The 254,521-nt window shown below is 42.9% G+C and overlaps 2 protein-coding genes and 1 pseudogene across 8 annotated transcripts; all 3 read right to left on the reverse strand.

Moving 5' to 3' along the window:
* Nucleotides 1-7,614: 7,614 nt before the first annotated feature.
* Nucleotides 7,615-189,815, reverse strand: vps13d (vacuolar protein sorting 13 homolog D). 7 transcript variants are annotated; one of them, XM_060938250.1, is made up of 70 exons: nt 189,479-189,815; nt 189,214-189,299; nt 154,623-154,797; nt 154,442-154,519; nt 136,837-137,027; nt 136,652-136,732; nt 136,433-136,549; nt 136,241-136,345; nt 134,148-134,318; nt 133,925-134,025; nt 133,668-133,836; nt 127,287-127,388; nt 125,872-126,073; nt 125,495-125,677; nt 125,245-125,375; nt 125,079-125,145; nt 120,956-121,135; nt 120,705-120,835; nt 120,468-120,600; nt 117,934-120,165; nt 116,502-116,647; nt 115,315-116,397; nt 115,144-115,234; nt 114,928-115,054; nt 114,672-114,852; nt 111,201-111,425; nt 109,018-109,195; nt 108,693-108,906; nt 104,693-104,864; nt 102,840-102,955; nt 102,546-102,758; nt 102,155-102,426; nt 95,572-95,705; nt 95,314-95,469; nt 95,019-95,217; nt 94,865-94,939; nt 89,705-89,902; nt 89,441-89,530; nt 84,652-84,792; nt 84,403-84,528; nt 81,397-81,502; nt 76,237-76,389; nt 74,553-74,688; nt 74,109-74,156; nt 73,882-74,032; nt 71,858-72,074; nt 66,958-67,205; nt 65,535-65,726; nt 65,305-65,431; nt 63,854-63,996; nt 63,623-63,753; nt 62,942-63,117; nt 62,713-62,836; nt 60,315-60,550; nt 60,114-60,216; nt 59,873-60,030; nt 51,722-51,830; nt 51,435-51,605; nt 51,220-51,324; nt 45,850-45,999; nt 45,555-45,704; nt 42,989-43,085; nt 42,744-42,892; nt 40,575-40,709; nt 40,240-40,407; nt 28,897-29,029; nt 28,600-28,795; nt 21,547-21,678; nt 8,718-8,958; nt 7,615-8,588 (listed from the first exon to the last, which is right to left on the reverse strand). In XM_060938250.1, exons 3-70 carry the CDS (start codon nt 154,717-154,719, stop codon nt 8,457-8,459), a joined length of 13,125 nt encoding a protein of 4,374 aa, XP_060794233.1. In that variant the 5' UTR covers nt 154,720-154,797; nt 189,214-189,299; nt 189,479-189,815; the 3' UTR covers nt 7,615-8,456. The 7 variants fall into 7 exon arrangements, with proteins under 7 accessions (XP_060794233.1, XP_060794238.1, XP_060794237.1 ...); XM_060938255.1 differs by having other exon boundaries at nt 109,018-109,177; nt 111,243-111,425; nt 189,475-189,815; XM_060938254.1 differs by having other exon boundaries at nt 111,243-111,425; nt 189,475-189,815.
* A 13,629-nt stretch (nt 189,816-203,444) lies between these two features.
* LOC132897228 (U1 spliceosomal RNA) lies at nt 203,445-203,589 on the reverse strand (annotated as a pseudogene).
* Nucleotides 203,590-205,265: 1,676 nt separating this feature from the next.
* On the reverse strand, nt 205,266-233,839 carry lrrc38a (leucine rich repeat containing 38a). Its single transcript, XM_060936958.1, has 2 exons — nt 232,942-233,839; nt 205,266-206,233 (listed from the first exon to the last, which is right to left on the reverse strand). The coding sequence occupies exons 1-2, from the start codon at nt 233,567-233,569 to the stop codon at nt 205,989-205,991; spliced, it is 873 nt and encodes a 290-aa protein (XP_060792941.1). The 5' UTR covers nt 233,570-233,839; the 3' UTR covers nt 205,266-205,988.
* Between the last annotated feature and the right edge of the window lie 20,682 nt (nt 233,840-254,521).

Genomic DNA, 254,521 nt, shown 5'->3' on the forward strand with positions numbered 1-254,521 from the left:
GATGTGGCCTAGGCACCGCGAGTTGGCCTAGTGGTTAGCGTGTTCGCCTCTCGATTGGGAGATCGTGAGTTCTACTCACAGTTGGGTCATACCAAAGACCATCATAAAAATGGTGCCTACTGCCATCTGGCAAGGCACGCTGCAATACAGATATGAGTGGGGAGTCAAACTCTCTCAGTTACCAGAGGACTAGCCCCCCACTATAACCCTAGTTATGTACCGTAATATAGGCGAGAGGCCGAGGGCTATGAAACGGAGATCGGCAGTGCCAAACGCGCCATGAATGGTACGGGAAGGACTTTGACCCAATGGAGAATGAGTGTTGAATATGATTTACGATATTTCATGGTTATCAAGACAACATGATGTCACACATCAGAGCTGATGAGAATTTTGTGCTGCGCATGCGCACAAGCATTTCTTTCTTCGCGGGGAAAGAGAAAGACGGGTTGAATCCCCAAAAGGCTACCAAAACTTCATTAGATATTCTTCATACGTATTTACAAGCAGTGGCTATTACCGTTACTATTAGAACCGGGACTTCAGCTCAGCCAACACTTAGCCATACACACTGAAAAAGCAACAGGGCAAACGATTTTGTAAGGGATTAGTGGCAGGCTGCCAGGTAGCTACGCTGTGTGTAGTTGTCGATGTCGATTTTAAAAGTAACTAAGTAAATTATACAGGGAAGTGAATAATGAAGTATGAGTGAAAAATACTGTAATGAGCGTGCGTGGAAGAAGAGTCTGGAGACAGAAATCTTAGTTTCTCAGTCGTTAGTCTGTGCTACTTGCTCTCGATAGCATTAGCTTGACTGCTTTGTTAGCATTCGGTAACACTACTGATGAACGCTACACCAGCTGGAAGGCGACTTCACTGCTGTGCTGACTTGTAGGTAAGCTAGCTTTGGCCTTTGAGAATGCTGATATTAAAAGAGTGTGTATGTATTATAATAATAATAATAATAATAATGGCTTTTTTCCGTGGTATATCAGACATAGTCCATCCAGCTAGCATGATATTGAACGAGTCGAAGACGAGAATATATCTGATGTACCACTCAATGCCAGCCAATATTATTTAAACATTACATTTCCCTCATTATGTGTCAACCATTACACAAAAGTACCTTACAATAGATTCATGTAAATTATTTTCTCAAGTACTGAGGTTGAATTTCTTTCTGTCCAGGCTCTAATGATATTTGAACAACTGATTAGAAATTGTCAGTCCAAGTCTATAAGAGTTAAAATTGCAGTACTGTATCAGTTTTTCCGACCGGCGTGACACAAAATTGAAGCAAGCGTTTCAATTCGTAACCTTGGATCTTCATACAGCCACTATTGCCAGTGGAAGTTTTTCATGTGCGATCATGACATATCACTGTGTCATGGGCTGCACGTGTGTTGGAGAAGTCAGCTCAAATCTCAGAGGGTGAGTTCAGAGCAAGGTTAGCCAAATAGGAGATTAATGTGAGGAGGCTGTTGGATGGACAGTTCACCCTGTGATGAACTCTGTCAAGGGAATAGAAGGACTTCACGAGAGCCAGCACAGGTGGAAAAGACGGAGCAGATCGGCTGTTCAGAGGCACTGCAGGGGCACGTTACACTCCATAACCTTGTTACAGTACATAACCTGGATACAGTTACACAGTAATTCTGGACATGAACTGTGTGTATGTTTATACAATTGTTGTTCCTACATCTCGTCCGATGACTCTGGTCTTAATTTGATATTTAAACTTCTTTCCAACCTCTGTTCAGTTACTTTACTTTAATGTTCCCTAGAATTCTACTGGTGTGACTTTAAAGCATTCTTGGGTCTTGCTGAGGTTTAAAATGTTTTCATTTGAACTGATCAAATTACCAGTTCAATTTCTTGAGCACATTCTTCCACTCAAAACACATCAAAAATCTCAGGTTAAGTCGATGTCAGAAGAAACCTGGAAACCAAGAACACCACTGACAGATGGCTGAACAATACAGATCGTATGCTGTGAACATTTTTTCCCCTCCATTTGGCTCATAATATAATAACGCTGAATATTTAGACAGATTATCCTGGATACACAATGAAATACTTAAGCCAAACTTGCCGGCGTTAACAGCCTGGGCTCCACGGGCTGGCTGGCATTGTGTACATCCATCATTAAGTCGTGTGCAAGCGGGGGAAAGATAGACAAACGCTCCGAGTTGCTCCTCAGTGAGGGGGAGACCCTGGAGCCGCCATTACACTGTCAGTCAAGAAGAAGAATTAAGGCGGAAGGTTGCACATCATCGAGTTTATAAAGAGTTCACACAAGTCTGCAAAAGAGCACTGTGATGAAGGACAACAGTTAAAAATAAAATCATAATAAAAAAGGAGCAGAGGAGAGAGGAATTATTTCAGATCATCTTCATAAACATTCTCATATTAATGATCTCTGATGCACTGATATGAGCCTTACCTTTCCTTGTAATTATGAAATAGGACTGGTATAGTAAACTGAGCAAAACACACACACACACACCCTGAAATTGCCTCATGAGAATTGCAACACATGTGAAAACAGAAAAAAAAAAACATGAAAAATTAAAACCAAATATGAAAAAATGATTCCGCATGTATCCAAAAAGTCTCCCCAGAAACATTTAATTACAGTGTCCTGCAAAAGTATTCATCTCCCTTGGCGTTTATCCTGTTTTGTCAAATTACAAGCTGGAATTAAAATTGATTTTTTGGGGGTTAGCACAATCTGATTTACACAACATGCCTACCACTTTAAAAGGTGCTTTTTTTTTTTATTGTGACACAAACAATTAAGATTTAAAAAAAAAAAAGAAATCTGGAGTGTGCATAGGTATTCACCCGCCAAAGTCAATACTTTGTAGAGCCACCTTTTGCTACAATCACAGCTGAAAGTCTCTTGGGGTATGTCTCTATTAGTTCAGTACATCTAGCCACTGGGAATTTTGCCCATTCCTCAAAGCAAAACTGCTCCAACTCCTTCAAGTTAGACGGGTTGCGTTGGTGTACAGCAATCTTCAAGTTATGCCACAGATTCTCAATTGTATTGAGGTCTGGGCTTTGACTAGGCCATTCCAAGACATTTAAATGTTTCCCTTTAAACCACTCCAGTGTAGCTTTAGCAGTACGTTTAGGGTCATTGTCCTGCTGGAACGTGAACCTTCGTCCCAGTCTCAAACAGGTATTCCTCCAGAATTGCCCTGCATTTAGTGCCATCTGGCTTTCCTTCAGTCCTGACCAGCTTTCCTGTCCCTGCAGATGAAAAATATCCCCACAGCATGATGCTGCCACCACCATGCTTCACTGTAGGAATGGTGTTCTTAGGGTCTTGGGTTTGCGCCACACATGGCATTTCCCATGATGGCCAAAAAGATCAATTTTAGTCTCATCTGACCAGAGAATCATCTTCCATGTGTTTGGGGAGTATTCACATGCTGCTGTGGCAACATGTGTTTTTTTTTAACCTCCTAAGACCCAAGCTGTTTTTTACATGCATTTTTTTATTTCTTTTTGCTATTTGGGCTTATTAGAACCTGATTAGAATAAAAACTAAGCATCATCTTTGATAAGATGTACTTTTTGAGAAAAAGTATGTCCACATATGTGGATTCTTGTTCTGAATTTCTAAAAAGTGCTGTCCACGTATGTGACCGCTAAGCCCTAGGACGTTAAAGCAATGGTTTTTTTCTGGTCACTCTTCCATAAAGCCCCACTCTGTGGAGTGTATGGTTTAAAGTGATCCTCCCATTTCCGCTGTGGATCTTTGCAGCTCGGCGGCACGGTGGTGTAGTGGTTAGCGCTGTCGCCTCACAGCAAGAAGGCCTGGGTTCGAGCCCCGTGGCCGGCGAGGGCCTTTCTGTGTGGAGTTTGCATGTTCTCCCCGTGTCCGCGTGGGTTTCCTCCGGGTGCTCCGGTTTCCCCCGCAGTCCAAAGACATGCAGGTTAGGTTAACTGGTGACTCTAAATTGACCGTAGGTGTGAATGTGAGTGTGAATGGTTGTCTGTGTCTATGTGTCAGCCCTGTGATGACCTGGCGACTTGTCCAGGGTGTACCCCGCCTTTCGCCCGTAGTCAGCTGGGATAGGCTCCAGCTTGCCTGCGACTCTGTAGAACAGGATAAAGCGGCTAGAGATGAGATCTTTGCAGCTCCTTTAGTGTTATCTCTGGTGTCTTTGTTACATCTCTGATTAATGCCCGGTCTGTGAGTTTTGGTGGGTGGCCTTCTCTTGTCAGGTTTGTAGTGATGCCATATTTGTTCCATTTTGCTATAATGGATTTAATGGTGCTCCCTGGGATATTTTTATGACCCAACCCTGATCTATACTTCTCCACAACTTTGTCTCTGACCTGTTTGGAGTGCTCCTTGGTTTTCATATTGCTTGCTTAGTAGTGTTACAGAGTCAGGGTCCTTCCAGAACAGGTTGATTTATACAGATATCATGTGACAGATCATGTGACACTTTGCACACAGGTGGATCTTAATCAACTAATTATGTGACTTATGAAGTGAATTATTATGAAGGACCAGCTCTTATTTAGGGGTTTCATACGAAAGAGGGTGAATACCTATGCACACTCCAGATTTCTGTTTTTTCATCTAAATTATTGTTTGTGACTCAATTTAAAAAAAAAACTTGAACCTTTAAAGTGGTAGGCATGCTGTGTAAATCAAATGGTTCTAACCCTCCAAAAACCTATTTTAATTTCAGCTCGTAATTCGACAAAACAGGACAAACACCAAGGGGGATGAATACTTTTACAAGACACTGTATTTGCTTAAAGGGTGGATATTCTAGGTATACAGACCAAAAAATGAAATAAAAAGATTCATTTGAATCTAAAACTCACAAGTTTTATTAGACTTTACATTATATACACTTCAAACAATATGAGATTTATACAATGTGATTCACCTGACATTTCCGGGCAGCTGTTTCTACCTATTACCATCCCACACTGCTGCACTGAACTGGTACGTCACATGCATCCTCGACTTCCTGGTGTGGAGAAAGTCTCCAATGCTACTAATGCAAAGAAAAGTCCGTTGAGTTTGTTACTTTAAAAAAAAAGCCAGTTCAAACTGACTAACGTAAGCATTGTAGAACTTCCTATTAATTTAATACAACAATGAGGAAAAACAACTCGCTCAAAGTTGACCTTATACATTTGGGGAAGTTGGTAGATGGCTAGACTATCGTGACCTCAAATACACACAGCTGAGTAAGACAGAAGGATGAATTAATTCATTTCAAAGTCTTGTCTTTGGTCATTTGTCAACCTGTTAACATACAATTACTAACCTGCAAACTTCATGTACATATATGCATAGATCAGTAGTTTAAATTATTTTAATAACAGTGGTATGATATAATTAGAAATGAAAACAATGTGCAGAAAAATATCATGAAGGGAAAAAAAAAAAGTCTTCGATTAAGTCACCAGAGTGCAGTTCTTTATGGAATCAATTTTGTGCCAAAATGTTCATACAATACTTTTGAAATATCAAACAAAAACGACAAATCAAAATACAAAAAAAGAAAAAAAAAGTCAATTTTTTTAGACTGGCAAACAAATTATTCGTGTAATCGTGCAAAATATCAGTCTATTACTCTTCAGAAACCTTTTATTTTTGTTCCGCGTCTTTCTCAGTTTTGTTTGACGTAATTTATTTTGGTTGCGATTCCAGCTCTCTCGTTTGCGCTCCCTGACTTTTTGCTTGCAGTTTTGGCACAAACTTCACGTGTGGGTGGGCTGTCCAGGAATGCATTCCCATTGGCTAACTTGTGTTTGACTGACAGCTACGCTCAGCGATTCCCCAGAGGCTGTTGCGGCCATTTCCTACTCGGATTTTGGCGGACTGTTTGGCGAGTGACCGATCCATTGACGGTAAACAAGGATCGAGTGGACTTCAGTGGCGACTATGATATTGAATTAATTCAACAAAGTGTAAATTCAATATCATAGTCGCCACTGAAGTCCACTCGATCCTTGTTTACCGTCAATGGATCGGTCACTCGTCAAACAGTCCGCCAGAATCCGAGTAGGGAATGGCTGAGCGTAGCTGTCAGTCAAACACAAGTTAGCCAATGGGAATGCATTCCTGGACAGCCCACCCACACGTGAAGTTTGTGCCAAAACTGTAAGTAAAAAGTCAGGGAGCGCAAACGAGAAAGCTGGAATCGCAACCAAAATAAATTACGGCAAACAAAACTGAGAAAGATGCGGAACAAAAATAAAAGGTTTCTGAAGAGTAACAGACTGATATTTTGCACGATTACACGAATAATTTGTTTGCCAGTCTAAAAAATTTGACTTTTTTTTCTTTTTTTTGTATATTGATTTGTCGTTTTTGTTTGACATTTCAAAATTGATTCCATAGTTCTTCAGTAGATTTGCTTATTTAACCCTCATGTGTGTGTCGGTCTGGGAAAACCTGTCCAATTTGGCTGAATTCTGGAAAATGGCCAGTAATACAGTTTGACGTATCTAGTATTTAATTAAACAAAGATATTTAACCAAATCATCATGGGAATTTTTTATGTACTTTATACTCTTGCCTAGATTTTCTACAAAAGATCATGTTGGGTAAGGAGCCAAGTTAACAAACAGCAGTAAATACAGTCAATCTGCCTCAAGACATCGGCGTGAGAATTTCCTCACACAGTGAAGGTCATACTTTAATCAAGTTGCTGGATGATTCATTTTGTGTTGTAGCAAAATGTACACAAGTCTAATCAAATTAGTTTGAACACAAGTACCAGCTGTCAAAGTGGCTGCAATGCTGCTGCACCATCGCATCATCATCAAGAACACTTACATGCTCTGTGACAGTGGATAACAACGTTCAGTTACTGAATAAATATTTGGCCAACAGTATAGAGCTTTTGCCTCAAGTGATAAGATTGAAGAGACTGAGTTGGGTGATGAATAAACAAAGTTATGTGATAAAACATCCCTTCATCCATCAATTATCTATGCCACTTATCCATCAGGGTCGCGAAGGAAGCTGGAGCCAATCCCAGCTGACTTCAGGCGAGAGGTGGGGTACACCTTGGGCAGGTCGCCAATCTCACAGGGATAATACAGAGACGAACAACCATTCACACTCATGTTTACACCTATGGGCAATCTAGAGTAACCAGCTGACCTAATCTGCAAGTCTTTGGACTGTTGGAGGAAACTGGAGAACCCAGAGAAAAGCCACGCAGGGACGGGGAGAACATGCAAATTTGCATGATAAAACGTAGCATAGTTTATTAAAATTTGTACATCTTATTTACTGCATGTTAAATTAAACGCAAATGAAATCAATACTTGCATTTAGATAATGAAGCCATTGGTGTGTCTCAAATGAAGCTTGAATTTCATATCCTTTGATTATGTGAACGGTTTTCCCAGGCTGTCACACAAATAAATTTAGTGGTAGAGAATGGATAAACGAGAATCCGAATCAATCAGAAGTATAAATATTGAGGTAAAAAGGTAAAGGTAAAACAGGTAAAGATTTATGTAAAAGGAAGGAAGATCTGACAATTAACAACAACCACCACCATAAAAAACAAAAACACAGCAACAACAACAACAAAAAAAAAGGCACCAAATCCTGCACAATCTTGCACTTGCAATCTCTGCAGATTAGCAATAGTTTATTTACAACAAAAGCAATAAATCTACTCACGTCCAGGCCAAATGCCAAAATATTAGGTGATTAGTGTAGTGATTTAATGATTATTAACTCTCACAACATTCTGTGCGACAGACTTTGGTGCACTGTGTGTTTCAATTAGTAGGAATATATATTATTCCAGAAGATTTACAAAACTTTTTCCAAATGGACAAGAGCTTATAGAAAGAAAAGAGACACGAATAAATAAAATTCTAGAGGATTCAGGGCTCTTCTGTGTGACGAGTGGTAAGTGCGCAGTCAGACGTTATTTACACTTCCCTGTAGCGGTTAAGTGTGTGGTGTGTGTGTGTGTGTGTGGTACTGTACTTGCGCTACAGTAAGCAATGAGGACAGCAGCAGTTTCTTACATCTACATCAGTGCAATTTCCTCAGCCACATTCTCTCACTTATATAGAAAACTATTTTAAAGGCAGTTTTGTACATTAAAATTGTCCCTCAAATTTCTCCACAATATGTACATGACAATAGTGTCGTACTGGCATACATAACTGTCCTATAAACAAACGTACAAGATTAGTTTTATGCACAATTTTAGCAACAGTAAACAACTCAAACTATATAAACATCTATAAAACAAAATAATCTTCTTGGAAGTAAAATCTTGCATAATTGCCAGTTAAATGTGCTTAATGGAGACGATTACAGTAGCATCATGAAACAAATCCTTCAGTGAGAGCATGTCAGCCTTAATCGATCGTCAGGTATACCTTAAAAACAGTGCAAGAAAAATAAACCGGCATCTACCAAACACGAGTTTATTTCGTCAGGAGTCCAACAGTAAACTATCCTCGTTCTCACTGGGGGGTAACATGAGCTGCTGCTCATAGTAAAGGCTCTTGGCATAGTTGACTTCTTGCGAGATCTTCACTGCCAGGCTCTCATTCCATACGTGAACCTTTTGGGGGAAAAAAAAAGGGTCAGTGCTTTTAGACGTCAGCCTAAGCGTGGTTATGGGACAGTTTGTTTATTTATTTACACATTAAATTATCTTGACAAATCCACAGTAAACAGCAAGCTTTCTCACCTTGGGCTTCTGATGTGATGGACCTGGAATGGCTACCCCGCTACTTGTGTTTTCAGCTTTCTTTGTGAGCTGAACGTAGACTTTCCCATGATCCTTCGAGACCAGGCAGTGGTAAAGATCATCATATTTTACCTCCAGAAAAATGGCTTCCCGATCCACATATTCCCCAGGCTTAAGGAAGTACACGACTTTAGAGGAGATGAGCACACAGTAAGTGTCGATGGGCTCCACGGCAATGAAACTAAAATGACAAATGAGGACCGGAACGATTAGCGTACATTATATATACACACACACACACACTGGCAGTACCACAGAGTAGCTTTAGCAGACAAATATACAATATGGTTTCTTGTTTCTGGAAAGCGAAAAAACAAAACTGCCTTGCCATCAACTCCTGTTCCAGTATACTCTCAGGCTACGTTCACATTACAAACCTCACTGTTCAATTCTGATTTTTTGCTCAGATCAGATTTGCCCATCTTGATGGTTCACATTCATAATTACAATTGGCTTGTATCTAACTAATGTGAACACATCTGTCCTCCGAAGTGGCACGCATGCACACAGTTTTTGCACGAGTCATCTGCATCACCAACAACAAACATACAGTGCTCAGCGTAAATGAGTACACCCCCTTTGAAAAGTAACATTTTAAACAATATCTCAATGAACTAGCCTAGTAAACTAGACCCACCCGCCTAGCGGCCAAAAATATTTTTGCCTAGCGAATGGATCTAGCCTCGCACCATATAAACAAAAACACCCCGGGCATCAAATCGTGCCCGCCAATCACAACACAAGGTTTTTGTTTGGATTCTTTGGGCGGGCTTTTGCAGGAGTGACGACAAAGCTGCGCGACGCTGGAGAAAGCGCAACAGGGAAGATGGCTACGGGCTAGTGAACAGCGCGCGTTTGACTCCGCTTTGGGAATCAGTTTTAGAAGAATTAGACTTGGAGTTTTCGTTGAAACATGAGCAGGAAGAGGCTCTCCGCTCATTCCTTTTCAAGAAGGACGTTTTCGCGGTTTTGCCGACCGGCTATGGCAAAAGTCTGATCTACCAGCTGGCTCTGCTCGTAGCCAAAAGGATGGGGCTAGTTTGTGCAGTACGAAGAATTAATAAACAGCTTTGAAACATTACTTTTTGATTGTTTCTTATTTTCCCGTTATTTTAAATTTAAGGGAAATTATTTCACCAAACACCACTAAATAAAAACTCTCAAAAACAGTTTAAGCAAACCCTTGAAAAACACTTGGTAAAAAAAAAAAAGTGTATGTGGTACAGACTCCAAACTTGTGGTCATTATCTCCAAACTTCTTAATATCTAGAACCTGTTTATTAATTAATACGCATTTTGAAAAATTATTTATTTCAAGGTCTCCCCCACTGCTTTCTGTCGCTCTGACTACGTCACAGTCACTGTTGCGCTGATTGGTCAGAGCGTTGGCCTATACGCACAGACAGAGTTTGAAAGACAACGGGTTGTTCCTCCTACCTGCTTCAGAAATGTCTACGGATCGAGGCCAGACTAAATATTCACATTTAGTCTGGCTTGCCAGGCTATCAATGAACACAAACAATTTCCAAAATGTTGACAAGACAAAGTTTAATATAACATCTGTTTAACTTATAACGTGAAAGTAAGGTTAATAATACAACTTAGACTACACATTTTTTTCAGTTTTACTCAAATTAGGGTGGTGCAAAAATGAGTACACCCCACAACAAAAACTACTACATCTAGCACTTTGTATGGCCTCCATGATTTTTAAATGACAGCGCCAAGTCTTCTAGGCATGGAATGAACAAGTTGGCAACATCAATCTTTTTCCATTCTTCAACAATGACCTCTTTTAGTGACTGGATGCTGGATGGAGAGTGATGCTCAACTTGTCTCTTCAGAATTCCCCATAGGTGTTCGATTGGGTTCAGATCAGGAGACATACTTGGCCACTGAATCACTTTCACCCTGTTCTCCTTCAGAAATCCAACAGTGGCTTTAGATGTGTGTTTAGGATCATTGTCACGTCGGAAAAGTGCACAACGACCAAGGGCACGGAGTGATGGTAGCATCTTCCCTTTCAGTATAGAGCAATACATTTGTGAATTCATGATGCCATCAATGAAATGCAGCTCCCCGACACCAGCAGCACATAAGGACACTGCCACCACCATGTTTCACTGTTGGCACCATGCATTTTTCTTTGTATTCCTCACCTTTGCGACGCCATACAGTTTTGAAGCCATCAGTTCCAAAAACATTTATCTTGGTCTCATCACTCCAGAGTATAGAGTCCCAGTAGTCTTCATCTTTGTCAGCATGGGCCCTGGCAAACTCTAGGTGGGCTTTTTTGTGCCTGGGCTTTAGGAGAGGCTTCTTTCGTGGACGGCATCCATGCATGCCATTCCTCTGCAGTGTACGCCGTATTGTGTCACGGGAAATAGTCACCCCAGTTTGGCTTTCTATTTCTTTAGATAACTGCAGTGAACTTGCATGCCAATTTTCTTCAACCCTTCTCATCAGAAGACGCTCCTGTCGAGGTGTTAACTTCTGTGGACGACCTGGACGTCTCTGTGAGATGGTTGCAGTTCCATCTTTCTTAAATTTTTGTACCACTTTTGCTACAGTATTCTGACTGATAAGTAAAGCTTTGCTGATCTTCTTGTAGCCTTCACCTTTGTGGTGTAAAGAAATTATTTTCTTTGGGGAATTCTGAAGCGACAAGTTGAGCATCACTCTCCATCCAGCATCCAGTCACTAAAAGAGGTCATTGTTGAAGAGTGGAAAAAGATTGATGTTGCAAAATGTCGCCAACTTGTTCATTCCATGCCTAGAAGACTTGGCGCTGTCATTAAAAATTATGGAGGCCATACAAAGTACTAGATGTAGTAGTTTTTGTTGTGGGGTGTACTCATTTTTGCACCACCCTAATTTGAGTAAAACTGAAAAAATGTGTAATCTAAGTTTATATTATTAACCTTACTTTCATGTTATAAGTTAAACAGATGTTACATTAAACTTTGTCTTGTCAACATTTTGGAAATTGTTTGCGTTCATTGAGATATTGTTTAGAATGTTACTTTTCACAGGGGGTGTACTCATTTACGCTAAGCACTGTATCTGAGAGATGACTTGTATTAACCCCTTCAATGCCCTTGGACGAGTCATATACGTCATGAAATCTTTTACCGCTGTGCCTTATGACGTACGCTACTAGTCAAACACCTCCTTTTATGTACCTTACATGGCATATTACTTTTACTTCACAGTGGCACATATGAATTACAGTCAATGCCTAAAACATTCTTAGTTCATGACGTACGTGACTCGTCCAAGGGCACTGAAGGGGTTAAAATGGACTAAATGGATGCACTAGTAGCTTATGTATGCGTCACATTTTGCTCTGGAGGACAGCAGACAGTTCATCAGTTCAGTTGTACATGATCAAGTCAAGAAGGTGGGTGAAAAATAAAAGCCAGATGGCTAGCTTTTGCTGTTTTCATAGCTATTGTAGCTCTCTTCCATTGCTGTTTTACCGTGCTACTGGTGCTGGGTGATGAAGACAGTGCTGAATGCATGTGTATAGACCAGAGCTGTAGTCGAGTCACTAATCCTCGAGTCTGAGTCCAGTCTCGAGTCCAAGTCATGTCCAAGTCATTTAAAAAAAAAAAAAAATTCGAGTTGAGTCCGAGTCCACTATTGATCCGAGCCGAGTCCACTACTCCAACCGCACCATTCGACTGTGGCTGTTTTAGCGGCATTAACATTAGTTTGTTCCTGAACGTGACGTATGAACAGGTGAATGTGCATTCTCTGTCAGGGAATGCAAAGTATTCTGTCAGAGATGGTTGCGAGACGGATGTAAGTGCAGAAGATGTGTTTATTAATACAAGTGAAGACGGGTAAACAATCCAGAATGGCAGGCTAAATCGTAAAACGGTGAAACAGGCAATAGGTCAAGCGAGGCACAAACAGGCTATCGTAGACTCGGCAGAATCAAAGACGAGAAACAGGAAATCAGGGATCAGGAAACCAAACAAGGCTTGGTAATGTGTCAGCAATGCAACTCAATACTTTGCAAAGTAAGTGCGTTTTCTTAGTTTTTATATTGGCACACTGATTGTGCCTTAATCCTGTGCAGGTGCGAGTCGTTTACGGCGTGAGAGTCCGCTTGGTGCGCGTGCTGTCCGGCGCGGACCCGAGAGTCTACCTGATGCATGCGCCAAGGCACGCAGGTGTGACGCTCTTGCACGAAATTAGTACAAAACTTAATGTAAATATAAATAATATCTTATACCAAATTATTATGGCATGTTACAAAAAACAAAGAAAAAATCCAAGTCCTCATCTCAAATTTATGAGTCCAAGTCATCAATGCTCAAGTCCAAGTCAAGTCACGAGTCCTTAAAATTAGGGCACGAGTCAGACTCGAGTCCAAGTCCTGGACTCGAGTACTACAAGCCTGGTATAGACAAAAAGCTACATGAATTACTATCTGACCATTCTCATTCACATTGCATGCCCATGAATCAGATATGTATCTGATCTAGGACCACGTAAGAAAGTGACTCAAAGCTGACTTGCAAAGATCTGATTTCCGTGACCGATTCTGAGTCACTTCAGTCTGGTAATGTGAATGTTGCCTAAATATTCTGAAAAGAATTAAGATGCAATCCAAATTGCACATCTTCTCGCTGTCTCACTACCAAAAGCCTGAGGCTAAATGGATTTTGCCTGCTGTGTGTGCACAGGAAGTGAATTAACTTTGTATGTGTGGAATCAACTCTTAAGCTTTCAATGCTGGGAATCGACTATTTTTGGAATCGGCTTATGCGAACCAAAAGCTTGATGACTTCTCTTTAAAAAATATATTGTGTATGCTATACATAAACTATTTCCAAACTGATTGATTCAAATTGCTTCCCTACTCACTGCCAAACACTGCTTCATGCTATGAGACTCTCGCAGACTAATCATTCAACCTGGGACATTATGCTTCCCAAGTTTTCTCATATTTCCACAAATGAATGAATGATAAATTGAAATAGTACTCGCATGAAAACAGAAATAATAGCAAGAAGCCCACAGCATAATTTGATGTAAAAAGTCACTTCACGTACACATTCGAGTGTGTAAATGAAGTGACAGTCACAGCCTGCTTCATAACACACTCCAAATAATCGATAATGAAATTTGTAAATTATCTATCACCACTTTGTTAATTAGTTGTTGCAACCTGATGCATCTGGCTCTGATATGCATGGGAATGTAATTCATAGCAGTTAGCTCGCATAGCTCATGAAGTTATTTTAATTTGCACCAGCCCGTGACAGTTTCTAATGAATTTTGTGGGTTCCAATATCCTAAAATATAAACAATAGTCTAATTTAAAAGCATTGTGACCTAGATTATGCAGTTACTAATGATCACAATATGTTTATGCTAACATGATCTTGGTCTCTGAACTACATGTTTGACTGGTTACTCATGCCCTAATAAAAGTAAAACCCTCACACTTGTGTGAGTGACTGACTGACAGTGAGTGAGTGAGTGAGTGAGTGAGTGAGTGAGTGAGTGAGTGACAGTGAGTGACAGTGAGTGAGAGACAGTGAGTGACAGTGAGTGAGTGAGTGACCGTGAGTGAGTGAGTGAGTGACTGAGTGACAGACAGTGAGTGACTGAGTGAGTGAGTGAGTGAGTGAGTGAGTGACAGAGTGAGCGAGAGTGAGTGAGTGACAGTGTGAGTGAGTGAGTGAGTGAGTGAGTGAGTGAGTGAGTGAGTGAGTGACAGTGAGTGAGTGACAGTGAGTGAGTGACAGTGAGTGTGAGTGTGTGTGAGTGACAGTGAGTGTGAGTGAGAGACAGTGAGTGTGAGTGAGAGAGTGTGGGTGAGTGACAGTGAGTGAGTGAGTGAGTGAGTGAGTGAGTGACAGTGAGTGAGTGAGTGTGTGTGAGTGACAGTGAGTGAGTGACAGTGAGTGTGAGTGAGTGTGTGTGAGTGACAGTGAGTGTGAGTGAGAGAGTGTGTGTGAGTGACAGTGAGTGTGAGTGAGAGAGTGTGTGTGAGTGACAGTGAGTGAGAGAGTGTGTGTGAGTGACAGTGAGTGAGAGAGTGTGTGTGAGTGACAGTGAGTGAGAGAGTGTGTGTGAGTGACAGTGAGTGAGAGAGTGTGTGTGACAGTGAGTGTGTGACAGTGAGTGAGTGAGTGACAGTGAGTGAGTGAGTGACAGTGAGTGAGTGAGTGAGAGTGAGTGACTGAGTGAGTGAGTGACTGAGTGACAGTGAGTGAGTGACTGAGTGAGTGAGTGACTGAGTGAGTGAGTGACTGAGTGACAGTGAGTGAGTGACAGTGAGTGAGTGACAGTGAGTGAGTGAGTGAGTGTGACAGTGAGTGAGTGAGTGAGTGACAGAGTGAGCAAGAGAGAGTGAGTGAGTGAGTGACAGTGAGTGATTGACTGAGTGAGTGAGACAGTGAGTGAGTGAGTGAGTGAGTGAGTGAGTGAGTGAGTGAGTGAGTGACTGACAGTGAGTGAGTGACTGACAGTGAGTGAGTGAGTGACAGAGTGAGCGAGAGACAGTGAGTGAGTGAGTGAGAGTGAGTGAGTGACAGAGTGAGCGAGAGTGAGTGAGTGACAGTGTGAGTGAGTGAGTGAGTGACAGTGTGAGTGAGTGAGTGAGTGAGTGAGAGTGAGTGACAGTGAGTGAGTGAGTGAGTGAGTGAGTGAGTGTGTGACAGTGAGTGAGTGACAGTGAGTGAGTGACAGTGAGTGAGTGTGTGTGAGTGACAGTGAGTGAGTGACAGTGAGTGTGAGTGAGTGTGTGTGAGTGACAGTGAGTGTGAGTGAGAGTGTGTGTGTGAGTGACAGTGAGTGAGAGTGTGTGTGAGTGACAGTGAGTGAGAGAGTGTGTGAGTGTGACAGTGAGTGAGAGAGTGTGTGTGACAGTGAGTGTGTGACAGTGAGTGAGTGAGTGACAGTGAGTGAGAGACAGTGAGTGACAGTGAGTGAGTGACAGTGAGTGAGTGAGTGACAGTGAGTGAGTGAGTGAGTGAGTGAGTGAGTGAGTGACAGACAGTGAGTGACTGAGTGAGTGAGTGAGTGAGTGACAGAGTGAGCGAGAGTGAGTGAGTGAGTGAGTGACAGTGAGTGAGTGTGTGAGTGACAGTGAGTGAGTGAGTGAGTGAGTGAGTGAGTGAGTGAGTGACAGTGAGTGAGTGTGTGTGAGTGACAGTGAGTGAGTGACAGTGAGTGTGAGTGAGTGTGTGTGAGTGACAGTGAGTGTGAGTGAGAGACAGTGAGTGTGAGAGAGTGTGGGTGAGTGACAGTGAGTGAGTGAGTGAGTGAGTGAGTGAGTGACAGTGAGTGACAGTGAGTGTGTGTGAGTGACAGTGAGTGAGTGACAGTGAGTGTGAGTGAGTGTGTGTGAGTGACAGTGAGTGTGAGTGAGAGAGTGTGTGTGAGTGACAGTGAGTGTGAGTGAGTGTGTGTGTGAGTGACAGTGAGTGAGAGAGTGTGTGTGACAGTGAGTGTGTGACAGTGAGTGAGTGACAGTGAGTGAGTGACAGTGAGTGAGTGAGAGTGAGTGAGTGAGAGTGAGTGACTGAGTGAGTGAGTGACTGAGTGACAGTGAGTGAGTGACTGAGTGAGTGAGTGACTGAGTGACAGTGAGTGAGTGACAGTGAGTGAGTGAGTGAGTGTGACAGTGAGTGAGTGAGTGAGTGAGTGAGTGACAGAGTGAGCAAGAGAGAGTGAGTGAGTGACAGTGAGTGATTGACTGAGTGAGTGAGACAGTGAGTGAGTGAGTGAGTGAGTGAGTGAGTGAGTGAGTGAGTGAGTGACTGACAGTGAGTGAGTGACTGACAGTGAGTGAGTGAGTGACAGAGTGAGTGACAGAGTGAGCGAGAGACAGTGAGTGAGTGAGTGAGTGAGTGAGTGAGTGAGTGAGTGAGAGTGAGTGACAGAGTGAGCGAGAGTGAGTGAGTGACAGAGTGAGCGAGAGTGAGTGAGTGAGTGACAGTGTGAGTGAGTGAGTGAGTGAGTGAGTGAGTGAGTGAGTGAGAGTGAGTGACAGTGAGTGAGTGAGTGACAGTGAGTGAGTGACAGTGAGTGAGTGAGTGAGTGAGTGAGTGAGTGAGTGACAGTGAGTGAGTGAGTGTGTGACAGTGAGTGAGTGAGTGAGTGACAGTGAGTGAGTGAGTGAGTGAGTGAGTGAGTGTGTGACAGTGAGTGTGAGTGAGAGAGTGTGTGTGAGTGACAGTGAGTGAGAGTGTGTGTGTGAGTGAGTGACAGTGAGTGAGAGAGTGTGTGAGTGTGACAGTGAGTGAGAGAGTGTGTGTGACAGTGAGTGTGTGACAGTGAGTGAGTGAGTGACAGTGAGTGAGTGTGTGTGTGACAGTGAGTGAGTGAGTGACAGTGAGTGAGTGACAGTGAGTGAGAGTGAGTGTGTGACAGTGAGTGAGTGTGTGACAGTGAGTGAGTGACAGTGAGTGAGAGAGTGTGTGTGAGTGACAGTGAGTGAGTGACAGTGAGTGTGAGTGAGTGAGTGACAGTGAGTGTGAGTGACAGTGTGTGTGAGTGACAGTGAGTGAGTGAGTGAGTGTGTGACAGTGAGTGAGTGTGTGACAGTGAGTGAGAGTGTGTGTGTGAGTGACAGTGAGTGAGTGACAGTGAGTGTGAGTGAGTGAGTGAGTGAGTGAGTGAGTGACAGTGAGTGTGAGTGAGAGAGTGTGTGTGAGTGACAGTGAGTGAGTGAGCGAGTGAGAGAGTGTGTGACAGTGAGTGAGTGAGTGACAGTGAGTGAGAGAGTGTGTGTGAGTGACAGTGAGTGAGTGAGCGAGTGAGAGAGTGTGTGACAGTGAGTGAGTGTGTGACAGTGAGTGAGTGACAGTGAGTGAGAGAGTGTGTGTGAGTGACAGTGAGTGAGTGAGCGAGTGAGAGAGTGTGTGACAGTGAGTGAGTGAGTGACAGTGAGTGAGAGAGTGTGTGTGAGTGACAGTGAGTGAGTGACAGTGAGTGTGAGTGAGTGAGTGTGTGAGTGACAGTGAGTGTGTGTGAGTGACAGTGAGTGTGTGTGAGTGAGTGAGTGAGTGAGTGAGTGAGTGAGTGAGTGAGTGTGAGACAGTGAGTGAGTGTGTGACAGTGAGTGTGAGTGAGTGAGTGTGTGAGTGACAGTGAGTGTGAGTGAGAGAGTGTGTGTGAGTGACAGTGAGTGAGTGAGCGAGTGAGAGAGTGTGTGACAGTGAGTGAGTGAGTGAGAGACAGTGAGTGAGAGAGTGTGTGTGAATGACAGTGAGTGAGTGACAGTGAGTGTGAGTGAGTGAGTGTGTGAGAGAGTGTGTGACAGTGAGTGAGTGAGTGTGAGTGAGAGAGTGTGTGTGTGTGTGTGTGTGTGTGTGACAGTGAGTGTGTGACAGTGAGTGAGTGACAGTGAGTGAGTGACAGTGAGTGAGTGAGTGAGTGAGTGAGTGTGTGAGAGAGTGTGTGACAGTGAGTGAGTGAGTGTGAGTGAGAGAGTGTGTGTGTGTGTGTGTGTGTGTGTGTGACAGTGAGTGTGTGACAGTGAGTGAGTGAGTGTGTGTGTGAGTGACAGTGAGTGAGAGACAGACAGTGAGTGAGTGAGAGACAGACAGTGAGTGAGTGAGAGACAGACAGTGAGTGAGTGAGAGACAGACAGTGAGTATCTATCTATCTATCTATCTATCTATCTATCTATCTATCTATCTATCTATCTATCTATCTATCTATCTATCTATCTATCTATCTATCTATCTATCTATCTATCTATCTATCTATCTATCTATCTATCTATCTATCTATCGTGCCCCAGTCCAAACCTTTAGCCACTGAATGTTTCCGCCAAGCATTCTAAAATACATACAGTACCAGTCAAAAGTTTGGATACCCGTATTCATAGAACATATAACAGTAACATATGGAACAAAAAGTGTTTTTAAAAAATGTTGCATATTTCAAATTAGCCACCGTTTACCTTGATGCCGCTTTGCACACTACTGGCATTATCATCTTAACCAGCTTCATGAGGTAGTCACCTGGAATGCTTTTCAATTAACAGGTCTGCCTCGTCAAAAGGTAATTAGTGCAATTTCTTGCCTTCTTAATGCGTTTGAGATCAAACAGTAAATAAATAAAACAATAATAATACTACAGTAAATAGCTATTCCACAACTGTAGTAATCCAGATTATGTCAGGAACTGCTGGACTAAGTAAAGAGAAACAACATCCATCATTACTTTAAGCCAGGGTTTCCCAAAGTGTGGTGCGCGCACCCCCGGGGGTGCACAAGCTGCCACTAGAGGGTGCGCAAGATAAAAAATGTAATGGCGATTTTTAACTCTTCTTCTACGCCGTAACGGTTCTACAGTAGTTTGTGGCTTCATTCATTCGCGATGCTCAACTGGTTGAAATCGACAAAACTAAATGCGCCACCACAAATCAGGGATGAAGGAGGAGAAACCCCAACAGATAGGGAGGAATCGGGGGCAATTGGTGAGGAGGAGAGAAGAGAGGGAGACGGGATTGCAGCGGATGTGGGAGAAGAAATGCGGAGTGCGGAAGAAATGCGGAGAATTAAATTCATTCTCAATTCATTTTCATAACCTTGTAATGACAGGGTTGTGTTGCTAGTGTTTTAAACACGGATGAAAATCATACATTTTCCCCATATCTGGCTGGTAGACTACATGCCTCGATGTGATCTCCCTTTGTAATGAATTTGCGCATTTACAGTGTTGCAACGTTTTAAAACTGTTACATTTCAATCAAATTCTATCTAATTCAAATACGAGAGCGCATAATACGTTAATGTGATTCGATGTTCTCATTTGAGCACGACGTGCTGCCTTTGTAAGAAAGCTTTGGTGTTTTTTTTTTTTCACTTTTGTGGTTTCCTGCAGGTGTGGCAAACGATGTTTGTCATCATTTTAGCACGATTAAAGATGCTGCCTTTATAAGAAAGCGTGTGTTTTTTGAAACTGAGGAACTGGGGGTGCGTCAACCTGGTTGGAGTATAGAAGGGGGTGCGCGGCCAACAAAGTTTGGGAACCGCTGCTTTAAGCCATGAAGTGTCTTTTTCTTAATAAAAATAAAGAAAAAACACTGAATTAGAAGGTGTGTCCAAACTTTTGACTGGTACTGTACATACATACATAAATTATAATACATTCATATTAGGCTACATCCCTTGTGCAGTAGTATGTGATTTTGGATGTAGACAAAACAATGGTTTTTATGGCCTTTAGGAAAACTTTATTATTGTTAATAAATATGGTGAAGTAGTAAATTTCTTAAAACATGCAATTTAGTCCATAAATACGTTGTTTTGTATACAACTATTAAGAGAATGTAATTGTTTCATCACCCTGTACTGCCTTTCCTCTGCTTCAACACACCATAAAAGAACCACCTTTTTTTTTTTTTTTTTTTAAATAATATGTAGGCTTTTTTCATGCCTGGTATTTTGTGCAAATTCAGATTTAAAACAGGTGACTACGGATACAGATGTAGTACACCTATACTGCTGAGGCAGTGATTCTAGCAAAAGCATAGCGTGGCTGTGTGAAGGGGCTGCTGGAGAGAATAATGGCTTTTGTGACACCTCTGAGGGGAGAGAGGTCAGCTGGGCCACAGGAGGGGTGCTGATTTGGATGGATTACCCCACAGAGAGAGGAAACACCTATCCCGCTTCAGCTACAAGAACAGAAGCAAAGGCTGGAGCCACCTGAAGCTGCTGCACGCTCTAGTTTGTCAGGCATCCTCAAATACCTGAATGCTGCAGCTATTTTGATTAATTTAAAAATAGATGTGTGGCGAATAAAGTTCAGATTTATTTTTCCTGTCTCTGTTCCAGGACTGTAAAAATGTATATCATACTCGGCAAGTACCTTGAAGGTAGGCAATAAGATGCATTGTCTGTAATACAGACAAAAGAAAACGTATATATTATTCTGCTGATTTACAATTTGCCACGCATTTGTTAACTATTTTATTCTTATTTTAAAGGAACAGTCCACCGTACTTCCATAATGAAATATGCTCTTATCTGAATTGAGACGAGCTGCTCCGTACCTGTCCGAGCTTTGCGCGACCTCCCAGTCAGTCAGACGCGCTGTCACTCCTGCTAGCAATGTAGCTAGGCTCAGTATGGCCAATGGTATTTTTTGGGGCTGTAGTTAGATGCGACCAAACTGTTCCGCGTTTTTCCTGTTTACATAGGTTTATATGACCAGTGATATGAAACAAGTTCAGTTACACAAATTGAAACGTAGCGATTTTCTATGCTATGGAAAGTCCGCACTATAATGACAGGCATACTAACACCTTCTGCGCGCTTCAGCAGCGCATTGATATCTGAGCTCCGTATCGATGCGCTGCCGAAGCACGCAGAAGGTGTTAGTACACCTGTCATTATAGTGTGGACTTTCCATAGCATAGAAAATCTCTACGTTTCAATTTGTGTAACTGAACTTGTTTCATATCACTGGTCATATAAACCTATGTAAACAGGAAAAACGCGGAAGAGTTTGGTCACATCTAACTACAGCCCCAAAAAATACCGTTGGCCATACTGAGCCTAGCTACATTGCTAACAGGAGTGACAGCGCGTCTGACTGCGTCTGACTGACTGGGAGGTCGCGCAAAGCTCGGATAGGTACGGAGCAGCTCGTCTCAATTCAGATAAGAGCATATTTCATTATGGAAGTACGGTGGACTGTTCCTTTAAAAGCCATTTACTATCCTATAGGTCCGATAAGATGATAAATAAACATGATGCTGTGGATGCATGAGAAATTTGAGCTGCATACTTACTATTCAGAGTGGATGTTGTCTGTGAGGTGAAAGAGTTGCTCCTGTCCGTCGGCCTGTGTGGCAGAGAAGCGAGGCAGTAGACCCTGAGGGCCCTTACAGCAACGGGGTTTCCTCATCCGGTGTACACTCAGCCTACCACACACACACACAATAAACCAAAATCTTAATACCTAAAAAAATAATAATTAAAAAAAAAAAATTAGAGAATGCACCAGTATTCTTGTGATGGTAAATATAAGATCTAACTTTGGAAGAATGTAAGCTTCGGTTAAAGAAAAATCTCTAGTCTCATAAAGACCAATTCTGATTTTGTGCAAGTGATCAAAATGAACATTGTACAAACATGTACAAACAGAACAATATTTTGTTTGACCTCCATTCTAGTTCATAATACTCCTTTGTGAGACACTGTTTAAACATTCAGACACATATTGTTGCCGAAAGCGGAGGTCTAAAGAGCTGGGTGTGTGTGTGTGTGTGTGCGCGCGAGTACTTGCAGACAAGGTGCTGATTATTTCCCCTCATCTTGTTTGACTAAATAATAAGTAAAAACGTGTGCCTTTTAGCTCCCCCTTCCAAACCCTTGATCAGACGGATAGCACGGTTCATTTTTAGTAGCCCACTAAAGCAGCATGGTTCAGGTCAAACAGGACAAGTGGTTCCAATGTCAAGGCAAAACCTGACTCCCACTTCTCCTAAGATTGACCCTCTCCTTGGCGGCCACCGCAGGCTGAACTGAAATTCGTACATCTGGCTTAAATCTGGGCTCGCAGTCATTTGATTAGAGCTGATGGTTTCCAGTTGATTCACAAAGACGCCAGTGTATTTCGCTTCTCTGCTCTGTTTAAACTGTGCCCTGCATTTCTGCAGCTGCTGCTGCTAATCTAAACCTGAGGTCTGAATAAAAGGCACGAAAGAAAAAGGCACAAAAGGATGGCTATCGGTAAAGAACTGACCTTTTGTTATTCATTGGGGGGAAAGACTAATAACAGGAACCGATCTCAATTAAAAACCAGAAGCTAAAAAAGAGAAAGAGACCCGAGAAAGTACAAGGTGTACATAATAAGCTAGAAAATGCTAAAACTGCTAATAGCATAGGAGGTTTAGGAAAAAAAAAAAACCCGTCAACAAAATGAAATTTGATGCTTCAGTCAAGTGTTATCTGAGGATTTGTTTTAACGAGAAACTAACATTTCCAAATGTCCTTGGCTGTCTCTCTGAGACATGGATCATAATCATAACCATAAGTCATGACATCTGGCCCTGAGTATCCAATGAGACTTCTAACCTCTCCCCCTCTAGCCTCACCCATTGCTCTAAAAGGCACTTGCACATAATGCCCTACGCTCGATTGTGCTGCTGGAACAATAGAGTTCAACTCCAGGTCAGGCTCAGGGCTTGGAGTCTAGCCAATCAGCTGTCAATGGGCACAAACAAACAGCCCTTACACTTATAACTTCATGCTCACTTCCGAGAAAAAGCAAACCTGAGGGAGGAGCCTGAGAGCAACCCAGCAGTACAGCAGAGGTGTTTCTTTCAGCACACCATGCCACACCCACGTGATCAGGTGAGATGAACGACTGGGCTTCAAGCGCCACATCAAATCTCTCTCTCTGGAAACTTTATTTAAAACTTCTTTTAAACAGGTTCTTTTTAAGGTGGGATTAGTGCTCCTTGTACTCTAGTGAATTTATTGTGCACTATATGAAAGACAAGTAATCATAGCTGTTGTGGAAACATTTCTTTTTTACTTAATTATTAAATCATATACCAACTTTCTTTTAAAATAATTTTGGATCATTGAACAGTTGATAACTTCAAAGAGACTTCAAATTGTTACTGTAATTCAGAAATAACTCTGATGCTCACTCATAAGTTGCTCATAAGCTCATAGGTTCCTGGTTACATGACTACAGTTTTTTTTGGGGGGCCTTTTTTCACCTTTATTATTGGATAGGACAGTGCAGAGACAGGAAATGAGCGGGAGAGAGAGACGGGGAGGGACCGGGAAACGACCCCGGGCCGGAACCGAACCCGGGTCGCCCGGATCCACGGCACGGCGCCCCATCCACCCGAGCCACGACGCCCCCACTACAGTTTTTTTGACGATATACACAACCCCAATTCCAAAAAAAGTATATATTTTTTTTAATTTGCTCATTTAATTTAATCACCTCCACTTTTAACACCAATCTGTAAATGTTTGGAGACTGAGGAGACCAACTGCTGTAGTTTTGAAAGTGAAATATTGTCCCATTTTTGCCTGATATACAGGTTCAGTTGCTCAACAGTTTGAGGTCTCCTGTGTCATATTTTATGTTTCATAATGTGCCAAATGTTTTCAATGGGATTCAGGTCTGGACTGCAGGCAGGCCAGTTTAGCACCTGGACTCTTTTACTGTGCAGTTTTAATACATGCAGAATGCAGTTTGACACTGTCTTGCTGAAATAAGCAAAGCCTTCCCTGAAAAAGATGCTGTCTTGAGGGCAGCATGTTGCTCCAAAACCTCATTCAGCATTAATGATGCCTTCCCAGATGTACAAGCTACCCATGTCATGTGCACTAATGCACCCCCATACCCTCACAGATACTGGCTTTTGAACTGTGTGCTGATAACATGGATGGTCCCTCTCCTCTTTAACCCAGAGGATGTGGTGTCCATGATTTCCACAAAGAATTTCAAATTTCAATTTGCCAGACCACAGGACAGTTTTTCCACTTCGCCTCAGTCCACTGTAAAAGAACTTGGGCCCAGAGAAGGTGGCGGTGTTTCTGGGTCTTGTTTACATATGGTTTTAACTTGCATTTGTGGATGGAGTAATGAACTGTTTTCACAGACGATGGTTTTCTGAAGTGTTCCTGAGCCCATACAGTGATTTCCACTACAGACACGTGTCTACTTGTAATGCAGTGTCGCCTGAGGGCCTGAAGATCACAGGTATTCAGTGTTGGTTTTTGACCTTGTCCCTTGCCTACAGAGATTTTCCCGGATTCTCTGAATCTTTGAATGATATTATGTACCACAGATGATTTGATCCCCAAATTCTTTGCAATTTTACATTGAGGAATGTTATTCTTAAATTGCTGCACTGTTTGCCCATGCAGTCTTTCACAGAGCGGCAAACCCCTCCCCATCTTTACTTCTGACAGACTCCGCCTCTCTGGGATGCTCTTTTTATACCCAATCATGTTACTGACCTGTTGCCAGTTAACCAAATTAGTTTTTTTTTTTTTATATATAAACATTACACAATTTTCCAGTCTATTGTTGACCCTGCCCCAACTTTTTTGAAACATGTTGCTGGCACTAAATTCAAATGAGCAGATATTTTTCAAAAAACAATAAAATTCCCAGTTTCAACATTTGATAGGTTTGTCGTCTTTGTACTATTTTCAATTAAATATAGGGTTTACATGATTGGCAAATCATCGCATTCTGTTTTTATTTACGTTTTACACAGTGTCCCAACTTTTTTTTTGGAATTGGGGTTGTAGGATACATTTATAGAAGGGAAATTACAATCACATTATCCACTGTCACCCAGATGAGGATAGGTTCCATTTTGAATCTGGTTCCTCTCAAAGTTTCTTCCTCATGTTGTCTTAGAGTTTTCCCTTGCCACTGTTGCACCTGGCTGACTCATTAGGGATAAATTTACAGTGGTGCTTGAAAGTTTGTGAACCCTTTTAGAATTTTCTATATTTCTGCATAAATATGACCTAAAACAACATCAGAATTTCACACAAGTCCTAAAAGTAGATAAAGAGAACCCAGTTAAACAAATGAGACAAAAATATTAAACTTGGTCATTTATTTATTGAGGAAAATGATCCAATATTGCATATCTGTGAGTGGCAAAAGTATGTGAACCTTTGCTTTCAGTATCTGGTGTGACCCCCTTGTGCAGCAATAACTGCAACTAAATGTTTGCGGTAACTGTTGATCAGTCCTGCACACCGGCTTGGAGGAATTTTAGCCCATTCCTCCGTACAGAACAGCTTCAACTCTGGGATGTTGGTGGGTTTCCTCACATGAACTGCTCGCTTCAGGTCCTTCCACAACATTTCGATTGGATTAAGATCAGGACTTTGACTTGGCCATTCCAAAACATTAACTTTATTCTTCTTTAACTATTCTTTGGTAGAATGACTTGTGTGCTTAGGGTCGTTGTCTTGCTGCATGACCCACCTTCTCTTGAGATTCAGTTCATGGACAGATGTCCTGACATTTCCCTTTAGAATTCGCTGGTATAATTCAGAATTCATTGTTCCATCAATGATGGCAAGCCAGCCTGGCCCAGATGCAGCAAAACAGGCCCAAACCATGATACTACCACCACCATGTTTCACAGATGGGATAAGGTTCTTATGCTGGAATGCAGTGTTTTCCTTTCTCCAAACATAACGCTTCTCATTTAAACCAAAAAGTTCTATTTTGGTCTCATCCATCCACAAAACATTTTTCCAATAGCCTTCTGGCTTGTCCATGTGATCTTTAGCAAACTGCAGATGAGCACCAATGTTCTTTTTGGAGAGCAGTGGCTTTCTCCTTGCAACCCTGCCATGCACACCATTGTTGTTCAGTGTTCTCCTGATGGTGGACTCATGAACCTTAGCCAATGTGAGAGAGGCCTTCGATTGCTTAGAAGTTACCCCGGGGTCCTTTGTGACCTCGCCGACTATTACACGCCTTGCTCTTGGAGTGATCTTTGTTGGTCGACCACTCCTGGGGAGGGTAACAATGGTCTTTAATTTCCTCCATTTGTACACAGTCAGTCTGACTGTGGATTGGTGGAGTCCAAATGCTTTAGAGAAGGTTTTGTAACCTTTTCCAGCCTGATGAGCATCAACAATGCTTTTTCTGAGGTCCTCAGAAATCTCCTTTGTTCGTGCCATGATGCACTTCCACAAACATGTGTTGTGAAGATCAGACTTTGATAGATCCCTGTTCTTTAAATAAAACAGGGTGCCCACTCACACCTGATTGTCATCCCACTGATTGAAAACACCTGACTCTAATTTCACCTTCAAATTAACTGCTAATCCTAGAGGTTCACATACTTTTGCCACTCACAGATATGTAATATTGGATCGTTTTCCTCAATAAATAAATGACCAAGTGTAATATTTTTGTCTCATTTGTTTAACCGGGGTCTCTTTATCTGTTTTTAGGACTTGTGTGAAAATCTGATGATGTTTTAGATCATATTTATGTAGAAATCTAAAGGGTTCACAAACCTTCAAGCACCACTGTAAATGAAAGAAAGAGTAGAATAACTAAAAAGAAAATTATAGGTAACTTCGTTGTCATTATTATAAAAATTCACAAGGTCTCAAACCAACTGCATCAAGAAAGAAATTTCATTAAAAAAATGAAATGAAATATTTTCAGTGATGTAGTGGTGGCCTGTGTGTTATGACCGAAATCTCATTTGCATGTGCGGCTCTTGTCATGTTTCCTTTGGGAAAAACCCAGTCCCATCTCTTCAATCCAACTCAACATTCCTCTTCAGGTATGTAGACTATATAATAATATTGAAACATGAACCTGCATAATCAGCAGAAAAAAAAAAAGAAAAGAAAAAGACACAACTATCTAATCAGAAGCCTGAGAAGGAACCTGAACCACATCCCAGCAATGCCTCCACCAGCTAAGTAAAGCAAGTTCACAGGCAACCACAAAGAGAATTTCATATGCTGTGCAGGAATAAAGGAAGCGACATGCTTTTCAAACGTAACTGACAGTTATGAGTTTGGAGAAGGTGCTTATTTGGCCTAAGACTGGGCCCCTGCCGCTGCCCCTCCAGCACTTCCCTGCTTTGTTTTGGAATTGTAACTGAGCTGGTTCTGGAAAGTTGCCTGGATTGCATAGTGAAGTGATGAGGGTGTGTATATGTGAATGTGTGTGTGCGTGTTTGTGTTTGTGCGGGGTGGGTGGGTGGGTGGCGGGAAGGAGGGAGAGTTCACTAGCAGGGCAAAAGAGCAATGGATGCATGTGGACAGTTGCACCAGTCTTCGCCCGCTCCGGTCTGCTTCTCATTTACTTGTTTATTTCCTGTTTGTGAGCAGACTGGATGAAATGGGACTGTCGCACTTCAGAGGACCCTGCGTTAATAAACAATTCCCTGCGAGACAGACAGTCTCATCTTGTTCACAGCAACGTTTGCACAAAAACACAACACGGGTCGAATTTAGGATTTATATGAACGTGAAAGGACATGTAATGGGGACTTGGGTATTTGGAAGCTGAAATATAGAACTGATCTAGAGCATCGTTTAGTGGTTATGTGCCCTAAGAAGAGAATGAAGAAACTGCTGTACCTGTGAGCGTGTTTTTGAATGTACTAGCGGTCAGACAGTGTCCACTGTGACCCTTGAATCCAGCATATTTTTTGGTGTGAACTCTGGCTGAACTCCTCACCGCATTGTGGCAGGCACGCTCCGAATGTTCCCCCCCTTTAACCCTCCCCAGCTCCCCACTGCACAGTTCACCAGCAGGTCCCCCACACACACACACGCCCACACACAAACACTCGGGGTTGGAGGGCAGGAAATGCTCTCATTCCTTCTCCAGTTGGACCAGAAAACCTACAAACACTGCGCAGCGAGTCCGATTCCCGCCGACGCCTGGCTGCCTCACATATACATAGGCAAATGCAGAACAAATGGCTTTACATACCAGACCCTCTGTGTAATAGGAGCTGCTCTTGGGCCCCCTCATAAAAGCTCAGGTAGGGCAGCGTTGGAACCAGAGGTGGGGGGTCACACCCAGAGGGAAGGCTCTTAAACCAGTGAGCAGGGCCGAGCGGAGTGCTTTTGTGTGGTGGTGCAAATCATTAGGATGGGTTCATTAAAAGGAAAACCCCACCAGCCGCAAAGAAAGCTAATTAAAAGGCAGGTGGGATTTATAGGTACATCTGGTGTTTATGGAGAGCTCACACCACCGCCCAGAATGCTGTAAACATTACAAAACCACAGAAGAGCAGGGAAGGTGATGTAGGCGTGTGTGTGTGTGGGAGATGATTTGTACAATGTCTGATTTTGGACTCTACCTGTGGTTGCTCAGACTGGCCATGTCTCGAACAGTCTGTGCTGTCTCTGAGGCAAAATCCAATGCCCCTGCCACTGGCTTGGTCACCGTCCCAACAATGCCTTTGCCTAGACCTGAGAAAAAGCCGGCCACGCCACCCTCCGTCTTCACACCTTCCACGGTGGACGTGATCACACTGGTCAAGCCGCCGATAATACCTGCATGGTACGAAACGTAACTCGATGAAAGAGGCACATGTTCCACAATAGACTGCATAGTAAGTGTGAATATGCCGAAAAACATTGCCATATTAACATACCATGTGCAAGCCCGTGAATGCCTGCCACTAAATGCTCCCCGCTGGTTGCTCCATGGTAACGGATGTACTCTCGTTCGCTCTGGTGCCGGTGGTCCATGGTCTTCCCAAGTCCATCTGAAAGGGTACCAGCAAACTGCAAAAGAGATAAACAAGTAAATTATAGATTTATCAATAAGCAAAACTAGAATGAATCTCCAATTAGCATTCAGACTGGAGACTTTCACGGTGTAGTTATGGTGCAGTTTATCTGCTTATAAAAGTAGATTATTGCTTTGTCTATTTAACTTACAAAGAGCTATGTAACTGCCATTTACAATCTACAATTTGCTACTCAGACAACGGAAGGGGGGGGGGACGTGGGGAGATGTCTCCCTTGAGAACAATGTCCATTCTGTAATTACAAGATGTTCCGATATGCAATTAGTGTAAACAGCAGAAAAGGAACACAGAGAAAGGAAAAAAAAAAATAAAAGGACAGCACTCAATTTGGGTTTTTTTTACAGCACAAAAATACATAAATCGGAAAATAGCATCTAAAGTGGAGTGTACCTTCTTGTCATAGTTATCACAGGATACACACAAGAAAAAGCACATATCCTACATCTAAATCATTACTGGTGTGACCCAATTAAACCGTTTTCACGCAGGGAGTGGTTTTAAATGAATAAAATCTGGAGTATCGATAAGGTCAGAGGATTACAGGTTTGCACTGTCGCTTAACAATTCATCAAGAAAGAAAGGAGGAGTATATAGGCTAAAGGCCAATTTATGCTGACAACCCAGTCCTCGCGGATGGCGTCGCAGATAGCGTCTGCGTAGCCCCCCCACCTTCGCAGACATTCTGCGCGCACCTCCCAAAAATTGTGACCACCACAGAAGCCTCGCAGACAGCGTCGCAGACAAGAGGGCTCCGATTGGTCCACTCTACATCCGCTGTACACGCACTTCCGCTTCCCTACTTTCCCGGTTTGGTTTGTTTTCACGACCGCCATTTTTAAAAACACGAGCGAAGATGGAGCAGCACGAAGAGCGGTTGATCGAGGAAGTACGTACATCTATACGACTCCAGTTCTAGTCATTATAAGTAACCGGAGGATAAACACTCCACTAACCACACCCACCAACTACTCCTAGCGATTTCGCGACTTCGCGCCCCCTTGCGTTGTGGCGGTGAATAACATCGCGCACGCCTATTACTCCCCGCTTAACGATAAATTACAACTGTCTGCGAAAAGCTATCTGCGAAAGGCTTGTCGCAAGAGCATGCAGAGCCCTTAAGGCTACATCCACACGACAACGGCAATGAGATTTTATTAAAAAAAAAATATCGCGTCCACATGGGCAAAGGATCAGTAAAATATCAGGTACATATGGCAATGCAACGCTTGCTGAAAACGATGCAATACACATGCCACACCTCTACGTGCGCTGTAAGACGGTCCCATCGGAGACACCAGAACAACAGAAGTAGTAGGACGCATGCGCATAAACCCCTTCTTCTACCCGGCGTGAAGCACTGTCAGGAACAAACACACAACAACAAGAAGAAGATGGCTGCGACTACGCGAGGAAATCGTGCCTTCTGTGTGTACAAATTAGTTTTATTAGTGTGCATAGTTTTATCTAACTTAATTTTCTTATTGTGTGTGAACATTTTGAAAAGCATTTTTATATAATTTATATAACTTTTTATATTGTGTGTGAACATTTTGAAAAGCAGTCTTATCCAATAAAAAAAGAAATTCAAGAAATGGTTCAGTTACTTGTTTATTTAAAAGAAAAGCTGTATACAAAAGTGAACGCAATGCAGTGGTTCATACAAAACAGCGAGAGTGCTGCTTGTTCTAGTCATGTGGTTGTGACGTCATCGTAAACAAATCCGTTCTACTCATCCAGACGACTTCGCAACGGCGCCGTTGCCAAATTTTTCCACCCTGGAACCCGTTCTCGTTTTGGGGCACCCAAAACGCCGGTGCCGTGTGGACGCCAGGCCGAAACGATAAACAATTTTATCGGATTCACCTGAATCCGTTGCCGTGTGGACAGCCTCTAAATGTAGCATATATTGCTTTTTCTCTATGTTCTCTCAAGGGGTGGTGTAACACAATAGGTTTAGATACACACACACACACACACACACACACCTTCAGAGGTCTTCGCCTACACACAAAGAATGGCGGGGAACACAAAGAGATCAAAGGTGTGGTAGCGTTTTAGTAGAGTGGATGAGAAAATGCTCACTGTCAAGTGCAATAAACACTTTGCTTATAAGGAAGGTAATATGAGTGATTTAGCAAAACCCAGGTTGGCCAAACTGAATGAAAATCTCTACTTAGAACACTATGCTTATCGTCCTCTTTAATCATAGCCCAATCCCCATTGTCCACTACAGGCGTGTGGTATCAAAGCCGTATGTGAAGAAAGTAATAGGAAATAGGCTAACGCACGGCAGCTAAGTACTTCTATTCTACAACTCTTCTACTTCTAATTCTGTCAATTTAGAAAATAATACAAATTGAAAAGAAAAAAGAACCCGATAGAAAAGAGCCTCAATGAGGCTGTAGCTCACACCGGCCACTGTTTCTGTGTGCGAGTTTGAAATCCGATTGAAGAGTAGCGTCTCATATGACGAGTCACCCAAAAATTTCAGATGCCCATAAAATCATAAATATGACAGGTGGTGCGACCATCTTGACAACTTTTATGCACACCCACCTAGGGGACACTGTATGCGAGTTTGATCGAAATCCGATCAACCCCGTCGAAGGCGTAGCAACTTTTGTAAATTGTGGACGGACGACGACAGACAGACGGACGCGTGATCGCATAAGCTCATCTGGCCTGGCTTGCGGCCAGATGAGCTAATAAACCGCTTAACGTTCGAGCACCAGGTAACTCCCAACATGGACTGAACTGAATTCTCTATATTAAAATTCAATGCCTGAATCAACGGTCATAAATTTTGCACTGGAATGACTCCATTAATGGGTGAAACAAAAGTTGTATGGCTTGCAGTTTGCAAGTCCAGGATACCTTTCTCCAGCTAAATTAGCTAAAGCATTAGCTAGCTAGCTAGCAATGAGATCCCGCTCTGCTATTTTCCATCAGTGCATCCCTCACTAACACTAAGCATCATGCTTGGAAAGTAGCTAAGTGATATTTCACTGTACTTTTACAATAACAAATAAGGGCATTGATTTCCAATTGCTAGGAACAATCATAGGCGGCACAGTGGTGTAGTGGTCAGCGCTGTCGCCTCACAGCAAGAAGGTCCGGGTTCGAGCCCTGTGGCCGGCGAGGGCCTTTCTGTGTGGAGTTTGCATGTTCTCCCCGTGTCCGTGTGGGTTTCCTCCGGGTGCTCCGGTTTCCACCACAGTCCAAAGACATGCAGGTTAGGTTAACTGGTGACTCTAAGGCCAAGTTTACATTAGACCATATCTGTCTCGTTTTCTTCGCGGATGCACTGTCCGTTTACATTAAAACGCCTGGAAACGAGAATCCGCCAGGGTCCACGTATTCAATCCAGATCGTGTCTGGTCCGGTGCTGTGTAAACATTGAGAATACGCGGATACGCTGTGCTGAGCTCTAGCTGGCGTCGTCATTGGACAACGTCACTGTGACATCCACCTTCCTGATTCGCTGGCGTTGGTCATGTGACGCGACTGCTGAAAAACGGCGCGGACTTCCGCCTTGTATCACCTTTCATTAAAGAGTATAAAAGTATGAAAATACTGCAAATACTGATGCAAATACTGCCCATTGTGTAGTTATGATTGTCTTTAGGCTTGCCATCCTTCCACTTGCAAGTGGTAAGTGACGCGCATGCCCGACATGCACTGAGATCACACACACAGCGGCTCAGTCCCAAATCACTGCTCGTGTGCTATACTCGCGCGCTGTGTGAGCTGCGCAGGGCCGGAGTGCGCACCCTCCAGAGGGCACTCGCTGTTCAGGGCGGAGTGATTTGGAGCGCAGGATGCCTGCGGAGCCGAGCGTATCCGTGTATTGGCGTTGCTATGTGCACGCGAATCGTGTATCGGCGTTGCTGTGTGCACACTAATCATTTTAAAAACGTTAATCTGATGATCCGCTGATACAGTCTAATGTAAACCCCACCTAAATTGACCGTGGGTGTGAATGTGAGTGTGAATGGTTGTCTGTGTCTATGTGTCAGCCCTGTGATGACCTGGCGACTTGTCCAGGGTGTACCCCGCCTTTCGCCCGTAGTCAGCTGGGATAGGCTCCAGCTCGCCTGCGACCCTGTAGAACAGGATAAAGTGGCTAGAGATAATGAGATGAGATGAGGAACAATCATACCGCTAGCCAGCAAAACTACAATGAAAACTTTGTTTTGCAACTGCAGCCTCTGTGGTACTAAATCGAATAGCTTTGCCCAGTTTCTAACAAGGACATTTTGCTTCAAAGGGAAATCTCTACATTTCCACTCCAAAAAATTCCCCTCAAAACCGAACAAATATGTACAAATACCGTGACACAAGCTAAATAGTCCAAGTGTGCTTTTTGGAATGAAGTAAGCTGTCAGTACTGCGGTGTTTTATATTTGCACAATTCCCTGAGTGTTAGCACACTGTGGAACAATTTATCAACTCGCATAACTAGTTTATTTCCTAAAATAACATCGGCATTTGAGTTACTTTGTTCTTGTAACGTCTTACAAAATAAATCTCAAAACTGTCAGCTGGATGTTCTTAATGTGAATGTTTGCCCTGACAAATTCAAACCACTCAAAAGGTGACGTGATTTTCAATTCATGTCTCAATAAATCTTCATCTCATTCAAGAGCTTGTCTGTTAAAGTAACAAGCAGTTGTGATGCCAACATTGGCCCTTTCAGCCTGTTAAAAGACTCCTGCAGGGTCCCTAAGGAGTGGACAGTCTTCTCTGGACACCATCAATGACTTATTGTGGCTCCAAGTGTGAAGTGATTGATAACTCATTTGTCTTAGTCAAAGGTCCGTCTATATACATATATATGACCCAGAAAGTTGTTTCATTCAGTTGCACATTCAAAATGCGTTTTTTTTTTGCGTCCACTATATACACATTCAGCAGAATGTCTAACATTTGAGAAAAATTCTTTTCATGGCTTTTTGTTGAAAATTAGGGTAAGACTTTGTGATTCTAATTGATGAATTGTGTGTAACTGATGGAAAAGAGAGTGCGCACTCTGTTAACTGTTCAGAAGATAAATGACGCATCCGTCTTTCATGACATTAAGTAACCCATGACTAGGAAAACATTTACTGCACCAGTGGAGTGCTGCTTCTCATAGAACTATCCCCCTCCGATGCTGAGCTATGATGATGCTGATTTTTCACAGTGCCTCATTCAGCTGTCAAATATATCAGGCAGTAATTTGTCTAGCGGGGTGGCTTCCCACCCTCGCAGCACAGTTGATCTGACTTTACCCAAAGGGCCCCCCCAATCCCCAGCAGGTGCCTCCTGGAAGTGGGTTTGTGTTACAGGCTGAGAGAGCTCCCTACTGGAGCCTGAGCTCTGGGTAAACACAGGCGCATTCTACAGAGTTCCGGCAGGAGCCAGGCATGAACTTGGGATGACCTCTCCAAGCAAAGTCCCTGGTGAGTTCAACTGAAGGCCAGCTCCAATTCTCTCCTCCTACTCCTCTGTCTTTTTTAAGCTCTGCTGTGAAACTAAACCAATACACTTACCAGATCTGAATCTGGGGGGGAGGGAGGGTGAGCAAGAGGAGAATGCTTTCAAGTTTACGACCCTCCCATCTCCCTGCTCAAACCATTAGTTCCTTTAGTTTAGTTGGAGAGCAGGAACTCTGAATGTGTGTGGTTGTGCATTTATGTGTGGGATCCAGCCAAAGTGTGACGGCCATAAACTTGTTCACAGGGTGCGGCAGTCGGAGGTGAGAATGTATATGAGGTAAAGTTGGTGAAACCATTCAGGAGTCAATTTTTCCAGATTATTAAACATGCCTTAAAGTAACCAATGGAAATGTAATACGCCACAGATTCGCAACATATGCTACAGTAGCAGTAGAGAGTTTTTAAACAGGAACACAATGGTCAAAGTGTTCTATAATGGCAGGAGCATAGCTGGATCGATGCATACTTGACGGTGGTAGTCCAAAATGCAGTTGAAGGAGTACTTCAAGATTCAAGATTTTTATTTGTCATATACACAATAACAGACACAGCGGTTTATTATTGGGTAAGGAAATTCTTATTTTGCAACTGCCCGACCAAACTACGCTTACCAAAATAAAAAGAAATATATAGAGAAAATATTAAATATAAAATGCATATGGAATGCAAAATATAAAGGTAGAGTGAAAAATGAAGATAATATTTAAAAAAAAAAAAAGGGCGGGCAAACAAACAATGTGCAAACATAGAGGTAGATATACTGTGCAATGTCTTGTGCAAAATTGCTAATATAATCCGTGGCTCAAAGCCTGATGGAAATATAGAGGTAGATGGTGATTATAATCCGTGGTTCAAAAGCCTGATGGCCTGGGGGTAAAAACTGTTTGTCAGGACTACTAGAATGTCTCAGGCTACATCCACACGACAACGGCAACGAGATGTTATTAAAAAAAATATTGCGTCCACATGGGCAACGGATCAGTAAAATATCAGGTCCATATGGCAACGCAACGCTTGCTGAAAACGATGCAATACACATGCCACACCTCTAGGGGCGCTGTAAGACGGTCCCTTCGGAGACACCAGAACAATAGAAGAAGTAAGGACGCATGCGCATAAACTATTATGCGCGAGACTTCATATTAGCCACAAAGTCAGAAAAATCTGTTCGTAAAATTACATTATAATGACCAAATACAATGAAAAGTATTTTTCCAGTCTCACCTGTGAAAGGTAATCCCATGTGATCTCGTTTGGACGGCAAACCTGTTGGTACAGTTAAACGCAGCTAATCTTTATTCTCCGCTTTGACCTATCCAATATGGTGGTGAGGATAACGTATGATTCTACGCGGAAGGCGGCGTCTTTAATGGTCCGGAATAAATTGAATGCTACACGTTGATGGATTACTTTGTTCTTCTACGCCCTTTTTGAAGAATGTATTGTAGGACTTAAACAAACATCTGAAGAGGTGAGATCGCTCCTTTTTTTCCCTATTTTTGCTGGCGGGATTGACTCTGCCCTAAGGGCTATTCTCTCTCTCTCTCTCTCTCTCTCTCTCTCACTTTGCACCATTACACAATAAATATTCACAGTGAAATTATTTTGTAAGCGCATTTCATGAACCAAGTTATAGGATTTGTTGACAACTCGCATCAAGTTCATTACACTTCTACCCGGCGTGAAGCACTGACAGTCATGTGGTTGTGACGTCATCGTAAACAAATCTGTTCTACTCATCCAGACGACTTCGCAACGGCTCCGTTGCCAGATCTTTCCACTCTGGAACCCGTTCTCAAAAGATTTCGTTTTGGGGCACCCAAAACGCCGGTGCCGTGTGGACGCCAGGCAGAAACGATAAACAATTTTATCGGATTCACCTGAATCCGTTGCCGTGTGGACAGGGCCTGAGTCTTCCAAGCAAGTTACAAAAAGTTAACCCCCCCCACACACACACACACATACACACACACTTTTCTAATACAAGTTAAAAGGGGGAGGGGAAGACTACACTATTCCCAAGTGATTAATACTAAAGTCTCTTGGACGCATCATCAAAAGCTCTTAAATCCTTTTAAAGATTTTTCCCTATTGAATGCAATTGGCATGCAATTTTATGAGGTAGGAGAAGACCTTGGCAAATCATTTTATTTTCACCCATACTTGGGGAAAAAATGTGCATGGGGAGTAATAGAATTTTTATTTTGTTAGAAAAATTTGCCAGTGGCAACAAGGAGAATTGAGAACGGGTGGAAACACTATTTCCAGGTATTTAGTATTAGAAGACATCAGTCACGTCACAGATCATTCGTTTCAGCTCATTCTAGCATATGTTCAGGAGCATGAACAAGCTGAATCAGCCTAATGAGCCGAAAACCATTTCTGTGCTTTGGTGATTAGTGAGCAGAAGCTACTGCAGGAATGTATAATGAAGTTAGGGTAGGATGCGATGGTAAAGCCAGCTCTCACAGCATGCTCTCCTGGCCAGAACAGTAAACCAGGAGGGAAGGACTAAAGGGAAACTAAGAAAGGGGCTAGCTGACAGGGAGCTGGCTGCCATTGAGAGACCCGGGCTTAACCAGACATGCTGGGACCTGGCTACAGGACTGGATATGCAGGCTGGAACAGGACTTTGGTCTGACCACACACACACACACGCGCAATCTGCTACAACACCAGTCTATCAGAGCAATGAATAAAACGAGACCCATCATAGCTGAGCTAATAATGAGTCCGGATACTATCTATCCATGTGCGTACAGTCTATTATAGATTATTATTATCATCCATCCATTATCTGTAGCCGCTTATCCTGTTCTACAGGGTCGCAGGCAAGCTGGAGCCTATCCCAGCTGACTATGGGCGAGAGGCAGGGTACACCCTGGACAAGTCGCCAGGTTATCGCAGAGACAAACAACCATTCACACTCACATTCACACCTACGGTCAATTTAGAGTCACCAGTTAACCTAACCTGCATGTCTTTGGACTGTGGGGGAAACCGGAGCACCCGGAGGAAACCCACGTGGACACGGGGAGAACATGCAAACTCCACACAGAAAGGCCCTCACTGGCCGCTGGGCTCGAACCCGGACCTTCTTGCTGTGAGGCGACAGTGCTAACCACTACACCACCCCTTATTATGATTATTAACATAAACTCACAGCAAGCTTGTAATATATCTGTAATATATCTATAAATATTTCTAATACATCAAGTATTAAATAGTTCAGATGCGCCAAATATAGGAGCTGCAGACACATGCAGTATGCCTTTTTGGTATCATGCTCATAATATGAAAGTGAAGCCCAGTGGTGTAGTGGTTAGCACTGTTGCCTCACAGCAAGAAGGTTCCGGGTTCGAACCCAGCAGCTGGCGAGGGCATTTCTGTGTAGAGTTTGCGTGTTCTCCCTGTGTCTGCGTGGGTTTCCTCCGGGTGCTCTGGTTTCCCCTACAGTCCAAAGACATGCAGTTAGGTTGACATGGGGCGGCCTTGGGCTGAAGTGCCCTTGAGCAAGGCACCTGACCCCTGACTGCTTCCTGGGTGCTCTGAGTGTGTGTGTGTTCACTGCTTCAGATGGGTTAAATGCAGAGGATGAATTTCACTGTGCTTGAAGTATGCATGTGACAAATAAAGGTTTCTTCTTTTCTCTCCTTTGCCTAGTTATTTCAAGGCGTTACTACCATCTATAATACATACTAAAAGAAGAATCAACTTTCAATGCTCAGATTTATGAACAAAACAATAGCATGAACCCTGCAAATAATAACTCGGAGAAATACTGTTTTAACAGCAACTTAGCAAACAAAACAACCTGACATGCCAACCTAGCACTGAATACAAGCCAAAAACAGCAGCAAAAAAGATGAATTAATGTGCACTTTTACAAACCTTACAACAAAAAGTTTAATTTATAGAGCGCCTTTCACCAACCCAAGGATGCTTTACAGAGTAATGGCTTACAATTGCTTTGTAAGCAAAGATTCAAATGACTGTGTTCCTGGGGCGGCACTGTGGTGTAGTGGTTAGCGCTGTCGCCTCACAGCAAGAAGGTCTGGGTTCGAGCCCCGGGGCCGGCGAGGGCCTTTCTGTGTGGAGTTTGCATGTTCTCCCCGTGTCCGCGTGGGTTTCCTCCGGGTGCTCCGGTTTCCCCCACAGTCCAAAGACATGCAGGTTAGGCTAACTGGTGACTCTAATGCCGCTTTTCCACTACCAACGCGGCTGAGTCGGGCTGAGCCGTGCCGTGCTGAGTTGGGCTGAGTCGAGCCGAGTGGGGCTGTTGGAGTTGCATTTCGACTACAACCGCGCTGAACCGTGCTGGCTGGAAGTGGGTGGACACATTGGGTGGAGTTAGCGAAAGTGGGTGGACGTCACGCGATGTCGTTAAGCGGCGCAAACAGTGACATCAGTGACCTTTTAAGCGGTAGTCTCACGACCCGGATAGTAAACAATAAACATGGAGGACATGGAGTCGTTAGTGTTGCTGGTCTTGGTGCTGTGGCTTGTTGTCACCGACAACGCCAACAGATACTGGCAAGAGCGTATAGATGAGGCGAGGCGCATAAGGCTTCAGAAATTCTTGTAATTCGTAATTATTCTTCTTCCGGGTTTACGGTGTTTACAGATCCCAGCGTGCTCGCGGGGCGTGTGAGGACACTCCTCCTCACCAATCAGTGCACAGGGGAGTGTCTCCTCACGCCCCTAGCCCCACTCGTCTCGGTTTGGCTCGCTTCAGCCCCACTCCAAAACCGTGCGAGTTTTGGGTGCTGAGTAGGGCTGAAGCGAGCTGAGTCGTGCTGTTCTGAGGTAGTCGAAATGCAAGCCGTGTCGGGCTGAAGTGAGCTGAAAAAGGGTAGTGGAAAAGGGCCATAAATTGACCGTAGGTGTGAATGTGGGTGTGAATGGTTGTCTGTGTCTATGTGTCAGCCCTGTGATGACCTGGCGACTTGTCCAGGGTGTACCCCGCCTTTCGCCCGTAGTCAGCTGGGATAGGCTCCAGCTTGCCTGCGACCCTGTAGAACAGGATAAAGCGGCTACAGATAATGAGATGAGATGAGAGACTGTGCTCCTTGTAAATGAGTACAACAGCCACAAAGAAACAATTCTGTGAAAAACAAGATTCAGACATAAAAGACCGAAGAATCGCCAAGTCAAAGTGAAATGGCTAGAGAGCTGAAATGTGTGGGAACGCATACACTATATGGCCAAAAGTTGTTGAGCATCCCATTTCGGATTTAGTCCCCCTTTTGCTGCTGTAACAACATCCATTCTTCTGGGAAGGCTTTCCACTAGATTTTGGAGCGTGACTGAGGTTTTGCCCATTAAATCATAAGCGCATTAGTGAGCTCAAGCACTGACGTCCATGCATGCAGTCAGTGTTCCAGTTCATCCCAAAGGTGTTCAGTGGGGCTGAGGTCAGAGCTCTGTGCAGGCCACTAGAGTTCTAACCTTGGCAAACCATGACTTCATGGATCTTGGTTTGTGCACAAGGGCATCGTCATGCTGGAACAAGTTTGAGCCTCTTAATTCAAGTGAACTGAAATCTTAATGCTAAAGCATACCAAGACATACGAACAGTTGTGTTGCAACAGACACGTAATGTCTGTGGATCAGTGATGCATCACATATGGGCGTGATGCTCACGTGTCCACGTACTTTTGGCCATTCAAGTGTATTAACACCTAATCAACAAGATTCAGAGCATTACCTTAGCTGCGGAGTTGGAGACCCCATGTGTTACATTCCGGATCAGGCCTCCTACATTTCCATACTTGATGAGTTCGGAAACGCCCTCTGTGACATCATTTAGCAAGCCCATGGGATTGCCCAAGAAGTCCACTGAGCCGAGTATCTGAGCAGCCTGACTAATCAGCTCCTGCACATGTCACCAAATACCAATACCAGAGACGTCAGAATGTACAGGTTCGTTTAAAAAGACTTCAAAACATTGCGTTTTGAAACATCTGCAGTAAAATTAAACAGTAATATCATGTGCTCCAGTATGATAATAAAGATTGAAACTGATGATGCACAGAGCCATACTTCTCTGAAATGCCTGAGTATGTCATTGATGATAATTTCCTGGGTTTCGTACGGGTGGACTCGAGTGAAGGGATACATATTAATGACTGCATCCTCAAATCTGATGAGTAGGATTCCCAGAGTTCCCTTCAGAGTCTGCAAACAGGGAAAACAGACTTAAGCTGCAGACCAATAGCCACACAAAACAATTCTGTAAACACACAGTGTACCCAAGCCGATATCTGTAATCTGCTAAAAACAAAAATACTACTAATATTGTGTCCTTCATTTATGCATTTATGATGAAATGCAGGTCATTTATTCCATTTTTTTTCCCCCATTTCAAATGCCAACATACCAGATACTGACATCACCATGTTAACCCTTTGATGCAAAACATGGGTCAAAAGTGACCCGGCTGAGTTTTCATCTTCTATATCTTTGCAATAAATTAATTCCATCATTCAGTATTCAAGGTATTCCTCAATTAACTTGTTTTTGATCATCATACATCCTTATTTTATTTTTTCCTTTCTTACTTTTGGAATAAAAACCCTTTTTGTATCACTACCCTTCTAATGCACAACATGGGTCAAAAACAGCCTGCATTCATTTTCCAGGTTATTTCATGTATGGCTGAGTGTTTCTATGATATACTTTTGAAATAAATTCATTTTGTCATTTACTTTTCCAAATATGCAGTAAATATCTTGTTTTTGTTTAGCTCAAATCATCATTTTTATTTTTCCTTTCTTAAGTTACGAACAAGCACAGCTTTTGTAATTCTACATCAAGTTTACACACATGGGTCAGAAACGACCCGCATGCATTTACAACAGCGTTTGGTGGGAACTGTGAATTGTGCTTGTGTCAGACATTTCACAGCTCAGCACAGCGCCCTTTGCCCATCTAATACATGGAAGTAATGTTTTTCAATTGTTCTAACATTACCTTAGAAAAAAAAATTGATTATGTTTAGGTTACCTTGAGAGTGAGTAGATTACTTGTCAGAAAGTTACAAGTAATTACTATTAGCTACCTAGCTGTCGACATATTCTACTTTAGTTATCTAATTTTATTGTAGTTGGCTTAGCTAACTACATAGTTTTTTTTTTTTTAAAGATTTTTGGGGGGGCTTTTTTCACCTTTATTGGATAGGACAGTGTAGAGACAGGAAATGAGTGGGAGAGAGAGACGGGGAGGGATCGGGAAATGACCTCGGGTCGGAATCAAACCCGGGTCCCTGGATTTATGGTATGGCGCCTTATCCACCTGAGCCACGACGCCCCCAGCTAACTACATAGTTAATAAATAAATAACTGGCCCCATTCACTGCTAAAGTAATTACTTGAAACAAATTATTATTATAGTATTAAGACATTTAATTTTAAATCTCACTTGGATGACCCATGTGTAGTAATATAAAAAGTATTTTTGTTCATAAAGTAGGAAAGAAAAAAAATAAATTAATGATTTGTGGTAATTAAAAACAAGATATTTAAAGAATACTTGGAATATTCAAGCATAAAATAAATTGATTTCAAAAGATAGAGCAAAGAAAAACTCAGTTAGCATGAAATAACCTGGAAAATGAATGCGGGTCATTTTTGACCCATGCTGTGCATTAGAAGGGGTGTGCATATGTTTTGCATCAAAGGGTTAACTGAACCTGGTATCTCTAAGATTCTGTTGCTAAATTAGGAAAAACACTACAAGTGTGGTTTCAACTTTTTAAAAAAAAATCAATTTAGAGGCTCGGAATAATCTGTCATGTCCGTCATCTTTACGTTTAAATACAACTTAAATGTCCTCAGTGATCAAATTAGAAGATGCCAGTATTGAACTGGTGCGTAACTAATTAAACGCTTTATTTAAGCAAATCAATATAATTTTAACTAATGAAACACTTTATTTAAGCAAATAAATATAATTTTATAAGTGTTATTGACACTACTACTTCACTGTTTCTTGGCTAATTGCCTGAATATTCAGTATGCTCAGCTCCAGCACCTGGCTGCCTGCTATAAAATGCAAATTGCCTGGAAAATATGATGTAGTGTGTCAAGTCCAGGAAGTGTGCATTAATAAGTTTTGTTATGCAGACTTCCTAAGCCTGATTATCCATAAATCTTGGATTTTGCAGTAAAAATATAGCAGTTTAACACAATGGTGCTGGTGTGTTAATTTTACCTTCAGGTCTGGAGGCAGCTTCTGTGAAGTGAAGACACTTAATTTAACCTGGGGGAGACTGATCTTCAGGTTCTCAAAATAATAGCGTTTTCGAGGTCCTGCTTCCTCACTGGCTTTCTCATACAGGTTCTCATCCAACTTCTCGACCTCTGAAACACACCCCCATTCTTCGGTCATACACGACTTGTGCGAACCACGAAAAAAAAGTTACTAAAACCTAACGGACCACGTAGTACTTTACATACCTCCTTCTGTTTTCCCATAGCCAAAGAATGCCAGCAGTTTGAGCAAGAGTTTCTCTTCTATGATGACAGTGAAGCGCCGAGTAGTGACCATAAGATGCTGAGTAAAGCAAGAGAATAAAATCATCCAATACAACACGCTTTCAAAACAGAAGACAACCATGTGGAAATCTTTCACAACAAAGAGCTAAATAATTAGTAAAAGTATTTCATAGCGACAAGACAAACACAGAGATGCCAACCTTTTGTGAAATCAATGTGTAGTGACACATGCATACGAGCGGAGCGACCGCAGGGCGCGTAACGAGTCCAATCCAGCTGGGGGTTCAGGGGGCGCTGAAAACCCCCCGAAGAAAATTTTGAAAATTGGTGCTTTTTTAGGGCCATTCTGAGTGAATACAGGTGACTAAAATGAACTGGGACATGTTGGTTTTGGGGGGAGAAAATTGTTGATTTGGTTTTTTTTTTCAATTATCTGAAAAATAAAACCAAACCACAATCACTCAATTTTCTCATGAGTGATACTCATAACTCACCACATTCACACAAAGTAAAGACTTCTCTGGTAATTTGTATAGATAGTTTTCACATGACGTCACAGAGTCGGGGATTCCCTGGTGGCGGCCATCTTGGAGGGCAAGCTTACCGTACGGGTCACTGAGCACACATTGTAGCGCGCGAGTTACATTCATTTATATATTATTTACATTTATTTAAAGCTAGCAATGGTGCAAACTTCTTGTATTCACGGCTGTCGTAATAGGTCAGATGATGAAGTCAAGCGGAGCTTTTATGGAATTCCCACTGTACGGGAGCACGAAGGCGAGCAAACAAAGAAACTCAGCATACAAAGGAGAAATCTATGGCTTGCGAGAAGCAACCGCAAGGATTATCAGCCTTCCAAACACAGCAAAGTCTGCTCCAATCATTTTATAAGTGGTAAGTTGTTTAAATAAACAAATCAATTGTGTTTAAGTTTGTTTTTGGAAACCAAAACATCATGTGAACAATCTCTGGAGAATGCCTAACTGGAACCGCTGAGTGTACGTTTACATTGTAATGTACACTTAATATCGCTCGTTTGTCACGTTTCTATTTGAAACTTGTCACTTCACTCACGCAAGGGTCATTTTTGAAAAACATTTTAGGTCTATTCTGTAAACTGTTTCTTTCTCATCCTTATACTTCCTGTTTCATGGACTGTACCGGATTTGCTTATTTAGTAATTTTAATACAGAATTTACTTTGAAATTATAAATCAGACACTCCAACGCCCCCCCCAAAAAAAATCGGATCTGCGTGATTCAGGCGGCATCCGCCAAAAGGCGCGCTGTGAATATATAAAGTTGTATATATCAGACAGCCTTTAAAGTTTGATGAAGTCAGTTTCAGGCTTTGGAGCAGGCTTTGGCAGTTTCAGGCTTTGGCAGCCCTGCATAGTCACTTGAAAATGCATCTTTGTCCACTTTGTAGGGGTCAATTCCCCCAATCAAGGCCAGTTTGGCTGCATACCGTGAGATGTGTATCTATATACTTCTGTTTGCTTGATTTTGCCGACATTGATCTTTATTTTAGAAAACTGACTATATAACTTCATAAATTCGTCCGAGATAATGTAGCCAGTAGTGGCGATGGTCCGTTTTGTTTGCCCTCCAAGATGGCAGCTGGGGGGCGTTCCCCGGAATGCTGTGACGTCAGTGAAAACTATCTATACAATCAACTTTCAAACAGTGAATATTATTTTCTTAACTTTACTACACAAATGCAGATTACATACCATCAATATTTATAGATAACATACTAGAACACTCAATTAGCAAATACTCAAATAGTTTACTAAACAAATGCAGATTACATGCCATCAATGTTTATAGAGAATATGCTGGAACACTCAATTAGCAATACTCAAATAGTTGTACTGGAACCTTTTTATTCCCATGATTAATGCCAAGTCACTTTGATTACTTTTAATTTTTATCAACTTCCTTTCACTTTTAATCTCATCAATATCAAGTCAGATTACTTATTCAGTTCTGACTGATTTACTTCAGAAGATGACTGTTTCAGTTCCAACAGTGTTTCGTTTCTTTTTGCGAATATATCGTGAAATGTTCATTGCATATTCGGAACATGGTGTTCTGGGTGGATGACAACCCTGATTTCATGTTTTGAGCGATAGTTTGTGAGGTTACAACACCCCGACAGCCCCTCAATACCTAGTGACATGGGCTGCTCGACATTCCATCGCGGCATCGATAATTAAGTCGCGCATGCGCAGAACGCTTGTCAACAAAGATGGCGGCACCCATCGAAGCAAACTTTGACCATAAATACAGTCAAAATATTGAATTATCAAGCGATAATTGGCCTCAAATGTACCGAACACCGGCAAAATATCGTGAACCCTTATAGATTCACGCGTTTCGAACCGCATCCATGCTAAAATCGTATGAATCCCATATAAACTGAATAGACGGTCGTAGCGCTACTGTCAAAAAAGTAGTGACTACGCACGAATCGTAGTGATTGGCATCTCTGCAAACAATCAAAGCCTAAGATCAGGATTTACCTTGAATAGCTCTGTAAGCATGAGACTGCTGGGCACTTTGACAGCATTGACTTGCAGAGCAGGTCCAGAATCCATCATGGTGCTCTCACTGGAGTTGGGAGTTACACACAGCATCACTGGCTGTGTGCTGCCCAGGAGCTGGTTATCCACCTGAGGGATAGACCAAGAGAAAGACACACAAGAGGCCAGATGTGAAAGGTATTTCTTTTCACCTCGAATCAGCACTGGAAAAACGCTGCCCTGTTGCCCTCCCTCCCTCCCTCCCTCCCTTTTTTTTTGTTGTTGCTTCAGTCACCTGGATTTCCTTCACACTGAGCTCCAGGACCTGGTTGGCAGCAGTGTGTGTAAAGTGCAGATTGATGCCAGACAGTGTGGCAAACACCAGCTCCTCAGGCACCTTGTTTACCAGAGACAGACCTACTCCATCCTCCAAGTTTACCAACACCTACAAACAGCAAACGGCAAGTTTTACTTTGCAACCATGTTGGCATGCAGGCGAAATAATCAGATGGTCATGTTTGTTTGACTGAGTTAGTGCGGCCTGAGAAAACTGCTCAAAACACAAGCAAGGCGATTTCAAACTCGGCAACGTTAGCCAATTCTTACAATTTACAACCTTCCTCTTATTATAACCTTGAGACTAAATGAGTACTTGCATGCACAAACTTGATGTGGACCACATGTAATGTGTATGTAAACAGCTGTTTACCGGAAACACCTGAAATCAGAATGAATTTGTTTGGATTGACGAAAATCTTTTAAACGGAAGTCTAACGCTCATCACCTGGCACATTAGACTACGTTCAGACTGCACCCTGAAACGACCCATATCCGATTTTTTTGCCCATATGCGACCTGTATCCGATTTGTTATTGACAATGTGAACGACACAGATCCGATTTTTTTCACATGCGACCCAGGCCACTTGGATATGTGGTCCTAATTCCGATGCATATCTGATATTTTCACATGCGACTGCAGTCTGACTGGACAGGTCGCATTCATGCGATCTACACGTCATCAACAAGAGACAAAAGTCACTATTCTGCGTTGGCTAATCCCGCCTCTTTGGTGGAAACTTGAAGAGTGCGCTTTTTTTTTTTGTTTACGTATTACGTAGATGTGCTTATTACGTGTCAATTTGCGCATGCGGGACACTTTTGGGTCGTTTTCCGTTCATATTGGAGATCGCATACAAGTCTCATATAATTGGTAATGTGAACGGCCTAACAAAAAAATCGGATTTCACAACAAATCGGATATGGGTCGTTTCAGGTTGCAGTCTGAACGTAGTGTAAGTCTCGCCCTATTAAGACATTTAAAAACACATGTACAGGGCCCTCCAGAATTATTGGCACCTTTCATGAAGATTAGCATTTAAAAAAAAAAAGGCATAAGTGGTATCTGTAGTTTTTGCACAGTATTTTTTTTCCCCAAACAAAAACCTCTTTTTTTTTTTTAATGCAGTGCAAATTTTTTTTTCCTACAAAATACATTTCAAAAAGTTCTCCATACTCTTATTACTACACAATTAACTTTTTTGACATTTGCCCTAGAGAGAATAACAGCATTGAGTCACTTCCTGTAATGTATAACAAGATTGTGGACACTTGTAGAAGAATCTTGAGCTACTCCTTTAAGCAGAACGGTTAGATTTTGTGTGTGTACTTTCTTTAATTCTGACCACAGATTTTCAGTAATAGGGTCCAATTCGGGGGGGGGGGGGGGGGGGGGGGGTGCTCTGTACGTTTATCTATCTATTTAGTTATTTAAACAAACCTTTTCTATATATTGATTTGCAAATATGTCTTGGCTTGTCATTTTTCACCTTTCTATGGTGAAGCTGGAAACTCTTGGCAGAGAAAGTCAGGTTTTTTGCCAAAAAAAAAAAGAAAAAAAGGAGACTTTATGATACCATCAGTTTTCATATGAGCCCCTTTTTTTTGACAAAATTTTTTTTTATTGCTGATTGTGCGCATGACCAGTTTTACTGTGGTCTCATCTGACTATAACACGTGATGCCACTTGTAGTTCTAATGGCACTTGGTGACGTTCAGGTGTTGCGTTTTCTAAGTTGCTCTCAGGAAGGGCTTCTTTCATGCAACTGAAAAGAAAATGGTTTTAGACAATTGGCTTTGAAATGTGAAAACCACAAGGACTGACTAACTTGTGCAATTCTAACACTGATATATTTAATGTCTTTTTCTCTCCTTTGGCATCTCCTCACTGTGTGGGGGAACAGTGTGCTCATGGGTACAGCTGGCAACTGTTTTAGACATATGAAAATGTTTATTGTGGCCTTAATTGTCATATTTTAAACTTTTTTCTTCTCGTTTTTTATATTGTTAAAGGCGTCACGCAGTGGCGATAAAAGTCGCATTATTCTGCACCAGAATGCTTTCGAGATTCGAAATAAATTGACCGTCGATTTTTCAAAAGCTTCCCGCGGTTGTAATCGGTCCTTATTTGGTCATGCCCATCACTTGAAATTTCCCGCGTTCGCAGCGCCCCCTCTCGGTCAATGGAACAGCTGCGTGACGTCATACCAGTAACCACTCGGTGCAGTTGCAATGGCGGACACACCAGAAAATAGGAGCGATGCTGAGGAAATTAGCTTTGATTTTACCGATACAGAAGAAAATGGCCCACAAGCAGAGATTTTGACAGCTGAATGTCCTGGTGGTATCCAGCCTTACAGATTTGAACCTGAGCGCTCATCTTCAGAAGAAAATGAGGACAGTTCTGACGACGACAGAAACGAAGACGAGAATGAAGACCGGCGATTTGAAGACTTGTTTTGGTTGGTTTCTCTGACTAAAATCACTACTTGTGTGTATTTTTAAAGACCATTTTCACTTGAATTAGAATGCTGTGTGATTAATCTATGATTACAGTTGAACTCAAAATTATTAGCCCCCCTTAAATTTTGGAACATTTTCCCAAATATCCTCCAAATGTTTAAAGCATTGATAAAAATTGATATACACAAACAATCACCAGTACTATTCAGATGTTTGTGGTGCATTTTGGAATATGAAATTAGTTTTAGGCTGTCTTTATATGAAATATGGTAAAAATGAGTTGGTCAAAAATATTAGCCCCCATGTGGATTCTTGCTTTTAAAACACAGTTAATTAACCAATCAGCTTTTAAACAACACCTGTGCAATCAATTGGCTTCCTAGCAACACCTGTAGTCAATTGGCTCCATTCAACAGTTTAAAAGGACTCCAAGGAACAGGGCATTTGAATGAATGAGGAGGATTACTATTTGTCACAATGCCGAAGACTAAAGAAATAAGTCTTGAACTCCGACAAAAGATTGTGGAGGCTCATGACAAGGGCCAAGGCTACACTGCCATTTCGAAGAGGTTTACAGTCTCCAGAACTGCAGTTCGGTGCATCATTGCCAAGTACAAGGAGACAAATTCGGTCAAGAACAAACCTGGTCGTGGACGCAAGTGTAAGATCTCAAGAACTCTGGAAAGAAAAATTGTCAGAGATGTCCGTAAAGAGCCCCGTACATCTGCAAAGGAAATTGTTGCTGACCTGGCCTCTTCTGGAGTTTGTGTGTCAAGGCACACTGTTGTGAGGGCTCTTCATCGGAATGGGCTTCGGGGCTATCGTCCCAGAAGAACCCCCTTACTAAAACATCGTCACATCAAAGCCCGACTAAAGTTTGCCCGTGAGTACTTGAAGAAGAAAGATGAGTTTTGGAAGTCTGTGCTTTGGTCAGATGAGACGAAATTGGAGCTGTTTGGGCATATGGACATTGCCTATGTATAGCGAAGAAAGGGAGAGGCCTTCAACCCTGTGAACACAGTTCCCACAGTTAAACATGGTGGTGGCAGCATCATGCTGTGGGGCTGTTTTGCAGCCTCAGGTACAGGCAGTCTGGTTCGGGTGCATGGCACCATGATAAAGGAAGATTACCTAAAAATACTGAAGGAAAACATGCAGAAGTCTGCTCTCACTTTGCGCTTAGGTCATCGTTGGGTCTTCCAGCAAGATAACGACCCAAAGCATACATCTAAAATAGTCCAGCAATACTTCAAGGATACCAAGACCAACGTCATACAGTGGCCTGCACAGAGCCCAGATCTCAATCCAATAGAAAACCTGTGGCAAGTGCTGAAAAAGAACGTCCATGCACGAAAACCATCCAATTTGGGCCAGTTGGAACAGTTTGCAATGGAGGAATGGGCCAAAATTCCTCAGGAGACCTGTGCCAACCTAGTGAAAAACTATTCCAAGAGGTTGTTGTCAGTTGTGGGTCAAAAAGGGTACACAATTGAGGGGGCTAATAATTTTGAACATCTCACTTTTGCTGTTTTTGGTTGAAACTCAGTGTGATAATAAGATATCGTAATGAAACTTGTTGGACAATGTCTTCATAGTGCATTTATTTCAAGAATAAAAACATTTGTTGTCAATGGTCATTTTCATGGAGAAATCAAGAATTATGTTCAATTCCACAAGGGGGGCTAATAATTTTGAGTTCAACTGTATGTGTAATACGGATAGCTGTAGGGGGTGAAAGTATAGCTAGAAAGATTGAATTCTAGCAACTTGACAGCTTGCGATCTCGCGAAATGCAGTGGGCCTTCTGATACAGTAGACCCCTTAATATTCCAGTTTTCATCATTTTCCTTTTATTGCGGTTGATTTTAACTTGATATTCAGTATGTTATAGGCTGGGAGTATTGAGCTTTGTATTGTATTGTTTAGTAAACGTACAATCGTCAGTAATAAGTGATAATTATTAGTTAAAGGCAGCTCTGTGGCATAAATCTTCCAATTAATCTTCTGTCATCCATTTGCTAAAATTATGTGCCACATATGTTATCAAGACAACACTTCATGTGACAAAGAAAGATATGACAAATACATAAATGTATGAAAATCATTTTGTACAATTAATGATTGATACATAGAAACACTTAAAACATGTGTTTTTAAAAAAATATTTTTTTTCTATCAATACCTAGCCATGACCTTGAAATCAGATCCATTGATAACAACAGTCACAAAGAGTGTTCAGTGTTCGTTGTTACAGCCAAACACAATACACCGATTAGGCATTTTGTATCACAGAATATTAATACATCATTTCATAGTGTTTTGAGTGTTCAAAACTATCCACAAACTGAATAAATCCACAAAATCCGCAATGTAAACAACTCTGGTAAACGCACGCTATAGAGAAAACATGGCGACAGGCCAGCATCACCCAAGGGAGGTTACTGGTATGACGTCACACATAAGTTGACCTAGTTAACGGCTGGCTGCCTAAATTTGGCTGTGCGCGTCAACTTTAAATGCTTGTAGCGGGCGCATCGTGACACTGAGATCGCGGGAAACCGAGGGGCTTGAATAACCCACCAAACCCGACATTTTGACACATGATATAGCCTGATTGCTGAAATTACCGCACGACGCCTTTAAGTAGACAATTTTAATTTTTTTTTTGTTTGTTTTATACAATCATTTTGGCTGATTTTTATGTCCTATGGCAATAATTCTGGTGGGACTGCATGCCACTATAGCTTAAGTTGCTCTTGTTGTGGATCACTGATCTCATGCTAGCATTTGAGTAAATCACACGTACATAATCCACATAATATGATAAGAATGAAAAGTATTTCTCTAGATAAAATGCAAATAACCTCAAGTTCCTTCTCTGTATCCTTTTTCTGCATGCTCTCCTTATTCTGGTTCTCCTCTGTGCTAGGGCAAGTTCTGTTTATTCGCCGCTGATTGAAGTCACTGATCTGGAAAGAAAACAAAACTGTCCAAGTCTAACAACAACCATGAGCCAAACACAAAATGACCAATTAATATTAAATTTAATCCAATCAATCAAACATCATCAGCACTGCACCTGTAGTACACGAGTGGGTCCGTCAGGGAGGACCTGCACAGACAGCACCCCGGAGCCAGGCCTCATCTTCTGATTAATAAACTGCTGTTCTGGGGCCTTTTCAAGCAGTCCTGAGTCCGGCCCGAGCACCACCTCTGCACCATCGTACAGTCCTGACACTCCTCCCTTCACCTGCACAAAGAGTTACACATGTAACAGGTTAATATTGATGAGAGCAGACGGTTGATCCATGCACCCCCCCCCCAAAAAAAACCCCAAAACAAAAACAAAACCACCCCACAACAGACCTGCACCACTAGTCTGGGTAAGCCACACGTCAGCAAGCCAGAGCAGAAATGCCATGTCTGGGTAGTACTTCTGCGAGGGTCTGGCCGCTTCAGCATCAATGGCTCGTAGCTGCATGACAAAACAGAGAAAAAGAGAGAGATTGAAAGAAACGGCAAGATAAAGGATCATGAGAATGGATAGCACAAAAGCCTGATTTTCTAACAACTCCCTAATTCTTATATACAGTACAAACACATTAATAAATGCATGTATTTAACAGTCTATTGCGACTGTAAAACAAATTAAAATAAGAGTTAATGGCTGTTTTGGCTCTTACTCCGTTTTGCCAGGATCGTGAGCTTGTTATAGCCTTCTACAAGGATGCTACCATTACAGTAAAATTTCAAATTACAATTTAACATGGTGACTAATTGTTCATTTAAAAAGTCTATCAAATCAAAGTCCTTCCCACGCCATGTGGCGCATAGGGCGGTGCCGATCTCGGTTTCCGTAGCCCTCGGCCTCTCGCCTATTACATAGCTAGGCTTACAGTGGGGGGCTGGTCCTCTGGTAACCGCGAGAGTTTGACTCTCCACTCGCATCTGTATTGCAGCGTGCCTTGCCAGACGGCAGTAGGTACCATTTTTATGATGGTCTTTGGTATGACCCGACCGTGAGTAGAACTCGCAATCTCCCGATCGAGAGGCGGACACGCTAACCACTAGGACAACTCGTGGTTTAAATAGCCTATAAGCAGGGGTGAAAGTAACTTTTATTTCTTGCCAGTATATTATTTTGAGTCATAGTGCGCGCGCGCAGCACGCGCCGGAAAATACACCTAATTATTTATTATTGTCTACTTATCAAGCATTCACTAGGACTTCTTATCACTCAGTAGTACTAGTATAGTACTTTATCACACTATCATCCACCTGTATCAGTTTTTGATTATAAATAAATTGCAAACACATCATTTCAACAACACAATTTAATAAAAATTTTTTAGCTGAACAGTTGAAAACTAACTTTTCATTTTGGACATTGGACACAGAACAGTGTAACAGAACAGAAAAGTGAAAGTTTTTAGGTAAAACACTTAAAATAAATTCCAAAGAGGCTTGAACGTTTGAGAAAGTGCGTGCGTTCTACAGTAAGTGCGTGTGTTCTCAGTGCGCGTGCCATGCATTGGTAGCCTAGTTACTTTGTTCTCTCCAACCAGACAGTAATCTAGAATCTTTGCCCCAACTTCCACTTGATTTACGAATTCTGATCAAAGTAATTTTTAAATAGTCTATCATGAAACATTAACATGTTTCTTTATATGCCTTTTTATTTGGGAGACTTTGCAACTAACGTCTGTCTGCTAAAACATTTTGATTACCAGCTATTACCACGTTATAGCACAAGATCTGGTTAAGCCGTACGTGCGCTGTAACCAGCTCGCGTATGGCTTTTTTTTTTTTAGTTTTTAAATTTTTTTTTTTCAGAGACTGTATATTTTTCTTTCTGGTATGGCCAAATATCTTTTAGTGGTACGCCGGACTGGCCAAGACTGGCTTACTTTCACCCCTGCCTATAAGATAGATAGATGAACTCGTCATCCGGCAAGCCAGTGACTTGAAGTGATATTCCAATCCATGACAGGCCTGCCGGTCGAGCATGGCCATCCCAAGCAGATCTGATGGTAGACCAGTGTCACGTTCGAGGACTGTCTTTAGGGTTGTACAACCCCGATTCCAAAAAAGTTGGGACAAAGTACAAATTGTAAATAAAAACGGAATGCAAGGATGTGGAAGTTTCAAAATTCCATATTTTATTCAGAATAGAACATAGATGACATATCAAATGTTTAAACTGAGAAAATGTATCATTTAAAGAGAAAAATTAGGTGATTTTAAATTTCATGACAACAACACATCTCAAAAAAGTTGGGACAAGGCCATGTTTACCACTGTGAGACATCCCCTTTTCTCTTTACAACAGTCTGTAAACGTCTGGGGACTGAGGAGACAAGTTGCTCAAGTTTAGGGATAGGAATGTTAACCCATTCTTGTCTAATGTAGGATTCTAGTTGCTCAACTGTCTTAGGTCTTTTTTGTCGTACCTTCCGTTTAATGATGCGCCAAATGTTTTCTATGGGTGAAAGATCTGGACTGCAGCCTGGCCAGTTCAGTACCCGGACCCTTCTTCTACGCAGCCATGATGCTGTAATTGATGCAGTATGTGGTTTGGCATTGTCATGTTGGAAAATGCAAGGTCTTCCCTGAAAGAGACGTCGTCTGGATGGGAGCATATGTTGCTCTAGAACCTGGATATACCTTTCAGCATTGATGGTGTCTTTCCAGATGTGTAAGCTGCCCATGCCACACGCACTAATGCAACCCCATACCATCAGAGATGCAGGCTTCTGAACTGAGCGCTGATAACAACTTGGGTCGTCATTCTCCTTTTTAGTCCGAATAACACGGCGTCCCTGATTTCCATAAAGAACTTCACATTTTGATTCGTCTGACCACAGAACAGTTTTCCACTTTGCCACAGTCCATTTTAAATGAGCCTTGGCCCAGAGAAGACGTCTGCGCTTCTGGATCCTGTTTAGATACGGCTTCTTCTTTGAACTATGGAGTTTTAGCTGGCAACGGTGGATGGCACGGTGAATTGTGTTCACAGATAATGTTCTCTGGAAATATTCCTGAGCCCATTTTGTGATTTCCAATACAGAAGCATGCCTGTATGTGATGCAGTGCCGTCTAAGGGCCCGAAGATCACGGGCACCCAGTATGGTTTTCCGGCCTTGACCCTTACGCACAGAGATTCTTCCAGATTCTCTGAATCTTTTGATGATATTATGCACTGTAGATGATGATATGTTCAAACTCTGCAATTTTACACTGTCGAACTCCTTTCTGATATTGCTCCACTATTTGCTGGCGCAGAATTAGGGGAATTGGTGATCCTCTTCCCATCTTTACTTCTGAGAGCCGCTGCCACTCCAAGATGCTCTTTTTATACCCAGTCATGTTAATGACCTATTGCCAATTGACCTAATGAGTTGCAATTTGGTCCTCCAGCTGTTCCTTTTTGTACTTTTAACTTTTCCAGCCTCTTATTGCCCCTGTCCCAACTTTTTTGAGATTTGTTGCTGTCATGAAATTTCAAAATGTCTCACTTTCGACGTTTGATATGTTGTCTATGTTCTATTGTGAATACAATATCAGTTTTTGAGATTTGTAAATTATTGCATTCCGTTTTTATTTACAATTTGTACTTTGTCCCAACTTTTTTGGAATCGGGGTTGTACGAGGCCGGCCAACTTTACGCCTCGCCTCAGGTTCCCATAGGAGGACCTGAGCTGCGGGCTGATCATGGCGGAGTACGTGGCCACACAATGCCAGACGGCGCTTGGCAATTAATGATGATAGGCGCAGTAAGGAGCCATACAACCGATCATTTGTCCAATGTTCGTTCCAACTGACGTCAAAAACTTTGCGAAGCATGCATGTGTAGATGCCATCCAGAGACTTGTGCTTTCGTAAGAGACCATGACTCAGATCCATAGAGAAGAATAGATTCGACCGAGGACTTAAAGACCCTGGTTTTTGTTTCTCTAGAGAGAGGGGAAGCCCAAACCTTGGCTAAAGAATTAAGGGCACCCCAAATTTGGCCTTTCTGGTGTTGATGTCATGCGCAGTATTTGTCCAACTGCCAAGATATTGAAGTCTTCTACCTTCTCGATTTCGGAGCTATCCAACGTGTGGAGAGATTGATCTGATGAAGGATTAAAATGCATCCATTTAGTTTTGCTTGCATTTAGCTGGAGGCCAACTGACCGGGTAGCTAATTCTACTCGGTGGAGAATATCTTTACAAGAGCATATAAAGGATTTTAAAAATAGTTCATCACTTACAGTGCTCAGCGTAAATGAGTGCACCCCCTTTGAAAAGTAACATTTTAAACAATATCTCAATGAACACAATTTCCAAAATGTTGACAAGACAAAGTTTAATATAACATCTGTTTAACTTATAACGTGAAAGTAAGGTTAATAATATAAACTTAGTTTACACAGTTTTCAGTTTTACTCAAATTAGGGTGGTGCAAAAATGAGTACACCCCACAACAAAAACTACTACATCTAGTACTTTGTATGGCCTCCATGATTTTTAATGACAGCACCAAGTCTTCTAGGCATGGAATGAACAAGTTGGCGACATTTTGCAACATCAATCTTTTTCCATTCTTCAACAATGACCTCTTTTAGTGACTGGATGCTGGATGGAGAGTGATGCTCAACTTGTCTCTTCAGAATTCCCCATAGGTGTTCGATTGGGTTCAGATCAGGAGACATACTTGGCCACTGAATCACTTTCACCCTGTTCTTCTTCAGAAATCCAACAGTGGCCTTAGATGTGTGTTTAGTCATGTTGGAAAAGTGCATGACGACCAAGGGCACGGAGTGATGGTAGCATCTTCTGTTTCAGTATAGAGCAATACATCTGTGAATTCATGATGCCATCAATGAAATGCAGCTCCCCGACACCAGCAGCACTCATGCAGCCCCACATAAGGACACTGCCACCACCATGTTTCACTGTTGGCACCATGCATTTTTCTTTGTATTCCTCACCTTTGCGACGCCATACAGTTTTGAAGCCGTCAGTTCCAAAAACATTTATCTTGGTCTCATCACTTCAGAGTATAGAGTCCCAGTAGTCTTCATCTTTGTCAGCATGGGCCCTGGCAAACTCTAGGCAGGCTTTTTTGTGCCTGGGCTTTAGGAGAGGTTTCTTTCGTGGACGGCATCCATGCATGCCATTCCTCTGCAGTGTACACCGTATTGTGTCACGGGAAATAGTCACCCCAGTTTGGCTTTCTATTTCTTTAGATAACTGCAGTGAACTTGCATGCCAATTTTCTTCAACCCTTCTCATCAGAAGACGCTCCTGTCGAGGTGTTAACTTCCGTGGACGACCTGGACGTCTCTGTGAGATGGTTGCAGTTCCATCTTTCTTAAATTTTTCTACCACTTTTGCTACAGTATTCTGACTGATAAGTAAAGCTTTGCTGATCTTCTTGTAGCCTTCACCTTTGTGGTGTAAAGAAATTATTTTCTTTAGGGAATCCTGAAGAGACAAGTTGAGCATCACTCTCCATCCAGCCACTAAAAGAGGTCGTTGTTGAAGAATGGAAAAAGATTGATGTTGGCAACTTGTTCATTCCATGCCTAGAAGACTTGGCGCTGTCATTAAAAATCATGGAGGCCATACAAAGTACTAGATGTAGTAGTTTTTGTTGTGGGGTGTACTCATTTTTGCACCACCCTAATTTGAGTAAAACTGAAAAAAAAAGTGTAATCCAAGTTATATTATTAACCTTACTTTCATGTTATAAGTTAAACAGATGTTATATTAAACTTTGTCTTGTCAACATTTTGGAAATTGTTTGTGTTCATTGAGATATTGTTTAAAATGTTACTTTTCAAAGTGGGTGCACTCATTTACGCTAAGCACTGTATATAAGCCACTGTAACAATGGGTGTTCGCTAGCTAGATATGTTTTAGCAATCCCCACAGTGCTGAAGTCCATTCAAATGCAGTTCTTAACTATGATCATTCTTAAATCATGGATGCAAATGGCATGCCTTTTGGCGGATGCCGCCTCTTTCACGGCTGTGAAGTGTGTGTGTGTGGGGGGGGGGGGGGGGGGGGGCGTTGGAGTGTCTGATTATAATTTCATCAAAGCAAATTCTGTATTAAAATTACTAAATAAGCAAATGCTGTTACAGTCCATGAAACATAGGAAGTATAAGTATGAGAAGAAAACAGTAAATCAGAAAGCTGCGCACGTAAAGCCAATTGGCTGCGCACCATTATCTGCTGCTGGCTGCACTTCACGCGCAAGGATTTCCATCAGTCCAACGTAAGTTATGCAAGTTACGTAATTGGCTTTACGTGCGCAGCTTTCTGATTTACTGTTTTCTTCTCATACTTATACTTCCTATGTTTCATGGACTGTAACGGCATTTGCTTATTTAGTCATTTTAATACAGAATTTACTTTGATGAAATTATAATCAGACACTCCAACGCCCCCCGCCCCCCCCAAAAAAAAAACCCTCATCGGATCTGCACGATTCACACAAGTCCCCCAGCAAGGGCGCAGATGGCACTGGGGACGAGGGGGACATGTCCCCCCCAGATTTATAGTGACCCCTATCTGTCCCCCCACCCACCCACCCACAGTCCCTATGTAAGGCGCCAAACATAGGTAGAAAAAGTGAGGATTAATGTTCCGTTAGTTAGGCTAACTTACACTGCAGCACAAAGTTGAAATGGCAGTAGCCTTGTCTGTGATCAATCCACATTACACCGATTCAAGAAGGGGAAAGGCTGGAGCAGATCCTTGCAGAGTTGGGAAAGCAAGGTGTTCAATTTTCCACGTGATTCTCGGTTAATAACACTGCACAGCTCATCCATTTGATAGCAACGGTGTTTCTGCTCCGACTAATGGTGCGTTCAGTTGTACTCGTAAGTTGGAAGTTTGAAGTCGGAAAAGCACTGAAATCTAGCATCTACCAGCATAAACGTTGGGGTTTTCGTTTCATTTCATTAACTGTCCATTTTTTTTTTCCGAATTCCATGTTGTCCCAGTTTTTAAACTGGGAAGCGGCGGAGAGATGTTTTTGGGACCTGTTGAGTCTGCTTCTAGACGGTAAATTTGTTTGGCTGCAGAGGGAAATTTTTTTTTCTATCAATTTTGTTTATTGGAAAAAATACTTTCTATTTTTATTTGTGTGAATCTGTTGTTCAAGTGTTTATACTTCTGTTTTCATACACATTTTATGTTTCTAATCATTTACATGAAGGCACGAGTGTGGATCATTTCAATTTTATTTTGCTATTAATTTTTGGACATTCCCTTTTTGTTAGAAGTTACAGTTAAAGTTTCTGTGATGACATTCTTCATCCTGCTGAGATCAACAAATGTTTAAATAAAACATGCAGAAGACATGAAGTTTTGGAGCGTGATTAACATACCAGACAAATAACAATTTGATCATGTCTGGCTAGTGTTGACCAGGTAGGCCTTTGTCTACCAATGTTCATTCAGTTATGGCCCTTTTCCACTACCCTTTTTCAGCTCACTTCAGCTCGCTTCAGCTCACTTCAGCCCGACACGGCTCGCGTTTCGACTACCAAAAACCAGCACGACTCGGCTCGCTTCAGCCCTGCTTAGCCCCTAAAACTCGCACCGTTTTGGAGTGGGGCTGAAGCGAGCCAAAGCGAGCCGAGTGAGGCTGGGGGCGTGAGCAGACACTCCCCTGTGCACTGATTGGTGAGGAGGAGTGTCCTCACATGCCCACACACGCCCCGCGAGCACGCTGGGATCTGTAAACACCGCAAACCCGGAAGAAGAAGAATTACGAATTACGAGAATTTCTGAAGCCTTATGCGCCTCGCCTCATCTATACGCTCTTGCCAGTATCTGTTGGCGTTGTCGGTGACAACAAGCCACAGCACCAAGACCAGCAACACTAACGACTCCATGTCCTCCATGTTTATTGTTTACTATCCGGGTCGTGAGACTACCGCTTAAAAGGTCACTGATGTCACTGTTTGCGCCGCTTAACGACATCACGTAACGTCCACCCACTTTCGCTAACTCCACCCAATGTGTCCACCCACTTCCAGCCAGCACGGTTCAGCGCGGTTGTAGTCGAAATGCAACTCCAACAGCCCCGCTCAGCTCGGCTCAGCCGCGTTTGTAGTGGAAAAGCGGCATTAGAAAACTCACAATTCTAATGTATGTTGAAGCTTCAGTAAATATATATATATGCATTTACACAAAATGGAATCATTTGCCGACAGCTCAGTCCCCCCAGTTCAAAAATCCTATCTGCGCCCCTGTCCCCCAGACAGCCGTGAAAAAGGCGGCATCCGCCAAAAGGCGCGCCGTTTGCATCCATGTTAAATAATGAATTTATTCCTTCAGTCGTACTTTGTTTAATGGATTTAGGCCTGTTTGAAACTGTACGTTTCAGCTCACTGGGAAACGATTGACCAGAGTTCAATATTTTCAACTAAGCAAATGTTACCCTGATGTTATGCAATGACACTTTGTTCAGAAAAACTGATACGAGATCCATTTGTGACACATGTAGCACTGACTGACCTGTTGTCTGTGACTGCAGCAAGCCCAGCGATGTCCAGCACCATGGAGTATTCAAGAGGTCGGGGTTGTGCAGGTTTACTCTGAGGGGGAGAAGAACCCTCATGACAAAGCATTCCTTTTCCGGTCATCCTCCACAGCTGAGAGCGTTTTCCGGGTTCCTACAAAAGCCAGAACCAAGACTGCTAAGACACGGATGTGCTTAGAATCGTATTCAGAAATGTAGTAAGAGATCTAGGGGTACCTTTTTCTTTAGTACGACTCTCTGTGTCTTTGTCTCGACATCGAGCACTAGTTCAGCACAGCTGGGATCACGCATCATTGCTCCTGGCCTTTTACTCGCATCCCTGAGGTCAAAGCAAATCCTTAAAATCATGCACATCAACAAGATGTATATCAAACGCGTATCACACGCCAGCCTACATCTGTCTCTTTGGGAACTCACTGAGAGAACGTGAAACTTGCAGCGATGTAGATGAAGTTCTCGTAGTAGAGTTTGTTGTACTCTCTAAAGCAGTTCATGTCAGCAGTGACCTCAGAGGACCCGGCTCCTTTTACAGTCAGTGTAAGATAAGGAGGAAGAATGGGCTCGTCACAGGCGTAGTCCAGTACCGCTCCAGCTTTCACTTCAGTGTGCAGCCTGATATCTGGCACTTCGTACTGCCAGAACTGGATTGGCACCTGAAGTAACGACACCATTTCATACACTACCGTTCAAAAGTTTGGGGTCACCCAGACAATTTTGTGCTTTCCATGAAAAGTCACACTTTTATTTACCACCATAGGTTGTAAAATGAATAGAAAATATAGTCAAGACATTTTTCTGAGCATTTAATCGACCCCACAAATGTGATGCTCCAGAAACTCAATCTGCTCAAAGGAAGGTCAGTTTTATAGCTTCTCTAAAGAGCTCAACTGTTTTCAGCTGTGCTAACATGATTGTACAAGGGTTTTCTAATCATCCATTAGCCTTCTGAGGCAACGAGCAAACACATTGTACCATTAGAACACTGGAGTGAGAGTTGCTGGAAATGGGCCTCTATAGACCCTTCCCACGTGACGTCACGACAAATGCGGCCGCCATTTTAGACATGAACTACCAGTAGTCTACCACAGCCAACAACGAGGAACGACGGCGAAGCATCGAAAGGAATATAGCCATCAAAGAAAGTTTTTACCTTCAGCAAGACTTCCATCATGCCATTATATTGTTGTGCACCTGGACGTAGTAACCATCAACACACAAGGCAAGATTTATCATTTTATCGGATCCCGACAGATGCTGACCGACGGAGAAGATGGATGGTCTCTAAAATATTGGCAAAATGATGTTTATTGACATAGCAATCGTGTGTGACGGGAAGCATTTGCATATCCGAAGTGTTGTGTTTACATCAAAGATAAAATAAACCGATATGACAACGACTGCTGCTGCCAGGTTGGGGACACAAACTAGTAGAAAGGAAGTGTGCCAACAGTGCCAACACACTTCCTTTGTGGTCGATTCTGCTTTAAGGTAAGATGCATTTAATTATTCGTCTGCTGTGGGTTTGGAATCGGTAGCCTGACCGATGCGTTCATGTTTGTGGTGCCATTTGTTTGTTGACGCGTGTTGAAATGGAAGATTGGTTGTTGACATGATTTCCAGTGATGCTTTGGTGCTGCTGTGGATCAGATGTGTTGAGTAGCCTGACTGTTTTTTTTTTTCTTGCGTGTGGTATCATTGTTGACGCGAGGTTGTTTTTTGAACATGCCAATGCGGACACGATTTCCCCTGATGAGTTATGACTTCAGATGCAATGCATGTGTGGAGTCCGCGTGATATGTGCGTAAGATAGACTTCTCATGTGTTTGGAGATCCGCGCTCTGAGACAAGCGCAAGCGCCCCCCCCCAAAGGGAAAAAAGGGACCCCCCGAAAATATCGGCATAGTTCGAACACTGGGTTGGAGAAAGTAATGGCAAGTAGTGAGTGCACAAACCATAGAAGGTAAACTGTACACAGCGCCAGGGCAGTGTGATGGTATGTCTACTTTTAGATTGTGTTAGCTTATGAATGAACACGCTCGTCACTCGACGAGTTTCACGTCTTTACGACGGATACTTAAATGTGCGTTAGGTATTATTGTTGCAGTCTAAGCAGTCATTGTAGCAGCTAGATGAGCGAGAACCGAAAGGGTCTGTGCCATAAACCGGTATTTCTTCATGTCCAAAATGGCGGTCGCGTTTACGAAGGTCACGTGAGTGAAAAGGGTCTATACACCTATGTAGATATTGCACCAAAAACCAGACATTTGCAGCTAGAATAGTCATTTACCACATTAGCAATGTATAGAGTGGATTTCTGATTAGTTTAAAGTGATCTTCATTGAAAAGAACAGTGCTTTTCTTTCAAAAATAAGGACATTTCAAAGTGACCCCAAACTTTTGAACGGTAGTGTATAACAAGTCCCACAATAAATAATCTTTATATTAATATTTCACAGTGCTTTTAAACTAAATGGCTGAAAACAGAATATAAAAAAGCATTTACACAATGATTAAAGAAGACGTTTTTAAAGGTACTTTTCCCTTCTGTGAGGCAAATTGCAATTGACCCCGCTGACCCCACTCCCTCTGTTAAAACGATGTATCCTGTTTGCCTTTTAAGGAAAAGACGCAGAGCTGAAAAGCTCCATTTTGGTAAGGGACAGAACTACATTTATGGCAACACTATAAATAAGGGTTTAAAAAAAACAAAAAACTTTCTATTAAATGGTTATGATTATTATATATTTAAAAGCATGACAGTATGCATGCTGAAAGTTAACAAGGTAAGCCTAAATCGAAAAGATAAATCGCTTACCTCTGACATGTTGTCTATGCGAAAAGGTGGAGGCAACTGGTCTGTGTCGCTAAATGAAATCTGATAGGTTGCTCCTTTCAAGGCGATTTCAGCAAGGAGAAAGTAACAATTACCCAGTGTGTCCCTAAAGAAATACATTCATTTTTAAAAAAATAAAAATTCAACGCATACAGAGGTTTATTCATTGCCATTAGCAACGGACATTACTGTTCAATTAAATTATTGTTACCTCATGTTGATATGGAATGATTTGGGTTTGTTGACTTCAAACCCTCCAGACCAGGTACAGTTAGGTACGTCCATAAGTCTGACACAAAGGAGCTGGTCATAGTCGTTTCTGGGCCAGTGGAACACCACGCTAGAGCCTGGCAGAGTGGAGATATAGCCCTCGGGATTCGCTGTACCCTAAAACGTACACGGTGTGTGTTATATGAAATAATTTTCAGCATATTCATCTCATCATCTCTAGCCGCTTTATCCTGTTCTACAGGGTCGCAGGCAAGCTGGAGCCTATCCCAGCTGACTACGGGCGAAAGGCGGGGTACACCCTGGACAAGTCGCCAGGTCATCACAGGGCTGACACATAGACACAGACAACCATTCACACTCACATTCACACCTACGGTCAATTTAGAGTCACCAGTTAACCTAACCTGCATGTCTTTGGACTGTGGGGGAAACCGGAGCACCCAGAGGAAACCCACGCGGACACGGGGAGAACATGCAAACTCCGCACAGAAAGGCCCTCACCGGCCGCTGGGCTCAAACCCGGACCTTCTTGCTGTGAGGCGACAGCGCTAACCACTACACCACCGTGCCGCCCCAGCATATTCATGCCATACAAATATAAAAACAACACTAACATGCTGGCAAGGATACAAAACATGTTTCGAAAGAACTGCATTTTTACCTTTCCTCTAGCAAACTCCCTTTGGGAGAAAGCCAGCTTGTGTGAAGACTGATTATCAAGCAGATAGCGAGGTGCAAAAGTCACAATGTGGGTGTCCTGATAGCGTCCTCTGCCTTTTCTGACATTAATTCCTTAAAGAAAATATACATCGCTACTGTTAAATCACATCATGAATAAATGGCAAAACTGCTAAAAGGATATTACACAGAGATGAGAGAATATCCCAGTCACCTATATTGTAGATGAGCCCTGGTCTGTTCCCGGGTTGGATTATTTTAACTGCTCGGACTCCACTTCCACGATCCAGCGAGAAACCCTGACACCAGCCTGGAACACCATCTGGGTGGATCCCTTTACCAACACGCATAGTGCACCTGATGGACATGTGTACAGTTAGACTACGTTCAGACTGCACCCTGAAACGACCCATATCCGATTTTTTTGCCCATATGCGACCTGTATCCGATTTGTTATTGACAATCTGAACGACACAGATCCGATTTTTTCACATGCGACCCAGGCCGCTTGGATATGTGGTCCTAATTCCGATGCATATCCGTTATTTTCACATGCGACTGCAGTCTGACCGGACAGGTCGCATTCATGCGACCTACACGTCATCAACAAGAGACAAACGTCACTATTCTGCGTTGGCTAATCCCGCCTCTTTGGTGGAAAACGACAACATTTGTACAGTTTTCAGAATTTAAATAGACTTTTATAGAATTGATCAAGCTAATGGTGGATTTGATAGGGACCTGGATGTTGATCTGTTAGCCTGATTAAATAAAACAGTTTCTATAACTGATTTATAACTTAAACCATCCTGTATTACAAGATAAGATTGTTCTGGAAATTTCCAGTAATTTGACACCTTCGGTCTCATTAGTCTGCTGCCCACATTAATCAGATTATTGTGCGAGTTCCGCCGCCGCCACAAAAACCACATCGCCAGGTCTCGCCTCATCTCCATAGCAAACTGCACTGGTGTTTCTGCACCTTGAGCCAGCGCTGAGAGAAGTTGCAGAATTCAGCTGGCTATAAACAATCTAAATAAATATTTCTAAAAATGTAGAAAAAGTTTATTAATATGACGAAATAAATATGTGCAAATTATTAAGCCTGAATTAAGAGTTTGGTAATACAGCGGCCGTATCCCAAATGACTGCCTACTGAAGCTCGAGTGCACTATATAGAGTTTAAAAATCCATTACTTCCTAGTAACATGTAGTGCACTTATATAGAAATTAGAGAGACATTTAGGAGTCAACCCTCGTTACCAGGCTACACGTTTTCATTTCAGTTCAGAAACAAAAACACACACGAGACCTCACACTTTAACACTAACCAGATCATTAAACAAACAAACAAAAATCATTAAACATGAAGAGTGCGCTTTTTTTTTTGGTTTACGTATTACGTAGATGTGCTTATTACGTGTCAATTTGCGCATGCGGGACACTTTTGGGTCGTTTTCCGTTCATATTGGAGATCACATACAAGTCTCATATAATTGGTAATGTGAACGGCCTAACAAATAAATCGGATTTCACAACAAATCGGATATGGGCCGTTTCAGGTTGCAGTCTGAACGTAGTGTTAGAAGGAATTCCTAACGTGTCAGATCAAATAAGAGAAAGACTGGTCAACAACGAGCATTTTAATGCCCTCCGCTTACTTACATGAAAGGCTGTTCTTTGTCTGTGTAGTAGAAAAGGAGTGGACTCAGGCTCCTGGCTAACTCGTGCTCCTCAAACTGCCCAGCAGCATCTGTTTTGCTGTTGTCCTGGCGGAAGATCAGAGGCAGCCCTGCAGCCCGCAATACAAAGATTGTATTTAAAGTCGTACTTAGACTGCACCATTTCTAATCTCAGTTATTGCACTTTAGCAGTTCGCTTGCTGGGTACTGTACCCGTTTTGTTTAGGAGCCAATAAGGGGCAGAGATGAGGATCTTGAGCGCCCCCTCTGCCCGAAGAATGATGCGGATGGTGAGACCCAGCAGCCGCTTGCAGGTGTCATACAGACGCATGCGCACCACATAGTTCTGAGTGCCAGAAGGAATCAACAACTCCTTACACACTGGGAAGTTCTCCAGAAGAACACCTGAGATAGATGAGGTAAGGATTAGGCTCAATGCCACCTGTCAGTGCGCTTAAATACTGGATGTTATTGCAGATGGACTATTGAATTATAAACATTGAATATGTGATACTCATTTAATACTGCCAATGTCACATTTTTGACAGCATTAAAGCACCGTCTTAGTTTGGCCCTTTGAATCTTTCAGGAGATTACTAAACATAAACAAGCATGTTGTTTACTTTGGGGTTACAGCACATTATGCTGATGAGAATCAGAAAAGAAGACACTATGAACATTTGACGGCTGTACCAAAAGTGGTGTTCACATGGCAACTTCTACTCCGGTGTAGCACCGGGGCTGCCCCGGTAGAGCGTTCACACGGTACAAAGTTATACCGGTGTAGCCCCTGAACGCTGCTTAAACCGGTGTAAATCTAACCCTGCTCGGGAGGTGGTTTAAGAAATTTACTCCGGAGTAAATGCTAGTTTGCGGGGCAGCACCGATATAAAATGGGACGTCTGAACGCTACAGGGGTAGACTCGCTACGCGTGAGGAGAGTTGATTACATACGGGCATTGCATAATTTGCATCCTGGTATTTTGCGCTTCCAAAATGGCGAATATCAACAACAACAGAACTGCATGTCTTCCAGTGTTGCCAGATTGGGCGGTTTTAAGTGCATTTTGGTGGATTTGAACACATTTTGGGCTGGAAAACGTCAGCAGTATCTGGCAACACTGGTGTCTTCATCCACGTTGTTTTCCCGGCGCTTGGTGATGCCATGACAACCGGGAAAAGGAAGTACATTTTCACGCATGCGCATATTTCATTTCCGCATTATTACTATCGTATAGCACGGTCGCAAAAACTGCCATGTGAACGCAAGTGGGGCTGCACCGGTGCTAACACGCTTCTCTCTAGTGAGCAGGTTTGTGACGTGTGAACGCTCCACAAAATTTACACCGGTGTAAGATATATCGCAACAAAATACATCGGTGCAGCATCGATGCAAATATGTGCCGTGTGAACACCCCTAAAGATGTGTAAAACAAAAGTTTAAAATTTATTAGCATGAAACGTGCAAGACAAATCAGCGTTACAAGGCATCTGGGTTGTCAAATTTGAGCTAACAAAAATCGTTAGTATTATATAAATACACAAAAAACCCTCATTAAACAAAATGAAGTCTTTTAACAATTTGACTGCCTTGCTTGCTTTTTAAATCTCGGCCACAGGTTGGCCTCGGACTTACCCAACTCTATGTTCTGTGAGGTATCTGCAGCGTGGAGCACTGCCTCTTTGCCTGGCTTCATGGTTCCCTTGATTGAGGTCCCTTTGATGTAGTAGTTGAGGTCACAGGGCAGCAGGTTAGTCAGCACTAAGGTGGGTAACAGGTAGATGGTGTGACCTGGCTGCCTGTAAATCTGCTTCGCACTACCAGTGACCACTTTAGCTGGCTGTTGATCAGGATAGTTCTCCTTCTTGATAACCACGCAAAACCTAAAAAGAACACATACACACAAATACAGGGTGTTTCCAAAAAAAAAAAAAAAATCCGATATCATTTCACAATCTAATTAGCCTGGGAAATCCCATGCTGCTTTGCACAATCGTTCCGATCTGAAAAGACAGCACGGAAACTATGGTCTAAAGCAGTGGTTCTCAAACTTTTTTCACCAAGTACCACCTCAGAAAATACTTGGCTCTCCAAGTACCACCATAATGACCAACATTAAAATAGTCGCGTAGTAGGTCTAAGTATTCATTAAAAACAAGGCGGAGGTTTTATTTAACAAGTATATTTAATATTGTTGGCCACTGTAACATTACACACAGTACTTTGAACAGTAACACTGTGTTTAAATATAGGAAAATAAAACACTGTCCTTAAATAATGAATCAAATAAAATTAATTGCACATAAAAGTGAAATAAACATTGTACTAAAATAAATCAAGCTGTATGGCAAAATATATCTACTGTTCTTAATGCGCTCAATCAGTGTCTTTTTAACAGCGTCAGCCATGTCGTTTATTCTCCTTGACACGGTGTCATTTGAAAGCGGCACCAAGTTTAACTCTCTGGCAGCTTTCTCTCCACACATGATACGCGTCATCTCTTTGGCTAATGGTAAACACAGCAGTTCCCCGATTGTGTGCGGCTTACCGGCTCTGGCGATCAGGAGGCTGGCACGATATGAAGCTTCCTGTGCTTTGGCTACGGGTGTACCATAGGACAGAATGGTGGACTTGGACTGCTTCAGTTCATCACGTTTTCGTAAAAAAAAAAATCCATTGGTTTGTCCTTTAGTGCTGTGTGTTTGGTTGTAAGATGCCGTTTGAGATGCGACGGTTTCATGGACTCATTGCTCAGAACGTCGCCACATACAACACACTGCGGCCTGGGCAGCTCCTCTGTCCCGCTCCAAATGAATCCCAGTTTTATGTATTTTTCGTCATACTTCCTCCTCACTGGTTTCTGCCGTTTGCTAGCAGTCCTGGGGCTGGTTTTGCCACTGTCGTTAGCATCTGCGCTCGGCTCACGCACGTCCTCTTCATTTCTCCCTCTCTCCTGATCCACGCTCCCATTCGCGGATTTAAGCCACGACAGTAATTTTGTCGTACTCGTCATAATTAGCAAAGCCTTTTCCCACCTTTTCCCATCACAGCCTAGTCTACCAATGGCGGATAACCGTCTGTCAGCGGAACCGGCGGGAATGCGTACGTATGCTACGTATGGCTACCCAGAAGCACTTGCAAACTTTTTTAAATTATTAACTTAATTTGTATTTCCTTTCATTTTCTTGTCATCGGTTGATAAGATATTTTCATCCATTCGGATATTATGGATAGTATTTCACTTTTTTTTTAAGTGATTCTTTGGCGTACCACTAGAATGGAGCCCGCGTACCACTAGTGGTACGCGTACCACAGTTTGAGAATCTCTGGTCTAAAGGCTCGCCTGAGTTAGGGAGCCAATCAGAGAGTGGGGAGGGGTGGAAAGACGGTGACGCGTACTACTCGACAAACGGAAGCTTGTAGTTTATTTGGGACTGTTTACGGATCACATTTAACATGGCGGCGAGCGATACGAACCAAACTTTCGATCAAGCTTTAGACACTGTTCTGAATAGTTTAGAGCGAAAGTTTGTTTTAAAAAAAGAACAGCGTTTGGCGTTACAGTTTTTCTTCGCCTCTTCGTCGCTCTAACTACGTCACCGGGTACAACTGCCATGCTTGGCCATGGGCTACGTATACGCCAAATGATAGACATTCGCAACGTCCAATAAACGGCCGTTGACAATCGTAAACCACACCTCCCCTACGAGAAATTCAATAGGCGGATTCCAGACCATATTTCACTTGTGATATGGTCTGGTGTTAACCAGACTACAATCTAATACCTTTGCCAATTCTCGTTCAGTTGGCCTCAAATTTTAACCGCATGTATGGAAACGGGTCAAAACTTTATGTTTGTATCTTTTTAGGCATAGAAATGCCATGCGCTGGAAAAGAAAAGGCGTTTTGTGTGTTAGAGTATGCCCGAACAAGACTGTGCAGTGTGCATTTATGAGAGAATTCTCTAAAAACGCACCAACTTAGAGATGAAAGTGGAGCAAAGAAAAAAATCCTGAATTTCTGAAAGTCAAACTAAGATGGCGGGGCAACGTCCCCCGAAAAAACTGTAATAACATAACATGCAAAACCCTGCATTCTAGTACTTACTTTCACTAAAACAAGTTATGACTTTTAAGCCTTTTTCTTTCATGTACATTAATGATTAACACGTCAAAAATATCCAATTTAATTCCCCTAGTTAATGAGTCATTTTCAGGAGTGCGTTTAGAAAACGCGGTGATTTTCCTGCGACACAGTTCATTACTTTGAAAAAAAAAATAAAAATCAGACAGTTGAAGGTAAACTCAGCAAAATCCCAAAACAGTACTGTTAAAAACTAAAGGTCTGTTAGAGTTTCTAAAGCTTTCAGGTTTCAATGTTGGGGACATTGAGCCTCGTTTATCAATCTTTTAGTAGAGTTGTGCGTTTGCAGAAGCTAAAGTGAACTAAACATTTCCAATTCAGATTTATGCGAGTTGAAGCCAATTGTTTACATTAGTTCGTATTGTCTGTAAATTTAAACACACCAATGAATACCAAATTTCTCATATAAATCAGGGGCGTAGCTAGGATTTTTCAGGGGTGTGTGTGTGTGTGTGCGCGCGCGCGTGTGTCACACACTGACTGGCAGCCTGAGTACATTATGTAACAAAAAATAAATTACCATTGCTAGTTTTAGGCAGCTTAGAAACCGGCTCTTCCATTATTGCGGTTTCTTCCACGTTTTCTTGATGTTGTGTTCTAGAAACGGCACTAAGGCTACATCCACACGACAACGGCAACAAGATTTTTTTTTTTTAAATATCGCGTCCACATGGGCAACGGATCAGTAAAATATCAGGTTCATATGGCAACACAACGCTTGCTGAAAACGATGCAATACACATGCCACACCTCTACGTGTGCTGTAAGACGGTCCCATCGGAGACACCAGAACAGTAGAAGTAGACGCATGCGCATAACTGCACATGCGCACAGTGACCGTCACTGTCACACGCACACACTTTCTCACTCCCTATCCTATGGATATAGTCCCTTTAAATCACGTGCTCGTTTTTTGAATGGAGACGCGGAAAGAGGAATGAACGGGGGTAGATGGAAGCCGGTACGCCAACATTCTGATATCCTCCAGAATTCTTTAATGGTCTGGAATAAACTGAATGCTACACATTGATGGATTAATTTGTTCTTCTACGCCCTTTTTGAGGAATGTATTGTAGGACTTAAACCAACATCTGAAGAGGTGAGATTGCTCCTTTTTTTCCCTATTTTTGCTGGTGGGATTGACTCTGCCCTAAGGGCTATTCTCTCACTCTCTCTCTCTCTCTCTCACTTTGCACCATTACACAATAAATATTCACAGTGAAAATATTTTGTAAGCGCGTTTCATGAACCAAGTTATAGGATTTGTTGACAACTCGCATCGAGTTCGTTACACTTCTACCCGGCGTGAAGCACATGCGGTTGTGACGTCATCGTAAACAAAGCCGTTCTACTCATCCAGACGACTTCGCAACGGCTCCGTTGCCAGATTTTTCCACTCTGGAACCCGTTCTCAAAAGATTTCGTTTTGGGCCACCCAAAACGCCGGTGCCGTGTGGACGCCAGGCCGAAACAATAAACAATTTTATCAGATTCACCTGAATCCGTTGCCGTGTGGACAGGGCCTCAAACTTAGCTTCGAAGCCACAAAATGCAACTTTGATGGAAAAAAAATATATAATAAATTGCTTACCTCTCTTCACGTCGAAAAAGGAGGAGGAAAGTTTTGCTTGTTTTGACACGGCGAATTATTAACACGAGGAAATACTTGTAATTCGCAACTAAAAAGACTGCAGCTACACTGGCAGCTTGAACATGCTTTCTAGTGCGATTGTGTTGCGCTTGCGCAGAACGGTGTCAGTCCTGCACGCCTTAGCTCGTGCACCTGAAGGTGCGCCTTGGCGTGTGCGCCTAATGAGCTCCGGCACGCCGTTAACAAAGAACACCTGTCTTTAATCAATGAACTATGTTTGGGCTATTTAAGGACTGAGCCTAGGCAAGGACGATACGAAGTGTTACTCTGCGCCTAGGAACGTCAAAAATCCAAAAAATAAATTTCTCCATTCGGAAAACCGGAGATTTTCAAGAGTTTTGTCAAATATCCGGATTTCCGGGTAAATCCGGAAGACTTTCATCTATAACCAACTGCAATGCAGATTTGGACACGACACAAAAAGTTCAAATAGGACGGCTGTGTGTGCAGGGCAAAAGGATCTGGACAACCACCAGGATCCGAAGAGATGGTCGAGCGGGTTCACGAATATTGAAAATCTCTGAAATCGTTCATGGAATTGACATACCTTTGAATTTCTCATTTAAAATTCTGAGGAATAAATCTTATATTGCTCAACATTAAACCTGTCTGGTTTCATTTGCCTAGACTGTGTAGTTTCTGGGATATTTACATCTCAAATAATATCGAATTTTTTGAAAGACCCTGTATTGCCATTGCATTCAATTCCAAAAGTTTCTCTCAAGTCAAACCGGTATTTACCTGAAGCTACGTTTGCTTTGGTCATCAAAGTCAGCTGACTGGCACTCCCTCTTGCTGCTGCTGACCTCCCCAGGACGCTCCACACTGGTCCAGTGGATGGGAACCTTACAGAAAAACAGCCCCAAGCCTTTAGGCCGAGCCTGCAGTCTCCATGAGGTCAAGTGGAGAGGGATAGCCAAGGCTTCTCCAGGCAGGACAGGTGGAAGCACAACAGGCTCTGTTGGTAAATTCAATTAACATCTATGAAATTGCATCATCTTAGATCAATCAGGGTCTTTCCTGATATTTCTCATAACCGTAATTGTGTTCCGCGTAGCGCCGAGTCAGCTATAAGCCATGTGCGATGAGATTGAGTGGAATAACTGTTTTATTCGATCCACATTCACTGGCTTCTGAGAAACAGCATTTTTATTTTTAGCAAATTTGACAAATAAAAACTTTATACAAAATGTCTGAAAAATCATTTCTGCTTAGAATGTAAACAAACCAGCGAAATGACAGTAGCAATTTGTGATAAATTATTTTTTCACAAATTTGTGCTATGATAATTCTTGACCAAAAAAAAAAAAGATAGATACATTCTTACCATCATATACTTTTATTCCATATTTTATTGGGGGGGTTTATTTTCGAGTAGAGTTTTTATTTCGTCCTCGGTTGGTTCAGCAACATGCTCCGCCATTTTGTTTTTCTCTACTCACGGTATAGAGGGCTACCGCATGACGTCACCGCGCCGCGAGATTTTGTTAGGCGCCATATTGGAAGACCAAGTACACATCTATGCAAGTACATACATACATAAAACAAACTACACCTGAAATGTAGCCAGGGCCGGTTCTGCCCTAATCTGGACCCGGGTGCAACATTGCGCAACCCCCCCCAAAAAAAACCACACACACCAGTCTAAATCAGGACAACCATCACATAACTATAACTATAAACATTTTATATCAACTATTTTAACTAAATGGGCTATAATAAATAAGCCTGCAGGCAGCCACGGCGGGCTGCCTTAAAAAGTAACCATTTGTCCTACCTTAACTCGTTTTGCTTTTTCTGCCTCCTTTTGTGTATTTTCGACCCTCCGTTTATTTTCTTTCCTTTTCTGAAAACCCGATTTGTGTCCAGACATTTTGTTCTGCTACCAACGAACTAACTCGTCAGGTCTCGTCTCTCGAGCCCGCGATGATTCCCGTACACATTTATTTTTAATTTACTACTTATCTCTTTTTATTTATATATATTTGAATTATTTGGACATGGGGAAAAACTATATTTAAAATCCAAAGAGGGATGGAGGGAGGAAAATTAAAACAAAAGAAAGAAATGAAATACATAACATAAATGTGATAAAATTAAGGATGTTTTTATTCAGTAAACATTTAAAAAAATGTTCTACAACACTCTAGCCTAGTGACTTACCAGTAACAAAATGGTCTGAACATATTCTGTACTGTTGTAGATTTGAAGTATTCAGATCCGCTCTGCATAAAGCAGCTAAATACTCTCTCTGTCTCCTGGCAGAAAGCTCCTTGGTTTGTTCCCCTTGTGTCTCAATCACAGCTGGTATTCTGTAGAAAGACTTCTTTTCACCTTTCTCATCAGCTTTGTTAGAACACCCTAACACAGCACTAAAGTTTACCGTTGTAGGTTTTTGATGATCCAAGTGCCTCGTGGGTTCAAATACCGCGCGCTGCCGTTATTTCCCCCTAATCACGAGTTTGTTGGTCTTCCAATATGGCGCAGGGTTTGTTTACTTCCGGTTTCGGGTGACGTCAGTGAAAGGGGTCTATATGAGCTGACAGCCTAGTAGCAGAGTAGCCAATCAGAACATGCGATTGCTCATATCCAGTGAATGTGGATAGAATAGTACTTAATATTTTATAACACCATCGTAAATTAGAACATGCCATGTGTTTCTAGTTCTCACTGAAACTTAAATATATAAAATCAAATGTAATATTTATAAACCTGAAACAAGGGTAACATAATACAAAGCACAGAACAGTCAGACAGACACTTACTGTCTGGAGCAGAAGGGCTGTCTAGCCGTACTTCCATGGGCACTTCTAAGCGATTTTTCACCATGAGAGCTGACTGTACAGTGATTACCTTGCGTGCACTACCCTCCATAGTGATGGAGAACACCACTCTGACAGGGGGCAAGGCTGAAAACTGCACATGATATCAGAACTTAATGATGCACACCCGAAATGATCAACTGACCTTAAAAAAAAAAAAAACAACTTACATATACATGGGGATGTATGATGTTGGTTCTGCTGATTGGACTACCAACCTAAACACCACACATTTAAAAAGAAGATAAAATGTTAATATGTCTAGCTTTAACAACGCAAGCAATAAGGCTGATCTATTAAATGAGATCGGGTTTAAGGACCTGAGTAATTTAAAGTGACTCATCTTTAACCTCCTAGGGCTTAGCGGTCACATGCGTGGACAGCACTTTATGGAAATTCGGAACAAGAATCCACATATGTGGACATACTTTTTCTCTAAAAGTACATCTTATCAAAAGATGATGCTTAGTTTTTATTCTAATCAGGTTCTAATAAGCCCAAATAGCAAAGAGAAATAAAAAATGCATGTTAAAAAAACCAGCTTGGGCCTTAGGAGGTTAATTCTAAAGTCACTGAATAATATTATGATGTACGTTAACAGGGTCAGACTTTACCGTGTTGGAGGGGTTGTTGTGATCAGCAGCAGCGTAGCGGAAAAACACGCCGACCTTATCAACTGAGACGGGCTTTACCTGCTCCCATCCTCCAACACGTACCAGGAGCTGGTGTAGCTTTAGCTCATGGGTATGTCTGAGAGCAGAACAGCAAAAATTCAGACCAGCAGAGAACAGACAAGGGGTCAGGGCTCGAAATTAACTTTTTTTCTTTGTGTCCCCCAGTGGTCCCGAATTCTGTGTTGTATTGTCCCGAATGGAAGCAATAGTGTCCCCATTTTTTTCCTCTCTGAAATAACCAGTGGTTAATATTATCATATGAAGTTACTATTATATTTGTAACTGTGCGATTTTGAACCCTTTATATCATTTTTACAATAAGTCACAAGACACAAGCGACACGTGTCCTATACATCATCTACTTCAAAATTACAGTTATTGCATTTTCAGTTTATTAAACTTTGGCGATCTCACTGTATGAATAGATACCCGTTTATTTAAAGGGGCCAACTAGCTCATTCAGAAAATGTTTCAACTCCCTACATCTGCAGTACACTTTAGTTGAAAATAAGACCCCTTTTATGTTCATTTCATCTACTTATACCTTGAATATCTGTTGGCACTTATAAGGCCAACTTATAATTTTCACCATTACCGTTATCCATAGCCCTGTGATGACCTGGCGACTTGTCCAGGGTGTACCCCGCCTTTTGCCCGTAGTCAGCTGGGATAGGCTCCAGCTTGCCTGTGACCCTGTAGAACAGGATAAAGCGGCTAGAGATAATGAGATGAGACCGTTATCCATTTTTATGAACTTTCCGTTACCCATTTTTATGAACTTTCTGTTATCCATTTTATGAACTTTCGCTGCCGAAACGTGGGTGCAAATATTAGCAACATCAGCATAGTGCCAGGTCCGAGCCTAGTTGTGCTGCTGACTGACTAAACTTTCTGAACTAGAAAGACACCAAGAAAACTCATTTATTCTGTTGAACGGTATCTTCCGTCAATATCATCCACATCATTCCTGTTGTATTTTATAACGTGTCTAACAGTGTTCATTCAGTTCATTCAGTTGCTAGCGTTGCCTGCAGACCAGGCGATGACACTTTGGATCCTGAAGGTCCCGGAGACGTTATGTCTGGGCTTTCAGTTTCTTCCCCGCGGTCGGTCTGCTTCAACCACTTCAGCATTTTTGTTCTGGCAAGAGTCGGCGCAGCGTGTGCGGTAGCAATTCCATTCCAAGTCCATATAATGCGGACACCGGCCGAAGATTCTAGAACAGAATGCGCTGCTCTGTAGCCTACGGATGCAGGTGCATCGAAAGTGTAGCTACTATGTATTTTTCGCTGTTAACGTTTTAAAATTAAAATTGACAAATTAGGTGAATGTCTACGTATGTGTTACGGCTTTGTAAATAATATTAATGTAGAACTTTTTTTCTAGATCTATTTTTTTCCATTGTCCCAGGATTGTCCCAGATATGATAATTTTGTGTCCCGATGGCATTTTTTATGGTCCCCGGGACGTCGGGACACCGTTAGTTTCGAGCGCTGCAAGGGGTTATCAAAGTAAGTTTTTAAGATGCCAGAAAAATCTTATGCCGAGAAGGTGCGGGTATTTTACTGGTTTGTATACATTTTTTCCAGCTGAATCGACATGTTTGCCACACACACACACACACCTGTGTCTAAGTTTCTCTCGGGCCTCAAACTCAAAAGGAATCTCCTCCCCTGGCTGCACCTCTCTCCACTGACTGATGTTGTGTGTGTCCTCCGTCCCAGGCCCATGCATGTCTGATATAGAGTCAGCGCTACTGCTATGAGACAGTGCCACCCTGTGGACATAAAAACGATCATGTTATATTCATGGAAAAATCTCATTCGCTATTTCTGCACTCCATACCAAAAGAGATCATATTCCAATCAGACAGAATGTTAGAGATGTTGTGGAAGCAAAGAGGCGAATCACGATCATATATTCTGGTGTTGCCCTATTGGGACCCCATTTTGGTTGCGCGTACATCAGAGACTGTATTTTCAACAAAAATAACTTTTCGTTTCAATGTGTTATACTTGGTGGATCTAGAGGAACTGGAGTGGAGGAACAAAGATAAATATCTACTGAGAATATTACTGGTGGCCTGTAAGAAATCAATAACGAAGAAATGGCTGAAGACGGAGGCACCTAGTGTAGATGAATGGATTGATATTGTGTACAGCATCTTTGTAATGGAAAGAATTACTCTCAGTCTAAGAACACAAAAAGAGGTATTTGTTGAAAATTGGCAAAAATGGATTACATACAGTTGTGCTCATAAGTTTACACACCCTGGCAGAATTTTTGCTTTCTTGGCCTTTTTTCAGAGAATATGAATGATCTGGGTGCGATTTGCTGGGGGGGGATCACCCCCCCCCCCCCTCTGGTTTTTATCTCTGCTGAAAAAAAAAAATCCTCGGGGACAACCCCGTCAATAAAACAAACAAACCAAAAAAAAAAGTTGACATGACAGGCATGTTGTGACACAGTTTTCTATGGTCTACATTGCACTCACTTTCAAAATGACCCGAAGTGGCAGCTTTGATGTTCACGAACGTCTAGGGTTGCCAACCGTCCCGTATTGGGCGGGACATCCCGTTTTTTGGGTAATTTTAATTTGTCCCGTCAGGGACAGATCCTGCCCCTCACTCCAATGCTGTGGTGCAAATCGCGTAATTGCCGTGAGAAGCGCTATTACCGCGAGTCGCGGTCATCTGCGATTTAAAACCATTCACTGTTGCCATATCCTGAATTTTTAAGCTATACTGACAAAATAGGCATCAAATTAAACTAGAGCAGATGGTGCAGCCAGTGGATACAGCCTAACTGTTCGATAAGGATAGCAGATAGCTTAAAAAAAACCTTCCGAAACAGGATAGACCTCAGCCTATAGTAGGGGAGCTTTTCTGCCTCACTCCTGCCTTTGTGATGTCTTTCTCTCTTCTTCTTCTGCTATGAAGCATTGCAGAAGGTTCTTAAGGTTTTCAAACAGACAATTAAGCAAATATCAGGGTTTTACGGCTACAGCAAATCATTTTTCAGTTTATGACATTGCCTTCATAAATATGGCCTGATGAATTATTTGGCCAAAGTTTAAAAGAGAAAAATGAGACAATAATATTAGAATTGTTTGTTATTTTGCATTAAGTTACTTAAAAATATCCATTAATTGGTCTATTCATTTTTAAAAGCTCTATTTTATAAATGAATTTGTAGTGGCCTACATTTGAAACACTCACCTAAAGGCGATTCGGTACTGTAACTATTTCGGGGCGCTGGGGTGCGTGTACAGGGCCTGTACCGGTACTTGTCCGCACCCGGAACAAAGTGTCCCTCATTTGGATATGAGAAAGTTGGCAACCCTACGAACATCCCCAGCAAATAGATGCATTGTAGATAATCAGAGTGTGAACGTGGATTTAGCGCCATGAATCACATCCTTACTGATGAGCGCAACAGAATGAATGTATCCACACTGACAGCCTTCTTTTCCTCGCTGTCAATGGGCCAGACGTGCGTTCCTTCCCTGCTGAGAAATTCGCAGAAATGTGGATTAAAGAAGGGCGAAACGCGGCGGATAGCGCACCGACGGGAAAGCAGAAAAGGCCACATGAACTGCGCCATCAGAGCAAACTGTTCATTTAGTATTCATGTATTTCAGTGATTTTCGAGTCACTGTCCATTTAATCCGGAGGGAGAGAAACATCACAGCAACGCGACAAGCAATGCGAACTTTGTTGTGTGTTAGTGTTTGTGTATTTAGTCAGAGAGATAGGAAGATGAATTTACTATCTCTGGTTTAGTGTTCGTTTCCATTTAGTGTTATTCATTTGATATCATCGGATGTTACTGAGCTGTTAGCCTATTGTTACCTTAATTTTGTGACGTTTCATGATTTTAAAAAAAAAAAAAAAAAAAAAAAACATACCCCCTTCTGGTTTTTTGACAAATCGCACCCTGTGAATGATAACACACAAACTTTTTTCCCCACTCATGGTTAGTGGTTGGGTGAAGCCATTTATTGATAAACAACTGTGTTTTCTATTTTTAAATCATAATGACAACAAAAAACATCCAAATGACCCTGATCAAAAGTTTACATACCCCAGTTCTTAAGACCGTGTATTGCCCCCTCTAACATCAATGACAGCCTGAAGTCTTTTGTGGTAGTTGTGGATGAGGCTCTTTATTTTCTCAGATGGTAAAGCTGCCCATTCTTCTTGGCAAAAAGCCTCCAGTTCCTGTAAATTCCTGGGCTGTCTTGCATAAACTGCGCGCTTGAGATCTCCCCAGAGTGGCTCAATGATATTGAGATCAGGAGACTGAGATGGCCACTCCAGAACCTTCACTTTGTTCTGCTGTAGCCAATGACAGGTCGACTTGGCCTTGTGTTTTGGATCGTTGTCATGTTGGAACGTCCAAGTACGTCCCATGCGCAGCTTCCGGGCTGATGAGTGCAAATTTGCCTCCAGTATTTGCTGATAACGTGCTGCATTCATCTTTCCTTCAACTTTGGCCAAGTTTCCTGTGCCTTTGTAGCTCACACATCCCCAAAACATCAGCGATCCACCTCCGTGCTTTACAGTAGGAATGGTGTTCCTTTCATCATAGGCCTTGTTGACACCTCTCCAAATGTAACGTTTATGGTTGTGGCCAAAAAGTTCAATTTTGGTCTCATCACTCCAAATTACCTTGTTCCAGAAGTTTTAAGGCTTGTCTCTGTGCTGTTTGGCGTAAATTTTTGTTGGTCTACCTGACCGTGGTTTGGTTTTAACAGAGCCCCTGATTTTCCATTTGTTAATCACAGTTTGAACACTGCTGACTGGCATTATCAATTCCGTGGATATCTTTTTGTATCCCTTTCCTGTTTTATACAGTTCAACTACCTTTTCCCGTAGATCCGCTGACAATTCTTTTGCTTTCCCCATGACTCAGAATCCAGAAACCTCAGTGGCTGGATGAAAGATGCAAGAGTCTGTCTGGATCCCAGAAACTCACTCAGCTTTTATGCACACACACTGATTACAAGCAAACAGATCACAGGAGAGGATGTTACCTTCAGTAGCCATTCAAACCCATTTGTGTCAACTTCTGTGCATGTTATCAGGCCAAAATCACCAGGGTATGTGAACTTTTGATCAGGGTCATTTGGGTAGCTTCTGTTGTCATTAGGGCTGCACGATATCAGAAAAATACGCGATATTCGATAACATGACTGAATATCTCGATATCGATATGTATCACGATAATTAAATATATAATGTTTTTCTTACCTCTACTCGCTGTTCTGCCCTGTATCTAGCATTTAAAAAAAAACACCCAATGCATCGCTTCCATTCCAACATTATTTTTTATTGGAAAAACATGGCTACACCTGCAATGGTGTCCATCATCTTTAAATCTCTTAATTTTTGTGAGCGCAGCAGAAAATGTCTTAAGTTGAAGTAAACAAAAAACTGAAAACTACATTACATTAACATAAAGCATTCAAAATGGCAATTTCAGCGGCTCCTGGGAGATGAAGGTGAGCGACGCAGATTCACCATAAACTCAAACACAATCTGTTAATAACACATGTGGGTGAGAGAGCAGTGGTGCGTGTGTGAGTGAGCGAGCGGTAGTGTGTGTGTGTGTGTGTGTGTGTGTGTGTGTGTGTGTGTGTGTGTGTGTGAGAGAGAGAGAGAGAGAGAGAGAGAGTGAGAGTGGTAGTGTGTGTGTGTATGTGAGAGAGAGCGGTAGTGTGTGTGTGTGTGAGAGAGAGTGAGAGTGGTAGTGTGTGTGTATGTGAGAGAGAGCGGTAGTGTGTGTGTGTGTGTGTGTGTGTGTGAGAGAGAGAGAGAGAGTGAGAGCGGTAGTGTGTGTGTGAGAGAGCGTGGTTTTATGTTTTTATGCTGCTGTACATCAGTGTTTGTCCCAGTGAGCCGCCCCACCACTGTTTTACAGGTACATGTCTTGCAAAGTACCTGAGTTTGCAGTACGTCACCCCTCCTGAATCCAAAGTACTTCCAAATAGCAGACGTGCTTTTTTTTTTTTGGAAACCAGTTCCTCCTCACACAAGTTTGTCTCACCACACTTGCTTCTGCCATCACCACGAGGCTTTTACTTGTTTTGCAATAGGGGGCGGAGTTATCCCGCGGCGCTTGTTGACATTCAAATGTGATTGGACGGCACAGAAAAATGTGACTTTTATCGAAATTTAAGTAATTTTTGCGGTATGTGTATCGCAAACTATGATATCGCGATATCGATACTTTTTCGATATATTGTGCAGCCCTAGTTGTCATTATGATTTAAAAAAAGAAAACAGTCATTTGACAATAAATGGTTTCACCCAACCACTAAGCATGAGTGGAAAAGATGTTTTTGTGTTATCATTCATATTCTCTGAAAAATGGTTAAAGAATCATAGATTCTGCCAGGGTATGTAAACTTATGAGCACAACTGTATATCTCTACCATAAGACCAGACTTCAGGTAATCTCAGATTGGACTATCAGAATATTTTCATGTTTTTTTCATTTCTTTGTCCTTTTTTTAAAAAATTTTTTTATTTTTTTCTTTCCACCTTCATGACTGGAGGTGTTTTCCAATCCCCTTTTGTACGCTTTTACTTTTCCCTGGATATTTTCTGTATTTGTCTATAGGTCTTCATGTTGATTGATTGATTGTTTGTTCATTTACATACAAAATCAAAAACCAATAAAAAGTAAATGACCAAAAAAAAAAAAAACAAAACGATCATGTTCGCCAAAAAGCTTCGTGTTATTTTAGAAATAAAATACTTGCTTAATGAGCCATTCTGACCTGGTTGGGGTGGTAGTGAGGGTGGCAAACCACATAGTGCAGCCAGTATGATTGCGCAGGGCATAAGGAATGAAAGGCTGCCTTCTTTTAGACAACTTCATATCCGCTTCAATCATAAAAAGGAAAAACACCATTAGCAAAACGTCGAAAACGGTAGAACAAAGTGTCAAGCTTATGAATTTTTTTTTTCCATGCACAAAAGGTATTCATGACAATTCATAATTTGGACACTTTTGTTTAGAAATAATGAAGACGCACATGCATGGTTCTAGTCAAGAAAACGTCTCATCATAAAACAGTAAAGACCGTCAATATTTCTGAAAAAAAAACAAAAAAAACCAAACAGTGGCATGATGGTACAAATGAAAGAAACACTACCTGCTACTGAAGTCAAAACATGCTGTTTAGATATTGACTTCAGAAAATGAACAGAGAAAGAACAGATATAACGTTGAAAGGGTGAAGCTAGCAGACAAACTATCTTAGAATCACTAGATAATGACTATCGGCTAGCTTCGATTTTATTTACTTAGTACCTCGGGCATGAATCTGCTGCTCAAGGCAAGTCAAGCTGGCAGTGCTCCTAGTTCTAAGGTGAGCAAGAGGAACACCTGATAGCACAGAGGGAAGGTTAGGGAAAAAGAAGAGACAAACCCATGTGCATGTTAGGACACCGAGAAAGAGACATGCAAGGGAGACGTAGACCAGAAGAAGGAAGAGAAGAGAAGCCGTGTATGTACGTTTCAGAAGTTTAAATCATAGTAATTGAAACTTTCATTCATTATGAATGTTCATAAATCAATCCTACTTAAAACACATCGAAGCATCTAAAAGCACTCAAGTAAATCTCTATTACTTCAGCTATTCTACTGAAAATTAGAATTTGGGGTGAAATTTTGCAATTCGATTTATTTATATGCCGCTTTTAAAGGAGAACTGAAGGCAAATTTTTTTTATTATCAAAATTCTATTTCTCTCATTTTATTAAATATAGGAATGCATTTTTGATAGCGATTTTGTCACCGCTATAGCAAGTTATGAGTGTTTGAAATATGTTATGTAATATACATATCAGTCCATATGTCAAAGCAACGGCCGTAAACGAGATGCGTCGAGACCTGTGCGAGACATCGTAGGACGGAAGTAAAACGTACAGCGGAAATCAAAGTGACCGACATCTGCCAGCGTTGTCAAAAGACGCGCACGCCCTCTTTCGAATGCTGATGTAATCAAGCCGGAAGTTTTGTTTGTTTTGGTAGCAATCAGGAAAGTTTGAAAAAAGTAGGCGGTAATCGTCATTTAAACTCGTTTTTGTGCAACATTTCGTTTGGAAAACAGTTTTCAAAATGGCGGCACTGACACCTGGCTGACACTTCACGTTTCGAAGTCTCACACAAGTCTCGTGAAGATCGGGCGGATAAGCGACGCCTGCCGTGGACCAAACGAACTAAATTCAACATGGCTAAAAACCGAATAGGCCGATAAGTATAATATTTAATTACAATTATGGGCCTTTTCCACTACCCCTTTTCAGCTCACTTCAGCCTGACACGGCTCGCGTTTCGACTACCTCAGAGCAGCACGACTGAGCTCACTTCAGCCTTAAGGCCAATTTATGCTGACAACCCAGTCCTCGCAGACGGCATTGCGGATAGCGTCTGCGTAGCCCCCCCACCTTCGCAGACGCTCTGCGCGCACCTCCCAAAAATTGTGACCACCGCAGACAGCGTCGCAGACAAGAGGGCTCTGATTGGTCCACTCTACATTCGCTGTACACGCACTTCCGCTTCCCTACTTTCCCGGTTTGGTTTGTTTTCACGACCGCCATTTTTAAAAACACGAGCGAAGATGGAGCAGCATGAAGAGCGGTTGATTGAGGAAGTGAGGAAGTACGTACATCTATACGACTCCAGTTCTAGTCATTATAAGTAACCGGAGGATAAACACTCCACTAACCACACCCACCAACTACTCCTAGCGACTTCGCGCCCCCTTGCGTTGTGTTGGTGAATAACATCGCGCACGCCTATTACTCCCCGCTCAACGATAAATTACAACTGTCTGCGAAAAGCTATCTGCGAAAGCCTTGTCGCAAGAGCATGCAGAGGCCTTTACTCAGCACCCAAAACTCGCACGGTTTTGAAGTGGGGCTGAAGTGAGAGAAACCGAGCCGAGTGGGGCTAGGGGCGTGAGGAGACACTCCCCTGTGCACTGATTGGTGAGGAGGAGTGTCCTCACATGCCCACACACGCCCCGCGAGCACGCTGGGAACCACCATCTGTAAACACCGTAAACCCGGAAGAAGAAGAATTACGAATTACGAGAATTTCTGAAGCCTTATGCGCCTCGCCTCATCTATACGCTCTTGCCAGTATCTGTCCGCGTTGTCGGTGACAACAAGCCACAGCACCAAGACCAGCAACACTAACGACTCCATGTCCTCCATGTTTATTGTTTACTATTCGGGTCGTGAGACTACCGCTTAAAAGCTCACTGATGTCACTGTTTGCGCCGCTTAACGACATCACGTGACGTCCACCCACTTTCGCTAACTCCACCCAATGTATCCACCCACTTCCAGCCAGCACGGTTCAGCACGGTTGTAGTCGAAATGCAACTCCAACAGCCCCGCTCAGCTCGACTCAGCCCAACTCAGCACGGCACGGCTCAGCCCAACTCAGCCGCGTTGGTAGTGGAAAAGCCCCACTAGTTGCCAATACGAGTCACGATATAAGGTTACTAAAACCGAAAACGTAATTGAATAAGACGTTAATTAAGAAATAAAGCAAGTTTAAAAATGACTTCAGTTCTCCTTTAATAGTCATCACAAAGCAGCTTTATAAAATTGCAGGTCTAGACCCGAAGGCGGCAATGGTAAGAAAAAAAAAATCCTTTAAAACACTTGGTGGAAAGCAAGAGAAGATGCATTTCCCAGTAGGATAATGTGTACAGAATGTTTTCCAGCCTTCACTCCGAGTCAAGCTTGAACGCATGCCTGCTACTTACTCTGGCCAAAAGTGGGGGGGTCCACAGAGGAGCCCATCCAAGACACGGAGGCAGAGGACTGTGGCGACTGCTCGTCTTCCTTACAGTAGTCTGCTAACCATGAAGTCTTGGTGGTGCTGTACTGGTCTGTGTGTCAGAACGACAGGCCCACAGCAGGGTGAGAAAAACCTCACACCACTCATAAATATGAAGGTAAACAGTTAGAGAAAAGAAGGCAGATGTAGAAGGTGCTTGACCCAGACTGGCTACCGAGTAAGACGGAGGTGATGTTCATGTCTAGTCTCTGCTTGGCTTGTACTCCCAGTTTCAGGCGAGAAGGATGGAGCCGGCCTGCCGCTTGCTGCTGCCAATTCAGGACACAGGGCCAGGGCTCGATAAATGGCTCCCAGCCTGCATACACATACAGACAGACACACCTTCATGTCACCTCAGCTTTACATTCCAAATGAATGCTCAATTAATCCTCAATAATAATAATAATAATAATAATAAGTAAGCAGTGTTCATGATAAAGCACATTAACTTTAATGGATTAATTGAGAATTACTATAAATGAGAAAAATATAAACAAGAACTACAGCTAAACTAGATTTAATAGTTTTTCTTTATTTTTATTGATTAAGAGACACTTCATGTCTTAAAAGTAATGATGGACACACACATACACTGAATACATTTCTGAATATATTCAGAGAATACTGCTACAGGTCAAGTATTTCAACATACAGAAAAACGTTATATTCTTACTGCTCAACTCAGTCAACAGTACCAGTCAAAAGTTTGGACCAACATTCTAATTCAACGGCTTTTCTTGATTTTTATGAATTAAAAGACACTTCATGTCTTAAAGTGCATATCACTGGTAAATTCAGGAGCAAGATCAATGTAATTATCCTATTTTATATTAAACTTTGGTCAAATATCTGTCACATTTTGCGCATTTTTTTTTTACCTTGCGCAATACCAGAAAAATTCAGTTGAAATCAAGCCATTTGAGGCGAACTGGTCCGCCTCTGAAAAAACTTGGCATTTGGATTTCCCGGCAAACATTGATTTTCGTGACGTCGCGTGCGGGACGCCTCCCTCTGAATCCTACGTCAGCGCTGGTTTGTTTATGAGAAAACGACCTGGTGGTTTTCTGCAAATTTCTTCAACGTTATCGCGTAATTATTAAAATGGTTAACAGATGTATCGTAGGAGGGTGTAGCAACACCAATCTTGATGGGATTAGTACTCATCGTTTCCCAAAAGACCGGACAATGAGAGAGAAATGGGAGCGCTTGGTCTACACAGGCTGTGCACTGAAACTGTGCAAAGCTCGCGCAGCCTGCTGGCGCTTCCGCAGGTAACGTCATGAATCTGGCTCCAGACTCAATTGGGATTTTTCCAGACGCATTTCGTTATTTTATTTTTTTCTGCTGTAGACAGATGGCCTTGTGCAAAATTACCCTTCTGGATGAGTGTGTAAAGGGACATACTTTCATATAAAAAAAACAAGAAATTGGTCCAGAATATGCACTTTAAAGTAATGATGGATGTCGTTTCTCTTTACTTACTTGAGCGGTTCTTGACATACCGTATTTTCCGGACTATACGTCGCTCCGGAGTTTAAGTCGCATCAGCCAAAAAATGCATTATGAAGACGAAAAAAACATATATACGTCGCACCGGACTATAAGTCGTACTTTTTTGAAGGGTTATTCTATCCATAGAATCTGTGATTGTATCTGATAAGCGGCGCGTGGTTACTGCGCGACTGCATTGTTTATTTAATAAACGAACAGCTGAGCAGTGATAACGCGCCCTTTGCCCTGTAAGTAGCCTAGTCTGATTATTTTAAATATTTACTACCATCTTTAATACTATCACTATCGTTATTACTAATAGCCTATATTATTATTATAACTAATATTAGTAGCCTATTACTGATGCATTAATCAGTTTGCTTTTAGAATATTTTTACCAGTAGGGCTTATTATCGCCCCATGGCTCTTTCATCTGTGTTATTAAAGCTGTAGTCATCATCGAGGACTGTCATTCTTCATTTTTGTCGAATTTTATTTCATCAAATCAGAGATCAAGTAGGCTATAGGTAGATCATCTCCAAAGACAGGTACGGTAGTAAAAACAACCGTCTAGTGAAAAAAAAAAAAACAACCGCTTTTAAATCCCCTACTTAAATCCTTAAAATGAGTCATTTAACTCATGTCTTGTGTGATCTGATCTCTAATGGTGAAATAAACCGGTTGTGATGAGTACAGTCTGTTATTTTAGAAGATAAATGTAATATATAATTTAATATATAGACTAATAAAAATTAATATTTTATAATATAATATCACAACATATTACTGTCTGTAACTGTTTGTCACTAAAGCGTTTTCTAAGATCATAATGTCTGATATTATTATTATTTTACACACACAATCAGCGCATGTGCGTAAAGTTATAGTAAACCATCCCCCGCCTTTTTTTTTTTTTTGAGTCGCCGGACCCACCCACCTCCTGCGTTCTGGGACCTCCCACTTCACAAATTAAGCACTGCCTAAAATCACTACATAACTTATTTAAATAACTATAGGCCTATCATTAATAATAAAACACAGGTCAATCAAGTTTATCAAGCTGATGATTTCACTCCAAATCAGCAAATCCATTGAATTCCTCATCCTCGGTGTCGCTTCTGAACAACTCTGCCTCCAGCGGCAGATGAAGCGCCGTTTCCTCCTCTTCTGCGTGGCTGTCGTCAGACTCATTATCAGCTCCAGTTATTCCGCGGTGAAAAAAAAAAAAAACATTATATACGTCGCACCGGAGTATAAGTCGCATGGCCAGCCGAACCATGAAAAAAAGTGCGACTTATAGTCCGAAAAATACGGTAATATGGATTATTACAGTTGTGAAATAGGGCTATTTACTGTATTTTTATTTACTATTGTTTGATCTCAAACGAACTAAGAAGGCAAGAAATAGCACTAATTAACTTTTGACGAGGCACACCTGTTAATTGAAAGTGTTCCAGGTGACTACCTCATGAAGCTGGTTAAGATAATGCCAATAGTGTGCAAAGCATCATCAAGGTAAACGGTGGATACTTTAAAGAATCTAAAATATGAAATATATATCTTGATTTATTTAAAAAAAAATTTTACCACACAATTCAATACATGGCGGCACGGTGGTGTAGTGGTTAGCGCTGTCGCCTCACAGCAAGAAGGTCCGGGTTCGAGCCCCGTGGCCGGCGAGGGCCTTTCTGTGTGGAGTTTGCATGTTCTCCCCGTGTCCGCGTGGGTTTCCTCCGGGTGCTCCGGTTTCCCCCACAGTCCAAAGACATGCAGGTTAGGTTAACTGGTGACTCTAAATTGACCGTAGGTGTGAATGTGAGTGTGAATGGTTGTCTGTGTCTATGTGTCAGCCCTGTGATGACCTGGCGACTTGTCCAGGGTGTACCCCGCCTTTCGCCCATAGTCAGCTGGGATAGGCTCCAGCTTGCCTGCGACCCTGTAGAACAGGATAAAGCGGCTAGAGATAATGAGATGAGATTCAATACATGTTCCATATGTTATTTCATAGTTTTGACGTCTCCAGTATTGTTCTAAAATGTAGAAAATAGTTAAAATAAAGAAAAATCTATGAACGAGTGGGTGTGTCCAAACTTTTGACTGGTACTGCATGTCAGAGTTTAACTATTTTGGGCTTTTATAAGTAAACTAAGAAATGTTATGTTATTTTACGGCGGCATGGTGGTGTAGTGGTTAGCACTGCTGCCTCACAGCAAGAAGGTTCTGGGTTTGAGCCCAGTGGCCGACGGGATCCTTTGCGTGCGGAGTTTGCATGTTCTCCCCGTGTCTGTGTGGGTTTCCTCCGGGTGCTCCGGTTTCCCCCACAGTCCACAGACATGCAGGTTAGGCTAACTGGTGGCTCTAAATTGACCGTAGGTGTGAATAGTTGTTTGTCTCTTTATGTCAGCCCTGCGATAACCTGGCGACTTGTCCAGGGTGTACCCCGCCTCGCACCCATAGTCAGCTGGGATAGGCTCCAGCTTGCCTGCGACCCTGCACAGGATAAGCGGCTACGGATAATGGATGAGATGGATGTTATTTTACTTTATTGAGGGAAAGACCTGTTCATTTTAGTTGGAGAAAGGCCTATCTGGATTAGGCACTTTGCAGGAATCTGATCTTGCCAATTAGTAGATAAACTCCACACGTTCAAAGCCTTTTGACCGGGAGTATAAGACCCCGTCCACACATAGCCAGGTATCTGCTAAATCGAAGATATTTTTCTACGTTTTGGCCTGCCATCCACATGAAAACACATCAAAAATGAATATTTAAAAAGAACTCCGGGCAAAGTGAAGATTTTTGAAAACTCCGTGTATGCCTTTTCGTGTAGACAGAGATAACCGGAGTTTTGCGTTTTAGAACGTCACAATCCGCGCCAAAAAAATGACAACAAATCTGCCCTGACATCAAACGTGCGACCTTTGTTTACTGCAGAAGCCAGATTAAGCATGGACAAAGAGTAATGGATCGGAGTAGTGCCTTGAAAGCGTTAATTATTGTGCAGGTGCTATTTACATGTTTAATTTTAGAAGCCCAACTACTGACAAGATTCCCAATCAACGTTTTCTTGCGTCTTTTGAAGTTTATACTCCAAAATTGTGTTTAGAAGCAATTCTGTCTCCGAGTCTGTCCAGACGAACGAGCTTGGCGCCATGTTTTATGTTTAGGCGGAAGTGACGCCAACAGAGGGCTATTCTGATGTGATTAGGGGGTAGGATTTGGGGAAATAATGCCATCTACAGGTTTGGAATGCTTATGAATGTGATTGAAAACGCAGATGTTCGGTTATGTGTGGAAGGGATTTTTTTCGAAGACGAGGTGGTGCGGATAAAACATTTTTATAAACGGAGGGGGGGGAAATGTTCGGTTTTAAAAATACCCGGCTACGTGTGTACATGGCCTAAGTAAATGGATTTGGGTAAATGGAGAAAATTGGGAGGGGGGGTTATACTCTGTTTAAAACTCCAGCTCACCTGAGAGCTCCCTGTTGTAGTAATCTCCAGACAGAGTGAAACTAGCTTTTCCTTCCTGTATAGATCCAATCCTCTGCAGCACAGATAGCCCTTTAATAACACAGAGGCAAAAACACCTTTTAGAAATTATACCAAAATTCTCTCTGAAAAGGCATAAATGAAATAATGATGTAAAAGCATGTGACATACTGATGCTTGCACTGTCCTGACAATATTATAGAGAAGTTTGTATTTCTACCAGGAAAGGAGGAGGAGTTTTCTCACGTGAGAAGGTGAGTTCAGCCAAGGGGACATCACAGTCCAAGCAATCATCAATGAAGCAGATGCACACACTCTCGGCCTTGACCTCCACGCCAGACAAAGGGTGAGCTGAGTGGGAGCCTGAATTAGAGTCGGCTCTGCTCCTGCCAGAAGTGCTCTCTGCGTTTTCTAGCAGCCATGTGGCAGCCTGATCCAACTGACCTACAGCAACACCATCTTATACATCACCCTACTCACCACGTTTCTTTAAAGTGCTGATGACACGTTTTTGACGTCTTTGGCGATGTTTTATAACATAAAAAGTAATTCCCGATGATCCATATATTAATTCACGAAGGCGCCTATTTTACAAGTTATGATAAAAAACGCGGCTATTTGGGCAAATTTGACAGGGCTGCAGCACCCAGGAGACGAAAGAGGAGGAGGAGCTATATGACGTCAGCGAAAGAACCTTCCTCCTAACTTACCAGTTTGTTGTTGATGCGACAGGTGTTCAGTTTGTCATTATTATTATACATTATATATATATATATATATATATATATATATATATATATATATATATATATGTACTATCAGCTGGATAGTACAGTGGTAATGCTCACTGACAGGAGATCGGGGTTCGAATCCCGGTCGGGGCAAAACATCATCCAGTAAGGGTCCTTAGGCAAAAACCCCTCATGATATATCAGCCTACCTCAGGAATGAGTGAAAACATAACCGATAGAGTCATACCGGCTCAGACGTCGCCCGGGTCAACAAGGTCTGCGTCAGTTGCTAGGGAACCAGGGCAAACTGATGAGAAATGGGCTACTGGAACAAGACATCGATGGACGAGGACAGAAAATACGGATTTGCTGGAATGCTACTATACAAGCAATCCCAGAGAGAGGGGATACATGCAGAGAATGTGGGACCATTGGATACTTCGAAACCCACAATCAAGGCTAACAAAGAAACAGCTATTAGCCCAGTGTTCCAACATCCATAATCGAAATCTGCTATCACAACTAGAGATTAATGAAATACAACAACGATGCTACGGCAAGGGGGAGCCAGGAAGACAGGTCAGCGGGGAGATGTCATCATCCCCACAACCAGAGATTGGGTACCAAGCCCCAACAGTTAACAGCCTCAACACAAGAGCTGAGAAGGAAGATCATGACCCAACTGGAAACCTGGAGCCCCCGACGAATACCGAAGCTGAGTTGCCAAGTACCTTCAGAAGATCTACTAGTAGATGTGAATGCTGCTCTGAAGACAATCTCCACAAGAACCATCACTGAGACCAACAAGCTGATACACAGTACAGCAACAGTAATCATGGAGATGCTTGGACACAAGGTGGGCTCGGGACATAACAAACAATATCCACCATGGAAGAGACGATTAGAGGCCAAGATAAAGGCAGCAAGGAGAGAAGTTAGCCAGCTAGCTGAACTACAGAAAGGGAACATGGTGAATAAAGGGGCGCCCAGGAAGTACAACTCACTCTCCATACCAGAGGCACTCGAAACTGCCAAACAGCGACTAACAGCTCTGGCCACCCGGTTGAGGAGATACACCAAGGAAGGAGAGGCCAGGAGAATAAACAAGCTGTTCTCCACTGAACCAGCCAAGGTGTACTCTCAATGGCAGGGGAACAACAACCGGTCAGACCCACCAAGAGCTGAGGTGGAAAAATACTGGAAAGACATATGGGAAAGAAAGGCATCACACAACACCGATGCCCAATGGTTAGTGGACCTAAGAGCTGACCACAGCAACCTCCCAGAACAAGAACCAGTAACCATCTCAATGGCAGACGTCCAAGAAAGAGTGTCAAAGATGAAGAGCTGGACAGCACCAGGCCCCGATATGATCCATACGTACTGGCTGAAGAAGCTAACTGCACTCCATGAACGCCTAGCAGCACAGATGAACCAGCTGCTGAGGGATGGAACCCACCCAGAATGGCTAACCCAAGGCAGGACAGTCCTAATCATGAAGGACCCCCAGAAGGGACCCATCCCATCCAACTACCGGCCAATTACCTGTCTCTGCACAACATGGAAGGCCCTGTCAGGCATCATTGCGGCAAAAATGAGTAAGCATGTGGCTCAATACATGAGCGAGGCACAGAAAGGAATTGGCAGTAACACCAGAGGAGCCAAGCACCAGCTACTGGCCGATAGAACAGTCGCCCGAGACTGTAAGAAGAGACAGACCAACCTGTGCACTGCCTGGATTGACTACAAGAAAGCCTACGACTCAATGCCACACACATGGATACTGGAATGTCTGGAACTGTATAAGATCAACAGGAACCTAAGGACCTTCATACAGAACTCAATGGAAATGTGGAAGACAACCCTAGAGGCCAACTCAAAACCCATTGCCCAAGTCAACATCAAGTGCGGCATATACCAAGGAGATGCGCTATCACCACTGCTGTTCTGCATAGGCCTGAACCCCCTCAGTCAGATCATCACGAAGAGCGGCTACGGGTACCGATTCCGTAGTGGGGCAACAATCAGCCACCTGCTCTACATGGATGACATCAAGCTGTATGCCAGGAATGAGCGAGAAATAGACTCGCTGATCCACACCACCCGGATCTACAGCGATGACATAGGGATGTCATTCGGATTGGACAAGTGTGGCCGGATGGTCTCAAAGAGAGGCAAGATGATCCGGACTGAAGGGATTGACCTACCAGAGGGCAACATAGGTGATATCCAAGACAGCTACAAGTACCTTGGCATCCCACAGGCTAATGGAAACCATGAAGAGGCCACAAGGAAGTCAACCACAGCCAAATACCTCCAGAGAGTAAGGCAGGTCCTGAAAAGTCAGCTGAATGGTAAGAACAAGGTCCGAGCCATCAACATGTACGCACTACCAGTCATCAGATACCCCGCTGGTATCATAAACTGGCCAAAGGAGGAGATAGAAGCCACAGATATCAAGACTAGAAAGCTCCTCACCATGCATGGAGGGTTCCACCCCAAGTCCAGCACCCTGAGACTATACACTAAGCGGAAAGAGGGAGGCCGAGGGCTAGTGAGCGTCAAGACCACGGTCCAGGATGAAACATCGAAAATCCGAGAATACATCAGAAAGATGGCCCCAAAGGATGAACTGCTAAGTGAATGTCTCAGGCAGCAGAACCCTGATGAGAGTGCAGAGGAGGAGGAGGAACAGACAACCTGGAGAGACAAACCCCTACATGGCATGTACCACCGTCAGATAGAGGAAGTGGCTGATATCAAGAAATCCTACCAGTGGCTGGATAATGCAGGACTGACAGACAGCACAGAGGCACTAATCATGGCAGCACAAGAACAGGCCATAAGCACAAGAGCCATAGAGGCCAGGATCTACCAGAGTAGATCAGACCCAAGATGCAGACTGTGCAAAGAAGCCCCTGAAACAGTCCAGCACATAGTAGCAGGGTGTAAGATGCTAGCTGGATCAGCGTACATGGAGAGGCACAACCAAGTGGCTGGGATAGTATACAGGAACATCTGCAACCAGTATGGAATAGAAATACCCAAGTCCCAATGGGCCATACCACAGAAGGTGGCTGAGAACAACAGGGCCAAGATTCTGTGGGACTTCAGCTTCCAGACTGACAAACAGATCCTGGCTAACCAACCGGACATAGTGGTGGTGGACAAAGAGCAGAAGAGGGTGGTGGTGATAGATGTGGCGATCCCAGCTGACGCCAACATCAGGAAGAAGGAACATGAGAAACTTGAGAAGTATCAAGGGTTGAAAGAGCAGCTGGAACGGATGTGGAAGGTCAAGGGTTGCGTGGTCCCCGTGGTAGTGGGGGCACTTGGGGCAGTAACCCCCAAACTGGGAGAGTGGCTCCAGCAAATCCCAGGAACAACATCTGAAGCCTCAGTCCAGAAGAGCGCAGTCCTAGGAACATCGAAGATACTGCGCAGAACCCTCAAACTCCCAGGCCTCTGGTAGAGGACCCGAGCCTGAGGATGACATGGATACCACCCCCCCGCCGGGGGTGAGAAGGAGATTTTTTTTTTTTTTTTATATATATATATTCGTTATTATGCCTTCGCGTTGTGTTGCCGGCTTTTGCTCCAAAACCTACAAGGATGGGGTAAGTTTATTCAAGTTTCCCAGAGATCCCGAGCTGCATGTGAAGTGGGTGAAGCAAGTCAGGCGCACTCGTGACAAGTGGGAGCCCTCACCAACATCCGTCCTGTGCTCTGAACACTTCGATTTGGATTGTTTTGACACCCTTCCCAGCTTAAAAGAATCTCTTGGGTGTTCAGTTCAGCACAAACGTGTGTTACTACCATCAGCAGTGCCTACACAGTGTTGCCAGATTGGGAGGTTTCCCGCCCAGTTGAGTGGTTTCAAGTGCATTTTGGTGGGTTTCGAACATATTTTGGGCTGGAAAACGTCAGCAGTATCTGTTGCCAGATACTGCTGACGTTTTCCAGCCCAAAATATGTTCAAAACCCACCAAAATGCACTTGAAACCGCCCAACTGGGCGGGATTCCTCCCAATCTGGCAACAGTGCCAGTATTCCGGAGGGGGTCTACTAGTAGCTATGTTGGATCCAAAGACAGTCCTCCTGTCAGAACATGTGTTGTGAAACGACATAAGATAAAGGTACGTAGAGCTATAGATTCTACATGATAATCATAAATGTAATCATAAAGTCGGCGTGATATCAGTCATGTATTTGCTTGTGAAAGCTTGCGGCTTTCATGTAACCGCCGCCTAGCAACGAGAGGCAAAGGGTAAAGAGGGTAGGCTATCATAGGTTCTATTCGGAAGAGATCAACACAACTCTAGACTCCCAGAAGAGGAAGAGCTAGCACTAGAGAGTTCACCGGCGTTTTCATGCGCCATTTCCATTGAGTAGAACCAGAGTAGAACAGCCAGTGAACCGCAGCGTGTTCTCCCGCTGACGTCACAGCATGGCCGCGAGCCACGGACCCAGTTTTCTTGCGCTGTGCAATTAAAAGTTGGATATTTGCGTAACAGCAGCTTCTTTTCACATAATTATAACAAATCTAACATGTTTGCCATGTTGTATAGTTAATTTAAGAAATTGCATAGAGTCATGTTCGTGTCATCAGCCCTTTAAGGTTATTAAGTAACAGGCAAGTTACATGCCGAGTACTCCGTCGAATACAATATTTTACCTTTGCAATGAATGAGAGCTCGTCTGCAATCTTCCCTCCTGAATCCCAGATCCTGAAGACGTGTTAACTGACTTTCTAAAATGACAAACTTATGACTTTAATAAATTAAGATTTAAAATTCTGAAACTCGACAACAATCTTCTGTGCATCATACCCAGTAGTGCTTCGGTCCGATGCCTGAAACTGTCTTTAGGTTTGGTGGTAGTCTCTGGGCTTGCAGTGGGCTGGACTGCCTGGGAGGCAAAGGCAGGCTCAGCAACACTTGGAGAGCCAGTGGGGATGGACTTAGCAATAGCCAGAAAGAGCTGCACATCATTGTAGGACAGCCGGATATCCAGAGCAGGAAACTGGATCTGTAAAGGCAAGTCATGACAAGAATATTCCAAAACAAGGAAATAAGACTGGTAGGGATAGACACATTTTAAGAATTATTTTGGGAGTATTCGTACCTCTAGCAGTGGAGGAAAATCTTCCATGTTGAAGGCATCCAGCAGGCCTGAGCTGCTCTGATAGGTGGGACTGCCACACAGTTCAACCTGCACGTTGACGGGATCAATAATAGACAGCGCCGTGTCCTGCTCACTGCCCAGCCGGCAGGAATACACCTGAAAACATGGGAATCGATAAGAAGCGAGGATTAAACGAATGGTCAACCATGCTTTTAGCAAACTTCTACTGATGAAGTACTAATAGTTACAATGCTTCACCTCAATTCCAGCCAAGCTACCAGAGAAAGGTCTGTCTAGCAGACGAGGCTTATAGGTAAGGACAGTAGTACCCTTCAGAATGATGGCGTTGGTATCTGAACATGACGAGTCTTCCACAACCACAAATTCAGTCCCTGTTCAGAATAGCGAAGGGCCTACTGTTATGACAAAACGACTGACCAAAGAAATCCAGTACATACACAATAGTGCTACATAGTAATACGGCGCCCTCCACAATTATTGGCACCCCCGGTTAAGACGTGTTAAAGGGATAGTTCGAGATTTTTGACATGAATCTGTATGGCATCCCCATCAATAGTGTCGTGCAAACACACTGACTTACCCCTGACAGCATCCTGTGAGTCCAGTTCTTGTCCAGACGAAAGTAGTCCGGCAAGTTTGTTGGGGTCACGAAAGTAAAACGTTTTTCGTCTCAAAACAGTATGTGTTCAAAAGAGTGATCTATTTGCATCACAAAACCGTTGCCAAATAAAAAGTCACACCTCGAAATCGCTTGGCACTATTTTCTCTCCCTTCTTATCACTGCGCGCTGCCGCCAGGTGACAGCCACGGCTGTTTCATTCATTGTTTACTGCTAGCAAAGTTAGCGACAACATGTCTGACTATGACAGCGACGTTGAAAACATTCACTACGTTTACATGCACATAGAGAGAATCGAATTTCTGCCATTGCTCGACTGAAATCGAAGTTCAAAATGCCATGTATACACCTTAATTCGGCTGAAATTGAACCGAACTTGATTTCTCGGAATCGAGCTACACGACCTAGTTTATGCGATTTCTGCCGAGCTACTTTGTGCATGTATACTTTATCGAGCTAGTTGTCGAGCTACTTCCGGAAGTGACGAGACCACAAGCGGGAAACACAACAGCCTCGGTCGGCATGACAACAGTAGTAGCGAGCAGCAGAAGAGGTCAGGAGGAACAAACGAAGAAGAGAAAATGGCGATGTAGAGCTCTCTGAAGTGTGGGTGGAGCACAGAGGACGGCAGGACAAAGCTTCTGGTACTAATAGGCTTTTTATTGTCAGACTTTTCAGTTTAACAGCCTACTTTTATTCTTGAGAGAAGCGCGCGCACACGCACGCTGTGTTCTAGTCCCGGGATGAGCTGTCCCCTCTGCTCTCCCTCTGCCTCCTTAAATAGGGTGCGGTTACTGGGAAGCCACACAAACACAGGTTAATTACCGTCAGGTGAAGGAATTCTGCCACTCACCTTCCCTGGCTCCGCCCTCCTGTCACAGACCGGCACTTGACCACGCCCCCACTGCCACAGGCAAGCAGAAACGTGCACTTCTGGAGCAATGAGGAGACAGAGTTCATGCTCATTCAGCTTAAGGAGTTGAATATATTAAAATTCATGGACGGGAGAAAAACGCGCAATGGAGAACACGGAACTGATAACTTTGTTTACACTCTTGAATAGCTCTTCTTCATGATGACAACCGGAAGTGTACCAACACGCTGGGGCATGTTGCGCCACCTGTGGCTCGGGTGCACAATGCACCTCACACAATAGCCCGATTTCATTGTGTGCATGTAGGATTGGATTTCTCTGGCACCCTGCTGGGACCTTCAGCTCGATTACCGACAGCAGCTCGATTTGGATGTGCATGTAAACGTAGTCAATGACTTCATCTCACAGCCAAAGGGATATCTTTATGAACCCGAATATACAGATGAAGAAATTCGCCAGATGGAGTTAGAACGGGCAGAGAGAGAAAGGGTGGACAGAGAAGTGGAAGAAGGTGAAGCTGGAGCCGCAGCTGGAGCTACAGCCTGGATAGTCGCAAGTGCGCACCATTTTCACGAATATATTATTGTATAGGTTATAGAAGGTGATAAATTTGTCGCTGTTCTTGCTCGCAAATTAGCTTGTTAGCGCCGCTGATCTGAACTCCTAATCACTGCCAAACAATGGGAAAGGTGTTGATTCCTGCGCAGATGTCAACATGACAGCGTGCAGTGATACCGAGGGAGACAAAATATAGCGCCAAATAATTTCGAGGTCTGACTTTTTATTTGGCAACGGTTTTGTGATGGAAATATATCACTCTTTTGAACACGTACTGTTTTGAGAAGAAAAACGTTTTACTTTTGTGACCCCAACAAACTTGCCGGACTACTTTCGTCTGGACCAAAACTAGACAAGAACTGGACTCACAGGATGCTGTCGGGGGTAAGTCAGTGTGTTTGCACGACACTGTTGACGGGGATGCCATACAGATTCATGTCAAAAATCCCAAACTATTGCTTTAAAAGCCTTAAAATAAATTCAATTTTTATTGCAGAAGCATAATCACACTGAAAATTGTAGAAAAATGTAACCTTTAACTCAAGTGAATTTAAAAAAAAAAAAATCCCTGACTAAGAAATAATTATTTTTCATAAAATCACCTGTTCCACAATTATTGGCACCCATAACCATTCCTAGAAAATAAATGTAATTGAAGCATTTGTCATTTCTACTGTAGTTTATCAGGGATCCCAGCAGTAATTGAAAAAAATAGAGGAATGTAAGAAACTATCAGCAGGGGTCAAGGGGGCTGCAAGCCCCCTGAAGCTGTTGAGATTTTAACATTTAAAGATGCTATAGAACACATTTTTTTTTTTTACATAGATTTAACATAGAAAAGCAACAGAATTTAACAATGTGTATCTATTTGATGCCATATTTTGTAATCAATGACATAAGTGGCAAAAAAAAATTGTTATTTATAAAAATTAGATGAAAATGTAGCTTTGAAGAATATACTTCTTCTAACCCGGACACTGTTCCGCTATCTCTTTTACGGAGGATATCTTTTTTCCACGACCACAGGCGATTGCTCTAAGACAACGAGGGAGGCTCAGCCTCCTCTAAAAATGCCCTTATAACTTTAATGTGTGCGTGAGTTTTCCCCCCTCGTGACAGCGTGATGCAGCGCAGCCTCAGTGGACTTCAATGGCATTTGGGAGCTCTGCGCGTTTCAATCTCAAAATGCAAGACGGTTATTGGACAAATACTGCGAAAACGCCCGCCCACGGAGTCTCACGGACTCCCAGCTTCAGTGGACTTCAATGGCATTTGGGAGCTCTGCGCTTTTCAATCTCAAAATGCAAGACGGTTATTGGACAAATACTGCGAAAATGCCCGCCCACGGACTCCGAGCCTCACATGGGAGGGACATGGCAGTTTCCGCGAGGAGACTGGTGATTGGTGAAAGCAGACGGATATTTTCTTTGACTGACAGCTCGTTTCAACTATAGACAGGCGGCGGTGAATCTCAGTTCAGTCCCATGCGGATTCGCAAGTGCTGTGGTGTATTGTAAGAGATCAGCTTACATTTCGATTTCATTCATTACATACGGTTTCTACCAGCTTTTTTAGTTTGTATATATTATCATTGTAAATAAAGTGTAAATATAGTGTTGTCAAGTTTGCTATCTTAGTTCCAGAAATTTCGTTTATTTGAGTGACTGAACTTGAACTTGAGGGGGCTAGTCAGCTAGCAAGAAAGCTGCGCACGGATGCCAAGCATTGCTGATTTAATTTTGGCGAAGCCATTTGCCAGTCTTCCTTTCGAGGAAAAAATTAAAATTAAAGAGCAGGGTAGACCAACGCCTCAAATTGACTTGGTGAAAAAGGTAGGGAATAATACTCGTTCCTTTCAGCTCTCCTGGTACGAGAAAGTGAATTGGCTAACAGCAAGTGACCCACATCAACAACAGTAAATAGGCTACTTTAGTAATATGTCATGGATGGACCAAAAATATAGAATCTATTGAAAATGTTTATGCTGAGTATATTATATTGGAATATATATTTTTCTGGATATGAATTAAACACAGCTACAATTTGGAAAACATTTTTAAACAAAAACACAGCCGAGAACATTTCACACTACAGACCTGGATTAAAAGTGAAGGGTTATCAAAATTGTCAATAAAACATTTCTCAGTCAAAATAAGTAAAATATAGGGAAAGTGTCATTGAATGAAATGTGTGGCACCCAGCTCTACTGCTGAGGTTCCTGACAAAGAGCTGCTTTCAATAATGATCAATTTTTAAACAACATGCCACAATTTTAAAATATAAAATGTTAAAATATACCTCTCCCCCCCCAACACCACCATCATGTATATTGGACAGTAGGCTAATGGGCCAAAAGAACCTGTTATTTCACAGTTTGTGACCCTGCCAACAATCAGCCAGATCAGAGGCAAGAGTATGGGCAAAATTGATGTTTTTTCTTTTAAAATCTGGAAATATCGTAACCGACCAGCCTCCCCTGTTTGAAAGACTACCAGCCGCCACTGTCCACGACATATTGAATTAAGTTCATCGCATTAGAAACAAAAGCATGAACGGAGTTAAAACACGTTTTCTAGCAAATGGGCGCAGCCATATTGTTTTCTCGTTCTATCGCGTACAGTCTCGCGGTATTTACATCAATTTAACTTCTGAGTGTTCCCGAATGTCAACGAGAACAAACGAAGCTGACAAAAACATCGCTAAACAAGCAAACCAAATCAGAACGTATTCTGCTGGTCATTTTACTTAAACATATTTTTAACGGATATACAAGAGATTTAAAAAAAAAAAAAAAAAACACCACCACTTTGGCTAGAAAAATAGCGGAATTCTGCTAAATAGTGGACGTCTGGGATCCCCGATTTATAAAGTTGATCAGAGTATCCAGTAACCTTTAATTAGTAATTAATCACAGCCTGTTTCCCTGGGGTATAAATATGATGTGACACAGAGGCCTATTTCTCTTATCCACTCTTCAACATGGGAAAGACAAGAGAACACACCATTCAAGTAAGGCAGATGTGTGTCGACCTTCATAAGTCAGGCGATGGCTACAAGAAAATAGCCGCTCGCCTACACCTGCCCATATCTACAGTCAGAGGAATCATCAAGAAGTTTAAAACAACTGGAACAGTGGCAAACAAGCCTGGACGAGGATGCAAGTTTATCTTGCCACCATGCACAGCGAGGAGGATGGGAAGAGAAGTAAAAAGTTCTCCAAAGCTCACTGTTAGAGAATTGCATCAAAGAGTAGCATCTTGGGGTCACAAAGTCTCCATAACAACCATCAGGCGCTATCTACACGCCAACAAGCTGTTTGGGAGGCATGCACGGAAAAAGCCTTTTCTCACTTACAAGCATAAACGTAAACGTCTGAAGTTCGCTAAGCGGTATTGGGACCGTATGCTTTGGTCAAATGAGACCAAGATAGAGCTTTTTGGCAACAAACACTCTAAGTGGGTCTGGCGTAACACAAAAGATGAGTATGCGGAAAAGCACCTCATGCCCACTGTGAAGTATGGGGGAGGATCGGTAATGCTGTGGGCCTGTTTCTCTTCCAAAGGCCCCAGGAACCTTGTTAGGGTGCATGGCATCATGAACTCTTTGAAACACCAGGACATTTTAAATCAAAATCTGGTGGCCTCTGCCCGAAAGCTGAATATGGGTCGTCACTGGGTCTTTCAGCTAGTCTGGTTAACACCAGACCATATCACAAGTGAAATATGGTCTGGAATCCGCCTACTGAATTTCTCGTAGGGGAGGTGTGGTTTACGATTGTCAACGGCCGTTCATTGGACGTTGCGAATGTCTATCATTTGGCGTATACGTAGCCCATGGCCAATCATGGCAGTTGTACCCGGTGACGTAGTTAGAGCGACGAAGAGGCGAAGAAAGACTGAAACGCCAAACGCTGTTCTTTTTTTAAAACAAACTTTCGCTCTAAACTATTCAGAACAGTGTCTAAAGCTTGATCGAAAGTTTGGTTCGTATCGCTCGCCGCCATGTTAAACGTGATCCGTAAACAGTCCCAAATAAACTACAAGCTTCCGTTTGTCGAGTAGTACGCGTCACCGTCTTTCCACCCCTCCCCACTCTCTGATTGGCTCCCTAACTCAGGCGAGCCTTTAGACCATAGTTTCCATGCTGTCTTTTCAGATCGGAACGATTGTGCAAAGCAGCATGGGATTTCCCAGGCTATCTTTCAGCAAGATAATGACCCTAAACATGTGGCTAAATTTACACAAAAACGGTTCACCAGACACAAAATCAAGCTCCTCCCATGGCCATCACAGTCCCTAGACCTCAACCCAATTGAAAACGTGTGGGGTGAGCTGAAGAGGAGAGTGTAAAGGAGAGGACCCAGGACGATTTAGAGAGATTGTGCAAAGAGGAATGGTCGAAGATCCCTCTCTCTGTATTCTCCCATCCTGTGAAATGTTATAGGAGAAGATTAAGTGCTGTCTTGTTGGCAAAAGGGAGTTGTACAAAGTATTAACATCAGGGGTGCAAATAATTGTGGCACACATGATTTCATGTAAAAGAATAACTTTTTAATATGGGATTTTTTTCCCACTGAATAAATGCACTTGAATTAAAGGTAGGATTTTTCTCTTTTTTTTTTTTTTTGCATTGTTGTCCTATATTATTAAAAAAAAAAAGAACTTATTTGAAGCCTACAAACATATCTTAACGAGAGGTGCCAATAATTGTGGAGGGCGCTGTATTATAACAATATAATCCATAATATTACAACATGGAGAAAACTTTACCTGTGGCATTGAGTTTAACCTCCAGATATTTGTCCTGGGCAACAGGAACAGTGGAGCGTTTTGTAACTACTCCGCTCTTGACAGTTTTGGGCATGACCGCGCCCGTTGTGCCTGGGTCACTGCCGCTGCTTGGCCAGCGATGGCGCGTAGGTGCTGCCCCCTTCTCCGTGGGCATACGCAGAAAATCCCTGACTAGCTGAAGCCAGTCAAAAATCAGGAACACTCGCAGGTTGTTCAGCACCACAGTGAAGCATGAGGAATCCCTGGTAGATCTAGCAGACAGAGAGACCAAAAGCAATCATAACAGGGCTGAATTTGGTAGACTGATACTAAATAAAGAAGTCGTTTATCATGCATTACTAACCTAGGATTGAATATTGAGCAACAGTACCTGTAATGTAGCTCCAGTTGCAGGGAAGCTCGATTGGTGCCTGTTCGAGAGGGCTGCAGAATGCAGGCGAATGCATTGCGTTTTCCCTCTGTGGCCTTGTTGGACTCACTATAACGCGTGTCGTAGGCCAAGAGCGAATGAGAGACCAGGTTCACAGACTTGGATCCGTCAGAGAAACTCTCAAACAGCAACTTGGATTTCATAAAGTCGAACCTATTGGGCAAAAACACAGGATATTTCATCTTTGCTGCAATCCATAAAAACGATTCCCGTGACATACAGAAAATGAAGTACCTGGCCAAAGACTGCTTATGTCCAGAGGATTTGGGACCATCCAGCAACTCCAAACTGACATTCATCATGTCAACTAAGAAAGACAGGCCTGTATATACATCACCACTCAGCACCGTCTGTCAATAAGAAATGCAGAGGAGGAGAAGACATTAAGCCCATGTTTACATTAGACCGTATCAGCGGATCATCAGATTAACGTTTTTAAAACGATTAGCGTGCACACAGCAACACCAATACACGATTCGCGTGCACACAGCAACACTAATACACGGATACGCTCGGCTCCGCAGGCATCCTGCGCTCCAAATCACTCCGCCCTGAACAGCGAGTGCCCTCTGGAGGGTGTGCACTCCGGCCCTGCGCAGCTCACAGAGCACGCGAGTGAAGTGAACAAGCAGTGATTCGGGACTGAGCCGCTGTGTGTGTGATCCCAGCGCATATCACTTACCACTTGCAAGTGGAAGGATGGCAAGCCTAAAGACCATCATAACTACACAATGGGCAGTATTTGCATCAGTATTTGCAGTATTTTCATACTTTTATACTCTTTAATGAAAGGTGATACAAGGCGGAAGTCCGCGCCGTTTTTCAGCAGTCGCGTCACATGACCAACGCCAGCGAATCAGGAAGGTGGATGTCACAGTGACGTTGTCCAATGAGACGCCAGCTAGAGCTCAGCACAGCGTATACGCGTATTCTGAATGTTTACACAGCACCGGAGCTGACACGATCTGGATTGAATACGTGGACCCTGGCGGATTCCCGTTTCCCGGCGTTTCCAGGCGGTTTAATGTAAACGGACAGTGCATCCGCGAAGAAAACGAGACAGATACGGTCTAATGTAAACGTAGCCTAAGCTGCTGAAATGAGTCTCCTGATAATCACTCGACTGTGAGAACTCAACACAAGCATTTCATTATACATCACTACATACAAAATACTTGCAACTACAAATAACTCCTCTGTAAATACAGCTTAAAGTGCCATTCCACCATTGGATGGATTTTTTTGGCATAAAATACAATATATTTTATGACAACATGACTAGACAGAGAAATCTTTTAGCTTCAAAATGATATATCAAACATAATTTTTTGACAACGACAAGTATATTCATTTTGCGACCAAAGTCACCTACCCTTTTAATTTCCGCGCGGTAGTGAAACGTGATGTTATCGGCAGGTTCCCCTTCTTGTGTACCACGTCACGTGTGACGTGGCACAGATTATCAGCAATGGCGGATAGAACGCGATTGTCAGCTTCGGAAAAGAAGCGAAGGAAAATAGCAAGTGATGCCCAAAGGAGACGGTCGATGGTGAATATCGGCACAGCAATCGACAAGTGGAAATCGCGTTCTATCCGCCATTGCTGATAATCTGTGCCACGTCACACGTGACGTGGTACACAAGAAGGGGAACCTGCCGATGACATCACGTTTCACTACCGCGCGGAAATTAAAAGGGTAGGTGACTTTGGTCGCAAAATTAATATACTTGTCGTTGTCAAAAAATTATGTTTGATATATCATTTTGAAGCTAAAAGATTTCTCTGTCTAGTCATGTTGTCATAAAATATATTGTATTTTATGCCAAAGAATACATCCAATGGTGGAATGGCACTTTAAAGGAACACCGTGCTTTCGCCAAGATATCTAATAGGGAATGCAAAAATGAAGATCAGCTTGCATGATTATGTCTGCATAATTGCGACCCCAAGCAACTTTTTCACATACCTTTCCCAAAAGACAGGAAAATACTTGCAAAGTCTTGACTGGCTTCTGGGTGGAAACTTTTTAAGCAAGTGTCTACTAGTACAAAATATACAAGCACAAAAAACTTACATCAGGAACTTACATAGGTGCTGGGGTCCTGGAGGTTGTAGGGTCTGAGGAACTCCTCCACAGGCTCTCCCAAGTTGTGCTCGAGCAGGCCACGGATCAGCTGGTACCTCTCCAGATCCAAGGAACAGTGTACAGAAGACAGGCTGCCATGGATGGACATGTCTGGGACTGCATGGCTCAACTCCCTAACACACAAATTAGAAACTGCCAGTAAAGCCAAAGTAGTGAAAACACTAGTGATTTGCAGACTAAAAATTATAACAGCTTTGTTGGCATTAATATGTGAACATTGCCACACGCACATCAATAGGGACGGCCCAAACAAATTAAAAAGCGGTGATGTGGTGCTTAGCAAAGTGTAATTACATTTTCTCAAATGGGAAATTCAATTTTTATAAATTGAGATTATCACCATGTTTTCAGGAACTCGTTATTCCAAAAAACACCTGTTAATCTCACTAGTTAATCGATAAGCCCTTCTTGAGCTGGGTTGGGTATTTAGGAACATCATGACACCATGCAAGACAAGGCAGTTGTTAATTTTTATCGAAGTACAATGTGTTTTTAGAGAATCCTGGTCATCCATATACATTTGGAACGGTCATGTCTGGTGTCATTTGAAGGTTTTTATACGACCCCAATTCCAAAAAAGTTGGGACAAAGTACAAATTGTAAATAAAAACGGAATGCAATGGTGTGGAAGTTTCAAAATTCCTTATTTTATTCAGAATAGAACATAGATGACATATCAAATGTTTAACCTGAGAAAATGTATCATTTAAAGAGAAAAATTAGGTGATTTTAAATTTCATGGCAACAACACATCTCAAAAAAGTTGGGACAAGGCCATGTTTACCACTGTGAGACATCCCCTTTTCTCTTTACAACAGTCTGTAAACGTCTGGGGACTGAGGAGACAAGTTGCTCAAGTTTAGGGATAGGAATGTTAACCCATTCTTGTCTAATGTAGGATTCTAGTTGCTCAACTGTCTTAGGTCTTTTTTGTCGTATCTTCCGTTTTATGATGCGCCAAATGTTTTCTATGGGTGAAAGATCTGGACTGCAGGCTGGCCAGTTCAGTACCCGGACCCTTCTTCTACGCAGCCATGATGCTGTAATTGATGCAGTATGTGGTTTGGCATTGTCATGTTGGAAAATGCAAGGTCTTCCCCGAAAGAGACGTCGTCTGGATGGGAGCATATGTTGCTCTAGAACCTGGATATACCTTTCAGCATTGATGGTGTCTTTCCAGATGTGTAAGCTGCCCATGCCACACGCACTAATGCAACCCCATACCATCAGAGATGCAGGCTTCTGAACTGAGCGCTGATAACAACTTGGGTCATCCTTCTCCTTTTTAGTCCGAATGACACGGCGTCCCTGATTTCCATAAAGAACTTCAAATTTTGATTCGTCTGACCACAGAACAGTTTTCCACTTTGCCACAGTCCATTTTAAATGAGCCTTGGCCCAGAGAAGACGTCTGCGCTTCTGGATCATGTTTAGATACGGCTTCTTCTTTGAACTATAGAGTTTTAGCTGGCAACGGCGGATGGCACGGTGAATTGTGTTCACAGATGATGTTCTCTGGAAATATTCCTGAGCCCATTTTGTGATTTCCAATACAGAAGCATGCCTGTATGTGATGCAGTGCCGTCTAAGGGCCCGAAGATCACGGGCACCCAGTTTGGTTTTCCGGCCTTGACCCTTACGCACAGAGATTCTTCCAGATTCTCTAAATCTTCTGATGATATTATGCACTGTAGATGATGATATGTTCAAACTCTTTGCAATTTTACACTGTCGAACTCCTTTCTGATATTGCTCCACTATTTGTCGGTGCAGAATTAGAGGGATTGGTGATCCTCTTCCCATCTTTACTTCTGAGAGCTGCTGCCACTCCAAGATGCTCTTTTTATACCCAGTCATGTTAATGACCTATTGCCAATTGACCTAATGAGTTGCAATTTGGTCCTCCAGCTGTTCCTTTTTTGTACCTTTAACTTTTCCAGCCTCTTATTGCCCCTGTCCCAACTTTTTTGAGATGTGTTGCTGTCATGAAATTTCAAAATGAGCCAATATTTGGCATGAAATTTCAAAATGTCTCACTTTCGACATTTGATATGTTATCTATGTTCTATTGTGAATACAATATCAGTTTTTGAGTTTTGTAAATTATTGCATTCCATTTTTATTTATAATTTGTACTTTGTCCCAACTTTTTTGGAATTGGGGTTGTACACATCACCTAGCTAATCTGGTGATATAAGCAAACCAGACCATTAACTAACTGATTTCTATTTGAGGACTTGTATTTATTGCGTCTGCTTTAAAGAAAAATGACTGCTTCGAAAAAACAGACATACAGTGGTGCTTGAAAGTTTGTGAACTCTTAAGAATTTTCTATATTTCTGCATAAAGATGACCTAAAACATCATCAGATTTTCACACAAGTCCTAAAAGTAGATGAAGAGAACCCAGTTAAACAAATGAGACAAAAATATTATACTTGGTCATTTATTTATTGAGGAAAATGATCCAATATTACACATCTGTGAGTGGCAAAAGTATGTGAACCTCTAGGATTAGCAGTTAATTTGAAGGTGAAATTAGAGTCAGGTGTTTGCAATCAATGGGATGACAATCAGGTGTGAGTGGGCACCCTGTTTTATTCAAAGAACAGGGATCTATCAAAGTCTGATCTTCACAACACATGTTTGTGGAAGTGCACGAACAAAGGAGATTTCTGAGGACCTCAGAAAAAGCGTTGTTGATGCTCATCAGGCTAGAAAAGGTTACAAAACCATCTCAAAAGAGTTTGGACTCCACCAATCCACAGTCAGACAGATTGTGTACAAATGGAGGAAATTCAAGACCATTGTTACCCTCCCCAGGAGTGGTCGATCAACAAAGATCACTCCAAGAGCAAGGCGTGCAATAGTCAGCGAGGTCACAAAGGACCCCAGGGTAACTTCTAAGCAACTGAAGGCCTCTCTCACATTGGCTAATGTTAATATTCATGGGTCCACCATCAGGAGAACACTGAACAACAATGGTGTGCATGGCAGGGTTGCAAGGAGAAAGCCACTGCTCTCCAAAAACAACATTGCTGCTTGTCTGCAGTTTGCTAAAGATCACGTGGACAAGCCAGAAGGCTATTGGACAAATGTTTTGTGGACGGGTGAGACCAAAATAGAACTTTTTGGTTTAAATGAGAAGTGCTATGTTTGGAGAAAGGAAAACACTGCATTCCAGCATAAGAACCTTATCTCATCTGTGAAACATGGTGGTGGTAGTATCATGGTTTGGGCCTGTTTTGCTGCATCTGGGCCAGGACGGCTTGCCATCATTGATGGAACAATGAATTCTGAATTATACCAGCGAATTCTAAAGGAAAATGTCAGGACATCTGTCCACCTGTGAATCTCAAGAGAAGGTGGGTCATGCAGCAAGACAACGACCCTAAGCACACAAGTAATTCTACCAAAGAATGGTTAAAGAAGAATAAAGTTAATGTTTTGGAATGGCCAAGTCAAAGTCCTGACCTTAATCCAATCGAAATGTGGAAGGACCTGAAGCGACCAGTTCATGTGAGGAAACCCACCAACATCCCAGAGTTGAAGCTGTTCTGTATGGAGGAATGGACTAAAATTCCTCCAAGCCGGTGTGCAGGACTGATCAACAGTTACCAGAAACGTTTAGTTGCAGTTATTGCTGCACAAGGGGGTCACACCAGATACTGAAAGCAAAGGTTCACATATTTTTGCCACTCACAGATATGTAATATTGGATCATTTTCCTCAATAAATAAATGACCAAGTATAATATTTTTGTCTCATTTGTTTAACTGGGTTCTCTTTATCTACTTTTAGGACTTGTGTGAAAATCTGATCTTGTTTTAGGTCATATGTATGCAGAAATATAGAAAATTCTAAAGGGCTCACAAACTTTCAAGCACCACTGTATTGTGATTCGAACAAGCGATTGTTTTTAATCATCAGTTCCACCCTTACTTGTCCAGGTTGCGTTCCACTTTAAGTTTAAGGTGGCAGCGCTCCTTCAGCAGGCTGCCTCCAGTCCTGTGGACTGAATAGGAGGGGAAAACCAGATCTGTGTCCAGGCGCTTCACTCCACTGTCCCACGGTTCGCAGGGCAGCCGCTCTGCAGCAAATAAATCCATCTCCTGCAGATCCACAGCAATGCAGTCCAGTAGGCACACATGATCTTCTAAAAGGAAAAAAAAAAAAAAACACAGCTCAGCTTAACTAGCACATCATTCAACGAGAGTGTGGAATGTTAGATTCATTCCACAAGTGCAGAAAGTTTACATCTATTAACCTGGACTTGGAAGTGTATCTGCATCACAGCTGTGTCCCATGGACTGCTGAGGCCTGCCTAAGGTAAAACCAGAAGCAGTAGTGCTGGACGCTTTGACTCTGTCTGCTGACGTCTCCTCACTCACTTTCCCAGAAACAGGCTGAGCATTCTTCACACGATCCTTTGGGAAAGACAAGCGCTTTAACATAAACGCACATTGGGTTAGGAACTGAGTACCTAAATAACAATTAATAATGAATAACAGAATGTTTGTGAAATTACAAAAAATAAATCACAACCACACTTTATAATACTGCTCATAAGTCCCAGCTCAGATCCTGGAGTGACCCTTGTTCTGCTACTGACACACCTGATTCACCAATTGAGACAACTTGAAGTGGGTGTGCCAGAGGACTACAAGGGGTTTTCCAGGATCACACTGTGGCTCAGAACATAAAACAAGCACAAAATGCCCTATTCCATTATGGACTTGCACCAGGAAGCTACTTTCAGGTCTCACACAGCACTCCGAGACGCGGATTAGAAGTAAAAAAAAAAGCAGATGAATACATGCTACCCAGGGAGTAAAATGGCAACGTAATATGAATATTCAGTGCAAAGCAAACATGCCAAAACTTTAAAATCACCAGTGGCAAATACCTTATAGTGAGATGGGTCCTTGTATGAATAAGCGTGCAAAATCAAATTCTTAAGAAACAAAATTATGACACAGTAAATGTTTGTATCGAAAAGGAACCGTGTTTAATATAAAATATGACATTCACTGATGTTAATTTCTTTATGACAAACATAAAATAAAATGCATGCGAGATATGCCACCACAAATGTTTCATTAAAAGCTTGCCCAGTTCCCTGCTAGTAATCAAGCACAGAAAGATGGTGCTGCATCTATGAAGCACTTTTTTTTTTCCTGCAGATGGCTGCGACTATAACGGTAACAACCAGAGCGTCAGTAATGCAATAGCTCACACGGCCGTACCATGAGAAATCAGACGACTTGTTTATAATTAGCCAAGTTGTTCTTCATGAGAACAATTAGATCTTCCAAACAAAACAATCAGAATCAAAAGCCACTGAAAACTCAGGTGGTGTTTACATTAGACCGTATCCGTCTCGTTTTCGTCGCGGATGCACTGTCCGTGCACATTAAAACGCCGGGAAACGACTCCACAGGCGGGACAACTTGAATCCGCCAGGGCCCACGTATTCAACCCAGTTCGTATCTGATCCGGTGCTGTGTAAACATTGAGGAACGAGGAAACGCTGTGCTGAGCTCTAGCTGACGTCGTCATCGGACGACGTCACTGTGACATCCACCTTCCTGATTCGCTGGCGTTGGGATCACACACACAGCGGCTCAGTCCCGAATCACTGCTCGTGCGCTTCACTCGCGCGCTCTGTGAGCTGCGCAGGGCCGGAGTGCGCACCCTCCAGAGGGCACTCGCTGTTCAGGGCGGAGTGATTTGGAGCGCAGGAGGAAGCGCTGAGCCGCACTGAGGTTTATTTACACATTTCAACTTATTTACCTCCTTCAGGCGCTTAAACTCAGTGAGAACATGAACATCACAGCCAGGTGTGTTTATCTGCTGGAGAAGGTGTTCGCTTGCCATCCTTCCACTTGCAAGTGGTGAGTGACTTGCGCATGCCCGATATGCACTGGGATCATGTGACGTGCCGTCTAATTAGTCATGTGATTAGCGTATCCGTGTATTGGCGTTGCTGTGTGCACGCGAATCGTGTATTGGCGTTGCTGTGTGCACGCGAATCGTTTTAAAAACGTTAATCTGATGATCCGCTGATACGGTCTAATGTAAACACCACCTCAGGGAGGAGGAGTGATTTTCCTCAAAGTTTCTTAACTGGCCTAATTAGCAGCTCGTTAATGAGAAATCACAAAACCAGGGAGTAACTTTTGTGCAGACTGATTAGATCTTCTGAACAAAACAAACAATCAGAATCAAAAGCCATTGAAAACTCAAGGAGGAGTAGCAGTTTTTGTGAAATGTGGACAGACGGACGCCGTGTGATGGCAATAGCTCATTGCCCTACGGCCGGTGAGCTAATAATAATAATAATAATTCTACTACTGACTCTTGCAGAGGGAAAATGCTACATAAATGCACCAGGTGGTCGAATTACTGTTCGTGTGTGTTTAAATGTTCACAATGGGCGGCAGGACTCACCAAAGATGGGAAAAAGGTATGTGCCATGGTAAGTTTCTCTACCTTGTCTTTGAGAGAAAAAGTGCCACGGGTGCCTGCAGGCAGGAAGCTGTTGCGTACTTTGAGCTGGCCCAAGTTGGCCACTATGAGGCGCTTTGAGTGGGAGCTTTCTGGGATCAGGAGGACAGGAGCCCCTGCCTCAATGTCCAAGAGCACACGTGAGGCTCGCTGTGGACGCTCACGCACCTACAGAGCGAGGGAGAATTAACAATATCAACATAATGCTCTGTCTATCGATATAAAACACTATTCAACTACCCTTTCAGCTCCAATCACACAGCCAAGAATAAATTACCATGTATTTAATAGTTATGTCTCATATTTATTTTTATTTCTCTTATTCACAATAATTAAGCAACCAAGTTATAGTTGTGGAGGAGGAACACTGTATATTTAACAATTACTCCACGAAATCGAATCGTACATGCGCCGAGTTGGCTATAAGCAGTGTACGACGAGACTGAGCGGAATAAGTGTTTTATTCCATCCACGTTCACTGGATTCTGAGAAACAGTGCATTTTTATTTTTCGCAAATTCGATAAGTAAAAACTTTACACAAAACGTCCGACAAAATCATTTCTGCTTAGGTGGACTTCTTAAAAACCAATCGATGGCTGCACAAATTAACTTTAGTGGGGGGTTTTTTGGTAGAAAGTGCCGTCTTGCTGTTGTGCCGAGGTATAGAATAGCTTTACCGTCGCCACAGGCTTGCTCATTGGGGATAGATTAGGGATAAAATTAGCTCATGTTTTAAGTCGTTCAAATTCTGTAAAGCTGCTTTGCGACAGTGTTTATTGTTAAAAGCGCTATACAAATAAACTTGATTTGATTTGACTTTAGGCATTTATTTAATTCTTCCTTGGACATTTCAGTTCTGTAATTTTCCAAACTTCTTTCTTTGAGCTTTTGAACCAGTCTTTTAAAAAAAAAAAAATCAACAAATTTAACTGCTTAAAGGTTTCATTGCATCGTTTTTTCATTAATTGTGCGGTGGTCTCTAGTATGAATGAATGCCCTGTGAGCCGGTTTTGGTGAAAAAAATGCCGTGGCGCTCCTGTTTCAGGCTGTTCTAGGCCCTGTCCACACGGCAACGGATTCCGGTGACTCCGATACAGTTGCTTATCGTTTCGGCCTGGCGTCCACACGGCACCGGCGTTTTGGGTGCCCAAAACGCAATCTTTTTGAGAACGGGTTCCAGAGTGGAAAGATCTGGCAACGTTGCCATTGTGAAGTCGTCTGGATGAGTAGAACGGATTTGTTTACGATGACGTCACAACCACATGACTGTGAGTGCTTCACGCCGGGTAGAAGTGTAACGAACTCGATGCGAGTTGTCAACAAATCCTATAACTTGGTTCATGAAACGCGCTTACAAAATATTTTCACTGTGAATATTTATTGTGTAATGGTGCAAAGTGAGAGAGAGAGAGAGAGAGAGAGAGAGACTCTGCCCTTAGGGCAGAGTCAATCCCGCCAGCAAAAATAGGGAAAAAAAAGGAGCGATCTCACCTCTTCAGATGTTGGTTTAAATCCTACAATACATTCCTCAAAAAGGGCGTAGAAGAACAAATTAATCCATCAACGTGTAGCATTCAATTTATTCCGGACCATTAAAGAAGCCGCCTTCCGCGTAGAATCATACGTCATCCTCGCCGCCATATTGGATAGGTCAAAGCGGAGAATAAAGATTCATGTGCTGCAGTTAACTGTACCAACAGGTTTACCGTCCAAACGAGATCACATGGGATTACCTTTCACAGGTGAGAAACAACAAATTAATCCATCAACGTGTAGCATTCAATTTATTCCGGACCATTAAAGACGCCGCCTTCCGCATAGAATCATACGTCATCCTCGCCGCCATATTGGATAGGTCAAAGCGGAGAATAAAGATTAGCTGCGTTTAACTGTACCAACAGGTTTGCCGTCCAAACGAGATCACATGGGATTACCTTTCACAGGTGAGACTGGAAAAATACTTTCCATTGTATTTGGTCATTATAATGTAATTTTACGAACAGATTTTCCTGACTTTGTGGCTAATATGAAGTCTCGCGCATAATAGTTTATGCGCATGCGTCCTTACTACTTCTATTGTTCTGGTGTCTCCGAAGGGACCGTCTTACAGCGCCCCTAGAGGTGTGGCATGTGTATTGCATCGTTTTCAGCAAGCGTTGCGTTGCCATATGGACCTGATATTTTACTGATCGTTGCCCATTTGGACGCGATATATTTTTAAATAACATCTCGTTGCCATTGTCGTGTGGATGTAGCCCTAGTTTGGTGGAGGAGTGGGTGGGGAGAGAACGACAGGATTTCAGCTCTTACTCATGAATATTCATGACATATAAACATATCGCTTCTGATTGGCTAACAGCACTGTGACGCTCCCTCCAGTGGGTTATGGGCGAGGCCATGGCTACTAATTTTCGAAGTGATGCAAGTTCGTAGAGCTTTTTCTGATTCGCTCGTTTTTCCGTCTATTTTCTTTCATAGGCTAATACAGGGAATGGGGGTAGAAGAACATTTTCGCATGCATATGCAACTCGGAGTGACCTATGGTATTTCTAAAAGAGCAAGTATTAAACGGTTTGTCGTGGAATGACACCTTTTAAAGATGAAGAATGTAAACAACCCAGCGAAATGGCAGTAACAATTTGTGAAAAATGCGATGATAATTCTTGAAAAATAAATACTTTCCATATTTTGTTGCTTTTTTTTTTTCTTTTTTGGGGTTTTGTTTTCGAGTAGAGTTTTTATTTCATCCTCGGTTGGTTCAGCGACACGCTCCGCCATTTTGTTTTTCTCTACTCACGGTATATGAGCTGATAGCCTAGTAGTAGAGTAGCCAATCAGAGCACACGATTGCTCATATCCAGTGAATGTGGATAGAATAAATACTACTTGTCCTACCTTTGATTCACATGATATTTCTGTTGCAAACACCATATTTGGAACTGAATTGTATAATGCAAACGTACTTAAATGTGAACAATGGCTAAAATTTCTCACTTTTTTTTTTTACCTTTTTTGGAAGAGAATAAACAATATTATTTGTACTTTTTGTTATTATAGGGAAGGAAAGTCGAGATCAGCTTACTACCTTTTGTTAAATGTTCAAAATACTTGCTGCCAAATAACAGAATATGTGACGAGTCATGGAATCCACGGACACGTGTCGGCCGAAACGAATCCGAGAAAATCGCAAAAGAAGCATTAATTAATTAATTTATTTTAATTAATTAATAATTAATTGATTTTCTCGGATTCGTTTCGGCCTACATGTGTCCATGGATTCCAAGACTCGTCACATATCATTTTGGCAGACAAAATAACTGGTCAAAAAGTGGTAAAAGGGCACTAAATAAACCAAACATACCCTGTCCAAAGGTTAATCTAAAACAAGCAAGGAAGGAAAACAGCTTGCTTACCACCTGACCCTCTACAGCGGCTCTCTGCCTGCCTAGAACGTCCTGTAATTGGGTGAAGTGCTGGATGAAAGCCACCACCTCAGACTGGAAACGCTGTGTGTGTACATACTGCACTGAAGCCATCTGCAGAGACACCTTCATGTCACACTCCCGTACCAAGAAGGGGTCAGGTTCTCCATACCTGCACAAAGAACCATGATTAGCAGGTTCAAATAGAAATTCATACCGTCAAGCTCAAACTGCAGTAGTAAATTACTTGAGTATGTTGAAAATGAGTGCCTCTCCACCCCGTGTTGTGAAGCGCTCGGTGTACAGAGCTCCATGTGGGGTCAGGTCACTTAGTGACAGGCTACCCAGACTTCCTTGCAAGGCAAGGTCTCCTTCTAAAAAAGCGTCATGCAAAAATTACGTTAAAAACAGTGGTCAGATGACTATAACTACTACATGATATTAACCAGACAACTCAACTTACCAATCATTTCTAAGTGTGTAAACAATTTGGACACACTAGCCTTAGCAAGCTCATTGGTCTTTTTATTCAACACTAGAGACAAAGAATGAACCTGTGACGGAAGAAAGAGGTCTCGTTAAGAATGCTTACGTCTACAAACGTACCTTATAACATTAATAACTACTGTTCTACCTTTAGGTCCAGCTTAGTGTTGACCTTCTCCGATTCGTCTTCGTTAATCTCGGGAAACATATCTGCTAAATCAGCAGCAGCAGTGTCGGACAGAGGTTGTCCAGATTGAGAAGAAGTACTGGGCCCTTTCACAGCATGGTTGTTAGCGGTAGAACCAATGCCGAAAAAGTCCAGAATGACTACCCAGGTCTGCAGTGTTATGAGGACATCTAGACAGTTAAAGTCCACATCTACACTACGACTGATGCTGCCATAGCGCGTCTGAAACTCAGGATGCCTTCTGTCTACCAGAAGCACATTGATGTGGACCAAAGTGTCATCCAAGTCTGGCAGAGGGCGAGGGGACGGCGTATTTCGAGAAGGCGATGGGGGAGGGGTGCTGGGGCATTCTGCGTCCTTCTTACATTTCCGGCTGGATGCAGGAGTACTGGGGTGTCTTTGGTAAAACTGGAAGACGTTCTGTGCTTCTTCCATTTGAGCTGGCAGTGAGCGTGGCATTTCTGGATACAAAGCACTAGATGCCGATGGGCAGGACTGGGAAAGGTATTCTTTCGGGTTGAAGGTTGAAGGTTTGGGGGCACCTCTGGAAACCATGAGGTGCTTGTGCTTTGATTCAGGATTTTGCTCCAAAAGGTCTTCCATTAGCAGAGAGTGAAGAGTCAGTTGGATTGACAGAGTGTGAGGATGGTCTTTACTGAAATCGCCTTCCAGGTCCTGGAAACGCAAACTAACCAGGTCCTGCGATCCTTGGCTAAGATCTGCACACAGCTGCACCTGGAGCTCAGACACCTTGAAAGTGGCTCTGACCTGGGTGAAAGAGGGAGGCTTGACAGAAGAGCCATGGTTCTGGAGAGGAAGAGAGGTCGAAAGGGAGGATGGTATTGAAGAGTAGGACAAGGCAAGAGCAGGATCTCGGGGGAACAAACCACCCTGTGGATCAGGGAAGCGATGTGGCTTGGAAGAGGAGGGTGTAGGGGGTGGCGGAGTAGGAGGCTGATGAGCAATTATTTTTTCATCCTCGATTAAAGATAGATTATCCAGAGTCTGGAGGAGCTGCTCATAGACAGATTTACAAAGAAAAACCTAAAAGAAAAGAGAAATTCAAAACAAGAAAACAAACACGAACAATTGAACTTGATACGGTAGCAAAACAGGACTACTGTACTTTTTCTTTTAGAATTTCTTACCTGAACAGCGTTTACAAATTTGCCCTCAACTTTAAGTAATCCTGTACTGTGGTACGGTTCGTCAAATGACTGAAACTGTGTGCCTTCAACAGCAGGAACCTTCTCAAGTGTGAACTGGATGGTGGTGTCTTTAAGAATGTGAAAGGCTGAAACAGAGAACAGAAACTGAGTACTGGGCAGTAAAATCCAATGGGCGAGGCAAATAAATACAATCTCTAAGGCCCTGTCCACACGGCAACGGATTCGGATGAATCCAATACAATTGTTTTTCGTTTCGGCCTGGCGTCCACACGACACCGGCGTTTTGGGTGCCCCAAAATGCAATCTTTTGAGAACGGGTTCCAGAGTGGAAAGATCTGGCAACGTTGCCGTTGCAAAGTCGTCTGGATGAGTAGAACGGATTTGTTTACGATGACGTCACAACCACATGACTGTCAGTGCTTCACGCCGGGTAGAAGTGTAACGAACTCGATGCGAGTTGTCAACAAATCCTATAACTTGGTTCATGAAATGCGCTTACAAAATATTTTCACTGTGAATATTTATTGTGTAATGGTGCAAAGTGAGAGAGAGAGAGAGAGAGAGAGAGAATAGCCCTTAGGGCAGAGTCAATCCTGCCAGCAAAAATAGGGAAAAAAAGGAGCGATCTCACCTCTTCAGATGTTGGTTTAAGTCCTACAATACATTCCTCAAAAAGGCCGTAGAAGAACAAATTAATCCATCAACGTGTAGCATTCAATTTATTCCGGACCATTAAAGACGCCGCCTTCTGCGTAGAATCATACGTCATCCTCGCCGCCATATTGGATGGGTCAAAGCGGAGAATAAAGATGCCTCATTCATGTGCTGCGTTTAACTGTACCAACAGGTTTGCCGTCCAAACGAGATCACATGGGATTACCTTTCACAGGTGAGACTGGAAAAATACTTTTCATTGTATTTGGTCATTATAATGTAATTTTACGAACAGATTTTCCTGACTTTGTGGCTAATATGAAGTCTCGCGCATAATAGTTTATGCGCATGCGTCCTTACTTCTTCTATTGTTCTGGTGTCTCCGAAGGGACCGTCTTACAGCGCCCCTAGAGGTGTGGCATGTGTACTGCATCGTTTTCAGCAAGCGTTGCGTTGCCGTATGGACCTGATATTTTACTGATCGTTGCCCATGTGGACTCGATATTTTTTTAAATAACATCTCGTTGCCGTTGTCGTGTGGATGTAGCCTAAGATCTTCTGTTATTAGCATGGTTACTGGTTGTCCTCCGAAAGAAGACAAAGCTTAATCAGCGACTGCACCTTGGCCAACATACAAATCTCAATTTGTAATAAGGTCACAACAAAGCTGAACAAATATTGCCTCAGAATAAAGCTCTCTTATTTTAGTGTTAGACAGTATCATTAAAGAGGAAGGTTTATTTATACACATTCTCACCTTTTCCATGACTTAGATATTCAAAGAAATCATGGCGAGTAAATTGTGCCTCATCTAGGCTGAGCACAGTCTTATGAGACGGAGACTGACTGGAGCTGGGCCCTTTCCTCAGGACTAGGTGATTCGTGTTGACAGAATACAGCCTTATGTCCTTAACCTCAACTTGCAATTTGTCCTGCTCGGAGTCTTGCCCTGCAACAAAGTTCTGAATTGCAATGCTACCAAGATGACCAACAAGCAGCTCTGGGTGACCAGGCTTCCGAGGAATGGACACAACGGGCGATTCTATACTGACGTTTAGAATAAGCTTGACTAGAAAGGAGTCCACGCTTGGTTTTGTCTCAAGATCAGTGGGATCATCATTGTCTTCAAAGGCTTCCATTGGCCAATTGGACTGACTCTGAGATCTGGCTCTCCTGGGTGGGGTCTCAAACAGAGACACCATCTCACTGTATTCTGCTGTTTTGGTAGCCAAGACATTTGTAACTTTCGTGGCGGCAGTCTTTAGCATGTAGCGAAAGTTGTCTTCTACCTCATTAGCAGAAAGACTGAGCTCTTTCAAGAACTTAGCTGAGTGATTGTAGTGCAGGGATGCCATATGAAGCGCTAGAGAGCACTCTCCTTGAGACTTTTCCAAAAAGTGGAAATCTAAAGCTTCAGAAGTCGGCATTAGTGCAGAACAAGGAAATACAGCACCATCTACAGAGGTACTATCGTCTATATTTCCAAGACTGACCACAAATTGACTTCTTCCACTTTCTTGAGTCAAATCTACAAGCTGAATACATCCTAGTGAGCCGTTGACATCAAGTCGCCTTCCCATGGATATGTTGACTTTTGTTCCATTTATACTGGCTGTGGCAATTTTCATGCCCCGCTTTTCCCCGCCTAAGGCCATTCCGGTTGAAACTGTTCGCAAAAGCAGCAGATTTAACCTATGGATCTCGACAGTTAACTCCTTATCCTGATCATAAGTCGACTGATAAATTTCCTCTTGGTCCTGTTCCTTGGGCAGTGATGGTATCTGTGTTGAAGGAGTCACTGTGCTTTCTTCTTTAGGAAAGGATTGCTGAAGGAATCTGAGCAGCTTTACAATGGTTTCAGGGTTGAGAATAATATCCAAATTGTTAACCTGTATGGTGGTAACCTGTAGGGAACGTTCCAAATTCATTGACGGACAGTCTGAGCTGACAAACTGGTACTCCAGTTTAATGAGAGCCTCCTCGTCTCTAAGAAAGGAGCTAAGTGGAGATATCTTCTCAAAAGGCACACCCAAGTCTGAAGTCTCAGGAGACTTCCCATCTTGTGATACTGGTGATGCAGGCTGGCTCTCTCTTAGACTGCCAGTAGGCACATCAAAGCTGAGGTGCTTATGGGATGCCACAAGCAGATCAAAATCGGACCCATACGTCTGCAGCGTGTCCACTAGGAGAAGTCCATGGACTGTGAGGGAAACCTCAGCATCATAAGGCCGTTTCACAAAATGAGCATTTGTTCCAAACACCTTGAGGACAGATATATACTGCCCTCCACTTTCAACACCAAGCTGCATGTAGTTGATGTTGAATTCTGCAAGGAGAAGCCTAGATTCAACAAGCACCTCACGTGTGTGCTGTTCAAGAGTCATAACACTCTTGGTGAGATTTTTGTCAGACTCCTGGAGCTTCCATTGACTGTCCTCCCACTCAAAAATCTTTTCATGGCGGAGCATTAACGGTTCAGGTGACTTGATGGTCTCTCCTGTACTGGCCTCATCTGCACTTGGACTACCCAGTCTAGTCAGGCAGCTTTTCAGTGCAGTCATCTTCTCCAGGTTGATGTGTATTTTGAGGTCTGGTAAGGTACCGGAGAGAACTGCACCAGGAAGCTGAGGGTCTGAGGTGTAACGCAGCCTCTGCTCCAGCTGTAAGAGCACATTGAATTTCTCCACTACGTGGGTTGGTCCCACTTCATTCTCCTGTAGATGTTTCCAGTTGTCTTTGTAGCGACCAACCATGATTTGTAAGTCATTAAATGACAAGGAATACTTCTCATACAGAATCCTGCCAAAGGACTGAGCTCCCTCTATTGACTTAAGACTAGAGAGGTCAGAGGTCTTCTCCTGGCCTTTATACTCTGTCTCTGGTTCAGGAGGGGGAGACCCAGGAGGTGTTGCTGGTGGAGTCTGGTATTCCTCATCACTATACTCGTCTCCTTCTGACTGAGAGACTTTGGACTTTGTCTTTGGATCTTCTACAAGCACACAAAGAAAAACAGATATACAAGGGTAAGTCAAAAAGTTCTAAGACAGATGCTAACATTTCAAAAGGAATACAAAGGAGGAATTCTCCGATAGAAACATCGCTTGCACAAGTGTTTAGACTTAAATGGAGGATATGTAGAGAAATATCCTTTGTTATTTTCATAAATAAAGATTTTTTTTCCCATTTGTCTTACCCTCGTATATTCAGATATAAAGCGCTGTTATTAAATAAGCAAGAGCATTTAACAGAAAGTTTACTATAGTCAAATGAGCACGATTTCACACTCATCACCTTGGGAATTGGTAAGAAGTATACGACCAAGATCAACAACCACCAACATGGGGTCTTCTGACTGAAAATCATCAGGAAAGATAACCTGAGGTGCACATATATCCAATTTTATTGTCCATCGCTTACTATTCTCCTGTGGGTTAAAAAAAAAAAAGAAAAAAAGACACAAACCATATTAATTGAACTAACAGTATTACCAACCATGAAGAAACAATAGTGCAGGTTAAAACGTCTTACTATGAACTCTCCAACTAGCAGCTGATCTATGGTCTGCCGGATTTCCGCTTTGGTCTGTATTTTGAGCTTGTTGTATTGTCTCCTTACTGCATCAGCCACCCTCAACTCTAACTCTGACTGATATCCAAACCCTGGAGGAAAGAAAAGGGAGGGGTGGGAGAAGAAAAACACCGTCAAAATATTACGCAAAAAGACATGCAGTGACCGAGAGTGAAAGCTCCAACAGTGAAACTAAAAGTTAACAAAAATACCTGATGTATGAACTCTTCCCTTGTAGAAAAAGTCAGCCACTTTCTTGATAGCTTGGGGATTGTAGATGATATTGAGAGGGCTGGTATTAACCTCTAGCCTCCTCTCAAACCTGCTCCTTATTGGGTTACGCTCGTAGATCATCTCAAAAACAGGTGATGCAGAAGATTCCACATCAGAGCCTGGGCAAAACGTACGAGAAGGTCTTAATAATCTTCATAGAAATTTAACAAATATCAGTGAACACACCATCTCCTAACAGTAAATGTATTTATCAGGAGAATTCTCCAAAGTCAAAGACTAAAAGTATATTAGAATCTGTATATCATCTGTTTATACAAAACAATGCCAAATATAAAATATAATTTTGTTGGACAATTATTACTAATCAGGGCTGGGTTCAAAAGATCGATCCACGATCCGATATCGATTCACGTTCAAAAAATACGAGATCGATTCAAAAACGTGTGGATCGATCTCTTCCAGGTGGCTATAGGCACTATTTTCTCGACCGCGCAAGGACCGCTATAAAAAGCGGGTGCCGGCAAACGAAACCGAAACTTAAGAATGCGAGATGGCTGAAGCTGCACAGCTAAAATCACCGCCTGGCCTGAAAGCTTATGTATGGCATTACTTTGGATTCAGACTTTACGAGGACAGAGACAAAGTCGACAGAACAAAAGCAGTGTGCAAACTGTGCCACATAGAGGTAAAATATAGTGGCAAATAAGCATCATTTCTTACACAATTGCTGTGGTTGCTGAGGTGCTTTTTTTTCTCTGTGGTCAGAAACCCTGCCATGGGTATGTTATTCAACCAAAAGAGGGCCACCGAATGTCATGGTTTTGATTTAGAATTCAAATAAAACCTGGATTTTTTTCATTCCAAAATAAATCCTTTAAATCCTTGACTCTTCTTTCTCTGTGTGTCCCTCTTACACATACACAGATACATGCACAAACAAATATACACCAAGTTTCTGGGTGTGCACATCTCTGAAGACCTGTCCTGGAACAACAACACTGCATCACTGGCCAAAAAAGCCCAACAGCGTCTGTACTTCCTCCACAAACTGAGGAGAACAAGAGTCCCGGCCCCCATCATGCACACATTCTACAGAGGCACCATCGAGAACATCCTGACCAGCTGCATCACCGTGTGGTACGGCGCCTGCACCGTGTCCTGCTGCAAGACTCTGCAGCGCATCGTGAGAGCAGCTGAGAAGATCATTGGTGTCCCTCTCCCTTCTCTTATGGATATCTATAACTCCCGCCTCACCCGCAAAGCCATCAGGATCGCAGGTGACCCCACCCACCCATCTCACAGCCTCTTCAGCCTGCTGCCGTCGGGGAGGAGACTGCGGAGTCTCCGGGCCAAAACCAGCAGGCTCAAGAACAGTTTCTTTCACCAGGCGGTCAGGAGGCTCAACTCCCTCCCTGTTCTGCTCGCACACACCCCTTCAGCATCTGACGTGTCATCCTCACAGTCCCCCCCCCCCAACACACACACACACCTCATCATTCATTAACACACTGAACTCAGGGACCGCACATCTCACTTTACCTCGCCCATTTGCACTATTCCGCACTACCTCATCTTAACAGCTGCTAGTTTGTTTATTCTGCTTATTTCATGTTTCATGTTTACTTGCTATACCTCAAGTGCCCTTGACTGTTTGGTTATTTGTACCAATTTATGTATATATGTGTGTGTGTGTGTGTGTGTGTGTGTGTGTGTGTGTGTGTGTGTGTGTGTGTGTGTATGTACAGTGGGGCAAAAAGTATTTAGTCAGCCACCAATTGTGCAAGTTCTCCCACTTAAAAAGATGAGAGAGACCTGTAATTTTCATCATAGGTACACTTCAACTATGAGAGACAGAATGAGAAAAAAAAAATCCAGAAAATTACATTGTAGGATTTTTAATGAATTAATTGGTAAACTCCTCGGTAAAATAAGTATTTGGTCACCTACAAACAAGCAAGATTTCTGGCTCTCACAGACCTGAAACTCCTTCTTTAAGAGGCTCCTCTGTCCTCCACTCGTTACCTGTATTAATGGCACCTGTTTGAACTCGTTATCAGTATAAAAGACACCTGTCCACAACCTCAAACAGTCACACTCCAAACTCCACTATGGCCAAGACCAAAGAGCTGTCAAAGGACACCAGAAACAAAATTGTAGACCTGCACCAGGCTGGGAAGACTGAATCTGCAATAGGTAAGCAGCTTGGTGTGAAGAAATCAACTGTGGGAGCAATTATTAGAAAATGGAAGACATACAAGACCACTGATAATCTCCCTCGATCTGGGGCTCCACGCAAGATCTCACCCCGTGGGGTCAAAACGATCACAAGAACGGTGAGCAGAAATCCCAGAACCACACGGGAGGACCTAGTGAATGACCTGCAGAGAGCTGGGACCAAAGTAACAAAGGCTACCATCAGTAACACACTACGCCGCCAGGGACTCAAATCCTGCAGTGCCAGACGTGTCCCCCTGCTTAAGCCAGTACATGTCCAGGCCTGTCTGAAGTTTGCTAGAGAGCATTTGGATGATCCAGAAGAGGATTGGGAGAATGTCATATGGTCAGATGAAACCAAAATAGAACTTTTTGGTAAAAACTCAACTTGTCGTGTTTGGAGGAGAAAGAATGCTGAGTTGCATCCAAAGAACACCATACCTACTGTGAAGCATGGGGGTGGAAACATCATGCTTTGGGGCTGTTTTTCTGCAAAGGGACCAGGACAACTGATCCGTGTAAAGGAAAGAATGAATGGGGCCATGTATCGTGAGATTTTGAGTGAAAACCTCCTTCCATCAGCAAGGGCATTGAAGATGAAACGTGGCTGGGTCTTTCAGCATGACAATGATCCCAAACACACCGCCCGGGCAACGAAGGAGTGGCTTTGTAAGAAGCATTTCAAGGTCCTGGAGTGGCCTAGCCAGTCTCCAGATCTCAACCCCATAGAAAATCTTTGGAGGGAGTTGAAAGTCTGTGTTGCCCAGCGACAGCCCCAAAACATCACTGCTCTAGAGGAGATCTGCATGGAGGAATGGGCCAAAATACCAGCAACAGTGTGTGAAAACCTTGTGAAGACTTACAGAAAACGTTTGACCTCTGTCATTGCCAACAAAGGGTATATAACAAAGTATTGAGATGAACTTTTGTTATTTTCCACCATAATTTGCAAATAAATTCTTTAAAAATCAGACTGTGATTTTCTGGATTTTTTTTTCTCATTTTGTCTCTCATAGTTGAGGTATACCTATGATGAAAATTACAGGCCTCTCTCATCTTTTTAAGTGGGAGAACTTGCACAATTGGTGACTGACTAAATACTTTTTTGCCCCACTGTATATGAGTGTTTAGTCTAGTTACTATCTAGAGTGTTTATACTGTTTATATTGTCCGAGTGTTTAGTCTGTCCTGTTCTTATCTAGTGTTTATACTGTTTATATTGTCCGAGTGTTTAGTCTGTCCTGTTCTTATCTAGTGTTTATACTGTTTATATTGTCCGAGTGTTTAGTCTGTCCTGTTCTTATCTAGTGTTTATACTGTTTATATTGTCCGAGTGTTTAGTCTGTCCTGTTCTTATCTAGTGTTTATACTGTTTATTTATTCTGTTTATATTCTTTGAGTGTTTAGTCTGTTTAGTTCCTATCTAGAGTGTTTATACTGTTTATATTGTTTGTTTTTTCAATTACTCTATTTTTATTCTATTTTTATTTATTGCATTGCCAGTTTGCACTGTGGGTCAGAGAGGACTGATATTTCATCTGTGCTGTATGTCGAGCATGTATAGCATATTTGACAATAAAGTTGACTTGACTTGATATGGGGCTGTTCCTGTCAATAGGGACAGTTTTTACTTTAAAGTGACAATCCAGCAATATCTAAGTAGATGGATATTGGATCGAATCGGATCGTGACCTTATGAATCGGAATCGAATCGATCCAGGAAATCTGGATCGATTCCCAGCTCTATTATTAATTACTTGCCATCTTCAAAAATGGGGGAAAAATTATTCGAAAACTTTTGTTGCCCCACTCAGGAGCCCAATGATAACTCGCTGATTTGTTAAAAATAATCACGCTGTTTGAGTTTCCCTTTCCAGAGACACTTACCGCTGCTGCTTTTGTCTGTGCTACTACTCTGCCCAAATGGCTGATTGACAGCGAGAGCAATTTTGTTCTAGAAATAAAGACAGAGTATGGGACAATTAAACCCTGAACCACGAAATGATGACAGGATCAATGAAAACGTAATAATGAGAAATGTAGACAACTTTACCGGTTTTGGTGAGACCAAGACAGGGAAAATCGATCCCTGGGTTGTGAGGTCTCTGAGAAACAGCCCCCCAAGCTTTACAGAAAGTAAAGATGACTCTGAGCGGGGTAGAGACTCGACACCAATCTTCACTCCTACAAATCATAATACAAAGCATTAGGCTTTAGGAAGAAAAAAAAGAAGAGAGAAAAAAAAAACTCTGATAAGATTGTATTGCTGAGAGAATTAAAACTGTATGCCGATATTACGACACCTGAAAACTCCAACTGAATAACACCACTCTCATTGGATAAACGATTCAACTTGTCTTCCTGGAAAAGAGTGACAGTTGCTTTCTCTAACAAGAAATCCAGCCGTGCAAACAGGTGATCCCTCCGCGTAAAAGTATTCAATGTTTGAGAGTCTTCCAACGGGTCAAAGAGGTCATCCGTTTCAGCTGGGGATAGCAGAAGTGATTCGAATTTAATTTACACGATCTATTGTGCTATTCAAGGACCGCCATGATAAAACAAATTAAAAAAAAAAAAGTGTTAAACATGCGTTTTACAGTGCTGCTTAAAAGTTCGTGAACCCCTTAGAATTCTATATTTCTATCATTTTTATATTCCATATAAATACATCGCAACTCACCCAGGATATCCCACTGGCTACTTCCTGGCATGAGCTCATCTGTCACTGGCTGGCCATCAGGCCCTCTCTCAGCACCTCCATACCAACCACCCCAACCAGGAAACCAAGACTGCAGGTACTGAATCATACCAGAACTGCCACTTCTTGGAATGGTACCAGGAGGTGAAGAAGCTGCTGGCTCTGAAATGGGCTCTCGTAAACACTGAAAACAGGATACAGGAAAGAGAAAATAAGAAATGTTAACAGTAATTGATTGCTGATGTACAGAATTGTTTCAGCATTTAACAGAAGCCCAGAAGCTGTGGTTGGAGAAGAGTGATTTGGAATATCACCGGATACACTTGCGCTACGTTCACACTGCAAGGCTTAATGCTCAATTCCGATTTTTTTGTGAGGTCGTTCACATTAACAAATATATGCGACTTGTATGTGATCCTCAGTATGAACGAAAAGCGACCTAAAAGTGTTCCGCATGCGCATTGCAGGATACGACGACGGCACACGCAGTGAGCATGGCCAGTGTTTACGGAAGTAAAACCGCCCGGTTGCGGTATGACCCATCCAATCTAGCTTGAATAGCTGCATCCCCCCAAATGGAAATCAGCTCCCTAACCTCTGCGTCCTTACATTGAGAAGATTCAGAACCTTCACAGCCCGAAGCGTCCCTCGCATTGATGTCATGCGCAGGGGCGCAGATACGTTTTTTGAACTGGGGGGGACAAAGCTGCCAGCAAACCAACCCCAACCCCGATATGCCTGTCAAACTTGTTGTTAGTAACCATAGCAACCAAGCTCGAGCTCGCAACCTGTGCAGTCTGCGCAGCTCAACCAACCGAATATCAGTCTTTGTTTTGTTTTATGTGAGTTGTTGCAACTATGTATACACTGCTGTGCACCTCAATAAACCGAATGGTAATTAGTCTTTTGATTTTTCCGTGAGGTTTGCCTTATGCAAAGAAAGACAGCATAGACGTTTTTTCCTGGGTGGGACCCCACCCTCTATCTGCGCCCGTGATTATGCGCCATGTTGTTGTAACTTTTTTGAGAGACCCGCCGCCTACTTCAGTGCAGAATAGTGACGTTTGTGGCTTGTTGATGACGTGTAAGTCGGATGAATGCGACCTGGCGGTTCAGACTGAAGTCGCATATGAAAAGAGCAGATAGGAATCGGAATTAGGACCACATATCCAAACGGCCTGGGTCGGATATGAAAAAACCGGATCTGTGTCGTTCATATTGTCAATAAAAGATCGGATACAGGTCACATATGGGCGAAAAGATCGGATTTGAGTCACTTCAGCCTGCAGTGTGAACGTAGCCTTGGTGTCTTTGTTAAATGTTGAAACATTACTTTCGCTCACTGCAAATACGTAGCAGTTAATTCCTTTCGGCACTGAAATAAATCATGACCTTACCTCTGCAATTTCCTCCAACTTTCGAAAGGATTCATGAACAATTTCCCTGAGAATCTGTAACTCCTCCAGGGTCTGTTCATCTTCAATCCTTTCAAGCTCACTCTGGTTATGGGAGACAAACAACACTCCTCAATTCTGTAGCTTTATCAATCATTTAAAATTACTGTCTAAAAATAGTTTCCAGTTAGCTGCTGAGGAAAAAAAACCTCGACAAAAATGACTCATCAGTGAAATAAAATGCCTCATAAAATTTGATGAAATCATCATAATAAATAAAAACATTATTTAGCAACCTGACACATTTTAGACTAGGGCTGGGCGATATCGCTGAAAAATCTCTCATCTCATCTCATTATCTCTAGCCGCTTTATCCTTCTACAGGGTCGCTGGCAAGCTGGAGCCTATCCCAGCTGACTACGGGCGAAAGGCGGGGTACACCCTGGACAAGTCGCCAGGTCATCACAGGGCTGACACATAGACACAGACAACCATTCACACTCACATTCACACCTACGGTCAATTTAGAGTCACCAGTTAACCCAACCTGCATGTCTTTGGACTGTGGGGGAAACCGGAGCACCCGGAGGAAACCCACGCGGACACGGGGAGAACATGCAAACTCCACACAGAAAGGCCCTCGCCGGCCATGGGGCTCGAACCCGGACCTTCTTGCTGTGAGGCGACAGCGCTAACCACTACACCACCGTGCCACTCTGCTGAAAAATATATAATGATAAAATGTTTCATTTCGGTCGATGTTGAGGATTATTATACATACGAGCCACTTTTTCCATGGAAGAAAAACATGTATTCTATTAGCCTGGCAAGCCAGACTAAATGTGAATATTTAGTCTGGTCTCGGTCGTAGACATTTCTGACGGGTGTGGGTAGGAACAACCCGTTGTCTTTCAAACTGTCTCTGTGCGTATAGGCCAACGCTCTGACCAATCAGCACAACAGTGACTGTGATGTAGTCAGAGCGACAGAAAGCAGTAGGGGAGGCCTTGAAATAAATAATTTTTCAAAATGCGTATTAATTAATAAACAGGTTCTAGATATTAAGAAGTTTGGAGATAATGACCACAAGTTTGGAGTCTGTACCACATACTTAACATGCACTTATTTTTTTCAAATGTTTTTCAAGGGTTTGCTTAAACTGTTTTTGAGAGTTTTTATTTAGTGGTGTTTGGTGAAATAATTTCCCTTAAATTTAAAATAACGGGAAAATAAGAAACAATCAAAAAGTAATGTTTCAAAGCTGTTTATTAATTCTTCGTACTGCACAAACTAGCCCCATCCTTTTGGCTACGAGCAGAGCCAGCTGGTAGATCAGACTTTTGCCAAAGCCGGTCGGCAAAACAGCAAAAACGCCCTTCTTGAAAAGGAATGAGCGGAGAGCCTCTTCCTGCTCATGTTTCAACAAAAACTCCAAGTCTAATTCTTCTAAAACTGATTCCAAAGTGGAGTCAAACGTGCGCTGTTCGCTAGCCGTAGCCATCTTTCCTGTTGTGCTTTCTCCAGCGTCGCGCAGCCTTGTCATCACTCCTGCAAAAGCCCGCCCAAAGAATCCAAACAAAAACCTTGCATTGTGATTGGCGGGCACGATTTGATGCCCGGGGTGTTTTGTTGATATGGTGCGAGGCTAGACCCACTCGTAGGCAAAAATATTTTTGGCCTCTAGGCGGGTGGGTCTAGTTTACTAGGCTAGTATTCTATTCCATTCTAGTGGGTTTATTGATGGTATGCAATATTATCATATCGCTTATCCTCCGTGTATTACACCACTGTACCCAATGAAGAATGAGCGTGCAATATTGTTACAATATTGCACGTTGTCAAGACAACATGATGTCACATGTCAGAGCTCAATGACAACTTTTCTGCTGCGCATGCCCACAATCATTTCTTTGTCGGCTGGGAGAGAGAGAGAGAGAAGATGGGGTCAATTCAGTGCTTGGTTTAAGCACTAAATAAATAAACTGAAAACTGAGACTAAAGATGCACTCAACACCGGAAAGGCTACCAAAACTTCATTATATATTCTTCATGCGTATTTACAAGAGAAAAACATACCAATGGGCATTGAAAAAAACTGGAAGAGAGACACGTTGGAGATGTAAAAGTTCAGTGCTAGTGAGTGACTGACAGTTTGTACACAAACATGGCCGCGAGGTTCGCTTCGTTAAAAGCGGAAGATTTAAAGCGGAAGACATATTTTGAAAGAGAAAGACGTGCTAAACACCCGAAAGCCTACCAAATCTTCCCTGGATATTCTTCACACATTTAATCTTCTGCATCAAATATACGGAAAAGCTGTAAGAGAGACACGTCGGAGATGTACGGTAAAACTTCCACGCTAGCGAGTGACTGACAGTTTGTACACAAACATGGCCGCGAGGTTAGCTTCATTAAAAGCGGAAGATTTAAAGAGAAAGACGCGCTGAACACCTGAAAGGCTACCAAAACTTCACTGGATATTCTTCACACATATTTACAAGAGAAAAACTTACCAACGGACATCAAAAAACTGGAAAAGAGACAAATAGCTGAAATACTGTCAAAGTTCTACTTGGACATGAGGAAAAGACTTTTACAAGAGGACTTCACTCGTGGACTTCACTCAGCAAAGCCCTTTCGTTTTGAACAACTGCACTGTAACAATTAAATACGACCAAAAGTAACTTTGAACTTGAACTGTCAGCCTGGATATGGCTTGTATACAAGTTGGGTTGTTGTTCAGGCTTTTTGGACTTGTACCATTTTTACTGTTAGAACTTTGACTTTGTACATGTACACTATATTGCCAAAAATATTTGCTCACCCATCCAAATTATCGGAATCAGGTGTTCCAATCACTTCCATGGCCACAGGTGTATAAAATCAAGCACCTAGGCATGCAGACTGTTTTTACAGTTTGGAGCTGCCCCCTTCCTCTTCCAACATGACTGTGCACCAGTGCACAAAGCAAGGTCCATAAAGACATGGATGACAGAGTCTGGTGTGGATGAACTTGACTGGCCTGCACAGAGTCCTGACCTCAACCCGATAGAACACCTTTGGGATGAATTAGAGCGGAAACTGAGAGCCAGGCCTTCTCGTCCAACATCAGTGTGTGACCTCACAAATGCGCTTCTGGAAGAATGGTCAAAAATTCCCATAAACACACTCCTAAACCTTGTGGACAGCCTTCCCAGAAGAGTTGAAGCTGTTCTAGCTGCAAAGGGTGGACCGACGTCATATTGAACCCTATGGATTAGGAATGGGATGTCACTTAAGCTCATATGTGAGTCAAGGCAGGTGAGCGAATACTTTTGGCAATATAGTGTACATTGGATTGACAGAACATTGAATTACATTTGATCAGAATCAGCATTCAATATTGGTAAGTTACCCCCCTGTTCTTAACTTTTGGTAAAATCTATAATTGTTCCACTGAATGTTTATGTATTATAATAATGGCTAGCTTTTTTTCATGGTATATCAGATATATTCCATTCAGTTACTTGTCTTCGACTCGTTCAATACCACCAGACCACTCAAAGCCAGTCAATATTATTTAATTATTGGTTTGGCTTTTTTTTTTTTTAAGCAAGTTCAATTATAAAGGGATATCGTAGGCTGTTTATGAACCAGGGACGGCGCACATTTGGGTTTGTTCATGTAACTGAACTTTGCGTATTCTTAATGTGCTTTCCAGGTGGTTTGTGTTTAATGCATTTAAGGTGAAACAGTTTTCTATTGCTATTGATGAACTGCATCACAGTACATTTATCACCCAGGTCTTATTATGATCCTAACTCTGTGGTAGCATCAGCGATTTTCTACGCTGTGGTCTGCTGGGGCTGTGGAAGTTCAGAGAGGGACAGGAAGAAACTTAATAAACTGGTCAGAAGGGCTGGCTCAGTCTTGGACTGTCCTCTGGACTCCATTGAGGTGGTGGGTGAGAGGAGGATGTTAGCCTAGCTGACCTCAATCATGGATAACCCCTCTCACCCCCTACATGAGGCTGTGGGGGCTTTAAGCAGCTCTTTTAGTAGTAGACTGCTACACCCATGGTGTAAGAAGGAGAGATACTGCAGGTCATTCATACCTACTGCTGTCAGACTGTATAACACCCACAACTTGTAACGTAGCACCAATAACCTGTTTGTCGTTTAATTTGCACTACTTCACCACTACTACCTCTGCCATCTCTCATCGATGCAATTATTATGTGCAATAATATAGACCCTAAACTATTTTTATGCATACTTTTTTATATTTATATATATATATATATATATATATATATATATATATATATATATATATATATATTAGTGCTGTCAAGCGATTAAAATATTTAATCGCAATTAATGTCGTGACTGTCATAGTTAACTCGCGATTAATCGCAATTTAATCGCACATTTTTGTCACATGAAAAACCATTGTAATTCTCTTATCAGCATAAAAAAGTGAATGGGCTTGCGTTGTACCAGTGTTTTGTTTTTTTATTGCAGAGCATAACACTATGGAGCCGTAGAGGGAACATGGTGAATAAAAAAATAAAGCGTGGGAACGACTTATAAGGCGTGTGCACGAGATATTAATGCGCGTGCACGAGTTATAACCCGTGCGCACGCTTTGCGTTAAGGCGTGCGCTCGGGTAATTAAAAGTGAGGGGACGAGTTACTACGGCTCCGTATAACACGTCACAGCCACTGCAAAGTCGGGCTGGAGCCGCCGATGGGAAAACGAAACCTAAGCCGAGCACCGTGGCTCTTCGTCCCGAGGCGCGGGGCTAGCGCGCCCTGCTGGTTCTTTGGGGGGAGGGCAGAGGACTCTGGCTGTGCGGGGCGTGACATTACAGTCTAGCTGCTATCGTTTTTCTAAGCAAAGTCTCTGTTCTGTTCCAAGCAGTTTCAAAAGCTTATGAAAAACCTACATGTCACAGAGCGTTAATCTCGCGATAAAAAAATTATCGCCGTTAAAATTGAGTCAAGTTAACGCGATGATAACGCGACATTTTTGACAGCACTAATATATATATATATATATATATATATATATATATATATATATATATTAGTGCTGTCAAGCGATTAAAATATTTTAATCACGATTAATGTCGCGACAGTCATAGTTAACTCGCGATTAATCGCAATTTAATCGCACATTTTTGTCACATAAAAAACCATTGTAATTCTCTTATCAGCATAAAAAAGTGAATGGGCTTGCTTTGCACCAATGTTTTGTTTTGTTTTATTGCAAAGCATAACACGTCTTGACACAGCCACTGCAAAGTGAAACCTAAGCCGAACACCGGAGCGGGGCTAGCAAGAGAACCATGAGTGAAATGATCTACTGTTTGAGTTAGTCTCTAATCAGAGAGACAGGTTACACAGTGACGGTAGGCTTGACATGCTTGATTATAATATAAAGTACACTATTATATTAACTTTAAGTTGTTCGTTGATAAATATTGCATTGAATCTGATCTTTACTGTTTCAGCTCACTTAACACATTTTGTACTTTTACACTTTCTGCCTGTTGATGCGTCGCGCTGTCCAATCAGAGGCGGCCAAATTTGCATATTACAGGAAGGATTTCTGGGATAGCATTGAGTTTACAGTTCAGAGGGATCTGGCTTCTTTAAACGCTGTCTTCTTAAAACTGAATGAATATTTAAAAAGAGCCAAATGAGCCAGTCTTTTGAACGGCTCTTTTCAAAGAACGGATCACAAAGATGCGGATCCCATCAAAGAGCCATAAATCCCATCTCTACTAGCGCGCCCTGCCCGCGCTGGTTCTTTGGGGAGGGCAGAGGACTCTGGCTGTGCGGGGCGTGGCATTACAGTCTAGCTGCTATCGGTTTTTTTTTTGCAAAGTCTTTGTTCCAAGTTCCTGGCAGTTTCAAAAGCTTATGAAAAACCTACATCATGTCACAGAGCGTTAATCTCGCGATAAAAAAATTATCGCCGTTAAAATTGAGTCAAGTTAACAAGTTAATAACGCGACATTTTTGACAGCACTAATATTATACACACACACACACACACACACACACAGTCTACCTGTAATGTGCAATTTTTCCGAGCCTCTCAATAAGGCAATTTTTCTATACTTTTTCACGGTAGATAATGCAAATAGCCCTCTGTATTTAATCCTTCATTTGTCTAATTTTTATTTCAGTTTTATTTGTTATCTGTTTGACATTTTCTTGCTACTGTAACACGTGAATTTCCCCGATGTGGGATGAATAAAGTGAATCTAATCTAATCTAACCTAACTTGAATATAAGAGCATACTTTAAGCCCAAACCAACATTTCACAAACCTTTAATTATATGACACACACTCCTTCAAACACTTGAATCCCTAAAGCAATTTAGCGAATTGTACCTCCTCCTGTAGACTCAAAGTAACTCTCTTAAGCCTCTGTCCATATAATTTTATGTAGAGTTGGGCATCCTGGGCTCGGTGAAGTGCAAAGTCCCAGTTATTCCGCCTCCGCTTCTCTCTGATCTCTTCCAGGTTAGCGCTGATGGCAAACATCCACCACTGCCGGCAGCTACAGCAAACCCACCATTACTTACAATGCTACAATCAAAGTTTACCATAATGCCTTGCGTTCTATACTTGAATGGAATACGCCTTACTTTTCTGAGACAGGGACTTTGGGTCTCCACTTATGGAAAAGCATTTCCCTTTCTCGTCTGTCAAGCTCCTTGAGAAAAGCCATTATCTGCTGATACTGAACCTGTATGATAGAAATCACCCATACAGAACTTTTAACAAGAGTTAAAACAAGCGTTTTTCTAGAAACACTTAAAATGCAAGACAAGATATAAAAAGTGCCACAGTGTGTGGGTCATGAATTACCTGAGAAAGGTGCAGTGAGAGGGGCTCTAGCTGCACCTGGCCCTCAATGCGCGGTGTGTGGCGGGATCGTAACGGTTCTTTTGAGGCATTTCTCCTCAACAGTACAGACGCGCACACTGGCTCAAATATATACTGATGCTCCCTGCTCTGCATGCACATGGTCATAGTTTCCTATTTGGGAATGAAGAGAAATGTGATGAAAGAGCACTTATATTATATTACAGTAGAAAACAGTCTTTCTGTAACTACACTGAACAAAAATATAAACGCAGCGGTCCATATTTTATGAAATACAAATGTTCAGATAGAAATTCATTTTCATTTTTATTTTCTATGTGCCCGAGCCCAGTCCAGACGAGAACGTCGTCGCCCAGCAGTCAGGTCCAATCCTCGATGAGGTCTACGTGCATGGAGGCCAGCTTCTCTGAGTCGGTTTCTCACAGTTTGACTGCTGACCCTGCGATTGTGTCTCCCCATGGTCTCATCTGCGGTCCGTGTTGCAGTCCGGCACCGATCACACAGGTGGGTCAGACGGATATGCCGGTCTTGTGCTGGAGTGATGACACGTGACCTGCGTGCATGTGGCATGTTGTCTGTGGTGCCATGCTGCTGAAATCGTCGTCGGAGGCGGACTATCGTGGAATGCACCCCCAATTGACGCCCTACAGCTCTGATGGACATTCCAGCCTGCAGCATGCCAATGGCTCGTTCCCGGTTGATTCTGGTCATCTGTGGCATCTTGACATTTGAACATTTTTGTCATTTTAGGGTGGCCTTTTATTGGCCCCACATAAAGGATGGTCATGACATGCATTACTCAGTGACATTTCTGTCTGCAATGGTCACACCCGACTGGATCATGGATTATCTCAAGTCTGGGCACTGCTCAGAACTTGAGTAGAGGGACATTTTTTTTTTCCAAAAAATGTTTACTGGTATGCTATACTATCATTTGATGTAGGCAGAAAAAAAAAATCAGTATCGGATGTACAAAATAAATAAAATCTTTAGGTGCTGCGTTTATATTTTTGTTCAGTGTACATTATTATAATGTAGTTATTACAGCACCATAGCTTCCCAGATTAGAGATGGCGAAAACTAAAAAAAAATCTTGACTGACCACCGAGCCTCATTAGCCGGTTAAAGTCGGTTAACCTACGAGTTTAAAATTCTAGAATTGGAATTATTAGAATCTATTCTAAATCTAACCGCGAGCATCCGCACACTCAGTCCCAGTCGCTGCCCTCCACTCACACTACCTTTTCTACAGCGCGAAACATTTAGTCAAACGCGGCACTGATGTCGAGGGGTTTGTGTTGGAGCGGAGGACAAATGGCTCCAGCTTAAAATAAAGTCAGGTGCTAGAAGAAGTACATAACATTCAGTGATGGGAATAACGGCGTTAAAATAAAGGCTGTTATAACGCTGGGTAATCTAATTAATTAGCTACAATCGTTATAACGCCGTTACCAATATCAACACGCCGTTACTGCATGGTATTGAAGTTGCTCTGAAGCAGTCACCGACTTGGCTCACAGACATAAAAGCTGCGTTTGTCACTCCACCTCCAGACACCGCTGTCATTTCATTCTCTCCCCTTCCGTCCAAAAGTCGGCATCTGCGCCTTTAGTTTGTGTGGAGAGATATGATCTGCAATAACATTCATTGTTGGCTACAGACCGAAACATACTTTCAGAATGCACTGGCCAAGGCAGGACTAAACTCGATATGCCTTCTAATAATAATTAAAAAAAAAAAAAAAAACAGAATAGTAATTTGTAAGCTAAAAAGTCTGGCCTGATACTTTTTGAGACTTTTCTTTCGCCGAGTGGCAGCTGTCTTTAACTGGGGCGGGAGATGACTGAATGGGTGTTTCTGATTTGTCAGCTGTCGTCCTTACACCGCATGGCATGCCCCAAGCGTTTACAACACAGAATTCCAGGTTCTCCGCTCCAAAATCGGCAGCTTCAAAACGATTGATTTTTTTTTTTAACCGACAACCAAAAAAAAAATTAACCGGTTGACGTTGATTCGGTCAACCACCGGTCATCGGTTAACATCCCTATCCCAGATAAATGTTCAAAACACGCTACCTGTATTTCAGACAGAGGAAGATCCCCGAGCATGGTGCACTGTGTGTCCCAGTACACACTGAACTCCTCGATCTCCAGCTGCTTTTGCCGCGTGAGCTTCTGAGTCTATGAGCAGAGAATCGTCATATTAGTCGGCTCTGTGGAGTTGTGTTATCGTTTCTATATCCATCATCGAACATGTATGCTTCTTACAGGTTCTTTGGAGGAGTTCTGTGCTGATACATTCTTAATACAAAATCCAAAGGCAAAGGGCTTTTCTGGGTTTGAGAAGTCATCTTCAAACCGTAGGTGCACACCTTGAATCTTCAGCTACAACACAGAGGAAGGCCACAAAGTCGGGATTTGTATTTAAATGACACCTGAACTTAACTGAAACTCATCGACATGCATGCTACTGAGGGAAAAGGTTACCTCGATATTCTCCACTATCCTGGTGACAACAGATGCAGTGACCGAGTACCAGTACGATTCACCCTTCTGCTCACGTTCACTCTGAATGACGAAGACAGGTTATAAAAGTTTATTTTCCTTCAGAAGGCAGGTAAACCAGTGGCTTTGCGTTTACTTATGTGCATTACTGTTTCTAGTTTCACTACCTTCCATTTGTCCTCTAAAGCTTTGAGCAACCGTTTCTTCTGCTCCCGCTCTGCTTCCCTTTCTTGCTCCTCATCGTATTCCTGGGGACGGGCAGGGCCAATAATTAGGTTCAGCTGAGACATAGAGATGACCCATGGCTCACTATGAGGGCGATAGAAGGGGATCTGAAGCACAATCTTCCCAATGAAACCTGCACAAAACGAGAAATGTAAAACATATATTGGGTTATGCATTCATTCATCTTTAGTAAGCTCTTCCGGATCAGCGTTGTGGTGGATCCGGAGCTTATCCTGGGAACACTGGGCATGAGCCATGATGCCAGTCCATCACAGGGCATCGTGCATGCACACATTCACCCAATAATTCACAATAAGGGGCATTTTAACATAATCAGTCTACCCAGGGGCGCCGCTAGAAATCTTGGGCCCTATGAAAGATTACAATTTAGGGCCCCCCGGTAAAATTTGCAAGCTCAAGCAACTGAATTTCAAGTCTGTTTTTGGCTGGCACTTCTACTTTTCTATGCATGTGATCAGCTACCTATCAAGTTTAGGTGATACAATTATTTGGTATATGAACAGTTTAAATGCAGAACTGTCAGAATTAGACTGAATAGACTGTTGCCTTAAAATGAAAATTCTATGATATATATGGAAGATATATGTGACCCCTCACCGAATCCAGGGACACATGTCGGCCGAAACGAATCCGAGATAATCGCAAAAGAAGCATTTTTTTTCGAAATTTGTGATTGTTTTTTTCCATCATGTTCAAGTTGAGATCTTGAAGAATGCAATCAGTATTTCAGATAATAGATTGTTTTGTTGGAAAAGCATACATTTTTTGTTGCAAATTGTCTCGTTTTTGTCAGGACTGTAGCCTGCTGGGGGGTGTGGGTAAATTACCATATGGGCCATTCACATGATGATTTAAGTCTTTTGGGGTTTTTTCCGCGAATCAGCTGTATGATGCGAGTTGAGCGCATGGCTACTTAGCTGCATACAGGCATGTAATTTCACTATGGAATGAGCAAGCTAAACAGAGCGCAGAGGAGCTGAAACACCGTGAAGCAAACAGACACACGGTATTTACATCAGAGATAACCATTTCTAGCAAAAAAAAAAAAACGCAACCTCGTTTTCCAGATTGAATGGAATACTTGAATGATCGGATGATACACGGACCGTTCTAGGATTACATTCCATCGGAGGCATTGGTGTGTGCAAGGCGCCGTTTCTCTTTCTGATGGGGTGAGTTTATTAATCTAAGGCTGTGTGGTTATTTTTGCATGTAACGGAGAGTGTTGTGGTTTGGTTAAGCCTAGGTCACAACCGGACGTACGATTTTTTGGCTGTGTGATTTTTGGCGTTTCCCAAATCGCTGCGTTTTTTTTGTTCGTGGAGAAAGATGCGCGTTGGCCGTAAGTTTGTCTTGCAACCTGAAAAAAACGTAAGCGCCCGTAGAATTTGTTTGACATGACAAAGAACCTCTGCGGCCGGTCTGCGGCTCGAAAATCAGCACATCACACGCGCGCTCTCGTGCATTTCTTGCGTTTTTTGCATGTAGACCGGCCGTAGGAGCACGTACTGTACGGCCGGTTGTGACCGAGGCTTTACATGAAACTAGTGTTGTGTTAGTTGTGTCATCGTGCTATCTTTCTTTCTTACGGTGTGAGTAATTTTTCAACCACAAAACGTTAAAGTATACTTTAGGACTTATTTTTGTACTTCATAATTGTTTTGGGCATACTTTGCATGGAAGGAAAATTGACGTGGTGATCTTTGTTTACATGAAAGTAGTATCGTGCTAGCTCGTAGGGGGTAGGGCTTTCCTTAATATCATGCAAATGAGCACCATTATGTGCCCTCCCTGCACCCAGAGTAACTGAGATGGAAAACTTTGAGGGCGAGTTTCTCCTTTTTCTGTTTTAAGAGGTATGCACTTTCAAAAGGCCACACATTCTTCAAATATTGTCAGATCTCCACATGGAAGGCATCATTGGAAAGCTTAGAAACTGTACTTTCTGAATCTGTCAATAACTCGAAATGCCCCCGGGCAGACATGTGTCCCTGGATTCTATGATCTGCCACATACATATATATATATATATATATATATATATATATATATATATATATATATATATATATATATATATTTTTTTTTTTTTTTCTTTTATGAGCAACTATTATTAGGCCACTCAGTAGCCTATGGAGTTCATTCAATCCAAATGTTTGTGTTGAGAGAAATTGCATGCATCACTGTATCAGTATGGATTTATAACATTCTGTATGCACATTATGGATACTCCAGAGCCCTCCAGCAATCATCAATAATCAGGATTACAAAATGTATTCCTTTGTTTCCTCCATTTATTGACTTATTGTATGTGATCAAATGTATGCCTTGACGAATAACTACACTAGTTTTTTTGATACAATTATGCCGCTTTTCCACTACAAACGCGGCTGAGCCGTGCCGTGCCGAGTCGAGCTGAGTCGGGCTGTTGGAGTTGCATTTCGACTACAACCGCGCTGAACCGTGCTGGCTGGAAGTGGGTGGACACATTGGGTGGAGTTAGCAAAAGTGGGTGGACGTCAGGTGATGTCGTTAAGCAGCGCAAACAGTGACATCAGTGACAGTGGCGGAACAAGTCAGAGCCGGGCCGGGGGCGGGGCAAATGACCGGGCCCTTTATTAAAGCTTATCATAACATCATTTTAGGCTACAAAATGTCCGCAACTGCGGTGTTTACCAATTTCAACACTACCGGGTGCAACTATATGTTATTTAGCACATCAAGTCCTTCAAACGAACATGTAACTCAGAAACAAAAAACATTAGGATACTGTACATGGCTCATAATAAAACATCAATAGCCTATACTGCGCACATTATTTGAAGGGCATACGAATGAGCGCTCAGAGGTTGCAACGGTGACAGGAAGAGTCAGAAATAAAAGGAGGGCGGTGCAAACCTCACTGAATGCACTGTGTTTACCAATTTCAACACTACGGGGTGCAACTATGTTATTTTGTACATTAAGTCCTTCAAACGAACATGTAACTCAGAAACAAAAAAACATTAGGCGACATACTGTACATGGCTCATAATAAAACATCAATAGCCTACTGCGCGCATTATTTGAAGGGCATACGACGAGCCTTGCGCTCCGCGAACTCGTGCACGATGCTCTGTATGTCACTGATTCAGTGATCTTTTCAGCGGTAGTCTCACGACCCGGATAGTAAACAATAAACATGGAGGACATGGAGTCGTTAGTGTTGCTGGTCTTGGTGCTGTGGCTTGTTGTCACCGACAACGCCAACAGATACTGGCAAGAGCGTATAGATGAGGCGAGGCGCATAAGGCTTCAGAAATTCTCGTAATTATTCTTCTTCCGGGTTTGCGGTGTTTACAGATCCCAGCGCACTCGCGGGACGTGTGTGGGCATGTGAGGACACTCCTCCTCACCAATCAGTGCACAGGGGAGTGTCTGCTCACGCCCCCAGCCTCACTCAGCACGGCTTGGCTCGCTTCAGCCCCACTCCAAAACGGTGCGAGTTTTAGGGGCTAAGCAGGGCTGAAACGAGCTGAGTCGTGCTGGTTTTTGGTAGTCGAAACGCGAGCCGTGTCGGGCTGAAGTGAGCTGAAGCGAGCTGAAGTGAGCTGAAAAAGGGTAGTGGAAAAGGGCCATTACATAGTGCACTGCAAGAAATCCACTAAGTGTTTTTGGTTTCTTTTAGGCATCACACATTTATTAGAAAACACAGCAAATGTTCAAATATTCAAGTTAAATACTTAGCAACAGTATCAATAAATCCACACATGAACAATAGCAATGATATCTCTGACCACAGCTAATGTGCAAAATATTAAAGTTAAATACTTAACAATATCAACAAATCCACACATGAACAATGGCAAAACATCTAGATTTAATTATACAATAAAGATACCTATGAAAAAAGGTGATTTTTTTCACACACAGTGTGATATCCGGACTTCATAATTCATCACACCCGCTCCTGCTTAGCATCTTCTAGAATGTTCACCTCTGTTGCGCACATAGAAAAACTGCCAGCTACTCTAAGCTGTGCTAATAGCGGCGCTGCGCACACACGGAGCTACACATTTCACTGTCCCGCTCCCAGAATCAGACTGTACCATTAGTAAAAAGGGTGGAGGGGTGAAATGACTATATCATAAATAATTCAAGAAAAATGTTATAGCAAATCATAACCATGTATAATTTGCATATTTTAACAGATGAAATGAAATATTTTATTTCAAAAACTTACACAAGGCAATACTATTAAAAGAATATTAATATCCCTCACAGGCCCCCCTGTCAGTGCCAGGCCCTTAGAATCGTCCTACCTAACCTTCCCCCCCTAGCAGCGCCCCTGAGTCTACCTACTGACATGTTTTTGGGTGATGACAGAGAAGCAGAGGGCTCGGGGGAGAACCAACGCAGATGTAGGGAGAACATGCAAAAGTGCACGCAGACTGTAACCCGAGCTCAGAATCAAACCGGAGACTCCGGAGCTGAGAGGCAACAATGCAGCCTGCTACCTACTACATCCCTGTATGTAGCCAATCTCCTTAAATATTCAAAATAATATTACAATGTCAAATCCCTGATCAATTAAAATTGAGGTTTGTGTGTTTGAATCAATATCCCACATTCCTTTTATCCTTTACTGACACCAACGATCACAATGTAAACACTCAGCAATTATTGGATGAGGTTGAACAAAATATCGTGATTTGTTAGTGGTGAGCAAGCAATTAATTTTTTGCCGATGCCAAAGGCAGACACTAATAAATCAGGATATTCTGTAAAAACTGAATTTAACAAGATCAACTGTGAGCTACTGCTCACTTGCGTATCCCCCCCGCTTATATCAGAATGCAAGCAATCGAAGGAATTGAGATCTTGCAGTCACGTGACCGGAAAGTACACAACCCCCATCTTGTCGGTCAAAAACACCGCTGAATACTGCTGCACTCGTGTACAGAATGGAACAATTTCAACCGACGGACTACACGGCTCATTTTTCTAATGAACAGATAACTAGATATATGTCTAAAATAAACGATCTACAGATTTGTGACCCTTATGGCTTTCCGGACGGAGTTTTCACGACCGGATTTTGTACTGCCAGCGGAATACCCGGACGTGTATAATTACTTCATTAACTTTCCCTCGCTGTTCAGTGGTGAAGCACTGCGTGCTTATAAATCTCTGGACAGTTATCTTTACAGAAATTCAGGATTTGTCAGCGACTCAGATGTGGCATCTTGTAAACAAGAATCCTCATTGGATGGGTAAGTCACTTAAGTATTGAGTATAGCACTGACCAGCCGATTATAGAATAGAATAAGGTAATTCCAAATCGTCCGTCTTGTTTACATGGATCTGGCGTTGGAGAGGTAGAGGCTTGGCAGTGGAGATTTGAGTAGCTGTTTTCTGAGCTTAGTCAACAAGCCGGCTCTGCCTGCAGCCTCGCTTTTGCTCCCGGCACCGCCTCCTTCGCTTTGCTTCCGATAACAATCCACGGAGACCCCGCTGGTCTCGCTATCTTGTCCGGAATGTTTTTTTTTTCTCGTCCGGAATGTTGTGCATGCGATGGAAATCGCTACAAACCGTCATTTTCTGCTGGAAACCAATGTCCAGTAAGTCCATACGGTTGTAGTGGATATTGAAGTCCGGTACAGACGAACAACACGCAAAAATACACACAAAAAACATAAAAATCGTGCACAGGTAGGGAGAGCTTGTAGCCGCAGCCGTTGTGTTTCCAGAAGAAAAGGTAGAAGTAAAAGCAGAAGTAGAACCAGAAGTAGAAGGCGGAATATGGCGTTTGACCGACACGATGGCGTCTGTCACAATCTGGATCGGCTGTGACGTCACATGCAAGTGCTCCATAGGACACTTATTATAAATGTTGACTTCAACAAATAATTAACCCTGAAACAAGCAAGTAAAGAGCAGTGTTCTCCCCAGGGATTTCAAATAGCATCCTGGTAAACTGTCATTTTGAAATCGTATTTTGCTTCATGAAATAGCATCAAAATCCATCCTATACGTTTCGTAAATGCATTCAGTCGGTAAACAGGAAGTCGATGTGGGACAGACCTGAAAACGGTATACACGGTATAGAACCCCAAGCTGAAGCTCAGTACCAAATATCAAGCAGTTGTGATTTGTAGTTGCTGGGAAAAATGTTACAAGAATTTTGTAAATCCACGCTATATACGTTTCGTAAATACATTCAGTCGGTAAACAGGAAGTCGATGTGGGACAGACCTGAAAACAGTATACATGGTATAGAACCCCAAGCTGAAATTTGGCACCAAGTGGCTATAATTTGTGGTTGCTGAGAAAAAGGGTGCTTCGGATGGATGGAGATACGGATGGACAGAGGTAAACCAGTATTAACCCCCCCCCCCAGAGCAGGGTATAATAGCTGTTAAAATTCGTCAATCTGTATTCAATAATGAGATCGGTCTGTATGACTGGCATTTGGTGGGATCTTTGCCATCTTTACGGTATGCATTACCACTATAGTAGGGGGCCATAGTTCCAGATTGTAATGCATGATAGTAAGCGTGTAGTAGTAAGGGTGATATAACCGCTATAAAAGTTTTATAAAAATTTGTTAATATACCCGGCTGGGCCGGGGCTTTTATTGTTTTTCAGTGTGGAAATTATCTGACGTATTTCCAGTTCCGTGATTGGTTCATCCAATTCTCTTGCCATAGATTCATGTAGCTCTTTGTGGCAGCATGGGCGTGGTCAAGCGTCGGTCTGTGAATGGAGGGCGGAGTCAGGGAAGGTAAGTGGTAGAATCACTGCACCTGATGGGAATTAACATGTGTTTGTGTGTCTTCCCCAGTGACCGCGCCCTATAAGAGGAGAGGGAGAGCAGAGAAAGGGAGCTCTCCCCCAACCCGAACACTGGTGTGCGTGGCTGGGAGAGTGAATGTTGAACGCTGAAAAGCAAGAAAATAAAGAGTTTTACAAAGAACTCGGTTCTGGCCTGCCGTGCTTCTGTGCTCCACCCACCTGCTCAGATTCTACACTCTTAATTTGATGTCTTTTAAAAATTGTGCCAATTCCTCATTTATGCAAGTATCTGTATTTTTATACAGGGTCTTATAAAATTCTGCAAAGGACTGTGATATTTCATCCGGTTTTGTGAGAGTTGAATTATTATCCTTTAATTCCTGTACTATATTAGATGATTGTTGTTTTTTAAGTCTTAAATGCTAGTAACCTGCTCGCCCTATTACCATTTTCGTAGTATTTTTGGCTAATAAACCTTAAATTGCCCTCTATTTTTTAATTAATTAAGCTGGTTAGGTCCCTGTGTGCCTCTTTAAGATTATTCAATAAGCTTGAGGTTGGGTTTCTTTTGTGTTGCTGCTCAAGCTGCCTTATTCTGTCTTCTAGCTCTCGCTGTTTTTCTTCCCTTTTTCTTTTTCTGGCGCTTGTAAAGGAAATGATTCGGCCTCTAATATATGCCTTTGCACAGTCCCATAGAGTAAGGGGCAGGGCAGGAATTTCACGAGGGCCACGGCCCTCATGCCCTCTCAATTTGGCCTTGTGCCCTTGGAAAAAAATATCTGCTGTAAGGCCACAGTGGCCTTGATGTCCTGCAGTTTTGTAGTCTGCCTCGTGACTGCCAATAGGCTTTAACATCACCTGTGTCTATTGAGAAGAAAATACGTCTTTTGATGACATTCTGGATTCTTATTGGGCAACTCATCAGTGGTGGATCGGACTCGAGCCTGGCATGAACCGCTCCGACGTGCTATAATGACACCAATCTATCACCAGCCAACCAGGAGACTTAATCAAACGCATCCCCCGCCCACTTGTGTCCGTGTCTGAGACGTTGAATTTTCACAGAAGGAGGGAAGAAGTTGACTGAGGTAAGACTGTGTGATAAATTAACAAACGAATAAGATAGGAATTTCAACATATAGGGCTTAAGTTTGTTACCGTTAAATAAGCACTGCTTGTACAGTAACGTTATGTCGTTATAACGTTGACCCACTTTTAACGTGCCGAGTACCGACTGTAGCTGGTAACAAATGCTAATTAGCTTGCTGTCAAGTTTTTCCTTTGTTGAGCTTTAAGCGTAAGGTCATGGATGTTACGACTGCTTGTTCCTGCCGTAATATATGTGATATGTGCTGTTGTCTGTTCATAGCTACTTTTTTAATCTATGCAGTTAGATTAAACTTTGTTTTGTTACTAGTATTGTATGTTTCTTTTGAACTTTGGGGTTAACAGTGTAATAGTGTTGCAGTGTTCTGCAAATTTGCAATTTAATATTTCAGATCTTGAGACATGAAAGTCTCATCATCTCATCTCATCATCTCTAGCCGCTTTATCCTTCTACAGGGTCTCAGGCAAGCTGGAGCCTATCCCAGCTGACTACGGGGTACACCCTGGACAAGTCGCCAGGTCATCACAGGGCTGACACATAGACACAGACAACCATTCACACTCACATTCACACCTACGGTCAATTTAGAGTCACCAGTTAACCTAACCTGCATGTCTTTGGACTGTGGGGGAAACCGGAGCACCCGGAGGAAACCCACGCGGACACGGGGAGAACATGCAAACTCCACACAGAAAGGCCCTCGCCGGCCCCGGGGCTCGAACCCAGGACCTTCTTGCTGTGAGGCGACAGTGCTAACCACTACACCACCGTGCTGCCCAGACATGAAAGTGCTATTTTAAAAAATAAAAGGTCAGAAATGTTTTCTTTGTCGTCTATTTAGTTCATTTTATTTCTTCAATAATTTTCCTTGATTGAGAAATCGGTCTGGGCTCTTACGGGTTAATCAGTAGCCTGCATGCTAGTATATGTTCCATTTACAGTCAAACATTTTGATGGACTCCAGGCTCAATTTTGATTAATCAAAAATCTGCGTAGTAGTACAGTCTGAAGATGCTCTTGCACACATTTGGTGTCAATTGAACAAAAATTATGGGAGGATATAGGTTTGTTTTTCACCTTTATTATTGGATAAAACAGTGTAGAGACAGGAAATGAGCGGGAGAGAGAGACAGGGAGGGATCGGGAAATGACCCCGGGCCGGAATCGAACCCGGGTCCCCGGATCCACGGCACGGCGCCCCATCCACCCGAGCCACGACGCCCCGAGGATATAGGTTTAATAAGTTTTACAATTTTTGAAGTGAGTGATGGATTGATAAGTTTAGATGTGTTCAATACTTTCTTATCTTCACACATAATAGTGTAGATGTTTCTTTACCTGCTTGATAGTTTCGACTGAGACGCCAATCTTCCTCAGAAGAGTCATTAGTCCTTAAATTAAATTCATTATAGACGTGAACTTAAAATCATTGTTTTATTTTATGACCTTGGTGCTCTGGCTTTTGGCCTTCGTGCCCTCAAAAAATTGACAGCACAAAAGGCCAAGTGGCCTTGCCCCTAAAATGACGAAATTCCAGGCCTGGTAAGGGGTGATATTTCAGGCGAGGTATTAGTATCAAGATAATTTTTTAGTTCAGTTTTTATAAATGCAATGAATTCTCTATCATTAAGGAGTGACGCATTTAATCGCCATTGTTTAGTTGATGGCCTGTTACCAATGTTCCATGACAATACAAGAGGAGCGTGATCGGATAATGTAATTGGGGGGATCTTTATGTCAACTACTCTATAAGATTCTACCTTAGGAGTGAAAAAGAGGTCCATTCTGGAGTATGAGAAATGCCTATGGGAAAGAAAGGTGAAGTCTCTGTCTAGGGTGTTTGCTTCTCCAAATGTCCACCAGACCAGATTCTGTTGATAAATGCCTAAGCATATTGCTCATCTTAGAAGTAGAAGTGTTAGATACAGGTTGTCTATCCAAATGTTGGGACATGACGCAGTTAAAACCTCCTCCTAACAGTAAAATACCAGAGCTATGCTGTAATATTATGGAGAAGATTGTACGAATAAAGCTAGGCTCATCCTCATTTGGAGCATATATATATATATATATATATATATATATATATATTCATAAGGCAAACTTCTACTCCATCAATCAATCCATTCACCATTATAAATCTCCCTGCAGAGCCTTTATGAATTTTGGTCATAAATTTATGTCACAGTTGTCCTGTGGGGCACAGTTTCAGGCTGCATCTCGGACATGCAGCTGTGCAAACAGTCCTTAAAGAACAAAGTTCGCTTTGGTTTGGGCTGAAGCCAAACAATATTCCTGAGTCGGTAGATATGCACCTCGAGCTGCCCCAGAACCTCAGATCAATATATAAAATAAAGACACCTTAAACTCAATAACTTGTGTTTCAAATGTAACTGTATGTTGTAGTAACTTTTGCCAAAACGGCGGGCAATCATGTACTTTTAAAGGTCTGATGACACGAACATGACTCTATGCAATTTCTTAAATAAACTATACAACATGGCAAACATGTTAGATTTCTGTTATAATTACGTGAAAAGAAGCTGTTGTTACGCGAATATCCAACTTTTAATTGCACAGCGCAAGAAAACTGGGTCCGTGGCTCACGGCCATGCTGTGACGTCAGCGGAAGAACACGCTGCAGTTCACTGGCTGTTCTACTCAATGGAAATGGCGCATAATTTCTAAATTTTTTCTACATATTCTTGAAGTCGGTCATCGGGGTACTTGCTACCGTTCCCTAACAACGCATGGCAAAGGGTAAAGTGTAGTGTTGCTACGAGTACTTGCTAAAGCCTCCGGTGGAAGATCCTCGATGTGCTGATAAGACATACAGTTCTATATAAAACACACAAGTGTCACGATAATCACAAAACAGATGCAAATTGTTAAAATACCTAATTTTTAAGCAATCATGTGTTGATCTCTTCCGAATAGAATCTATGATAGCCTACCCTCTTTACCCTTTGCCTCTCGTTGCTAGGCGGCAGTTACATGAAAGCCGCAAGCTTTCACAAGCAAATACATGACTGATATCACGCCGACTTTATGATTACATTTATGATTATCATGAATGTGTACTCTATGATGTGTACCCTATGAGCGCTCTGGAGCGAGTGACTTCCAAGATGGCCGTGCAGACCGCAGTGTTACTATTTTTAGCATCATGTCGGAGCACTCTATAGCTCTACGTACCTTTATCTTATGTCGTTTCTCAACACATGTTCTGACAGGAGGACTGTCTTTGGAGGAGTCGCCTTGTCCCAGGCGACTGCTGGATCCGGCATAGCTACTAGTAGACCCCCTCCGGAATACTGTAGGCACTGCTGATGGTAGTAACACACGTTTGTGCTGAACTGAACACCCAAGAGATTCTTTTAAGCTGGGAAGGGTGTCAAAACAATCCAAATCGAAGTGTTCAGAGCACAGGACGGATGTTGGTGAGGGCTCCCACTTGACACGAGTGCGCCTGACTTGCTTCACCCACTTCGCATGCAGCTCGGGATCTCTGGGAAACTTGAATAAACTTACCCCATCCTTGTGGGTTTTGGAGCAAAAGCCGGCAACACAACGCGAAGGCATAATAACTACAACCCCGATTCCAAAAAAGTTGGGACAAAGTACAAATTGTAAATAAAAACGGAATGCAATAATTTACAAATCTCAAAAACTGATATTGTATTCACAATAGAACATAGACAACATATCAAATGTCGAAAGTGTGACATTTTGAAATTTCATGCCAAATACTGGCTCATTTGAAATTTCATGACAGCAACACATTTCAAAAAAGTTGGGACAGGGGCAATAAGAGGCTGGAAAAGTTAAAGGTACCAAAAAGGAACAGCTGGAGGACCAAATTGCAACTCATTAGGTCAATTGGCAATAGGTCAATAACATGACTGGCATCTTGGAGTGGCAGCGGCTCTCAGAAGTAAAGATGGGAAGAGGATCACCAATCCCCCTAATTCTGCACCGACAAATAGTGGAGCAATATCAGAAAGGAGTTCGACAGTGTAAAATTGCAAAGAGTTTGAACATATCATCATCTACAGTGCAGAATATCATCAAAAGATTCAGAGAATCTGGAAGAATCTCTGTGCGTAAGGGTCAAGGCCGGAAAACCATACCGGGTGCCCGTGATCTTCAGGTCCTTAGACGGCACTGCATCACATACAGGCATGCTTCTGTATTGGAAATCACAAAATGGGCTCAGGAATATTTCCAGAGAACATTACCTGTGAACACAATTCACCGTGCCATCCGCCGTTGCCAGCTAAAACTCTATAGTTCAAAGAAGAAGCCATATCTAAACATGATCCAGAAGCGCAGACGTCTTCTCTGGGCCAAGGCTCATTTTAAAATGGACTGTGGCAAAGTGGAAAACTGTTCTGTAGTCAGACGAATCAAAATTTGAAGTTCTTTACGGAAATCAGGGACGCCGTGTCATTTGGACTAAAGAGGAGAAGGACGACCCAAGTTGTTATCAGCGCTCAGTTCAGAAGCCTGCATCTCTGATGGTATGGGGTTGCATTAGTGCGTGTGGCATGGGCAGCTTACACATCTGGAAAGACACCATCAATGCTGAAAAGTATATCCAGGCTCTAGAGCAACATATGCTCCCATCCAGACGATGTCTCTTTCAGGGAAGACCTTGCATTTTCCAACATGACAATGCCAAACCACATACTGCATCAATTACAGCATCATGGCTGTGTAGAAGAAGGGTCCGGGTACTGAACTGGCCAGCCTGCAGTCCAGATCTTTCACCCATAAAAAACATTTGGCGCATCATATAACGGAAGATATGACAAAAAAGACCCAAGACAGTTGAGCAACTAGAATCCTACATTAGACAAGAATGGGTTAACATTCCTATCCCTAAACTTGAGCAACTTGTCTCCTCAGTCCCCAGACGTTTACAGACTGTTGTAAAGAGAAAAGGGGATGTCTCACAGTGGTAAACATGGCCTTGTCCCAACTTTTTTGAGATGTGTTGTTGTCATGAAATTTAAAATAACCTAATTTTTCTCTTTAAATGATACATTTTCTCAGTTTAAACATTTGATATGTCATGTATGTTCTATTCTGAATAAAATATGGAATTTTGAAACTTCCACATCATTGCATTCCGTTTTTATTTACAATTTGTACTTTGTCCCAACTTTTTTGGAATCGGGGTTGTGTGTATATTATATATATATATATATATATATATATAAAAAATAATGTATACTAATAATGACAAACTGAACACCTGTCGCATCAACAACAAACTGGTAAGTGAGGAGGAAGGTTCTTTCGCTGACGTCATATAGCCCCTCCTCCTCATTCGTCTCCTGGGTGCTGCAGCCCTGTCAAATTTGCCCAAATAGCCGCGTTTTTTATCATAACTTGTAAAATAGGCGCCTTCGTGAATTAATATATGGATCATCGGGAATTACTTTTTATGTTATAAAACATCGCCAAAGATGTCAAAAACGTGTCATCAGACCTTTAAGTAGGCTGTGTTGATAATCTCGGGCTCTCACTTATTCATTGCACCATATGCAAAGGACATACCCCCATTTTAATCAGCTCGCTTTCTCACAATAGATCGCATATCCTATCACACTGCCATAAAGGTCGTAGTCATAACATAGAGGTATTTTTTTCTTATATTCAGACCTGATGCCTGTTAAGGATACGGTCACTCAGTGCTCCGGTCCATCAGCTGGAAGGATGCGTTTCTTTATATAGTCCATTGCCTTAGTAGCATCCACGAACTCCCGCTCGTCATTGCTGCTGGAGATGCGGAGCCTGGCCGGATACAGCAGACCGTAGCGGACCCCAGGTTTCCCTCGAAGCATCTTTCTGGCGGCCCTGGCTTTGGCAACATTAGCAGCGTAGTCTGGGAATATAGCGATCAGGTTTCCGTTGTAGTTGAGTTGGCCGCCCCGGCCTCTGGCTTTCCTCAGGATGTCCATGGCATCTCCCTCGTTGTGTAGCTTTGCAATAATTACACAGGGCTTGTCTCCGGGTCTTCTTTGTGTCAGGCTGCGGTGTGAGCGTTGGATTAATACCTCTCCGTCCAGGTGTAACACTTCTCTGAGGAGTTTGGAGACCGCGGTGGGAGAGCTCGACCCCGGCTCTTCAGCTACACCCGTGCTCCGAATGTTTCCTCTCCTCATTCTGCCCTCCATGTCCTCACACTTTCCTTTTAAATCTTTAACCTGCTTCTTGAGGTCCGTTACCGTAGTTTGCACAGACACAACTTCATCCGACCACGCTGACAGTCCGACCTTGACAGCCTTCATATTAGCTTTCATATGCTCAACCTCTGTGCGGATAACGGTTGTGTTGTTAGCTATCTCAGTTTTCACGTCTTTTATTTCCTTCTTCAGCGATTCAAAATCCTCCGCCAGCGCGCTCTTCAATTCTTTTCTAATAACTGACGATATAGCTTTTCTTAATGAGAAGAGGATGTCCGCTTTGATTGTTGCGGTGTCCATGCTTGTACTTACTTCAGGTACAGGTGGGGTCAGGTTGGATTTGTCTGGACTTTTAGCCGAGGAGGTTTTAGGCCTTGTGTTAGACCGACATTCGTATTTTCGGAGAGTTGCTGCCATGAACGTTGGTTCTGCAACCCTCTGACCTCGCCGAGTGGTGTTAATTACACAGTTACCACATTTAGTTTATATTTTCGAGCGTAGATGTCATGTATGTTAATCGTCAAAATTCTGCAGGAGCTCACAAAAGTCCGTCTTACCCCATTGTGGCTCACTAGCGCCCCCCACAGGAATAGTTAAGCATTAACAATAAATCTAATATAGCAATTTTTACGATTAAAGTGATTCATATAGGTAGCGGTCTGAGTGAATGACCTTGATGTCCCTGACATCAGAGCAAGAAGTCTATCGGTCTCATCGCCATTTCCGCTATACTAAAACACAGAGCTGACTGCAACTCCGATCCTCCATTTTGAGCTAATTTATCGTCATGCCACGCAGATGTGTTGCTGGCGGGTGCAGCAACACGACAGAAGGTAGATTTACGTTGCATTCATGGCCCAAGAAGGTTCAAACTGCAAAGATTTGGACGCGTTTTGCGAGAAGTTCACGGGCACATTGGGCGGCTACGAAGTGATATCTCCTCTGCTCTGCACATTTTACTGAAGACTCGTACGAGACCTCTGATCTGTTGAGGAGCGTTGGCTATAAGCCTGTATTGAAAGAAGGTGCAGTACCAACAATTAAAGGAAAAGAAAACTATAAGAAAAGGAAAGCAAGCTCAGTTGCACCAGTTCTCCCAGAGTGTGAGCCGAGGGTTGTTGCTAAAACCCGGGACAGAACGAGATGTGGCATATCGCTCGGGCAGTGACCTCCCCGAGATTGTTGCTAAAACCGTTGACATCCTGTCCCATCCCGGGTTTTAATAATTGCCTGAGCCGAGCAGTAATGGTGGAGTACTCAGTATGGAGAAAATGGAGAATGAGTGGACCAGCCGTCTGATTTTTCCCCTGGATTTGCTTGCCTCAGCAGCAATATCTCGCTGTTACGTGGAAAAAGCAAATGAACAAAGAACTGAAAGTCAGATTGTTTCAAAACAATTGGCCACAAGGTCGGCCTTCAAGAAGCGAGAACACAGACGGGTAAGAAGCGACTCTCCTTTGGATACAAAACAACAAAAACAACAACACTTGTTGTTTACCTGCATTTAGATTAATACATGTAACTTGTATTGTGTGTTTAAGTTAGCGGTATAAGATTATTTAATTTGCTTCAGAATGTGATTGTCTCAGTTCATCTGATTATTTAATTAGCCTTTTACGTTTTATCAGTGAAAATGCATGCATGTACATGTATGTTGCATAAGTTATAACACCTATCCTGTTTTAATAAGAGTCAACCCACAATCATTGGAGTCAAATCAGTCTTAGTTGAGCAAGTCGGTAACAGTATTTCTTACTTTCACCATAAATTTTTATTGATATGACTTCGGTCTATAGCTGTAAAAGGCCTCGGCCTTAAAACCGGTTCCCGCTGTGACGTCACGCACTCAGGGCTGGCTGGCACAGCAGGGCAGCTCGAATGCCAACTTTGCGGTCGATTTTAACTGTCAAAAATATATTTTTTAAATTCCCATTTATGCAGCATACAAGAGTCAAGGATGGAGATACTATCCACTCAGAAACGTATTTAAAAATAAAGGTTATGCGTATCTCCTTTAAGCTAGAGGTGTGGATTGTCATTTTTATTTTCTGAGCAAGCTGCATTTACAGCTATTCCACTGTCTTCCTGATTAACTTACACATACATGTGTGCACACACTGCCAGAGCTGGGTCAGAACACGACCATGCTGCTTTGTGGAGGTGGGGAGGAGTGTCACAATTTAAATGAATAAATAAACATTGGTTCTTTTTCAGTTCAGTTGTGCTTCATTTTGTAACATTCTACCAGGTGTTTATTCTACAGGTTCTACAAGTTAGTCAGTAAATCCAGTCGGTTGCTTCAGAGGCATTAGGTTTTGTAAGCGTTGTGGCAATAATACAACAATGCGTTGACAGAAAATGTAGCTTTAATACTTAAGTATTTTTAAAAGCAAGTACTTCAGTACTTTAACTTAAGTAAAAATTTGACTGGACAACTTTCACTTGTATCGGAGTAACGTTTGACCAGTGGGATCTGTACTTTGACTTAAGTAATGAAGTTGGGTACTTTGTCCACCTCTGCCATGTTGACAAAAGTGCAATGCAACTATGCCTGAGCAAACCATTATTTGTAGGCAGTCATTTGCAGTTTGCTCAGCCAATCAAAACAGTGTAAAAAAATAACTTGAATGATAGCACTTTTTTCTTTTCGTGGTCTGGTTTCCATCAAATCCTGCGCTCTGATTGGCTGGCAAGTGGGTCTGTATCGTAGGATATGGACCCCTGGCGACTCGCTCGTTCACAACAACAAACATAGTAGCGTTTTTTGTCAACATTTATCTTTTTTTTTTTTACAAGATTATCAAAAATCTTATACATTTTTGCCAGCAATTCTCAGGAGAATAGCATTAATTTTACAGCATGGATAGCGATAACGACAGTGTTCACAGCGAAAGCGAGTTTTACTACCCTGAGGAAGAAGAAATAAAAGAAAACATTTCAGGAGAAAGCTAAAAACCTGTAACTGTTGCTAACGCCGAGCAAAAACATGGCTGAATCCTGAATGACTCAATTTTGTATAAATCGGGGACTACATAGGCGGCAAAATGTAGTTTTTTTCCCTGCCATGGAAGTGCACTTGTATACCGAGGAGGAAGCCATTTGCATTGCAGCCGTGAATGAGGATTCAAAATGGCGGCTCGCCTCGGCTCGGTTTTCCCTTTCGGGCGCTCTCGTTTTCTGTTAGAATTTGGTAAAGAAAAAAATAAATATATTATTTACCAGCTTAAGGTCGGTCCGTATGGTGAAATACCGTGACCTCAGCCTTGAATACTGACCTCGGCCCAGAGGGCCTCGCTCAGTACTTTCAAGACCTCGGTCACAGTATTTCACCATATATATATATATATATATATATATATATATATATATATATATATATATTTTTTTTTTTTAGTTTTCACATAAATCAGCTGCATATTTATAACATACATAAAATGATAAGTGATCCCTCACCTGCTTTGACCTCAAAGGGCAGATCGAACTCTCTGAGTGCATCTTTCCTTAAAGGAAGATTCTCGAGCTCTACTGCTCCTGTAACGTAAACGAACACCAGTCATTCCGCTCAATCACTCAATCATTCAAATTACAGACACAAGCAGCATGCCACACAAGTGTATGTATAAAACACTCCTACCTTTAAGAAGAGCAACAGAGAGCTGGTCAGTGTTAAGGTTGCTGACGTATTTGCCCAGGTATGTGTTAAGTACCCAGGCAACAAGTCCCTCTAACATGGTGAGAGGGAAAAGTGGCAGGGGATCCTTGATGACGATAGATGGAGGTTAACAATGCTCACTCCAGGCATTTGAAGTCTAGCAAACAGGAAATAAAATGCTAAATGTGACTCAGAGTTGTACTATATCAATCTATCGACCTATACATACACACAGGTGCTTGAAAGTTTATGAACCCTTTCAAATTTTCTATATTTCTGCATAAATATGACCCAAAACATGATCAGATTTTCACACAAGTCCTATAAGTAGACAAAGAGAACCCAACTAACCAAACTGCTAAAAAAGTTAATGCTGACTAAAACAGAAAGGTGTCAGCATTAACTTGTGCTACAGTAGCGCTTCTGTGGGATTGGACCAGACACCTCAAGGAATCCAGGGACACATGTCTGGCGAAACAAATCCGAGATAATTGCAAAAGAAGCTTTTTATTCCCGAAATTTGTGATTTTCGTTTTTTTCCATCATATGCAAGTTGAGATCTTGAAGAATGCAATCAGTATTTCAGATAATAGATTGTTTTGTTGGAAAAGCATACATTTTTTGTTGCAAATTGTCTCGTTTTTGTCAGGACTGTAGCCTGCTGGGGGGTGTGGGTAAATTACCATATGAGCCATTCACATGATGATTTAAGTCTTTTGTTTGTTTGTTTTTTTGCCAATCAGCTGTATGATATGAGTTGAGCTCGTGGCTACTTAAGCTGCATACATGCATGTAATTTCACTATGGAATGAGCAAGCTAAACAGAGCGCAGAGGAGCTGAAACACCACGAAGCAAACAGACGCACGGTAGTTACATAAGAGATAACCATTTCTAGCAAAAAAAAAAACGCAACCAAAAAGAAGTGTTCTAGGACTACATTATTCCATCGGAGGCATTGATGTGTGCAAGGCGACGTTTCTCTTTCTGATGGGGTAAGTTTATTAATCTAAGGCTGTGTGGTTATTTTTGCATGTAACAGAGTGTTGTGGTTTGGTTACATGAAACTAGCATTGTCTCATCATCGTGCTATCTTTCTTTCTTACGGTGTGAGTAATTTTTCAACCACAAAACGTTAAAGTATACTTTAGGACTTATTTTTGTACTTCATAATTGTTTTGGGCATACTTTGCATGGAAGGAAAATTGACGTGGTGATCTTTGTTTACATGAAAGTAGCATCGTGCTAGCTAGTAGGGGGTAGGGCTTTCCTTAATATCATGCAAATGAGCACCATTATGTGCCCGCCCTACACCCAGAGTAAATGAGATGGAAAACTTTTGGCCCTTTTCCACTACCCTTTTTCAGCTCACTTCAGCTCGCTTCAGCTCACTTCAGCTCGCTTCAGCTCACTTCAGCCCGACACGGCTCGCGTTTCGACTACCAAAAACCAGCACGACTCAGCTCGTTTCAGCCCTGCTTAGCCCCTAAAACTCGCACCGTTTTGGAGTGGGGCTGAAGCGAGCCAAGCCGTGCTGAGTGGGGCTGGGGGCGTGAGCAGACACTCCCCTGTGCACTGATTGGTGAGGAGGCGTGTCCTCACATGCCCACACACGCCCCGCGAGCGCGCTGGGATCTGTAAACACCGCAAACCCGGAAGAAGAATAATTATGAATTACGAGAATTTCTGAAGCCTTATGCGCCTCGCCTCATCTATACGCTCTTGCCAGTATCTGTCCGCGTTGTCGGTGACAACAAGCCACAGCACCGAGACCAGCAACACTAACGACTCCATGTCCTCCATGTTTATTGTTTACTATTCGGGTCGTGAGACTACCGCTTAAAAGATCACTGAATCAGTGACATACAGAGCATCGTGGACGAGTTCGCGGAGCGCAAGGCTCGTCGTATGCCCTTCAAATAATGCGCGCAGTAGGCTATTGATGTTTTATTATGAGCCATGTACAGTATGTCGCCTAATGTTTTTTTGTTTCTGAGTTACATGTTCGTTTGAAGGACTTAATGTACAAAATAACATAGTTGCACCCCGGAGTGTTGAAATTGGTAAACACAGTGCATTCAGTGAGGTTTGCACCGCCCTCCTTTTATTTCTGACTCTTCCTGTCAGCGTTGCAACCTCTGAGCGCTCATTCGTATGCCCTTCAAATAATGTGCGCAGTATAGGCTATTGATGTTTTATTATGAGCCATGTACAGTATCCTAATGTTTTTTGTTTCTGAGTTACATGTTCGTTTGAAGGACTTGATGTACTAAATAACATAGTTGCACCCGGTAGTGTTGAAATTGGTAAACACCGCAGTTGCGGACATTTTGTAGCCTAAAATGATGTTATGATAAGCTTTAATAAAGGGCCCGGTCATTTGCCCCGCCCCCGGCCCGGCTCTGACTTGTTCCGCCACTGTCACTGATGTCACTGTTTGCGCTGCTTAACGGCATCACATGACGTCCACCCACTTTCACTAACTCCACCCAATGTGTCCACCCACTTCCAGCCAGCACGGTTCAGCGCGGTTGTAGTCGAAATGCAACTCCAACAGCCCCGCTCAGCTCGACTCAGCTCGACTCGGCACGGCACGGCTCAGCCGCGTTTGTAGTGGAAAAGCGGCATTTGAGGGTGATTTTCTCCCTTCCCTGTTTTAAGAGGTATGCACTTTCAAAAGGCCACACATTCTTCAAATATTGTCAGATCTCCACATGGAAGGCATCATTGGAAAGCTTAGAAACTGTACTTTCTGAATCTGTCAATAACTCAAAATGCCCCCGGGCAGACGTGTCCCTGGATTCCGTTATCTGACAAACAAACCGCTTGAGTTGAGTCCACTTCCGTTTACTCGCATTGACGTTTGGCCTGAGTGCAGGCGTGCGTTCGGGAATTTCCAAAGAAAAACCATGCCTGAGTCACGAGACGCGGTTGGTAAAGACGGCTGCCTGAGCCGAAGTTCCAACTAGCATCATAAAATTAATCCTACAACTAGTGCCTAATAATAACTACAAGAAAGCTTCTAAATGCAAGACACGTTCGTGGTCATATAGGATGGCAAAACAACTCAAACGCAGGGATATTAAGAAGCATTTGCGGCATCAGAGCACACACCATGATGGCGACGACAACAGCTCAGAGGCCCCAGAGGCAGCACGTTTTAGCCAGGACATTGCTAATCTCTTTGCTACACTGCAAAAAATATCCAGCGATCTCGCCAGCCTTGACGACATACGCCGAACCACAACCTCAGTTGAAGGAAACTGTCTTCACTCATCTCACGAGTGGTGGAAGTGGAGAAAAGGGTAGAATGGCTGGAGGACTCCGATAAAAAACTGAAGGCGTTGGTGGAGGCTAGCCCGCTTGCTACCAAAGCAGAGTTAGAGGATCTCCAGGATAAACTTGAAGATATGGAGAATTGCAACAGACAGAATAATCTACGATTTGTAGGCGTCCCAGAAGGTGAAAAGAACTGGGATATGGTGGTGTTTATGCAGAAACTACTGACATCGATCCTTGGCTGGAACGAAATGGCGCAACCACCGGAGATACAACCCCGATTCTAAAAAAGTTGGGACAAAGTACAAACTGTAAATAAAAACAGAATGCAATAATTTACAAAACTCAAAAACTGATATTGTATTCACAATAGAACATAGACAACATATCAAATGTCGAAAGTGAGACATTTTGAAATTTCATGCCAAATATTGGCTCATTTGAAATTTCATGACAGCAACACATTTCAAAAAAGTTGGGACAGGGGCAATAAGAGGCTGGAAAAGTTAAAGGTACAAAAAAGGAACAGCTGGAGGACCAAATTGCAACTCATTAGGTCAACTGGCAATAGGTCATTAACATGACTGGGTATAAAAAGAGCATCTTGGAGTGGCAGCGGCTCTCAGAAGTAAAGATGGGAAGAGGATCACCAATCCCCCCAATTCTGCGCCGACAAAGAGTGAAGCAATATCACAAAGGAGTTCGACAGTGTAAAATTGCAAAGAGTTTGAACATATCATCATCTACAGTGCATAATATCATCAAAAGATTCAGAGAATCTGGAAGAATCTCTGTGCGTAAGGGTCAAGGCCAGAAAATCATACTGGGTGCCCGTGATCTTCGGGCCCTTAGACGGCACTGCATCACATACAGGCATGCTTCTGTATTGGAAATCACAAAATGGGCTCAGGAATATTTCCAGAGAACATTATCTGTGAACACAATTCACCGTGCCATCCGCCGTTGCCAGCTAAAACTCAATTAGTTCAAAGAAGAAGCCGTATCTAAACATGATCCAGAAGCGCAGATGTCTTCTCTGGGCCAAGGCTCATTTAAAATGGACTGTGGCAAAGTGGAAAACTGTTCTGTGGTCAGACGAATCAAAATTTGAAGTTCTTTACGGAAATCAGGGACGCCGTGTCATTCGGACTAAAGAGGAGAAGGACGACCCAAGTTGTTATCAGCGCTCAGTTCAGAAGCCTGCATCTCTGATGGTATGGGGTTGCATTAGTGTGTGTGGCATGGGCAGCTTACACATCTGGAAAGACACCATCAATGCTGAAAGGTATATCCAGGTTCTAGAGCAACATATGCTCCCATCCAGACGACGTCTCTTTCAGGGAAGACCTTGCATTTTCCAACATGACAATGCCAAACCACATACTGCATCAATTACAGCATCATGGCTGCGTAGAAGAAGGGTCCGGGTACTGAACTGGCCAGCCTGCAGTCCGGATCTTTCACCCATAGAAAACATTTGGTGCATCATAAAATGGAAGATACGACAAAAAAGACCCAAGACAGTTGAGCAACTAGAATCCTACATTAGACAAGAATGGGTTAACATTCCTATCCCTAAACTTGAGCAACTTGTCTCCTCAGTCCCCAGACGTTTACAGACTGTTGTAAAGAGAAAAGGGGATGTCTCACAGTGGTAAACATGGCCTTGTCCCAACTTTTTTGAGATGTGTTGTCATGAAATTTAAAATGACCTAATTTTTCTCTTTAAATGATACATTTTCTCAGTTTAAACATTTGATATGTCGTCTATGTTCTATTCTGAATAAAATATGGAATTTTGAAAATTCCACATCATTGCATTCCGTTTTTATTTACAATCTGTGCTTTGTCCCAACTTTTTTGGAATCGGGGTTGTATTTTCTATTCTGAAATCCAAACAATTTGACTTCGTGTTTCTCCAGGAGACGCGCCTCTCCGCTGAAGAATCAGAGAAATTGTGTAGAGGATGGGTGAGCCATGTTTATATTATAACATAGGATCTAGCCAAAGCTGTGGGGTGTTGAGACTTATTAACAGAAAGCTACAATTTAAATGCATTAGATAATTCAAAGATACCAGAGGAAGGATCCTCACTGTAGTTGCAGAAATACAAGGTCACATGATTATTTTGACAAATGTTTATGCACCAAATCGAAATGAACCACAGTTTTTTGCTGACCTGGAGGCTAAAATGCTACAGGCAGGAGATTATAATGCTATTATCGGGGGAGATTTCAATTTGGTAATGGATCCCATTCTCGATTGTAGTAGTACTGTTCCAACAAGATTGCCTAAAGCGTTATTAGCAGTGAGAAGTATGGTTGAGTCTTTGGGGTATATAGATGTGTGGAGAATGTTGAATCCAAAAGGAAGAGATTACACCTTTTTCTCTGCCACGCATTCAACATTCTCCCGTTTTTCTCGTCTCCAAAAACCTCCTACAGTCAGTGATTTCCTGTTCTATTGGAAGTATTTTAGTTTCTGACCATGCGTCAGTTAGCTCGGAGGTGCTACCTTTTAGTGACAGGATTCGAATGCCGAGATGGAGATTTAATTCATCCCTCTTACTACAATCTGAATTTAAAGAGGCATTAAGAAATCAAAATATATACACTACCGTTCAAAAGTTTGGGGTCACTTTGAAATGTCCTTATTTTTGAAAGAAAAGCACTGTTCTTTTCAATGAAGATCACTTTAAACTAATCAGTAATCCACTCTATACATTGCTAATGTGGTAAATGACTATTCTAGCTGCAAATGTCTGGTTTTTGGTGCAATATCTCCATAGGTGTATAGAGGCCCATTTCCAGCAACTCTCACTCCAGTGTTCTAATGGTACAATGTGTTTGCTCATTGCCTCAGAAGGCTAATGGATGATTAGAAAACCCTTGTACAATCATGTTAGCACAGCTGAAAACAGTTGAGCTCTTTAGAGAAGCTATAAAACTGACCTTCCTTTGAGCAGATTGAGTTTCTGGAGCATCACATTTGTGGGGTCGATTAAATGCTCAAAATGGCCAGAAAAATGTCTTGACTATATTTTCTATTCATTTTACAACTTATGGTGGTAAATAAAAGTGCGACTTTTCATGGAAAACACAAAAATTGTCTGGGTGACCCCAAACTTTTGAACGGTAGTGTATTCAGTTCAATGAACCTACAGCACCCTGTGCAGGGATTGCCTGGGAGGCGCTACTCCCAGGCAATCCCTGCACAGGGTGCTGTAGGTTCATTGAACTGAATACACAACCGTTCAAAAGTTTGGGCTGTATTGAGAGGCTATATTATCCAACATGCCTCTTATATAAAAGAGTATTTAGTGATACCGAGGGAGAGAAAATAGTGCCAAGCGATTTCGAGGTGTGACTTTTTATTTGGCAACGGTTTTGTGATGCAAATATATCACTCTTTTGAACACATACTGTTTTGAGACGAAAAACGTTTTACTTTCGTGACCCCAACAAACTTGCCGGACTACTTTCGTCTGGACCAAAACTGGACAAGAACTGGACTCACAGGATGCTGTCGGGGGTAAGTCAGTGTGTTTGCACGACACTATTGATGGGGATGCCATACAGATTCATGTCAAAAATCCCGAACTATCCCTTTAAGAGCTCTTACACAACTCAAATATGATTATAATTACATACTGTCACAGAAAGTGGAATTCTCGCTCTTCAGAATGAGACAAAGATATTACGAATCAGGTGACAAAGCAGGCAAATTATTGGCAAACTGTTTAAAACAGAAAGAACTGTCATCTATTATTTCGGCAGTTAGAACAGAAGAAGGTGAATTAGACGCTAAAACAGTAGATATTAACAATATGTTTACAGACTTCTATGTGAATTTATATACAGCAGACACTCAGTGCAATGAAGAGGACATGGAAATGTTTTTTCAAGGATTGGAGCTACCCAGATTATCCAAATCACAAAAGACAGACCTTGATCGGCCAATAACCAGTCAAGAAATTATCGGGGTAATTAAAGGACTACCAACTGGAAAGGCCCCGGGACCAGATAGCTTTACAGATGAATTTTTAAAATGTTATGCCACTGAACTGACACCTCTATTACTCAGTATGTAGAATGAAGCATTTGTAAAGGGGGAGTTACCAGCTACTCTATCAAAAGCATTGATAACACTGGTTCTTAAAAAAGGAGAAGGATCCTTGTTACTGTAAGAACTATCGTCCGATTTCCCTTATTCCATTAGATGCCAAAATTTTGTCCAAAGTGCTTGCAAATAGACTGGAGAAGGTAATGACCTCTGTAGTGCACGAAGATCAGGTGGGGTTCATTCGGGGACGTAGCTCTGCAGACAACACTAGACGCTTTATTAATATTACGTGGGCAGTCTCAGATTCTAATTCGCCAACTGCTGCTGTATCGCTTGACGCTGAAAAGGCGTTTGATAGGGTGGAATGGGGATTTCTGTTTAGGACTTTAGAAATTTTTGGTTTTGGAGAAATTTTTATAAAGTGGATACGCCTGTTGTATAATGGGCCAGAAACAGCAGTACAAACTAATGGATACATCTCTTCATATTTTGAGTTGGGGACAGGTACACGCCAGGGTTCACCCCTTAGCCCTCTATTATTTTGTTTGGTGATGGAGCCTCTGGCGGCTGCAGTTAGGGGTGATGATAATTTTCCGGGGGTGATGTATAACGGCTCTGCCCACAAATTAATGATGTTCGCGGACGATATTCTGCTACTGGTATCAGACCCTGTGGTATCAATACCCTCATTGTTGAACACAATTAAGGGCAATTCCATGTAAATGTCAACCTCACCATGCAAAAATAAAGCAACATGTAATACATCAAAACCACTCCCAGAGATCTCACCTAGGCCTGTATTTTACAGATGTGAATAAGTTGAACCAATTTGTAACCAACCTAATATGTCACTGTCAGTCTTTCTTTCTTATAATGTAAAATAAGGTATTAGGCAGAGACCCGTCCACCCGTAAATTTGACGGGTGATTGCCGATTTCAACGGGCAAGTATACACACAGACGGATACTGAAACGGACGATAATGCCGAAAATTTTCGCACATGAATACTCCCACATGTCGTCCGATAAATCCAGTTATGTTCCGCCCACACATGGACTGGCCATCGGGAGTAGCGGGAGTTTTCCCGGTGGGCTGGTGGTTCAGCGTGGGCCGGCGGAGAAAAAAAAAAAAACAGTTGCGCGCTGGCCTTTAATATGATAAGCAATGTTAACAGTTTCTTTAACAAACTGTTAACATTGCTTATTACAGTTGCGCGCTGGCCTTTAATATGATAAGCAATGTTAACAGTTTGTTAAAGAAACTGTTAACATTGCTTATCATATTAAAGGCCAGCGCGCAACTGTTTTTTTTTTTTTGTTGTTTTTTTTCTCCGCTGGCCCACACTGAACCACCGGCCCACTGGGAAAACTCCCGCTACTCCCGATGGCCAGTCCGTGTGTGGTTCCGCCATCATTTACAAATCGTAAGAAACACAATTTAATACGAAAAATACTGAAAACTTGAAATGAAAAATCAGAATATTTCATCGTTTCCGCCATTTTGGCCCGCACTGAATCTTGTAACATGCGGACTGAATAAATCGCGAATTCTGATTGGTCGAAAATTGCCAAACACCCTGCGTTGTAGTTTCCTCTTTCTTGGCGGGAGAACCACATTTTTTTTTGCTGACTCACTCTTCTGGATCAAGATGAATCCCAACAAACGCCCCAAATTGAATGTGACAAAAACTGATTCGTTTTTCCACAAAAAGACAGAAAAGGTATGTGTGATACATTGATTAACAAGGGGGTTTCATTGGGGTATGGTAAAATAGAATACTGTTGGTTTTTTTTTTTATTAAATACTGTAACTAGATCAAAAGATTATATACAATTCATTGTTGTTTTTCTTTTCACTTTTGTTACCAAATCAAACACCATACATACATCTGATACATTCAGGAGTGAAACTGAAAAAAATACAAAGTAAAAATATGCAATATTTCTGATCAAAAATTACACGCCATTTCACCCTGAAAATGTCCTAGAATGCAGGAAATGAAGTCTAAATTTCAAAAATTTTCTGGGGGGGCATGCCCCCAGACCCCCCTAGAGGGACTTCGCGCCTGCAGCGCTCGTCTTCGCACCTGCAGCGCTCGTCTTCGCACCTGCGGCGCTTATCAGGATTATATAAAATATTATTTTTGACTGGTAAATTTCTTTTTCTGCCTAATACCCTAATGTAAAACCCAAGCTAAAATCAACTTTGATCATGTACAATTCTATATTATTGCCACAAGCCACAGAAATGTATGCTAAAATCCACAAAACAGCAAAACAATAGCCATCCTAAATATTATTTAAGAACTTTGATAGTTTTAGCTGATATTTAGAGAGTTTTTCAAAGGGTTATGGTGGTTAAATTGCTGATTTTCTAAACATATGCCATGTCTATTTCAGATGCGTCACATCCGTAACGGAATTTCGTCACATCCATAACGCTGACTTTTCCTTCCGAAACTCTGCATGAAATACAAAATATTTTAAACAAAGATTTTTTAATATTCACCTTGGACCCCTCTATCAAATGGATATCTCCATTTCGACATTAGGTTTACAATTTCACAGAGTTTGATAAAAACGTACAGTCACCCAAGAAAAGTGATACTTTTTCTGTCACATCCATAACGCATCTTTTATTGGCATTTTCTGGCATGCCCTAGATGTACTATGGGAATTGTTCTTGTTCTATCACTTCTCCAGTATGGTACAGCCTTAAAATATGCAACACCTGTTTAAATACTGGGAGACAATAAAACATGCACTGGGTCATTTGTTGCCATTTTGAGTTCAAGTGTCACGTCCATAATGCTGGAATTGCTCTAAACACCTTTTCGAAAATCTCAGGATATATGGTCAACTGGGATAAATCTGAGGCTCTTCCTTTAACAAAGTATTGCCCATCCACACTCTTTCAAGCTGGAAGATTTAGGCTACATCCACACGACAACGGCAACGAGATGTTATTAAAAAAAATATCGCATCCACATGGGCAATGGATCAGTAAAATATCAGGTACATATGGCAACACAACGCTTGCTGAAAACGATGCAATACACATGCCACACCTCTAGGGGCGCTGTAAGACGGTCCCTTCGGAGACACCAGAACAATAGAAGAAGTAAGGACGCATGCGCATAAACTATTATGCGCGAGACTTCATATTAGCCACAAAGTCAGAAAAATCTGTTCGTAAAATTACATTATAATGACCAAATACAATGAAAAGTATTTTTCCAGTCTCACCTGTGAAAGGTAATCCCATGTGATCTCGTTTGGACGGCAAACCTGTTGGTACAGTTAAACGCAGCATATGAATGAGGCATCTTTATTCTCCGCTTTGACCCATCCAATATGGCAGCAAGGATGACGTATGATTCTACGCGGAAGGCGGCGTCTTTAATGGTCCGGAATAAATTGAATGCTACACGCTGATGGATTAATTTGTTCTTCTACGCCCTTTTTGAGGAATGTATTGTAGGACTTAAACCAACATCTGAAGAGGTGAGATCGCTCCTTTTTTTCCCTATTTTTGCTGGCGGGATTGACTCTCACTCTCTCTCTCTCTCACTTTGCACCATTACACAATAAATATTCACAGTGAAAATATTTTGTAAGCGTGTTTCATGAACCAAGTTATAGGATTTGTTGACAACTCGCATCGAGTTCGTTACACTTCTACCTGGCGTGAAGCACATGTGGTTGTGACGTCATCGTAAACAAATCCGTTCTACTCATCCAGACGACTTCGCAACGGCGCCGTTGCCAGATCTTTCCACTCTGGAACCCGTTCTCAAAAGATTTCGTTTCGGGGCACCCAAAACGCCAGTGCCGTGTGGACGCCAGGCCGAAACGATAAACAATTTTATCGGATTCACCTGAATCCGTTGCCATGTGGACAGGGCCTTAGATGGCCTAAGCAGGGGCTAAAATATCTTGGTATCCTTTCCCCCCTAAATTAGAAGGTATTATTAAGGGGAACTTTGACCCCTTGATACAGGGACTGGACATTGATGCGAAACATTGGTCGTCATTGTATCTGTCTTTATGGGGAAAAGTTAATGTCATTAAAATGAACTGTGTCCCCAGGATTAACTATCTGCTTCACTCTCTGCCATTAAATATCCCAGACAGTTACTTCAAACGACTCAACAATATATTTAAAGAATTTCTGTGGAATGGGAAACGAGCACGTATGAATATGAAAAAACTACAAAAGGCCAGTCAACAGTGGTGGATTAGGACTCCCAGATTTAGTATATTACTATTATGCATTTAATCTCAGGCACTTGGCACATTGGGCTTTACCTCCAGAGAGAGCCCCCCCATGGTACAGCATAGAGCAGTCTGTGTCAGCCCCCCTCCCTCTCCTCCACTGTCTGTCCACTAAATTATCTAGACATAAAAGGGCTCATCCAATCATATCTCACCTTCAAGGTGGATGGAGAAGGATCTCAGGGCTGATAGATTTCGACCCTCGTTTAAACGAAGTTGCTAGTATATGGCCAAATCCTAAGTTAAATATTAATTAAAAAAAAAAAGCAGCATTTATCTGGAAGGACTGGGTAGAAAGGGGCATCCTTGTATTAGAAAATTTATTCAGTACTAACATATTTAAAACATTTGATGGCCTTAAAGTGCATATTCTGGACCAATTTCTTTTTTTTTTTTTTAATATGAAAGTATGTCCCTTTACACACTCATCCAGAAGGGTAATTTTGCACAAGGCCATCTGTCTACAGCAGAAAAACCTAAAATAATAAAACGCATCTGGAAAAATCCCAAGGGAGTCTGGAGCCAGATTCGTGACGTTACCTGCAGAAGCGCCAGCAGGCTGCGAGAGCTTTGCACGGTTTCAGTGCACAGTAGGGCTGGGTATCACCAGATACCTCACGATACGATACTATGGCGATATTTTGCCCACGATAACGATATCATCACGGTACAGCGATTCTGCGATAATCGATATATTGCAAGAAATTTCAACCACATCACGATATCTGTGTCACTGAAGAAAATCAGAATTTATTGACCACTGTAAAATTACATTTCACATACATAACTACACACTCTTGCCAGACATATATTTGTCTCTATTCTAGTGCTGGCAAAACCAAGAGTTGCTTCACTACAACATACAGAAAATTCCCATTTCTGTGCTAGTATTCTCAACTTTTCTGTAAGCATAGACACATCAGTGCTGCTTAACAAGCAGAATCAAATTGTTTTATGAAAACTTAAAACTTGCACTGCAGACTGCACATGCATTTCAGTGCTAACACTGATATCCATTTGTTCTTTGTAAACTTGAGAACATAGACCTGAGAACATTTAACTTGTGCTTATTTTGCAGGAACAACACACTGTCTGAAACACATTGAAAAGTGCAGTGGGCATCTTAATTGGAGCATCTTAATTTAATTGGAGCGAAACAGGTTTTGCAAAGTGCATTCTCTTTGTCCGGCTCACTGTTTTTTTTCTCCTTTCCTTTGGAATCCAAAGTGCCTCCAAACATCTGCCTTAAAGTTCGGCGGCATCTCTAGGTTTATGTTAGCAGCCATGCTTGCCTGTTTTTTTTTCCTCACTGCAACCGCCGGGGAAAAAAAGAGAAGACGAAGAGTGCCTTGCAGTGAGGTACCGGCACAGCGACACCTCGCGGAGCGGAGGTGCGGAAGTCGTACTGGATTTACAACCCGTCTGAAACATGATTTTATTATTTGAAAAAATATCGATATTCAAATTTTGAGTATCGATATTGAATCGGAAGACAAAGTATCGCGATATATCGCCGTATCAATATTTTTGCACACCCTTAGTGCACAGCCTGTGTAGACCAAGCGCTCCCATTTCTCTCTCATTGTCCGGTCTTTTGGAAAACGATGAGTACTAATCCCATCAAGATTGGTGTTGCTACACCCTCCTACGATACATCTGTTAACCATTTTAATAATTACGCGATAACGTTGAAGAAATTTGCAGAAAACCACCAGGTCATTTTCTCATAAACAAATCAGCGCTGATATAGGATTCAGAAGGAGGCGTCCCGCACGCAACGTCACGAAAATCAATGTTTGCCGGGAAATCCAAATGCCAAGTTTTTTTCAGAGGCGGACCAATTCGCCTCAAATGGCTTGATTTCAACTGAATTTTTCTGGTATTGCGCAAGGTTAAAAGAAAATTGCACAAAATGCAAAATGTGACAGATATTTGACCAAAGTTTAATATAAAATAGGAGAATTACATTGATCTTGCTCCTGAATTTACCCGTGATATGCACTTTAAACAAGAATACAATCTACCCAAAACTCAGTTCTGGAGATATCTTCAATTGCGCCATGCACTACAGGGGATTTATGGGTTGAGTTTATACCCCCCAAAACCAGCAGATAAGTTAGACAAAATCCTCCAAGTATTGGGTAAAGGTCATGAAGCAGCTAAATATCAAAGGATGCTGATGGAATGTGAAGGGGAGATAGGGATCTCGGCCCTGAGACTTTCCTGGGAAAGAGACTTGGGGGTATCATATGATAAACAGGAATGGGCTACGGTTTGTGGGAATTCTCGAACAATGTCAAGGGACTTGAGGGTTAGGCTTATTCAATTTAAGATTCTGCACCGATTCTATTGGACACCAAGTAGGCTCTTCAGACTTGGGTTAAAAGATTCAGATACTTGTTGGAAATGTTGTGTGGAAGAAGGTACAATGATACGTGTTGTGGTCATGTCCTAAGATTAATCAATACTGGATGAAGATTCACGGTTACATAAGGACAGGGGTTCTCAAACTTCTTTGCTCTGGGGCCCAGTAATGTTAGGCCTTGGTGCTGCAAGGCCCTGCATAGGCCTATGCCTCTGTGCGCCCCCCCACACATCATGTGCGCCTCTATAGCTAGATAGATGCATACATAATAATAATAATAATAATAATAATAATAATAAACTATTATTTATTTTGTTGTTCTTTTGTTAGTAGTACTTGTTACAAGTAGCAGGCTTATACCAGCATAACAATATTTTGGCTAAATAAGACCTAACAGGCAGAATTGTAGAAAATTGCCAAATGACCAGTAACTGTCCAAAGATATGTCATTATAATTATAATTATTATTATTAGTCCTAGTATTATTATTATTATTATTGCTGCTTAGACCTAAACTATTATTAAACAATGGAAACTAACAGAAGTGCTTTGGCTTTGAGATTGTCAAATTACATAAATATACTGATATGTAGGCCCAATAATTTGACTATTATTATTATTATTATTATTATTAACCTATTATTACCATTTGTGTAAGAACCATTAAACCAAGATTTTTTTTTTTACTTTTGTGTTTGAGATTTTTTTTTTAAACTACACCTTTGAACTTGAAGCACTGCCAAACAGTGCCTCAATAACATACACACACTTATAAAAAGGTCTACCAGAAACATGGGACCTCAAACCGAGAAACCTAAAGACCCACTGCAGCCCTAATACTGACTGATTACACAGTCTCAGTATGAAGAAGGGAGAACTGAACGTAGGCTACGTGCTGACTTTTAACCTCAAATGACAGGCCCAGTCAGCCACAGAGATTTGGTAAAAGAAAAGTCAGCATTCTAATGCGAAGGATGTGCCTGCTTTCTCGCCACTAACAGGTCGAAACGAGGAAGACAGGGTGACAAGGCCACTCGGAGCGTGTTTTCTGAGTCGAGCCTGTTTCGGTATTTTGTCTCTGTGGCTGTCAAATGTGAAAATGCGGTCTCGCAGAGGTATGTTGAATGGAAAGGCATCAGTGTTTTCACTGCCATCTCACTCAGCTGGGGATATTCATCGCAGCATGACAGCCAGAATTCAGACAGAGAAAGTCGACCAAATCTCGACTGCAGACCAGCATCGCACGAAAGCTCCAGAAGTTTATCCTGCACCACAGGTGGCAGAACACTCGTTTCTGGGTTGGTGAACGGATCTCTTACCCATTGCTTTTCCGTGAGATGGGATTTTGAGGGGAAGTATGAATCAAAATGACGCAGTGTTTCGGTAAGGTGTTGCGTGATCGCTGCCGGCACCTGCCCCAAATCCACACCTTCATCAGCCAGAGACAACAGACAGCCGAACATGTCAAACACACCTCTATTAACTCTGTTGGTCCAGACTGAGAGCTTCTTTTTGAAAGCCATGATTATCATTGGCTTGAAAAATGTCACACGCTTGGCCTTGGATCGACAGGTTTAGCATATTGAAATGGTCCAGGATGTCAGAAAGATAAGCTACCTTTATAAGCCAAGACTGATCTCGCAGGTGATCGGCAAGATTGGACCGTTTATTTGTCAAGAATGCCTCAACCTCATGCCTCAACTCGTACACTGTGTTCACCACTTTACCCCGTGACAGCCAACGAACCTCAGAGTGCAAGAGCAGATGAACATGATCTGCACCCATCTCATCACACACAGCTGTAAATAGACGGGAATTTGTCGGATTGGCCTTAATGAAGTTCACTATTTTGACCACTTGATTTAAAACTTCATGAAGCTCTGTGGACAGGTGTTTAGAGGTAAGTACCTCTCGATGAATAACACAGTGCGTTGCCTGCACTGATGGTAGTGCTGTGTACCGGTATGCCGAACCGGTACTGGACTTGTAAAGTTTCGGTTCAAGTCCGGTTAAAACCGGAACGTCGGGAACCGGTACTTGGACTTGCAAAAAAACTAGCACTTACGTATATTCTCCCTTTTGTTCTAAGCCATCTAAAACCTTCCATAGATCGAGAAATTTGTGCTGAGAAAAGATGAAAAACATCGTGTCGGTTTCTGATATGGCGGCCATTACTGAACTCACGGAGTCTCACAAACTGTCGCAACTGCTCGTAAGATCTGTGTGACGTCAAGGGAAGCTAGCGATGTGATTGGCTTAGACATAGCGTGGACAGCGTGGGCTGCTGTGGTCGCCATATTGGATATTTGGTAGTGTAGCTAACTCCTTTGTTTGGTCTACGGCGTCATGGGTCATGTAAACACAATGCCGCAGTGCTTTAAATCCAGTAAGGTGTGGGAGCATGTGACGAAACTGCTGCTAGATACTGCGAAGTGTAACCTGTGCGGGAACGTGATCAAGTGCGCTGGGGGAACATCGAACATAGCGAGGCACTTGAGGCGAAACCACAAAATAGAAACGACTCCACATGCGGCCTCAGCCACATTGGCGGCGATCTTTGGCGAGCAAAATAACAACGATCGAGGTAAGCTGAACAATACTTTTTGGAGGATTTTCAGTTCAGGAAATAGGCTTGTAAAAAAATTGCCATTCTTAGCATTATAGCAAGATATAGTAGCATCGGGACTAGCTGACTAGGGTGTTTATTCAGCGTCATCTTTTCTTATGCGGGGAGCAAAACAATGTACCTAATGCAAGACAAAGACACTGTCAGCATGGCTAATTTCTAGTAGTCACAGTCCGAAACACACGTAGGTCGTATTATCAGTTGATTCTTAAATACTACATTTTTTTTTAATCATGGCAAGTTTGCAACGGTAGGTTCATCATGTATATTATGAAATCTATGATAGTCTTTTTTATTTTGTATGATCACCTGGCAAGATAACTAATAAACAAGTAATAATATATTAAAGATTGCTTATTTCCTTTATTATTTACACAGTAACCCTGAGAAAGTAGGACTATGCTTTGGTTCAATTGGTTAAATCAATTTTATTTTGCTTTCAGCCCAGGCCCAACCTCGACGTGCCCCACAGCCCCCACCTGTGTCCCACACTGCCACTACTGGGACACTTGCCTTACCATCACTAGATCCATTACAGTCAACGTCAAGTTCCACTTCCACTGTGGCCAGCACTACTGTAACGCCTTTTACCTTGGCAAAGCTTACCAAGATGCCTCCAGAGAAACAGCATAAGATTGTGTCATTACATCGTAAAATCACTGCGCCCATTCTCCATCGTGGAAGACCCATAATTTCGGGCAGTCCTAAGCGAGCTGAACCCATCCTACAAAGTCCCAAGTCGTGGAGAAGTATCAGAGAGGTTCATCCCCAAGATGTACGAAGCAGCCCTTCTCAATCTCAAGACTGAGCTGCAAGAGGTGGAGTACGTGGCCTTGACTGGAGATGGTTGGACATCTAGGGTGGCTGACTGTTACTTGACACTGACTGTCCACTACATGAAAGACTGGGAGATGAAAGTAAGAGTCCTACAAACGTTGAAGGCAGAAGTTTCCCAGACAGGGGACAACATCGCGGCCGAGATTGGACAGTGTTTGGAAGACTTCAACCTCAAGGGCAAAGTAGAGGTAATGACCACTGACAATGCAAAAGCCATGGCCAATGCTACTACCAGTGCATGGATTCCACTGTCTCTAGGATGTTTTGCCCACACTCGATCTTTCCACACAGAAGGCCATGAATGTGCCCACTGTAGGCACAATGCTAGCTATCATCAGACCTGCCATCACATTTTTCCGCAACTCATATCTTGGTAAGGTTGTGCTAAAGGAGAAACAGAAAGCGCTGGACAGACCATTTCACAACTTAATCCTGGATTGTAAGACAGGCTGGAATAGCTCTTACATGATGGTCGAGAGATTCGTAGAGTAATACCCAGCAGTAGTGGCAGCATCCCTCAATGAGAGACTTAAGAAGAAAGACAGCTTTAAGAAGCTGCAACGATGCACAGACAAGGACATTGAGAGGATGGAACAGTTCCTGGAGGTGATGAAGCTTCCTTACAAGATAACTGTGGACATGTCATCTGAGAAACGCCCAACATCAGGGCAGGTGCTCCCCATGATCGAAAAACTGGAATTCCACCTGGCTGAAAAAGATGATGAGAAGTTCACCAAAGACATCAAAGCAGCCATCAGGAATGATCTAGCGACCCGGTACCACCAGGATGATGCAAGGAGAGAATTCCTTCAAGAGGCTACCGCCCTAGACCCCAGGTTCAAGGGTTCCCCTGTCGTGACCGTGGATGTGTGGGATTGGATAACAAACAAAATCGAAGTTGCCTGGGCCCAAGTACAGGTGAAGAAGGAAGCAGAGGAGGAGGGAGCTATGCCACAGTTGCCACTACAGGTCGAACAGGAATTACAGGATGGTCTTTGTGACACTGACGCACCTTCTCCTGCTAAGAAGGCAAAGCTGACAGCCATGGAGGAAATATTCCAAGATTAAGACGATCTCATGGTGACCCACGTTGAGCCACCCCTGCCTGTCCAACTACGTATTCAACAGGAGATCCTGAAGTTCAAATGCATGCCAAAGCTGAAATCAACAGATGATGTTATTGCTTTCTGGGGGGGAAATCTGATGAGCTACCATTGCTCAGTACATTCGCAAGGAAGTACCTGACTGTTCCTGGTACAAGCGTGCCAAGTGAGCATGTCTTTAGCACTGCTGGTGATATTGTGTCTGCCGAAAGAGCAACACTTGACCCAGACAATGTCAATATGCTGTTGTTCTTGAACAAGAACACAAAGACTTGTACTCTTGCATATTGAGTCTCGACAGTCCACAGTCTCCTCACTGTCCGAGTGACAGACGATAGATGCTTAAGTTAACTACGTATGACATTTGTATCAAAATTGTATGTATGTATGTACATCATTATGTAGTATGTACACATGTAGAGTTGTAGAAAAGACATGGTGTACAGACAGTACAGTACACTCTAGACTGTACAGTCACTACAGTGTATAGTAGTGTAATGTGTATAGTCTACTCTACACTCTACCTTTCAGCAAAGTTTTAGGGATTTAGGCTCAGTCAGCTCAGGGACTGCTTGGTTACTTTAGTTTGGTAAATGAAATAAATATTTGTACTTTGTAGTAGTTCACGTCATAAGTCATTTGTAGACTAAGTGGCAAAAAGTGTATGTAACATTTTTTTACATTTGTACTTTGTAGAGAAATGTAGGCACAAGTTGGAAGTCTTGGAACACAATAAACCGGACAAGTTTGAATTTGAGTTGATTTCAAATTTTCAATTGATAATTACTTAGCTTACAATAAGTTCACTTTAGTTACTCACACAAGCCATGGGTTCAGGTCCGGACTTCTAGGTCCGGACCTGAACCTGAACCTCTGGACTTGAGTCCGGACCTGAACCTGAATGTGAGTTTAGGTACGCAGCACTAACTGATGCAGGGCTCGACATTAGCACTTGCCCGATGGCCCAGCGGTATTTTTTTTACGTTTTTCGGGCCAGTTCGGGCCACTAAATTTGGCCAAACAGTGGCCCGGGCGGGCCAGTACATTTTCGATACAAATTAACAAATTTTATTACTCATACTTTACCCAGAATTGTGAAGAAATTGTTCGTAAAATGCACCTTTTCGATACGAGGTCTGTCTTTGTTTTCGTCACGCTCCGCTCCGCGGCAGGAGTGTGTCGTCTTCGTGCATCTTCGGAGATGTTCGGTGCTGTTTGGAGGCGTCATTTTGGCGGGAAAATAGCATCTTGTAGATGAAGACGGTTGCGGCAAGGAGACCATCAGAATGGTGAAATTCAAATAGAAATATGTTCAAACTCCACGCTCCCCAACCTGGCCAAAGGCCAAGTAAACAGTTTAAATACGATCGTGCATATATTAACTAATCGGGTGTTAACGAACGGCTTCATTTTGAACTCGGCAGCCAATCAGAGCGCGCGACGTCACGCTCTGTTTACAACTCGCCAAATATGGCGCCGAATCGTAAAACAGCATTTCAACACGCGCGCTTTAGCTTCAGATGGTGTAAAATCGTTCAGACTTTGTATATTAATATCAAAATTTCAGGATACACTGCCAAGAAATATGGCTACACGTGTATCAACTTTTAGTGATTAAAGAATGAAGTATAAATGTTGGTTGCTATGACTGAAATAGAAGAACAGATAAAATAATGTGGTAAATTAGATCTGATCCCATATATTTAAATTATTCAAATATCCAAAGATGATGAAATGTATAAAAATAGCCAAACTAGGTCTACATTAGTTCATTACAACAAATAATAACTATTCTGACCCTCTCTGGTACAACCAGACCATACTAAACCCAGGATACCCCCAGTTGCTTGGGTATCTGCTGTTGCCATGGCAACGGTTTATGCAAATGAGCTGAACTTGCAAAAAATTTACTACTAGTTCCCCCAAGGGCATATCCTGAAAATTTGGTGTTTATATCTTGTCTTACTAAAAAAATACATAATTTCACCCCTTTTTGGCTCACCTGAGCATACCTGTTAATTAGCTAATTAACAAGTAATTAGGGTTATAAATCACCCCCGAGCAGGTAAGACTTTGCAAAAATCTCACTAGATTATTCCCCAAAGTCCACCCTTTCAGGAAATGTATGGTTTGTCAATGATTCTCATGATATTTTATTAATTAAGAAAAAGAACTTCTTCATGGGCAATAAAAATGCCCATTTAAATCCAGCATGATGAGGGTTAGTATGCCACCCTCACCTTTCATCCAGACTTGGGACTGGCCTGTGTGTGTCTTGTGGCTATTATATAAAGGTGTATTTAAAAAGTTCATTGTACCTCTATTTCTATAAGAATATCTACAGTGGTGAGAATTCAATATCTACAATGTTGAGAATATATGAGCCAAAGTTGAAACCATGACAAAAAAGGAAAATATGTCTATATCACACAGGGTGGGCTACAGGCAAAGCTTATTCTATAAACAAGTTAGTTGCATGGTGAGGCAAAACTTAGCTTATTCTAAAACTTATACAAACAATTGTTAATGTAAAACAGTAACCAACAGCATGTGTTAAATGAACAGAGAACAAGAACAAAGGAAATTTTTAAATGTAACTAAGAAATTGATAGAACAAGAAATGCAAACAATAAAATATCAATGTGAACAAACAATAAAGATATAATAATGTTAACAAAATATGAATAATCTTATTTTCATTAATTTCACCTTAAAATGCACCAGAATGCACGAATATGAATTGAAAAATCAAAATTTTATGGGGGAGGGCCCCCGGACCCCCCTCTTTGTGCAAGCACCTGTGGTGCTTGCAGCAGCTGCCGTGGTTCGGGTACCGCGCGCGTTTGGGCCACCACATTTTCCATTTGGGCCAGTAACTTTTCAATTCCACTGGCCCAATGGGCCACCAGTGGTAAATGCTTAATGTCTAGGCCTGTGATGGTGAAATGGCTTTTACCCGAGCAACAACTCCGTTGTGCCTGCCAGTCATAGCCGCTGCCCCATCTGTGCAGACACCAACGCAACGCCCCCATATTGCGACACAACCATGCCCAGAGATGTACCCATCAAGCATACGGAATATTTCTCCAGCGGTTGTGGTCCCTGGAAACACCTTACAAAACAAAAAATCCTCATGAAACCCGCCCTCATGACCATATCTGATGTAGACCAGAAGCATAGCCAAGTTAGAGAGATCCATGGTCTCATCCAACTGAATGGCAAACCAGTCATGCCCCTTTTCCACCAAAGCAGTTCCAGGGCTGGTTCGGGGCCAGTGCTTAGTTTGGAACCGGGTTTTCTGTTTCCACTGACAAAGAACTGGCTCTGGGGCCAGAAAAACTGGTTCCAGGCTAGCACCAGCTCTTTGCTGGGCCAGAGGAAAGAACCACTTACGTCAGCGGGGGGCGGAGTTGTTAAGACCAACAACAATAGCAAGACCACAAAAGATTGCCATTTTTAAGCGACAAGAAGCAGCAGCTGTACAAACGCAAAGTCATCCATTATTATTGTTGCTGTTGCTGCTGCTTCTTCCGTGTTGTTTTTGCGTCGATATTCGCGCCAAGGTTTATGCAAACGTAGCGACGTAACTGACGTATACAGCGACGTAATGACGCATCTCCCCTTAGCACCTCGAGCTATGGAAAAGCAAACTGGTTCTCAGCTGGTTCGCAAGTTGAACGAGTTGTGAACTAGCACCAGCACTGGCCCCAAACCAGCCCTGGAACTGATTTGGTGGAAAAGGGGTATACGATGACTTCGCCCTTTCTAAAATTTGCATTTCGATGTCTGCCGCCATATCGCCAATTCGACAACAGACCGTGCCATTTGACAGAGGAATCTCTCTTACTTTGGCTGCAGTAGCCAGACCCAACACCTCACTACAAGCAGTAACAATCGAAGGCATAATTAGCTTCTTCCCAATTGTGAAGGGTGCCTGACATTTGGAAATGTGGTGTGAAATCATGTATGATGCCTTTGTTAGCTTTTCATTCTCGGTCAAATTACTTTCAACACTTTAGTTTGGGTGGCCAATTCATCACATTTTCTTCTAAAAAAATCCTCCGATTTATCCTTGAGATGCGAATGTTTAGTTTCCAAATGCTGGCGTAATTTGGATGGCTTCATAGCTTCGTTGCTTAGCATGGTTTAGCAGATAACACAGATTGGTTTTGGGGGACAACTATCACTTGAAATAAAGCCGAATTGTATGTATGAAGGGTCATAATTGCGAGTGAATGGGCGATATTTTTTTGCCTCTGGCTCATGTTGTGTATCTGCACTGTCAGATGGGCGCTTTCCAAAGAAAGAGTCAAGAGTAGCTTGCTTTGAACATGCCATGATATTGCTCTCATAAAGCGTGTGCGCACGAATGACTGGACTTGGGACAGAATGAATGAATAAGTGCAAGTGTGCAACCTTGCGCGGGCAGGAACGCTTAACATTCTAGAATGGGGGGGGGCGGGACTTACGCTACGTGGCACACAGTGACAAAAGCACTGACAGCAGAGCCAGCCAATCGCTCTTCTACATAATCTGATTGACAGTCACCAGTAGTTTGAAATTATAATACTGACTACTAGTGCAGAGGCAGGCTTGCGGACAGACAGTAATCTTCTCACGGACCGGTACCGGTCCATGGCCCATAGACTGAGAAACACCATATTAGGAGACCGTAAAGTGCTGTCTGCTTTTCCTCAGCCACTAAAATCCTGGACACAAACTGCTATCATGATTGGACGACAGATTATTCTCAGGAACTGGAAGAAACATGGAGAACCTCCTTTCCAGGACTGGATGACTGAATTAGGCAAAGTAGCTGCATATGAAAAGGATGTCATATAGGATGCAGGACAGAACAGAAAAGTTCTTTCTGAAGTGGGGCATGTACCTTGACACTATACCGTATCTGTTCCAATGGAAAAAATAAGTGGATGCTCAGGAATTGTTATGAATAGACCCCTTTCACATGACGTCACCACGCCGCGAGATTTTGTTAGGCGCCATATTGGAAGACCAAGTACATGCACTCACAATATAAAACAAAGTACGAGCGAGAGTAAAGTGACACGATGGATGATAATTCGGGTTACGTGAGTACATTACCAGTTGCAGAAAGGGCACGGTATGTGGAGAAACTGGCTGTGATTGATGGGTTTGACCCATATGATAAGACTCAGAAAAAATTATGTGAATCCAAGCACACAGTTTAACGCAAAAGTTCGTTTATATCCCGACCTTGTCAGCTGTCAGATTTATGTTAATGGACCCGGTAAGCTGGTAAATAATTTTTTTTCTTTACCAAATTCTAACAGAAAACGAGAGCGCCCGAAAGGGAAAACCGAGCCGAGCCGCCTCACGGCTGTAATGCAAATTGCTTTCCTCCTCGGTATACAAGTGCGCTTCCATGGCAGGGAAAAAGAAACTACATTCTGCCGCCTATGTAGTCCCCTATTTAAACAAATAGGAGTCATTCAGGATTCAGCCATGTTTTTGCTCCGTGCTTTTACTCGACCAAAGTTATACAGTATTATGAGCTTTAAATTGCATAAATAAAACCATTTGGTAAAACTTTGAAGAAGAGATTGTACTGGTTTAAAGTTTTTACCTAACGTTTTCATGTCGACTCCAATTAATACACTAGTAGAATCGATGACTAGTTTAGTAGGCCAAAACTTTTTTCAATTTTTGACTGTACCAGCCTGAAAAAACTTGCGACAGTCAAATGGAAAAAAAGCAAGCTGGTCATGTTGTACTGGACTAATCTATGACTGATGAGTATAGTAAGTGATACTAGTACTGATACAATAAAACAGACGACTGTAATCTGGTAGGCAGCACGATTTATATTATTTCTCCGTGTCAGATACATAAGGAGGACCGCACACCAACAGGGGTGATAGCGTTCCGGCGCCGCGCCGGATTTCCGGCGTACCGTGGCTGGGGAAAAAAAAAAAAAATCTAGTTCGCTCATTGTCCTGTGTCATTCTGAGATGCGCAGATAGACAGTAAAGGGAATTCGCATGATATGGAACTAGTGGGAAAAAAGTGCCGTCACGGCACGAATCCGGCACGGCGCCGGAACGCTATCACCCCTGCACCAATTCTGCCATCTGTTTGCTACCCAGACATTGTAAACTATTTGTTGTTTACACCCAGTGCCTACACTGCTGATGACTTGAAAGCCTACAAAGGGCTACAGGCTTACAATTATGTTGTTAGTGGCTTGGTTCGTGATATTACAGCTGTTATTAAGAATAACCTACACATAGTTATTATTATTAAATTGTATAAGTCTGGGAGGCTTGCTCCTCATACAGTTATCAACTTGAGGCCAATTTAGCATGTTTTAAATCTGAATTTCTTGTGTTTGCTTACCTCAAAGTGTCCGCAGATCATGCACAGACTTATCCATTATATCCACAGTTTTTTGCCAAGTCTCACACAGGTTTCTTTCAAGTCTACTGTTGGGCCAATAAATCATAAATAAAACAGCTCAGATTTGTTTGTTTAAGTCGTTTGCCACTCCACTTTATTCTCGTGGGTTCACATACCGCTGCCGTTATCACGAGTTTGTTGGTCTTCCAAAATGGCGCAGGGTCTGTTTACTTCCGGTTTCGGGTGACACCAGTGAAAGGGGTCTATAGGGTGGAGATGTGATGATTATGGGATTATTGTTTATTTACTACTTGTCTTGTTTAAGTTTTTGTTATTACTATACTCTTTTTCAGGTTTTATGTTATTTATTATGACATGATAGTTCTCTTTCTGTGAATATATTTACAAGTTTGCTTGAGCTATGCATAGCCACTTTATTGTTAAGATGACCCCTCGATGTTACAGGTGGGTGGAAGAAAATGTTCTGTGTTGGAATAGAATGCATTCTGTATTCTCAGTGATGCTACTGATTTGTATATTATAAAATTTAAAAAACGCAAGTCATAAAAAAAAGAAAAACCATGCCTTATTGCTGTGCAGTGAACTGTAACAACGGGACCGGTTCAGGAAGAAGTTTTTACCTTTTTCCGAGAGAGGAGAAGAGGTGGAGAGAGTGGATTGGCTTTTTCCAAAAGAGAAGAGGCAGAGCGAGTGGGTTGGCTTTTTCCGAAAGAGGAGAAGAGGCGGAGCGAGTGGGTTGGCTTTTTCCGAAAGAGGAGAAGAGGCAGAGAGAGTGGATTGGCTTTTTCCAAAAGAGAAGAGGCAGAGTGAGTGGTTTGGCTTTTTCCGAAAGAGAAGAGGCGGAGCAAGCGGGTTGGCTTTTTCCGGAAGAGGAGACGAGGCAGAGAGAGTGGATTGTGCGCGTGAAGCCAGAGGGTTGGCTTTTTCCGAAAGAGGAGACGAGGCGGAGAGAGTGGATTGTGCACGTGAAACAAAATCAAGCAGTCAAAGAAGAAACGGAGCAGCAACGCTCAAGCAAAAAGGAGAAGATTGGAGGTAAACATTTTTACTTTTGCTTGCAATTGACAAGTCAAGAATCCTGACGGATCCTGTACAATCGTAGTGGAAACGAGACAAAGGGATATTTCCTCGCTTAGAGTAGGCTATAAATAGTATAATGCTGCGGATAGCAGGCTAATATGGCCTACCGGCGCACTGTCAAGTCATCGTTACCTATATCCACTAGGGAGGGCGGTTTAATTATTCTTCAAGAGGGCTCTTATTTAGTATTACAACGAAAGTAAGAATTTATCCTAACTACCAGGATAAATCATTTGGGCGCGAGTCTTGTTGAGGTCCGGGGTCACCACGATCCGAGTCGGCCGAGTCGCTGTCTGATTCCGAGGCCGCACGGTCAAACCAGTGAGCCACATTCACCGATTGCTTCGCAACGGCCATAGGTTCATACATGTATGGTTTCACCTCTCAATATTTAATTTGGAGAGTTCCTGCTTCAAAATGGCTATCGCTTTCAGACATTTTACACAACCTCTCACGACCAAAGTCCGTACACATGTGCTCGGTTCACAGGTAAACACAGAACTGCTCCTGGTCTGTTTGGCTTGAATGACGTCATGACGACGGTCCCCTGGCGGTGAAAGTGCACATAAGTGAGATGTAAACAAACCTTCGGAAATTGGGCAAAACAGTATATTTTAACCGTTTTATTCAATTTTAGGGTGCAAATTAGACACCGGGAAGATCGAATTCGCTTTTTGGGTTGTTCTTCTAGACAATAAAGTTGATATTCTACGTTTCACCTCCGACCATTGCCTATGACCTTTAAGAGCAGGAGCTTTGTTTCTGTTATTAGAGGAACACAGTCCTGTGCAAAATATTTATATATCGGGGGGGGGGGTCGTTATATCATCCACCTCTGAGTTTATTTAAAAAAAAAAAAAAACACCCACACTGTCACAACAGAACGGCTGCACTGATTCAGTTACAGGTTGCCAGGTCTGTATAAAAACACCCACAACCTACACACTAACTAAACAATTTTAAACTCAAACATCCTGTCATGACGCAGCGCAGGTTTTTTTTTAACCTAGAGATGGATAATATTAAAAAAAAAAAACACACAATATATAAATATTCTCAAACAGTACTGTTCAAAAGTCTTGGCACCATATTGTTTTCTTCATACAAACTTTGCTATAGATTTCTATTTTATGATTTCTACATTATCGAGGAATGGACCTACAGTCAGAGAGTTCTACACAAACACACTGAACTTTACAACAGCTGCAAGCATGTGAAATGGAAATAAATCGACTAAGGCGGGAAAAACTATTTTAGATAAAATTGTTATTGTCCATTACAAGTAAAATGTAACCAATAACCAAACTTCAACTCAATGTGTGATCATTTTATGTTGCAATTCACAACTATTCTATGGTTTTCCTAAAAAAAAAAAATAGTACTCACAAAATAGGGGGAAAGTGATAATATTGGGCGGTTGGGCGGCAAGTGGGTTTAAAAGTTAATGTCGATCCCTGGAGACAAGCAACCATTCACACCTACGAACAATTTAGAGTAGCCAGTTGACCTAATCCACATCTCACTGGACCATGAGAGAAAACCAGAGCACCCAGAAGAAACCCACAGAGGCATGGGGAGAACATGCAAACTCCACACAGAAAGGCCCCAGTCGGCCATGAGGTTCAAACCAGGAACCTGCTTGCTGTGAGGTGAATGTGCTAACCACTGCATCACTCACATAAAATACACATTGAGGCCAAATCGATCCTACTTATTACTTACATTCTGCACTCAACCATTGTCACCTTCATATTTGTATTTGCTCCTTTACACTTGTGTAGTCATATACAGCAGGTATGGGAAATGAACAAAATTCATCTGCCAAGTTGCTGTGAATGCTGTACATTCCACAAACAAAGACTTTCTGTTCTCATATGGAATTCACTCTGTCTGGTTTCAGACCACATTTTTTACTTGTGGAAAAACACAACAGAAAGACACCATAAGGGTGATACAATGATGATCCTCTTACAATAGACCTGTGATTAAAGGAAATGAATATGTTCAGCTTATGTAATATAATGGCCCTTTTCCACTACCCTTTTTCAGCTCACTTCAGCCCAACACGGCTCGCGTTTCGACTACCTTAGAGCAGCACGACTCAGCTCGCTTCAGCCCTGCTTAGCACCCAAAACTCGCACGGTTTTGGAGTAGGGCTGAAGCGAGCCAAACCAAGCCGAGTGGGGCTGGGGGCGTGAGCAGACACTCCCCTGTGCACTGATTGGTGAGGAGGAGTATCCTCACACGCCCACACACGCCCCGCGAGCACGCTGGGCTCTGTAAACACCGTAAACCCGGAAGAAGAAGGATTACGAATTACGAGAATTTCTGAAGCCTTATGCGCCTCGCCTCATCTATACGCTCTTGCCAGTATCTGTTGGCGTTGTCGGTGACAACAAGCCACAGCACCAAGACCAGCAACACTAACGACTCCATGTCCTCCATGTTTATTGTTTACTATCCGGGTCGTGAGACTACCGCTTGAAAGCTCACTGATGTCACTGTTTGCGCCGCCTAACGACATCACGTGACGTCCACCCACTTTCGCTAACTCCACCCAACGTGTCCACCCACTTCCAGCCAGCACGGTTCAGCGCGGTTGTAGTCGAAATGCAACTCCAACAGCCCCACTCAGCTCGACTCAGCACGGCACGACTCAGCCGCGTTTGTAGTGGAAAAGCGGCATAATATCATCATATACACACACATATTACACTTACATATAACACACACACACACACACACACACACACATATATATATGGGCAACTTTTTCCATGGAATTAAAACATGTATTCTATTCCCTTCTAGTGGGTTTATTGACGGCATGCAATATTATCATATCGATTATCCTCCATGTATTACGCCACTCTCCCCAATGGAGAATGAGCGTGCAATATTGTTATAATATTGCACATTGTCAAGACAACACGACATCACATGCGAAGATCCAATGACAAAACTTTGCTGCTGCGCATACGCAGAATCATTTCTTTGTCGGCCGGGAAAGACAGACGACAAGGCTAAACCAGTGCAAGGTTTAAGCGCTAAATAAATAACCTGAAAACTGAAACTAAAGACACGCTGAACACCTGAAAGGCTACCAAAAGTTCATTATATATTCTTCACACGTGTTTACAAAAGAAAAACATACCAACGGACATCAAAAAAACTGGAAAAGAGACACGTGGGAGATGTAAAACTTCCGTGCTAGCGAGTGACTGCTACAGAAACATGGCCGCGAGGTTAGCTTCATTAAAAGCGGAAGATTTAAAGAGAAAGACGCGCTGAACACCCGAAAGGCTACCAAAACTTCACTGGATATTCTTCACACATATTTACAAGAGAAAAACATACCAATGGACATCAAAAAACTGGGAGAGAGAAAAATAGCAGAAATACTGTCAAAGTTCTACTTGGAGGTGAGGAAAAGTGACAGAAACTTTTACAAGAGGATTTCACTTGTGGACTTCACTCATCTCATCTCATTATCTCTAGCTGCTTTATCCTGTTCTACAGGGTCGCAGGCAAGCTGGAGCCTATCCCAGCTGACTATGGGCGAAAGGCAGGGTACACCCTGGACACACAAATGGCCCTTTTCCACTACCCTTTTTCAGCTCACTTCAGCTCGCTTCAGCTCACTTCAGCCCGACACGGCTCGCGTTTCGACTACCAAAAACCAGCACGACTCAGCTCGCTTCAGCCCTGCTTAGCCCCTAAAACTCGCACCGTTTTGGAGTGGGGCTGAAGCGAGCCAAACCGTGCCGAGTGAGGCTGGGGGCGTGAGGAGACACTCCCCTGTGCACTGATTGGTGAGGAGGAGTGTCCTCACATGCCCACACACGCCCCGCGAGCACGCTAGGATCTGTAAACACCGCAAACCCGGAAAAAGAAGAATTACGAATTACGAGAATTTCTGAAGCCTTATGCGCCTCGCCTCATCTATACGCTCTTGCCAGTATCTGTCCGCGTTGTCGGTGACAACAAGCCACAGCACCAAGACCAGCAACACTAACGACTCCATGTCCTCCATGTTTATTGTTTACTATTCGGGTCGTGAGACTACCGCTTAAAAGCTCACTGATGTCACTGTTTGCGCTGCTTAACGACATCACGTGACGTCCACCCACTTTCGCTAACTCCACCCAATGTGTCCACCCACTTCCAGCCAGCACGGTTCAGCGCGGTTGTAGTCGAAATGCAACTCCAACAGCCCCGCTCAGCCCGACCCAGCACGGCACGGCTCAGCCCGACTCAGCTGCGTTTGTAGTGGAAAAGCGGCAAAAGACACAGACAACCATTCACACTCACATTCACACCTACGGTCAATTTAGAGTCACCAGTTAACCTAACCTGCATGTCTTTGGACTGTGGAGGAAACCGGAGCACCCGGAGGAAACCCACGCGGACATGGGGAGAACATGCAAACGCCGCACAGAAAGGCCCTCGCCGGCCACGGGGCTCGAACCCAGGACCTTCTTGCTGTGAGGCAACAGCGCTAACCACTACACCACCGTGCCGCCTGGACTTCAGTAAATCCCTTTTGTTTTGAACAACTGCAGTGTAACAATGAACTACGACCAAAAGTAACTTTGAACTTGAACTGTCAGCCTGGATATAGCTTGTATACAAGCTGGGTTGTTGTTTAGGCATGGATTCCACTTCTGATATGACACAGCTATGAGAAGACATTCCGTGTGTCCAAAATCACTCACTCGTTCACTACTCCCTACTCACTATATCGGGGATTACTCTACAGAGAACTATATAGTGAGCTCACTGATAAAATGAATAAACACTTTCGGACACTACATCGCCATGCTGTTATTTACGTCATTACTGTCGCACAATTAAAACGTGCCAGATCAGTCGACTGTTGGGTTTTCAAAATAAGAAATACATGCATGTATTTTTGTGATAAATACATATTATACTGAGCATACTTCCCACATTAGTAAATACAAACCACTTTGTGTCTGCTGCATCTTTCAGTTCTTGTAAATCAAGGCTAAATACTTTCTTCTTTGCCACTGCCTTTTATTAAATCAAATTTGAGGCTTTTGATTTGATTTCTTTCAGCATGACTGCAATACATGATGGTATATATTGCTTCGTTAGTGAGCATCGGTTGTACACTACTTTTCATGATGCATTGTGGGATACTTTGAGTGCACTATACAGGGTGGAATAATTCTTACTATACAGTACATTCGGACAGCACTACAAAATGGCGACCTCGCTATATAGTGAGTAGGGAGTGATTTCGGACACAGGGATTGTATCAGCCGATACCGGATACTGACATCCTCATAATAACCAAGCCACGTTATGCAAAATGTCACAGACGTGCTAGTGACATGCTTGAAGACAAGTTGTGTGTAGTAAAAAAGAAAAAGTTCTGTATATCAGTGAATAAAGAACATAAGCCAAAAGGTCTATGATTTCCCAATTTGCATCTTGGAGGGCTGGAGTCTAGGACAGATAAGGCACTGCACAGGGTGGTGAAGATCGCCCAGCGTGTCGTAGGAGCCTCGCTTCCTCCTATTGAGGATGTCTACAGGAAGCGATGTCTCAGGAGAGCCATAAACATCATCAAAGACTCCTGCCATCCAACTCTTCACTCTTCTGCCCTCTGGAAGGCGCTACAGGAGCCTTCGGACCAAAACCACCAGGTTCAGTTTTTTTCCTTCAGCTGTCTCACTGCTGAACTCCACCCACCCACCCCAACAAACTGAATTGACTTCATTGCACTACTGTTTATTCATGTTTTGTATATACTGCAAATATCTATGTATTTGCACTACAGTTCATTCATATTGCACATTTTGAACATACTGTAAATATGTATCATATCATTATACCATTCCATACCCTGCAATTCCTCATCTCATCTCATTATCTCTAGCCGCTTTATCCTTCTACAGGGTCGCAGGCAAGCTGGAGCCTATCCCAGCTGACTACGGGCGAAAGGCGGGGTACACCCTGGACAAGTCGCCAGGTCATCACAGGGCTGACACATATGCCGCTTTTCCACTACCAACGCGGCTGAGTCGTGCCGTGCTGAGTTGGGCTGAGTCGAGCTGAGCGGGGCTGTTGGAGTTGCATTTCGACTACAACCGCGCTGAACCGTGCTGGCTGGAAGTGGGTGGACACATTGGGTGGAGTTAGCGAAAGTGGGTGGATGTCACGTGATGTCGTTAGGCGGCGCAAACAGTGACATCAGTGATCTTTTAAGCGGTAGTCTCACGACCCGGAGAGTAAACAATAAACATGGAGGACATGGAGTCGTTAGTGTTGCTGGTCTTGGTGCTGTGGCTTGTTGTCACCGACAACGCCAACAAATACTGGCAAGAGCGTATAGATGAGGCGAGGCGCATAAGGCTTCATAATTCTCGTAATTCGTAATTCTCCTTCTTCCGGGTTTACTGTGTTTACAGATCCCAGCGTGCTCGCGGGGCGTGTGTGGGCATGTGAGGACACGCCTCCTCACCAATCAGTGCACAGGGGAGTGTCTGCTCACGCCCCCAGCCTCACTCAGCTCGGTTTGGCTTGCTTCAGCCCCACTCCAAAACCGTGCGAGTTTTGGGGGCTAAGCAGGGCTGAAGCGAGCTGAGTCGTGCTGTTCTTAGATAGTCGAAACGCGAGCCGTGTCAGGCTGAAGTGAGCTGAAGTGAGCTGAAAAAGGGTAGTGGAAAAGGGCCATTAGACACAGACAACCATTCACACTCACATTCACACCTACGGTCAATTTAGAGTCACCAGTTAACCTAACCTGCATGTCTTTGGACTGTGGGGGAAACCGGAGCACCCGGAGGAAACCCACGCGGACACGGGGAGAACATGCAAACTCTATACAGAAAGGCCCTCGTCGGTCACGGGGCTCAAACCCAGACCTTCTTACTGTGAGGCGACAGCGCTAACCACTACACCACCGTACCACCCCCTGTAATTCCTGTACATTTATATGTATATTACACTTGTTATTTACTGCTATGCACTTCTGGTTAGATGCAATCTGCATTTCGTTGCCTTGTATCTGTGACATGTGCAAAGTTGAATCTAATCTCATCTAACCTGTCAGGTTTATTGAGAGTCTAAGTGCAGGGAAACTGCTGAAATCCAGTCCTCCAGAGCCTGAATAACTAAAGAGGCCTGCCTGATTTACACCCTTCAAGAGGAAGGATAAGAAATCAGAAAGTGCATAAGTCACTTGACAAATAGCCACAAAGCTGTTAAAAACAACCTTGCAGTGGTAAACAGCTAGTGTGCTGAGGAAATAGGAGCTCAGAAGCAGATCACATGCATACGGAAGCCGAGAGAGGCCCTTCATATGATCCTTTTTTTTTTATTCACCTTGTTATCCCAAGATAATGACATAATTAATTCAGGATGTCGAGAAAACAACACAACTAATTCAAAATCTCGAGAAAACAAAACCGTTATTTAGAGATCTCGAGAAAACAAAACAGTTATTCTGTGATCTTGAGAAAACAAAATTATTTCATGATCTCGAGTAAACAGCTGAGAAATGGTTCATTCAGGTGCGCCAAGAGACTTGTGATATGCTGACTTTGGGGCTATTTCTCATTCTGTATAGACGCAACTTTGGTCATTAGAATGTCTGGAATAATCGATCACCTAATAAGGCAATATTATTTTGTTTTCTCGAGATCACGGGATAAGTGTCTTGTTTTCTCGAGATCACGGGATAAGTGTCTTGTTTTCTCGAGATCACGGGATAAGTGTCTTGTTTTCTCGAGATCACGGGATAAGTGTCTTGTTTTCTCGAGATCACGGGATAAGTGTCTTGTTTTCTCGAGATCACGGGATAAGTGTCTTGTTTTCTCGAGATCACGGGATAAGTGTCTTGTTTTCTCGAGATCACGGGATAAGTGTCTTGTTTTCTCGAGATCACGGGATAAGTGTCTTGTTTTCTCGAGATCACGGGATAAGTGTCTTGTTTTCTCGAGATCACGGGATAAGTGTCTTGTTTTCTCGAGATCACGGGATAAGTGTCTTGTTTTCTCGAGATCACGGGATAAGTGTCTTGTTTTCTCGAGATCACGGGATAAGTGTCTTGTTTTCTCGAGATCACGGGATAAGTGTCTTGTTTTCTCGAGATCACGGGATAAGTGTCTTGTTTTCTCGAGATCACGGGATAAGTGTCTTGTTTTCTCGAGATCACGGGATAAGTGTCTTGTTTTCTCGAGATCACGGGATAAGTGTCTTGTTTTCTCGAGATCACGGGATAAGTGTCTTGTTTTCTCGAGATCACGGGATAAGTGTCTTGTTTTCTCGAGATCACGGGATAACTGTCTTGTTTTCTCAAGATCACGGAATAACGGTTTTGTTTTCTCGAGATTCTGAATTAATTATGTCGTTATCTCGGGATAACAAGGTGAATTAAAAAAAAGATTATATGAAGGGTCTCTCGCAGCTTCCGTACATGCAGTAACTATATATATATATATATATATATATATATATCTGCAGTAATACAAGTTAAAGGCAGTGTTTTGGACAGACTTTTATTGGTTTATCATCTTAACTTACCATTGTCTTGAGACGGCGATTATGTAGGTCGTTTAGAAGAAACCAGTTTGGTTTAGTGTTTAATCCACACAACTGTAATTAGGTCACTGGTTTAAAAAGAAAGAAAGAAAGTTTAGATAATGAGCAGTAAGTGTCCTTAAACAAAAACGCTGTCCTTGTTATTAAAAAAACCGGTGAGGAAACACAGACTTTGCATTCGTTAATTCGTCACTCTAGGTTTTCACCAAGACAGAAAACGAAAGTGAAGTAACTCACACTTACTCACTCACTGAGCTGCGACCCTGAGCTGAGACCCACAGAGAGAGAGAGAGAGAGAGAGAGAGAGAGAGAACAGTGAGAGGAGCAGCGACGGCGGGCTGAACTTAGCCTTCCAGCTAGCTAGCATGGCTCTTTAGCCAACAACCAGCAACTTTTTACCCGTGACATAAAACTACCTGAAACGACGCGCTAAACTGCTTTGTGTAAACGTCACCAGGTCAGCCTTTCACTTTCACAAAATGCGTTTTAACAAACCTGTCCGCGGACATTACAGCACCCGCTGTGTGTGTGTGTGTGTGTGTTTACCGCTGCGGTTACATGTCAAACCTGCACGAGCCTCCCTCCCTTCAACTTCCGGGAATGACAGGCGTTCCAAAGGTGCTCTTCCGGTCACGTGGCAAAACAAAACCCCTCGCCAACCACGTGATTGTGTTTGTCGTCATCTAGCGTGAGGAGGCCCGAACTGACAGATCGATCGAAGTTTATATGAGCCATTCCACCGAATCGGTGCCATTTCCGTGCCATTTTATGTATAAATGCACATAAAAATGTACTTTAAAATACATTTCCTTATTACGCAGAATGTCCTGCACATTGATCTGATTTCAAATTTAAGATATATAATTGTAAGGATTAATAAAAACTACCTAAAACACTGAAAAATAGCATGTGTTGCCTGTCCCCGCACTCTAACTTTATACTTAACTATGAAATATTATGGGCAGCACGGTGGTGTAGTGGTTAGCGCTGTCGCCTCACAGCAAGAAGGTCCGGGTTCGAGCCCCGGGGCCGGCGAGGGCCTTTCTGTACGGAGTTTGCATGTTCTGTCCGTGTGGGTTTCCTCCGGGTGCTCCAGTTTCCCCCACAGTCCAAAGACATGCAGGTTAGGTTAACTGGTGACTCTAAAGTGAGTGTGAATGGTTGTCTGTGTCTATGTGTCAGCCCTGTGATGACCTGGCGACTTGTCCAGGGTGTACCCCGCCTTTCGCCCGTAGTCAGCTGGGATAGGCTCCAGCTTGCCTGCGACCCTGTAGAACAGGATAAAGCGGTTACAGATAATGAGATGAGATGAAATATTATGATTAAAATCCTTCAGAAACAGTATTCCTTTTGCACTGTTGTGTGACTCCGTATCCTATCCATGGTTTAAATATATTTTTTTTTTCATAAGAAATCCACAATATCTTAGTTAAAATACACATTTTAGTCATGTCCCTGGGTTTTCACTCAGTCCTGTTACTCAAACATATTACCCCATCTGACAAATTTGGAACATTCCGTAAATCACATGCTCAACAGGAAGTTACATCAGCTGTGTCTTCTGAAGGCCATGGGAAGACCAAAAGTTAGTTCTCTCATTTACTTTTCTGTATATTTGATGATTTTTTAACTTTGACTGATAAGGTCAATGTCAACATACTTTGATTGATTGATTGATTGATTGATTACTTTATTCTGAACAATAAAGAAGAAAGATATAAAAATAAAAAAAAATTTTAATAAAAAAATGCAATAATCAAAACATCGTCATAAACAAACAGAATAGCGTAGCCACAAGGCAGTAACATAATAATGTTCAGAAAGTATTAGGAAGAAGTAACTTATCCAGTCCTAACCCTCTATACCATCGCTAATCAAACGTCACTTTCCGCCATAATAAACTATATATACAAAAGAAAACAAAAGCAACAAGCAAAAAGAAAACATACCAACATACCAAGACATACTGACATGGTATAATATCGACCAAATCAAATCATATATACAGATACTTATGTTATGCATATATACACACATACAATGCATCTATACAGTACATACATATACACATACCTATAACTATACACAAAATACAAGATCAGTCACAGACTTACTCTCAATTTCATCATCACCTATATAGTCTGCCTGTTACTTAAATTATTTCTTAGATGATATTTGTTCATTTTAAAAATACAGATTTTTGGTAAATCACTAGAATGTGCTAAGTGTGGTCATGCTATTAGCGATGATGCCATGTGGCTTAATTCCATGTATTAGCTAATCCTAGGCTAAAAACTCAGTCCTGTTACTTTCAGAGTTTTGGTAACAGGACTGAAAAAAAGCCATCTTTGACTTCCAAACCTTGTAAAAAATAAATAACGTAGCATGAGGTTGACCAATACACATTTTGAATAGTTAAATATGTGTGTTATTATAATCAGTGTTGAAAAGATATAACAAATTAAGTTTAATTTGGGAGCGGTACAACAAGCAAATGGCACCCATTCGGTGGAATGTCCCATATGCTTACTTTTGAAATGGCTCATCATACAGTTATGTACATTGAAATATTTTTGGATAGGCTCAGGGAATTCTAATAGAAAACACAAAACACCACACACACACACAGCTTAAACAAACTCGAGTCAAATAAGCATGTCTGTGAAGATTCTCAGTCATCCAGGTCATAATAAACCGTGGGTGGTAAAAGAGAGCAACTGGATTTGCTTGATGATTCTTGAAGACATTTCACTTCTCATCCGAAAGGCTTCTTTAGTTCTGTCTGACTAATAGGGAGTATCAGGTATTTATCCTCTCATGGATGAAAAGCAATCCTAAGGTGTCGTTGAGTCTGTTGGTTGCAGCCCTGTTGAGTCTGCAGCCCTGTTGGTGTGGGTCACTAGGGGCCGGGTGTGAACGGCCTAGAGAGTTGTTGGGGTGATCAATGGATAGTTGGTTCTCTCTGTCCTCTTGTGAGTCACTGAAAACAGCTGGGCACACTTCCCAGACAACTGATTACACACCAATGCCGCTTTTCCACTACCAACGCGGCTGAGTTGGGCTGAGCCGTGCCGTGCTGAGTTGGGCTGAGTCGAGCTGAATGGGGCTGTTGGAGTTGCATTTCGACTACAACTGCGCTGAACCGTGCTGGCTGGAAGTGGGTGGACACATTGGGTGGAGTTAGCGAAAGTGGGTGGATGTCACGTGATGTTGTTAGGCGGCACAAACAGTGACATCAGTGAGCTTTTAAGCGGTAGTCTCACGACCCGGATAGTAAACAATAAACATGGAGGACATGGAGTCGTTAGTGTTGCTGGTCTTGGTGCTGTGGCTTGTTGTCACCGAGAACGCCAACAGATACTGGCAAGAGCGTATAGATGAGGCGAGGCGCATAAGGCTCCAGAAATTCTCATAATTCGTAATTATTCTTCTTCCGGGTTTACGGTGTTTACAGATCCCAGCGTGCTCGCGGGGCATGTGTGGGCATGTGAGGACACTCCTCCTCACCAATCAGTGCACAGGGGAGTGTCTCCTCACGCCCCTAGCCCCACTCGGCTCGGTTTGGCTCGCTTCAGCCCCACTCCAAAACCGTACGAGTTTTGGGTGCTAAGCAGGGCTGAAGCGAGCTGAGTCGTGCTGCTCTAAGGTAGTCGAAACGCGAGCCATGTCGGGCTGAAGTGAGCTGAAGCGAGCTGAAGTGAGCTGAAAAAGGGTAGTGGAAAAGGGCCACAAAACCCAGATGTTTTCAGTGACTCACAGGAGGACTGTTACCCCTTTTCCACCAAATCAGTTCCAGGGCTGGTTCGGGGCCAGTGCTGGTTCACAACTCGTTCAACTTGCGAGCCAGCTGAGAACCAGTTTGCTTTTCCATAGCTCGGGGTGCTAAGGGGAGCCACGTCATTATGTCACTGTATACGTCAGTTACGTCGCTGTGTTTGCATAAACCTCATTGTGAACATCAAAGCAACAACAACATGGAGAAGAAGAAGCAGCAACAACAACAACAACAATAATGGATGACTTCACGTTTGTACAGCTGCTGCTTCTCGTCGCTTAAAAATGGCGACCTTTCGTGGTCTTGCTATTGTTGTTGGTCTTAACAACTCTGCCCCCCCCGCTGACGTAAGCGGTTCTTTCCTCTGGCCCAGCAGAGAGTTGGTGCTAGCCTGGAACCAGTTTTTCTGGCCCCAGAGCCAGTTCTTTGTCAGTGGAAACAGAAAACCCGGTTCCAAACTAAGCACTGGCCCCGACCCAGCCCTGGAACTGCTTTGGTGGAAAAGGGGCAAGAGAGAACCAACAACCATTGATCACCCCAACGACTCCCTAGGCCATTTACATCCGGCCCCCAGTGACCCACACCAACAGGATGACTCAATGACACCTTAGGATTGCTTTTCATCCATGAGAGGATAAATATCTGATACTCCCTATTAGTCAGACAAAACTAGAAGAAGCCTTTCGGATGAAAGGTGAAACGTCTTCAAGAATCTTCAAGCAAGTCCAGTTGCTCTCTTTTACCACCCACGATCAAATAAGTACAACAAAAATACAACAAACATAGATAGATAGATAGATAGATAGAGCTGGGAAATTATGTTACAGCAGCAAGTTATCAGACATGTGGGGAATACAACATAAAGTAGAATGAAAGATACATCTACAAACAAGCCATCCATCACTGCTTATCTTGTGCAGGAGCCTATCCTAGCTGATGGGTGAGAGGCAGGGTATACACTGGCACATAGAGGCAAACACCCATTCACACCTACAGTCAATTTAGAGCCACCAATTAACCTAATTGTGGGGGAAACGTGGGAAGAACATGCAAACTCCACACAGAAAGGCCCTCGTCAGCTGCTGGACTTGAACCCAGAACCTTCTTGCTGTGAGGCAACAGTGCTAACCACTACTCCACCCGGCTGTTTGTGTCACACTGAACTTAAAAATAAATAAATAAATTGCAGCTTTAAAGTGTTAATCAAATGATGCTAACCCTCCGAAGACTCACAGAAACTGCATAAAGCAAACAGAAATATCCGTAAACCCAAAGCCTTCTGTCATTAAACAGATGGAAGAGACCGAAAAAGCCACAGGGACCGACCGGAGTGCCCATAAATTACACAAAGAGTCCGCAGGCACAGAAAAGGAAGCAGAAATCACAGACATGCCACGGACTGTGACATTTACTTATTGTTATTGCAGGCTCTAACTTTTATTCCCATGCTGATCATGTAGCTCCTTTTGGACCACAATGGAAATAAGTGCCTGCATTTTATTGTGTTATCCATTTTATTATTATTATTATTATTATTATTATTATTATTATTATATGATTTTTAATACAATGTCATTTTAATAATGAACAATTCAATTCAATTCAATTCAAAATCCATTCCCTCAGAGAGAAAAACAAAACAGAAAAAAGGCCGACTAAAGATTCCCTCATAAATTTGCAAGCAATTGCATATGAAGACTAAGGATTTGTTTACTTCATTGCAACCTTTTCTGGATCTTATTATAATTTCAGACATGGAAGACATGCTGAATTAAACCAAAGTCTTCAATTTCACTTTCAACGTCTTAAAACAAATTAAGAAGTCTAAAACAATTAAATGTTTTGGACTGCTGAAGTTCATAATTAAAATATCTTACCTGCATTTATATGTTTACTTTAATTAATTTAGCCTATTTATCCCAAATTAAATATCCTATTAATTTATTAATAGGATATGTGATATTTCAAGGAAAATATCACATATCCTATCTGTGAATAAAAGATCCATGCTATATATATATATATATATATATATATATATATATATATATATATGAATGACCAGGATCTGATTGCCACAAATGAACAGAATGTGTATTAGGCTCCTGTATATATTTTGTCTGGATGTGTAGTCTCAGTGTTGTACACATCGTGGCGCAATGGGACAAAAAAAATGCTGTTTATGTGCAAACGTGTGACTATAGTGTGTCTTGAATGGTGAGGAAGTCATGACCTAATGATTAGTGCTACAGTTTTGGGACCAAAAGGTTGCTGGTTTGATTCCTTGGGCCAAAAGGTTGCTGGTTTGATTCCCTAAACCAGCAGGAATAGCTGAAGTGCCCTTAAGTAAGACACCTACTACTTTATTAATTGATAAATTAATTTAAACGCATTACATCAATATAAGTAAAACATATAAATACAAGTAATATAAAACTTATAAAATAAATAAAATTAAAGTTCAAGGCTATAAATAATATATTTAAAATTTCCTAAAACCACCTTCCATTTTCAATGAGGTGATCACGTGAAGCGGCCTTAAATTTTGCGTTATCCTCTATATTAACAATATCTCCTGGAAGCCTATTCCACTGATTAATCGCCCAAGGAAAGAAACTATTTGCATGCTGATTACAATTTGAATGTGGCCGTAAAAAAGTAATAGTTTCCACCCCTTGAAATACGAGGTAGAGGAATAAGATACAAGTCTCTCTCAATATCAATAGTCCGATATACAATCCAATGAAACATAGCCAATCGAGAGAGAACTCTTCTACATTCAAGGGATGGCCACTCCAATTTGTTGAGCATATCAGTTACTACCCCTGGTTCCCTCGAATAATTATTAAAACACAATCTAGCTGCGGTATGTTGAATCATATCAAGATGATATATGTCTTTTTGAAGATAGGGATACCAAGTAGAATTTGCATATTCTATCTTGGGTGGCACGGTGGTGTAGTGGTTGTCGCTGTCGCCTCACAGCAAGAAGGTCCGGGTTCGAGCCCCATGGCCGGCGAGGGCCTTTCTGTGAGGAGTTTGCATGTTCTCCCCGTGTCTGCGTGGGTTTCCTCTGGGTGCTCCGGTTTCCCCCACAGTTCAAAGACATGCAGGTTAGGTTAACTGGTGACTCTAAATTGACCGTAGGTGTGAATGTGAGTGTGAATGGTTGTGTGTCTATGTGTCAGCCCTGTGATGACCTAGTGACTTGTCCAGGGTGTACCCCACCTTTCGCCCGTAGTCAGCTGGGATAGGCTCCAGCTTGCCTGTGACCCTGTAGAACAGGATAAAGCAGCTAGAGATAATGAGATGAGATCTTAGGTCTTATTAAACTACAATGAAGTTTAGATTTACAGGTTACAGAGACATTTCTAAAATTCCTTCTGATGACACCGAGGGTTTGTTTAGCACTAGATGTAATGTGTGCAACATGCTCTGACCATTTTAGATTTTCAGAAAGTCTCATCTCATTATCTCTAGCCACTTTATCCTGTTCTACAGGGTCGCAGGCAAGCTGGAGCCTATCCCAGCTGACTACGGGCAAAAGGCGGGGTACACCCTGGACAAGTCGCCAGGTCATCACAGGGCTGACACATAGACACAGACAACCATTCACACTCACACCTACGGTCAATTTAGAGTCACCAGTTAACCTAACCTGCATGCCTTTGGACTGTGGGGGAAACCGGAGCACCCGGAGAAAACCCACACGGACAACATGCAAACTCCACACAGAAAGGCCCTCGTCGGCCACGGGGCTCGAACCCGGACCTTCTTGCTGTGAGGCGACAGCGCTAATCACTACACCACCGTGCCACCCTTTCAGAAAGTATAACACCTAAATAAGAGTAATGATGAACTCTATCTAAGCTATGATTATTGAGGACATATATTGTATCTTGAATAGTTTTCTTGGTGGAAAAACAGATAGTATGACATTTGTCAACATTAAATGACATTTGCCAATCTTTTTCCCACTTGCTTAAAGCATCTAGATCTTTCTGTAGATGCTGGCAATCAGTCAGATTATTTACATATGGTACGATATAAAAAACAGTCATCAGCAAACAATCTTATTATTGATGTGATGCACGAAGGCAAGTCATTAATGTAAATCAAGAACAGTAATGGTCCTAAAGCCTAGTCTGTTCTGGGTAGGTTGTATGTCACTCTGGATAAGAGTGTCTGCTAAATGCCTCTAATGTACTATAATAGAAGATCACAAAGTTTGTGTGTGTGTGTGTGTGTGTGTGTGTGTGTGTGTGTGTGTGTGTGTGTGTCTTAAATAATCAGGATAAAGTCTGATCATTGCCTTATTTCTGTATTGCACTACATTTACCTTTATTTTGTACTATACTGGGTGTGGGGTTTTTTTGCTTTTATTTTGCACTATATTGCCTTTACTTTGTATTTTTTCTTCCGCCTATTTATTTATTTATTTATTTATTTGTAATTGGCATTCATGGTGGACAGCAAACTAAGAATTTCATTGTGCAAGAGGACATGTCCTTACTGTGCATATGACAATAAACACTTTGAACTTTGAACTTGAACTAAAGGGATTTATTTCTGTAAAAATGTTGTTGTTTTTTATGTGGAACAGATGATAAACTGGGTCTTTATCCCATACTAGAATATGAAATATCCTGATATGGGTGTAATCTACTGTAATTATTATCATAATACAAAATAAATTTGCTTCATCACTGTTTGTTAGTTTCTTTACAGTCTCTTATCTGAATCGAGACTTTCAGTGTCACCTTTAACATGACTCCACTTGCTTTACATTGTGATCTAAATTTGTAACTGTGAATACTGAACCATACTGTAGTCATCCATCCAGATGCCACAGGATAATCTCCTACCAGAGGCCACAGTTATCCCACCGACCCTCAATACAAACAGACATCATGTGTGCATCGTCATAATATGATCAATCTTACAACTACAACAATTACTGCTCTTAGAGAGAATTTTCAGCCGTAAACTCAGCAAGTGGAGATCTACAGCTTACTGACCGGTCATGTGCCACCACATAATCCACAGTGTCGCTTCCGAGGCATAGCGAGCCATCTGTTCAGGTCACAGTATTACAGATCTCCACATCTGGACAGAAGAAGGGAGCAGTGCTCTCTCTCTCTCTCTCTCTCTCTCTCTCTCTCTCTCTCTCTCTCGTGTAATCATACGTTTCCAAGGTTTTAATCATACATGTGAACAGACAGGAAAGATCCTTTTCTAAAGGGTTTCCTGACGATTATTTGTATGATAAAGGCTTCTACGGTAGCTTTCCAAATGGCTCTTACTGAGACTGTTCCTGAAAGAAAAATCCTCTATTGTATGATTCCACATGAAAAGAAAATCCTTTCTCTCATTATGTTCTGGGGGCATTTTGCTGGTACACTCTCAGAAAATAAAGTGCATTATTGTACCTTGAAGGGTACAATGGCTTATCACTGGGGCAGTACCCTCTAAGGTACTTATTTGTACCATTTATATACTGATTGGGAACATATATGTACCTTTTTGGCCCTAAAAAGGTACACATAGTTACCTTGAGGTCCAATAATGAGCCCTAGGGGTACGTTAGTGTAGATTTTACCTTGAAGGACAGAAATGGACTCCTACTGTACCCCTATTTCTGACAGTGTATGGTGTAGGTCCACTTAGGGGGAAACATCCCTGCAAATCAATGCAAAGTTATTATAATGAAACATTCCTATCCTGATGGAAGTGGTCTCTTCCGGGATGACACTGCCCCTGCCGTCTACAGGAACATGATATAAATTGTTTGGTGTGACATGTTAGTATTGGCCACCACCATAATCAAAACACAAACCCAGGGACTATCTTTTGGCCAGAACAGTGTTTATCACTCCAGTATGGTTTTAGGGACTTGCGGAATCTGTGCCAAGGCACGCTTAAGCAGTTCTGCTGGCTTGTGGTGGCCCAACACCTTACTAAGACACTTTAGGTGGGTTTGTCCTTTAATTTGCTCCCCGAGGGACAACGTGTGGAACCCTTTAGGATGCCAGATAGAACCATTTTTCTAAGAATCAGTGATAAAGCTAATTATTTTATTTAAGATTTGGGTACACAAAAAAGCATTAAAATGATGCACAGTATTCAAAACTCATGCATTCACCAGACAGTTTAATAGGAATACCTGTATCCCTGGCCATTCATATAGCTATCTAATCAATACATCAAATGGCAGCGGCGCAATGAAGATTGGATTAGTAAAACATTGCCTAGTCTTTTTCCAATCTTCAGCAGCCCAGTTGGAGTGAGCCTTGAGGTTTGATGCATTGGGCATCCTGACATGATTTTCTGCTCATCAAATTTGTAAAGAGTGGTTTCTCTGGCTAGAGTGGTGGTTAGCACTATCATCTCACAGCAAGAAGGTTCTGGATTCGAACATCACAGCCACCTGGGGCCTTTCGGTGTGGAGTTTGCATGTTCTCCCCATGCCCAAGTAGGTTTCCTCCCACAGTCCAAAGCAGTGTTGTAGTCGAGTCACTAAACCTCAAGTCTGAGTCCAGTCTCGAGTCCCCAGTGTTCAAGTCCAAGTCATTAAAAAAAATTTCGAGTTGAATCCACTATTGATCCGAGACGAAAATGAGACTCTAACTGCACCGTTTGACGGTGGTTATTTTAGCACCATTAACATTAGTTTGTTCCTGAACATGATGTATGAACAGGTGAATGTGCATTCTCTTTGTCAGGGAGTGCAGAGTATTCTGTCAGAGATGGTTGGGAGACGGCTGTAAGCGCAGAAGGTGTATTTATTAATACAAGTGAAGACAGGTAAACAATCCAGAACGACAGGCAAAATCGTAAAATGGTGAAACAAGCAATAGTTCAAGCGAGGCACAAACAGGCTATCGTAGATTCAGCAGAATCAAAGACAAGAAACAGGAAATCAGGAATCAGGAAACAAAACAAGGACATAAGGCTCAGTAACATGTTAGCAACGCAACTCAATACTTTGCAAAGTAAGTGCGTTTTCACAGTTTTTATATAGGCATGCTGATTGTGCCTTAATCCTGTGCAGGTGCGAGTCATTTATGCGTGCATGAGAGTCTGCTTGGTGCGTGCGCTGTCCAGAGCGTGCCTGAAGGTCTAGCTGATGCATGGGCCAAGGCACGCAGGTGTGACACTCTTGCACAAAATTAGTACAAAAATTAACCTCATCTCATTATCTCTAGCCGCTTTATCCTGTTCTACAGGGTCGCAGGCAAGCTGGAGCCTATCCCAGCTGACTATGGGCGAAAGGCGGGGTACACCCTGGACAAGTCGCCAGGTCATCACAGGGCTGACACATAGACACAGACAACCATTCACACTCACATTCTCACCTACGGTCAATTTAGAGTCACCAGTTAGCCTAACTTGCATGTCTTTGGACTGTGGGGGAAACCGGAGCACCCGGAGGAAACCCGGGCGGACAACATGCAAACTCCACACAGAAAGGCCCTCGCTGGCCACGGGGCTCGAACCCGGACCTTCTTGCTGTGAGGTAACAGCGCTAACCACTGCACCACCATGCCGCCCACAAAAATTAATGTAGATATAAATATCTTATGCCAAATTATTATGGCATGTTACAAAAAATAAAGAAAAAAATCAAAGTCCTGGTCTCCAGTTTACAAGTCCGAATGCAGTTAATGCACTAGTCTGAGTCCAAGTCCAAGTCATCGGTGCTCAAGTCCAAGTCAAGTCACGAGTCCTTAAAATTAGGGCACGAGTCGGACTCGAGTCCAAGTCCTGGACTCAAGTACTACAGGCCTGGTCCAAAGACATGCAGATTAGGTAAACTGTCTGCTGTAAATTGTCCATAGGTGTGAATGTGAGTGTGAATGGTTGTTCATCTCTGTGTTAGCCCTGCAATAGATTGGCAACCTGCCCACGGTCTGCCTCTCACCTAAAGTCAGCTGAGATTGGCTCCAGCTTTTCCCGTGACCCTGACGGATAAGTGGGATGGACGGAGGATGGTTGTCATAGTTACCAAGGTTATGGTTATCATAACCGTCCTGCCAGCATGAACCTGTCTGACTTCTCTCATCAACAAGCCATTTCCACCCAAACAACTGGTGCTCATTAAACATTTTTTTGTTTTTCACACCATTTTGTATAAACTCTAAAGACCATTGTGCATAAAAAAATCCTCTAATACTCAAACCTGTCTGGCATCAACAACCACAAAGTCACTGAGATCACATTTTCCCCATTCTTATATTTGATGCGAACCTTAACTGAAACTCTTGATCTGTATGAGTTTGCAGTGCATTGCTGCCATATTATTAATTGGTTGCATGAATGAGCAAGTATTCTTATTACTCCTATTATAAAGGCTGAATAGTGTATTTTCTGAATTTTTATGCTGTAAACATGTTCGTCATTCCATTGTCAAGGGTTGAAATGATATATTTTGTACCATGCTGTTAATTCCAGCATGAATCTATCCGTTTTCCAATTTGAGCATAAAGTATTTGACTCTCAGTTTGTTCAAGCAGCATCTTTCATAGGGATGTCCTTTCACAACCTGTGTAAGTCAGCAGCGTCTGTGTCAGTAACAAGAGATGAACAAAGGAAGCAAGGTCAAATTGCTGTTATTCAAAGGGATCTGGGTTTCCTTCTCAGGGTGTCCATAATGAGTCAGATGCTTGCGGATCAGTGATCTAATCCCCATGTTCACGGTAATTCTTGCTGGTATCCATTTACACTGGTATCGTTGGTCAGTCTGGTTTGTGACCATGTTGGTGAATTTAAAAGTCTTTGATTACTGAAAAATGAAATGGTATTAGATTTTCAGCTCTGGTATTTTTATAATAAAAATACAAATGTACAATTTGGCTGAGTAGACGTACCCGTAATAAAGCCAGACAACAGAGTTGTTTCTATGCTTTAACTAAGTGGAAGCTCATAGCTCTGAAAGGGGTATACAGTTATATAGTACAATGTGTCAAAGATATAGTAGGTAGTCTATAACAATGAAAAAATCTCATTCAAATCTTCATCTCTATACTTGTCTTTTAAATGGATGTTGAAATACAATCATGCATTGAACGTTTTTTTTTTTTCTTTCGAAAATGCATACATCTCCTTTCAGTCTGGCATGGTGTGAAGGCAAAGTGAGACACATGACGCTGCAAATCTACAAACCTCGTGCCTCGGTGACTGCATCTTTCCTCAACACATTTGGCCCACAACCATGTAACCATGGCGACAGCAAGAATTCAACCAATAAGGATCCTTGTATCTGTATATACTTTCCTGACTCATCCCACTACCTGCCTCTGGACGTGAAGGCAGAAATAAATTGTTAATAATAAATGGCACTGCTTTTATCTCACATCAGTATGGCATTTGTCGAGAAGCTCCATCCACACTTGGCTTTGTCTGAAGCTTTGTCTGTAGCTTGTTTGCTTCATTATGCCCCGAAGCTGCAAGTGTGCTCTGTCAGATTGCTTAGAAGCACACAAATCACCTCTGTGCAGTCTGGGTCACCCTTTATCCACATGTTCGCTCTATACACATGTGCCTAATCTCATCGCCTGTAATTATTACTCCTATTATTTAGATTAATGTACCCTGCCATGCACCATGTGTTTATATATGGAATTGTGCTAACATTTGTAATGATGGTCCCATTTAAATGCATAACATAATGTAGTTTATATAACTGAATGAAATGTAAAATGTAAGAATGAAAAAAAACCAGGCAAGTGAATGTCAATGGAAGTCCTAATGCTGTGATTATGAGTAATATGTGGAATCAAATGGGATAAAACATCAAATGTGGAAATAATGCTATAAATCAAGCTATTTTCTATCTCACATTACTTTTTTTTGATCAGAGACGCGCAACCAGATTGTTGTTGCTACAGTACATGTGCTGTAAGAGTATTCCTCCCACACACTGCAGATGTACACCTCTCATTTTGTTGGTCTTCTCTCAGAAAATGTGTCTTCTTTTACACTAATTGGCCTATTTATATTTATACATAGTAACATAACTACATTGATATTGTGTTTCTTTTTTTGCATAATCACAGATAATCATTTATTGACAAACTGAGCATCAGGCTATTTGGGTTTTTTGGGGTGACGCAATGAATAGTTTTAATTCTCAGAAAAGAAGAAGAAGTCTTTATTTGTCACATGCACAGTGAAATTCATCCTCTGCATGTAACCCATCTGAAGCAGTGAACACACACACACACACGCACACACACACACCCAAAGCAGTTGGGGGTTAGGTACTTCAGCCCAACCTCAGGCCATGGATGCCCCCTGTTGACCTAACCACATGTCTTTGGACTGTGGGAGAAACCAGAGCACCTGGAGGAAACCCACACAGACACAGGGAGAACATGCAATCTCCACACAGAAAGGCCCCCATCGGCCGCTGGACTCAAACCCAGAACCTTTTTGCTGTGAGGTGACAGTGCTAACCCCTACACCACCGTGCCGCCCAACATTTGAGGAATTTGCAAAGGTCAGCACAGCCTAAGTGCAGTGGCTGGGCCTCACTTTGGGCAAACCACCTTCTTGATCATGGTATTGTCCCTGCCAAGCAGTGTTGTAGTTGAGTCACTAAACCTTGAGTCTGAGACCAGTCTCAAGTCCCCAGTGTTCAAATCCAAGTCATTAATCCTGTGCAGGTGCAAGTAGTTTACCGCGTGAGAGTCCGCTTGGCAGGCGGCACGGTGGTGTAGTGGTTAGCGCTGTCGCCTCACAGCAAGAAGGTCTGGGTTCGAGCCCCGTGGCCAACGAGGGCCTTTCTGTGCGGAGTTTGCATGTTCTCCCCGTGTCCGTGTGGGTTTCCTCCGGGTGCTCCGGTTTCCCCCACAGTCCAAAGACATGTAGGTTAACTGGTGACTCTAAATTGACCGTAGGTGTGAACGTGAGTGTGAATGGTTGTCTGTGTCTATGTGTCAGCCCTGTGATGACCTGGCGACTTGTCCAGGGTGTACCCCGCCTTTCGCCCGTAGTCAGCTGGGATAGGCTCCAGCTTGCCTGCGACCCTGTAGAACAGGATAAAGCGGCTAGAGATAATGAGATGAGATAAGTCCGCTTGGTGTGTGCATTGTCCAGAGTGTGCCCGAAAGTCTATCTGTGTGACACTCTTACATGAAATTAGTACAAAATTAATGTAGATATAAATATCTTATACCAAATTATTATGGCATGTTATCAAAAAATAAAGAAAAAATCTGAGTCCTCGTCTCCATTTTCCGAGTCCTAATGCAGTTATTGTATGAGTCCGAGTCCGAGTCATCAGTGCTCAAGTCCGAGTCGAGTCACGAGTCCTTAAAATTAGGGCACGAGTCGGATTCGAGTCCGAGTCCTGGACTCGAGTACTACAAGCCTGCTGCTAGGTAAGTATTCATGCACAATACAACATGTAGCAGCATTCTTCACAGAGCAGAAAACAACGTCTTCTTCTGTTCTTTATTTTGCATTGATGCTGAGCTTCTTTGAGGAGGGAAAACATATATTAAGACAATATTTCTATTGGCCAGATATGAGATCCCTGTTTTATAATGTCTTATTGAGTTGTTTTACTCACACGGTACTGAAAGAATACTGTTAATTGTTTATAAGTTTGCTGAACAGTACAGCACCTGAACAGTTCTGATGTAAAGAAAAAAGTGTCCACAGTAGATGTGAAGATGAGACTGATTTTAAATCTCACTTCTGTCTGATATGAAAGGGATTCTGGCCAATTCCATCCACTCATATAGACAAACACACACTGCCCACTCCTGCAGTGAATATGTAGGCGTCTGAGCACCAGCGTACTGGAACACTATTCTTTTTCCTTGAGTTTTATTCTTATTTTGTGTATATGTGTGTATTTTGTGCGTATGTTGCCCTGTGAGAGACCAATGTCCGATGCAGGGTGTATTCTCATCTCACACACAGTATTCCCAGGACAGGCTTTGGATTCATTATGACGCTCCATCCACTTAGAATTTGACCTCATGTACATAATAAACTACTCAACAAACTCCTCAACAGAGTTTGGCCTTTTTTTGGTGGTGGTGGTGGTGGGGGGATTCCAGTTCCTATGTCCAGCTCTAGTCCACAAAAAAATTGATTATGGCTTTATAAATAACTTGGAATAATTGAATTGTTTAACAGTTTGGCGTCACCATTTATTTCATTGTACACAAAGTAAAAAAAAAAAGAAAAGAGAAATGAAAGTGTTGCAATACATTTGATTTCATAATTTCATTCTCAACATTTTGCCTAAATCGCTGGTTGTCCTCTGGTTACACTTGAAATATAAGTACATCATCTTGTAAATGGGAAGCATGATATCCAAGTAGCTGTGAGCAGTTTGTACATTTCTATCGACATCAGTGATTAGAGCTTTAGTATGCATATCTCGATCCCTCACCCACCCGTTCCAGTCTCAGTAATAAAATACTAATTTCTAGGAAATTCTTTGGTGACCTGAGTCAATATGAAAGCCTACTTTATGGCTTACTGGGATTATGTGCAATATATCATCTATCATAAAGTGCAAGTTTACAAACCTTACAAGATTTCAGGGAGATTGAATTCCACATTAGCAAAAAATAACAGAAACCATTAGCTCCCTTGCTGATTTACATAAAAATAGCAAGTTCGTGACAATATGCTATGAATGATTTTGCTCAGTACCTCAGTAATTAACAGCTGGAATACAGAAACCTGGAACACATTTATGTGGTGTTGTTACTAGAACAGTTTACACTTTAAGGCTTGGTTGAGTAATTTGTATTCAAGTATAAAAGTGCTCCGACATTTTGCATCATTCAAAAAGGTTGTGAGTCACTGGGCATATGGTGGCTTATTCAGCCCCACCTTACTCACTCCAATATATTAATCTGGGGACTTTTTATATGGACACATGACACTCCATCCGTCATCCAAACTGAGGTGCAATAATAGTAAATCTGTCCAGGGCAAGGCTCTGAAGCATAGCTGAAACTCACTCATCCCCCTCCTCCTCATCTGTCCTCTTGGCTTTAAGTCGCTGGAAGCAGTGGATGATGGAGGCCAAGAAGAAGCTGGCAATAATAGCAGCTACTGATATACAGATCCCAGAGAAAATAACTATGAGATAGTCTTTAAGTGACAATACTCCCTGACATTCCCGGAAGCTCTCCTCAGAAAGCATGTTGAGAGAGATCTGCCGTCCGTCCATTGGGAGTGAGCAGTCCATTCCCTCCAGTCCTGCAGGGGGACAGAGAGACATCAGACAGTGAGAGACGAGGCCAGGACTCCAAATATTGTGAATGATATTAAAAAGGCCTGAACATTAATCTGAAACCAATTAATTAATCAATAAAATCTGAAAAAAATATAAATACATAGTTATTTCATTTCATCTCATTATCTCTAGCCGCTTTATCCTGTTCTACAGGGTCGCAGGCAAGCTGGAGCCTATCCCAGCTGACTACGGGCGAAAGGCGGGGTTCACCCTGGACAAGATAGTTATAATTCTCATCTCATCTCATTATCTTTAGCCGCTTTATCCTGTTCTACAGGGTCGCAGGCAAGCTGGAGCCTATCCCAGCTGACTACGGGCGAAAGGCGGGGTTCACCCTGGACAAGATAGTTATAATTAAACATTTTAAAAGCAGAGTTTGTAAAAGGTGTTTGACAATGACCGTTTCCAGAATTGATCATGGACAATTAATCACTGACATGCAGTGATACTGTTCATTTTAGTGTGCAGTAGATTGTAAAGGTTGGTATATATTTAGGGCAAAATGAAGACAACAAAATACATTTTATACCAAGAAAAACATTTATAGTTAGATTTCACTGAGATTCCTTTCTTATACATAATAAAAAGTCATCAGATAGTATGTTAAGATATGAGTGGACAAACAAACAAATAAACAAACAAACAAATAAGTTCAAACTGCCTCTTTTTAATATGCTATGAATATTCTCAAACAACTTGTATGCCCATTCTTTGCCTTATAATATACTACAACAACAACAACAACAATAATAATAATAATAGGCGGCACGGTGGTGTAGCGGTTAGCACTGACACCTCACAGCAGGAAGGTCCTGGGTTCAAGCCCAGCGGCTGGCGAGGGTCCTTCTGTGTGGAGTTTGCATGTTCTCCCTGTGTCTGCGTGGGTTTCCCCCAAAGACATACAGGTTAGGCTAACTGGTGGCTTTAAATTGACCATGAGTGTGAATGGTTGTTTGTCTCTGTGTCAGCCCTGTGATGACCTGGTGACTTGTCCAGGGTGTACCCTGCCTTTTGCCTGTAGTCAGCTGGGATAGGCTCCAGCTTGCCTGCGACCCTGTAGAACAGGATAAAGCAGCTAGAGATAATTAGATGAGATGAGAAGACTTCGACATTAGTACTGGCTTAAGCAGGGGGACACGTCTGGCACTGCAGGATTTGAGTCCCTGGTGGCGTAGTGTGTTACTGATGGTAGCCTTTGTTACTTTGGTCCCAGCTCTCTGCAGGTCATTCACTAGGTCCCCCCGTGTGGTTCTGGGATTTTTGCTCACCGTTCTTGTGATCATTTTGACCCCATGGGGTGAGATCTTGCGTGGAGCCCCAGATCGAGGGAAATTATCAGTGGTCTTGTATGTCTTCCATTTTCTAATAATTGCTCCCACAGTTGATTTCTTCACACCAAGCTGCTTACCTATTGCAGATTCAGTCTTCCCAGCCTGGTGCAGGTCTACAATTTTGTTTCTGGTGTCCTTTGACAGCTCTTTGGTCTTGGCCATAGTGGAGTTTGGAGTGTGACTGTTTGAGGTTGTGGACAGGTGTCTTTTATACTGATAACGAGTTCAAACAGGTGCCATTAATACAGGTAACGAGTGGAGGACAGAGGAGCCTCTTAAAGAAGAAGTTACAGGTCTGTGAGAGCCAGAAATCTTGCTTGTTTGTAGGTGACCAAATACTTATTTTACTGAGGAATTTACCAATTAATTCATTAAAAATCCTACAATGTGATTTCCTGGATTCTTTCCCCCCATTCTGTCTCTCATAGTTGAAGTGTACCTATGATGAAAATTACAGGCCTCTCTCATCTTTTTAAGTGGGAGAACTTGCACAATTGGTGGCTGACAAAATACTTTTTTGCCTCACTGTGTGTGTGTGTGTGTGTGTGTGTGTGTGTGTGTGTGTAATATGAGTGTTTAGTGGGGCAAAACCCCACTGTAATTACTGCATACTGCACATGAATAGTGCCAGTTTTTTATTTACTTTTTTATTATATCACTAGCCTATGAACCAGTTAAGGCCCATTGCACAGCAGTAAGATGTGCATGAGATTTTATTTATTTATTTATTTTAATACAGCTGTCATTTGCAAAATTTTCTGGATTGGCCTCCATTTTCACAGAAATTACTTTAATCTCCTTTCAAAAATGGTGATGTCAGCAAGCAACTGTAATCACGATTTGGTACAAAATCAGTATCCAGGAAAGGCCAAGTCTTTGATAAGGAAAGATGTGCTGATGATCTACAGTTTGTCAACAAATGTGGGAGAAAATTATTGAAATGTTTAAAAACAATGTTACTCAAAGAAAGATAAGAAGGGATTTGGAGGTTTCACCCTCCACGGGGCATAATATTATTAAACGATTCAAGGAATCTGGAGGAATTTTGGTATGTAAAGGGCAAGGGCACAAGCCTAAGCTGAACACTCATGATCTCTGATCCCTCAGATGGCACTGCATCAAGAACCCTTATTCATCTATAGCTGATATAACCACATGGGCTTTGGATTACTTTGGCAAACCTTTGTCAAGCATGACAATACAGAGTTGCATCCACGAATGCCAGTTAAAACTTCACTGTACAAAAAGGAAAGAAGAAAGAAAGAAACCTTTATTTGTCACATGCACACTTCAAGCACAGTAAAATTCATCCTCTGCATTTAACCCATCTGAAGCAGTGAACACACACACTCAGAGCAGTGGGCAGCCACACCAGAGCACCCAGGGGTCAGGTACCCTGCTCAAGGGCACCTCAGCCAAGGCTGCCCCACGTCAACCTAACTGCATGTCTTTGGATTGTGGGGGAAACCAGAGCACCCAGAGGAAACCCACGCAGAGAACATGCAAACTCCATACAGAAAGGCCCTCGCCGGCCACTGGGTTCAAACCCAGAACCTTCTTGCTGTGAGATGACCACGTTAACCACTACATCACCGTGCTGCCCTGTTAACTGTGTCCAGAAGTGCTGTTGACTTCTTTGGGCTTGGAGACATCTGGGATGGACCATCACACAGTGGAAACATGTATTGTGATCAGACGAATCATTATTCCAGGTCTTTTTTGTAGGAAAAGAATGCCGTATGCTCCGGACTAAAGATGAAAAGGACCATCCAGATTGTTACTAGCAACACGTCCAAAAGCCAGGGTGTGGGGTGATGTCAGTGTCCTTGGCAAAGGTTACTTACACTTTTGTGATGGAGCATTAATGTAGAAAAGTACATTGGGATTTTGGAGAGCTATATTCTGCCTTCAAGACGACATCTTTTCCAGAGATATTTCAACAAGACAATGCAAAACCACATTCTGCACACATTACAAAGGCATGGGTGTGAAAAATATGACAATGACGACCCTGTACTGTTGCAGACCTTAAGACCTGTTTGTAGAAGAATGGGACAAAATAACACCTCAAACGCTTCATCATTTGGTGTCTTCAGTTCTTAAACATTTTTTAAGTGTTGTGAGAAGGAATGGCAACATTATAAAGTGGTAAATGCTTTACCGTCCCAACTTTTTTTTTTAAATCTATTGTAAGAATCAAAATTGAAATGTGTTTATTTTGAAAAACCAATAAAAATCATGAGGTAAAACATCAAATAATGTGTCGTTGTATTGTTTTCAGTGCAATAGAGGTCAAATATTATTTACAAATCATTGTTTTCAGTTTTAATTTCAATTTCAACACAATATGGCAATTATTTCTGATTTGGTATTGTAAAACACAATTAATCAGGCCCATAAAAACCAAACCAAACCAACCACCAAACAAACAAAAAAACCCTTTCAGTTGAAGCAGTTGAAAATCTGGCAGGAATTGGATGCATGAACATACAGAACCCCCACACAGTGTGGAGGACGGTAAGAGCAGCAAAAGAAGGCCTCAAAGAGTTTTAGAGTTTTACTGCCGAGTTGAGATGATTGTTGCAGATTCAAAACTGTGAGACGCCACCTCAGTTAGAACAAGCAGTTTAGAATAGTATCAGTAATAAAGTCCTTCAAGAGAGCAACCCACAGAATGCAGTGCTGAACACCAAATGGCTGAAGTACACAAAGTAATGCTTTTGCAATGGCCAAATCAGTCTCTGGGATTTTAAATTCTGTGGCAAGACTTGAACTGAACAAGAACACGAAATGCACAAAGCAAAGAATACAAAGAAACAGGAAAAGTTTGACATTAAGGAGAACACCAAGATCCTCGACAAGTGTCTCCAACCTTGTTAAATATTTAAAGGATGAGGCTCAGTGCATAGAATTCTCAGCTCTGAATGCATTGATTAATTTTCGCTCACAAGAATTCGACATAGGGGTGGCACGGTGGTGTAGTGGTTAGCGCTGTTGCCTCACAGCAAGAAGGTCTGGGTTCGAGCCCCGTGGCTGGCGAGGGCCTTTCTGTGTGGAGTTTGCATGTTGTCTGCGTGGGTTTCCTCTGGGTGCTCTGGTTTCCCCCAAAGACATGCAGGTTAGGTTAACTGGTGACTCTAAATTGACCGTAGGTGTGAATGGTTGTCTGCGTCTATGTGTCAGCCCTGTAATGACCTGGCGACTTGTCCAGGGTGTACCCCGCCTTTTGCCTGTAGTCAGCTGGGATAGGCTCCAGCTTGCCTGCAACCCTGTAGAACAGGATAAAGCGGCTAGAGATAATGAGATGAGATGAGAAGACTTCGACATTAGTTCAGGCTGTAAAGCAAGTCACAGGATTGTATATTAACAGCACTTGGCAGATGCTCTTTTCCATAGCAACTTACATTTTTCTCATTTATACAACTGAGCAGTAAAGGCGCTTGATCAAGGGGCCAGCTGTGGCAACGTTGGATTTTGAACTCACAACCTTCCCATCAGTAGGCCAACTTCTAAACCACTGAGCTACCACTGCCCTTTACACATCGTGTTAATGTGCTTGTTCAAATATGGTATCGTTTCCATAGTTACAACCACGAGTTGGCCTAGTGGTTAGGGTGTCTGCCTCTCAACCGGGAGATTATGAGATCTACTCATGGTTGGGTCAGACCAAAGACTATCATAAAAATGGTACCTACTACCGTCTGGCAAGGCATGCTGCAATACAGATATGAGTAGGGAAGTCAAACTCTCACGGTTACCAGAGGACTAGCCCCCCACTGTAACCCTAGCTGTATAGGCGAGAGGCTGAGGGCTATCAAAATGGAGATCAGCGCCGCACCCATATGCCTTAAAGAGCTGGTTAGTACTGGACAGGAGACTGCCTGGGAAGACCAGATTCTGGCATGAGAGGGACTTTGACATAGTTACAGCTTGACTGGAGGATGGTGGATTCTCCTCATAAACAGATTAAAATCATGTATAATCGTAGATATAGTGAGCTTTTCAGTTAATAAATATTTATGTTGCATTTTTAGAAGGAGTCTCCAGTGTCACTGCTTTGTAAAGTGTAAAGCTGTAACTTCAGGTTTTGTGACATGAAATTGGATAAGCTGAGAAGAGGCTGGTTTTATAGCTGTTTATAGGTGTTATTACATAAGTAATTTGCTTCATGGATTAAATGATTAAATGTTACTATTCATTCATTCATTCATTCATTCATTTTCTGTACAGCTTATCCATTGGAGGTCGTGGGTGAGCTAGAGCCAATCCCAGCTTAGATAAGATGAGAGATGGGGTACACCCTGGACATCCAGAAGTATTTGATTCATTATGTAATGGGAATGGTAGTGTAGTGGGCATGGTAGTGTAGTGCATGGTAGTGCACTGTCGCATCACAGCAAGAAGATTTTGGGTTTGAGCTCAGTGGCCAATAGGGGGCCTTTCTGTGTGGAATTTGTATGTTGTCTGCATGGGTTTCATCTGGGTGCTCTGGTTTCCCCTACAGTCCAAAAACATGCAGTTAGGTTAACATCCAGAAGTATTTGACTCATTACATAATGAGTACGGTGGTGTAGTGGTTATGTTATGTAGAAGTGGCATGGCCTGAAGGTTGGGCTGAAGTGCCTTTGAGTGAGGCACCTAACCCCCAACTGTTCCCAACTGTTCAGTGGGCATAGCTGCCCACTGCTCTGGATATCTCTGTGTGCTCATTGCTCACGTATGTGTGTGTTCACTGCTTCAGATGGGTTAAATGCAGAGGAGTAATTTCACTGTGTGCTTGAGCGTATGTGTGATAAATAAAGACTTCTTCTTCTTCTTCTTCTTCTTCTTCTTCTTCTTCTTCCAATTGTGCTCATCATTTTAAAACAAATGTCTGGCATAAGACAACATACCAGATTACAACATTTCGAAAAATATATAGTGATTCAACAAACCTAAACCTTTCCCTCTATTTTTAGGTTGAAAATATCACCAATTGCATGTTATTTTATACGTCTATTTCATATAAATATTTGAATACAAATCAGTTGAAGTAATCTGACAATACTGCTGAAAACATCAGTGGTCTCATTATATGTCTTTATGCATTACACATCCTATAATGACAGAGATACCAGTGTGATTGATGTACTGTCTTGGGCAGAAGTCAGACAATATCATGGAGTGTGGCAGAGAATGTATGAGTCAGTCCAACTAGAAGGGCTTTTCCACACACAAAAGAGATTCAGTGACCTCAGCTTCCTTTATTACATGGCCATCCTCTCAGCTCCACACACTCTTCCAGTCTTATGCACGTCATGGAAGATTATAACTGTCTTACACAACAGCTACCTCAGAGTATACAAATCTCACACAGACACGCGAACGCACATGTGATCAATAATATTTTTAACTCTTTAGTTAAAGCATGTAGTAATTAAAACCTGAGAATCTAGAAACCTTTGTTGCTGCAATCTATAATCAATCATATTTTATTTGTAGTTCAGACAAGCACGTTTGCACATCTGGTGTTTATGATTTATTTCAACTTATAGAATATGGTGCAGCGGCACGTTGGTGTAGTGGTTAGCGCTGTCGCCTCACAGCAAGAAGGTCCGGGTTCGAGCCCTGTGGCCGGCGAGGGCCTTTCTGCGCGGAGTTTGCATGGTGTCCACGTGGGTTTCCTCAGGGTGCTCCGGTTTCCCCCACAGTCCAAAGACATGCAGGTTAGGTTAACTGGTGACTCTAAATTGACCGTGAGTGTGAATGGTTGTCTATGGTGGGGTTTACATTAGACCGTATCAGCGGATCATCAGATTAACGTTTTTAAAACGATTAGCGTGCACACAGCAACGCCAATACACGATTCACGTGCACACAGCAACGCCAATACACGGATACGCTTGGCTCCGCAGGCATCCTGCGCTCCAAATCACTCCGCCCTGAACAGCGAGTGCCCTCTGGAGGGTGCGCACTCCGGCCCTGCGCAGCTCACAGAGCGCGCGAGTGAAGTGCATGAGCAGTGATTCGGGACTGAGCCGCTGTGTGTGTGATCCTAGTGCATATCGGGCATGCGCGTCACTTGCCACTTGCAAGTGGAAGGATGGCAAGCCTAAAGACAATCATAACTACACAATGGGCAGTATTTGCATCAGTATTTTCATACTTTTATACTCTTTAATGAAAGGTGATACAAGGCAGAAGTCCGCGCCGTTTTTCAGCAGTCGCGTCACATGACCAACGCCAGCGAATCAGGAAGGTGGATGTCACAGTGACGTTGTCCAATGACAACGCCAGCTAGAGCTCAGCACAGCGTATCCGCGTATCCGCGTATTCTCAATGTTTACACAGCACCGGACCAGACACGATCTGGATTGAATACGTGGACCCTGGCGGATTCCCGTTTCCCGGCGTTTCCCGGCGTTTTAATGTAAACGGACAGTGCATCCGCGAAGAAAACGAGACAGATACGGTCTAATGTAAACTTGGCCTATGTGTCAGCCCTGTGATGACCTGGCGACTTGTCCAGGGTGTACCCCGCCTTTCGCCCGTAGTCAGCTGGGATAGGCTCCAGCTTGCCTGCGACCCTGTAGAACAGGATAAAGCGTCTACAGATAATGAGAGAGATGAGAATATGGTGCTGCTGAATTCTCAAATCGGCTTGGTCCCTGGCTGATGTGGTGAAACTTTTTGTGAGGTGATTTTTTTTTTTTTTAACGTTTATGGAAAGAGTCTCCAGTGTGACCACTTTGTAACAACTAACAATACAAAAAGTATTTTGGTCTTATTGATTTGAAGAAAAAAAAAGAGATATCAGTGATGGGATGACCATTTACAGCTGCTATAATGTAAGTGATAACAGGAACTAACTTGTTTCATGGACATTCATCCATTATCTGTAGCCACTTATCTTGTTCTACAGGGTCACAGGCAAGCTGGAGCCTATCCCAGCTGACTTGGGCGAGAGGCGGGGTACACCCTGGACAAGTTGCTAGGTTATCGCAGGGCTGACACAGAGACAAACAACCATTTATGCTCACATTCACACCTACGGTCAACTTAGAGCCACCAATTAGCCTAACCTGCATGTCTTTGGACTGTGGGGGAAACCCACACAGACACGGGGAGAACATGCAAACTCCACACAGAAAGGCCTTCGCCAGCCGCTGGGCTCGAACCCAGGACCTTCTTGCTGTGAGGCGACAGTGCTAACCACTACACCGCTGTGCTGCCCCTTCATGGACATTCAATGACATTAAATGTAACTATTAACAAACAAAAAATTGACTGTTGGCAAAAAAAAAGTTGAATATTGCTGTGGTATAAGAGGAATAAAACACTTTTCAACTTTGCAGTGGTAATGGCCACATCACCAAGTCAATGGTTATTTAACAGCTCATCCTGTCATGTTTTCTCCCTTACTTACACCTTTAGTGCCATTAAAAATGAGAAACTAAAAAAGTATTCCACCAGAGAATATTTGTATTTCAGGATCGGTTAATTAACAAGCTTTCAGGGGCAGCCATGGCCTCAAGGCTAGGGAAGCAGCTTTGGACCCAAAGGGTCGCTGGTTTGATTCCTGGGACTGGCAGGAAAAATGTGAGGGGAGTTGAGTGAAAGAGCAGCACTTTCCCCTCCCTCTGTATCATGACTGAAGTGCCCTTGAGCAAGACACCTAACTCCCAACGGCTCCCCGTGCGCTGTAGCATAGCTGCCCACTGCTCTGGGTATGTGTGTGTGCTCATTGCTCACTTGTGTGTGTACATGTGTGTGTTCACTGCTTCAGATGGGTTAAATACAGAGGAGGAATTATACTGTGCTTGAGTGTACATTTCTTCTTAAATCCTAAACAGACTGTACATGAGGGTTTTATTAAGTCCCAGGACTTGTCAGTGAGTCCAAACTTGCATTCCTTATTCACATAATCACAACCTTTCCTAGTGATTTTACTGCAGTTACTGAAAAATTCATAATAATTATGAATGAACAGAATAATCTGATTTAGCTGTATAAGCTCCTGTGATGACCTGGCGACTTGTCCAGGGTGTACCCCGCCTTTCGCTCGTAGTCAGCTGGGATAGGCTCCAGCTTGCCTGCGACCCTGTAGAAGGATAAAGCGGCTAGAGATAATGAGATGAGATGAGATGAGAAGCTCCTGTGATGACCTGGCGACTTGTCCAGGGTGTACCCCGCCTTTCGCCCGTAGTCAGCTGGGATAGGCTCCAGCTTGCCTGCGACCCTGTAGGACAGGATAAAGCGGCTACAGATAATGAGATGAGATGAGAGCTGTATAAACTGACTTTATGGAGATAAAGACTGGTGCACTTGAGGGTAAATTTTTTTTTACAAGATAAAAGTCTTCAATAATATAGACGACTTGCAACCACGTGATCAAAATGTGCTACATCATGAGCATCCGCCATGATGGTGGAGATACAAAGCAACTAGGATGGCAGCCACTGAAAGCGTGTCTGTAAACAATGCTGAATCTTCTCAATATTACCACAATTTGGACGGTCGAGCGAAGATTCGATAGGAAGAGAAGATAGATATGTGTGGTTTTGACCCATATTATTTTAAAAAGTCAGACTTTTCTGAAGATAAGACGCTTCTACCAACCATTGAGTACCCAGATATCATGTTCTATCTGGTTTGGTTGCCGAAGAATCAAGTCCGACCTTGGATGAAACATAGCCCATTTTTAGAGTGGGTGCCCAGTCTGGATTGTTTCTATTGTATAATTTTGCTAGCGCTCCTAGAAGCGAAATGGTAATGTGCGTGTTAAAATTATAACAACGACAGAGTGAACCACGACCAGAGAACGCTCATTTAATAGCAAAATTCTAACAACACGAAATAAAATTCTTCCATGAAATTATTGAGAAAGCTTTTGAATCTCACCTGAGATAAAATGATTACTGCAAACACGAGCTGTTTTGGTTTTAGCCTCGGTTAGATCAGCCCTGTCGATGTTGTTCAGCCGTGCTCGTCTCCTCTCCGTACTAAGCCTCAGAGTTTCCTCGCCCTCTTTCCAAATCACGGACGGAATTCTAAAAAATCGGAACGTGCCACGGTCACAAGGACTGTTGTGACCACAACCAAATACAGCACAAAGATATGGCATAGCTAAAAGAACGCTTAAAGCAGTGGAAAAACAAAGAGAGTTGCGCCCACATGACTATGTTTTGTATGGAATGTCGCTTGACCCCGCATTTGTATATCCACCAACATGGCCGACATCCGGGTTTCTATTTTGCTTTGATGTCACTTGCAAGTCAAGGATTGTAGTGGATATTAGGTTGTGTTGATTGTAAATGACTAATAAACAAACTCACACATCAAGTGTCTAAGTAGAGTGATCAAGATACATGCATTTATAGTGTACATGAGGAATTATAGCCCTTAATGACTGCAGACACCTGGAGTAAAGAAAACTCATTCTGGCTTACATAGCTACAAATCACCATAAAACACTCCCATGATCTCTTACAAAGCAAATCATTTAATGGCTGACAAAATAAATTTAGCTGTAGAATTTTCTTATATCATAGCCAGCCTCTTTTTTTTTATTTCTTTACCAGCTACAACACTGGCCACTAGGCGGTGTGTCTCATCTCATCTCAACTCATTATCTCTAGCCGCTTTATCCTTCTACAGGGTCGCAGGCAAGCTGGAGCCTATCCCAGCTGACTACGGGCGAAAGGTGGGGTACACCCTGGACAAGTCGCCAGGTCATCACAGGGCTGACACATAGACACAGACAACCATTCACACTCACATTCACACCTACGGTCAATTTAGAGTCACCAGTTAACCTAACCTGCATGTCTTTGGGGGAAACCGGAGCACTCGGAGGAAACCCACGTGGACACGGGGAGAACTTGCAAACTCCGCACAGAAAGGCCCTCGTCGGCCACGGGGCTCGAACCCAGACCTTCTTGCTGTGAGGCGACAGCGCAAACCACTACACCACTGTGCTGCCCTAGGCAGTGTGTATGACTGGCAATTACAAACACTGGCCACTAGGCAGTGTATATGACTAGTAATTATTAACACTGGCCACTAGGCGGTGTGACTGGTAATTACTAACACTGGTATGGTGGAGGCACGCACAGGACCGAAACCATCAGAAAACAACTCGATGGGTTTCTTTATGTATCCACACTCTATGCCTATGGGGCTCCGCTTGTGCGGGCCTTCGGCCCGCGCAGGAGCTTCGCTATGAATTGGAGCGTAGTTTTACACCGGATGCCCTTCCTACTGCAACTCTCCCATTTCCAGGCTTGGGAAACAACCATTCACTCCTATGGACAATTTAGAGTAGCCAGTTAACCTAACTCCATGTCTTTGGGGGAAACCGGAGCAGCTGGAGGAAACTCACAGGGAGAACATGCAAACTCCACACGCAAAGGCCCCCACAACTACTGGGCTCAGCCCAGAAGCTTCTTGTTGTGAGGTGACAGTGCTAACCGCCAGTTCTTGTAGTACTTGAGTCAGGGACTCGGACTCGAGTCCGACTCGTACCCTAATTTTAAGGACTTGTGACTTGACTTGGACTTGAGCACTGATGACTCAGACTTGGACTTGTGCATTAACTGCATTCAGACTCGTAAACTGGAGACAAGGACTCTGATTTTTTCTTTATTTTTTGTAACATGCCATAATAATTTGGCATAAGATATTTATCTACATTAAATTTTGTACAAATTTTGTGCAAGACTGTCACACTTGCAGCAGATAGACTCTTGGGCACGCTCCGGACACTGTGCATGCCAAGCAGATTCTCGTGCGCGCCATAAATGGTTTCACATCAAGGCAGCAACAGCCAGCATCAAATGATGCAGTTGGAGTCTTGTTCTCGGACCAATAGTGGACTCGACTCGAAATTTTCTTTAATGACTTGGACTTGACTCAGACTTGAACACTGGGGACTCAAGGCTGGACTCAGACTTGAGGTTTAGTGACTCGATTACAACACTGCTAACCACTGCACCACTCCTCCAGAGCTACTACTCACCTAATTTTATTTACCCAGCTCCAACTGCCAATGGATTAAAGACTTTCGATTGGCCAGGAAAGATGTGCAGATGAGCCAGCCCTAGTCAGACCACTTGCTAACTCTCATGACCATTCGTACAAGACTTTGTACTTTTTGCTTTTCTCCCCATACACAAACAACTACACATCTAATTGTCCATCAAACTCCTCAAGGTTTGCACATGATTCCTAAAAGCAACCTTCTCAATGAATCCATTATATATAAGGCTGCATGCAAAAAAAAAAGATAATTGCATGACAGTTACACAAAGAGGTAACCAAATCATTGTGCCCCCTGAAATATATTTTTTCCTCATCGAAATAAACTTATCCTGAAACAGTTGAGCTGACTGACCTGAATTGAACAGGGTGTCAACTAAGATTCTCTCCAAAAAGTGCCAGCTCACTGTATGGCATTTAAATGTATTATAATAACTGCAGACCCCTCAAAACCTCACAATATGTGAAAGCCCTGTCAATATGTATGTCTCCATTTTAAGAGGGACTTATGAGGGTTAGCTAAGCTGCTGTCCAATTGGGTTTAATTTTCAGTTTCTGTTAAGAACACCCTGTCTTATCTAGTAAGTCGAATTTCTTAATATTTGGCAGTATGTAAATTAGAGTATATTAGGTTGTAGGCTTTAGAATATTGATTTCAATTTGTATGCTTGTTATAATATAAACTAAATGCTATCTTGTTAGGGGTGGTGCAGTGGTTAGCACTGTTGCCTCACAGCAAGAAGGTTCTGGGTTCGAACCTCATGGCTGATGGGGGCTTTTCTCTGTGGAGTTTGCATGTTCTCTGTGTGGGTTTCCTCCTGGTGCTCCGGTTTCCTCCTACAGTTCAAAGACCTGCAGATTAGCTAAAAATAATCCACTGTGGCAACCCCTAATGGGAACAGCTAAAAGAAGAAGAAGCTATCTTGATATAATGTCTGTCTTGTTAGTTTTAGATAATTAAACAAAATCAGACAAGCATGGTTGTAGTGAGCAAAAGCAGGGCTATGATGTGACCGTAGGCAGGAGGCTACAGGCTGAATGCCGAAGCTAATCACAGCTGTGCTGTGTTGTATTCAGTACAACAGCAAGATTGTGAGTGTGATATTCCTTTTATACAACAGTTCTATAGACTGTGCATCCATCCATCCATCCATTATCTGTAGCTGCTTATCCTAAGCAGGGTTGCAGGCAAGCTGGAGTCTATCCCAGCTGACTATGGGTGAGAGGTGGGGTACACCCTGGACAAGTCGCCAGGTCATTGCAGGGCTGACACAAACAACCATTCACACTTACGGTCAATTTAGAGCCACTAATTAACCTAACCTGCATATCTTTGGACTGTGGGAGAAACCGGAGCACCTGGAGGAAACCCACAAGCAAACTCCACACAGAAAGGCCTTCGTCAGCTGCTGGGCTCAAACCCAGGACCTTCTTGCTGTGAGGCGAGAGTGCTAACCACTACACCACCGTGCCGCCATAGACTGTATACTGTACAGTTAATACTGTACTGAGTAACTCATCTTCGACAATACAACATATGGCTAAATATTGTGTTTATTTTTGCTCCATTGATGAAAATAGTTCCCAGAGAGGGGCGGCACGGTGGTGTAGTGGTTAGCGCTGTCGCCTCACAGCAAGAAGGTCCGGGTTCGAGCCCCGTGGCCGGCGAGGGCCTTTCTGTGCGGAGTTTGCATGTTCTCCCCATGTCCGTGTGGGTTTCCGCCGGGTGTTCCGGTTTCCCCCACAGTCCAAAGACATGCAGGTTAGGTTAACTGGTGACTCTAAATTGACCGTAGGTGTGAATGTGAGTGTGAATGGTTGTCTGTGTCTATGTGTCAGCCCTGTGATGACCTGGCGACTTGTCCAGGGTGTACCCCGCCTTTCACCCATAGTCAGCTGGGATAGGCTCCAGCTTGCCTGCGACCCTGTAGAAGGATAAAGCGGCTAGAGATAATGAGATGAGATGAGATGAGTTCCCAGAGAAGCCACAGGTTGATAGAGCATTGCGTCTGCAGTGTATAAAATAGCACTTGATACAGTACATGTTGCATTATGTTGCATTTTTTCTATCATGTGCCACAAGTTATTTGTGTGCACTACTTAAAATAGCTACAAGATTCTAAATCAAATTCGTGAAATTATAATATGTGAAGTTCTCACATTACTCTCTGAATAGAGCTTATTACAGTGGTGCTTTAAAGTTTGTGAACCCTTTAGCATTTTCTATATTTCTGCATAAATATGACCTGAAACATTATCAGATTTTCACACAAGTCCTAAAAGTAGATAAAGAGAACCCAGTTAAACAAATGAGACAAAAATATTAGGGGAGAGTGGGGTAAGATGTGCCAGTTTTTACTTAAAGTGACTTTAAAGCGAGGCCATGACAGTAATGCTTCCAACTAAATTATGTACATATATTTCAGGATGTGGTGCATCCCAGGGAACAATCACTTTGGATCTGAAATATAGTATTTAAGAAATATAGCTTTCTGAAAAAAAGTGGTCTTGTGGCACAACTTGCCCCCGGTGCAGGGTAAGTTGTTCCTTTGGAGAGAATACATTGGGGTAAATTGTGCCATTGATTACTGAAGTAAAACAGTATATTTTGATCTCAGAAACTGTAATGCTATATAAATGCTAGACAAATTCAATACAAAATTACTCATTTAAGGTTTATTTAAAGTTATTTTACAACATCAAAGGCAAATTTTTATACAATCCTATTGCGCCACATGAGCACATCAAAGGTCAACTTTCTTAAACAAGGCCTAGCTCTTCATGAACACATCAGAACAAAGTTGAGTTCCAAATAAAAAAAAAATCAGCAATTCTATAGGTAGTTTATGACATTGAAGGCCAATTTTCTTAAACAAGGCCTAGTGCCACATGAACACATGTTCAGAACAAAATGAAATTCAAATGAAGACCAAATTGACTGCAATTCTCTTCACAGATCTGGCCTACTACGTAACATCCCACTTGTCGATGCTACAGGGGAATATAAATTTCTGCTCCCTTCTGGCTGTACCACCAAGTGTTTGTGGTGTGGGTAGTTTCTTATGCACATCTTCTCTAGGGATGACTCTTTCATCATTTTCTTTGAAAATGAAGATGGGCTTTCCATCCACAGACCTCTTACTACATCGCCTTAGAAACTTTGCACTGATGTCAGCACCATCAACCTTCTCAACCAATCCAACATAGTTGTAGGATTTGGTTTTGCCTGCAAAGTTCACAGTGACAAAGTCCCCAGCAGACAGATCCTTGTCACCATCATCATCATTCTGGACATCTGAACTCTCATAGTCAGTGGTGTCGTTAAGTGGAATGGAAATGTCACTCTCTTCTGAGCTACTGGAGACAATCACTTTCTTTTTTGGTTTGGTTGGTTTGGACCCTTTCAGAGCCCCTCTCTTCTTATTTTCATTCCTTTTCTCCTTTCCACCTCTTTCATTTTCTCTGCCATGTGTGTTCTCCAGGCCATCTTCTGCTTCATCATCTTCAGTGGTGTCATTAAGTGGAATGTCCATGGTGCTTTCTTCTGAACTACTGTACATGACCATTTTCTTCATGAGTTTAGTTTGATTTGATTCTTTGAGAGCCCTTTTCTTCTGCCTTTCATTCTTTTTCTTTTCCTTTTCAGCCATTTTATCTTCTTTTTCTTTTTGCGCCTTCTCCAGCTCCATCTTCTCAGGTGTGTTGGTCATGATTTTTGATTTTACTTTCTTCTCATTCTGAGCTTTCTTGCTGTGGCTTTTGGCAAGGGAAGTATGGCCTCTGGAGATACATAACCCAAATGGGCAGAAGAACCAGCTTTGTCACTTGATGATTGCTTGGGATTTGGTTCCAGAAGAGTAGGTGGCTCCCCTGGGTCTGGACCTGCTTCAAGACCTGTGGCATGTGCATGTGCAGGTGGCATGTGCCTCACCACCTGACGAATGGACTTCCCCTTCTCCACCTCTTTCACTGCTCTGTCCATGTCCTCTAGAGGAGTGCCTGTCTTCCTCTTATAACTCCGTGGCATGATGGTCTATTTCTATTTTTGGTCTAAAATTAAGAATGTCACATAGTTTTAGTGATAAAATGTAAGAATACAATGTACAATGACAATAAAATAATATATTTAAAATATTCATAAATGGGGGTGAGTTGTGCCACTGGCACAACTTAACCCAGGCCCTTTGGCACAAATCACCCCAACCCCATTTTGGAAAAAATGCATCATCCAGCAAGTTTGAGCTAACATCAAGCTAGCTGTATAGACTCATAGTGTAGCTTACCAAAGCACTAAAACGTGTGAAATTTTTTCAAACTTGTCTATAACTGTTCAGACACAACAATCAAAAAACCTTGATCATAAAAATTTTACTTTGAAAAGCAAAAAACAGTTTTTTGAACTTAAATGTGCTTACCTCTCATGCAATGAAGCTCTCTTCTTTGCAGGATGAGTAAAATGGCTGACTCTTCAAAAATGTATGGTCACATGACCAATTTCTTCTATGGTTCCCTAGAAACAGGGGGTGGCACAACTTCCCCACTGGCACATCTCACCTAGTCTGGCTAACGCGACTTCAAAGCTCTGCGAGCATTTGGTCTGGCAAAGATATTAAGCCCAACTGTTTACCAAAGGCATGGTTGACCCACCTCCCTGAAATGCCTCAGTTTGCTACTGGTCGAAGCCAGAAAAGGCTGTGATGAAGCTTAAACCAATCACATCACTCTTTCCTCTGACGTATGTGACGCGACGGAAACTGCTTGAGTAACAGGAAGAAGATAAATACCTCCAGGGCTTCTCTTTGCTCCGTTTTCAATGAGAACTTTCTGTTGAATGCTTTCAATACAGCATCTACCGCTGTGTCAAAGGCTTGCCGCTGCTCCATGTTCGTAATGTTTCTAGTGAATGAAGCGCTTCCGGCATAGATTCTGTAAACAATCTATGGCTTCCGGTCGCAGTTCTACTACGTCACTGCCTTGAACACGCCTATACCCAGGGCCGTTGGAGATGCTCAAAGTTGATTGGCTCCCGATTTTTCGGGAGCTTGGAAGAGCTGGAGATAGCTTGCCTTGCCAGACTAAGCTCGCAACAGGCCCTCGTGTTGCGTCACACTTAGGATGGGCGGGCCCAGGCTACATCTCACCCCACTCTCCCCTATACTTGGTCATTTATTTATTGAGGAAAATGATCCAATATTACATATCTGTGAGTGGCAAAAGTATGTGAACCTCTAGGATTAGCAGTTAATTTGAAGGTGAAATTAGAGTCAGGTGTTTTCAATCAATGGGATGACAATCAGGTGTGAGTGGGCACCCTGTTTTATTTAAAGAACAGGGATCTATCAAAGTCTGATCTTCACAACACATGTTTGTGGAAGTGTATCATGGCATGAACAAAGGAGATTTCTGAGGACCTCAGAAAAAGCGTTGGAAAAGGCTGGAAAAGGTTACAAAACCATCTCTAAAGAGTTTGGACTCCACCAATCCACAGTCAGACAGATTGTGTACAAGTGGAGGAAATTCGAGACCATTGTTACCCTCCCCAGGAGTGGTCCACCAACAAAGATCACTCCAAGAGCAAGGTATGTAATAGTTGGCGAGGTCACAAAGGACTCCAGGGTAACTTCTAAGCAACTGAAGGCCTCTCTCACATTGGCTAATGTTAATGTTCATGAGTCTACCATCAGGAGAACACTGAACAACAATGGTGTACATGGCAGGGTTGCAAGGAGAAAGCCACTGCTCACCAAAAAGAACATTGCTGCTCGTCTGCAGTTTGCTAAAGATCACATAGACAAGCTAGAAGGCTACTGGAAAAATGTTTTGTGGATGGATGAGACCAAAATAGAACTTTTAGGTTTAAATGAGAAGCATTACATTTGGAGAAAGGAAAACACTGCATTCCAGCATAAGAACCTTATCCCATCTGTGAAATGTGGTGGTAGTATCATGGTTTGGGCCTGTTTTGCTGAATCTAGGCCAGGATGGCTTGCCATCATTGATGGAACAATGAATTCTGAATTATACCAATTAATTCTAAAGGAAAATGTCAGGACATCTGTCCATGAACTGAATCTCAAGAGAAGGTGGGTCATACAGCAAGACAACGACCCTAAGCACACAAGTCATTCTACCAAAGAATATCTGGGCTGGTGACATCTGAATAATTAGGTATGAACCTACGATAGTAGCCAGCCAGCCCCAGGAACTGTCTCACCCCCTTTTTGGTCTTGGACCTCGGGCAGGCCGCAATCGCTGCCGTCTTATTAATTTGGGGACGCACCTGCCCATGGCCTAAGTGGAAACCCAGATACCGTACTTCCACCCGCCCAATTGTACACTTCTTTGGGTTAGCTGTGAGACCCGCTCACCTCAGTGACTTTAGGAAGGCCCTGCGGTGTTTGAGGTGCCGCGGCCAGTCATTGCCGTAGATGACAATATCATCGAGATACGCGGCTGCGTAGGTGGTGTGGGGGCGGAGGACCCTGTCCATAAGCCACTGGAACATAGTGGGTGCCCCAAACAACCCAAAAGGAAGTGTGACGAATTGGTGTAAGCCAAACGGTGTGGAAAAGGCCATTTTCTCTTGGGACAGAGGAGTCAAGGGGATCTGCCAATATCCCTTCGTTAAATCCAGTGTCAAATAAAAACAAGCAGTGCCTAATTGATTGAGCAGCTCGTCAATGTGAGGCATTGGGTATGCATCAAATTTAGACACCATGTTGACTTTCCTATAGTCCACACAGAACCGGACCGACCCATCGGCCTTGGGGACCAGGACCACTGGACTGCTCCTGTCACTGTGGGACTCCTCAATTATGCCCATTTCGAGCATGGCCTCGAGTTCATCCCAGGCCACCTTTTTTGTGTGTTCGGGCAGGCGGTAAGGGCGGCTGCCCACTACCACCCCCGGGGGCATCTTAATGTGGTGTTCTATGAGGTGGGTGCAGCCGGACAGGGGTGAAAACATGTCGGAAAATTCTTTCTGCAACTGGGCTACCTTCATGAGTTGAGCTGGGGAGAGGTGGTCTTCACAGGGGACCGGAGTGGTGGGCAATGTCAATTTTCTTTTTTGAACCTCCAGCCCCAGCTACGCCTTCTCTGGGATTACTGACACCAACGCCACAGGGACCTCCTCATTCCAACGTTTTAATAGATTGAGGTGGTAAATTTGCAATGCCCCACCCCTGTCCATTCGCCTCACCTCATAGTCGATGTCCCCAACTCGCCGTGTGACCTCGAAGGGCCCTTGCCACTTGGCGATCTATCTGGAGCTCGACGTGGGCAGTAATACGAGTACTTTGTCTCCTGGTGTGAACTCTCTAAGGCGCGTGCCCCTGTCATACAGTCGGACTTGACGTTCTTGCGCCTGCCACAAATTCTCCTGGATTAAGCGCGTGAGTGTGTGGAGTTTGGCGCACAGGTCAAGAACATATTGAATCTCATTCTTACTAGATGAAGGTCCATCCTCCCAATTTTCATGTAGCACATCCAAAATGCCACACGGCTTACGCCCATATAATAATTAAAATGGTGAGAAACCTGTGGAGGCTTACAGGACCTCTCGTACTGCAAATAACAGGGGCTCGAGCCACTTATCCCAATTATGTGCATCTTCACTTACGAACCTCCGAATTATACTTTTGAGAGTTTGATTAAACCATTCCACTAAGCCATCGGTTTGTGGGTGATAGACGCTGGTGCGGATAGGCTTAATCCTCAGTAACCCATACAACTCACGCCGTGTGTGTGACATAAATGTAGTGCCTTGGTCTGTCAGGATTTCTTTCGGAATCCCGACCTGGGAGATAAAGCAGAAAAGCGTTTCCGCAATACTGTGTGCTGAGATATTCCAGAGAGGCACTGCTTCTGGGTATCGCGTTGCATAGTCCACCAGAACTAAAATAAAGTGATATCCCCGTGCCGACCGATCTAATGGCCCGATGAGATCCATTCCAATTCTTTCAAAAGGGGTCTCGATTAAAGGGAGAGGGCGCAAAGGCGCTTTTGGAGTGGCCGTGGGATTTACTAATTGGCATTCGCGGCACGCCGCACACCACCGACGGACATCCCCACAAATTCCTGGCCAATAGAACTGGGCCATTATTCGGGCTAGTGTTTTATCCTGCCCTAAGTGTCTGGCCATGGGATTAAAGTGAGCCGCCTGGAATATGAGTTCCTGGCGGCTCTTTGGGATTAATAACCGTGTGATCTTTTTGCCAGTTTGAGTGTCCTGCATCACTCGGTATAACCTATCCTTAATAATAGCAAAGTAGGGGAAGGCTGGCGTCGCATTTGGCTGGAGAATTTGACCATCGATTACTCTCACTTGGTCAAATGCATGCCGCAGAGTCCCGTCTCGCGACTGCTCTAACTGGAAATCCCCAAGGGAATCCCTGAGAGAGGGAGGAGGGGTAGGGTGCTTCTCACTCTGCATATCACCCTGATGCTGTACTGACGTAGATGGCTCTGTGACAGCTTCTCCCGCCAATGCTAGTCTGGGGTCTTCCCCAGATGGATTACTGCAGGACCCACTCCTTACTATGTGCGTCATTAATTCCTTAAAACCCATCCAATCAGTCCCCAAAATCAGTGAGTGGGTGAGATGAGGGTTAACCGCTGCCTTTACACTATGCTTTTCCCCCTGAAATAGAATGTGGACGGATGCTAAAGGGTAGTTGTGAATATCCGTGTGCACACACAACACCTTCACCATTCGTGCTCTCCCCAATGCCTCACCTTGCACCAGGCTTTGGTGGATTGAGATCTGGTTACAGCCGGAATCCACCAAAGCTTGGTATGTATGCCCTTGGACACTTACCGGTATACGGTACACTCCGGCCCGATCGAGGGTGGTTTTTGGCACATCGGGGACCCGGACCATTGTGCCCACCTCCATCGTGGATCACTGATTTTGGAAATGTTCCGGCTCCCTGCAGCGCCAGCACACCAGCCCAGGCTCTCCCTCTGCACCTGTGTTATGGACATCAGTCACCCGGGGGGGAGAAGACACAGACAAGGAAGGGGAAAACAGGAGGACACCATGGGTGCACCGGGCCGGCTGTGGGGGAGTCGGCCCCTGCCTTCGTGGTGGGGGAATGGGGCGAGGACAGGAAGCAGAGGGAGAGGGAAAGAGAGAGAGGAAAGAGGAGAAGAGGAAACATGTCTTCCTGCCATTGGAACTGCCACCATGTGGTCCTCTGCCAGCTCGATAGCTTGGTCCAGGGACGCCGGGCGATGACACTGGACCCACTCCACTGTTCCTTCTGGAAGTCGCGCGATGAATTGCTCCAGTGTCACCAGGTTGATAACTCGCTCGGCGTTGCAGTTGTCTGTCCTCAGCCACCGCCGGCAGGCGTCCCGGAGTTGTTGCCCGAATGCAAACGGTCGGCCAACCTCCTCCAAGCACAGCGAGCTGAAGCGCTGCCACTGTTGCTGTGGGGAGCAGCCGACATGCTGGAGGATGGCTCTTCGGAGGTCCGTGTACACGAGCCGGCTGTCGGTGGGGAGCTGCAGCATGGCAAGCTGCTCCTTGCCTGTCAAAAGGGGGAGGAGGCGCGCTGCATGCTGGTCGACCGGCCAACCCCATGCCTCCGCTGCTTGCTCAAAGAGCGCGAGGAAGGCTTCTGGATCATCGTGCGGACTCATCTTTGTTAGGGTGAGGTGGGGAGGGTTCGCTCCAGTGGCGGTGGTGGACCCAGCCGACGCGAGCAGGTGCCGGAATGCCTGGCGGTCTTCCTGTTGGGACAGCACCAAGGCTTCGAACCATTGTTCTTGCTCCTTTCGGAGGGCGACCAGCACTTGGTGCTGGTTCTGCTGGGCTGTGGCAAGGGCATGGATCAGGTCCTTGAACGGAGGGGAATCCATGGGGCTGTTCCCTTATGCACTCCCAGGTTTCAGCACCACTGTAGTGAGACCCTGATGTGGGTGGAGCACAGAAGCATGGCAGGCAGTTGTTTGCTCCTTAATTATTTTCTTTATTGTGGCTTTTCAGCCCAAAACACTCTCTCTCTCTCTCTCTCTCTCTCTCTCACACACACACACACACACACACACACACACACACACACACACACAGGCTATTATCAAGCCCTCGGCGCCAATCTCCCCTTCTCACTTTTCTTTTATAGGGCGCAGTCACTGGAAGAGACACACAAACACACGTTAATTGACAACAGGTATAGCAATATGACCACTCACCTTCCCTGACGCCGCCCTCCATTCACAGACTGACGCTCGGCCACACCCCCGCTGCCACAAATGGCTAAAGAAGAATAAAGTTAATTTTTTGGAATGGTCAAGTCAAAGTCCTGACCTTAATCCAATCGAAATGTTGTGGAAGGACCTGAAGAGAGCAGTTCATGTGAGGAAACCCACCAACATCCCAGAGTTGAAGCTGTTCTGTACGGAGGAATGGGCTAAAATTCCTCCAAGCCGGTGTGCAGGACTGATCAACAGTTACCGCAAATGTTTAGTTGCAGTTATTGCTGCACAAGGGGGTCACACCAGATACTGAAAGCAAGGGTTCACATACTTTTACCACTCACAGATATGTAATATTGGATCATTTTCCTCAATAAAGAAATGACCAAGTATAATACTTTTGTCTCATTTGTTTAACTGGGTCATCTTTATCTACTTTTAGGACTTGTATGAAAATCTGATCATGTTTTAGGTAATATTTATGCAGAAATATAGGAAATTCTAAAGGGTTCACAAACTTTCAAGCACCACTGTATCTGTCCAGGTCTGTAGTATGAAATGTTTTCGGCTGTGTTTTTGTTTAAAAATGTTTTCCAAATTGTAGCTGTGTTTAATTCATATCCAGAATAAAAATATATATTTAACCCCGCCGACAGTAGTCGGAGGGGTTATTATTTTCACCTGCGTCAGTCTGTGTGTGTGTATCTGTCTGTCTGTCTGTCTGTGTGTCTGCAAGATATCTCAAGAACCAATGGATCGATTTGGACCAAATTTTGTACATGTGTTGCCAATCACCCAGGAAGGAAACCATTAAATTTTGGAGGTCAAAGGTCAAAGGTCAAGGTCATGGCAGAACTTCGAAATTTTCACCCAATGTATTTTAATAGGGAAAAGGCGGGGTTTGCACTCGTTAGAGTGTCCCTGTCTAGTCCAATATAATATACTCAGCATAAACATTTTAAATAGATTCTATATTTTTGGTCCATCCATGACATATTACTAAAGTAGCCTATTTACTGTTGTTGATGTGGGTCACTTGCTGTTAGCCAATTCACTTTCTCGTACCAGGAGAGCTGAAAGGAACGAGTATTATTCCCTACCTTTTTCACCAAGTCAATTTGAGGCGTTGGTCTACCCTGCTCTTTAATTTTAATTTTTTCCTCGAAAGGAAGACTGGCAAATGGCTTCGCCAAAATTAAATCAGCAATGCTTGGCATCCGTGCGCAGCTTTCTTGCTAGCTGACTAGCCCCCTCAAGTTCAAGTTCAGTCACTCAAATAAACGAAATTTCTGGAACTAAGATAGCAAACTTGACAACACTATATTTACACTTTATTTACAATGAAAATATATACAAACTAAAAAAGCTGGTAGAAACCATATGTAATGAATGAAATCGAAATGTAAGCTGATCTCTTACAATACACCACGGCACTTGTGAATCCGCATGGGACTGAACTGAGATTCACCGCCGCCTGTCTATATTTGAAACGAGCTGTCAATCAAAGAAAATATCCGGCCGCTTTCACCAATCACCAGTCTCCTCGCGGAAAGCTTTGCCATGTCCCTCCCACTGTGAGGCTGGGAGTCCGGTGGGCGGGCATTTTCGCAGTATTTGTCCAATAACCGTCTTGCATTTTGAGATTGAAAAGCGCATAGCTCCCAAATGCCATTGAAGTCCACTGAGGCTGGGAGTCCGGTGGGCGGGCGTTTTCGCAGTATTTGTCCAATAATCGTCTTGCATTTTGATATTGAAAGCGCATAGCTCCCAAATGCCATTGAAGTCCACTGATGCTGGGCTGCATCGCGTTGTCACGAGGGGGAAAAACTCATACACACATTAGGCGAACTGGGGAAAGTTATAACGGAATGATTTCGCACTGTAGTTGGGTTGAGCACATATATTTCTATGATTCTGGATCTGAAATAGCAATGTTATAAGGTCGGCTATAACATAAGCCTAGCGCAATTCATCCTACACGATGTTCGTCATTTTTAGAGGAGGCTGAGCTTCCCTCATTGTCTTAGAGCAATCGCCCATGGTGTGTGTACCTCAGCTCTGAATGGAACTCCTGGTTGTTAATTACAAAGATTCAATTGTAGTCAAAAAAGCATTAATGGGTTTATTAGTAGCTCATCCAGCCAACAGGTGATGAGCTTATGCCATCATGTGTCATTTGTTGTCCGTCCGGTGGCATCTACATTTCACAAAAATCGTTTCTTGTTTTTCAATTCTTCCCTGATTTTTATTCTTTTTGGCAGGAAGGTAGGTCTGCCTGGGGTGCATATGGCTTCTACCCAAATCTGCATAATTGCAATTCATAATGAAGATATGGAGTAATTAAGCCCTAATGAGCAGTTTTCACACAAATCGCTTCTTCTCCGTCAATTCTTCACCAATTTTTATTCTTTCTGGCATGAAGGTAGGGGTACCTAGGGTGCATATAACTTATAACCAGATTTGCTTAATTGAAATTATTAATGAAGTTATGGACTAATTCTGCCTTAATGAGCAGCTCAACAAAAATCGCTTCTTCTCGGTCAACTCTTCGCTGTTTTGGATTCTTTCTGGCAAATAGGTACCGTAGGTATTCCTAGAGTGTATAAAGCTTCTATATATAGCTTGTATATAGTGTATATAGCTTGCGACATTTATTGCGCAAGGTGGCCCACTTTAGACAGAGCCGGAGTGAGCTACGCCATCATTGATGGTCTCGTTTATTTTTCCAACCAAGTAAAGCGTGTTAATAGTGTTGGATAGACTTTTAAACATAAACCTGTTACGCTGCCAAGTACAAATTTCATGACTAAATAGAAACACAATATTTTTCATTACTTAAAAGTGTAATCTAGATTTCTTTAAGATTAGATATTCTCCTGCTTCTCATGTAGCTACTTTTTATTTGGTTTCATATTAATCTGTGTAAGTTATGGATTTGGGGTGCATATAGCTTTTAGCCAAATTTGCATAATTGCAATTAATAAAGAATTTACTACTCCTTGTGTTATTGTAAGAGCTAAACAAAGTTATTTTGGTTGACATTTTCATTCCCATTTAGTTGTAATGCATGGATCTAGTGAAAGGAAATTATAGAATAAGAAATGATTACAAAGACCAATCTATCAAAAGAAGATCATGATTTATAAATAAAAGAGCAGACTGTCTCAGTCCTAGTGACAGTTATTATGTTTACAGGAAATTACACTCAGTAAATCGTAAATGAAAAAGATAATGACTGACATCTAAATCTAATCAGGAAGCACATTAATAAAACTATTGTAGTACGACTCCAGATATTTTCAGCTGTACCTACGCTGATTTCAAGCACTGGATTTTGGTAGTCAGATTACATAATCCAGCTTTCGTGCAGAATCAAGACGGGGAAAAGGAAAGAAAGTGAATGCCATTCTTCATCCTCTTACACAATGCCTGTATTGTCAGGTCATTTCTAAGCAACAAGAAGACCTCGAACCCACACCTGATACTGCTTGACATCAATTATACGGAAACCAGTGATCAACAAACTAAGGATTTCATGTCTACAGTAGCTTTAGGTTCAGACTTTCTTATATATTTTTTATATGTAAAATATCTAGCTATTAGAGAAACAGTACGGGGGAAAGCAACGGGCATTTGTATGAGTCCATACTGTATGTTTTATTAATTATGCACATGAATGAAAATATAGTATGTTGTATTTGCCTTCAGTGGTAATCTCTCTGTTATTCTCATGTATTATTCAAGTGTGTTCTAGTTAGTAGTATGTCATGTCACATGTCTTATCTATTAATGATGTTCACTGGGAACACTGACAACATGAAGTGAATTTTACAGTCCCCAGATCTGATGAGTGATGATCAAGTGTTGCAATAAAAGCATTAAAAGCATTAAACATAATATCTGAGATAGCGTGTAAAATTGTTGCATTGTTATTTGGGCTAAATAGACAAAAAATGCAAATGACCTCTTGTAAATTTGATGTCAAATGTTCTCTCAGGCAAGTGCAGAGCTAAGGCTGCACATTTAGTTTCAATATTTAAACTGGAACTTGAAAGTTCTAGTGATTTCTATGAATGGACAATATTTAAAAATAATAATAATTATTATAATTATAAGCAACTTACCAGTTGAGAGCTTGTGACGATTTTCATTCAGCCAGAAAAACAATTTGGCAAAATGACAATTACACACCCAGGGGTTCCCCTCCAGATGTATTAATCTCAAGGAAGGCAGTTGGCTCAGCACTCTGACATCCAGGCCAGAGAGGCCATTCTTCTCCAGCTCCAGCTCTCGTAAGGAAGTGAGGCCTGAAAAGGCACCCTCGCTCACCATGCTTAGATAGGGGTTGTTACCCAGACGAAGCTTGATCAGGCTGCGCGATTCTCCAAAAGTTCCCGAAGGGATCTCGGTTAAGTTGTTGCTTCCCAAGTCCAAGTAGACAAGCCTGGAGGAGCTGGTCAGCGTCCCTGGCTCCAGCCTGGTCAGAGAGTTATTCCGCAGGTCCAGGTACACCAGATCACTGTAGAGAACTAAAAAATCTGAAGGGATCCCAGGTATCCAGTTATTGGACAAAATGAGCCTCCGTGTGTCCAGAGGGAAGGAGTCTGGTAAACGGGTGAGCCCTCGACCGGTGCAGTCCACGGTGTGATGATCTGGACACATGCAGCTGGATGGACAGTTTTGAGCCCAAGTGACTAAGGCAGAGGAGAGCAAAGCGAGGAAAGGCTGAAGCCAGTAAACACATGAGAACATTGTCAAGGGGGTGAAAGGTGAAAGGGAGAATAGGGGGTTTAAGGAAAGGGAACTTGAGAAAGGGGAGACAGGGAAGGGTCAGGGGGAAGGAGATGAGGTGAAGGGAGGGGGGAGCATAAGGAAGAGAAAGGCGTCAGGGTTGTTGAGAAGGCATCTTTCCTCGCCTGTTAGATCACAATGTAAATAAGGGTTCAGCATCATCAAAGAGCACAGAAAGACACGAAATGCTATTTTCCAAGAGATCATATAGCAGGCAGTGTGGGTCGTGTGGCAGCCTGCTCGCTCTGAGCGTGAAGGAGGAGGATAGAGCGGAGTGTGTGAGAAAGAGAGAGAGAGAGAGAGAGAGATGCTAGGGATTAGGAAAGAGGTAAATAGAAGCAAGAGGGGGTGTGAATGGGGGTTGGTCAGAAGAGGGGATGTGACAAAGGGGGAGGTGTGCTTGTCTGGGTTAACCCACAGTCATCACTGATGCCATCAACCGTCTGTGGGTGATGCCTTATTGGAGCAGGTCTCCATTATTAATCCACTTTTATTGTTCAGCACAGCTTGTGGGTTATAAAATATCTGACACATCAAGTCAGTTGGAAAGAGAAGATGCACAGAAGGCAGTGCTGCTCGCAGACAGTGATGCTGAGCTTCCTTTCTCTTGTCCTCTCCATGCAGTCGGCATACGAATTCATATTCCAGCTCCATTGCCATGGTGATGAGCACAAACCCGGAGCCATCTGCATACAGATTACTGTCTGAAAAAGTGAGATAGTGAGTGTCAACGTGACCATGAGTCTCCCTGGGGAGGATAACCCTTTTTTCCGAGCTGTACATCATGCATTTCTAAAATTACACTGTAACAAGTAACTGTTGTTTCGACATTTCATACTGACACTATCTCTGCATGACATTTCTTTTCAGCTCTCTAGCTCTTGTTTAGTTCTCTATCACTAGAGTTTACATTTGTTATTCTCTAGTGTATACTGCTGTTGAAATCCTCCAACCCAACACACACACCCACATCCACACACATCCTGAGAACACAGGATGCGTCCCACTTACAGCACATGTGCTGGAGGCTCAGAGACCAAACACGATTACAAAATACCCTCAGAACACTGTAGCCTTGACCATGACTTTGTTCATTTGACAGACACCCATTAATGGATGAGAGGCAAGTAGAGTACTTCCTACCAGTGGGACAGACAACATGCCATATGCTATTAATGTTCAGCATCTGAATAAATGATGAATGTCAGGAGTGACATGCTGTTGAAAACAGTAGGCATTTCAGTAGGTAGGCGCTCTAAAGGAAGTGCCAGGGTGTAAAATACAGTAAACACTAAACAGCCTAAGAATAGCGAACATGTAAGACTGCTGTGGCACGCCAGTCGGGTTCGATAGCCAGACTGGAATCTACCTTGAAGAGCTGGCTGGAGATTGGAAACATGAGATGACCTTCGTGTGTGCAGTGGTGTATGTGTGTATGAGGTAACAGAGTGCCAGCATATTTCAAAAGAGCACAGACAGAGGGCTTGAAACTTTGGGACAGTTTATTCCAGGTGATACCTCTGTGCTCGTGCCTTAATCAAGTCAAGTCTTGCCCAGGTCTCTCTTGTAAAAGAGACCTTCGATCTCAATGGTACAAACCTGGTTAAATAAAGGTTATAATAATAAGTCAACTTTACTGTCAATTCTGCCATATGCACAGGACATAGATGGGACTGAAATACCATTTCTCCCAGACCCTCAGTGTAAACATAAATACACAAACAAAATGAATATAAAAAATGCAATATATATATATATATATATATATATGGGCGGCATGGTGGTGTAGTGGTTAGCGCTGTCGCCTCACAGCAAGAAGGTCTGGGTTCGAGCCCCGTGGCCGGCGAGGGCCTTTCTGTGTGGAGTTTGCATGTTCTCCCCGTGTCCGCATGGGTTTCCTCCGGGTGCTCTGGTTTCCCCCGCAGTCCAAAGACATGCAGGTTAGGTTAACTGGTGACTCTAAATTGACCATAGGTGTGAATGGTTGTCTGTGTCTATGTGTCAGCCCTGTGATGACCTGGCGACTTGTCCAGGGTGTACCCCGCCTTTCGCCTGTAGTCAGCTGGGATAGGCTCCAGCTTGCCTGCGACCCTGTAGGACAGGATAAAGCGGCTAGAGATAATGAGATTATATATATATATATATATATATATATATATATAAATGCAATTAAAGATAGACACATGCATACAAAACCACACAAGCAGAAATAGTGTGTAATAAGTGTTCTAGGTGGGTGGAGCACAGAAGCACGGCAGGCCAGAACTGAGTTCTCAAAAACTCTTTATTTAGCTTTTCAGCTTAAATCACACACACAAGCATCCAGGTTGGGGAGAAGCTCCCTTCCTCCGCTCTCCCTCTCCTCTTTATAGGGCGTGGTCACTGGGGAAGACACGCAAACACAGGTTAATTCCCATCAGGTGCAGTGATTCTGCCACTTACCTTCCCTGACTCCGCCCTCCATTCACAGACTGACGCTTGACCATGCCCCCACTGCCATATACCCCCACCGCCCGACTCAGGCCGGGCAGCCGTCCAGCCTGCAGCCGACTCCCCCCCCTTGACGGGAGAGGAAGTCTGCCACAACCATCTGCGCCCCCGGCCTGTGGACCACCTCAAACTTAAATGGCTGGAGTGTCAGATACCAATGGGTGATCCGCGCGTTGGCATCCTTCATGCGGTGGAGCCACTGCAGGGGCGCGTGGTCCGACCAGAGGGTGAAAGGGTGCCCCAGCAGATAGTAGTGGAGGGCGAGGACCGCCCACTTGATGGCGAGGCATTCCTTCTCTATGGTGCTGTATCTGCCCTCGCGCACTGACAGCTTACAGCTGATGTACAGCACTGGACGGTCCTCCCCCTCCACCTCCTGGGACAGAACGGCCCCCAGCCCTCTGTCCGACGCATCCATCTGTAAAACAAAGGGGAGAGAAAAGTCAGGGGAGTGTAACAGTGGCCCCCCACACAGTACAGCCTTTACCTTAGAAAAAGCCCACTGGCATTGCTCCGTCCACTGGAACGGATCTGGTGCCCCCTTTTTAGTGAGATTAGTCAGCGGGCTGGTGACATCCGAATAATTAGGTATAAACCTACGATAGTAGCCAGCCAGCCCCAGGAACTGCCTCACCCCCTTTTTGGTCTTGGGCCTCGGGCAGGCCGCAATCGCTGCTGTCTTATTGATTTGGGGACGCACCTGCCCATTGCCCAAGTGGAAGCCCAGATACCATATTTCCACCCGCCCAATAGCACACTTCTTCGGGTTGGCTGTGAGCCCCGCTCACCTCAGCGACCCCAGGATGGCCCTCAGGTGTTTTAGGTGCCGCGGCCAGTCATTACTATAAATAATAATGTCATCTAGGTATGCGGCTGCATAGGTGGCGTGGGGGCGGAGGACCCTATCCATAAGCCGCTGGAACGTAGCGGGCGCCCCAAACAACCCAAATGGAAGTGTGATGAACTGGTGTAAGCCAAACGGTGTGGAAAAGGCCATTTTCTCACGGGATAATGGAGTCAAGGGGATCTGCCAATATCCCTTTGTCAAATCCAGTGTCGAATAAAAACGAGCCGTGCCTAGTCGATCGAGCAACTCGTCAATACGAGGCATTGGGTACGCATCAAATTTAGACACCGCGTTGACTTTTCTATAGTCCACACAGAACCGGACCGACCCGTCGGCCTTGGGAACCAAGACCACCGGACTGCCCCAGTCACTGTGGGACTCCTCGGTGATGCCCATTTCGAGCATGGCCTCGAGTTCTTCCTGAACCACCTTTTTCTTGTGTTCGGGCAGTCTGTAAGGGCGGCTGCGCACTACCACCCCCAGGGGCGTCTCAATATGGTGTTCTATGAGGTGGGTGCGGCCAGGCAGGGGCGAGAACACGTCAGAAAATTCTGTTTGCAACCGGGCAACCTCCGCGAGCTGGGTCGGGGAGAGATGGGCTCCACAGGGGACCGGAGCGGTGGGTGATGCCGATTTTCCCTTTTGAACCTCCGGCCCCAGCTCCGCCTTCTCTGGAACCACCGACACCAGCACCATGGGGACCTCCTCGCTCCAACGTTTTAACAGATTGAGGTGGTATACCTGTAATGCCCTGCCCCTGTCCATTCGCCTCACCTCATAGTCGACATCCCCGACTTGCCGTGTGACCTCAAAGGGTCCTTGCCACCTGGCGATTAATTTAGAGCTCGACGTGGGCAATAACACGAGTACTTTGTCTCCTGGTGTGAATTCCCTAAGGCGCGTGCCCCTGTTGTACAGGTGGACTTGACGTTCTTGAGCCTGCTGCAAATTCTCCTGGGTTAGGTGTGTGAGTGTGTGGAGTTTTGCGTGCAGGTCAATAACGTATTGAATTTCATTTTTGCTCGGGGAAGGTCCCTCCTCCCAATTTTCCCGCAGCACATCTAGGATGCCACATGGCTTACGCCCATATAATAATTAGAATGGGGAGAACCCCATGGAGGCTTGTGGGACCTCTTGCACTGAGAAAAGCAGGGGCTCGAGCCATTTATCCCAGTTACATGCATCCTTGCTTACAAATTTTTTTAAATTATATTTTTGAGGGTGCGATTAAACTGTTCGACTAAACTGTCCATTTGTGGGTGATAAACGCTGGTGCGGATCAGCTTGATTCCCAATAACCCATACAGTTCGCGCAGTGTGTGTGACATAAACGTAGTGCCTTGATCAGTCAGAATCTCTTTGGGGATTCCGACTTGGGAGATGACGCAGAAGCGCACTTCTGCAATACTACGTGTGGAGATATTGTGGAGCGGCACTGCTTCCGGGTATCGCGTTGCATAGTCCACGAGAACTAAAATAAAGCGATACCCTCGTGTTGACCGATCTAATGGCCCGACGAGATCCATCTCAATTCTTTTGAACGGGGTCTCGATTAATGGTAGAGGGCGCAAAGGTGCTTTTGGAATGGCCGCTGGATTTACTAACTGGCATTTGCGGCACGCAGTACACCACCTACGGACATCGCCGCGAATCCCTGGCCAATAGAACCGGGCCATTATTCGGGCTAGTGTCTTATCCTGCCCTAAGTATCCAGCCATGGGATTAAAGTGAGCCACCTGGAATACCAATTCCCGGCGGCTCTTTGGGATCAAAAGTTGGGTGACTTGTTCCTTAGTTTGAGTGTCCTGCGTCACTCGATATAACCTATCCTTAATAATGGAAAAATAGGGGAAGGACGGGGTGGCGTTTGGCTGGAGCGTTTGACCATCGATTACTCTCACCTGAGGGGGGGAAGACACAGACACAGAAGTAGGAAACGGTAGGACACCGTGGGTGCGGCGGGCCGGCTGGGGTGGAGCCGGCCCCTGCCTCCGCGGTGGGGGAATGGGGCGAGGGCGAGGAACAGGAGGGGAGAGAGAGGGGAGGGGAGAGGGAGAGACACGCTGTCCTGTCGTTGGAATGGCCGCCATATGGTCCTCCGCCAGCTCAATGGCCTGATCCAGCGACGCCGGGCGATGGCACTGGACCCACTCCGTAGTCCCTTCTGGAAGTCAAGCGACGAACTGCTCCAGCGCCACCAGATCGATGATTTCCTCGGCATCGCGGTTGTCGGCCCTCAGCCACCAGCGGCAGGCGTCCCGGAGTTGCTGGCCAAATGCGAACGGCCGGCCGACCTCCTCCAGGTGCAGCACGCGGAAGCGCTGCTGCTCTGGAGTGCGATCCACGCGCTGGAGGACGGCCCTGCGGAGGTCCGCGTAGACCAGCCGGCTGTCGGTGGGGAGCTGTAACGCGGCCAGCTGCGCCTCGCCTGTGAGCAGGGGGAGGAGGCGCGCCGCGCGCTGTTCCACCGGCCAACCCCACGCCTCTGCTGCCTGCTCAAAAAGGGCGAGGAAGGCCTCGGGGTCGTCGTGCGGGCCCATCTTCATAAGGATGAGGTGGGGAGGGCCTGCGGCAGTGGAGGTGGGGGACCCCGCTGATGCGAGTAGGTGCCGGAACGCCTGGCGGTCTTCCTGCTGTGCCAACACCAGGGCCTCGAACCTTTGCCCCTGTTCTTTCTGGAGGGTGACCAGCGCCTGGTGCTAGCTCTGTTGGGCCATGGTGAGGGCATGGATCAAGTCCTTGAAGGGGGAGGACTCCATGGGGCTGTTCACTCCTGCGCTCCTTCCCGGGTTTTGGCACCACTGTAACAAGTGTTCTCGGTGGGTGGAGCACAGAAGCACAGCAGGCCAGAACTGAGTTCTCAAAAACTCTTTATTTAGCTTTTCAGCTTAAATCACGCACACAAGTATCCAGGTTGGGGAGAAGCTCCCTTCCTCCACTCTCCCTCTCCTCTTTATAGGGCGCGGTCACTGGGGAAGACACACAAACACAGGTTAATTCCCATCAGGTGCAGTGATTCCGCCACTTACCTTCCCTGACTCTGCCCTCCATTCACAGACTGACGCTTGACCATGCCCCCACTGCCACATAGTGCAAATGGAGTAAATAGTGCAAACGGCTAACGGATATGGAAGTATGGACAATGTGCAAATAATGTTTCATTTACAGGATAAGTAATGAGCAAATGTTAAAAAAAGCAGTTCAGTGACAAGTGACAAATTTATTAGCTCATCCGGCCAACAGGCGATGAGCTTATGCCATCATGTGCTGTCTGTCGTCCGTTCGTTGTCGTCCACATTTCACGAAAATCACTTCCTCTCTCTCAATTTTTCACAGATTTTTATTCTTTTTGGCAGGAAGGTTGGTCTTCCTGGGGTGCATAAAGCTTCTACTCAAATTTGCACAATTGCATATAACAATGAAGATATGGATTAAGCCCTAATGAGCAGTTTCCACACAAATCACTTCTTCCCCTTCAATTCTTCACCGATTTTTATTCTTTCTGGCATGAAAGTAGGGGTACCTAGGGTGCATATAACTTCTACCCAGATTTGCTTAATTACAATTATTAATGAAGTTATGGACTAATTAAGCCTTAATGAGCAGTTCAACAAAAATCACTTCTTCTCACTCAATTCCTCGCCGTAATAGATACTTTCTGGCAAATAGGTTGGTATTCCTAGGGTGTATATAGGTTCTGTATATAGCTTGTATATAGTGGGTATAGCTTGCAACATTTATTGCACAAGGTGGCCCATTTTAGATCATTCCTTCTGGACTAGACGGGGCCGGAGTGAGCTACGCCGTCATTGACGGTCTCATTTAACAATGCTAGGAAGAGTGAGGCTATACTACTTAAGAAGAAGAAGCCTTTATTTGTCACATGCACACTCAAGCACACAGTGAAATTCGTCCTCTGCATTTAACCCATCTGAAGCAGTGAACACACACGCACACATACACACACACACACACACACACACACACACCCAGAGCAGTGGGCAGCCATACTACAATGCCTGGGGAGCAGTTGGGGGTTAGGTACCTTGCTCAAGGGCACTTCAGCCCAAGGCAGCCCCATGTTAACCTAACTGCATGTCTTTGGACTGTGGGGGAAACCAGAGCACCTGGAGAAAACCCATGCAGACACGGAAAGAACATACAAACTCCACACAGAAAGGCCCCCGTCGGCCACTGGGCTTGAACCCAGAACCTTCTTGCCGTGAGGTGGCAGTGCTAACCACTACACCACCATGCCGCCCAAGTTGATACCAATCAGCACCTATCTAAGTTTACTTTAATCATGCTACTATACTCTTACTAGAATCATACCTGAATGTGGAAAGAGCATCCAGCAAGAGCAACTTCCTGAATGACAGATAAAATATAAACATGAATATGAAATACTACATCTGTTACAGAATCTGTTGACATTGTGATGATTTTGCTTTATTAGAGTTAGGTTTTTCATAATGTATGAGCAGCAAATCATGTAAAATTCATTCGTTCTTTCATCTTCAGTAACTGCATTGTCCTGGTCTGGGTTGTTATGGATTCAAGGCATATCTTGTCAACACTGGTCAAGAGGCGGAAATACACCCTAAAGGAAATGCCACCCCATTGGAGGGCACCATACACACACACACACACACACACACACACACACACACACACACACACACACACACACACACACACACACATTCATACCTAGAGACAATGTAGTGTAGCAAATCCAGCTTCATGTTTTGTGGAGGTGGGAGGAAAACAGAACACCCGGAAAAAATGCACTTGGATCAAATATGGGGCCCTGGAGCTGTGAGGCAATGATGCTACCTGCTGCAAAATGTAAATTTTATTGTATAAAGAGTGTATATGTAAAAAAAATAATTAAAATTACAGTAGGTGTTGGAATTTGTGTTAGCAGGTTAGGGTATAAATTACAAGTTGATACTATCCATCCATCTCATTATCTGTAGCCACTTATCCTGTTCTACAGGGTCACAGGCAAGCTGGAACCTATCCCAGCTGACTATGGGTGAGAGACGGGGTACACCCTGGACAAGTTGCCAGGTCATCGCAGGGCTGACACAGATACAAACAACCATTCACACTCACATTCACACCTACGGTCAATTTAGAGCCACCAATTAGCCTAACCTGCATGTCTTTGGACTGTGGGGGAAACCGGAGCACCCAGAGGAAACCCACACAGACATGGGGAGAACATGCAAACTCCACACAGAAAGGCCCTTACCAGCCACTAGGCTTGAACCCAGAACCTTCTTGCTGTGAGGCGACAGTGCTAACCACTACACCACCATGCCGCCCTCAAGTTGATACTAATCAGCACCCATCTAAGTTTACTGTTAATAGCAGACAGAGGTGAAAATTAGTTTTATCAGCTGGGCTTGGCAACAGTCTATCTGGTTTCTTCTTGTTTTCCATTTGACTTTTCTTACTTTCTATAAATTATGTCTAATTGTTAAAGGTGGCATTGAAAGGAAATCTGTATTTACCTTAGCAGAGTTGAAAAAGAAGAGTTTGGTACATGGACTTGGACATGGACCATACCATGAACCTCAAACAAACACTTTTGTCTCCTCTTTCAAATGCAAATCCCACAGGCCAATTCCAAAATCCTGGAGTGTTTCATAACAGTCAAGACTAATTAATATTCATGCCCCTAAAATTTATCCCTAAAAGTTTCCCACAGATGAAACTTCCACAGTTCTGCAGGTATTGTGAAGAATGAAACAATGGCAGTTATCATTGTACAAATACAATGAGATTAAGTGTGGTTGGTGCACTAGTCATTGTTAATATAGATATCCCTGCTCTGACTGGAGTCCTTTGTTTTGGTCTGTGCAGTGTAGCGTCTAGTTCATTAGCTCCACAAGCCTATCGGGAACCAGCACGCTGAGCCACGTCTCTGTAAAAATCAGCAGTCCTTCAGATACCACTTTTCAACCAACAGGGAATGGGTTCTTGAACTGGTTCCGTTCAGGATTCTTTGAACCTTGGTGCCAGCTAACGAACCAGCTCATGTTTTTTCAACAGTTTTGAGCAGAACCATTGTAATCAAGGATGTGGCATGAACGAACAATAGGAGCAAGATGGCAGAGCGCACTGATTACCTGCAAGCTTTTATTCTGTTATTGCAGATATTTGTTTTCATTCCATTTTTTCTGAAGGTGTATCATTTTCTATTGTGTTCTCCATTGCTCTTCTTTCTTTCCAAACTAATGAGGGGCGGCACGGTGGTGTAGTGGTTAGCACGGATGCCTCACAGCAAGACGGTTCCGGGTTCGAACCCAGTGGCCGGTGAGGGCCTTTCTGTGTGGAGTTTGCATGTTCTCCCCGTGTCTGTGTGGGTTTCCTCCGGGTGCTCTGGTTTCCCCCACAGTCCAAAGACATGCAGTTAGGTTGACGTGGGGTGGCCTTCGGCTGAAGTTCCCTTGAGCAGGGTACCTGACCCCTGACTGCTCCCTGGGCGCTTTGGTGTGGCTGCCCACTGCTCTGAGTGTGTGTGCATGTCTTCACTGCTTCAGATGGGTTAAATGCAGAGGATAAATTTCACTGTGCTTGAAGTGTGCATGTGACGAATAATAATAATACGCCCACTCATGTCATGGTCGCACTGGAAAAACCAGCTATCTTTTGGTTTCAGCTGGGAACCAACTTTTCAAGTTCCGAACCAATTATTTTTGGTAGAAATGCTCTGAATGGTTCAAAATATGGTGCGCAAACCAGAATGGAACCCATTCTCTGTTAGTCAAGGTTAAGGCTTTTTTATTGTCATTTCAAGCATATACAGTTGGTACAGTACACAGTTAAAATGAAACAATGTTTCTCTAGGACCATGGTGCTACATTAAATGTCACAGGACTACAAATCTACAAATCCAACATAAAGTGCAAGAGTGCAGCGGGTGCAAACATTGCAGACAGACAATAAACTACACACAACATAAGGTGCAGACAACAAGGACGGTGCAAAAACGACAACTACCACAAGCAACAGTATATTGCCAACCAGTACCTCCATCCATCCATTATCTGTAGCTGCTTATCCTGTGCAAGGTCATGGGCAAGCTGGAACCTATCCCAGCTGACTATGGGTGAGAGGCAGGGTACACCCTGGACAAGTCACTAGATCATCGTAGAGCTGATACATAAAGACAACCATTCACACTCACATTCACACATATGGTCAATTTAGAGCCACCAATTAGCCTAACCTGCATGTCTTTGGACTGTGGGGGAAACCGGAGCACCCGGAGGAAACCCACGCAGACACAGGGAGAACGTGCAAACTCCACACAGAAAGGCCCCCGTTGGCCACTGGGCTCAAACCCAGAACCTTCTTGCTGTGAGGCGACAGTGCTAACCACTACACCACCGTGCCGCCCCCAACCAGTACCTGTTACTGTTAATGCGTGGAAAGTGGAGTGTGCATTTGAGGTAGTATATGTAGAAAGGAATAAATAAACGTAAGCATTGTGTGTGTATGAGAAGCATTGTAAACATTGTAAAAAATGATAGTGCATTATTGTTCACTGTGCAAAGACTGCAGTGGGAATGGTGTGATCAACAGTCCGTGTGTATCAGTCCAGTCCCTCAGAGTTGAGAAGTCTGATGTCATGTGGAAAGCAACTGCCTGGCTGTGAAGGCCTAACTGCTTGGGTACCTTTTTCCAGATGGCAGGAAGGTGAAGAGATTGTGTGAGGGGTGCGTGGGGTCGTCCACAATGCTGGTGGCTAGTGTTAGTGGAAAAGGGGCAAGAGATCCCTGTATGTTGAACCACAGTCTTACTTCGTCCATCCTGTTAGTAAGTGACTGGATATTTGCAAGGAAAATGCTTAGTAAAGAATATCTGTTTGGAGAACTTCATAGCCTGGCCTGCACCCCAGCATGCCATCCATGCACTTGCTTTCTCTCACAGCATCACTTTTGTCTCCTTCTGGCCAGTATAATGATTCTGCTGGTGTTCTGGCTATCTCTTTTGGGATGCTACTGAAGTTGCTACAAAGTTGTTGTTCACCACATCACCTGATGTTAAGCAGTTCCTCATGGCTATTTGAATGATTCACACTGGCAAATAACAGGCTTCACGCAGGGTTTGACACTGAAGAGAAGTGCATGTGGGCATTCCCCCCCCCAACTTCAGTCACATACAGTATGTTCTATTTAGACACCAGAGCACAATTGCATATCCTGAATAACTACATTCTATGGTGCCTTTAAAAATGTAATATCTTTATTGTTGAACCCTGCCACATAAAACCAATTTAAACAGCCCCATGACTGCTACTTGATGAGATTTTTATATTGAAATCTTAAATGGAGTAGATGTTGAGTATTCCTCTGCTCCATCATGCATCATCCCCAAAGTCCTTTCTGGATGGATTGACTGCTTGCTAATACCCTATCCCCTCCCTCTCTGATTGCTTCTCTCCGTGTCTTTTTGGTGCTCATTGACGTCAGGAAGATGGACAAGTTTGGGCAGGCAGTAGTATTTAGGCAGTCTCATGGCCTTGCTGCTGTGAGGTCACACTCTAAAAGCTTTTGAGGATGTGCGGTCTCACTTTCTGAAAATAACCTCGAAACAAGCTGGAGCAGATTATAGGGTGGAAGAAGCAGCGAGCTCTTGATTGTTGCTGCCTTGAAAAGAGGGTGAAGCAAGAGCATCTGCAGGGAACAGCTGAACGCAAATGTAATCAATCCTAATGGCTGCCTCTGTGAGTTTTGTTTGAAGATAAATTCAGGAACAATACATAACATTATGTGATGTAAGAGGTTTAATCTGAAGTTAATAGGGGAAAAAAGATATTGCACGACATGTAGTCTGTGAGTCTATCTATCTATCTATCTATCTATCTATCTATCTATCTACACTTTTACACATCTCTCTCTCTCTCCCTCTTTCTCTCTCTCTCTCACACACACACACACACACACACGCTGGTTCGAGCTGGCAGGAAGGTTATGGTAGCTCAAATAAGCAATCTTTACAAACATGATGACTAGAAAAGCATCTCAGAGCACCAGGGGCGATTCTAGCATCTGATCATTGGGGGTGCTTAGCCCCCAGAGCTGACAGAGGCACCTGGCTTGAACGACAGTGTTTCCACGTTTATTCCGCATTTAGACTAGACTTAACTAGACAAGAAGACTATACTAGACAAGACTAGACTTATGCAATGTTTTAACAGAAGCTGACCCAATAAACTATGATATCTACACATTTACAACCACTGACACAAATATTTACGTTATATTTTTAATAGTGCTGTCAAGCGATTAAAATATTTAATCGCGATTAATGTCGCGACTGTCATAGTTAACTCGCAATTAATCGCAATTTAATCGCACATTTTTGTCACATGAAAAACCATTGTAATTCTCTTATCAGCATAAAAATGTGAATGGGCTTGCTTTGTACCAATGTTTTTTTTATTGCAAAGCATAACATGTCTTGACACAGCCACTGCAAAGTGAAACCTAAGCCGAGCACCAGGGCTAGCAAAAGAACCATGAGTGAAGTGATCTACTGCTTGAGTTAGTTTACAATTCTAATCAGAGAGACAGGTTACACAGTGACAGTAGGCTTGACATGCTTGATTATAATATAAAGTACACTATTATATTAACTTTAAGTTGTTCGTTGATAAATATTGCATTGAATCTGATCTTTACTGTTTCAGCTCACTTAACACATTTTGTACTTTTACACTTTCTGCCTGTTGATGCATCGCGCTGTCCAATCAGAGGCGGCCAAATTTGCATATTACAGGAAGGATTTCTGGGATAACATTGAGTTTACAGTTCAGAGGGATCTGGCTTCTTTAGACGCTGTCTTCTTAAAACTGAATAAATATTTAAAAAGAGCCAAATGAGCCAGTCTTTTGAACGGCTCTTTTCAAAGAACGGATCACAAAGATGCGGATCCCATCAAAGAGCCATAAATCCCATCTCTACTAGTGCGCCCTGCCCGTGCTGATTCTTTGGGGAGGGCAGAGGACTCTGGCTGTGTGGGGCGTGGCATTACAGTCTAGCTGCTATCGATTTTCTAAGCAAAGTCTCTGTTCCAAGTTCCTGGCAGTTTCAAAAGCTTATGAAAAACCTACATCATGTCACAGAGCATTAATCTCGCGCTAAAAAAATTATCGCCGTTAAAATTGAGTCAAGTTAACGCGTTAATAACGCGACATTTTTGACAGCACTAATTTTTAACTAAACAAGACCTACTACTGCATTTGTAATGTTGGAGCTATTCATTTTGTACAGTGGTAAATTAACACACGGTGGTCTAGCACCGTAGCACTTGTACAGCTCTGCACAAAAGTATCTCGATATGGATGATAAATGTCATTTTTATCATTCTGTTCATAGACCAGGGAACATCAATATTGCATTATGCATATTATTGTGTTGTGTTTAACAATTGTAACTCCAGTCCGTACCTTCACATCTCGCTATGCCAGTAATACTCAGGTGCTACTTCAAGTTCCTCATCGGCGTGGAATCCAGTTAAAAAAAATACCATGTCGTAGCAAGCACTCGTGCGGACAGGCAACCCAATCAGAGGGGACACAAGGAGGAGAGGTATTTTACTGGTCATAGAACTATCACGTAACAGGTGAATTCAAGAACACACACACGCCTGCGCACACATTCATTGCGCAGTGCGCAAGGGCACTTATTTCTGAAAATTACATCCAAAAGCAGTGTTTTGAGGGTGCTGAGCTAGGGGGTGCTGAGCTCATTTTTGGGGGTGCTTGAGCACCCCCAAAAATAGGCTAAACACGCCCCTGCAGAGCACACAGTGCACCAAACTTTGAGGCAACTTGGCCACTACAGCAGAAGACCACATTGGGTTCCATCCCTGTCAGCTTGGAACACAACAGTGGGCATCTTTATGATAATTAAGTCTCTGAGCTTGCTAATCCTGACCTTCCTAAAATACAGGAACCCAGTTATAGTCTCACTGACATCTAGTGGCTTTAATATAGTATGACTATTGCTATATCTATTTAAATAAAATCATGTTCTGTAAATAGAATATTCAGGAATAAAAAGCTCTATCGCTCCTTTAAATAGTATATAGTATATATGTAAATGATAAGATAAGATAAGATAAGATAAGATAAGATAAGATAAGATAAGATAAGATAAGATAAGATCCCCTGATTAGTGAGTAATCATGCTGGAATCCATTAAAAATAGGAAAAATGAGAAAAACAACAGTGGAGAATTCTAATTGCAATTTCAATTTATTTTATTGTTTGTTAGTAACAATGCAAAATAATTACATTTACATTTTTAAACACCACAGTAGTTAAATTCTTGAATCTAATTGTTCAGATGATGTGCATTATCTTTTGTCACTGCATGGCTCTGACAGTAGTTCTGGCTGTAACATGAAAGATAGGTTTATATTAATTTGCTCATTTTAAGACTATTGTTTTAAGATATTTGTTTTAAGAATCTCTGTAGAGAATGTGAAGTTATGCTGTGTTGCATGTTGGGACAGGGGCGCCATCTTGTGAGGAACGTGCTCTGTTACTTGTGCCTGGCACAGTGGTTACCTGCTTACCGTCTGTTTTGTCTAGCTAAAAAATTGGTTAGATTGGTCGAATCTGATGGAGAAGGGAAGAGATGGAGAAGAAAAAAGAGAAAGAAAAGGGACCCTTCTGGGAGAAACTGAAATGTCAATTTCAATGTCAAGCAATGGTATTTGGACAAGCTAAGCACGACAAACAACAGCCAAAGACAGGATTACAGACCCTGCCAAACTCCAAAACTCTCCTTCCAGTCTACAGCACCAGTGCACTGTGTTACCTAGAACACACCGTGACCAGCAGACGTTGCTGTTGCAGATGGTCACGCCCTTTAGGGAAAGGGGGGCATTAGTCCCCACACTTAAAAAAAAAAAAAAAAAATATATATATATATATATATAAAGAATCTAACTTTATTAACAGTCTAATAGAACAAAGCAACACATAATTACAAATTCATTGGCATCGAATCCAATGATAAAAGTGCAATGGGTTTCCAATAAGTCAATTTTTTTTTTTTACTTACAGTAGAGCCTGTTCCCCACAGGTGCGGAGCAATAAGCCCCCAGAAGAAGAGTCCAACTTTCAATTTCTATTTCATTTTACTGGGTTCAGTTATCACACATTCCCATTGGCTCCTGAGTAATCTTCAATAATGTCTGACATGTTGGTGATAAATTCCATGCATTTTCAATGTAGTGGGCCCTAACACCCCACAGGGCCTAATGCCCTGTTTGCCAATAGTGCACACTTGCCTTAGTTTATCTTGTGATCAGAGATAGACAAAGTACCCAAGGTCATTACTTAAGTCAAACTACAGATCCCACTGGTTAAATGTCACTCCAATACAAGTGAAAGTTGTACAGTCAAATTTTTACTTAAGTTAAAGTACTGAAGTACTTGCTTTTAAAAATACTTAAGTATTAAAAGTACATTTTCTGTCAACACACTGTTGCATTATTGCCACAACGCTTACAATACCAAATGCCTCTGAAGCAACCGACTGGATTTACTGACTAACTTGTAGAACCTGTAGAGCTGAAACTTCAACTGACATGCTTGCAAACTCTTTTCAAACTCGAAATCATATTGGGTAGCTAAAGTTACTAGAAAAGAAAGATTTCTACACTCTGTTTATTTGGCAAGATTATGCTAAAGTTAACGTTATTCATGTTAGCGTAACTCTGTTTTTACATGCTAACTAACAGTGTCCAAGTTAACTAGCTATGTGTTAATGTTAGCCATGGACAAGGCTGTAGCAACTTGGTGGGCAAATCCATAGAAAGTCATTTGACTAACCAGACTGCACAGCGATTGCAACATTATCGCTAGCTCTAAAAGCACAGACAACTTCATTGCAAGCTTTCTCTTGGAATGAAACATTTATATACATCAATATGCTTCCGCAGGTTGGACAGCGAGTTTCTGAAGGCTGTGATGTGGTTCGTTTTCGGCAAACAAAGCAAACATTTAAAACTAAACAAATTTTTAATCCTTTCAAAAAACTGAAACATGGGTTCATAGGCCATGGGGGCATGCATTCCCCAGAAAAAAACACCTCCTTCCATTCTGCTATCAACTGATCGTGTTCAAATAATGCTGCTGAGAAATCACTGAACTTGATTTTATATAGTCGATGGACGTGACGTGCCCTGAGTGATTACTGATAGGCTGTCAGTGTCACCTGCAAAAACAAACAAACAAAAAAACCCAATCATGTTTTATAAAAAAAAACAAAAAACATCCACTTTCAAAGCCACGTCAACGAGTAACGAGGACCTTGATAGAAACGTAGTGGAGTGAAAAGTATGATATTTGTCCTTCAAATGTAGTGAAGCTAAAGTCATAAGTTTCCAAAAAAAATTATACTCAAGTAAAGTACAGATACTCAAAAAGTGTACTTAAGTACAGTACTCAAGTAAATGTACTTCGTTACTGTCCACCTCTGGTTGTGATTAGTTCATGGATATAAGCCTTAATTGGTATGTTTCCTTTGGCTTGCTTTAAATGTGTTATGCCATGCTCATGACTGTTGTTTTTTTGTTATGCGCCAGTTCAAGATCTTGTTTTTCTTTGTAGTTATGTTCATGTTTAATCTATCTACAGTTTCCTTGTGTGTAAATTAGAAGAACTAAAATTTAAAAATTTGCATTTGCGTCGACTTCCAGCGTCCATTTTGTGACAGTAGATCACAAAATTAGCTTAAAATTAGTTAGCTAGAAAGTATTCATATTTTAGCAGGAAACTGGTGTAAAATTAAAAAAAAAAAAGGCAACAGAAAGATGTAAATCCTGAGCTGTATGCCAGTTTTAATGTGTTAAATTTCACTCAAAGACAGGTAGCTATTCTTTACATCTCTGCTTATTTCATTACTGATAGATTTAATGTTAAGGGTGACTACTAATTAGGTGATAGCTAGCTGTCTAGTCCTTGAACTGTATAACTTAATTGCATCTTTTTAAAAATATTTTAATTTTATTACAGAAACGTAACTGCACGTAAACATGCTAATGAAAGGTCATGTTAGAGTCATGTTAAAGTGAGCTGCTGCTGCTCCTCCACTCAAACGGAAATGTGAGAATAATTGTTAATGGGAAAAGGCATTTTGAGCAGCCCAACTGGGCCCCAGTACCAACCCATTTATGAACCAACTCAGAGCTTATGCCCATGTTGAACCCAGCTAACTCATATTCAAACTGTGTGGCTGCTTCTGAAATTAATTACTGGATATAGCACTGGATTGAGGTGGAGAGCGCAGGAAGAAATGTCAGGTGGAGAGTCCAGAGACTGAAATGGTCTAGACTCATCAGAGAAAGCAATGGATGAAAGAAGGAAAAAGGAAGAGATACAAAAAGATAGAAAGAGAGAAGAACAAAAATGGAAGAGGAAAAGGAGTGGGAGAAATAAAGTGCTAGTGGCAAGGAGGAAAGAAGAAGAGATGCAGAAAAAAGAGAAGGAGAAAAGAAAAAAGATGACCGAGGGGGAAAAAGGAGGAAGCATAGACACAGACGAGAACACAAAGGACAGCAAAACTGCTGCTGCTATGAAGCAGAAGAATGTCTGTCAGAGATCGATGGATACTGGAACCCTGAGCATCATCATCAGCACAACAAAGAGCAAAATACTGCTGAAAAGAGGCTTTCTGCAATATCCAGGGTAATGGAGGAAAAAAGAAAGGCCAGGATGGCTGCCACACTAGAGCAGAAGATAAAGAGGATAAAGGCTGAGGAGGCTGGTGAGAAAAAAAATAGGATGAGGATGGTAGAAGATGCCAGGCAGCCAAAGACAGCCTTGAAAATTGTAGGGAAATTTATTTGACAGACTTATCAGAGAGTGGTGGATCACATCAACAAGCACTATCTGCAGTCGAGGCTGAAACTGAAAAGAATGAACCAAGGAAAAAAGAAGATGCACCAACTACCATCTTTCAGCCAGTTAGGTTGCTCCAGCTATCAATTTTTAGCCAGTTCAAGTAGTTATGTTTCTTGGCAACAAAATGTAGATGGATTCACACCCCTGTACATTTTAAATTAAGTTAAAATACTAATTATTTATAAAATGTTGCTGTTTGATGCATAAGCAAATGTTCCATTGATTTGCTCACCTTTCTAGATGTTGCACAATTGCTTAGCTTACATCAGTGTTTCTCAACCATTGGGCCCATTAGTTGGCCGCAAAATTTTTTTTCAAGTTTGAAGCCAAATACTAAATAGTTCAGGATGTCGTAGTGTCCCAAATCTGGTAGCTGGTTTGCTGTACACTTTTCAAGTGGAATAAATATATTTGTGGGTAAATTAAGAAGAACAAGTCTTTATTTTTGTCATATTCCTCCTCTACATTTAATCTGTCTACATTCACGCACGCACACACACACACAGACAGAGAGAGAGAGAGGGAGAGAGAGTGAGCATGCACAGTGGGCAGAATAAATAAATATGTTTGTGGGTAAAGTACCGTATATGGATCTGTGATGCCTGCTGGAAGAGAAGAGCAGGGAGGATTGAGAATCAAACAGCCATGGTTTGTTTACACCCAATACTAAAACTTGTAGTGTCCTAGCAACCATCGCAAAGACATGTACAAAAAGCCCAGAAATTCCTCCTTCCCTGGGCAAAAACAGTACAGGATTTATCTTGTAGTGTCCTGATCCCCAGATCTTTAACCCTGCCATATATAAAAAGTTGTACGCCTCCATGCTCTTCCAGGTTTTCATCTGTTTGTCCATGTAGAACAATGTCTGCAGCACCAGGTAGTTTGAGATATCAGGGAGCTCAACAGATGGATCATTTTCCAACTCATAATGAATGCATGAATGGGTGAATGAATAACCTTATTTAAACATAATAAATTGATCAGCGGAGCTGGTGGGGTCGTGCATGTACAGATACAAATAATTACAAATATAAAAGACTAAAAATATACACAATCTTTAAAAAAAACCCTTAAAATCTGTTGATTATCTGTTAATTATCTTCACATTAACTTAATTAATAGCATGCATAACTATGGGCTTTGTATTTAGATACAGCAACAATAGGATCAAAATGTATTTTACTAATGTCAAATTTAGCTAGTAAATTTTTCTTTCATAGGAAAAATCCTTCTTTGTTAGCGTGTAAGGATCTAATCCCACTGAGTAGTTTCTACATCCACTTCTTTTGAGTGTACTTCCTGGTTTTAATAACTTGCTTGTTTGCTGTACACAATCATGGTAATAAGTTCTTCTGTTAATGGACCAGACTCCACTTTTAGATCATTAACCCCTTTTGGCTGAGAACGTCCTGCATGCATGGCTTGGCTTCTGGCACATCCATACAGTTTTAAATACAATACCTATAATTAAAAACAGTTTGTTTTTAATTCCTGGGCTCCCTTCTGTAACAGGGAGTGATGCTGCATTCCATTAATACTCTTGACAATAGATTATTAGATTCTAATAGAATAGATGAGCCAAAATAATTGGGCCCCGACTCGTTACAAGTATGAATAGATGGGCCTTAAAATAGAAAAGGTTGAGAACCCCTGGCTTACATATGGCCCTTTTCCACTACCCTTTTTCAGCTCACTTCAGCTCGCTTCAGCTCACTTCAGCCCGACACGGCTCACGTTTCGACTACCAAAAACCAGCATGACTCAGCTCGCTTCAGCCCTGCTTAGCCCCTAAAACTCGCACCGTTTTGGAGTGGGGCTGAAGCGAGCCAAAGCGAGCCAAGTGAGGCTGGGGTTGTGAGCAGACACTCCCCTGTGCACTGATTGGTGAGGAGGAGTGTCCTCACATGCCCACACACGCCCCGCGAGCGCGCTGGGATCTGTAAACACCGTAAACCCGGAAGGAGAAGAATTACGAATTACGAGAATTTCTGAAGCCTTATGCGCCTCGCCTCATCTATACGCTCTTGCCAGTATCTGTCCGCGTTGTCGGTGACAACAAGCCACAGCACCAAGACCAGCAACACTAACGACTCCATGTCCTCCATGTTTATTGTTTACTATTCGGGTCGTGAGACTACCGCTTAAAAGATCACTGATGTCACTGTTTGTGCTGCTTAATGACATCACCTGACGTCCACCCACTTTCACTAACTCCACCCAATGTGTCCACCCACTTCCAGCCAGCACGGTTCAGCGCGGTTGTAGTCGAAATGCAACTCCAACAGCCCCGCTCAGCCCGACTCAGCACGGCACGGCTCAGCCCGACTCAGCCGCGTTTGTAGTGGAAAAGTGGCAATAGTTATTACTGCACCTAGTGGTCAAAAATGGGAACTGCATCAAGCACTAATAGAGGCCAACTGGGGCAAGAATCACGCTGCCCCAATGTTCAGGGGAGGCGCAGAGTACAGGACAGTTAATAACAGGGTTGTCAGGGTGGGCTAGTTTAAAAAAAAAGTGGCCACAAAGATCTTGTTTTACAGCATATCCATGATCTATACCATTTATCTGTCAGGGTCACAGGAGCAGCAGCTGACTTCAGGCAAGAGGCAGGCTACACCCTGGGCAGGTTGCCAATCTATCA

This window comes from Neoarius graeffei, chromosome 13, assembly GCF_027579695.1.
Source record: "Neoarius graeffei isolate fNeoGra1 chromosome 13, fNeoGra1.pri, whole genome shotgun sequence".
Taxonomy (NCBI): domain Eukaryota; kingdom Metazoa; phylum Chordata; class Actinopteri; order Siluriformes; family Ariidae; genus Neoarius; species Neoarius graeffei.

Coding starts and splice junctions, on each gene's coding strand:
- vps13d (XM_060938250.1), bottom strand. CDS start 154,719: ATGTTAGAGGGACTTGTTGCCTGGGTACTTAACACATACCTGGGCAAA. Junction 125,146..125,244: donor TCTTGGTCTCACCAAAACCG/GTAAAGTTGTCT, acceptor CTTTATTTCTAG/AACAAAATTGCTCTCGCTGT. Junction 72,075..73,881: donor CAGCCCTTCTGCTCCAGACA/GTAAGTGTCTGT, acceptor ATTTACCAACAG/AGCCTGTTGTGCTTCCACCT.
- lrrc38a (XM_060936958.1), bottom strand. CDS start 233,569: ATGTTCTCATGTGTTTACTGGCTTCAGCCTTTCCTCGCTTTGCTCTCC. Junction 206,234..232,941: donor TCGTCACAAGCTCTCAACTG/GTAAGTTGCTTA, acceptor GTCCCCCTGCAG/GACTGGAGGGAATGGACTGC.